A 228,794-nucleotide genomic window follows, 5' to 3' on the forward strand; every position below is an offset into this window, starting at 1 on the left:
AAAACCAGAGAGAGAAAAATGGACCTGCTGGAAAGTTTCTTCAAACACAGCCCCGTTCGGAGCCCCTGCTGAGCAGAGTCAGGCGGTGGGATCTTTAATTTTACAGTAGAGCTTCTTAATTGTGCCAAATTTATTTAACACATCTTTCCGAAACTTAAATGAGTTTCAGGACAAAGTAAATTTAATTCATGTAAATTGTTGAATATAACGCTAAAAAAATCAACAGAATTTGAACTAGCTGTTGGGAAAACGTGATAAACGGTTGTAAAACGATTAATTAGATGGTACAATTGATGAATATCCGGGACTTGTGAAAAATGTGTCAACAATTGTGTAGTAACTTAAAATACTTTTCATTTTATGAGGGCATATTTTTTTTGCAAAGTTATGCGATGAAATTTTATGGAAAAAGATGGCGACCATTCCATATTTCGAATCAGAGCTAAGAATCTCATATTTCTCCGTCACCATGGAGATTAAACGTTTAGGAGCAAACATGTTTTGATTTATTTAAATGTATCCATTGAATTTCAGTTGATTTATTATACATTATAATAAACGATTACATGTGATGGTAACTGCACAGAGTTAGTTCCAGCTGCTTTTCATCTGCAGTCCGTTCGGCGACACAGTTAAACATATTAAAGCACAATAACCAACAGTACAAAGTAAAAAAAAACACACAGGACACATATACAGTCCCCACCAGGATTTCGCGGGCCTGTTTTTGAAATGGCGACTAAATGGCTGATGTTGCATGAGATTTAAAAAAAATTGCGGTTTGCTTTTTACATTTTTGTTTGCGGGAGGAAGTGTAACACGGGACCACACAGGAGGCGTTACAGCAGCGCCGCGGTTTAGCCTGCGTCCTTTGCCGGCGTCAACTCACACCAGACGCTTGTCCAGCCGCGTAACCATCACAGACATATACATAGACGTGGCCTCATTATTGAGCGCTGATCGTACGTCGTCGCTCGCCATATTGGAAATGGCAGGTCTGCCCGTAAACTAATACAAGGAAATGACTGAACTTCATAAAGCGCCTTTCTACAAAGTTCTTTAAGTTAATGTCCTTATACACACCATTCACACACACACACTAATATATCTGGGAGACAACAGGCACCAAAAAACACGTATGTAACTTTTAAAGTGATGATTATAACATGTTTACTCCTTATGTAGCACCAAACCAACGTATGTATTTTTCTAAGCTGGTGTTTACAGCTACTAATGTGTGCAACACTGTTACTGTGATGATAATATTGAATATTTATATTTAACATTTATCTGTGTCTATAATAACCAGATCCTGAAATGTAGATGTGACATGAGGTTTCGAACGGGTCCACACCTATTGATAGTAGTAGTGGCGTGTGTGTGTGTGTGTGTGTGTTGTATATGTGTGTGTGTAATGCTCTTTATTCAGAAAACCACCATGTCACATCTACATTTCAGGATCTGGTTATTATGAGACACAGATTAAATGTTAAATATAAATTTTCAATATTTATCATCACAAGTAAACATGTTAACACACACATTAGTAGCTGTAAACACTCATGAGATCATTAGAAATACAATTACATACGTTGTGTTGGTGCTACATAAGGTAGTAACATTTATATCCATACTTTACAAGAATTACTATGTTTTGTTGGGCCTGTTTGTCTTCCCAGGATATATTAGTGTGTGCTGTGAATGTGGGATAAGAGGCATTAATTTAAAGAAACTTGTAGAAAGGCGCATTTCTGGAAGTTCATCCATTCCTTGTAGGTTGTACGGGCGGACTGCCATTTCCAATATGCGCTGTACTATCGCAACAATGCATCGGGTCTATGTAGTTTCCTAAGATCAGTCACACACACAACACACACACGAGATATACTAGACTAAACCTGCAAAAGTAGTCCAAAATGCTGGGTCAATAAATGTGTATCCGCAGCAGTATCAGTATTCCACAACACACACACACAATACATAACTGAGTACTAGACATTTTCTCAGATAACACAGACGTTATGTCTCATTTAAAGATGTTTATTGCTCAGTATACTGTTTGTGTAATCCCGGCAGTACAGCTATTTACCGCACACACACCAACCCCAGTAGATGAGTAACTACGAATATTTACTGCAAGACACAGACAAGTAATGTCTGCAGTAAATATGGTCTTACTGTTCATATACTGTTTTGTGTATCCCGAGCAGGTCAGATATGACCACCCATTACACACACACACGCAACACACACCCACACTACAACACACACACACACCCAAGTATACTGAGTACTTACAATATTTACTGCAAAGACACAGAAGTAGTCTGCAGTAAAGATGTTATTGCTCAGTAACTGTTTGTGTAGCCCGCAGCCAGTACGAATTATTGCACACAACACCACAACACACACAGTATTAACTGAGTACTAGGACATATTGAACTGCAAGACATCACAGAAGTATGTCTGCAGTAAAGATGTCTATTGCTGAGTATAACTTTTGTGTAATCCGAGCAGTACCGATATTTAGTTACACACACATACACACCACACCCACAAACACAACACCGTATACTGCAGTACTGGTACATTTACTGCATACAGACACAGGAAAGTAATCTTTCGCAGTAAAGTGTTTCTTTGCTCAGTCAATAACTGTTTTGTGTATCCGAGCGATGTACAGTATATTTACCCCGACACCACACCACACAGTCATACATGAGTAACAGGGACTTTTACTGCAAAGACACACAGAAGTATTTCTGCGTAAAATATGTCATTGACTGGTCTAGTATACGTTATGGTGTCTCCCGGCACAGTCACAGATATTTAACGCACACACACACACATACGACACACTATTTAATGATGTACTAGAACATATTACTGCAAAGACACGGACAGTATGTCGCAGTTAAGATGTCTATTGCTAGTAACTGTTGTGACCCGAGCAGTACGATATATTACTGCACACACACAACAGTAACTATATGAGAATCTAGACATATTTACTAGCGGAAGACACAGACAGGTGGGCTTATATTCTTGCAGAAATATGTCTACTGGTCAGTCTACTGTTTGGCTGCTCTCCCCTGAGAAGTGACAGATATTTACGCACCACACACACACACACACACAGTATAGTGAGTACAGACAGATTATTGCCAAGATACAGAAGTATGTCCGTCATAAAGAGGTGCCTATTGTCTCGTATACTGTTTGTGTATCCGAAGCAGTAACAGAATTTATTGCAACACACACGCCAACACCACACCACACACACTACGATACAACACCAATTTCCAGTATGAATCTACTGCAAACACAGACAGTACGTTCTCGCAGAGAGATGTCTATTGTCGTTATACTGTTTGTGTAGCCCGCGCAGTACAGATTATTTGCACAGCAACACACACACACACTACCACACACCACACACCACTACACACCAACAACACACACACCACCACCACCAGATTATACTGAGTACTAGACAATATTTACTAGCAAACGCACAGGACAGTATGTCTGCAGTATAAAGATGTCTATTGCTCAGTTTACTGTTTGTGTATCCATAGCAGACAGATATTTACGCACACACACACACCAACATTATACGAGTACTACAAACAATTTACTGCAACAGCACAGACAGGTAATGTCTGACAGTAAAGATGTCCTATGCTCAGTATACTGGTTTGTGTATCCGAGCGTACAGATATTTACCACCCCAGCACACACACACACACACAGCACACATACACACACACAGTAACTGAGTACTAACATATTGACTGCAAAGACCAGCAGTATGTCTTGGCAGTAAGTGTCTAACTTGCTCAGTAGACTGTTTTGTGTGTCCCTGAAGCAGTAACAAAGTTTTATTGCCACACCACATACACACACAGTATACTGAGTACTAAACAGATTGACTGCAGACACACAGACAGTATGTCTGCAGTAAATATGTCTGACTTGGTCAGTATCTGTTTTGATGTATCCGGGAACAGTAACAGAGATTTACCGCACACAACACACACAGTATGCTTGAGTACTAGACATATTCATTGCAAGACCAAGGCAGTAATGTGTCTGCATAAAGATGTCTAATTGCGCAGTAGACTGTTTGTGTGTCCTGAGCAGTACAAAGATTTAGTTGCACACACACATACACACACACACACTATACTGAGTACTGGTATATTTAGCTGCAGACAACACAGACAGATGGTCCTGCAGTAGATGGTCTATTGTTCAGTATACTGTGTGTGTTATCACCGAGCATACAAATATTTATTGCACACACACACACACACACACACAAACACACACACAAAGCACACACACACACACACACACACACACAGAGTATACTGACTACTGGTCATATTTACTGCAGACACACAGACAGTATGTCTGCAGTAAAGATGTCTATTGCTCAGTATACTGGTTTGTGTATCCCGAGGCAGTACAAGAATATTTTGGTACACACACATACACACACAAACACACACATTCTCCGGAGTTGGTGCCTTCTCGAGGACCTCCGATTAAATCCTACCTTAAACGGACCAACCCTTTGCTAGACCTGATAGGAACACATGAAAGACATCCTGAACGTTGGAAAAAATCTATTTTAATATATGACCTCAGATTTAAGAAAAATAGACCACACACAAAAAAAAAAGTTTATTTTCCCAGATATTTTTACTGTACTGGTAAGGACCGCCCAACTTTTTTTTTTTCCTAAAGTAACCCTACTGCATTGGTTTTTATGAGTTCAGTCAAGTACACAGAGTAAAGTTTTAAATATCCTGGATGTGTCAGTACTCTGATACTCAGTACTCGAAAACAGCTTATTTGTTACAAAGCAACAAGCACTAACTACTAATTGTAAACATGCTTGTATTTATCCCATCCTTCTGATGAGCTGTTCTGTCCTGACAGAAGTGAAAAAAACAGATTAAAGTAAAAAATGTCAAATATGTTTTGTCAGACAGCATACAGCATGGTATAAAGCATCTCGTGTGCTCCTTCCTCTCTCTGTTTGTGCTGTGGGCATAGTGGTGTTGTGGTGCTCCCTCTCTCACTGTCCTGGATCCCAGCTCAACCTGCACACACCACTTCCATCAGCTCATCACCTTCTCCAGCATATCTATCCCTGCTTGACTCCCCTTCATCACCAAATCACTGTCTCAGACTGTTCAGGTCAGAGCCACTTAAAAGTGTCCGGTCATTTTAGAGCTGTTTTTTTGTTTCTTACTTCTTCTTGTGTTTTATACTTTTGTGGGGCCTGGGACTCTTTCAACTGCCTGCTTCCCTGCAAATCTCCATCTCCAGCCAGCTAATACTCAGTCCCACAGGCTCTGTCCAACCATCTCTCCTCTCAACTTCACGTCCATTCTCTGGTAGCCTGCAATAATCTCCATAATTTCACCTCACCTCTGTGCCCTGATTTATGTCCACATTTAAACACCACCACAACATTTGTTGTTTTAAATGAAGATGAAGATTTAGACAATAATTATACAACATGTTGAGCTTGTGCTATAGTCTGAAGCTGTTACATTTAAAACAACCACGTCTTTCCCATCCCAAAGTGTACTAAGTGAAGCAAAGACCCAGTAACAAATGGAGACTTAATTAAAGCAAGGATACTTCTGCCAGAACATTAGCATTTAAGGGTGCTTTTTTATAGCAAGCACTCCAATACAAACCCATTGTACAAAACAATTTAAATTCAATGTACTAGTTGTCAAATAAATCATAACATCGTATTTGTGCAACACAAGCTTTTGTTTAAACCTGAAATTCCAAGGAAAAGTGGTAAAAAGTGCATTTAAGAGCAAAACATGCAAACATTCGTAAAATGCCTTGAATATCTTTCCAAAATAAAAGCAGCATTTGAAAAAAACAAAACCAACCCCTGACTACTTCCAATACAAACCCATTGTACAAAAACAATTTTAAATCCAATGTACTATTAGGTACAACCACATCGTTGTATTTGTGCAACACACTTTTTTTTTAACCTGAATTCCAAGAAAAGTTGTCAAGTGTATTTTTAAGCATCAAACATGCAAACATTCGTACAAGGCCCATTGAATCATCTTTTTAAATCAAAGCAAGCATTTGAAAAAAAACCAAACACACCCCTCACTACTCCAAGGCTTAGAAACAGGTATGACGCCATGCCGCTCACATGTCAGCGCCCAACAGTACCCTTCTCACGCAAACACAAAGTACATATCCCAAGGTACAGTCGAACATGCACCAGGCCTTGGTGCATTGTATTGCCTTGCGGTATCAATGGCCGGCCCTTGAACCGGTGGGCGTGCTTTAATCAAACCCTGTAACAATTAGTTAAGAAAGACTTTTTTGTCACATCCACTCCCGGTCCCTGCCTGGCTTTTTTCCCCTGGGTGCAAGGTAAGAGGGAAAAGCAGGCAGGGGAACTGGAGTGGATTGTGACTGTTTTGGGTTTATTCCAACAAAACGACAGTTTTTCACTCACTATGTGTGCAGCTAAGATACAATAGATATATGTGACTAAAGTGTTCCTATGGAAACAGAAGGCCTACTGTCATGGTATGGAAGGTGTAAGGCCTACCTTTGTAACATAGTCCATTTTCCTACAGCTTCTGATCATGACACGATTCTATTGTAACATAGAATTTCACACCTCATCGCAGTCCCCTGTGTAGCAGGGCTTTCAGGTGAAAGCAGCGATGGCACCTCTCACAGTCTTGTTTTCCAGGGGTCTTGCCGATACGAATGAAAACCATCAGAGTCTTTTCAACTGCTTTCACCTCCGCTCCCTCCTTTGAACGCACTTTTTTGTTTTTGCCTTTTTACCACCTTGGAAAGGAGATTGTAAAGAACATTTATTACACAGGAAATTTAATACATGCACAGGTGTATGCACTTGTTGTGTATGTAAGAGGTCATTGACTAAAGAACATGGATTGGGTTGAGAGCCTAACATAATGTTTTTGCTGAAAAGTTGCCCGTATATAAAATTGTTATTAATTTCATTTCAATGTTATAATTAATTCAATTGTTAAGGAACTATGTGTCTGGTAATTTCACTGTTGTTTACTTAGCTACCAGGCCAGTGGTTTGGCATATGTATATTAGTGTTCAACCTGAGGGGTATTCCAGAAAGGAGGTTCAACAAACTCTGAGCCTAACCCTGAGCTGAACCTGTGAAGTGAAACTTCTCTTCACAGAGTTTTTCAGTACCAGAACAGTTGATCTCATTTAGTTCAGTCAACTCTAGTTTGTTAATTCTGAGTTTTCACATAAATACGTAATAACACCACATTCTTACCTCCTGAGCCTCTCTTCTGTCTAAGCTGCTGCTTTGACGTGCTTTTCTTACGTCGAGTCACAGGTTCCTCTCCTGGAAAACATTTATAGGAAACAAAGTTAGGTACGTGGCGTGACTAGTCTACTGCCACAGATTCTGCAGAATCTTCACATTGCCACAACATGCAGAGAAAACATCGCCATAACTAGTAATATAAATATTAAATTTCAGCCAGTTGGACAACACTACTTCAGAAACATTTACAGTATGATTTATCTAAGAGAGAATTAAGTCATTAAAGGAGCAAGCATGCTCACTTCCTGGCTCTAGAAAAGGAGTTTGTCTGACTGTTTCATCGATGTTAACACTTTTGGAAATAAAAAACAATGGAGAGAGCAAGTATAGACCTTTTCCTCTAAAACGATCAAAGAGGATGATTTCACTTCAAACACCACGTGTGAAGCCAAAGGCATTGTGATGACAAAGTAAATAGCCCAAGCCAAGCAAGAGACTGGAACAGGCTAGCCTGGTGTCTGGCAATGAAAAGGGGCAATCAGCCTTTGAATTTTCCCGTTTGCTGTTCATTACAGGGCTAGAAACTGCTGCTGACACAAATGTACATCATGGTGGGAAAAGAAAGAGCCATGTGTCACACTTACCTTCTGAGCTTTGCTCTTCTGCAGACTGCTGTTTGTGTTGAGTCACTGAAGCTCCTCCTAGAAAACATTCATAGAAAATCAACTCATAAACAGAATAAGAATGACATCTGCGGTTTGTGTAAGGTGTAACAAATGTCCCAGAAGTTTACCGGTGTTAGAGCTCTGAACAAAACACACGATAAGAAAATTTAACATACTGGTGAAAATACAGGACACATAATGACAACACCACATTCTTACCTCCTGAGCCTCTCTTCTGTCTAAGCTGCTGCTTTGACGTGCTTTTCTTACGTCGAGTCACAGGTTCCTCTCCTGGAAAACATTTATAGGAAACAAAGTTAAGTACGTGGCGTGACTAGTCTACTGCCACAGATTCTGCAGAAATCTTCACAACATGCAGAGAAAACATAGCAGTAACTAGTAATATAAATATTAAATTTCAGCCAGTTGGACAACACTACTTCAGAAACATTTACAGTATGAATTATCTAAGAGAGAATTAAGTCATTAAAGGAGCAAGCATGCTCACTTCCTGGCTCTAGAAAAGGAGTTTGTCAGACGTTCATCTATGTTACAAGTTGGAAAATAAAAAACAGGGAGAGAAGCAGTATAGACCTTTTCCCTATAAAAAACGATCAAGAGGATATTTTCACTTCACACCACTTGTGAAGCAAAGGCATTGTGATGACAAAGTAAATATCCCAGCCAAGCAGAGAGACTGGACAGGCTAGCTGGTGTCTGGCATGAAAAGGGTCAATCAGCCTTTGATTTTTCCTGGTTGCTGTTTCAGTTACAGTGCATAGAACCGGCTGCTGACGACAATGTACATCATGGGGTGGGAAAGAAAGAGCCATGTGTCAGAACACTTATAACTGCTGAGCTTTGCTCTTCTGCAGAACTGGCTGTTTGGGTGTTGAGTCACGGAAGCTCCGCCTAGAAACATTCATAGAAAATCAACTTCATTAAACAGAAAAAAGAATGAGCATCTGCATTTTGTTGTAATGTGTACAATGTCCAGAGTTTCGGTGTAATAATTGCTCTGACAAACACAGCTATAAGAATAATTTAACATACATGTGAAAGCAGGACACATAATGACAACACCTACATTCTTACCCTTACCTCCTGAGCGTCTCTTCCTGTCCCAAGCTGCTGCTTTGACGTCTTTGCTTACGGCGAGTCACAGGTTTCCTCTTCCTGGAAAACATTCATAGGAAACAAGTTAGTACGTGGCGGGACTAGCATCGTGAACAGTCTATGTAATGATGTCCAGAACTACTGTGTATAGATGGAGGATGTGAGCATTAATACAAAAAGGTAAGGTGATTATGATCTAGCACACCAGTCCAGAAGCATAGACATACCTGCTGGAGGCAGCTGGATGATCTATTCAGCTCACAGTCCAACAGTTTAGTCTGCAGAAAACTTTTCCAGTCCAGTCCAGTCCACTTTTCCGACGGAGACCTTTCTCAGCAGCCTAACTCGTGTCCAGTCCAAACTCGAATGAGCAGTTCCAGAGCTGCTTCGCGGTTCTGGACACACATTGGCCACGCCCCCTTTCTGTCTCCATGACTACCGAAGCACGCGCATTGGCGTGATGGAGGTGATACACGTGCAGCAGGTGTTTCTGTCCATAAGTGATGTGTGTGTGATCTTTGAAACCCCTGATGTGTCAAACACATATAGATCGGTCACTACTTTTTTTTCCTCAGATGACTTTTCTTTTATTATTTATTTCTTATCCACCTTGTGTACTGTGAATTGCTGTAACAAGTGAAAGTGAAATCCCTGTGTGGGATCAGTAAAGTATATCTTCACCTGGCTTTAATATACCTGACCTGAAGAGAGGTCTTATATCAAGATCTTGTTTTAAGATATGCTAATTAACACTATTTTACTTTACACAATGTTGCTTGTAGCTTGTTAACTTAGATAGATAGATGGAAAGTGACAAAGACATTGTAAAAGGGGGAAAAGGGACGTAGCTGTCCACGCAGACGCCTCTTTGTTTAGTTTCTTAGACCTGACTCGCCCTTGCACTCATATTTGTGTGAATGCATCATGTCCTCTGAAGAGAGCAAGTTAGCTCTTCCTGCTAAAGTCTAATAAATAAAAAATCTTGAATACATTTTCTAAATGCATCTATGGAGCCTGCTTCAGTAAACATGTGTCAGAAGAAACATTCAGCCTTTTGAATGGCCTTATGAAAAAAAATAAAAATAAAAAGATGTTCACGTGAGATGAACACGTATCATTGTGACAAAATAAATGAAAGTCAAGAGCTATTGCAGCTCACTATGAACAAATTAAGGATTTCTAATAAAATAATATACAGCAGACAGACTCTCAGAGTCTCTTTTTAACATAACCATGTTAATTTGTGACCACACCTGGCTCTGTTCCTGCTAAAGTCTCTAATAAATCTCTAATACAAATATACAGTATACCTTGATATACACATGTAAACGTGTGTCACCTCACCACATTTATTTCATTTGAATAGAAAAAAAGAAAAGAAGTAAGAACACATTGTACGGGATTTGAACTTAACACTTAACGCAGTTCACCACAAGCACATTTGAGACCTGATTATAAAATACCATATACAGTATTCTGCCATCTCTTTTTAACCACACCTGGCTCTGTTACTGTATGAGCCCTCTGTGCAAATTGCTGACGAGGTCTCAGAATATTTCATACAAATATGTATGCTGTTGGAAACGCTCTTCCTGTGAATGTCTATTAAATGTCTGAAACATTTCCCATATACATCTTTGGAGCTTGACTGGGTAAGCATGTGTTGTGTTGAAGCACTGCTCAGCTTTTTCACAACATACAGTCTGCTGTGTCTGTTTTTCCAAGCCAGGAGACGGACAATCAGATCAACTTGTGACCACATGGCTCTATCACCCAATGCGTAAGTTACAGATACGAATGACGTACGGTATTTCATATTTGGTTGTGTACAGAGATTTAGTTCCTACACAAAGATGCATTGCTGCAAGTGTATTTGTATTGTTTATACAATTGTTGACAATAATTAAGATTTATTTGGATATAATATTTATTGTCAATACATAGCCTTGCTGAATACATTTATTGTTTTGAGGAATGTAAGAAATCTTTGCTACCACTAGAGATTGTATTCAAAAGTGTTTTAAATAAACTGCAGAGAAATGAACTTGCATCTAAATACCACTTGGATATTTTATACAGACCCTGCCATTTAGAAACAAGTATTCCAAAATGCATATTTGAGGGCTACATTTTTAATCTGGAGCCATAGCTGTTGAATTTGTTCATGGAGTCACTCTGAAAGAGTGGAGTCTGAGCATGCTGCATAACATGTTTCTTGAAAAGAACAAAAATAAACGCATGAAGTCCCTTCACTGCTTACAGTCTAACCAAAAACATGTCAACCAGTTACATACACGTATTGAAGTGGTTAATTGGACACAGCACTTGGCCTCTCATCCTGATTCCACCTGAGTATTTAATTGACCGCTTGACAGAACAGTATATAAGGTTGTGCAGAAATCACAACCATGTGGGAGTAGGAGTAGGATATATATAGCCAGGTCCTGGCTAACCAACCAGACATAGTAGTGGTGGACAAAGAGCAGAAGAGGGTAGTGGTGATAGATGTGGCGATCCCAGCTGACGCCAACATCAGGAAGAAGGAACATGAGAAACTTGAGAAGTATGAAGGGTTGAAAGAGCAGCTGGAACGGATGTGGAAGGTCAAAGGTTGCGTGGTCCCCGTGGTAGTGGGGGCACTTGGGGCAGATAACACCCAACCTGGGAGAAGTGGCTCCAGCAAATCCCGGAAACAACAATCCTGAAGCAAATCAGTCCAGAAGGAGGCGTCCTGCAACACGAGAGGAGTACTGCACAGAACCCTCAAACGTCCCAGGTCCTCGGTAGAGGACCATGAGGCTTGAGGATGACACGGATACCACCCCGCCGGGGTGAGAAGGGAGATTGTATTATATATATATATTATATATATTATATATATATAATATATATATATATATATATATATATATATATATATATCTATTATATATGTAGAGAGAGAGATAGATATATATTAGGAGTGGGCCATACCACACTTTTAGATTCAATACCGATACTATTTCTTGCATTTTTATCAATACGATACTATACTGATCATTCTTATTGGCAATTTTTTTTCAGTCAAAATATTGTTACACTTAAGGCAAATCACGTGACAAATACTGTCCATTTATACCAAATGTATTATGTGTAATACATAATGAAACAAAAATATATATATGATAAATATTAATGAAATAAATTAAATATGAAGAAAACAAATGCGCATTCAGAAATAGATGTAATATGTTTGCTAACAAAAAAAAACCCTCATAACAATGTTATGGTTTGAAAACCTGTATGTAGTAAACATGTGTGTAACACTGTACCCTTTCACAGAAGTAACAAAGAGCAGAAACGAGATATGTTTAACAAAGATTAAACTTTGTAGAAGAGAAGAAGTTATTCTTCTTCTCACTCCTTTTCAAATATGCATTTCTATGTCTTATATTTAAATGTTTTGCTTTACTTTTCTTTTTTTCTTTTGGTTTGCATATTCAAAATAAACACTTCAATCAAAAGATTTCCTTATCCTAATAACCTTGCACAAAAAAGAAAGTTGTCTTCTGAAAAATGAGTTACACTTTCTAGCACATTTAATATGTAATAACAGAGTTAGTAGAAATCTGTTACATTTTCCTACACTGTCATGCCTTTCGTGCACTCAGGAGATATGTCTTGACATTTTACTCAAGTTTTAGATTGGTGTTAAGCAAAAGTATCATATTAACATTTTCAACTTTAAGCTGATACCATACCCAGCTACCCTTACCAGTGAACTGCAACCAGTGTGGGAACGCTGGAAGAACGATCTTGCAAATTTGAAAAAAATCTCCATACCACGCTGCTATGTGCCTGCTGGTTTTGGACAAGTTGCAAAAAACGAACTACACCCCTTCTCTGATGCAAGCACACATGGTTATGGCCAATGTTCATACCTGAGACAGGTAAATGAAGATGGGGACATTAATTGTGCACTAGTTATGAGAAAGTCCACAGTAGCACCAATCAAGGTCACAACGATCCCCAGGCTGGAGTTGACAGCTACTGTTGTGTCAGTTGCAGCAAGCAACACCCTGAAAGAGGGGCTTGGTTTGGCAGATGTTGATGAATATTTCTGGACTGATTCCAAAGTAGTTTTGGGCTAGATCAGCAATGAGGCACGTTGTTTTCACACGTTTGTGGCAATCAGGATACGGACAATACATCTTAGCACGGCTCCTCAGCAGTGGAGGTACGTTTCTACTAACAATAACCCTGCAGACCTTGCCTCTAGAGGTTCAAGCACAAGTGAGATCCTCACATCAAGCTGGTTCACAGGACCTCAGTTCCTATGGGAAAAGGAGCTACCTCCAGCTGTGGATGTCATCACAGAAATTCAGATTGGAGATCCTGAAGTCAAACGGATCCAGACACTAAATACACAGACATCAGAGCAAGTAAGTCTCTGACCGTCTGTAAAGATTTTCTTCATGGATGAAAGCAACTCAAGCTGTTGAACGTCTCATCCGTCATGGCAGGAAAGATAAGTCAGCAAGTCACAGTGCAGGAACAAGAGGATGCATGGTGAGTTATCATAAAGGACTTAAAGAGAGAGGTGTATCCACAAGAAATAAGGTTGCTCAGTAAGGGAACTCAGCTTCCTTCTCAGAGTAAACTGCATCGGTCAAATGCTTTTCTTGATCACGATGGACTCAAGGCTGGAGGAAGACTGAAAAATACATCTCTCCCCACTTCACTGAAGCATTCTGTGATTATACCAAAGGATCATCACATCACCAAGACAATAATTTCTTACTGTCATGAAAAAGTTCAGCATCAAGGAAAAGGCCTTACTGTTAATGAGATCAGATCAAATGGATACTGGATCACAGGGATCAACAGAGCAGTCAATAAAAGAATTGATGAACCATCAGTATTGGAGAAAGACCATCAATCAGCCGGGCTGCTACAAACAGTTAAAACCTTTTTTAGTTTTGCATATAAACTTATTGAACTATCATGTTTAAAATGTCTATTTTTCTTTATTTCTATATTTCCTCAGCTACTAAATTCAGTTTGATTTGAAACATGTTTGAATATGTTTAGATGCTTTTCACAGAAAGAAAAATATGTGCGATTAAGTTAGATTAATTAATCACAGAGCCTTTAATTAATTTGATTTTTTTACTAAAAACACAATGTTTAATTCACCCAGTTTGTGATAGCAGGCGGCCTGAAAAGATTTTTTTTGACAGATGCCACAACTTGTCTTGTAAAAAGGAGCCAGCCTTTTCTCTAGCCTAATTGAGATGAATCATCAAACTAAAAGACAGATATTGCAAAAAAGTGTTGGACACTATTTAGTTTCATATTGGTGTAATTTGCTTTCTTGCATTTTATGTCCCACAATCCTATAATAGCAAAAAGTTTGCACACCCGTGGATAGACAGGTGCGTAGAAGATCATGAGTCGACTATAACTTAACGAAAGGCTCCTGCACACTGTCGATAATGATAATAATAATATGGACACACGTGGACTGAACAGGTCACTCTGCAGACTCATTCATAGAATCAAAAGGTATATCACATCATTGCACAAAGGCCTATAATTCAAATATGACACATTACGTAACCTCATGAACAGAAGAAATACAGCCAGAATTCACAGTTATAAAGAAAGGCTGCTGTACCAAGGAAATATTAAACATGTGATTCAAAATCTGGTTAAATATCTCCGACTGCAAGTTAAAAGGACACAATCCACCACACTGTAAGTTTGCAGGAGACATGTATTGTAGGCACTATACTGATTGTCCAGTTACGGCAACACTTTATTTTATTGGTTGTGATGGCAGTTGAGTTCCAGCTTCATTTGGTCCGATCAGCCTGTACATCACACGTTTCAGCACTAGAGGGCTCACTGGAGGCAAGAACACAACAAACAAATTTCAATATTCCTTCACTCCTGTCCTTCCTCTCCTCTGTTCTTGCTCCTTTGGTTTCTCCTGTTTCCCCTTCATTATATCTTCTCTCCATATTTGACATTCCTCCCTCCTTATTGTCATTTCGTTCTTTCTCTTTTTCTTCCTCCTCCTCCGTCCTTCCTCTACTCTTTTCCATCCTCCGTCCCCCTTTTTCTCCTCCTCAAATTCTTTTCACTTCCTTTCTCTCACCTTTCTCTCTTATTCTACTCTCTCCCTGTCTTTCATCTTTTCCATCCTTCCCCTCTCCTCCTTCCCTCATTTTTCTCTCTGCCACATTCTTTTTGTTTCTAATCCCTCTTTTCCCTGCTCTCCTCCTTCTTTCCTGTCCTATTTCTTTGCCCCGTCTCTCTCTTTTCCTCTCTTCTCTCTCCTTTTCTGCAGTCTTATTGTCTTCTTTTCCTTTACTTCCCCTCTCCCCCCTTCTTCCTCTGCTTTTTCCTGCCCGTTCATCTCTTATCCTCTCTACTTCATCCCACTTTTCTATCATTCTCTTTTCTTTCCTTTTTTCCTCCATTCCTCTCCCACTTTTTTCTCTTTCCTCATCCATTCTTCCACTTGTCCTTCCCTCCTCGTTTTCTTCTTCTGGCATGTCAGAGCTTGCAGACAGAGGAAAAGAGAGAGAGGTGTGTGTGTGTTTGTGTGTGTGTGTGTGTGTGTGTGTGTGAGAGAGAGAGAGAGAGAGAGAGAGAGAGAGAGAGAGAGATAAAGAGACCAGGAGAGAGCGAGTAGACTGAAGCTGAGGAGTGAGTGGGTTGAGCAGCAGGAGTGCGTCTGTCCTCGGAGCTTTGGACGATCCAGTCTCAAGTGTCACTGAGAGCAAAGAGTCTGCAGGACAAGCTGGTTGTGGAAGAACAAGAAACAGGATCTGTCCTCTGAGAACTGAGTCTTGTTTATCAGGACAACATTTTCTTATTCCAGGATGATCTATCACCTTACAAACCAACACAGTGCTTGAAGCTGCTCCGGCTAGGTTGAATAATCATTCCCCTGAAAGAGGAATAAAGAGGAGGAAAAGGGGGAGTAAAAGTGAGTCTGTCAACAAAGGACAAGAACAACAGTGAAAAAAGAGAAAGAAAATCTCCATTTTGCACCTTTGACAAAAATTGGATATATTGTCAACTCTGAAATCAAGAAGAAAGAAGGAATAAAGAAGAAAAAGTGACGTGAGAAAAGGAAAACCATTCCATTGTGACAACAACTAAAATAGGATGTTGGTGTCTGTTGCATCCACTCAGATGCAAAGAAAAGAAGGAATAAAAGAAGGAAATACAAAAATTAAAATAACAAATGAGTAACAGAAGAAAACCAACTTTTTTTTCTCCCGAAATCTTAAAAAAGGTGAAATAAAGAGGAAAGAAGGGAAGATTTTTATGTCACCTAATATGTTGTAGACCAACATTTTTGTGAACTTTGCTCTGTCAAGGAAGACCAAGAAAGAACTAAAGAAACAAGAAGGAATATCAACCTCCCAAGTTACAAAATTGAGGAAAAGACTTTAATAAATTCTTCTGAAGTTACAAAATTGAGGAAAAGACTTTAATAAATTCTTCTGAAAAAGAGTGAAAAAAACAACTTTGAGAAGTCTGAATTTTAGGTGTGAAGAGGAGCAAGAAAAGTTTAAGGACCAATCAAAAAGGTGTCTAGGTATCTATAGAAACAGGAGTAAAGATCCAGGAGTGAAGGACTCAATAGGATACAGAGTAATAAAGAGAAAATATCAGAAAAAAAGGAATAAAACATTTGTATTCACAGTAGATAGAGAGACAAAAAAGGAATAATCCACTGGAAAAGGGCAAAAAGATAGAAACAGATGAACCAAGAGGAAAAGCAAGACTGAAGAACAAAACAAGGACACATCAAAAGGAGAAAGAAAGAAAAAATAATCCAAAAAAAGAGGCAAAAAGGTTTAAAAGAAAAAATCAAGAGGAAAGCAGAAGGACCCAGGTGTGACAATGAGACTCCTGGTGCTTCTTGCAGCTCCTCTCTCCATCCTCATCCTCCACATTGTGGCGTCAGCACCCCTGGCAGGCAGCATGGCCCCGGGTCGGTTGGAGCGCTGGGTCCGCTCAGGCCTCCAGTCACTGCAGTGGGACCAGCTGGACCGGTGCCTCCGCATGTCCTCACTCTCTGAGGCGGAGTGCAGGCGTCTCGCCCACTTGCCATTGTCCGCTGTGGCTGTTTACCTATCAGAGCCCCGCACAGCTGCAGGTAGGGAGAGCAGGAGTGACCCATCACTTGGTTTGTTTCTTCTTGTTTGTTCTTTTTTTTCTGAAATGAGGGTTTGGTGTAGTTAATCACAATTTGTAGTTTTAGTTTATAGTTCATGATGCAGCTCCACTGAGTTCATTAAACAATTTTTTGCTTTCAAACCTGTAAAAGTCAGTAAATACATTTTCTAATAATAGATGAACACTTATTAATCACACTGATTAATGAGTGCAGAAGTCTGACCATTGCCTTAAGAAGAACAAATGAAAGAATTAGACACATTTTAGCGCTGAAGTTTAATTGATTATATTTTGGTTTTCCAGAAAACTTCACAATACACTTCAAATCTTGTTCCTCTCAATTATTTTTTTGCTTTGATTAGTATGATTGTTATAATTTACATGATAATTGTTCATTATAATTCATTGATCATTCAGTTACTCATACAGACATTGTTAGCCAAAATGACATTTATTAAAGGACAAGATGGGTCAAAACATGTGAAAATGTAAAATCAAATCTTCATAACAAATTGTTGAATTCCTAATGTATCAGCTAATCCATATTGGGGTAAAGAATAGAAGAATATTTCAAAGAAGACACATGAAAGTAGAAAATGCACTGAAGTAAATAATGAAATGAGGAATGTCTGAATTTAATTTAGCTGCTTCAGTTTCGGAGTCCTGGTATTCTTCATGCTGTCACACTGCCATGACTTCCTGTGACACATAAGGAAAACAGCTTTTGTTAATATTATGAGTAAGACCTGTACTTTTCCTGTATTATGTTATTGGATAATATAATCATATAAATTCATTTCAAATGGATATAATAGAAGTTTACCCGATTAAGTATAATCTCAGATTTTATAACATTTGAGTTCAAAGTGACTGTATTGACTGTAAAGGCAATGTTTGGTATAATATTGTCACTGTGTTACTCTATCATTTCAGTCTATTATATCTAAAAATGCATCATTGTAATATTGCTATAATATGTAGTGTTTGTGTTGAGTATATTGTTTCTACGTGTTATTATATCCTATGGACAATGTCTTCCAAAACCCTCCAGGTGACTCAGACAAAGTTTTGGCCATCCTGCCGGATTCCTCAGGTGGGGCGGTGAGCTCCAAACCACGGGGAGGATTCAGCATCAGCCAGGTGCTGAACGGAGGGGAAGGTCCACACAGACATCAGCAGCCTTTCCCGGGCTCTACGGCCCACGATGCTGTGTTGGTGTTGGATCCGAGCCCTGGGGAGAACTTTGGGCACCCAGTGGTCCTCTTCTATGTGGACGTGAACGTGACAAAGAAGAGATGCTCCCATCTGGATGGCATTTACCTGGGTGAGTCACAAGAGACTGGTAGTCTTTCTGTGCATGTGCTGTTAAGTCATTGTTAACCGGCCCCTGCAGGTGTATTTGGTTGTTTAGTAAAATCAGTCTTAAGTCTTTTCTTAACTGTAAAACTTGATATCTTAGATATTAGTATTTAAAAAAATGTGCATGCACCCATGTGTGTATATAATGTGTTAGTTCTGCGAGAGAATACAAAGTCAAAGTTGAACATGTGTGGTCTCAAGCTCCATTTATAGCTTATTGTGTGATGCAGGACACATCCCTGCTTAGCGTGGGCTTGACCCAACAACGTTTTTGAACACGTTTTGCCCACAGCATCAACTGATGTGGCTCTGTCTGTGTGTGTGTGTTTGCATGTGTGTTCCAGTCTATCTCTGTGATAACCAACTTGAGTTAGAGTGAGGACATTTGCAGGGTTGTTGTGCTTGATCGTCACTTCTTTGCGGACCGATTTGCTTTTCAGCACGAACTTTAAAATTTGGCTTAGACTACTCAGGTTTAGCTACAAAATGGCCAAAGTTATGAAACTGCTTAAAAGTATGAGCCCAATTGTTACTAAAACATTACTTCAAGCTTATGGTAAGGGTTAAGATAAGGTATGCAGGTCTGAAAGCTTGATTAAATTTGTGTTCTTACTTCCATGGGAAATCCAAAAAAGTTCTGAAAAGGTAAGCGTAGCCATGAGGCCCAAAGGAGGATAAAAGAAGTGTTTCCAAAGTGCTTTAGTCATGTAGAAATGGTCCATGGGGACAGCAAGCAAATGCATTCTGTGATGGTCCTCACAAGACCAGTCAAAGAGATGTGTTTGAAAGTGCAAGTTGTTGACCTCCTGCTGTGAGAGAGGCCAGATGCCGAGGTGAATTTGGCTCCGTCTTACACAAACACACACCTGTCAATTATTCATACACACACACAGCACAGTGCCCCCCTGCTAGGTCATGTAGATGGTTTTGGACCAGAAATCTTTAAGAGCTAAACTTTTTTTAGACCTTATTTAACCTTGAGAGGGCAAGGGAAGCAAGAGAAAAAAGAAGGAGGAAGAAAAAAGGAGGTTTGGTACAGAAGTTGAGAAGCTGAACAGAAAGAAGAAGAGAAACTGGGGGAACTATAAAAGCAATACGCTTAAGAAGGTGAGGCCAAGATAACAGGGGTGGTCCACTGATCTGATTTTGTGAATATGAACTTGTCTCCAAGATTCCTTTCTCTCTCTGTGTCTTCAGGTGAGGAATGTTTGACTCTGGCTTTGAAGGGTCGTTGCCAGAACCAACTGAAGCGTCGACAAGCCGGGCCAGAGAGGCTTATGGGTAATGGACATAGTCGGCTGGCAGGTGGGGCACTCCGCAGTAGTACAATTACCACCAGCAGTAGTAGCCGTCTGGTGGAGCGGGCCGCTGGAGGGCTCTGTGAAGTCCACTTCCTTCCACTGGTGGTTGGTGTCGGGGACAGCAACAGAACGCAGAGACTCAGATGTGTTGGTAGGTCTTGAATCAGTTCTTCTATCAGGGCTCAGCTCAACTCCTTTTGACTAAGAAACATGGTCGACTAACAAACTTTCAACTTTTCTTCTTTGCTAAAAGCATTCTAATGTTTAGTATGTGTTAGCACACACATCGTACAGCCAAGGCTGGTGGGAATGCCATTACTTTGGTGGTTTTGATGGTGGTGCTAGGGGAATGTCAGGATATCCCCAAAGTCATTAAGACCCGGCGTCTGGGTATATAAATATCTGTACCAATAGCACCTCAATCCACCTAATATTTTGACAGATTTCATTCAGAAGCAAAACTTTCAGACTCATGGCTCTGCATAAGAAAAGGTCATGAGACTACCAAAGTCATTAGGATACATCCTCCTGGTAACAGAAAATCCATTTAAAAGTTGATTGAGTATTAAGCTTTAGATGTGATGAAAACATTCATAAAATAAAGGCTGTTAAACTCTACCTGAATTTTATAAGTTGAGTGGCATTCCATTGCATTGTTCCTGGTAGAAGGCTTTCTGAAGAAATTGAATTATCCACATGTCAGGCCAAGACCACCCACTCTGCCAGCAACAAGAAACCTGGGCCTCGTGAGAAAAACCACTGAGAAAATTTTATCATGCTGTTATGGCAAACAGACAATCCTCAGTATAAAACCGCAAACCCACCTCTGGCATACTACAAATATGTGGAGATGTAATTGTTAATTTTGTGACCCATTAAACCCGCTGTCTGCTGAGTATACTAGCATACCAAGTTTGATTGGACCTAATGTCAGGAAATGTGTTCAGCACTAAGGCACTGCTTTATTTAGTTAAGTTGTTTTTTAAGAGAAGCACTTGCAAATTCTCTGTGATGCTGACACTCTTTTATTTCTGACATGCACTCTCCTTCAACAGACCACGCAGAGTTTGCGAGATGCCCTCAGCCTCTGCCAATGGGCTCTCCCAGTTTGCCTGTCTCAAGCTGTGAGCTAAATAAAAACACAAGACGCTGCCACCAGCAGCCGCTGGCCACTCACCTCTCCTGCCGACTCTACCAGACCTGCGACCATGCTGTGCTCATCTCAGGTTTTCATATTTGTATTGTTGTCACCGAATATCACCAAATGATCAAGACATTAGGAACAATGACTGGTTTTCATAGAGTGAATGGATGTTTTGATGCATAGAGTTTGGATTTATTGCTTCTGTTGTGTCTAAGGAATTACTAATGAGTGCTGTGCTGTGTTCATGGTGCCCTCTCATAATGTATGTATGTACACGGCAGGTGGCTGGCAGCAGCAGATGACGTTCCAGCGTCACGTTCAAAATCTTCAGAAGTTCTACAGAATGCTGCAGAACAATGGCTTCCATAAAGATCACATCAAGACCTTCTTCGCCAGCAGTGGACACCTTCCTGGTAAGACACATAGTTCTACTTCTGTTACTTGACTAGTATATGTTTGTAGAGCATAAAATAAAACTAATGACGATGATTTAGCCTGTGGGGCCTAAACAGATCATGGATACCAGGGCCAAGACTTCCTTTGTACTCCAGTTAGCAACTTCCTACGTGAGAATGATGAAAAAAGACCCATTTCTGCTGAGCTTCATACACAGATATCTGCATATGAATGAAAATAACTTTTAAAAAAAAGCCAATAATTAGGTAAATCCCCACTAGCATTTGAGCATATGCGTTCCAGCTTTTTGGCTCTCCACATGGACTGTTGTAACGAAAATCCACTCAAACATTATTACAAACAATATTACTAACCACAAACGGACATACTATGTGGCTGTAATGTAGACCTACTCCTAAATCCAGAACGGGTGCTGCAGAACATACATTCTGTTTCCCTGCCTTACAACTTACTGAAACTGTTGATCATCTCAACAGGAACTGAAGTAACAGCTTAGATTGCACATATGTCCAAACACAAATAAGATTTATTTCTCACTTGATAAAGGGAGAAGGGTTTTCCCTGTTGCAGATTAAAACAACAAAGATTGGATTGACCATGTTTATTGCATGTCTAACTCCTCTCCCCCTGTCTCCTGCCCCCCACAGAGGATGTAGAGGGGGTGTACTCTGCAACAGAGAAAGCGGTGATTCGTAACCACGTGTCGTACATCTGCAGGAAGCAGCACTGTGCCGACACTCTGGTTCTATACCTGAACTCGCCAACGCGCAACGACGGCACCATGCTGCTGTGGGACGCCAACCTCAACGGCATTGTAAGAGACGGACACAACACAGATACAGAGATACAGTATACAAACTTTAAGTCGAACAACAGCAGAACACCAGAACGGAAAATGATTTGTTAGACACACATGGGAGCCATTATCAGACTGATAAGATGATTCCTCTGACCACACACACATACACACCCCTACAGAAGGACCACCCAGACAACAGTATATCTGTCATCACATTTAGGTTTCACATGAGCTCATCTGGTTGAAGGCAATTATTACAGAGAAATGTTTAACACACAATCAACTGGTCAGACTGGGTCCAATTTTGTAAAAGGGTGTGGTGATACTAATGATGTGCAATAAACATCAAACTGGGATAAAAAAATAAATAAAATAAATTGGTTTGGAGTGTGTACAGTGAACATGTATGCTTCCACTAACACGTTAGCTAGTGTGCTATGGCTGCATTCATGCTGAGTCGGCAGAACAGTGAGAAGAGGAAAACCTCCAATTATTCCATCTTGGAAGTGTTAGCGGTTTACTCCACCATGGTTACATCCATGATTAGCACCGCCTTAAAATAGCTACTTTTGCGGTGCTTCATATTTCTAGTGGTTCACTCACAAGCTAAAACAATGCATTAAACTGATCTCATCTTAAAACAGCTGATGTTAATATTGAATTTTATTAATAGAAAGTACCAGTAATGGTGGCTTTTGCATCCATTCATCCATCCATCCATCCACCCATTTATTAACCTGATCAGGGTTGCAGGGTACAGCCTGCGAGTGGCCAGTTAAACACAGGGCTGACACATAGAGACAAACAATCACATTCACACTCACAATCACACCTATGGGCAATTTATAGTCACCAATTAACCTATTAAGTGCATGTCTTTAGACTGTGGGAGGAAGCCTGCTTGTAGGTCTCAATGAGTTGACGTGAACGCAGCATAGTAGCTGGTCATGCTGGTTTAATGAACACGTCATCCAAACAGAAATCAAAATAGATAAAGTGATGACATACCACTACTGGACATAGATATCTGACTATTCAGATGATCATATCATTGGGTTGTTGTTTTTTCTTTCTGCGCCCTTAGTTCCCACGACGAGCCCAAAGACGTTCTGTTGTTAGTGGTGCTTCACAGTACCACTTTTAATCATCGCCACTGTACGTGGTATACATGAGTCTGTCCAGTCTTGATTCATAGCCCTGTTTTCACATCTACTTTTCTATTTTTAGAGCACACTGTTGTCTCTCGTCTCATCTCCCCTGTCTGTATTTCACTCACTGACTGTTCGTACTGAAAAGCTAAGCCCGTTAAGATAGAAATGTTCCATCTCTGAAGGGTGACATTTCACCCAGATTAGGCCACTCGTCTCAACTACTGAACCTCGTATACTTTGTCCGGTGTGTACCACAGGCATCAAAGAATGCAACCAGATACTGTACGTTACTCTTGTCTGATCTGACCCCCCGTCTGCTGTTTACTGAGATGACCATTTACTGACATTTACTGAAAAAAATGCCTCCTCCAGACTTCATCATCATCATTCATCTCCTTCCAGGCTGATCTGAAGGAGCGATATTCAGTGAACGAGCTGCTGGCCGACCTAGCCGGCTGCAAGGCAACACGTGTTTTGCTGTTTGTGGATCAGAGCTACAGCGGTGTTCTGTCCAAGAGGCTGCGAGGGTCCCAGAAACACGTCAACGTGGTTCTGATTCAGAACCAGACACGACAGACCCACAACCACCAAAGGATGACCCCAGACTGGGAGGACAGCAGCTGGTCCTACATCAGCTCTGCGACCTGCTTGTTGGACCACCTTGGAAAAGTAATTTATCACATTTAATTTTTTTTTTTTTTTTTTTTAACTCTATTAAATAAACATCTAATCTTCTTTTCCGCACATAAGGGTAGTGGGATGTCTCGTCTCCTGGAGCCATGGGCCGGCCTTTTAAACGTGACGCTGGCAGGCGCCCCCTGCAATGCCACACCGCCTCTGACGGATGGCGAGATGCGACGAGAGTATCAGGGCTGCCAGAACCTGCCGACCGCACTCTGGCACCAGAAACACAGGAGGAGCAACTGAAAGAGAGAGAGACACTGAGACTGACTGAGAGAGAGAGAGAGAGAGAGAGATGTGATGTGATGTGATGATGATGTGGTAAACAAATGAATTGTGGACACACACAAACACACACGCACACACCATCACAAGTGTTCACATTACACACGTGTTTTTGCTGCTGTGTGTTAACTTTAGCTTCAGTGTGCTTGGTGGACACTTGTGTATGTAAGTGTGTATTTTCTGTCCTAACTCAGACAGTAACCACGGTGATGACAGCTCATCCCAACGGGAGTGTCCTAAACACCATGTGAACAGTGTGTGTGTGTGTGTGTGTGTGTGTGTGTGTGTGTGTGTGTGTGTGTGTGTGTGTGTTTGTAAGTTCAGCAAGAGGACAACCACTCTCAGAGACCATTGCTAGCTTATGTTCGGGTCAGTGTGTGTGTGTGTGTGTGTGTGTGTGTGTGTGTGTGTGACATCTCCTGGGCACTGAAACATTTCAGAGCCAATCATCTATCTCTATTTTTATCTTTACAACAGTTATTTCTTCTTCCTTCTTTTCTTTCTGTTTACTTTACCCTTCTCTTCATTCTGTCCTTTGTTTCACCTTTAGTCGTGTCCTCCTCTACTTTCTTTCCTTTCCTTAATTTCGTCCCCTTCTCTCTGTCCCTCCTTCTCTCCCTTTCACTTTTCTTTTCCAGCCATCATTTCATCATTTGACCTTTTGTTCTTTTCTTTTCTTTTCTTTTCCCTGTTGTCTTTGTTTTGGCGGTGTTTGTTGAATAATTTAGTCAAAAGACATCAAGCCTGACAAACCCCCCAAAAACATATGTTGAGTTTACATGAATTTTGAATTTAAGCAAAAGAAAAAAAACTCTACAAATGTCTCTCTCTTAAAAGCTCCTCAATTAATTTATTTTGTGTCAATCTAGTGTTTCTGGGGTCAAGATTAAACTTTCACCAGCAATGACAATATTTTTGGAGGGTAGGACAAGACAAAAACCTCTGCCTCACCACTCGCTCTTCTCAAATCATTCTGTGAAATGTCTTTCTAAAAGATAATCAATATGTGGGTCATTCTGCTGAAGTTTAGATCTCTTTAAAAACTCAGTCAGCTTGTTTAATGACACTTTAGTACTCTCAAAGTCCTCACACCTAAATGACAAAACACGTAGTTTGTCAGAGCCCTTTAAAACAACTCGCATGTTCTTAGGGTGACGTATGTGAGCATTTCTCATCTGACGCCCCTGTCGGTATGGTTACGCCAGGTTAAAGTTATCATGTTTGTAAAGAAACCAATAATGCAGCTGGTTCTGAACAAGATTTTATTTTGCGACAAAGCAAACAACATGATGATGAGACAGCAGACAGGGTTTAATCAAGTTCCCAGTTTAACTGAGTTATCTAAAACAAACAACAAACAAAAATGGCAGATAAGGTACGACTGCAACAGAGAAAACATTTCTCAATCTTTCCCTTCAAGATAATATTATATTCCTAGATATGGCAAACAGGTATGATGACCAAACATCCAAAAAGACAATTTTTCACTGAAGCACAGTCGCATCTGAAGTTGTGACATTTTTTTTTTTTTGGGGGGGGGGGGGTTATAGATGGAGGACGTTTTAGGCTTCTGAAGAGGGAGGGAGAGAGACACAGAGACAGCCTGGAAACGAGAGACAGAAACTGCTCAGCTGTGATCATGATTAAGATATGAAGCACTGAGACTGCCCTCACTGCTACACAGACTGGCAATGGCATTTTAGGGACAGTGTGTGTATGTGTGTGTGTGTGTGTTTTCAATCACATAGACAGAGGCATCACATGAAAGCTGCACATGTTCTAATATTAACCCATGCCCACTTTAACAATGCACATGTCGTGCTCTACTGTCTGTGATACTTTGTGATATTTGTCTGTATAAATGACTTCCTGTCTTTTCTTCATGTGAGTAACCATAAGCACGCAGCCCGGCGTACATCCGATTCCCTCCCTGCTGTTTTGTACTCATGTCCGTTGGTGTACTGATTTGTTTTACGTTAGAGATTTGTTTATTCAAGACATGGAAGTTGATTGGAAGTACAACTTTTTCCAAATGCGTGGGGACGTTTTGGACAAGAACTGTGTCCAACAAGTTGACATGTGTATATTCACCGTTTGTGTAATCATCTGTACAGAGTGTGAGATGTAAGTTAGCAGAAATGTTTCTAGTTGCATGCAGCAAATCACAAAACCGAGTCAATAAAGTACTTTTAGAAACCAGTGAAGTACATGAGATTTATTTGTCTGGCTTCCACCTCCAAACTACTGACTTTATGACCACAGGTGCCAGTTCTGGAGAAATCACCCGATCCATGGGTCTCTTGAGTCTCTGTGCAGATTTACTCGTGCAGGATGCATCTGTGGATCTAAATCTGAATCCGGATCTGTCATACTAATTCTATATCTGAGTCTGGAGGAAGTTACGCTGATCCACTTTGTCATCTTATTTGAGTCCAGACTCCCGGAGCTATTGCTAGCAGTGGAAACAACTGCTTATTGTCCACGATAATAGCAGGATTTCTGGCAGCTACTTAAGCAGATGGACTGGGGTATGCTGTGATTGTACAGGTTAAAAGGAGAGTAATGAACGACTAAATGTATTGTTTTAATTTGAATATGTGGCCCGGTGTTAGGCGGGTGTAGGGCGGTAAGGATTCAGGTTAATGGAGACTACAGACTCATAGAGGATCCGGGTGAATTATTCAGATGAATCACGATTCATACACCACTGACTTCTATGCACTTCTAAGTACTGGGATGGATATGAAGTTCTTCCATTTGAGTTATCGTACAAGCAACTAAAACATCTTTGACAAAAGAACATAAAGTGTATAAAAAAGAAAGAGAAATACTGAAATTCACATATACAAGGCTGTTCATAAACGCACACGTCACGTCACCAAGCTCAAACTTCTGCTGCTCAATCTGAATGAAAGTACAGCATTTGTAGCCATTCACCATAACAAAGTGACAGAAAAACGTGATTTCTCGGACACAGAGTTGATATATGTATAAACAATTTCAATAACATTATCCAGACTCCCGCTGTCTCTCTTCAGAACACTCAGACAAAACGGCAGATAAGGTACGACTGCAACAGAGAAAACATTTCTCAATCTTTCCCTTCAAGATAATATTATATTCCTAGATACAGAAACACTGAAACAAATACACTTCTCTAAGAAAAAACAAAAAAAAAAGAAACACCCCTTGAACATGTTTTTGTAAATATAATTATCAGGCATTTGAAGTGTGTCTTAGCTGCCCAGTAAAACAGAAGAGTAACTGGAGTCAGCTGTTTGTTAGCAGCCATCTTTACTGCATGAAAGTATTGTATCACATGTAGCCTGTATCTTGTCTATGCAGATACACTCTTGGAAATATATATCTTTATTGTCCTCTATTTTGTTAACTCACAACTAAAACCTCTGTCTTTGACATATAAAATACGAAATACTGGCGAACAAATAGCCTACATATGAATAAGGAATCGAATGATTGACTAATCTCTGTCTGTCTTTGTGTGGAAGTTTTATTCTCATTTAATATTTCAGGTGGATCAAGCTTTAAAAAAAACAAAACACCATGACTTGAATATTTCTCTTACTTTACACACTGCATCTAAATGGGAGGTTGCCAGTTTACTAGATACAACGACTGTATCTGTGACAAATGTGTGCCTTTATTGGATAGGCAGACAGGCAAACAGTAGAGAAAGGGTGTGTGTGTGTGACGTGCAACAAAGGTCATGCACTGTAACCATTCGACTACCAAGATGTTCTCTGGTATCTATTAACCACTACTACAAGAGAATTTCTGATGTGTTTCTGTTCCATCTACTTGTATTTAGGTGATTCATGAAGTTAATTGAGTCATGGCGCACTTTTAAAAGGGAAGTCATGAGTTACACACACACACACACGCACACAACAAAAGCAAACATAAAAACAAGAATAACCATGTCATCCAGTTATACACTAGGACATAGTTCAGCTGTGAAGAATCACCCCCCAACTCTCACTAGCCTAAAAACCCAGATCCCCTGATACTGTTATCTTTTATGAGGAAGACTATAGATTTACACAGTGTCATGTATAACTCAACAGTACCTAAAACATTTAGGTTGTGACTCTTATTAAATTCCTAGTTGCTCATATGTCATATGTCCAGTGTCCAGATGGAGGAAATAATTCAGTGATGTAGTGCTGTTTCAGGGCAGAACAATGATAAAGTGTCTCTGTGTTCAGCCACCAGCAGCTGCTTTCAGTTGAACATTTTGTTATTTGTAGAAACCACTTCAGTTTCACAGCAGTTTAACTGGCTTCAGTTAAGTCAGTTACATTCGTCAGATCTGTGACAGAGTAAACTCTGACAGAAGTATCTGTGGTTACTCAACATTATGACCGTTAAATTACTTTTGGCCTGTTATGTATTTGATTCCTTTTATACTTTCTTCCTGCCATGACAGAGAATGTCACTGATTTGCAGTTTGGTGAATCCAGTTTAGTTACTGCATGAAATCATTTATACACAACATTTGATCTAACCAGTGTTTATGGTATCTGACCTTTTTCCTAATTTGAAATCACTTTCATTCAATCAGTTGGTTTTATTTTTTACAGTTTCAATTGTTTCAAATAAAAAAGTTCAGCATGTCGGTCCAGATGTGCCCTTAAAAAGTGAAACGTCATTTTTACAAAGAACACAGTTGTTGTTTCAGAGGCTTTTTATTGCTAACACGAGACAGGTCCAGCACCCCATCTGTCCTCTTTCTGGCCCTCAGGCTGCTGATATAGTTTTACTCTAACCAGCAACCTTTGACACCCCATTCAGCCCATCCAGGATGTTTTCACCCAAACAATGTCAGAAACATAATCGCCTTAGCTTCTAAAGACTCGGCTTCACAAGCAGAACATCTGACCGCTGCCAGGTTCTTCTGCTGCAGAGGAGCTTCATTGTTTAATGCTACCATGGTGAATGAATGCTGAATGCCGAACATGGAAACGATTGGCCCTGAAAGTCATTATCTTTGTTAACTGTTCCTACTGTAGCTGCTCCTATTACAGGTATGAATCATGACAACAGTTTACAGTGTTGATGTTGCTTTACTTTGGCCATTGGTGCAGATCAATCAGATGTGATAAAAAACATTTGGTGAATCCAAAAATTCTCAGTTCAATGTCAAGTGTCTTGAGTCTGATGGTTCATCAGTGTTTCTGTTTCCGTGTGGAGACTTTTCTGCTGTTTCATCCACATGGCTGCGTACAGACCTCCCTGCGCGAGCAGCTCCTCGTGCCTGACCACAACGGGTTATGAGAGGAACAAAAAGGAGAAAATGGTGTGAGAGAAGAAAGAAAGTACCACAAATACCAAAACTACGCCATTAACTCTTATGTGCTCCCCAGATGAGGCATGCATGTCATTTGCAGTTTCCACACATGTTTTCTTCTGCCACTGTTTTTGAAATGTTCTGACTTTCTAGAAAAGTGGAGGTACGTGACAGACAACAAACCAGTGCTGCAAACAATGAACATTTTAGTGGTAGTGGCGAAGGGCAGTTTCGTGTTCAGCATATGTCTTCCAGATTCAATTTTGTTTTGAAAAATAAAATAGCATGTGACACAAAGAACCCAGAGTGGATATAAAAAGGTAATTTCCTCACATGTCTTGATCATAATTACACACACAAAAAGTAGAAAAGACAATGTAAGACAACAAGCTTGACTTCTAAAATGTCTCTAATGCCGCTATATCTGGGCTACATGGGAAATGAGGGAAATGTATTTGGATTGTACATCACTGTCACCGTATTTCATTTACTTTAATTAATACCTGTTCATTATCCACTGTTATGAAGAGTTAAAGGGACAGAGCAGGCAGGGGAGAAGGTGGGTCACTCATAATGTCTTGTGACACCAGAGCTGCTTTAAAAACAAAGTTGAGTTGCCTGAAATCCTCCTTCAGACTTTAACCAACTTTACGATGAATTAATAAAAACCACTAGTCTGTTACTGTCTGGACTGCCAGACAGAGGGAGGGAGAGAGAGAGAAAGATAGAGAGAGAGAGAGAGAGAGAGAGAGAGAGAGAGAGAGAGAGAGAGAGAGAGAGAGCAAGCGACAGTCAGAGACTGTCTGAGGAAAGAAAATGGAGAAAGGTGGAAGAGCTTGTCTATTCTCATCTTCAAAGAGTCCTCCAATGATTTAGCAGTGAACTCCAATAACACTGTCAGTTTCACGATGGACAATTAAAAAAAAAGAATCAGAAATGTGGAGCAAAACCAGCGATATCATCTTTTTTTTTTTTATTCCACACACTCCCCTGGTGCCTACATTACCCACAATGCAACTCAACCTGTTTAGTTCAGTTTGGTTGGAGATTTGGCTGTGCTATGCTGGTAGCAACTAATGTAGCCCAGAGACGATAGCCTTGAGCAGAGATGAAGAGTGGGCATTTTCATCCTTTTCAAACTTTCACTCTTCACAGTCAACTGATGCTCAATGTTTTTGAAAAAAGAAGAGTAAGGACGATATCACAAAATGGCAGATGGAGGCTGATCCCTCCACCCATGGAATTGCACATTTTTTTCCCCTTTACTAAATGAATTCATGCACGTTCAGACAACCACAATTACAGCTGGACCTGCCTGACACATGCTTCTCAAAATTTAAAACATGGTGGTTAGGACCAAGCAGACTAGCTTCTTTTGAGCTCTTCTTTGTTGTTGGTGATTGGCTCGTCAGTCTGAGGTATGCCGGGCCCAGTCACTTCTTTAACAATCAATCAGACACAGAAAAATATGGAAATGAGAATTTAAAAAGTTGCTGGGCTCGATTAAAAACACAGCAGGAGACAGAACAGGCAGAGTAACTGTGCTGTCTGTCCACTGCTCAACAGACGTGGGCTGATAAAAAAGGAGAGGAGATTTTTTTTTTTTGTGTGGATGAAGATCTTCACAAAATAACACCTCAAGAGAGTTAGTTACGAGTTAATTTGGACGCATGTTGTCTTTACGCGTAAACAGAGTTTTCAGAATTAACGGCGTCCTCGTAAAGAATGTTAAGGACAGGGACAGCCTGAGGACGAGTTGAGGCCTCTTCCTGTCTCTGTTTCATGATACACTCCCACACTTTGTGACAGAAACTGTGTGTATTCTGACACCGGAGCTTAAATGGGCCTGTGTTGTGTTTACATCACATTGTCCATCAAAAGATGAATGGTTGGTGGTTAGTGTTCCTCAAACACGCCTGCAGGGACAATTAAAAGTCCCCACATATGTTGACCCTCCACTACAGCCCTGCATGTTCTCATCGATACCTTGGTGTTACTGTGTACAACACATTTATCTGCAGGATCTACGTTTACCAGAATTGAAAAATCAGGGAGATATATCCGATATATATTAGTTCCTTGCTTGTCTGTGAGTGTGTTTCTCTGTGACCTCAGTGTGTGACAAAGGAAGTCTTCATACCCAGCTCCTATATCAAAGGACTGTATGCATCGGCGGTTAAGTGGCAGCTCCACTGTGTGTGTGTGTGTGTGTGTGTGTGTGTGTGTGGTGTTGTCCATCAGCCTCTGGGGCTGAGAAAGATACCAGAAGGTTTAAGGGTCACCCACAAACACACTCTGAGGTTTTGATCTACAGATAACAAATTTGCTAGCACTTAAGACACACACAATCATTCAGGTGTGTCTCACACACACACACACACACACACACACACACACACACACAAAAGCATCAAGCTTACCTGCCTCTCTCTGTTATCTGTCCATTGTGAACCACCAGGATCTGGTTTGCTCCGGCGATGGTGGACAACCTACAACATCATACAAATTTAACAAACATTATCTAAGTAAAAGCCAAAGCATGATAACAATAATATATACGCACATAATCATTGACTTCAGACATCGAACATCAATACAATTAGAACTAGAAGTAAGAAAACACACAGAAAAGAGTCAAAACTGAACAAAATTTAAAGACTGTAAGCAAACCACACACACACAGTCAGGCTTCACAAGTTACTCATGAGGGATATTTATACACATTTGACGGAGGGGAAGTCATTTCCAGTAAACACTTCACAATATGACTGAAATAGGACACATATGGATAATATCTTGCTGCCAGACAATGTTATGAATCATGATGAAGCAAAGGAAGATGCTATTCATGCTACTGGATGAACATAGGTCAATCTTAAGCCTGCTTGACTTTTGTGAAATAACTTCACACATGATGCTGATGCCTGATGGACCGAGTCAGACTGATGCACACACGTCAGTGTCAGATAAGCCTGGATTATGCTGATTTCAATCTAAGATAGTAAAAAAGCTTTGATTAGGCCATGATGTGTGGAAACATGTAGGTAGAATGATAGTTTACTGACTGAGGTGGACGTAAGAGTATGCAGTTCCACCATACCGTTGCTCTGTCCTGTGAAGTTGATCAAGGGAGAGAGGTATTTGATACTTTAAAAGGTGCATTCAAATACATACCATACATACAGTAGAGATGCAACCGCATGTACGATTGCAAAACTGCACGTGCATGAGCTCTGCAGTGTTGCAGTGGGCAACAACAGGATGAGACTGTGACTGACTCGTGCTTCTGTTCACAAATGTCATAACAGCCAACCTCTGCTTTCATCGAGCCCTTCAGCACTAAAATGTTTTGTTTCCACAGGAGAATAAGAACAGACTTTGTGCCGTGCATTCTCAGAAAACCACATAGACTCTCTGGACAGGGGTGTGTTATAAACATGGAGGTACACACAGAGTGGCAGCAGTGTAGCGAAATGATCGCCATTGACCTAACAGCTAATTCTGGTTTATTAGCTTAGAAAATGGTTTCTATTTTAATGCATCTAATTGGAAGCAATACAGAGAGCGAGTAAAAGGAAGTAAAAGCGCACACACATGTTGGCAATAATCCCTCAGCTGCTTTTCTTGGAAAGCCACAAAAGTAATAATTACAGTGTTATTATTAACAATAGAAATAATGGCCTGAGCTACGAAAAGAGCAGTCGTAATAGATCAGAAGTGTGAAGTGTCATAAAGCGGAACGACAGATAGAAGACGACATATAGTTCTCGAGATAGTAATTCCAGTGGTGCCTGAGGTTGGAGAGGAAGGGGGGTTGAGATGAGGAAATGGGAAAAAAAGTGGGAGACATATACTGTAGAAAGAGAGAGTGGGAGGGAGACATAATGTGCGGTTAGATGTTAAATATGTTCAGCTGTCTTATAAAAGTAAAACACACAGTCATTCTTCGGTAATCACTAACAGAAACATATAAATACACTCATTCACTTCAACGCTGTCATTTCTATCACACACGTGCAACAAACTGATACACACACACACACACACACACACACATACGCATGCACGTGCGCGCACACACGCACACACACACACACACACACACACACACATAGTTGAGTACGTCGCTCAGGGTTGGAGAACTCTGGATGAACTTGTCTGTAAATTATTAAAGTTAATATTTATGACCAGTCTCTGATGAGAGTCTGATTAAAGCCACACTCGGTAATCTAAACGTCTCAGAGGTCCGGAACTCAAATTTGTGACGTGACCCAACAGGGACTACCCAAAATGATTTCCAAGGTGTTGCAAGATGCACAGAAAATGAAATGATTTGTGAGATAAATGGCTGAATCTGAAAAAGTGATGGGACATGTTACCCTCCATCCACAGTGGAAATGACCTCCTTGCTCACAATGCTGTATGCAGAACAAACAAAAACTAGAGCTCATGCCTCTCCAAACTGCTGAATGTCACTTTAAGCTTCAGCAGAGCCACCACTTTGCTTTAATGTCATCAAGGCTATCTTTGGATGTCCACCTTCAATATTTGATAGAAAACCTCGGTCAAAGGTAGAAATATCTTTCCCCAGAGACTGCAGACATCGCTGGGGTTTCTCTCCACTCATTCAGGCTTTACAGCAGGAAGAAACTGTGTTTACATGTAGGCTGTATACTAAGGGGATATATGCCACGTCCTGTTTTTAAGGTTAGGTTCAGGATAAACTTTATACTAAATATCTTCTCCTTAGCTGGGACACAGTGAAGGATAAAATCAACTCAAGTTAACCATCTGTAAATGTTTTATGATGCAAACAACATGCATTCGTGCTCTGCATAATATCAAGTAATAAAAAATAACAATACAGACTGAATCTGAAACAATAATACTAGACTAGACTTCTGTGGCAGCACATTCTTACCACAGATGTAATTTTGATGGTTTTATTTCAGTTTGAAAAAAATGAATACTTAGTCGAAGTTGATTAACCGTCAGGAGTTACTCTCACAGCAGATATTTTGACCCGTCACAGCAGGAAAGTATGGAGGAACACAAGTGTCATGGAAGTAGTATTCCATTAATTAATAACAATATGATAAAAATAGGCATTAACAAATTAGTTCACAAATGAGTTTATTAGCTCATCTATCAATCATAATCAATAATATCTTGTTTTACCAGCTCAAGGCCAATATCATGTCATGAAAAGACTAATCAGAGCGGTCAAAAGGACCTAAATGAATAAGCAAATTGAACAGCTAACAGGAAGAGCAGTAGGGAAATGGATTAAAATCCAAATAATTTATTTTTCTTTATTTCCTAATACATTTTTAAATACTATAATTTCTGATTTGTGAATTCATTCATGTTAAATCAAATAATTGCCTGTTTTTCTGTTGCTTTTGTAATTCCCTTTTTAATTTTAACAGTTTATTGATGGATTCATTTTTAATTTGTAGTTGTAGTTGAGTCTATTTATTCATCAGGATTATTTTTAAACAAATTTATTCATTCCTAATTTTATTGTACAATAAAAGCTATAGCTATTATATAACAAAATGCTTTTTTTTTTTTACCATTTCTTTGACACTGGTGGTTCTCCATAGAAAAGGACAGGTGCTACTAATAACATTCATGATGGCTGATTTGCATTTATATGTAGCAGTTCCAGGCCCCAGGTATTATGCATGCTGGCACACTGACATGGCTTACTGGGACACATTAATGGAACGCCACTGCTCTTGACTCTATTATTAGTTACACCTGTGCTTTTCTTTCCTACCCTAAGTTTGCTGTGAAAAAAAAGTTTGTTAAACCCAGCAACTGTACAGTTCGGACTCCCATTTAAACTTTGGGTTCTTATGTCCAAATAACTGTCCCACCTTTATTCTTAAAAATAAGTTTTTCCTTACCACTGTGGCCAAGTGCTTGCTCATAGTGGAAATTGCGAGTTTCTATACAGAAAGTCTCATGAGATAATGTCTGTTATGATTTGGCCGCATATAAATAAAATTCAATAAATTTAACTCTAAATTATACAAAAAGTAATATATAGAACCCTTACCAAATAAAAAATAAACTACAGACCGATGTTTGCCCTTGATGTGACAGCAGGTCAATGCAACTTACTTGTGTCATCTCAGTATACTATAAATGACAAGGTGAGGGGTTCATGGCTTGGTTTTATCACTAGATTGCTACCATGTTGAAGAGAAGGGAAAAATTCCCTCCATCCATAACTGAAGTTGATTAAAGAGAGATTTCAGCTCAGGCTTCAAAGTTAAATCTTGCTCTGTCTGTTTAGGTTGTGTGTGTGTGTCTGCGTTTGTGTGTGTGTTTTCATTTTATTTGAGGCCCAACTGATTAAGTCAATAAACAGTCCTGATCCTGCCACCAGACTCCATCTGTTGCTGCTATTGAGAGATTAGGAAGCTGTTGGATTAGCTTCTGGTCTATATATACCGTCTGGGAGAGACTAAACTGCAAAATACAAACACGTAATTTAAAAGGGTAACAAATAGATTCACAAGATGTCTTATGAGACATATGTTGCCTGAGTGGCTCATTCATATTTGGGACCAGTTATCAAAGAATGAACTGAATATTGAGTAAATTGACATAATTATTGAAGCTTTTGTTTTTCGCTTGATGTCAGTGGTTCTTTCTCATTAGCTCCACCTCTATCTCAAACTACACTGAAATGGACACATCTGCACTCCGTATAAGCTACAAACTAAGCTTATCAGACAGATGTGGTAAGGTGTGACTCTTACTGTTTACTTCAAAAGTCAAAACATTTTGTCCTATACCAGAGCAACAGTCAGCACAATAGCTCGGAAAGTAGAGTTTGACTAATGCATCATAGCTAGTCTAGTCACAACATCTGTAAACAATATTTGTATGCATGTGTCAGAGTTTCCATACAGGTGCGCACATCCTCTTATCAGGTTTGCTTTTATGAATCACAGTTTTTGGGGGTACATAATGGGTATAAGTGGGCAGATGTACTCACCTCATTATAATAACACAAAGAGTCTAGAGCGAAACGTTGAATGTTAACAAGCTCAAAATGATGCGGACATGCGGATTATTGGCAGGTATTACACCACCACGTTCAACTATCTTATTTTATGCTAGCCTTTGCTAATTGGCAGTAATCGGCAGTTACAGCTGGAGCTCATGGGAATGTCATTGTTTTTGCTGGCATTTGGTCATAAAGCATAAGATAAATAGAAAATTTGACGTGATGATGGCACAAGAGGTGTTTAGTAATATCTCCAATGGGATTTGGAAACCAAAAAACCAAAGTAATGTTTTCAGGTTTTGCCCATCTAGCACAAAATATAAATACACACTTTTTAACTTTTGACTGGGTCGATCTCTACAGTAGGATTTGTTTTGTTAATGTTAGTCATGGAACAAGAACAATCGTACTCATGATGTAGAAAAGAGAGGAAATGATAAAAACTGGGTTAACAGCGTAAGAGCGGATTCTTTTCTGATGAATTTTAATGTCTGCAAATGTCAGAGTCTTTCTTTAATATCACTCAGACTAATGAATAACCAGACATCTGTTTCTTTTTCTTTTGTTGACCTGTCATCACGTGTCATCTCATATCCTCCAATCAGCTTTTCATTTAATCTCTCCATTTCTCTCTCTTTGTGTCCACTCTAATCCTGTTTTCCTTTTACCACATCCCTCTTTTCCTTTCATCTCTCTTAGTCACATTTGGTTTTTCCATTAAGTTTCGGCCCTGTATTACCACTGCAGCTGTAATCATATTAGAACAGACCACTGTCGTTTCTAAAGCAGAATGCATGTTTTTATACAATCAGTGTCAAATAAATACAAACCCATGCCAACGCCACATTGGACAACCTTTTGCCAGAAAGGGCAGTGTACCGTCATGCTCCATCTGAATGTCCACATACTGGATGTTGTCCACCAACCATGGTGGATGTTTCTGTTCATACCAAAAGTGTTCAGTGACACTTGGTGGATAGTAATGATCAGTTCAATAACATAATAACTGAATATTCATCAAACAGTTTCCAGTCTGTGAATGACAACAGGAAGCATTCCATTGTCGTGGATAAAGCTGGTGTGCAACAAAATTGCAATGTTTTAAATGTTTGATGAGTTTCCATTGAATTTATTCTAGACATTCATAGTCTCCAAATGGTGTATGCTAGTGACTTAAGTGATTCCTTGACTTTTCGTCTAGTGCCATCACATGGCTGACATTTATTGGCTTACATTGTATGTTATTTTGAAATATCTCATTGACATTCAATATGACACCTTTTAAACCCTGTTAATCCTTTTTAATAATTCTGTTGGGGGCTGAAGAGGATGGCCTATTGTCCCACTAGCCTTGTAAATTTCTCCCATCAACGTACTTTCACACCCAGTTTGGTCAGGACAGTTGTTGCACGAGAACCACTTCTCTCAGGCTCCTACTGGGAATCTAATGACCCTTACACTTTCAACTCCCACCATACCTGTGATCTGAGACTAGCTCGTAGTGTGCAACTTCCTCTCCGCCCACACTTTGTAGCAATCTTACAGGACTGCTTCGAGACAACGGACTGGCAGATGTTTGAGCAACTGATGGCAACGTCAGTTAATACACAGACTTTGTAGTAGGCTATATAAGTAGGTGCATCAACAATGTTGTTCCAAAAGTCACAACTACTGCAGCTCTAACACTACAGATGCATATGGAGTGAACCACACTGTATCACAGACTACAAAAGAGACAAACCTTGTTTAAAGCCCTGACAAATGACTGTCACAGTGCATGTTCTTGTATTTTGAAACCAAAGTACCAATCTAATGTTTTCTCTTGGAAGGGTAACTGGCATCTGTATCTGGTAACTTGTATCTGAGTCCAACAATAGGCAGTCAACAAAGTAAACAAGGAGCAAACTTCATAGTTACACAACACACAGCTTGGTAGTAATGTCACCTGTGTGCGACCACTATAGTCGTCCTGTTGGTAAAGACCTTTGCCAGAGAAGCCTGGATGTTCCTCTCAGTCTGGGTGTCCAGTGAAGAAGTGGCCTAGTGGACCAAGCAGAGTTTATTAATGTAGGTACAGTTTAGTTACTAACCTAATTTAAAGGTCCCATTTTTTACACTTTTTTGGAGTTTCATTTGAAAATTTTATATCCTTAGTCACTCTTCAGATTGGCTAAACCACATGTAACAGACTGTAGTCGACCAGGACAGTGGGTCACTGTATAGTTGTGACATCAAACCTTATGGAAGTTCATTCAAATGAATACTTTTTTAATAATGTGTGCATTTCTCTGTGGATTGAGCATTTTTCAACTTTTACAGTATTCATATAGCACATAGACCTGCTAACATGTTGTTAAAAGAAAGTATTTAAGTGTTTGTATAAGTGCTGGCTTCCGTGTATCCTCACTTCATCCAGCAGAATGATCTGAGGTTCTTTCAGGATGGTCCGAGCAATTGCCACTCTCTGCTTCTCCCCACCGCTGAGCTTCAGACCTCGCTCCCCCACCTCTGTGTCATATCCTGGTGGGAGATAACGTCATCGTGTTCGCATTATCATCAGTATTCATTTTCTGCGTCCAGATTTTGCAACATCAGGATTCAAATTTGGTTCTGTCACTGTTCTGCTTCAGTCAAACAACAAAAACATTTTCATCATTATCAACTGCACACACTCACACAGCCCAGCCTAACCCTGAGGTAGCTCCAGTATCCTGGTGTGTATGTCAGCCGCCATGGCAGCTCTCTCCACCTCCTGGTCGCTAGCTGTAACTCGACTGTAGCGGATGTTGTTGCCAACAGTGTCATGGAAAAGAACTGTATCCTGGGGAACAACACCGATGTATGACCTCAGAGAAGACTGGCACACCTTGGACAGAGAAAAGGATGAAACTGTTAGCCACAGACCGAGGTGAAAATGAGTGTTTTGCCAAACTGGATTCAAACTGGAACTGCCTTCAGATCTGCAGCTCTTGATACAAACTTATTACTCATTACAACTAACTCATTCCATGTAAAATGATCCAGAAAGGAGGCTTTACCACAAATCAGCACTAGTTGATGATCATACAAAATGATCTCAGACCATAAATCAGGTCTTATGTAATAACGAGCACATTCTGAAAAGGTGGGAAGGGGTTATTTCCATCATGACAAGTGCTTCTGTATTCTTGACTTATGAGAACATGTCGACTGTCCTCACAATCACTGTATGTCCTAACAAAGTAGGTGCGTATTCCGATCAGACGTCCACATATGCAGGTGAAGACAGCACACACAGGGCACACATGCACACAGATATATACACAAACACGTACAGATACAAACAAAATGACACCAACACACGCACAGAGGGAACTTATCAGCAAATGCCAACATCTTAATTGCTTGGCCTTCCCAACCAAGACCACTTTCACCTATTTTTAAAAGGCATGGATAAGGGTTCAATGGCCAGGTTGATCATTGATTAACATCACTCAAAATGAATGGTACTAAACGTTTCTAAACGTTTTGAAATACTGAAAACTTTACCAGTGATTTGGACTTGTTGTAAAGTCATGGTTTAAAGCAGACGCTTTCTTCCCCATTGTTTCCTCTTGTCTATTTATTGAGCAGATACGCCTGAAAAGTAATTTTTTTCTTACTAAATGACAACTAATACCTATACAGTCCAATTGCATTTCACAGCCTTTTAGCCGTCTGGCTATATATTCCACAACTGCAGCCTGTAATATAAGGTTCTCGATTTTCTGTGCATCAAAAGGTATGGAAGGTCATATATCATTGACACACACACACACACACACACACACACACACACACACACACACATATACAGCACACATAAAAACAGACACACGCACAAGTGCATGCACAAACATGCACAGCATACGTCCATATAAATGTTGCATTGATTAATTCATCCTATACTATATAATGCATGCTGCCCCAGGTCACAGACAGCACATGTCCTGAATTGATTTTTGTCCCTGTGTGTCTGTCTCACCCCCACACTTTTCTTACATTACACATTTGGTTTGTTTGTTTTTTTATTTGTTTGTTTTTTTTTTTTTTGCTTCTTTGCATCAGTTTTAATTGACACCTCATATTCATCATGCATACTGTGGCAAAGTCACTTTAGGGCTCAGCCAATTTTGACGTCAAACAATTCCATACAGACTGTTCTGAGTTCTCTGGCAACATCAACATCAGTGTGCATACACAGGGTTACATTGTTTGGCGTAATGTTGCTTACTTTATATAAAGAGGCAAAAGAAATCCATCGTGCATGTGTTTGGAGCAGGAAGGCATAAGCAAAATACTATAACACTGATGCTAGTCTGCAGTGCAATAATATGCAATAATGTAGTTCTGTCAAAGGGTGCCAACATCTCACATTTCATTAAATATTTAACTAATCCAACATACATGATAGAAGAGAGTTGTCACCATTATTGATGATCAAGTCACTCTGTGTAATGTGAACAAAGCATTTTAAGATCTTTCAGCTCATTGTTTTGGTTTCTCCAGCTTTAAATAACCTCCAGCATACAGCAGCAGAAACTGTACACTACCTGCTCAGCACCAAACAACTGATAACAAAGTTAGGCCCTTGCCGGTAAACGTAGAGGAGCATTTAGCAGCTCAGGATCTGTCCTCCAAAACTGTTGCAATGCTATGATTAAGGAGATATTCATTTTTATTTATATTGCACACTTCAAAGTGAAATAGTAACAGCAAACCACAAGAACAGAAGTTCTTATGTCACATTAGTGTCATTCGCAGAGCTATGGTGAGCCAAAAGTCAAACCACCGTCCATGACTCTTCCAAAGCAATAAGTTAAACTCTGTCTCTCCTCTTTTGTCTGTTTGGACTAGACTGACGCAGTTGCCTTGAAAAGGCTGAACTCTGTGGTCCATCTCCTAGGCAACCCAAGGTCAAGATTAGTTTTATTTTGTTTTAGACAGACACACAGACTGGCTCTCTGTAGAAGTTGGTGTGTGCGCCCTGACAGGACACATAACATGACTTGGCTTGGCTAGCTTAGGTAACCCAGTGTCTTCTTATGTTTTGATCCAATGGCCAATACAATCTTTATACATGTATAGATAGGTAAAGAATGATTATTTGGACACATAGTGAATCTCGATAGGTCTATTAAGGATAAATACTCTTTGACAGGAAGAAACCTTCAAAACTGAGTTCATCTGCATAGTAATACACCTTTACTGCTGATCTCCAGTCTCCTTGCCCGACCTTCTATAAAAGCTGTGTAAGTCATCAAGGTAAAGGCATGAACTACAAGGTAACTCTCTCCTTCACAATTTGTAAATAAATGATGAAAGATGCGGGCCGCAGTAATGGTTAAGACTGCAGATAGAGCAAAAAGCGAAGAGAAGTTGGGGTGAATTATTGTAATGAAACCTGCACACAACCCTGTTTTCTGTTAGTTTTCCATTTGGAAACAGACTTAAAAAGAATATTGTCCCAATAACTGTCTCATTGTGAAGATAAAAGACATCTCCAGACTGTCAAGAGCAGATGGCACAGACTAGTCAGGACTCAGTCCAACTTGATCAGTTCAGATCCACACCATATCAGAGAAATAGTCATAATGTTTTTTCCTCTCATTTAAGAAACTGAATCTGGCTCTTGATCTCTGCAGAAATAATTTCCGGCTCTCAGTGACTCTCTGGTCAGTGTGCAGTACTTTGAGTCCTTCCTGTGGAAAGCTTTCGTCCGCAGCCACAACAATATAAATTCCATTTCCTGCATCAGCTCGGTTTGGCTGGTAATCACTCACTTTCCCTTAATTTTGATCTCTGCAGTTTACTTTTGGAATTTCTTCCACTCAACAACACAGCATCTGTTTCTGATAGAGAACGGCCCTAACACCAAATGTTAGAAAGGGACAGATGGAGAAGGACGAGAAAAGGAGGGATAAAAAGGTTTTTAATGCTTTGGATTAAAACATCAAGTGAGGAATCAAAGAGAGAATATTAGTGTAAAACAGCTGTCCCCAGTAACAAGAAATAACTAGATTCAGCACCGGACTCTACTGCTAATGAAACACTTGGTTAAGATTCAAGGAAGGTAAATATTGAAGACCACAGCTCCGTCCAAAACACTTTATATCTTGTTTGGCATTGACTTTCTGGAGTCTCCACTTGTCATCAGCCAATCTTAAAATGAGGACAGGACTCCAGGAAATACTTGCACCCCCTTAAGAAATAGTTCAGCATATAACTTCCAGTAAAATGACAACAGCTATGAACACTTCTGCCTTCTGTTGTATGAACACATCATACAAGGTGGTGGTAGGTGGAATTTGCCACCTTTGGACAAAGTTGAGTTTAATATTTACAGACATGACACACCTCAAAGTGCTTTACAAGTGATTGATCACATGGATAGGGGCAGGAAATGGAATAATGGGTGTCAATAAATTATTTGGCTCTTGAGTAAACCTGTGGTTCAGCTCATAACAATGATGAAAGTGTCTCCATTTGCTTTAATGAATGCTTGCTGTCTGGCTACTCTTTACTGACAAACAAATGTGTCAAAGTTGTGTCATAGAACAAGAAAAACTAGGCAGTTATTAGCAGTGATTCATCAACATGGCTGGAAAGCAACTAAACTGCTGTTTTATCCAAATTTCAAAAAAAGGAAACCTGACAGACACCTTAAAAACAAACAGATGACTCACACCAGCATACAGTGACCAGCCATCAGCTTCCAGTGTTTGGACCAGCAGAGACTGACTCATCAGAACTTCACCACATGTGGCTGCCATATGCAGCAAAAACCAATGGTCCAAAAACAAACCCAGAGGTCCAACAGGACTGGACACACGTTTGAAGATCTCCCCCATGGCAGGAAGGCAACAAAAGATGCGAATAGACCCGAAGGCTTACATGTTGCCAATGACGCATTTACTTATTTATAAAAAAGTCTGCTAGTCAAATGTTACTACACATTTTCTGATGATTCAAAACAGTCCACATTTACAGACAGACACAGGATTAAAGCTCTCACACAAGTTCAAATAATAAAGCTGTCAGAATAAAGACTTGATGTAGCTAACTCAGACTCATAATACCTTCTACAGATCTACAAGCAACTGTGTGCAACAAGTAAACCATCTCTGCAAAATCTGAATTCATTTTTCAAGAGAAATATATTTCATTAACCCATTGTAGTCTGCTGTCATGCTGTCAACATATTTTGCTGAATATTTTAATCTGTAGTTGTATCGTAAGCAAACCTCTACATACAAGAACAATGATTTTTCAATAACACCTTGGAAGAAGAACAATCTTGAGAATGGTCAAACTACATGAAAGGCATTTGTGATATTTTAAAAATGCACTAAACATTACACAAGTACAAAAAGTAGACTTTTGATTGACAAACTGGGAGATGCGCTGAGGGTTAGATGAGAAGATTGATACCACTTTCTTGTTTGTATGCTAAATATGAGCAGTTGATTAGAAAGACAGAGGGCCAGCTAGCCTGGCTTTATCCAGAGAATGTCTTTGTTTAATTTGTATACAAAAAAAAAGTCGTGGTTTTACAGGGAGTTATGTGCTTGAGCTATTTCTTGGCCAGAAACATCACACTGCTTGCAGTCCTTATGCTAAGCTGAGCTAATCACCTGCTGCCTTCTAGTTTTCTCTAGCATTTTTGCACTGGACTCAACACTTCTCACCATGCTGACTCATTTAAACCATGCGAATGTAATTAATACAGAAGATGAGATAGAATGACCTGATGAGATGTCATGCTGGGTAAAACACACTGATGAGTTCTCTGATAGTGACACATTAAAAAAAAGGTATTTACAGGGTCCAACATGAAAAGCACGGTGGATTTTAATTGGAGTGGCAACAGGCAACGTGTGAAACAGATGGTGTAACAAAAAAAACAAAAACAAACAGCTGCTGGCATCAAAATTCTCCTCGTCCTTCTCATTCTCATTCTGGAACAAAGGTGAGATTTTATGATCTCTATCTGATCCAATGTTTATTGATTCCTCTCTCACCTCTTTTTATGTCATTGAGCTGAACATTAAGGGATTACCACCTAGTTCAATAGTTTAGTTCATTATGTCAGTCCTACAATGTTCTCCTCCCCTCTGTCAGTAGATCAGTAAGTTGGTGCATGACAAAACATTTAGAAGCTTTTTTAAATTTTAAACTACAAATGTACTGCTCTTACTGGGATACAAATACAACAATGATAACCAGTGATTTCATTGGGGCCCCAAAACAACAGAATGGATCCATCATCAGAGGAAGCTGAGGAGTTTTAACATTTCCTGCTTCTCCTCCTCTGGGAGAGACTCAAAAACCCAGATTGATACATAGTCTGAATCTAATTAAAGAGTCAACCACATGCGTGTTTATTAAGTGGTTCTCCTGCTGTGTAATTATAAATGAGCGTCCTCATAATCATCCCCAGCCTGTTCATCTGAACAAGCATGTCCGTCGTATCAAAACAGGTGTTCGTGATTGTCTGAGAGTGTGTGTCATAAAGTGCTTATGCTGTTTTTTTTTTGTTTGTTTTTTTATTGCGACTTTTGGCAAATCATAAATAAACAGAGTTACTTTGACTACAACTGCAATAAATAGGCTGTCTTTACACACATACACACTCACACGGACACACATCTGGTGTCTGGACTCGTTGTTGCATTATTCAGCAACCTTTTACTATGATTTATTCACAGTGTGACTGGAGGTCACACACTCAGCCTAGCTCTGTGTGTGCGTGTGACTGTGTGTGAGTGTGTGTGTGTGTGTGAGAGAGAGAGAGAGAGAGAGAGAGAGAGAAAGTGGAAGTCACAGTGCATGAGGCAGGAAACAGCAATGAAGAGTGAGAGATAAAAAGAGACAGAGTAAGAGAAACACGACACATGTATCAGATAGAGAGATAGAAAGTCAGACAAAACACATCACAGCTTATTTTTATTATTATTATTATTATTATTATGATTATTTGTTTTCTTTGAGTTAGTTCAATAAGAAGATCGATGCCAGCCTCATGTCTGTGCAGCAAATACGAATCGACAACCACTCTCCAAAGTTTAAAAAATCTGCCTACTATCACCTCTAAAGCTAACTATCTTGATCTGTGCCGAAGTGTAAAAACATTCATATATAAAGGACAGATATGAGACGATCAATCATCAAAACTCTGGTCCATATCTAGACATAATTTCAATGAACCCTTGCGAGAGTCTTGATGAGTGCCATCACGTCACCTCTCCTGTCATTTCGTAGACTGCTTAAGTAAGCTTGTTGTTGCTGCGGCTGCCGAAGCTAATAACGGCAATTCCAGAGAGAGAGATAGTCAATGTTTTAAACCCCACCAGAAGCATCCCAATCTGGTTCAGAGCAGCCCACGTCAATCTGCACAGAGAGCAGCTCGAGCTGGCTAAAAGTCAGACACAGAAGCAAAACTGAGCCGTCTAAAAATGTCACATCAAGCTACCAGCAGAATAACTGTACCGTAACATGACTTAGACAACAAGACTTGGCCAGTGGGTCAGCACTTTCAACTATAAATACAGTGAAAGAGCCAAGTACAACAAGCTCACCAATTAACACAGTCCACCTGCAGTTTAAGGACAGAAATATGTTTTGCGTAGTTGTGTCCTGGAGGTTTTTGACCTTAATTATGCATTGTGTAATTCAACCTTCTTGGACGCATGACACTGTGGAAATTGAGCAAGAGTCCGCTGTGATTTGTATTTGAGTACATATGGTACAGTTCAGATCGTTTGGTACAATTTTTGTCACAGTCGACACCGAATCTGAGCTTGTGCCCGATAGGCCATAGAGTTTGCTTTGTTTCCATGTTTGACCTTGCTGAAAGCTGCTCGGAGATTTTTCCAAAATGTTTGATTTATATGTGTGTTTACCTTGGAAATGTCCTGACCGTCAATGCGGATGCTGCCACTCTGAGGATTGTAGAATCTGAACAACAGACGTAGGATGGAGCTTTTTCCTGATCCAGACGGACCAACCTGCACGTACACACAAACACATGCACACATATTATTGGAAAGCCCAATTTTAACTTTTCTTCAGTGTTTACGACACATGGCAGTCTGTCACAGTGTTTTTAAAATGGGTGGTTCAAACATACTTTCTCAGCTATAAAACCTGAGCAAATAAAACCAAAACTATCTGAGTGGACAGATACCACTTGAGGTAAGTGGAAAAAAAAACATGTTATTTTGAAATTTGGTTGTAGTGACCCACAGACAATACAGTTCCTATTGTCTCGACAGACAATAGGAACGTAGATGTAACAAACAGCGGACAACGTACCAACGCGACTGTTTGTCCTGCCTCCACCGTAAAGGTCACATCCCTGAGAACCTCAGTGCTACAAAACATACACAAATAACAGTCAGAATCAAAACTTCTTGTTCTTGTTCTCTGGCAGTAACTCCTGAAAGTTTATGGTTTTAAGAAAAGACCATGAAAGTTTGGAAACTTCACGTTACTCAATTCATTGAGGTCCAATGTGAAATGGCTGGGTTATATGCATACTCATAATATACTGTAAATATAACATAAATGCCAGAGCACACAGGAGGTTGACCACAACATTCAGTTAATGAAAGTCAATATGTTTATTACAGTGTTAGTCATCCTGGTAACCAGCTGTGCTTCTTTAGAATACAGATGAGGCTTGTCTTTCAAAATAAAATCCCCAGAATATCATATATATACAGTCGTCCCTCGCTATAACGCGGTTCACTTTTCGCGGACTCGCTGTTTCGTGTTTCGTTTTTAGTGCAATTTTGCATGCTTTTTTTTTACAGCGTACTGTACAGTATGAACGCGCATTGTGTTCTGCGTCGTAAATTGGCTAAGGGAGAACCGCACGTGTTCTGCGTCCTGATTAACTAAGGGAGTACTGTACAAAATGCGTGTAAAAAGGTGTATAAAAGTGTGTGGTTAGGGGTTTTATGGCCTAACAATTGTAAAACGTACTTCGCGGATTTCGTTTATTGCGGGTTATTTTTAGAACGTATCCCCCGCGATAAACGAGGGACCACTGTATATAATAATATTCTCATGTTGTTTTTAATATTGTCCTCCTATTTACAGGACTGGACAGGTCATATGAATAAATGATTTGTTCAATGGGTTTAGGAAAAACTTGGATTCATGGTTAAAACAAACATAGATGGAACCGTTGAACAACAGTTGAATCAAATCAGGTCAAATTAAAGAAAGGTGGATTTGAATTGTAAACAGATCTGTTGTTGGATACACACCCAGGCACGTAGCTGAAACAGACTCTGTCAAACTCCACCTGCCCTGCTATGAGCTGCAAGTCCTGTGCATCTTCAGCATCCTGCACCTGTGAGAAGATGAGGAGGAGGAGCAGATTTGGTTTTTAATTTGCTGTCCAAAATATAGAAATACAGAAAAATACATCAAATCAATCTTAAAACTCAAGATCCACTTATTAGCTTGCTTAAGGGTTTTCAATCATGACGCGATCTTGGCCAGCACGTGGACTTTTGCTATTTCCAACAAACCATTGAGCTAATCTTTTACATTAGGATGAAAGTTCAAGAATAGTGTTAAGTCTCAACATCTGCAGTTCCACGACTCCATGTGCAGATCAAGACCAGGTGATGTGGTTAAAAACTCTGAAGCAAACTCATGTATACAAAAAGGTTTTTTGTTTTTGAAGAGGGAACGATGGACAGAGGACCAAACGCATAGGAGATGGGAAGGGAAGAGAGGGTGAGGATGAGGATGAGCTTTTTGCAGTCCCTCCCAACTTTCTGACCTCCTCCTCACCCTCCTCCTCCCTGACTCCCCTCGGCTGCAGCTTCCCAAGCCAAAGAAAAGAGCCGCTGTGTTTTTAAGGTGCTCTAATGCTTTTGTCTACATTCATGTGGCTGTTTACCATATCAAGGGCCTGTGAATGTAGAAGCCTTTAGTGAGGCAGCCGGAGGACGCCTTTTCCCACCGAAACACACACAAAAAGACAGAAGTACACACACAGACGTACACACAGCCTCTGTGTTTTAGTATGTGCATGCGCGCAAGCACAAGCACACAAAGTCACTCACAAACACTTGTTGACCTCCTAATCCGCTGACCTCTGACTGTGTGAGTTTCTCTGTTACCAAGCAAAACTGACACAAATTAACACTCAGTTTTTAATTATCCACTTGTTTGAAATTGCATTATTTAATTTATATTTTTGCACACACTCCTCTCTATACCATTCCTTTATGATGAAGCTACTCTAATTATTCTTACGTCTTTAATTACATAATACTTTCTGCTTAACAAGAGATTAGATTGCTTCATATCTAAAGTGATCTAACTTTTGGAAGATGTTACATTATCATCCTGTGTTGGAGTGTGATTATTGGTTTGTGTCTTTTTAACTACAAGAGCTTCAAAACTTCTGCCTGTTCTACTGAAGTGTCCTTGACACTGAATCCAGGTCCTGACCTCTGTCCCGATGAGAGGGGGCAACTGAAAAGAGACGTTTTGTTGGGAGAAAAGGGAAGGACGCTTCTTCTTTTTTGGCAAACAAGGGCACAGTGTTTCGCTCACCTTTGTTGGACAAAGTTGGGACAATTTGCGGACAAGATGGAGAAAATATTTTGTTTTGTTTGTTTTTAGTAAACCCGTCTTGATTTAACTAAATTGGGCCTAGGTGCTTTTCCCAACTAATCAGCATCTATAATTGTTCTATAAGTGTCTTAAAGTTATAGCAACATCACCCCAGATACGTAAGCTGTTTTGCTGAAAAACATGCGTTTGAATATACTGTATGTGGCCCAGTATGAATTGAACTATGAAAACCTATACCTATGATAAATGCTCCAGGTAATAATTAGATTATTCTCACCTCTTTCTGCTCTGTTAAGAGTGCCAGCATGTTCTCCATGTCAACAAATGCGCTCTGAATCAGCCTGCAGAGACACATGATCAGTATCATTAGATGTTATAATAGTGTTAGCAACAATAGCAAAAGAAGATGTAGTGGTACTAGTTTGACAAGCAGAAGTGGACCAGTAGTTTTAGCAGTTTTCTCCATCTTTATTTTAAATTAAACAGGAGGAGGGGTTTTTGTGATGTTTGTTTGTGTGATCCTGGTAACTGTCTTGTGTGTTAAGGTGTCAGGTGCAATAGCCCTTGAAAGGGTCTCCAAAGGCAGTGGCCAGACTAAGTGAATTGTCTAAGAGGGACCTCTGACCCATGGGCTTGGCCTGGCACAGGCCAAAAGAGCTACATGGAACTACTGCCCTCTTGCCCCACCACACACAGCAATAGGCAGTGCCTTGTAAGCCAAGTGGCAAGCAGAAAGGAAAACTAGGTCTGTTGACTTCTGGCATCACAGGCTGGTCCTAGGGACCTGGAATATCACCTCTCTGTTGGGGAATGAACTGGAGCTGTTGTGTAAGGTGAAGCATTACCAACTAGATACAATTGGGTTAACTTCTATGCACAGCACTGGCTCTAGCACCAAACTCCTGGAGAGGTGATGAACTCTCTACTTTTCCAGAGTTGGATAGGATGAGAATTGCTGGGTGGATATAGGGATACTCATAAGTCCCTAGCTGAGCACAGCTGTGTTGGAGTCATCAACAGGGAATGAGAGGGTCGTGAGTTGTAAAGGGAAGGCTCTCACTGTTGTGTGTGCTTATGTACTGAACAACAGCTCAGAGAACCTGGCTTTCTTGAAGTCTCTGGGTGGTGTCCTGAAAACGATTCCAATTAAGGACGCTCACGTGGGATTGACCATAACAAACACCATCTTTGGACAAAATGGTGGTTTATAAGCGTAGGTGGTACCAGAATACTATAGCCCTACACAGATGTGTCTTGGGCACTAGGGTGAAGTAAGGAGTAGAGCTGTCAACTGATCATCACCTAGTGGCGATTTCAATGACAGGGGATGTATCCAGTGAGGGTGACCGAGGAACATCAGGTTAATAAGGTCTTTAACTCCCAACTCCAGAAGAATTCCCCAGCTATGTCATTTGGCCAATTGCTAGCAACTAAACAAGCATTCAGTCAAGTCTGTCTTCATAGTTTTGAAAATGATTGAGAATGATGGAGTTTCATCAAATTTTGTGCAAGAATGACACATACCTCCAGACAATGATTTATAAATCTCAGTCAGTGGGATAGTGGTCTCCTATCCTGTATATTAATTACTCACCTGTAGTAGGTACCAAACCAGTTCAGAGGAGTGTACAACTGGATGATGTAGGTTCCAAACAGAACATAGTCTCCAACCTGTAGGAAAAGAAAACATACAGCTACTGAACATCAAGCAAGCTACAGGGCATCCAGAAAACATTACAGATCCTTTGCCTGATTGACTGATTGATGTTGGATGAGTAAGTGATGATTAGTAATTAAAGAGGTTCTAACTGAATGTCGAACTTAGATTGAGGAGGAGCAATAGAGATTCCAGCAAGGTCAGTACTGGAACACTATTAACTCTTCACTCTTGCACGGTTTTGTGTTTTGTGGCAAATGACCTGGATCCTGTGAGGGGGTCCTGGGGGAGTATGGGCTACCGGGCCATTGTTACAAGCTTTGAACAACCAAGTGAGCACTGTGTCATATTTGGGAATTTGGAAACCTTGAAATTCCTTGCTTTATCGCTACTTATGGACCCAAAGGGTCTCTGAACATCAGTGCAGTCTGTGTGATGCAGACCATTGAAGAAAGGACAACAAAGGATCATGGCCAGCCACATGAGCGTCTGCCTGTCCTAAGATCTTGCTAACCAAGAGTGTAAACAAGTTAGTGTGTGCAGCACACAAAGTCAAAAACATGTTAATGCTGAGAGGTTAACTCACAGAGTTTGGTCTCAACTTGCTATAGTTCAAGCAGGATAACCAAGAACACAGGGAATAGGACCCGATTGCAGACTACAGTGGCAGGACTGGTGCAGACCAATGGTTAATGCAAAAGTAAATGAACAAAGGTAGATTCACTTCAAAATCGGGAAGGGTAGTCCAAACAGGCAAACAAGTCCATAAAGGAACAGACAATACCCAAAGTTCATAAAGAAGTAATTAAAACCAGACGGGAAAACAAAACACAAGGCTGAAACACTTGAACCTGGAATGAAGGTGAACTGACCCTGAAACCAAAGAACACAAGGACTACATTTACAAGAGACAGGATGACAAGACACAGGTGGAAACTAATTAAGTACAGGTGGAACTAATCAGGGTGGAACAGATAAAACTGGTGGAAAAACACAACAGCAGGTAAAGTTACAGACAGGGGAATTACAAAGGGGGGAATTACAAAATAAAACAGGAAACACTACACAAGGAACCCAAAACCATGACACAACCACTTCTATGTTGAACTCCTTCAAGGTAGTAGCTGTTCATATGGTATTTTTCAAACACCACAAAGATAAACACTTTTGTTGTTAATCTGTCCTGTGTGGAGGTGACTATCTGTAACTTGGATGTAGACTTATGACTGTGGCATTGGATTCTAATGTGTTTTTTTTTTAAAACTCTTCACTGATACCTGGAATTGTCCCTCGTATACCAGGTAGGCACAGAGCAGAGATCCAGCCAGCAGTCCTGATCCTATGATGATGTTCTGCGTTTGATTTAGCAAAGCCAAGGATGCTGAGCTCTTCCACTCACAGTGCTAAACAACCAGGGCACATTAATAGAAAATTAGATATAAAGACAAATTACTAAATATCTGATGTGAAGCATGCTAGGTTATCTGCTATTTTAATTATATAGCTGGTCTTTGTACCAGATGATGTCTTCACTTGACAACAACACAAGCTTACTTGATATTTCAGAATGGCTTCCTCAAAGCAGCGGACTTCATAATCCTCAGCATTGTAATATTTTACCTGTGAAAATACAACAGATCTAGAGAGCGAAGACTAAAACATCCTCAACAACACCTTGAAATAACCTGCAAATGACATATCTATATACATTTCAGACTATCTTAGAACATTCTGAAACATCTGGAAACAATGTGGTTTGATGCTACATGGGAGCCCATTGTACAACAGACCAATGTCGTATCCACCTGGATGTGTGGTATGTTGTACAATGGGCTCTCATGTAGCATCACAGGGAATTCACACACTGTTTAACAGATTTCTATCTTTAACATATAGAGGTCAGTATTTTCCTCCACAAAGCGTACAATGAACAGGAAATGTGTGGCCTTATACCGTCTCAAAGTTGAGAAGTGAGTCTACAGCTCTGGACTTGGCCTTGTTGTCTTGATTGTTCATCTCTCGCCTATATTTCGTCCTCCACTCTGTGATCAGGATGGTACAGGCTGCAGACAGAGTACAGTGTGGTTAATATCAGTTTGGATCTGCGTGTTAAGTGTAGGGCTGAATTGAATTTGAATTGTTGATGTTTAGATTTGAGAGTTATGACTAAGAGAGTGCAAATTGTGATGATCAGACCAGCGCCTTGCACCATGTGTGTGAGTGAATGGGTGAATGAGAGGTAAACTGTAAAGTTCACTGGATAAAAGCACTACATAAATACACAATATGCATACATTGTTCAAGCCTTTATCTCATGACTAACCCATTATTGTGACATAAGAAATGGTTACCATAATGGCAAAGCCCATTTCCATCCATCCGTCCTTGCATTTTTTCTAGTACAACTTGTTGTTTTAAAGCTGAAAGAAAGGATTCTGTGATGAAGTCAACTTGGATAGACGCTTGCCAAGTTAACGAAATATCAAAAGTCATATACACTGACTTACTGAGGTAGAGGACCATGCAGGTAAAAACGATGAGTCCAAACCAGACACTGAAGTAGGAGACGAAGTAGATGATGGCAATGATGATGTCACAGATGGTTGGAAGGATGCTGAACAGGATGTAGCTAAAGACAAAAACAGTCATTTAGGTTATTACTCACCTAATACATGTTGTTCACCGTAGCTTCATAGTCCCATTAAACCCAAGAACAAACTTCAGGTTTTGCCAAGGTCCTATGAGGCTAAATATCTCCACCTCTCTGCCTCCTCCTGTCTTACCTCAGCAGGTTGTTGATGGAGGAAGTGCCTCTGTCAACACTCCTCAGCACGTCCCCTGTGCGTCTCTCCAAGTGCCAGCGCAGAGACAAACCATGCAGGTGGGAAAACAAACACACCTAAAGTGTTAAGGAAGAGGGACAGAGAGACAGAGACTACCATTATGTAACTATATACACAAATGTGCCTACAGCCAGGCGACTTAGATAAGCATAAAATAATAAGTCAGTCGAAAAAGGAATTACAGCTGGTTTTTGTTAACATGCTGAATTTATGAGCATCAAGCAAATCATGGAGCCATGGAAAGCAGACAGAACATCTGGTTACAGAGATTATCTCTCCAGTATTTAGGCCACTCAGAGCACATGAGTTTGAGCCATAGGCCGTGGGAGGGCAGGCCAGTGTCTCCACATACCCTGATCCTATGGAATATGCAACAGAGTGGCAAGATTGTCTCAACGCGACAGAGAATGAATGTTTAATCTGCCGCAGAGGAAACCAAGGTGTGTCTGCTGAATTCAAGATGACAGCTGTGATGCACATTTTATTGTTTTGTCAACCAAAAATGGAGGAAGAAGAAGCGATTTTCCAAAACAAGTGTGTTTCCAAATAGTTTTCACGTGTAAACAGTATTTGAGATTTTATTGAATGATCTGAGTGAAGGATCTCATTACCAAATGGGCTCATGTCAAAGAGAAGTGGACCACATTCCTTTTCCAGTAAGAGAGGAAAGAATGACATCTGTTTGATCATCTACATAATTTTGTTTCTTGCCCTATGAAACCTTCAATCGTTCCCAGATCTCAGCAGTTACTTTGTTGAGTACAGTGCTGCTATTACAGATAGAAATTTTTGCCGAAACTCCAAAAAGTATAAGCTGTAGATAAATGAGCAAACCAAAACAGTGTGGAACACCTCGGAAAAAGTCAGACATTAAAGAGTAAAGAACAGTGAAAGACAGAAGAATGAAACATACAGAAAGAGAAGTGGTACCTGAACGCCTCTGCTGGTAAACTGCTGAACTCTGATCCACATGAACTGACGAAGGTTGCTGATGAAACCAGAGGTACCTACAAGAAAGAAAGAGAGTCGAGAGAGGTAGAAGACAAAGAACGTCATGCACAGGCAGCTTATATTCTATGACATTGATGTCTTTTTTTTCTCATGCACACACACACACACACACACACACACAGCTCCTCCATATGTAAACACTCACTTACCTGCCCCTCCTCCTTGTAGGAACTTGAGCAATGTGTAGATGCAGACTGTGGCAATCAGCGAAGACCAGCCACCTCCTGCAGAGAGCTCATTCACTGTTCACACACACACACACACACATACTGGTTTCCATTTGTAATTGGGACCATCGTTTTGATCATCACCTGTGGGGACCATCCTATCTAGGGGTTATCAAGCAAGGTTATCAAACTAATTTTAGCTCAAGGGCCACATACAGGCCAAATTGATCTCACGTGGACCAGAGCAGTAAAGGCATTACATAATAACCTATAAATAATGCCAACTCCAAATTGTTCCCTTTCTTTCTGAAAATGACCACAATTAATGAACTACACATTTACAAAACAGATGATGAACAGCCTGAATATTAAGAAAAAATAAGTGTAATTTCAACAATATGTTTTTTTTTTCCACATCCAGTCAGTCTACTGAGGTACAAGTACATTCTCACGCTAGTGAACACATTTAACTCTGTGGTATCCGAGCAATCACCAGCAATTTCAAAAGCAATTGATAGGGCCCCCCAGAGGGTTATAACATGACCACAATAATGATTCATTGTTTTTCTGGTCAGGGTGGAAAAGCCTTTAAAACAGCAGGCACCTCTTAGCCTTCATGACTCTTGTCAGCAGGAGGAAGGTGATGCTGTAATGACAAGTGCATCCAAATGAAGTGTCAAAGCCCGAGCAGCTGCCTGTAATGGCTCACATCGACTGCAACCAAAAAAGCAACGGACGACTTCATTTCGTGCTCAATTTGGCTTCAAATCTCCAGCAGGCTGATGCTGGCAAAAGCTGTTGAGATACATAATTTGGGCATGTCATCACAATCCCTCCCTCACAGGCTTTGATGCTATTTTGCTTGTTTGTAAAATAATCAGCACAAATCAACAATGATGATGATTTGAAAAATACCCAATCCGTTTGGTCTAACCATAGGGTTTGACAGGGTTTGAGTACACATCAGTGTAACAAACACATCACTTGCAAAAACATCTCACAAAATGAATGTTTACTCTTTTTTGAAAATAATCCTGTTGAAATGTCTGAGACGTTGTTTCTTTTTAAATGACACCCAAGTCCCGTCCAGTCCAACTACATTTCACTACTGAAGCTGTGTCTGACTGTTTGTTCACTCACTGCAGCTTGTAATATAAGAAATGATAATGTAACACAGACATGGAATGTTCTGTGATACACACTCATATTCCTTTTAATCTTAACCTCGATAAACTTCTGTTTTCACATAAAAGCATGGTTGTGTCTATGATGAACTGGCGACTTGTCCAGGGTGTACCCCGCCTCTCGCCCCAAAGTCAGCTGGGATAGGCTCCAGGTTACAGATAATGGATGGATAGACAACCAGCTAAATTATGACGTATAACATATTACAGGTTCAGATAAGGCCTATATTAAGTAGTCAAATGAGCTCAGATGCAACATTAAAGAGATGAACATAGTACTTTTACTTTTGGTGCTGTTTGGTTTGGTTAAAATGAACCCTGGCGCGTTTGCCTGGTCAGAGCAACTCATTTGGGCTGGTCTCAGTCTGCTTCCAAGCAGACTGTGGTATGGTTTGTTTGTGATGTGAAAGCAAACACACAGGATATTTATATATCAGATGGGTGATTTTAGCATGATTTCAAAAGCTAAACTTAAACATGAAATATTTGACTCTACGTCATTACTCCTAACATGCAGTCCAATTGCAGTCTAATAACACTAATAATGCTTATATGCAGTAATTTCTTTGTATGCTGATCTTGTGCTGCTCTACTCTCAACTCCCTTGTGTCAAAACCACAGTGGTTTAGACCAATCAGTGTCCTCTAAGTAACCACTGGCAGCTATGGCATGAGCCACAGGCATGGTTTAAGGTGTGTGTGATGATGTGTGTGAGAAGTGACCGGAGAACGTGTGACTAAGTTATATGGTACATTGATTTGAATGGTTGAGGTTTGCCTGCAATAGACCATGATAGACAAATGGTTTATTCAATTATGTAGCAAGAATTTTTTGAAGATGCGTTTTGACCTTTTCCAAACAGTTTCCAATGATGACTTTCTAGATGGTTCTGTGAGACAATCTTCAAAAATGTCCAATCAACGAGTTTCCCATCAGTCTGTATAACTTAATGTTTACCACATTTGCTTTAAACTAAAATGCATATATCACTTTCATCCATACCAAATGAACTGAACTACATGTGTAAGTATTATTTTTAAAATATACAGTATTTTCTTTTTTTATTCTAGACATAGTATTTTACTTACTACAACACATTTTTACTTAAGTAAAGTAAGAAGGGTACTTCTTCCACTGACACACACACACACACACCCATTCTCATTCACATTCATTACCCTTTTTGTACAAGTGCTGGGAATCAGGACGCAATGAGAAAACAGACAGAAATGATGAGAGGAGGAGAAGAAAAACTAATGATACACACAGATAGATAGACATGGTGAGAAAAGAAGGGAGAAAATCAGATACAGAGATGAAGAGAAATAAATAAAGAAATGTGTGTATTCTACATTCTTGAACTTTCTAGTGTGTGTTTTCAGTGGGGGGTATTTTCAACTCTTTGGCATCGGGTCCTGGAGTCGGAGGGTGGGAGGCGGGGTCGGACCCGCAGACAAAACGTCCGTTGTACCGGTGTGTTAACTCCACGAAAAAGGCCGCTAATGCCGGCTAAGCATGACTGGCAGGAGGGGTGACCTCCCAGAAAACCCTACGCACACACATACATACACACCAACAACAACCCCCCCTCTGACACCCCTTCCACGCCTTCCTCATCACACAAAGCAGCGCTCGGCTTCATTCTCGCAGCACTGGCTTATACTTTCATGTTGCTCCAAAAGCCAAATGACCGGTTTTCTAAAGGGAAAAGTAGCTGAAGACAAACTGAATTCTGACTTCCTCTGAAGTGGAGACTTCTGGGTTGTTGCCTTGTGATGGATGCAGTCCTAAAGGGTACAAAAGACCTTGGCAAATGATGGCGCCCCTTGAAAAATGAAGGTTGCTTCGATGGTTCACTTCAGGTGGATTGTTACTGTGTCTTATGGATGTATTTAGTTATTGTTGGGTTTTGAACATTTAATTAGAATAAGTAATGGTCATTGAGGCTACGTAGAAGTATACTGACATCTTGAATCATTTCTGCCAACCACATCAACAGTAGCATCAGAGGACAGTTGTTTACCCAAAGTGACAGCCTTGTTATCTTGTATTCAGGCCAGCAGGGTTTAGGGTGTTGGATGAATCTCTTCAAAGCAGCCTATTGAGATTGGCCAGGCAAATTGCATTGGGGCTTGACTAACCTGCGTACCAGGTAGAAAATATCTGCTGCTGTCAACATAGCACATTTCTCTGATAAATGATAAAAGGTAGGGATGGATGAAACTAAGGCAGATATACAGATAAAGCATGAATTATATCTATTAAAAGCACATTCAACATCCAAATATCCAGTCCCTAAACTACTCCCAAGAGCTAAATTGGTTAACATGGGCATCGAAAGGAAGCACAAACATGCAGATAAAGTTCAAGATCAACGATGCAAGTTGCTGTAATTTGTCACTTTGTAACAGAAAATTGTAATTTGAATTTTGAATAGATGGCAACTTATTCACCACTGTCTATTGTCTACAATTCATCTCTCTAACTACTTATAACTTACACTACACTTGCTACTATACATCAACTCTAATATATAACCAAATAGCAAGTGTTGTGATAACAAAAAAAAGGAAAGATCAGATTTTCTTTCATCAGTTACTTTTAGTTAAACATTCATTCAACAAAAAAGGTTTAGCTGACATCATTACAGCCACTTTTTTGTTTCAGATCTGGGACTAAATATTCACAGGTTTCTATGACTGTCGTATATGTATATGTGTAGTATGATAATTGCTATGTTGTATTTCATGTGAGTACTTAATGTTGCTTTTTCCATGGTGATACTTTGTTTCATACTGACCCATTACATACAATATAATTACAATTAACATATGCTTTTGTGAAACCACTTTTCCTGTTAATCTGTGAATTAATTTATATAATTCATAATTGCTTCCCCTTGCTGTAATCACTGTAAAATAAACAGCCAAAACACAAGCATTATATTGCATTTAAATGCCCTGCTTCTATGAATAAAGTTAAAAGTAGAGCTTGAACTTCTGATTTATATCGATCAATTGTCAAATCAGGTTCACATCAAGAAAGAAATGACAAATAGGTGCTAGAGGACTGCAACTGTGTGTTTGGAGCCACACTGATTATTGTAATTCAAATAAAAAATCTTAAACTACGTAGTGGCCGACTGTCAAACTAAATCTACTTTGGGTGTGCAATACACAAACTTCTCTTTGCTGTTTTCATAATCAGACAACATGAGAACCCTGAGAGTGCGAACACTACACACTTCAAAAGACTTGAGCACACTGCCATCTGCAGTCAGCACAGTAAAATGCAGCAAACAGTCAGATTTAGAGTTCTGTTGCATTACTTTACATAAGATATTATACAAAACAACAAGGGCTGTAATACAAAATATAAACTTAATGATGAATTGTATTCATGTTTTTTAGAAAACTCAGAAGTTATACTTTGAAACTAAAGATTGATGTGTACATAAGATGTAGAATTGACCTTAATATTAAGGTTTAATAGATTCATCCATACATTTCTAGCTCACATTTAGTCTTGAAATGGGTGTGTACCACTATATGTAAGTAGTAAACTGCACAATTAGTGATCTCTTATTCATTTTGTGTAGTTTTTTTTTTTGTTGCTTACCAATGTTCTTGGAGTAAACAGGCACCAGCACATTCACCAGTCGCTCTGTCACCAGCAAACCAACACACAGCAGCACGAGTCCCTGCAGCGCTGTGGAGCCTTTAGGCCAGACGTATGGCAGCAACATGCTCACCTTCCTCCAGAAGCCTTGCCAGGCAGACGGCGAGGGAGAGGAGGAGGGAGAGGAGGTCTGTTGGATCTGGATGGAGAGAAAGGAAGTCACAGAATAAGAGTCCTTTTTTGTGTTTATTTTATACAGCACAACAGGCATGCTCAGATTGAACCAGACGTTTTACTGGAAACCAGACGTAAGCTGGAGCAAATAATTACTCCTCATTGTTCTAAGATGTAACAATATTGTCTCCTATGGCCATAAGACAACAAGTGCTGCAACCATGATCAGTGAGAACTCCATAACAAATCATTCATTACAGCATCACCTTCCTCCTGCTGACAGGAGTCGTAGTCTGTGTGCTTTTGCTCTAACCCAGCGGGTTTCTAAGTGTGAGGCGCGCCTCCTTTGGGGGGCGCCAGAGGACTTCAGGGGAGGCGCGGCGGGAGAAAAAATAAAAATATATCTTACAAAGATATGTGTGAGTTTCTGCTAATGTCTCCTGCTAATGTCTCCTGCTATGTCTCTGCTTTAGTTTGAATCAACCACGAAGCTCCTGGTTGTTACATAAAGACAAAGAGGCTTTGACAGTGAAGTGTGACCTCTCGCTGCGATATCTCACCTTTGGGTTTACTTCAGTCTGGATCGTCATTGGTGGGTCAAAGGTGAATATGGGCGGTACTAATCGATTCTCCTGACTCTGATTGGTCGACAGGTGTCAATCATTAAAATCCGCCAATCAGGATCCACACTCGGTGTTGTGTACATATTATTGTAATACATCTAGTTTCAAACATCGCGTCGTATCAAAACTCAAAGTCTTCTTGCCTCCTCTCATCCTCGCTGAACAACTTTTGCAAACAGCAATGCTGTTGTTATCTTCTGCCACACTGGTGAAGACATGTTCGTCATTAGTCTGGCAGAGACGGGGCCAGGCTTGGGTCCTGCCAATAAGGCGGGATAACTTTCGGTCTGCAAACATCAGATGATGAACATGAGTTTAAAAAAATCAGCTGAAAAGTTAAATTGTGTTTTTTTTTTTCAAGTGAAGATGTTTTTTAACAAAAATGTATTTAAATGTATTAAAAATGTTTAAAAACACACAGATGTTAAAATGTGTTTTAAAAAGAAGCTAAAATCTATCACCAAAGTGTATGTATTCATACTGTCGGCCAAAAAGGAGAAAAAATTAATCTTGCTTGTGTGATCTCCATTTCTACAGAAATACATGGGGTCTGACTAATAACTAGAAAACATCATTCATGTCAGTACGACCTTTAGCCTTTCAAAAACAACATTTCTCTGTGGTCATCAAACTGTTTGCTCTCTGGCTTGCCACATACAGAAGAGGCAGCATCTGTATTAGTGAGGCAGTCTAACGGCACCATTGTTTATATTCGGAATTAATAATGAAAGTTGATTTAACTATTCCATAAATGAAGAAATAGTCTAACAAGCAGGTAGTTTTTGGTGAAGTTGGTGAGGTTTTCAGCATACTATGTGAATGAGTTTGGTTTCGTAGGGCCAGAGTCATCTCCACCTGCTGAGGAGACTGAGGTCCTTTGTGCAGTGTGCAGGGCTCTCCTCAGGACTTTTCTATGACTCTGTGGTGGCCTCAGCCATGTTTTATGCTGTGGTCTGCTGGAGAGGGGGCAGCACGGACAGGAACAGGAACAGGCTCAACAGACTTATTACAAGAGTCTGTCTGTCCTGGACTGTCCTCTGGACTCCATAGAGGAAGTGGGTGAGTGGAGGATGTTAGCTAAGCTGACATCCATCATGGACAACTTCTCACCCCCTACATGACACTGTGGGGTCTCTGAGCAGCTCCTTCAGCAGCAGACTGATACACCCACGGTGTAAGGAGAGGTTCTGCAGGTCCTTCATCCCTGCTGCTGTCAGACTTTACAACACCTGCACCACCTGATCATGTTGTAGTCTCCTGTCTCATTGCAATTCTTTTCTATTTTATTTCATTTATACCCTGCAGTTATTATTTGTATCATGGTCACTTTCTTTTGTAATATTATTTGTATCATGGTCACTACTCTTGCAATAATATTATTTGTATCATGCTCACTTTCTTTGCAATATTTCTTACACTATGGTCACTTTACATTACAATACTCTTTTTTATATATCATGCCACTTTTATCCTCAGTCGTTGTCTCTGTATGAAGGTTGATTGTTTTTTGTGTTTATTGTGTAGGTTATGGATATTTCTGTCTGTTTATTGTGTTTTTGTTTTGTTTTTCCTTTTCCTACTTTTTTCTAATTCTGTAGTGTATGCTACACTTTCCTCTGCTGCTGTAACAAGTAAATTTCCCCGTGGTGGGATGAATAAAGTATATCTAATCTAATCATATGTGTGTGTATGTGTGTGAGAGGAAAAGTACATGTATATGCATGTACAATTTTAATAGTGTCCCTAATAGCCACTCATAGTTTAATGCAGGTGACACACTGACTATGCATAAGTACCCCTCGCCTAAGTACTATTCCTAACACTCAAGATTAACATTTTTTAGTATACACATTCTGTACACACATTCCTCCTTGTCAGAAGCCAATGCGTATCACACGATACAACTCAACCACTGACAGTTCAGTTGAGATTCAGGTTTCTTATGGTAGTAGTGCTTAATGTTGCCTTGAGTAGAGATGAGGAGCAGAATAAACTCACTTCTTTCTAATTTCCACACTGCCAGGTAAAAAAGAAAAAGAAAAAAGAACTTCAACTGATCAGTTTATTAGACTTCCTGCAGCTCCCTTTAGTGCCACAAAAGGCTCTATTCACATTTTTTGTGTGTGTGTTCAAGCTTAGAAAGAACAGAGGAAAAAAAGTGAATGTTTGTATGTTGAGTAAAACTGTTAAATGTAAAATGAACTCACAGGACTTGAACTTACCTCAATATTTATGACTCCTCTCTTCTCTCCTCTCTCACTCTTTACGGTGACATCTGCCATCTGATTAAGCTCCAGTTTACTGTGCTGTAAAACTCATTCCTTCAGCAGCAGAACAACAAGCAACAAGCCACACAAACACATCCTAGTTACAGGATTACCAGCAAATGTTTCATTAACTGGAGCTGTATTAGTGCCTGAGAATTAAACCTGCTGTGATGGGGTTTAAAAGCAGTCCGAGTGACTCTACAACCTCTCTCTCTCTCTCTCTCTCTCTCTCATAGCTGTGATCAGCATTTTGCTTTGTGTGTGTGAGAGGGAGAGTGTATGAGAGACAGAGGTTGTGTAATAGAGAGAGAATGTTTTTGTGGGTGATAGGGTCGTTACAAAAACAAAATAAAATTAAGATGAGCACAGGATGATGAGAGAATTAATGTTAAGTGATAAGACTGAAAAATGAAACCAAAGATTATTTCTACATTTTTGGCTACAAAGTAAAATGTGACGACAAAATGAATTTCTATGGCTTATTGTATTTCTTTGATTATTTTACAATGCGTTTAAAATGAGTATTTTACTAGCTAATCAGTGTTGTAAAGTGAGCTAAGATAGCAGCTCTGAGAGGTTACATCTCTGGTGCATGTGCCAGGAATGTGTCAGTAGGGCTACGTAGCAGGCCACTGTCTATACATGCTGGTTTTATATGAGGTCAAAGAGATTCAGGGGTGGTCGGTAACGAAAGCTACTACCATATATGTCACCTTCATCCAGATGAGCCAATAGCAAAAATTCAATCGCTGGGTTTAAACTAATAGATGGAGGTTGCTATGAATATTCATAACACAATATGTGAAATTTAAAATACTTTGCACTAAACTGTCAAGATTTGGACCTGAATTGATCAACAACATGACTAAATACCCGTATACATTGATTTTCATCTGAAAAAAAAGTGGTTTAAAGTTAAAGCAAAATCATTAATATCATTATTAAAACATTACTGCAAAGTATGTTAAATATATTGTGATATTTTCTAGCAAATGTAGCGAACTACTGTCTTGGGTGGATGATGTCAGCTCATTCATTGATGGTGCTGATAGCTGGTAAATTGGCATTAAAAGGTGGCAAGTTAAACAATGTTATCATGAGCAAAATACTATCTAAGTGGACTTCTTACTTCAGCTAACGCGATCCAAACTATTATTGTATGTAGTCAGACAAACACTGTTGATTTGGTTCAAGGCAAATGTTTAACTAATGATAGTTATCTACTAGCCAAGACTGATGCAAGCCAACTAGCTACGTAACTGTTAACAACTAGAGGTGCTAGGGTTGACCGGCTGGCTGTGGCTTGGGTGTACAGCACAGGTCTGCCATTGGTTTCTTGGTTTCTAGGCCGGTTAGTATCATGGAGCCAATCCAGTGGACTCATGTCTCGCCCACATGGTATGCATAAAGGAATGCACACTTGCCTTTTACCCTTCATTGTTATAATCCGCTAAACTATTGACTCAAGCCTCTTAAAACATCTTTGAACTAGAAGCTTAATTCCAACTCTAAAATGTCTGGGGAATGTGAATTTATTTAACTTACTGAGTTCAGTAGAATTCCTGTCTGTGGTATCATTCAGAATGTTTAGTGAATCAATAAATCAATGAATAATTTCATTCAGTACTACAGTCCACAAATGTGCACACAGAAATAAAAAGACTTCACGCCATGCTGTAAAAAAATGAGCCAGAGAAAGGAAAGAAATAGAAACAAGCAGGTTCTTTATTAGTAAAGAGTAACAAACCAGCAGGTTGTATGGAGTAAGAAGAAGGCAGCCTATACAGATGTGTGCTGCTTCACACAGCAACATAAAGCCATCAGCATAATGTTCTCTATGGACAAAGCTCAGCATGGACACTATCAGGATACGGCACAGACTAGCATTCAACAGGGTGTAGCCACCATGGTGCTACGTGGCTCACCAAGCCATGACAGATGCACTGTGAGATTGGGACTGAATCGACACCGGGACAGTCAGGCCTGGGGTTTAACTCTTTGGAGAAGATCTGAGGTTGCATTTGCAGCAGAACATTTAATCTCATTTAAAGGTTTAATGATACAAATTGTCAAGTGGACAACACATGTTTTGTGTCTACTGTATTGTCTTGTTCACTCTAGGAAGGAGAGGTGGTTGTGTTCAGCAACTAGACCACTAGATGCCACTAAATACTAGACACCAAGTATGTTATGATGCCAATACTTTTTTGTAGTTTTACCATTAGGTGTAAATTCAGCCTAATATCCTTGGAAAAGCTCTAAAAGCTGACTGAAAGGCCCTGATGATTTTTCCACACAATTAGACTGAGATCAAACTTACAAACATTTGCTTTAAGCCTCACCTCAAGACAAACCGTGAATAAAAGGGCCTCCTGTCTGACTGTAACATGCCTATGTCTGTGTCAGACTTTCCTGAAGAAAATATTCTCAATTAATTCATTTCTTTCTCACAGTTAATCTCGTACACCTGGATAGGAATGCCTAAAACGTTTTAGGGCCAGCAGAATCACTCATTGATTGATGTTCGAAGACGATACCATCTGATACTCTTTGCTGCCTTCCTTGTAATTGGATTCAGTACCACGCGCCCTCGTCACAAGGTTTCATGTGGTTTAAGACAACCGACAGATCAGCCCTGTTCTTCAGAGAGTTAAAACCTAGCCTAAGGTCAAAACTTGGTTATGAGAACAACTGGAGCAAACTGGAGGGTGAAGCTGTACTGGCTTCAGACAGAAGTACTACTTTACACACTGTACACTACTGCATTATCATAGTTTAGTATTTTCATTGCCAGTTTAAGTCCTGATTTGCAGACTGTGAAACATTTGGAAAGAAGATGTCAATCATGAAATAACAGGAAAATAGAGAGAAGAAAAACAGAAATACAGACCTCAATAAAGCTTAGCTGTTGTGGTGAATTGCTGAAATATGCTTTTGAAGGCTGGGTTATACCTTATACCTCATGAAGACCCTGAGTGCTATGCTGAAAATATAACTTTTTCTTACTTTTTTTATAGAAATGTAAACAAAGAAAAAAGAAGTACTCAGGTTCCTCGAAGGATAAGGTACTTATAAGGTACCAAAGCTGTGCAGTGTACCAGGTGATCTGTTGCTTATGGAAATATAGGCTACCGATGCAGAGGAACCAACTGAAACAGATCTGTAACCTGTTTTGTAAAGATCTTTTTTTTTTGGAAACATTCCACTTTGTTGTTTTATTGCATAATAAAAACACTTCTGCAAGCATAAACGGAGAGCACTGAAAGTTTAGTGATTGCAGTTTTCCTGTGGTGGCCATGTTGGCTGTTTTTATGTGCGCTGGGCTGTATGCACTCAATTTTATTTATTTATTTATTTATTTTAATTTAATGTAACAGGTGGCTGAGGTTGCAAAGTATGGAGGCCTAACATGTTCAGCATTAAATAAAAACAACAAAAACTTTCAATCAAATCACAGTGCAGAGCCTGATTTATGCTCAGTTAGAGCTTCCATAGATTGGGTTTTTTAAATGACATTGTCTGTATTTCTTTGTGATTATTTGTTTGATTTATTGATCTAATATTGAACACCTGTCTATAGCAAAGATGAAATACATTGTTAAAGTTCTGCTGCGCTGCAACTGATGAGAATTTTCTGTATTGATTATGGTATTGATATGTTTTCAGCACTGTGTTTTCAACAGCGTTCAGTTACAGTTAACACTTAACTGTACGTTCTTTTCATCTTTATTTTTAACCATTTAACTCAAAACTCTTCTGTGTATTAAGAGATGATTTAACATGTTCAAACAGGTGACGCTGTGTGATGTTTACAGAGTACACTGCCAGGATGCATGTTTCTCTGTGGAGAAAGCTGCAACTGGTCCCTGCTGAGAGAATGAAACCGAAACGAAACAGCAGAACACTCTGCTGCTCCTCTGGTACCTGAATAGACCTCATTACAGCTGCACTGATAAACACAAGCTATTACACTTTCACATATGCATGGATGTTGTTGTGCTAGACATCAAAAGGAGCTTCTACAGAACGATGGGTTGCTTATTTTTGCACCACTCTGGCTGATTAAAATAAATGCTTACTATTGTAGAACGCTAAATGCTTGAGCGGGGGTGGGTGAGCGCAGAACAGTCAGAGGGGAGCATCGTGACAGCGAAAAGCATTTGGTGAAAAAGCCGAGGACTTTTGATGGCAGAACACATTCTACAAGAAATTACATTCATCGGTACAAACAGGACTCTTCTGTCTAAATCCAAGACCAATTCAGCGGCCACATCAACTATTTTACAAGCCGGATGAGTGGGACCCAAACACTAGAGTTGGTTACTTGCCACAGTGGCTGGTGGACAAATGTACAAACAAATAAAGTTGAAGGGTTCATTTCCCACTTTAACACCACATGTCACAGAATTTTGCTTTAGAAACAGATTTCTAAACCATCACCAGTGAACTTGCATGCAGGATTTCCCTGATTACTCTACTTTTTTTTTGTAAGCTAGCTAAGCATTTTTGGACAAAGTAATTGTAAACAGTGATACGAACAAATGATAGTTGTTGAAAGGATTTCGGTCTCAACGGTGCCTTTTCAGTGTTCAGGAATCCTGTGTAAGGTCCAGTAGTCCTCTGTTTACAGTTTTTTTTTTAAAAATCCTTCCACCAGCTACAACTGCCCATTTTAACCCAGTTCACTGTAGTTCCCGACATTTCAGTCCAGCACAGTTCAGTGTAGATCCATCAGTGACTTCATGTAAACTCCAGCTGTTCACTACAACACTATTAGAACGCAAAATCCTGCTGCTGCACAGTCCAGCGTCTGTTCGGTCCACTTTGCGCAGACCGGATTGGTGCAGGCCGCCTTTGCAAATATGATTCAACTCTCTACCTCAGTCCTGAAATAAATAAACATTCAATAAATTAAAAGTATATCACAGCGAGCTTAAGCGCTGTCGCATCCAGGCCAACAAAAATAAATAAATAATAATTCCAATGTTGGTGGGTTGGTTTAAGCTGCAGTAGCTCTTGGGAAACTGCTGCTGAAATGATCCAGAAATCCTCTGTGGTGACAGACAGAAGTGATCTGTTACACTTCATGCCAAGTGCACAGAATTCACTCACTTTTTTGAGTTTCCCATGTACAGAGGTGATCAAACTGACAGCAGAGAGTTCAAAGGGTGGGTGCGGACTATTTTACCTCTTCATCTAGCCCCCATACATTCAACATCCGTGCAACGGAGTGACATGTCAAACATGACAACTCCTAATTTTTTTTTTTTCTTACTGAATCTACGGTGAGGTGTAATCCTGTCAAAGTGTTCTTGAGCAAGACACTGACTCCAACTCGGATCACTAAGAGCTCCAGGATAGGACCAGCAACTAAACCAACAGGTTACATTTCTAACCCCTCTAATATATCTATCGGTTGGGATGACTCAGATACTTTTGAAACTGTTTAGACTATTTAATCCTCCTCATGATACTAATTCACATCAGACTAGATGACTACAAAAACATTGTTTACAGTACTTTACATTTTTGCTACCTGACCCTGATGATAACAGTCACTGGTCAGATAAAATATCACTGGCCTACCTGCCCTCTCATGGTCAAAAAACTCTTAAAACCTGTTGTACTGTATGTTCTCTTGTGTTATCTAAAGCATGTCAGCTGAAGTTGAGCATGGCTGGTAAAATGCTCCTCAGTGAGTGTGATTCTGCTGGTCATTTAGTAAGTGAGGCCAACCCCAGCTGGACTCAGTGCTGCCCCAGTGTTCTTCTGCATATCCAAATAAAAGAGACAAGGTAAGCTCAGCTGAGCACTGGGATTAACAGAACGGACGCTTGCCTCCAATATATCTTCTGTCCCTGGAAAAATAAACATTAGAAATATAAAGGAATATGTTGCCATCATGCCTGCTCACAGTGTGTTTTCTAAAGGCTTGTTTTTCTCAACTTTGAGCTAATTTCTTTGGGTTCTTACGGGGTGTCTAGGCAGTCAACGGGACCCGCTTTATATGTAATGCTTGATACTAGGTGCAACAAAGATCAGATGAAGTGTTAGTCAGCAATTAAATATTGTACAGCCAATGATTTTGTCTGCCTGTGAGTTTAGCGGTGACAGATTTGTCTACAGCAGGGGTCCTAAGGAGATGAAATCTTGCACCACAAGAAGGACCCAGGGGACCAAGTCCCATTCCCACTCAAATGTTAATGAACACTAAAGATAATTAAATGCTTCAAATATATTGCAGAGTTCTTGTGGGTGCTGTCACAGATGGATTGTTATTGAGTGTTTAGTTCTCCATCACAGTGTGCTGCCCATGCTGCTGCTCACCAGCCCTTTGATATTGGTGATGGGCCGAACATCATGCAGCTGTCTTCTGCGGTCAATGAATGTGGCCAACCGCGTCGTGTCCAGAGGCGTCTTGGAGTGCTCCCCACCATGAGGACCCCCACGACCCACCCACGGGTGCTGCAGACAGGAAGTAGCACTTGGCCTTTTCCTGGGATCCTGCTGCAGCACTGAGGATACGAAATCCCTCGCTGCCTGGCTTACATCCCGGAAGTATTCATCCGGGAAACAGAAGTCCAGGCGACAGATGTTGACGCAAGTTTCCTCAGGTGATTCGTCTAGAAACGGGGAAACGCCACTGAGCATCACATAAGCCAGCACGCCGACACTCCACACATCTGTCGCAATGGAGACCGGCGTCCCCTGGATGAGTTCAGGCGCAGCAAACTCTGGGTTTCCAAGCAAAAGGTGGACATACCGACGGTGGGCGGACAGCTGGACGGCGTCGCCGAGGTCAATGAGCTTAATGCACGGGGTGGGAGAGTGGAGGTCCACCATGATGTTCTCAGGCTACAGGAGAGAGAAACAGATTCAGAAACAGATGGGAGCTTTAAAAAAAATGACAAAAAGTTGGAAAAATTTTTATATTTCTAAAAAAAGTCTTTAATTTATATAAAAGAAGACATCTAGCACACACACACAGTTCTCACCTTCAGATCCAGGTGTGCTACTCTGCAGGTATGAAGGTGCTGCAGGGCTTCTAGTGTTTCTCGAATGAAAAACGCCACCTTCTCCTCCATCAGCTCATCATGGGCGACGAGGTAATCGAGCAAACGGCCATCCTCCAGCCTAACACACACACACACACACACACACAAACACACACAAATTAAGTACCATTAGTTACAGTTTAGATGACATCATCTCTGTGATTTTTGGAATTTCAGCATGGACATGTTTTCTTAAACAACCTAAAATCACTTGAATGGAAAGAAAACTTCAGTGTTTCGAGATATATTATCTCTAACCACAGTTCAGCCTTGACAAAGAGTTTACAGACAAGCAGCGGCTTGTCCCAGACTTACAGCTCCAGTATTAGCATCAGAGAAGTGGGAGACTCATATGTATCCAACAGCGCCACCAGCTGGTGATTCTGCACATGTAGTAAAGTGTCGGCCTCGTGAGCCACCTGCTCCTTCTTCTGCATCTTTTTACTGACAAACTTAACGGCAACCTGAAGAGAAAAGGAAGAACTTGTGACAGTTCATCTCAATTTTAAAGTGATAAATACAGATATGCTGCTGTTTGGAAGAAATAACTCCATCATTGAAACCTGAAACATACAAACACATACTTCACTGAAACTTCAAATGCATGAAAAATAAACTCAATTCTAAATTCATATAGAAAGAAGTAACCTAAATGATGTCAAACACTATTCAACATGAATCATATTTAATAAACCACACTGACATTTCACAAGTTCACCTGAAAGCACATAAATAGACTAAACTGCAAGCTAAGATAAAACATATAGAAAAATATAGTCGTACCTCTTTCTTTGTTGACTTGTTGAGACATTTTCTCACCACTGAAAATCGGCCCCTGTTTAAAAGAGGCAGCAAGACAAGAGAGGCTGAATTAAAGAATAAACTATCTGGGACAGATATCATGTTTTATGTTGTGAAAGACAACATTCATATTAGATATATATATATATATATAGTATATATATATATATATAGATATATATATATATATATATATACACACACACACATATACACACACATATTAGATAGATAGATAGATAGATAGATAGATAGATAGATAGATAGATAGATAGATAGATAGATAGATAGATAGATAGATAGATATACACACACACACACACACACACACACACACATATATATATCTCGAAAGGCAGTGATTTGTACCTTCCAATCTCACAGATCTCAGAGAAGTTCGTCTCAAAGTTTTCTTTCCACTGAATCCCTGTTCCATCATAGCCAGAGTCTGCACAGAAGATTGAAGGATTAACACTTTGTCAGCACTGCATGAACTCCACCAGTTTTTTTTCCCCACAACACTGTGTGTGTGTACATGTGCAGACTTACTACTGCTGGGCAGTGTAACCATATTTGAGGGCTCAGAGGGCGGTCCGACCCCCCAGCGGTTGGAGGCACGCACTCTGAACTGATAGTGACCTCCGGGAATCAGTGTATCGATCTGAACACACTCCTCTCTGCTGCTGGCTACTTGCTGCCATAGCAACGAGTCTGAGGGGGAGAGAGGAGGAGAAAAGGTTTAGTTTCTGTGCATGTTCGAAAGTGAAATGCTCCTCCCACACAAACATACCTTCCTGTCTGTACTCCACAGTATAGCTGCTGACAGCAGAGTGAGCTGATGAAGCTGGAGGTGGCCAGTGGACCATCACAGCCGTGCTGCTGGCCTCCTGGGCAACAGGTCTCCCAGGGGCTGCTGGGATACCTGCAGGAGACAGAAAAAGCAAACACACAGTCAGCAAACCTCTGCGGCTGCTCTGCTCAGACTGAATATTGATGTCGACGAGCATCTCAAGGTAAATCAAAAACAAACCTATGGATTAATTATGGAAACCAAAACTTTGTTACACCTAATTAACTATGTAGTGCTGACCAGAGCTGCATGCTGCTTCAGAGCGGGTTACCTTGCACTTTAATGGAGGCGGAGGAGGAGGAAGAGCCGTGGTCATTCACAGCGACACAGGTGTAGATCCCTGTATCCTGAGGCATGAGGTTACAGATCTTCAACAAGATGTCACCTGTATCCCTGGAGAGGAAGACAATAAAGAGTAGAATAAAAAAGGAGCAGGAAGAAGATGATGATGGGAGGAAAGCAGGAAAAGTTGCCTACAGTCAGTAGAAAACAAAAACTCTGTTTTACCTGATATCAATGGTGAAGCGGCTGTTGCTGGTCACTGGGTTCTGGTCAGGGCCCTTCAGGGTGACTGAGGGTTTGGGTCGTCCGCAGACTTTACAGCAGAGGACCACAGTCTCCCCAAACGCACACACCACATCTGACAGAGGGACGAGGAACTCTGGAGCCACTGCACACAGGAAACATCACTAAATACTGTCTCTATTCATAGTTTTGAAACATGTATTATATGTACCCCAATTCACTGAATGTTCTGTGTATCACACTTTAAATGTGTGCTGCAGATGGAAGCAGTGTGGCCTTTCATTCTTTCCCATCATGTCACACCAACGGACAGTATGTTTTCATTTGTCCAAAGTCAAGGCAGATCCAACAGCTTTGGGAGTCAGTGAAGTCAGGATGCTTCTGGTGTCATTCATCAAGCACGAATTCGGTCAACCCAATTCAGGCATGCCATTAGCAATCGTGGCATGGGGTGAGATGTGTGCAGGAGCCTGTGTATGAACTTTACTTTTAATTTGATTTTTTCATTGCTCTTTTTCACACTTCCTCGTCATGTATATATAACACCAAGATAAAAGGAAAACTGTGTTGGCTGAAGCTGACTCAGAGGACTTCATGTGTCTCTTACCTTCCTGGATGAAGTTTGGGTTGAGGAGCTGGAAAACAGATGAGGTCAACATTAAAGTTCAGGTCAGGTTTAGTTTTCATTTAATTCAACTTCAACAGGAAACATATTGTTAATGTTGTAATTAATGTTTTCTGTCCACAGTCAGATGGTAAAATCATTTTATTTTCATTCACATTCTTGAAAGTCGACTTAAAGTCAAAGTTTCTGGTTTTGTCAGGTCAACTTCATGCAACATTTCCACATAGGAGTCTTTTCAACATACCTCCATGCCCGTCTTTGGGACAAGGTCATCATCACAGTCTGACTCATCTGAAGTGTGAACCTCCTGGTGGAGAATGAAGGAGGAAGACGAGAGGAAAAGAAGACCAGATGTAAAAGTATCCAAGAGAGGGAGGAAGACGAAGTGAAAAAAGGGGAGAAGGCGAGAGAAGAGGAATGAGAGAAGGGTGGAATTCAGTTATGAGTGTAGAGAAGAAAAATCAAGTCAAAGGTGAAGAAAAATATGAGAAAAAGAGGAAAACAGAAATGAGAAGGATGAAGAGAATACTAGGAGTATGTCTGCCAAAAATACTCCTTTAATCTTGCCTGTTGTGGAGGGTTTCAGATGTCCTGGAAGGGTAGTTTGGTTGATACTCACCTCAGAGCCATTTTGGATATGTCTGTTGTTCTCTATTTCCTTTTTTCCTTTCCATCTTAGGAAGAATGACCTGCATCCTCACTTTATCAAGGAGTAATACTGTACACCAATGTTAACTGCTGAAGTCAATGCAAAGTGTTCTAAACTGGACTTCCCTTAAGGGCCACTAGATACTGGCTCCAAGAAATTCCCAATCTCATATCAACAAACTCATTGAAGCCTTTTCGAAGAAAGTTGACCCTTTAAGCCTCTTTGTGCCCATTCACAAAACTGGTTTGCCCCATCTTATAACTCACATTTCGCTATGCAATACTATTCCTGGTAAGATCGTGATCATGTTTTTACTGCTGATCATGTGTGGGAGCCTTTCCATCTTCCGTACAGGAAGTCTCACCTTCCACAGAGTCCACCATGTTAAACCGCCATGTTTGTACAGTAGCCCAGAACAGACAACCTAAATTGCCTCTAGATACTTTTTTTTGCTTATTTTCACCATAATTTCTCCTTCATGCTAGGAAAGAGAGGGTGAAGCAAGAGGGTTGCAATCAGCAACTACACCACTAAATCGCTAATATTTCTTGGGTTGAAAATATCAATACTGAGTAAGACATCTCTTTTTTCTTCACGTGGTTAACCTTCAAATTAACTGTACAGAGAAACATTAAGTTAGGTTTACTAATGTGGAGAGTTTTAACACATCATTTGACTGATTATAATGCGGATTAACATTTATCCACAACATGTTACGGGATAAAATGAGATAGACCAAACACTTTTTTGGTGAGCTTCATAATGTTAGGTCTCTACAAAAAAACACAGCAGAGTAAAAACAAATCCAAACTCAAATCAACAAGTGACTAAAATTCTACGTCTATCCATGCATGAGGAGGGAGAGAAATAAATCACAACGCAAAAACACAAAAAGAAATCAGACTTTATTTTCCGATCAGTGCATTTGAGGGTTTGGGGTAAAACAAAAAGACTGAAATTAAAACTTCCAGTGCTCTTCTTTAGTGGTTCTCAACCATCGTTTTCATTTCCATGTTTAGTTTTTGTTTTCTTTCCAATCCTTTTTAATTACCAGCTTAATTAATTGTTGTGCTTGGTGGATTGTTGGTTGCTCTCGCAGGTTAGTAAATCCACGTAAAGCTTTAATACAGAGTTTCTATACCCAGATTTTTATGCCTAAACTTGAAGTTGTGTTTTGGTTGGCCAATCACAGTCTGACGTGTAAATGCAAACTGCACTGAACCATTCATGTCTGATGCAGGTTGAGAACCACTGCTGGAGTCAAATAGAGACGTACTACTTTCGTGTGTTTGTAGGTTTGCACACACACATGCGCGCGCTCGCTCGCACACACACGGGTTAAGACAAATAAAAACCTGGGGGGGAGGCGGGAGGGGGAGGCAAGTGAGGGGATTTTTGGGCACACACATAATGACATCAGCAGCGTGCGCCGTCGGCCTGCTTTACTCACTTTGCCCTTCGCCCTGGTGGCGGGGGAGGCGAGCGTGGGAGGGGGCGTGGTTTCTTTGGGCTTACGGAGGAGGCCATTCTCCTGACCTCTGACCCCTGCCAAGGAGATGTCCTTGGCTTCAGCGCGCTTCCTGGCACGCAGTGTATTCCACGACAGAGACTTCCTGTACGGTACAGGAACGAGAAACATCAGCCAGCCAATCAGATAGAAGCTCAGTGGCGTCCAGTTCAGTCTGGCTGCAGAGGCAACATGGCTGATGACTTTCACAGAACCCTCTTTGCTTTGTGATGTCATGTTTAATGTATCATGTACCAGTAAGTGATAGTGGTGAACCAGCTTTCAGAATACCTGAGCGCTGGAACAGTTAAATGAAACGCAACAGGTGATATTAGTCACTGCTAACCCAAAATATCATCTTAAAACTCTTGATTGTGGTAAAAAGTCTATATGACAGTGCTACTTTCCCCACGGTTCTATGCTACTTTTATCATGTCAATATAGTATTTTAGCAGACTGTCACCATAATGCTAAAATTCAAGACGGGCAGCTGTGGCTCAGGAGGTAGAGCGGGTCGTCCACTAATCAGATGACCGGTGGTTCGATCCCCAGCTCCTCCAGTCTGCATGTCGAGTCCTTGGGAAAGATACTGAGCCCTAAATTTAGATTTAAAAGTGTCAGCTAAATGTAAATGTAAAATTGTAGGCTATTAAGGATGCCCAGATATACTTAAACACTTTGTTAAAGACTACAAATACAATAATAAACACAGCAGAGCTCTGCTAACTAGCTCCTGTTAGCAGTTGTGCTAACATTGCAAAATGTATGGGATTTAAAATGTTCAACTTCCACATAAAAGACATTAGTTTTGAGATACTATCTCATAATTCTGAAAATGTTTTTCATACTCAACACACAGAAATAAGACAATACCTTGATATGTATAATTGAATGTATATGTAATATTATTTACTCTGTGCCACCCTCTGGCTTCCATAGTTTCTTTGTTGCTTCTATCATGTTATGTCAGTATGTCACTATAATGTTTGTGTTGTCCAGAGGGTCCTGGCGGGGTCGCTGTTGCCTTTAGCTGCAGCCAGAACCTTCTGGTCCGTTAAGATACAGGAGAGGAGGAAGAACAGAGTGACAGAACGACTGACTTTATTGAGACAGAGATAAAGTTAGACTGGAGGACTGAGCGACAGAGAGACGTGAGAGACATACTGTACCTTACTTTAATACAACACCTCAAGAATCACGCCAGCAGTTCAACACACGTGTGTTTCCTGTAGACTGATAACTCATTTATGTTTCACTTACTGATGAGGATGGTGGCAAACAGTCATTTCTCTATTAGATGAAATGAATCTTCCAATATTACTTTTTATGTATTAACCATTTCTTTACCAACAACACACTGTCAGGTCAGTAGATAAGACTTTAAAGCAGCTCATATATAACAATAACTGGAACACTCTAAGAGCATTTTCACTCTCAGACAACATAAAAAATGTTTTTCTTTTCCAAAACCAACATTAAACGTGAATGGGTTTTTAAGATTGTACCTTCTGTGGAGTGTCAAACCGTTGGTTAGTAAAAACTGAAACAAACGAAACGACAAAAGAAATGTGACTACAGTAACAACAAATATAAAAAAAGAAATTAACCATACAGGGAGAAGGTGCAAGGGAAAAAGTTTTTATACCTGTTGTCCTAGTGTTGGGGGAAGCAAACCTTACTGCTGTTTGATGCTTTCTAGACTCTAGAGTCAGAAAATCTTAAAAAATAAGAGCATCTTAAAATATAACCACAATAATTGATTTTAGGTTTGCGTCATCTACTTCTTTCAAAGCCCACACATTAAGTCGCTAAATCTCTCTCTTTCTCGTCTTAAATAGAAATCTCTAATGGGATGACAGTGCACACAGAAGTAGGCAGACTGCTCAGTTTCACATTTGCTGTTGTAGTTTATTTACAAATATTAAAAACTACAAACTGTTAATCATCTTCAGCCTAACGCAGAACAAAACAACTTCACCTTCACGTCGCTTTGCTAACTCATGCTCAAGTCCAAAAGGTTTATTTTACATATTTAAAATACATTTAAAATCATTATTATTATCATTAGACTACCAACAGTACAATGCTGACCAGTTGCCATTAAATGCAACATATTGCACAGCCTGACTTCATTCATATTTTTTCTTATCTTAAATAGTGCAAAAGGGATTTTTTTTTTCTTTAAACAGGAATGTTCTAGAGCCTCAGTTGAAAAACAAAAATTTACTTTGTACAGTGAACTGCTGACATAAACAAAATCAACATGGAGGAGGAAAAAAAATCCAACTTTGTCCATAAAATAAAATAATAATTAACAAGGCAGAAAAACAACAACAACCACAACAACAACAACAAGAGGAATAAACACAAATCTCTGTATAGATTGCCACAGACAACAAAATAAATCTTCTCCACTGCGGAGAACGGGGCTGAGTCCACCTGAATGCCCCAGGTGAGTTTTTTTCTTTTTCTTTCCAAAAACAGTAAAAAGGAAAAAAAAAATATACAAAAGAAAAAAAAAAAGAAGGAAAGAAGAAAAAGCAGGGTGTTAGGAACTGAAATAATAGTCCGGTTTTAGCTCCACATGAGTGTCAATGCTTTTCTCTCTCTGGTTTCCAGAGTCAGCTACAAGTTACAAGATTTTCTATCCAGTCTATTTCTGTAGAATAAATCAATACTCGTTTACAATGAAAACAATGTGTGTGTGTGCGCGTGTGTGTGTTTTAGTTCGGTTGCAAGCCTGAAATCCATTTTCATGTAGTTGCCACAAAGCTGTCAGAATGAGAATGGCTCAGAAATCAAACTGTCACTGCGGCGGCTTGACGAACAGAGAGCAGTTCTGTACCTTTTACCTCCGGAGGAGCAACAAGAGAAAGTCAGGAGTTAAAATACAAAAAAGAAAAAGAAAAAAAAAAAGTCTCGTATGAGGTCCAAGAGTTCGTTCTTAAAGGGGGGAGGAAGAAGAGGAGGAGGGAAAGTATACGAGGGAAGGAGGAGTTAGGGGGTGAGGGCGGTGAGCAGTTAGGGACTGGGGATGGGAGCTGATTAAAAAAAAAAAAAATGGGTAGACAGAGCTTTGTCACCACAATTCTCTCATCCAATCCGAGTGCCTGGTTTTGAGCCCGACCAGAAGTGCGTCTGTCTGCAGGTAAAGAAGTGCTGGGTGGGGTGGGGGAGGAGGGGACTTACTTGATGTTGTTGGCATCGGCCACCACCGTTGAGAAGGAGGAAGCAGAAGAAGAGTCTTTTATGGACTTTGAGGGCGGGCCCAAGACGTGTCCCGGCACCCAGCCCTCTGCGGCAGGTGATTGGATATTGGCTGGTCGGTAAACAAGGTACATGTTCTGCTGGTTGGTGGCCAGAATCTGGACGCTCTCTCCCTGACTGACGCAGATCTCGTTCTCTTTGAGCGCAGAGTAGTCCTGAGTGACCAACATGGTGGAGGAGATGCCGTTACAGCCGCCTTCGCTGTCCTGAGGGGGAGAGCAAAGGATGGCGAAAAAAGAGGACAGAGGAGAAGACAAGAGGAGAAGAAAGAAAAAAAAAACAGAGAGGAGGAAAAGATGGAAATGACAGAGGAAGAGAGAATGAGGACAATTGAGGACAAGGTTATGGTGTGTCTATGCGGGTTGGATAACTGTCCTGCTGGCTGTGACGCCATTACAGCTGATCCAGACCTGAGGAGGAACAGTGGGAGGGCCAGGACCCAGGAGGAGGAGGAGGAAGAATAATGACAGAGTCATTCACTTTTTCTTTTTTCAAAGTAGTCCCACAACTGACTCAAGTTCACTCTCTACTACAGAATTTAAAAATGACATTTATACAAGTCATCAGCAACGTCTGCCTCCAGAAACATTGTCATGGTTGTTTTGGATACTCCACATCATCCATTTTCTACTTAATGAGTGTCAGGGAAATACAATTCAGAGTAAACTTCAGCTTTTAACGGTTGTCATACTATACAACAGTGGTTCCCAATCTTTTTCCTTTAAGGGACTCCTTTTCTATCTTTGCACAAACTGATGACTATAATATTTTGTGTAATTTTATTCAGTTGAATAATGTGATAAACGGTGAAAAATGAGCGGATCCGTGACGTCACCAGTAAGTTTCAAAGAGCCGTTTTGAAGCTCAGAATCTGTGAATCTGGTCACCGCCATGTTTGTAGTACTGCCTCTCCCACCTCCAAGCTAATCTAAAATCAGCAAAGACGTGGATCATCGGCAGACCTGAGGCGGGTCGAATGACGCCTGGGTGCTCCAACAAGCCATCTGTAATTTGTCAATCAAGTGGCTGTGCTGTTAATTGTGCATAACATTAAAACTGAACAAAAAAATAAATAAATTCACCCTCAGTACAGTTGTTATGAACGGGGAAATTAGCTACAGAGACCAAAACAGTTTTTTGTACCAGGCTGTAAACATGTTTATTTCTGCTGTGAAGTTGGACATTTGAACATGGGGACTTATGGAGACTGACTCGTTCTGTAGCCAGCTTCAAGTGTCCGTTTTGGCACTTTAACTTTCACTTCAGGTTTCACTTCACAGCCGTGGAAGCTGCTGTTTGTTTTGCCTGTCTTATTGTATTTTTTAACAATTATAGATAATAGGCAAGTTTGTTCATAATTCATTTTTTGTATGTATTGTGTTTTGTATGTATATAACAGCAGACACTAGATTGTGTAATTTTGTTTACAGAGACTCATCACTTGGCTTTTGTTCTATGAAGTCAAAGTTTTAACTTTCAACTTTTCTAATGCAGGATAAGTCTGTGTCAATATAGCGTGCGTTCAAGTCATCATGCATTCATATTAGTGCACATCTCAAAAATAATTCAAATAAAAAACAATTTAATATTAATTTAAGCTTTCTTCACAGACATGAATAAAACGCAGAGATATAGACCTACTGTATACTTTTAAAAAGTTGCCTTTGTGACCCTGTCAAGCTTCGGGGGGAAAGGATCCCAAGGTTGAGAACCAGTGCCATATAGCCTTAAATAATGTAGCCTTTTGTTCTATTTTAGGCGAGTGTCATTTCTTCAGAACATGTGTCCCTTGACGGGGGTCAAGGTGCTTCTCTGTGGAGCTCGGCAGACTGTAGATTAGTGTGAGTGTATGGAGCTGTCCGGCCTCCTGCAGACAGCAAAAGGTTTTCAGTCAAAGTAGGCCAGAAAGAGAACAGCTTGTGTATGGATGTATATATAAACCCACACAGTATGCTGCTACACCTGCAGTAGCCCAGATTTTAACCTTGGCGTTTAGGGACAGGTAACAGACTCGCAGACAGCATGAAGGGAAAAAGTGTACTTCATGCCCCAGTTCTGCAGCTCTCTGCCGCAGTCTGCAGTTAATGGCTAAGTCATAAGACAAAGTGAAGAGGAGCCGTTACAAAACCCCTGAAAACTGCAGAAAAATTATGAAACATCATCCCCGCTTATGCAAAAATCACAAAACAAGTCCATTCCTTCCATGACGTGTGTTCAGTGTGCTGCAGGAACTCACCCTGGAGTCGAAACATGACGAACCGCCGTTGGAGGTAGACACTCTCATCTGGCTCCTCCCTCGCTCCGTCTCCTTTTCACCGAGCCCGACCGCCGAGGACGGACGGCTGTGAGAAGACGCGACGGGCCGGTTCCCCGAGGACGAGCGGTTTCTGGTCAGTGAGGCGCAGCTGCCCGCTCCGCCCTTCTCCTTCTGGTACTCAATGGGAGACTGGAGAGCTACAGACACACACACATGGAATATATTTTGATTTGTTCTTTAGTGGTGTCATTTCAGGTTTGCTGCCTGTCCAGATGTTTGGTTGTTTTTTGAGTTCTGGATCCTGTTTGTTGTACAAGTAATTTTTGCACATTTTAGTTTGTTTAATGGTCAGTTCTTTTCAACACTTTGTGCAGAGACTTAAAACGCGCTCTAAGTAGGTCACAGTCAACACTGTATTTGTTTTTTGCTTATGTTATGCTCATGTGCAATTCAGTTTCATACGAGAACATTTTCTTTTTGCTATCAGGAAACCTCAACATCCAAAAAAAAGTCATCATCACAACACAGATCGTGTAGGTGTGTGTGTTTTTTTCTCTCTCACCAGACAGGAAGTTGCTCTGAGCGTCCAGGACTTCCTGGATGTGTCGGACCCAGATCTGCTTGATGTCGACGTTGGCAGCCTGCAGGGTGAAGCGCTCCGACGAGCCGCGACACGACAAGACGAACTTACAGGGATCGTTATCCACACTGTCCTCAAGACCCAGGTAGGATACCTGTGGTAGAGGGCATGCAAAAGTTTGTAAAAAAAAAATATAAAAACAGGATACATACATAGTGTAATTAAGTGGCTCAGATAAGTAGATACAGTGTTAAGTTGCTCATGTTCTCCCCTTCCTTTGCGTACCTTGATGCTCTTCTTGAACTGGTATCCAGGCGTGGACGATCCTTTCCTGAGCAGCTCACTGAAGATGACGATCTGCTCAAAGAGGAAAACTCGGCGTTCTTTGGAGCGCGACAGGACGCCGGCATCCTGCTCTGTTACAAAGAAGGTTTCCTGCTGCAGCAGTTTGCCCTGACAGGTCAGTTTACCCTGCAGAGGAATTGGATTGATCAGTGTGACTCATTCAGTGCTCATGTGGAGGGGCGTACTGGAAAAGTACAGGAAATTAGAACGCACCTCGTATCCCTGCAGCCGACCCAAATTCATCATGTCGTTACACAGTTTGGGGACCTGAGACATCAAATCTACTGCTTTCTGTAAGAGCCAGAGAGAGGCATTTTAAACACCGTCTATATCATGTGAACTGTGATATTCCAGCACTCCGATGTCGTGTTTTTACCTCGATTTGTTCGCAGTCAATGCCTGCCTTGGTGCTGAACTTCAGGAAGTCCTGAGAAGAACCATGACCACAAATTCAAACACTTAAGATACATACAGTTCAAGTTTCAATGCATCACTTTACCCTGAAAATCTCACAGAAAGTTGTGTCAGAGAAATAAATGGCTGATGACATTATGCTGGTAAAGCTGAGGAGTGATTTATTACAAAGGTTTATTTACTAATTTATGTTTGGACTACTTCTAGACTTCACATAGAGCACATGCAAACTAAATGAGTTAAACGTTCCATTATGGCATGTGATTAAAAATAAAAGCATGACATTTTGCATTTAAATCTAATTATTTGTGTGCATTACCTTCAGTAGCAGCTGGTATTTAGTGATTCTCTGGATTGGTTTGATGAGGAAGTCGCTGATGCTCAACCTGGACTGGATGTCCTGCTGGATTCCCTGGAAGACAAACACCAATATCATTAGAACGCTTCTCTCTCATCCAATTTGTCCGATTCATGTTTCTATTATACATCTGGTATCAAACACAAAACAGACTGAAATCTTCCATTTCAAAACACAGCTAAGGTAATAATGAAATATAATAATTACAGAGAACATCACTTACATCAAAATATGTGTCGTATTCTGCTACGATGAACTCCGATTTCGGCTTATTCTGACAATAAACCACATACATGTGGAGTCTTCTCTCCTGTAATACACACACATTTTTTCAGTAGTCGGGTCAAATAGATCACAGTCATCATCATCGTCACACAATCTTCCACTCACATGTTTGATGAAGAGCTCAGGAAGGTGTTCATGGTCTTCAAGACATTTCTCCAGCTCTCCTACAAAGAATCTGACAGAGTCAGTGAGAGGGGTGTTATTAGTCAGCACGTACAAACGGCAACACGCCACATCACCCCGTGCGACACCAATACTGAACTCACTCTCTGTGCCAGTCGTAGATCTGGTGGATGTTCCCGAAGACGATTTTGTCTTTTCCTTTCATGTCATCGGGGATGCCCTTCTCCTCGATTCTCTTCATGAAGCCCTGCAGGGTCGCAGAAGGTCAGTGGTCACTTCAACATCAAAACGTCCAGGGGGAAACTTTTGACATTTTTCACATTTCTTTTCCGATCTACAGTAAAACATGCTGAAGAGTTAATGAGAATACAAGAATGGAGAATGCTGGCTCACCTCCACCACGATGCCCAGGTCTTTGACGTAGTCCTTCTCTGTTTGAATCAGCTCGTTCAGAACAAACCTGAGCAGAACAAACACAGCGCTGTGACATCAGCAGAAACCGCTACTTAGTGGCACCGTAACCTGCTGGTTGTGGTAGTGGAAGCAGAAGCAACTCACATTCGTCCTCTCATAGCTTTGGCTCTCTGCTCCAGTTCGGGGTTTCGTGGCTGGACAGGAGTGGTTTGCTCTTGTGGAGAGAGAGAGGAGAAGCCGGGGTACGCTCCTGGTTCCAGAGTCTGAAGAGAGGAGAGGAGAGGAGAGGAGGAGGTCAGTGACTTCAGTCTTTTTCCACTTTTCACAATTATGTGTCATGGCTTTAGAGAAACAGTACTGACAACTGTACGTACATGACCTTCTCTCTTCATTATTTCATTTAGTTGAATCAGAAATGTGTCTTAGAGGGCTTTACAATGTGAACAACATTACACACCCTCTGTCTTTAGACGCTAGATAAGCAAAACCCGACAGTCATCAGAGGAGCGAGATTATTTCATGACAGCAGAGGGCAGCAGGAGCTCTGGATTTAATACCCATCAAGAACAACTGTCAATGTTACAGGTTTGGTTCCGTTACATCTCAAACACTGTGTGGGCAAACATGATGCGTGTGTCATCTAGCGGTAATTTAAACCTCATCCAGAAGTTGATCTCAGCACTTCCCGTCTGCGATGTACCAGTTATTTAGGCCCATGATGCCTCTTTTCAAAAGACAACTGGTCTGAAAAGGTGCTATGTTGCTCTGTACATGTGTTCACGCACACGATCATACACACTCACCATCTTGGTTTTAACCAGTTTTTCTATGGCGCTAACCAGCTCTGCAGCGCTGGGCACCTCAGAGGACGTCTGCAGAGACGTTAGCAAGGATGAAGACTGAGAGAGGAAGAGGGGAGCAAAAAGTAAGAGCGTGTTAGAAAGATCGGCAGTGAGGGAGAGAAGGCAGGAGGGGGAAAGAAAGAAGCTACGGCATTAACAGCGAGAAAATGAAAGGGACAAAAGCTGTGAGTTAAAAGAGGACAGCAGAAGCACCTACACATGGGCCGAGACTGAAAACAATCAAAACAAGCTCTATTTAAGACCAAATGAGTGCTAACCTGAACTGAGATTAATTAAAAATATTACAATATAAAAGAAAAAAAAAAAAACTTCTTGTCTTAAGTCTAAGTCTTAAGACTTCTTAAGTCTATATGTCATCAAAACATCAGTTTCTAAATGACCTCCATTAGGAGGAACCAGCAGTGAAACACCTCCGCCCCCTCTCACCTTGTCATCCTGAGCCGAGGGGTCCTTGATGATCTCCATGGGAGGAGGCAGAGGGGTGTGAGCCTCCTCGTCCTGCTCCTCCTCCCCACCGCTCTGCATCCCGGAGGACGTCTTAGAGAGGAGGTTACTGTCCTTACTGAGCACTCTCTGAAGGTGACAGACAGCAGAGTCAGTTAGAAGTGGAAAATCGCTTTTTTAAATATTTTATGAAACGTGTTATTGATCATTAAATTTCAGCCCAAACATACAGAAACATGCCAGCTATACTCGGAAGTTTCACATTTCCTTAAAAGGTTTCCCCAAAATGAGTTTCTAAATTGATCGTCATACGTTTTTTTTTTTTTTTTGGTCATTTCATGAAGTTTGGGGAAGTTTTTGGGGGAACTCTTCACAGTTCGTCATGGCTTGATGAGTTAGTTGAACCAAACTTTTTTTAAAATCAATTCTCTAATATTACAAATGGTCCTCGTCTTAATTTTTCTTCCTGTTCGTCTTAGAAATGACCTCTCCTGAACGGTCAGTACAGGAACAGTGTTCATACCAAGACTACCAAGCCATTTATCTTTTATGACTTTGTTTTATTTTCACAGTTTCAGATAACCATTTGTTGAACTTTGCCAACATCAAGACGTGGAAATCAATTTGTGTTGCAGGGTTTGATATGACAACAGCAACGAGTAGTGTGTGAACTAAGAAATAGTCAAAAGGAGTCAAGAGATTATATTTATATAGTTAGTAATTAATGAGTAATTGAGGAATCTGATCACAAGTTTGCGTGCGTGTTTATGTGTCAGATAGAAAGAAAGCTCTCACAAACAGAAAGAGGAACTGTCTCTTACGCAAGTGTGGATTAATAAATCTCTTTATATATTTCTATGACATGTTCAGCTCAGCCACGAGGAAAGATTAAAAAGGAACAGATAAGCATAAAAACAGTGCTGGGCAATACACATTTTGTCCATAGCAGTTTGGTATATTCACACATTTTATTACATATTTGTTGAAACTGGCAGATGAAATTTCAGCATGCTAGGCAATTCATAACTGATAATGGACCATATCGGCCAAACATTACTGATGGAAATCCTGTATTTTAAAAACACGCATACTGTACCCATCCAAGTTCAAAGTAAGATGGTAATGCCAAAAATATATTTCTGCAACAAATGATTACAGTTCCAACTCATCTGTGTAGAGTACCCACACATGATGAGATGGTCTGACTTTATGTTTACAGTGAAATACCGTTTTTTAAAAACCAAACCTGCTTACCTCATCGATGATGTCGTCCTGCAGGGCAAGGTCAGGCTGTCCCAGGTCAATACTCTTCCTGCTTTCCTCTCTTCCTGTTCCTGGTCCTTTCAATCATCAGTCAAACGGTCAGTCAATCACTTCAACACTTACAATTTTCACAACTTTTCAACAGTTACGAGCGGGACAAACTTTCTCTGTTGGTGTGTTCAGGAACTTTTTAATTCATGAAAAATAAAATTTATACTACATACTTGCTGATTTTCACAAGTGGACTAAAATGAACTGAAACCAATGTCTACATGAAAGGGAAAGAAATCCGAAGAGGAATTTATGGTATGCTTTGAAATGTGGCAGAGTCCAATCAGAGCTGTCTGTTGGCTCAGTAAAGTCTCATTATTCTGCTGCTGCTGAGGACTTTTCTACAGATTTATGTGTCTGAAGTTTAACGTGTGGTTCCAGTACAACTATAACTCGACAGTGATGTGTTATTATGCCCAAAGCTTTGTGGTTTTTGTTTATTTCTGCCCGTCTCACCAGTCTTCTTCTGTTTGTTATTGGGGAGTTTCTTGACGGAGCTGCCATGGCTGAGGCGGCGGACTGGACTGGTAAGCCATTTTCTCAGAGTGTTTCCGGAGCGTTTGGGACCAGGAGAGCTGGACTGCAGCGAGCTGAGGGAAGGCTGCGGCTGAAGGTTCGCCACCGACTCCGTCTTCCCATCAGAGCCACTAACGGGATAGTTTTCTGAAAGGAATCAGATGTTCAGAGGTTTTTTAGTAAGATCCACTCAGTCTTACTCAGTCTTCATAAAGTTCAAAATCTTTGCTGGCTCAGGTTTCAGATAAAGTTCTTCATGGTGTTTTTGTTTCTCGTGGTGGCACTTTTTTCACTTTGTTGTTTTGTTGTAACTCAAGCAGTGTTTGTTTTGTACGTTTGACATTTACAGTCATGTTAAATCACATGACAAGAACATTAAAGTGACACTTTAAATCATCGACAATTTATCACCATACTGCAAATAATTCAATCTGTCACTTATTTCAATAAATCAGAAAAGCAGAAAGAGACTTTCGGATGTGTGATAGCTCACCATCTGTGGTATAGTGGACTGGTCTTGAGATTATACAGATAACTTGCCCCATTCACAAGCATTTCAAGAAAGTGAATGACGGAGACCAGAAGAAGCTGTGTTTGTCGGGGAGGAGATGCCAAATGTTATGTAATAAAATTAGCTTTAAACCACAGAGAGTTCAATTCAGTTTTATTTATATAGCACCAAATCATAACAGAAGTTATCTTTCCATGTAGAGCAGGTCTAGAGCGTACTCTTTGCAATATTTACAGAGACTCGAGCAAGCACTCTGAGACGGGTTCATCTACAAAAACAGCGTCCAAAAGACACAATTATGTAAATCCTGCAGTCTAATGCTTACTTAAACTTTTATCAGTGTTTAGAAAGGAAGCATCAAGAGAGGAAAGTAAGCAATGTCTTCAGGCCTCACCCAGAGATATTTAGCAAATATCAACTACTGTGTGGTCCTGGTCTTGACCTGGTCTAGCCCTGCCTTGTTCATAATTTTGACTTGATCCCAACCCTCTACTTGGCCTTGGTTAAGACTGATCTATTTTGACTTGTCATCTCTTTATTTTAAATATTCATACATTTAAAGATCTTTAATTGTTAAAATCGTTTATTCAAATTATGACCGATCAGAACTACAATGTAGATCTTGATATCAAGTTTAAACTAGTCATTTAAATCATGGATTGAGTGGAAACTGTATTTTACAAAATGTTTAAAGTTGAGTTGGTTCCATACAGCATAATGGCCAAAAGAGATATCTTAAAATCATGATTTGACTGTGGCACACACACACACACACACACACATCTGTGAAATATGTTCAGGCCCAACAGCATCATGTTTTGTTTGTTGGTCAGAGAGATCCAGATGATTCTTTTAGTGAAAAACAAAGTCTGTTGAGCAGCTGCTCTCATGTCACACACACTGATTTAACTGTCAATTCAGACACACTGACACATGTTCGAAATACATGACTGATTTCACTGCTTTAGCATTGTTCTGTCTAGAATTACATTGTTCAATGACACGACTGAATAAACTGTTTTTTTAATTCAACGATTGAAGCAGAGAAAGAAAACCAGGAGCACATACAAAACCACCGGGACAGAAATGGCCTGTTGTCGGTGTGTTTGGCACGTTTACATCTGACATTAACGTGCATCTTGGTGATTTATTCAATTCATTTCAATTATTTACGGCGTATGATGTTGTCATATGAACGACATGTACTTCAGAAACAGAAGATGTCAACTGAGCATTTAATGCGGTCCAGGACTTGTGTACACACTGCAAGAAGAAAGTAGCCATATGCAGCTCAGACCACCTCTAAATGTGGTCCGAGTGATCAGATCTCTCGTGGGTGCATTCACCTGTACTTGCTTGTCCACTTGTGATCAGATCAGCGAGGACACGTTAAAGCCTCCAAATTCGGTGATTTTGAATGTGAATGTTTGTGATGAACTGAAGGATTAAGTGTTTCTCTATGGGTTGAGCAAACTATGCTTACTTAATCTGAATAAACATGAAATGTTAAATATAATAAATAATATTTGAAACCCTCTCGGATTAGCTGGAATATGTTTGTCTGAGCTACGTGGTTCTCACGGGACAGCGATGCTACAAATATGAAGGTCATTATGCATTGTTGTAGATTAAACTACCCAACAATACATACAGTAGTTATACTATCAGTACTTTTTATACTTATAAGTACATTTTGCTTATTTGTACATAGGTTAAGTTTTGAGTGCAGTATTTCACAGTGTGGTTTTAGTACTATTAAGTAAAGAATATGAATAGTTCTTTCACCACTGGCCTGTGTACTTGTGTGCATGAACGGGAGAAAGAAACTGGTGGTCATGTGTCAGGAGTGTGGTAGATCAGCTGCACTCACACACAGCTGGAAGCTATGGGCTGCGGTTGGTATGGGGTTGTGTGTGTGTCTGTGTCTGTGTGTGTGTGTGTTTGAGACAGGAAATGAAAAGTCAAGGGTCAGGGGTATCTCCTGAAGTGTTCTGCTGTACTATCTACTGTATGAATGGTTGTGTTTTTTTATTTTTTTATGTCTTCTTCTGAAGAAGAATGTCTGGAGCTGAGGCTGCACATGGCGAAGAACAAAAAAAAACATATTCTGTTATTTCTATGACTGTTTGCTGTAAGAAGAAGAAGAAAAATCACTTTCACTTCCTAGATCAGTACCGACAATGTGCAGAGAGAGCAGACTGTGTGTGTGTTCATTAAGCTGACCTGTCTGTGTTAGTGGTGTCTGTTGTTTTAGTCATCTGTGTCAGCAGTGCGGCAGTGATACAACTTTTGGTTCAAAACAGCAGCCAAGGTCACGTCGTGCTGTTTCTGTTTTTCTCTCTCAGGAGATAAACTCATGATCAGACGCTGCAGAGAGCTGGACTGGTACAGATCTACAAAACCTGCGGGTGAAACCTGTACACCCCCGAACAACAACAAAGCCACTAAACTGTATATAATAGATTTTCTTTTTTTTTTCTTTTTTACATTAAATAAATACACACACCTTTGTTGGTTCTGACTGCAAGAATTCCTTTGTACTTGTAAGAATGTTTGAACTTTGCCCAAAAGACAAACCAGGGAAATGTCTACAGGGCCGACTGTTACGGCTGCCGCCGTTTCGCCCCATGCATATGTGTGTGCAGTGTTTTTTTCCCATAGGTAAATGCAGGTGTGCGGTTGCCGGTCCCTGGTTGGCCCCAAACTGATGGAGGCGGGGACAACATGGTCGCAGCTGTACAGGGCCAGGATTGGTGCGGCACCATTCCCACACCGCCAATGACAGCGCCCCCGCAGCAGCATCACCGGGCATTTAAACCACAGCCGCCCGAGCATCGTGGCGACTTCACTCGTTGTTGTGTTTATGAGCTTGCCTCGTTCGTATGTATCTAAATGATACTCGTTTGGTTGTAATGTGACGTATCTGATGATACTCGTTTGTTCGTATTTCGTAACTGGAGGTTTTGTGTTTGGTTTGTTGGGACTGGGCAGGGTTTAGTTAGTTTATATCTACTAATTACTCTTAGACTATTTCTGTTAGCCCCATTAGATTAAGAGTGCTGATTTTGATGTGTTTTTGTTATCTAGAGATAGACTTAGTTAGTGAGGTTTTCTTTCTCGTTTTGGTTTTCTAGTAAGATAACATAGGCTCTGTTTATATTTGTTTGTTCGTTTATCAGCACTTGCTCGCCCTTAGTTCCCTTTTGCCTCACCTCCTTTTGTTAAAACAATCTAAAAACTTTCATTTAATAAAATACTTTTGTTTCATACCCTTTAAAATCTGGTTTTTATGTTACTTCCTTTCATACCCCTTAATATGGTCGTAACACCGACCAAAACATAAAAATACTAACAATATATATTCATTACAAATAATTGCATCGTATAATTGGATAAACAACTGGACTAAACCATAAAAAACAACACACAACAGCCAGTATTTGACACCAACTCATTCAACCTACAAATGAAAATAACTACAAATATACTTTCATTTTAGAAAAATGACATCACCTTGCAAATGGAAACTTTAAAGCCACACAATCTCAATGCAGTTTTCAATAAACCCATACAGCTACTGGAAACACGAGTCAGCAAGATAAACTGTTCATTTCCAAGAACGCCTGTTTTCATCTGATACTGAACTAAAACAGTCAGATAGAAATGAGATGACTGTTGAAGAGAGGCCCTTTTATTTGAGCATGACATAGCATTTGGGCAACATTGTTTAACATGTTATATTATTTGCAATTGTGCTGATAATCTCCACAGAACATGTGTTTGTTAATTTGTTAACATTTGTTAATAGATCATACTGCTGCAGTATTAATGAGTAACTTAGTGGTACTGTCTCTATTATAACAGAACAGTAAACCAGGAAACAGGCTGATATCCAGGTCCATCAGGTCAAGGTACCCAAGGTCATTTACATGATGTTAATCAAGTGCGTTTGTATGAGGAGCCACAAGTTCTGTTAGCTAAGTCAGCAGATGAGTTATGAGTATGAGTTATGTAAATAGTAATCGATAACTGCACTGACCCGCGATGACTTCCCCTGATTCTCCGCTGTACTTTCCTCTCTCCCTGACGTCACTTTGTCTCAGCGTTCCAGTGTTACTCCCTGAAGTGCTACCGAGCAAAACCAGTCATGTGTTCTTAAGAGATGTCATAGGTCATCAGTTCACCTGCTTGTGTGTGTGTGCGCTTTTAGCGGAACTACACCCACTTAGTGTCCTTGACGGCTGGTTAACCACAGAAACATCATCAAGGACTCAAGTGCATGCACAAACACACAGCTGACTGATAAGACTCTCATTCCTTTAACCTCCACTCTCCTTCAGAGAAAAGTGATGGCGCAGAACAACAATGTGCTGCTGTCAGCTGACCACTCACCACTACAACCAAGACCACACCGCAACACTGAGCTCAAAAACATTCATACTTGGCCTAGGAACCAACAACATGACAAAAAGCTTTCAGCCACATCTTGTAGCCTTCCTCAGCAGATGCTTCCCAGCCGTGATGTTGTTGTGATTTTGCCACAATGCCCAGGGCAAATAAAGTTCCACATCGGGCTAGTAGATCAGGCAAGTAATAAAAAATAATTAGTTATTTAAGAATTTATGATGGAAGTAGGTAAGGAGTGAAACATCTACTTTGAGAGTTGCACCATTGACAGGAGGCAGGCTCATGAGCTGAATGTCAAAAGAACATTTCAGTTGTCCTGAAAACAGAGTTTAGTCAGGTTGTGCTGGAGGATGTGGGGAACACTCCAACTATGTATTTCACAGTTTGCCGCAAGTTTAAGAGCCAGGCGGATACAGGGAAGTTGGTTTTCGAATGCACGTCAAGTTTCCAGGAAATATTCTACTACGGCCCTGGTCTTGGTGATCAACAATACACAAGCGTTGAACCATGTACAGCATTCTGTTGTAGTATATATGATTTGTACACAACGGGCGACACATATACCATTATGTTTTGTCTTCGGTTGTCAACAAGGAAACTAGACGATCTCGTCATCCCCTGAAAGTCCAGACAGTCCATGGTCACGCTCATGATCTCACATAAGGCAGAGTCTCTGTATGTCTTTGTGACGGGAGTTGTCCTTGGCAATGTCATTCTACATGAAATATAATGCTAGACTGTCATTCTTCAACTGTACTCCCAGGTTTGGATTTCAGCCTCCACTGTATGCGTTCCTGGTAGCAATTTTCTGACATAGTGTGACAGCCTGGATTCCCCTTTACACAACAACAACTTTCTTTCTACTGCATGGCACCAGACAGACAAGGTTATTTAAGAGGCCGTAAAAAGGTTTAAAATTTGACAGTGGTTCTCACTAGTCAACTGAGGTCTAATGTTCATTTAAAAAATGATAGTTAGGAGGGGGGGGGGCAGTACGCGGCGTTAGTACTCTGGGTTAGGACTGAATAGTATGTACTAGACTACAGCAGAGTCACACTGACGGCCAAAGTCAGGTGAGACCAAACAAGGAAGCTTTTGTTCTGCAGCTGACAGAAAGACAGACCGTCTACTGTTAAAATCCCCATCACTCACTATCTTTAATCACACACATGCACACACGCGGGCACACACACATCTGACGTCCAGTCAGTAGATACTAAACCAGCAGACTAAATGCGACAGAACAGACTTTTTGTGTCGCTCCCTTTCTCTCGTGCTCTCACACACTTGGTTTCACTCTGTAATTACACCACACACACACACACACATTTTGTCCATGAATGGTCGTATTGACAAGAGAGTATTAAAACTCAGACTGACTAAACTCAACACACACACACACACACACACACACACACACAGATAAGGACTCTTCTTTGAGTACCTGTCTTTGTGTTTTGTCTTGTATGGCAGAAGCTTTTTGAAGTAGCTGCTGTGTTTCTGCCACAAGCGCCAAGTAAGACAGGGAATAAAGCCACCAGCTGTTCCAGTGTCAGCATCCAACTCTGCTGGTCATGCCACATGTGGGACTCAGGATTAGGATGAAGCTGTTCAGCCCAAACTTTGTTTTCTCTTTTAATTGTTTCAAAGTGATTTTTATCTGGTTATTTTTTAATGATTAATAACATGTGTTTCCTGCTGAGGGAGGACTGTGGTGGATAATAACTACCTCTGTTCTCCGTCCTTCGTACTTTTTTTTGCTAATGACAGGAAAAAGACAGCAATGTGGCAAGATGACATTCCCTTCATACCTCACTTTTATTGTGTCTCTCGTGTATCGCATACTTCTCGTATGTGACCTGTCGCAAAACTATTTAGATGAAATCACAATGGTTTCTGCTTCCGATGCATCCAGAGCATCCAAACAGATTAAATTAGCTTTAATTAAGTCTTCAGCAGCACTGTGAGATTACAGAATAATACAAATAGGTTGCATAAGATCCTGCTGCATGGCAATGTAACACACACACACACACACACACATATCCATAAAGACATGTTTTAGCTCTGACTGGAGAACACTTCAGTATCTTTCTTGTCTTTACAGTCTTTGTCTGTGTAATTGATTTGTTTCTTTCTTTCTGACACACACTATCAACCTGCACTTTGTCCTAAAAGCAACACCAGAATCATTTCCAGTCATATCCAGCAGCTAACAGGTGACAGGGCCATATTTAGACAAAGTCTGGCTCTTTAACAAAACATTTAATAACCTAATATAGTTAGCTGTTGTTATTGTGACTGATGTAATGGCAGTTCACATCATGATCAGGTCATATTTTTTTTTAGCATATCTTTAAAGTGAAGAGACAACTCTTTCAGGAGGAATCCTTGAGGTCAGAACAGATACTTTGTGACAGTCAGTTAGTTCCCCTTCATGGGAACTTGGAGACATTGCTCACTGCTCCTCTAAACTGGAATTGAAAGATGTTACAGTTAACTGATTTCTGACAAACGTAGAAATAGAAAGTTGAACTGAAGCTAAGAGAAGGCAGAAAGGGCTATCCTTCCCTTACTGCCAGGTCACTACCTTAGGGGAATTATTTACCATGAGTTTGTGTGTCGTAACATGTAGTTGAGTATATTCCAGGGTATGGCAGCTGGGTTTGTGCCGTCACTGCTCGGTCATCGACCCTATCTTCACCTCTCTTATTTCAGGTGCACAACACTTGTCGTGGATATTTAATAAAAGTTACCTACAAACCTCTTTATAGAAAATTAAAACTCAAAATGAAGTCTAGCTTTTGGAAAAAAATCTAAACGGTCATCTCACTTCACTGCTGCCAGTGCTGCCACTGTTAAATAAGAAGTATGAGAGTCTGAGCTGCAGACTGAACACACTGAATCACAGTTGATGAAGCAGTGGAGTGAAGACTTAGCTAATGCTGTCTCTCTGTCCATTATATCTGCAATCAGTGTGTGTGTGTGTGTGTGCTTCAGGGTCAGAGCAGTTTCCTGCCCATCTTCATGGGTAATGGATGGGACGCAAGATCCCTTTACACCCCAGTTAATCACTCTGCCACTGTGTGAGTAAGGAAGTGCTTCTATGTGCGCATCGTCATCATCATCAACAACAACAACAAATGGCTCTCTCCTTCCTCATATCAAATAGACAGAATGCTTCTCTCGCTCCTTCAGTTCATATGCATACAGATGGGCGTCGAGCATTATAGAAACAAGTCCTACCAGTTGAGCTTTGATGCTGAAATGATGTTGTAACCTTAATACAATTTGCTTTACATAGGATTGGTTATGTGGAAATGCTCTGACATTATGGGGGCAGGTTTTCACAGAGGTACTGATCTGAGTTTGAGAATGTGAAAATATTGCCACTGTTCATCACATGTGTACAGTCTCTAACATGAAGATCAGTGGCTCTGAAACCAAAGTCCACAAAGCTGAGTTAACCTTTAGCTAACCACAGTGGAATGCACATACATGTGCCCTTAAAAGGTACATTGATTTTCAGCTATTGGCTTACTCAAAACTCTACAGTTGACAGTGTTGTGTAGACTGGAGTTAAGCCAGGGTGATAGTCAACACAATAAAACCACTTCAAAAATTCAGCCTACTACAGTGCATTGATTGGTTGACAGTTTGTACAATTGATGGGTTGGCCTGAACTAAGAGCTCTCTTCACTCTATTCAACTTCACTCTGTGGCCTTCCTTTCCATCAAAGTTCAATGTGTTTTGAATTTCTATCTAAAGTTCCTCCAACAAGAAATTTCTGTCAGGTGACTTGAATAAAAGCAGAACAAGCCATTCCAAGATAATCCACATGACTCTGGTGGTCTGAGGGTTGTGCGTTAAAATCCCACGCAAACCTGACATACCTTATTTATTTCATCACTGACAATTTCCACTGTTCCGCAAAAAGAAAGACATACCAGGCTGATGGGATAAATGATGAATCTGTAAAGCATATTGAGAAAATTGATTGCAATGACATTTCTAGCAGTTGTAAACTCAACCGGACACAGCAGATGGCCATGCACCACCAAATTGTTCCTTGCCACTGTCACCAAGTGCTTGCCATGGTGGGAATTGTTGGGTCTCAGTAAATAATATTACAAAGAGTATGGTCTAGATCTGCTGTATATGGGAAGTTTCATGAGATTCTGTTATGATTTGGTGCTATATAAACCAAACTGAATTGGTAATTGCTAAATTACTTCATACAAATTTCCATGTTATTTGGTGAACTGACTTAAGCCTCCTGTACATAATGGTTTTCATATCGACTCAGCTATGTACCATTTTTCTAAAATAAGTAGTAAGTCAACAAACAAATGACCAAATTATTTGTTTGTGCTGTTTGAAATTAACCAAAATACAAATATAAATTATGATTTCTTTGCCGCAACGTAAAAAAATGTTGCAATACAGCATCTTACCTAAAGACACTTCTAGATTGTAACCTTGATTTGCGAAAATTTTGCTAGATTTGTACATGTCATTTCCTAACGCAGGGCTTTGCAGTTTTCTGTGAGAAAGCTGCTGTTTGTGTCACGTGTGAAAGCGAGACTAAACCAAACTGTGAGATCCCCTTAAGACAGACACAGAACAGCTCTTTTGCTGAAGTACTGTTCTTGATAGTTTTCCGTATCGTATATTAGACGATAATATCAGTATCATAAAATGATAAGAAAGTCAAAGTAACATTGCTACTGGATCCACGGTGGAGGAGTTAGTTCTAAAAACTGGGGGCGGCTTCAGTGTGGAAGTGGTTTAAATAAAAAAAAAACAAGTTTAGATGTACAACAAACCACAGAGATAGGCAAAAAGCGCACGTCTTATTTTGGCAGAGACACCCGGCTGAGTATCAGAAAAGTTCAATTTGAGTCAAAAATCATTTTCAGTATTTTGTCATATGGTCAAGAATATCAACGTTGCAGAAATATCCTGAAATATGGTGCATATGGTGATTTTAAGACCATACCCCAAACCTACACATGACTGTATGGCATTTCCTTACTTTTACAGTCAATAGTCATTGCCATCAGATTTCTAAGTGTTAAATGGTGACAGACATGTTCAGACAGAGAAATGGTCATGAACCAGCCAAACAGCTCTGAATGAAACCGTGCACAAACCACAGTGTCTGTCTAGAACTGGGACATTCATAAAATGACAAAGATTCCTTTGCAGTAAGCATAAATCCTTTGATTTGGGCTATGTCACAACCTGCTACACACCCACACATACAAACACACACACACACAAACGCACGCCTAGTGCAGTGGCTGACTGAACTGCAGGAAAACAGATTGCTCAATCTATGTGTCACTCCCATTAGCCGCCCGCCTCGCTGTGTGTGTCACATAACTTCCCGTTTCACAGTTCATTTTCAATTCAAATTAATTTCCAGTGACAGCCAAAAAAAAAAAAGGTAGATCAAAAAGAATAGGGATTTCTCTCTGTCTCGCACACACCTCTCAGCTGAGTTGTGTATAAAAGTGCTGGCAGCCATTCGAACCTTCGAATACAGAAATAAAACTTCCTAACTTGTAAAGCATGTAACACAAACACACTCGCAGTAACACACACATTCATAAACACCTGCTTTCACATGAGCTTCACACACACACACACACACACACACACACACACACACACACACACACACACACACACACACAGTCTTATGTCTCTACATCTCGTCCCACCTGTGCCATTGTAGCAGCAGCAGCAGCAGCGGGCGAGGATCCATCCACAGCAACGCCGGCCTCGCTTCATCCTCGCTCACACACACATTCTACACTCGCACCTCTCCTCTCTCTTTCTCTCCCACAAACACACACATACACACACTCACTCACTTAGACAGACACACCTCTTTCTGGCTGTCTGAGCCTAACACTAACCAGTCGACTATCATTACCGGACTGACTGGGAGAGTGTGTGTGCACCAAAAGTCCACATTGCTGAGAGGAGAGAAAGAGAGAGAAAGAGAGAGAGAGAGAGGGAGAGAGAGCAAATGAGGTAGTAGAAGGAGGAGATGGAGGAGGAGCCTAAACACACACACAAACACAGACATAGACACACACACACACACACATAGTTGTCTTTCTTTCTCAGACAAAGTGGTTGAGTTCCCTCCCTCCCTCCCATACACATTCAGTTCTCTGGAACAGAAGTCAGTGTTAATTATTGTGGAGGGCTACATCCCCATTGTGTGAGAACAGGGACTCAGGTTCCAACAGTGTGTGTGTGTGTGGCTCTGAGTGTGTGTCACAGAGAGAATTGACACAGTGAATGCGTGTCTGAAGCTCTTTTACTTTGTAACTTTGACTGCTTCGTCTATCTGTTGAAGAGACAGCTTTACAGCATTCTGCAGCACCGGCCCTCTTTCTGTTATTTCAAATATGGCAGAACCTTTGCTGACGGTGCTTAACCTCGCAAGATTCCACCGTGCAAGGCTTCAAGCTATGAACTTGTGTCTGAGCCAAAGTGGTTCAGACAAACCAGATCCGACTGGCTTTGGTTAAAGTTTGACATGCGATATGATTTATTTTATTTTTTTTCTGGATTCATACCGTAAGATGTTGGCATGAAAAAAAAAAAAGAACAATCAGGATGTCATGGGGTGTTTGTTCTGCCCTGCACCATTCAAGGAAAACTTTTAAACTACAAACTGGTTCACTATTGACACACTATGTAACAGTTTATCAAGGTTTATAGTTTTATGTGCACAAGAGGTGACAGATATTTCACAGTTCAGGCACAGGAATGACAGAATTATGAGTTATTCCTCAAAACACACTCAACATGTTTACTCATCAGAAGATCTCTGTTAGCCCAATGTTGTTTAATTCGAGTGCGACGTTTTAGTTGTTTCGTGTTTAAAACATATCTTGCTGCTTGTCTTACTAAAAGAAAATATCTATTCATGTTTATTTAATCAGGCCAATGCTCAGCATCTGAAGGAGCAATGGACTGTAAAATACTCCCCCCAGCCCCATGTGTGTGCACCTTGATGATCACTGCAGCAGCAGGTAAGACAACACACATGCACTTAGCCTAGATAAAGTGCTTTCCAGCAGCTCTGTTCCCCCTGCAGTGTCCCAATTTAAACACCATGTACTTCTACTACATACAGGAAACAGTACTTAAGTACTGCAGCTCTGACTACACAGCCTGACACAGCGGCAGATAACGATCCTCATTTCTTTTCACGGCGACTACAGACTCATAGCAAAAAGGATTAACTTGGTTAAAGACAAGCGAGAAGGCAAGAACGAAGACAACCTAAAGTACAGTGCGACTCTCGGTCGCATCTATTATGACTACAATCATGGAGGTCCTGATAAAGTTAGAGCTCCTCATTCAATGTTTAAGTGATTTCGAAACTCCATTTTTCAGTTGAGTAAACTTTTCTTTCAGTGTCTTCGTAGTGTTTTAGGACAAGGAGACCTACTTTACGGAACAGTCACAAGACCCAAGACACACACACTGACCTAGACACACACACACACAGACAGACACAGACATAGAGACACACAGACACACACAGGAGACAGGGCAGACGGAGTGAAGGGAATGGCTTGAAGCTTGAAAGAACTCAGCAGAACTTTATATCCAGGTCAATTCATTAGAAGCAGCTCTTTAGGGTTAATTAACAGTTTGACTCTTTCATTAACGGACAGAGCAGTAGTTAATTAAATACCCATCAGCCTCTGGTCACTTCACTGTTGAGTAAGCAATCTAATTTTTGCATTCCCACCTTCAAACAACTATGGTTTGAAGCCAATATAAATGAGGTGTTCAAGTGTCTGCATTGGGATCAGTTGAAATTTGTGAGGCTGTTCAAGGCTTTTTGTTATTTGTCTGGTGACATGTTTGCAGATGTTCGGTGAAGAACGGGATGACTTTGTGTGTGACGCAGCGGCATAAAGTCTTAGATCTGCCTGCTGGATCCAAAAGTAAAACAAATGAAGATGAAGTGCTGCACTGTGTCTCTAAAGTATCTGTTCTGTTTGATCGGACTCTAATATCACCAGAAACCTTTAATCGATGCTGCATCTGAAGCCATTTCCTTTCACACCACAACTCCTTTGACTCCATGCCCATAACACGACATCTATTCTTGACCCATTCTCTCTACCGGTTCACATGAAAAAGCCATGACAAGCGGCATTCCTCTGTGTGGGCGGCCGCTGTGGATGGACCAACAAATGACTGTGTTGGCTTCCAGGAAACCTCACATCAATAAATTACAAAAAATAAGATTTTATCATAACTAAAGTTAACATAAACCGCAGATGACTTATTAGTTAGTAGACAGTGTAAATTAATCATCATAACTGTAAATGTGTCATGTCTATGTTGAATTAGAACGGAAATAACATCCCACACAAGTCAATTTACTGTTACACTGAAGCCACCTACAGTGCACGTACAGTGTGTGTGCGCGTTTATTTCCCTATATCGGCTGCTGATGTCTGATTTGCATCTCTCTACAGAAACAAAACGTCCATTTTCATTTCCAAGAGCAGAAAACACACCCTGGCTGCGGCAGGCAAATCAGCTGATCTCACACTATGTGTGTGTTTGTGATGAATCTCCCACACACACACACACACACACACACACACAAATCTCCTCCATGGTGGTTATAACCTTTGGTCCTTATAAGTGGGCAGCAGGAAGGATAGTTATATTAGGAACACAAACAGTAACAGCATTTGTGTGTGTGTAAGTCTAAATTTATGGTCGGTGTGTTCAAAGTTTGGCATTTAAAAAGCCATGATAAGAAGATGGGAGTATGTGTGTGTGTGTGTGTGTGTGTGTGTGTGTGTCCCAAAAAAACAACAACCTATAATTCACTGCCATGAAACCAGCTCATCTTTGTGCATCCTCTTCACTGTCATGAGCACAATCTAATAACAACAAGAAGTAAAAAAAAAAGTGCAGGGACACACAGCTACATGTCGCCCCCTGTAGGACAGAACCAAAACACTCTGATCTGTGTGTGTGTGTGTGTGTGTTTGTGTCTGTGTGTGTGCTTGTGTGACCTCCGCAGTTGAAGGAGTAACCAGAGCAACTGTCCCATGTCACGTAGTTTCTTCTATGTCTGTCATGTTCTAGTTCTGTCCGCCAGTAACCACGGTAACCATGAAGAACGAGACAGTGTCCTTTTGGAATTTATTGACTTGTTTCGGAGCAGCTGGCATTTTATGCCGGAGATGCTCTGGTTTGAATCAAACCCAGACTTGGCCGGTAGTCGACAGTGAAATACCCAGCAGCAGCATCTTGTGCTCGCACCAACAGGACAACACTTGGAGGGATCTACAAGTTTTGCAATGTACCAGAAACAACAAAAGGCAAAACATTTCAGTTTTTTTTCGCTAACATTTCCAAAACTTTGTTCTAAATTGTGGCCAGAGGAAACACCCTGTTTAGGGATGGTCTATTAAATCCATCTGGAAGATGATAAAGATCATCTGCTTCATCGCTCGTCCTCAAATCACACATACGTATATCATGATTACTTAACATTTGGTTTGGTTTGAGGAGCGTTGTACAGGTTTCACCTACATCTATATTGTAATGTCCATATCTGACCAATAGAGGTCAATACAGATCTGATTAGCTGAAGTGACCTGAGGGCATATTTATTTGACTGCCTGCAAGGAGGGTCAGCTGAACTCATGGGCTTCCATAACTATACTGTATAATGATGTAGAGCAGTGTCACTTCTTACACTGAGTTCTAAATCTATGCTAAAAACAGTGTGTTGTTCAAACTGTGTCTGTCTTATGTGTGAAATTGTGTCTGTGGAGTTTCTTTGTGTGCATATCATTCACTTTATCTTCATTCTGCTTGTGGGAGCAAAGCTGAGCCAATCCAATAGCTTTGAGAAAGAGAAATTAAACTCTGCATTCAGACCAGGGAAATGAGAAGGTCAAACCCGGTCATCAGGACTTCAGGTTTGTTCTTCCTACCTTTCCCCGAGCCGAAGAAGCAGTCCATTTCCACGCTGGAACGCGAGTGGGACACGCAGAGTGTGGAGCTGGGAACCAGTCCCTCCTGTGGTGGGCTGCGGTCGGTGGTTCGGACCAGACACCAACCGGGCCGCTCGCTCGGCCGCTCCAACAGCTCCACCGTCTGGCCTGGAGAGCAGAGCGAACAGGTAAAAATGTTGTATTGTTGTTCCAAAGTAAGAGTCTCTTTAACTTATAACATGCAAATTTCCTTTCAGCCCAATTTAACCAAAACAACTAAACCGAAATGAAATCAACAATCAAATTCAGCAGGTTTCATCTGAAACCAAAATGCCTATGGTCAACAGGCAGATCCACATTAAAGTGTGTGTACAGGACAGATGAGTTTCTCTTACCGGTGCTGACAGACATCTCTGTGCTGCATCCTGCTGTGAAGTCCTGAAGGACCACTGTCAACTCACAACCACCAGAGAGCTGCAAACAGAGAGATGGCATGTTTGAGACTTCTCGAAACATCACAAGTAAAACAATGACAACTTTTGTTCTTTGTCTGTGTGTGTGTGTGAGAGAAGGCAAACTACACAAAATAAAAAACAGCCGCAAAGAATCTGCTGCATGGTTCATGGTAGAAGAGGAGAAAATTAATCCAGCCCTGGCTCTGTGTTTGCACAGTAAACAGGGAATATTTCCAACTTGTACTTGATATTCTGCAGAGGTTAAAATGTGACATTACTCTTGAAGCCACTAGGCAAACTTTAATTTTTTTTTTTTAATCTAAAGATGAGAAACTGCAGCAGCTTCAGTTGGGTGTTTGCACACTTAAATTATATGCAGCCTTGAGGAATATGAAGACATGTTTTCCTGACTTCTCAAACTAACACTAAACTTAACAAAACAGAGAAAGATCTAGACTGAATATGCAGAAAGGCTGCAAAATGTCAGCCACGGCAAATGACTGTTGCTGCCACGCAGTGTAAACATGAACCGTCTCTTAACCTGGAAATGATTTGACTTCACTTTCGTAGAAAGACAACAGTGGAGCAGAAACAGATGGAAATTCACACAAATACATGTTTGTCAGGACTAAGGTAAACTGTGAGATCACAGCTGTCGAGGCGATGATTACATTTGTCAGAATTATATGAAGCTTGATCCAATTCTGACGCTCTGTAACTCATAATCCGGTTTCTTCTGTCAACACACACCCAAAAAGATGCATATTTATGTCCATTTGAGCAACAACTTGCAGATGCACCGTGCCTGGAGACTTGGCTTCAGATCCTGGGTATTTCTCGATAATACTCATGAATAAAAAAAACAAAAAAAAAAAACAAACAACAAAAGTTAAATGTATCTTTATAGCTGTCTGTGAAGGTTCCCAGTCATCCAGGTAACCTTTCTTTAAAAAGGTTAAGTTTGGGGCAACTGGACATTTCGCCTCTCATCCAAGAAGCTTCTTCATTTCTGATTGGCTGACTGAGAGTCTGTGGATTTGTACTAGGAAAGCTCGTAGATCTGCCCATTGTTCAACTGACATCTCATTAGAAACAAGCAAAACCGGCAGAAAATGTGTTCATTTAGTTTCTCCAAAAGTGTGATGAACAATTAAATAATCTTTCAGTGTCCTAAAGTGTTAACATTGGGCGGTGAAGATTGTAAAATGATGAATGGACTGTACTTAAAGAGCGCCTTTCTGGTCAGGTCTTCTGACCACTCAAGGTACTTTTACACTCCATATCACATTCACCCATTTATACACGCCAACGCCTGCTCGTCACATGCACGCACCGATGGTGTGGAATTCAGGAGCAATTTAAAGTTCAGTGTCTCGCTCAATGACACTCGGGGACGGGTTATCGAACCACAGATCATCTGACTAGTGAGCAACCCACTCTACCTCCTGAGCCACAGCCTCCGGGATTGTTCAGCTGTTAGACATGTAAAACAGCTGAGATGTACTGATCTCCCATTAAATTGAAACGCCATACAGTATAAGTCAAAGTCACAATACATCACTAAATGTACACAGTGAAACAACAACAGCACACACACACACGTATATATAATGTGGGACACAAGGTAGAAGCTCTCTGGGAAAAACAGCCCAAAAGCAAACACACTGATAAAGCTTCTTGAACTGAACTGACCTCGCCTAGTGTGTACTGTAGAAACATACTGTCAGCTGATGACCTGAGGGCTGTGTATACTTACTGTGGAGTGTATCAACTAGTGAAGCCAGACATATCACCTGGATCTGTCCCATGTTGCTGCTGATGTATTACAGAGCCGGGATCTTTTTGATCTGCTGCTCGCCTGCAGGCAGCAACACAACCAATCTGAGCTGGTGTTCAGATAGAGAAGTCAGTGGGGCTAATTGCTATGGTGAATGAGCACAAGATAAATCAATGCATAATGGCACAGAAGTGGCTTAGAAAAGATAATGTTTCTTCTCTTCCTCCGTCCGCCTCGTCTGCTTCACACTCACTGTCTTGGAAAATGTCAGGGACAGAGAAGAGTGTGTGTGTGTGTGTGTGTGTGTGTGTGTGTGCGTGCGCGCGTGCGCACAGCAGGCGCTCTTTGCCAGGCTAAAGATCGCCTAGCAACAAGGAACCCTGTTTCCATAAAGGTGGAGGTGAATTTATACCTGGACAGATGGCCACACACACCCACAGTGTCAAAAGACCCTGCAGTTGTTTTCACTTATTCTGGCTGATTAGATCTCCGGTCAGCTTGAAGGCTGAGCTATGTTTGGAGTTATGATGTCACCAAACTCCATGGAACTATCAGGAATTAAATTCGCTCCATTTGGCTGCGCCGACATGCTGCATGTTAAGTAGTGGCACGGCTGTGGGAAAGATGCTAAAATAGAGCGCAGGCAGCTTACGTGCATATTTACTGCAACGCAACATAGTCCGCCCCCCCTCATCATTGTTGTTGTGTCACATACAGGTTGTCCACAGCTGACTGTGCAGCCTCTAATCAGACTAAATAAGAAAGACCTGCTGGGGTGGACTGTGACTGTGCAACAGCTGACCTGACTGGCATCAGCAGCACTACATTTTAAAATTGCTCACCAGGCTGGCGCACACACGATTAAACATATGCGGGCGCAGCATTTTAACTTTAGATGGCAATGCGTATCATTACCATTACCGGCTTTACCTAGGTTTTCTGCTCTGCTCTCATCCACTAACATGAGATCTGATTCGTTCGAGAAGCGGTGGAGTGATTTCCAAAGTCTAGTCAGCTTCACATAAGGCAACATGTCCCTCTGCGGGTGTAAAAAGAATAAAAGTCAACTATTAATCAAACATTTTCACAACAACTAAAAACAAAGCTCTGATTCCAACCTGCTAATATGCTGAGATAAGTTTTCTGCCACCACTATAATCTGACAGTCCTGTTTCTGTTTGTGTCTGTGTGTGTGCGTGTGTGTGCGTGTGTGAGGGTGTGTCATGCAGTCATATGACCCATTTATGTGTACTGAAAACACACACAGATGCACAAACCAGCTTGTGACGGTCATATGTTAAGAGCAGAGGAAGACAGCCTCAAGCAGAACAAACATGCTTCACTTTATCCATCAGCGAACGAATAGGACCTGCTGAGATCAGGACATGTCATGTCACTCACTGGATAATAACTTTGTCAATAACAGATTCATGTTGGAAATGAAATCTGTTCACTTCATTACTGTACCATGTCAAAACACTGCTCTCCATGTTGACATCGCACACACCAGAGACTGTCATGTACACATTCCTTACTGAGGTAACAGACACAGTGGATGTCTGCTTTGAAACAGAAACTAGAAAAGCACCAGTATATCTTCATATCAATATATAGTTAATGATACAATTAAATTAAATGCATTTAAAAAGAAAACTACTAAAATACAATACCAGAAACCTGATTCAATGAGCAGTGTGTACTTAAAGCACATATTTCAGATGTCTATGAATAGTTAGTGGTTCCACCAGTGTCCCCTCTAAACATTTCAGACACCATTTAAATAACAATTCGAGGCCCAAAGAGGAAACACATTAATCTGCTCACAACTCTCCAAATTTATCTTGTTACCCTTTAAAGGGGGCACGGCCCAGAGGCCAGGAACCAGTGAACTACTAAACTGGGTACATGATAGATGTAACTAGCTGCACCTGGACCAGCCACAACAGGTAATCTGATAATCTAACATATGGTCAAGTGTCAGAAACAGAAGATACTGAGTGCACTTTAATTGTAATGGAGTAATTTTACATTGCTGTCTTGGTACTTTTTCTTAATTTTATGTACTAAGAATAAATAAATGAATTATACCTTGTTTAATGTGATGCATTTTCTCTGGAAACAGTTCAGTATGAGACCAGACACAATTGGTTAGAACTTTAGTCTCACTCATGTCTATCCTTTTAAAACAAGCACAGGTAATAAAAAAAGATGTCTAATAAAGCAGATGAATATTATACAGACTAAATACATGGCAAGTAAAGATGAAAATAAATGAATAAAGTCACTCTCACACACACACACACACACACACACAGGCTTCTGAACACGTCTAAGAACTCTATTAGCTGCCAGGGACTATCCACACATAAACCACATGTGTGCTTATGTGTGCAATATTTTTCATCGGCAGGGACCACCGACCCTGCCTCAGTGGAATTAGTCTCATATGTAACTCATTTGCAATATTTACATTCACTGGCAACATTTTGTTCCAGTCTATGAAGTGAGTGCCACATTCTGACTTTAGTAGTGGAAAATCAAGGTTCATGTTCTGTCTTATAAGTCAGATTTGACTTTTTCAGTATTAAACAAAGAGCACGAAACGATTAATGTGTTTTATGGTCATATCTTGGCAACTCAGAAGTGAATCTTTAGGGAAAACCATTGAAAAATGTTGCCAGTTGACACTTTGCAATTTTAATAAAAATAGGATAAAAAAAATAAAATAAAATATTAACAAAGATAAAAAAATAAACATAACATAAGAGAGCAGTATAACATTGTTTTCTGTAACTAAGAATGAATGATGTGTTGGCTAGTCCTTGTTAACGTCATTTTCAGTTTAACAATGTCTGTGAGCTGGAAAATCAAGCATGGTTTGCTTGTCAAATCTGAATTTACTGCTTAAAAAATGACAGATTCTGCAGAGTATTATTATTAAAGTATTATCATAAAAACACAAATCACTGACTACATCTTTTTCTACAATGAGCACTTTTACATCAGGTCATGGAACCCATGTAAAAGTCTGGATAGTGGGTGCCTTCAAACAAACTTCTGTGTGTGTCGCTGTTCTGAGGAACGCATACTGTAATAACATGGTGAATGTCATAAAGACGGATTTTTTGTAAAAAGCTATTAGGATGTCTTTCCATTTGCTAGATCCACAGTAAGTAGAGCTCGAGCTCAGTCAACAAACTCCACCAGAACCATACATCATGGAAACACAAAGCAGAGCAGCCACAGTATTACCTTCCATATGTTCACAGAGCCAGAACAGACACCTACAGTGTACAGCAACACTCTAATGTACAAGCATGTCTTGTACACACACAATCTTACAGTGATGTTAAGAATTTCTGGTTTCTGTTAATGACAGTACAGTGAATTTCTTTGAGGACATTTAAGAACATCACCTGCGCTTTAGGAAACATGGATCATTTAAACAGTTTCACTATACTATAACAAATTAAGAAAAATTACTGATAGATCAATTTCAGGTTATATAACAAGTTAACAGTAAGAACTATGAACTGGTGTTTGTTGTTTGTTTGCACAGGAGCAAAACAGTATCACCAGAAACCAGTCCAACCGGCTGAGCATCATTTAAAAGAGTTTAAAAAAGTAAAGAAACCAGACTAAAAAGTTCAGCTGGGGTTTATCATTTCTGAGTCTTGCACAGGGTGTAGTGTAACCAATAAGAATGCCTGTTGCAGCACCCTCTGTTTATGAAGAACTGATTTCTACAGGATCTTGTTCACGAGGAAAGTGATGGAAAGGTCAGTTGGTGCGGCATCAGCAGTAATGCAGGCACCGTACCTGACTGTCCTGGCGAAGATGGAGCTGAGGAAAACTTTTGATCTACGTTCCAACATATTAACAGATATGAGGATCACGGATACAAGCAGCCAAAATGAGTTCCCTTCATAGGTTGTCTGGGCTCAGCCCTAGAGATTGGGGTGGAAAACTGCTGGGTAGAGGGAACTATCTTCTGGATTACTTTGTCTAACCTGCTGCCACTGTGGCCGAGCTCTGGATGAGTAAGAAAGTAGATCGATTGATCAATGATCAATGATATTATTGCCAAGAACAATAAAAAACACCACCGAACACCACAGAAATCCTCGAATGTTGGACAATTTCGTTGCAGGAAGAAACTCAGCAGACTAACATCAACTCTATATTGCTAATGGTGGTTAATTCGCCAATCCGCAGCTGGATTTTCCAAGAGCTTTTGATGAATTGTCAAAACAGTGACGTGCAAACAACTGAAGATAATGTCCATTAACAAATTCAGGAGTATCGGGCCATTCACAGATTATCAAATGACTACAATCTGTCAGTTTTTCCTGTCAACACTGCACAGAGTCATATTAAAATCAGACTCTTTCTAAGGTTAATCTTTGACAAACATGTGAGGCGTTTGTTACTGTTAGCAGTCTGCAGTGTGGACGCAGCATAGTGTAATTAGTCAGCAAAATGACAGCATGAGAGTCCAAATCTAGGATGAAATGCAGTGACATTCAAATTTCAGAACAATCGCATTGCACAAAAAGTTAAATGCCACAGCGAGTCCAGGAGTGTGTTTACACCGTTTATCCAGCGTTTCTGCTCTGTAATCTGAATTAAAACAGAGTCTGGACGCTCACATTTCATATATCCTGTCTCCCTGTGGCAGCTAATGGCCCGTTTCCTGTCTGTCTGTCTGTCTGCTTGGCACATACACACCCCGTTTAACCATTAACCTCCTCCATTACACACACAGACACACGCTAAGTGGAAGTCAACAGTACGTATGATCAGGATTAGTATCTGAATCAGTGACCAAACCTCAACAGGAACCAACGACACACAGCAAACACAGACCGTCTCTCTTTACATTCTTCATCAAAACAGCATAATCTGCACATGAAGGCTGATTTTTACAACATAAAAAAGTGAAAAATCACACACAAGACACTTTTCCAGTGATATAAAAAAAATCCGGTCAAAACAAGAGTATACAAAGTATACCGTTTTATTTTGTCTATGACAGTATACGAAAAGGTGCAAGTGGATAATTCCGATTCACTCGTTTATTGAGCTCAAGTAGCTTTTTTCCTTTAACACTCATGCGACTCAAGTCATGACAGACGTAATGTAATGCAAGATCACACAAACATTCGGGATCACTCCTAATAGCTGCGTTTCTTCCAGACACACAGCCTTGTAGTAACATGACTAACTAGTATTTAAGTGTGCAGGTTTAGCTGCCAGCAGTTTGTACTCACTCTGCTGCTCTCTTTGAACAGTTTAAAGCTCATCCACTTTGGCATGTCGACCTCTTCTCGTCTGTCTCCCTCTCTCTCTGTGGCTCTCTCTGACTTTGACAACTCCCTCGTTTGTGCCTTTGCCACACACACAAACACGCCCTCACACTGTCTGTCTCTCTCCCTCTCTCTCTCTGAACAAACAGTCGTTTGATGGGAATGGTTTGGTGTGTGTGTGTGTGTGTGTGTGTGTGTGTGTGTGTGTGTGGGTCAGTGTGTTCACATTTCTCCCACTCTGTGGAAGTGTATGTGTGTGAGACACAAAAGTCATATGACCAGCAGATGGCTACTGTACCGGTTCAGTCTGAACCTGACACTGAATGCATTTGATTCATGAGAACACACACATGTAAACAATTGCCCGCCAGTGTCACAGTGTTGTAGCTGTACGCTGTAACACCAGCGAGAATATAAAGTACATCTTCACCTCGAGATGACACAATGCTCCGAGTCACCCTTAAAAAACCACTACGGTGCATAATCACTGATCAGAACAAAGTCAAAGTTGTCATATCAATATTACTTTTTAGTATGTTTATTTGAATCTAGCACGAGTTTATATTTAGTCGTGACAGTTACACAAAATCCAGCTGTGAAAGTGGTGGCGGTAAAGAGGAATAAATGAAAACGTTCCGGTCGATACATGTGGGGACAAACCGGTCAGGGTTTCCGACTTTAGCTAAAGAGATGGGCCAGGGAGATTCCCTACTAATGTGGCCTGTGTCCAACTGTACAATTACTTTTAAACACTCTCATGTGACAGCAATGGCAAATGTGTCACATGTAAAGTTTAATGGAAATTAACTTCTCCTTGATTTACACTATGTGATATTAAAAAAACTTTGTAAACCACGGGGGAAAGAATGGCTGTAATTCTTAATGGTAGAGGTCTGTCTGGTACAAAATTGTTTTAAAGTTGTATTTTACCCACTTCAAGGAAAACATTTGATTATTACACACACACACACACACACACACACACCGTGCTCATAGTTCTGTTCTTCATTTGGAAAAAGGACCGAATGACAAGAAGCCGTCAAACAAAGAGTTAATCTGGGACTGACTTTTAGTCACTGGCAAGAGCTTCATGAAATAAAAGGCTGAACGTCAGACGCCGAGCTGGGCTTCTTGCTGTTAGACTAATAAGTAATATTATCTGGCTGCTATGTCTTGTTTTTTTGCTCTGTTTGGCTGTTAGCACTCAACAGTGGTATTTCACTCTGATACTGGGTTTAATGCTGCTTGAATTTTGAAAGTCCATAGTGGCTCTGTACGGTTTGGTATTGATGCTTTATGTGCCCTACAGGAGTGTAGTGTTACAGCTCACAGAAAAAAACAAAACAAAAAAACACACATTTTTACTCCAACTGAAGACAGAGGCTAAAATAAGTGTTTGTCCTCTGACCTACGGGACTGCGGTTAAACTATGAGGTTGTCAGCCACTGGAACGGCACTTTAAATAACAGACAGCCACAGACTCAACCATAGCTGACTCACTGCACCAAAAAAAACGTCACAGGAAAGACATATTCCACGCAACGTCACAGAAGTGATATATTTAACACAATGTTACAGAACTGGTTAAAACCTCAGTATGTCAGCAATACATCACAAAGCTGACATGTCCTGAATCACATCATGTGCTGAGAGAAGTCCTCGTGTATTTAGACACACAACAAGACCTCATATCTAAACAACAAGAAAGAGAGGTTGTCTGCGCCTTCTAACATTACCCTATGACTGGTTCAGAAATGTCTGCCATCTTTAAGGTTTAGGTCTGGTTCCTGCTCTGTTTAGGGAAGGGTGGGAGGTTAGGGAAAGGTTGCCCTCATGGATGAAAACAATGTGGAATTTTGGGAGGAAAAAGGTCACAAACCATGGTCTCCAATGTCAAAACTCAAACTTTGTATGTGCTACTTCCACCATTGCTAATTAGAGAGGACAGTCATTACTCACCTCATCACAAGAGGTCACTTGACAGGAAAATGGAAAACACAGGTTGTTTTAAGTGTATACTATCAGTGCTGTTGTTTTTCCAATGAGGAAACATCAGCTCCTGACTTTCAGATTTAGATCGGTGTTGAGAGAACACTAACTGGAGTTCTCTGATTGTCGGCGCAAAGATCAGGACAAATGAATGAACTGTGCTCTGTCCAAAAATATATATATGATAAGGGCTGCTCTGTACTCATGCTATGCAAGATAAAATGGTCCGACTTCAGTCCGACGGAAGTTAAAGGTTAACCTGCTTCTCAGACTAAGAGGTTTAGAGGAAGAACAGCCAGGTGAAGGAGACGGAAAGAAAAGGCAAGAGGCAAACAGAAAAACTCTGCAGAGGCGAAGAGAAAAATAGGAGGGGGGAAAAGAAATGGAGCCAGTCGTCACATAAAACTCCTCCAAAAACCACCAGAAACAGTAGCTTCCCACCCTGTCTATACACACACACACACACACATATATACACAGCCTTTTTAGTTCCAGACAGCCAGTGGAACATCTGACTAGGCCAATGTTGGGTTGTTATTATAGTATATGGGAGAGAGGGAGAGAGACAGACAGGCAGAGAGGCATGGAGAGAGATATGTATAAAAATTCACGAAGTGAGAGAGAATCGAGGGCTGGATCGCAAACGGAGCAACTAACTGTTGGACGTGGATCTTCCCAGTGATGGATTGCCAAAGGTGAAAAAGAGAGAAAATGGAGCAGAGGTGTATAAATAAAGGAAGAGAATATAGAGCATTCAAACTAATAAACATATTCAACCAGACTCTGTACCGGCACACACATTTACTCTCCTACAGCCTGATCACAGCCAAGAGTCATGCAGTCAATAACCTACACCATTACATATTATAAAGGTCTTGAGATAAAGATTTGGCAGCCTAGTGACAACAATTCTAAATCATTACATTATAGAAATTCATTAATTTAGTCATTTCGTTTTAATACAGTGTCAACAATATCAGTGCGTGAAGCTCACCCTCCTCTTTGCAGTGCACTTATCCCTCACACACCTCCAGTTGGGTTGTGACAGACTAAGCGAACAGGCCACAACTGGAAAAACTCACTGTCACCTGCTGAGTCTGACGGATTCTGACAATCTGCACCTCGTATTTTCCAATAAAAAGTTTTGACCACGCTACCTGAGTTATGTTTAAAATAAGTGAGCTAGTGATTGGTAAATAACAAAAAGCTTCAGCACCATCAGAGTGAGGAACAAACATGTCTGATCAGATTTGGTGACTCAGCAACCACCATATCTTGACTTTTCTTTAACCCTAATCCCTGGAGAACTGGTAGAGCCATTGGAGTGCAACAAAAGCACCACCGCCCTTAACACACTGTATAAAATAATAATAAAGTACTGGCCCACTTCCACTGGCCTGCGGGGAAATACAATACAGTAGTCTCACAGATATCCACTACACATGTGTACTTGAACAAAAGATATTTGGGCAAAGTAAATTAGCGGCCCACACACAGTTAGACACAGTTGGCATTTTTGCTCAAAAGAGGGGATTGCATCCCCTAAATAATAAAGCACTGTCTATCATTTCTCTTACAGTTCACAGCATCGCCCTGTATGTTGCCCAAAGCTCTCAAACTAAATGTAGAGCCTAATTAAAAACAGCTGTAAATGAAATGAAAAAAGAAAACACACACACACACAGTGCAGCGCGCAGTTAAAGCAGTGCTCTGCTGTGTCAGCGTATGAAATATGAAACATAGCAAAACAAAATGTAGGGACTGTGTCTTGTTTTTTTTCTTTGAAGTCTTCAGTGAAACATGAAGAGGAGGATCCAAAAATAGCAAACCGGCTCGAGTTTTCTGAATCCTAGAAACAATAAACTGGACGAAAACAACAACAACAACAACAACAACACACCCACACTCAAAAACACGGCTGGAGAAATTCATTATCATGTTTTCATTGGACAAGAAGAGGCGGGAAGAAAGACATGCGGTATATAAATCATGTGCACATATGCAGAATTACAATACGACAGATTCATTTTCTATATGTATACATGCATGTTATGTACCAATATAGATCAACAGACCGAAAAATAAGAAAGAAAAGTGACAGTAGTGTTGTGTGTGTGTGTGTGTGTGTGTGTGTGTGTGCATGGCTGCGCGCATAGAGCTGACATTTAGAGGCAGGATAGTGTGTGGGCGTGGGGTTGCACAGTGAAAAGGCCACACTGTGACACTACAGTGGGAGGCCACGACTGACATCTGTTTGGGGTTGGGTGTGGGTGGATGTGTGTGTGTGTGTGTGTGTGTGTGTGTGCATGCATAGCGGTGAAAAGAGCGGTACTGTAGTAACACTGGACAACAAGCAGTTCAAACCAAAACAATGAAGTTGTGGAATGAGAACAACCAAAACAACTGCTACGCCAAAACTCCATTCAAAGTATGTAAAATGTGTTTTGTTGCTTATTTGTAGATGAACCCGCCCTGCTAAACTGGACCGGAGATATTCAAACAAAGCACACATTCAATCACCCAATTCAGTGAAACCAGGTACACACCACTAACATGCAAATAACGCCTGTTGCTCCTTTACCTTCTCCCTAAAACATGAACTGTATCAAAAAGTTGTAAAGCAAGTTTTTACCATTTCATTTAAAACTTTAGATTCATTCAGATTAAATACATAAAATTCATTAATAATAATTCTACAAAATTAAAACTTCAAAGATGGTCTTACTTGAATGTGCGAGGCCGTCTGGTACGAGTCATTAGCACAGACGCCTGCACACAACCTGAAGAGGTTTTTCATCACCGGCTGCTTCTCTGTTTATATGCTGACATTGCTGGATACTTCTCATAAACACACACACACATAACCTTAACCTACATGCTAACTTCAGGGTAAATATAACGCACTCGCACAACTATGTTTGTATGTATGTATGTAGTGGAAAACACACATGGACCTACAAACAGTCTTTCTGCCACTGGCACACACTCACACACACACAGCCCCTGATTCTGCACCATTGTAGCTGCACGGGAGACCCTGTAGGGCTGAGACAGCTGTGGGTCATCAGCTCGTCACGGGGCACAAAGTGAGTCTCAATCAGCGGTCCAATCTCCTTTTCTTTCCTTCCAGGTCTATGTGTGTGTGTGTGTGTTTCCTACCTTGTCGCTGTCTACAGTGTTCTGGGATGTCCGGGAAGCGATGGAGATGGTATCTGGTTGGCTGCTGCCGTCTCCCTGACTGTCTCCATCTTCACCTCCCTCCCTGAAAACACACACACACACACACATTATCAGAATGAATTTCTTCATTTAAATCACCGACAGTGTGAGAAAAGACAGATCCGATGGAGATAAGAAAACATAATGTTGTTTTAAATACTGGAAAGGTTTCAATGTTTTATCACGGTGATAAGGTTTCTGCCCGCAGTGCCACTGTTTACAATGATCAGCACTCCTAGTTGTGGCAACAGTAGCGGTGTCTTCTTGTTGCATAAGCATCCGAGGTATGATTGCTCAAATTGTGTTCGGTTACTGGCTGTATGTTTCATTGTATTTACACTGGATTCACTCAGTCACCATATCCAGCTGAAGGCATATACTGTGATGGGTGACACATTATGGTGGGTACTGGTCGCCCTTCCTCATTTTCTGCCGGACTGTCTTATGGACAGATGTCAGGAGGCGGTTGTCTATTTTCACATTTTATTTTACAATTAAAAGACCTAGGCCTAAAAAAAAAAACCTAAAACAGAGAGCAGAGGACGAGGAAGACCATACATGTGTGTATGAAATATGCAGTTTTGTAAACATTAAATGCTGTTTTGTGTGTATAAGTTTTATTCAGAAAGCTAATACCAGATAATGATGTTGCTGTAGCTGTTAGACCCAGATACAACTTTGATGGATATGAATCTGAATGACAGTAGCAGATAACTGCTTCTTCCTCAATCACTGTGCTGAATGTTCTTGAACCAATTTCCGACATTTATTGATTTACACCTACCTCAGGTACACATGCAGGCTCACTCTTTATTTCCTACTCGGAGTTATTCCGTAACTTATGTCCGTGGTGCAGCTGCTTTATTTTTAGTTGTGCATAAATCACAACTTAGTCATATTTTATGTTATAACCAGGCTAAGTTTGGAGTTACACAAAGGCTGAAGCAATTGTCTATCCAACTCTGCAGCTATGTATTTCTGCTTGTAATAGGTTAATATCTACTGAGTGTCAAAAGCTCAGCCCAGCTGCTGCGAGAGTTTTTGTTATGATGTTTCTATCCTCAGTGATGTTTGTGACCTCAGTCATGACGTTTCAACCACCGACAGAAATCCCACACTTTCTTAAAATGTTCAAATTCAAGCACCCAGCACGGCATGGTTAGATACATGGTCAAAGTTAATTACAGTTACAACACTGAGAATGTTTACCGAATGAGAACTCACTGAACTATTTACTACTCATGCAGTACTTAGAAGTTTCTAGGCCTTGATTTTCTCTTCCTTGAATTCACAAACTTTAAGGGATTTCAAAGAGCTGCGGGACTCTCTTGTCCTCAGTGTAAACATGTTTATGTTCATGTTGGCTACAGTTAGTGAATCTGGACATTGTGTCACTAGTGCAAACACATCTCACCATTGGTGTTCAGCTGGATGTTATCTGCATCGACATACAAACCTCTCGATTCAAACTCACGTTTTCAGACGTCAATGATTTTGAGTGTTGTGTGTCCTTGTTTACCTCTTGGCGTTATTCCTGGGTTTGGTCAGTGCTGGTGTTTTAGGCAGATGAAGAGGCTCCTTGAGCGCCCCCTTCAGGTGAGTCATCCTCTCCTGGATCACCTCCCTGATGTTTTTAATCCATTCCTGTTTCGCTTCCATATTGGACGCCTGGGAGAGAAACGAGATAACTATAGCTTACATAACACCTTCTACTGGCTGTAAACCAGTATGCACACATCTAATAAGAGGATAAAAAGTTCAAATTGAATTCCTCACGTACCTTTAGCACAGTTTTGTTATCAGAGGAGGGGGTTCTTCCTGCCCACAGAGCAAATTTACATGGGTCGCCTTCAATGTGCTCGGTCACACCCAACTCTGATGTCTGCAGGACGGCAAGGAAGAAAGAATGTATAGTGATGAAAAATGTGAGTCTGTGAAACTGTCGAAACACACACACTGATACACACCTAATGCACTTGTGTGATCACAAACACAGTTAAAACCATGCAGCAAAGCATGCACACACACTCACCAGTAGTCTGTTCTTGTATTGGTACTTGGTTCTGCCAGCTGAGTCTTTGATCTCCTTGCTGAAGACTAGTGAGAACTCAAACAGGAAGAGGTGTCGGTCCCGCCCTTTCCTGATCAGCGAGCGCGGATCCCAAACCTGGAAACTGTCCTGCAGGATCAGTTCACCCTGCACCTCCAGGTTTTCCTCAAACCCTGAGGTGAAGGAGGAGAAGGATGAAGACTTAATATCAACCGAGCTGCTCAGATTTAGACCACACAGTCAGTCATTAGGTGGGATAGTAAATAAAACGCACGTATGCTGTGCCTAAAGAAGTAAAGTGATCTTACCCTCCAACATGGCGAGATGCATGGCATCATTAGCTCTCTTGGGAACACTGAGCATCACTTCCAAACCATCTTTGATCTCCCCTTTACCCTCCTCACAACAAGACAGTAACTCCTGCAGGAGAGGACAGGATGTGAAATGTGAAGAGAGGCAGAAAAACAAAATATTTTGTGCTCCATGAACCACGGTTACTTCCTGACTCTCCCTCGCTTCTTCTTCTCAGTGGTACATGGATATCATCCCCCATGTTTACACTCATTTTGTACACCATCGTGTGTGTGTGTGTGTGTGTGTGTGTGTGTGTGTGTTTGTGTGTGAGTGTGTGTGGTTGTGTGCCCACCTTAAGCAGTAGTTGGTACTTGGTGATCCTCTGGACTGGTTTTATGAGGTAGGAGGAGATGGAGTTAGCCAGTCCACGTCTTTGCTGAATGTCCTGTTTATACACACAGAGACAAAAATGTCAGCAAATAAAAATAAATCTAATTAAATTGTCATTAAGGTGGAATGTCCCAATTGTAAACTTTTTCAATGGTTGAACAGCACCATCTGCTGACAGAGCAAGTGAACTACACGCTCAATCAATCGATCGCCACATGCGGGAGAAAGCTGCACTTTGTTGTTTTAACTTTGTTTAGTATTATTATTGTCATGACATGATGTAAATGGATCTGTGGCAGAGTAATGAAGGCTTTACTTACGTCAAAGAAGCTGCCGGCATGCTCCAGTATGAGCTGACTGGAGTCTGGTTTGTTCTTACAGTAATCTACATAAATGTGGAACTTATCAGCCTGGAAACAGAAGAGGACAGAATGTTTACACGTTTTCAGAGTTGTCAAAGCCATGTTGTTCTGACAGCATCTGGAATAAAGGGCTGACTCTCACCCAGGTGACGAAACAGTGTCCTACATCCTCCGGCAGCTGCTCGTAGTTCACCAGCTCTTTCAGGAAAATACTGGAAACACACAGATGCACACAGTAAAAGATCACAGGAAGACAGAAAAACAAAACGTGTAGAGTTAATGAAATTTCAAGAAGCACCACATTGACACAGGAAACAAACAGACACTGGGTTGCCTCATTAAAAACAAATCTACACGTCTCTCACTTGTTGTGGAAGTCGTAGATGTCCTGCATGTTGCCGAAGATGATGTGCTCCTTGTTGGCGATACCTGGAGGAATCTCCTCCACGCCGCTGGTCATCTCCCACAGGTAGGTCTGATGGGTAAGGCAGACAGACAGACACATGAGTAAGACAAACAGGAAGAGTTTTGTTTTGTCAAATTAAAATTGGACAGAAGAAGAAGGCTTTTTTTTATTACCTCAAGACACTCCTGGAGGTCTCTGACATATGTCTTCTCTGTCTGCAGTAGCTCTGCCATGATGAACCTGAGACAGGAAAAAAAGATTTTAGACCACCAACACAATACAATACATTACAAGAATAATACAAACACGAAATATTTAAATTCTAAACTTTGAGAATGCCAAGTGATGCAGATGATCACCATTATCATTTTGCAAACTTCATGTGTTTGAGGTGTCTATGTAAGAGTTGTTACAGTGCAGAGGACAGACAGACTCGTTCTCTCTCTCTTCCCACTTTCTTTCCAGTACTCACTCTTTCTTCCTGGCGGACTTCCTCTTTTCCTCGTTGACTTCATGGTTGGGGTCACGCAGTTTGACCTCGGGGTCGTCTGTCAGGCTGGCGGGGATTATTTCCAACTCCAGGTCTTTGGTGTCCTGCATAGAGGGACATAAATTGATTTTTTTGTCAATAATGTAAAAGAAAAATGTACAAAACTTTATCTTTATCTAGCCAAACTACAGGATACTACACCTGTCTTCATCCTCATGAATGAGCACACGTGAAAACTGAGTATATGTGTGTGTGTGTGTGTGTGTGTGGTCACCTCCGAGCTGACACCCAAGCTCCTTTCCAGGCTCTCCTGGTATTTGGCCATGCGTAGGGAGAAGTCGCGGTATCTGCGATCCACCGTGCTGACCCATCGCTTCAGCTCAGAGACGTGGGCATGACCTTTCTCCACCAGGTTGTCTGCCAACTGGATCAGCAGCTTCACCTTCTCCTTGGTTTGCTGTGGGAAGTAAACAACACAGGCGCGCTGTTCCTTTAATCTGGCAGGCAAAGTACACCAGATACACGTTGTTCCTTCATTTAAATTTAGATGTACTGACTTCATGCTACACACAAGTGTGCCGACAGAACTCTCATGTCTCATTTCGTGTGCAAAGGTGCACAAGTATAAATCAAACTTCACATGAGTGTAAATATGGACAAGTTTGTGCCAGGAAATGCGATTTTTACATATTACGTCTTCTGGCTTAATGCTCCCAGCCGGTCCTATGAGGCTCAATAAAGCTGCCAGTAGTTGATATTTACACACACACACACACACACACACACACACACTGTACCTTGGCAGTAAGTCTGAAGTGACGGTAGTCGTTGAGGAGCTGCTGCGTTTCCTTGCTGCTGTCACCAGGTGACGTGTGTGTGGCCAGGTAAACTTCACCTGTCTCTTGGATCCAATCCAATGCCTGTACATACACACACAAACACACACACACACACACCCAACAGATTGTTGATCCCCAGTCTTTTTACATTTGGTTTCATAAACTCACTCCATGATAAAATAAACCAGATGTCCTTTTAGTGCCCCACATTTCCCCAAAGCCAAAATCCAGCCAGAACTCTTTTTTTTTTCCTTTTACTTATGCGCACACACACACACACACACAGACCTGTTTGGCACTGCGTTCAAACACCAGATACTGCTGACATTGGTCCAGCCTCCGTTTCTTTAACGTCCAGAAGTGAAGGACTCTGTTCTCTCTCTGCAGCAGCTCATTCAGAATGGCTGCACACAAAAAAACACATAACAATTACATTAAATATAAACTCTGGCACCCCCAATCCCAAAATGTGCTCACTCAAGAGGCTTTCAAACTCAGCTGTGTACTTAAATACATTGTAACATAACGCATACATCATCTACGACAGTTCAGGCACAAAAAAAAAAAAAAAGACAAATCATTTAGACAAGTTTATGTTAGATGTTTTTGACCTGAACTAAACCTTTCTGGTAAAATCAGGACAAAACTAAAGCAACGAGCTTTACATAAATATTTGAGCTCTCATACAAATGCTAGCAGATTTAATTTAGTCAGATTTATATCAATATATAGTATATATGTTGTAATCGTAGTGTCTGCAGCGCTGACCTTTAACTTGTTGTTCTGGCCCTCTGGCATGACTGGCAGCTCCAGGTATGCTCACATTGTTCCTGTGGATGTACTTCAGAAACACCTCAGCGTTCCTCCGGGCCAGAGTGCATGCCTGAAGCACAGGGACATGGCGCTTATACCAGCAAACTCACAGAGACACACACTCCTCTAGGACCCTTCACTATCCTCGACAAAAAACGTTACAGTTTCCTGCAAAATGTGAGGTCGCTTTCACACCTGACGGCGTGTCATGTCAGAAGAATGTGTTGCGTCCTGTTTAGTTTTGTTCATTTAGGCTAGTGTGAAACGTATCCATCCACCAAAGATCATTTGCAGATCTAATGAAAGGTTAATGAAACAGAGACAGAGAGTTAATCAGCTTCAACGTGATTTTACCACTTCATTTTGGTTAGATGTCTCGATGATGAATCTAATGGTTGTCATCACTCATCTTGTCTGATCTTTATTTCACCGTCATCTTTTAGCATCTCATCTCGTAAAATTGTGTATAACCCTTCATGAAGTTTGGAAATGAAATCTAAATGTACATTTTCTCTGTTTCATAGTTTATCCTGCACTTGTTTTCTCTCATTCTGTGGAGAAGCACAGCAGTCTGTTTTGTGACATAATCACCTTGAGGAAAGCCTCTTTCTGCTCCAGGTGTTTACTGATCAGAGGTAGAAGGTGGTCGCTCTCGGCCGACATTCCTAATTTGTCATGACTGCCACACCAGTCTTCATCCCGCCGATACTCCTGCTCCAGGCTCTCTAACACACTGCACACCTGGACAGACGCAAAGAGTTGGTGACACCATTGACAGCCCCCCGTGCTCACAACACTGAACACAAACTCTGAGGCCGCGTGTGTTTGACGTGTACCTGTTCAGACGTCTTGTAGAAGGCCACAGAGGCATTGACGAGCTTCAGGCGGTCTTCCATCTTTAGCATCAGCTGCTGCCAGTGGACAGCCACTTTCTCAGCACAGCTTCGAATTGCTTCTGGATCATAGTGACCTGCCTGTAGCACCATCTGGAAGAGAAGAGAAGGAGGTGGAGAGAGACAGAGAGAATGAGACAGAGGTGGAAGGTAATACATGGTCATGATGAACGGCCGGCAATGTGTGTAGGATATGATAAATTGTGGAGTCTTACTTGTTCCAGTATAAAAAAGTGTGCTACAATCTACTAGAGTAAATAATGAAGTAATATTTGTAAAAAGCATGGATTTACCTCAGCTTTCTGCTGGACCTGCAGAGCACTCTGATGAGTCTTCTGAAGAGAGTTAGCATGGAAGAGCGACTGCCAGAGAAAAAGGAGAAGGAGGAGGAGAAGGTGGAGGAGGAGGAGGAGGAGAGGAAAGATATTTACTATCAATTAAAATCACTGACTCATTAGTTCAACTCTATTTTAAAGGCTCCCCTAAGTGTTCACGCTATTAACACTACAAAGCCGTGTTTCCATGTGCGTGTCCTGGTTTTGTTTGCACTTGTGCGCGCACACAGTCCAGCGAGTGGTATCACATTATTTCACTGATGTACAGGTCGCAGTAATATGTGAAGACACACACTAATATTATATGTCAACAAAAGCAGTCAAGAAGACGCCTGGAATCTGGTAAACATGGATGTAAACACTGTCAGTTTCAAACCTTCAGGAAAAAAAAAATCGGCTTTATGAGGAAAAAAATGTGTGTTTCTTAAAGTCACACACATTCGCATGTTGGTGAGTAACTCTAAAAGTTAACAGCGTCAAGTAAAAAAATGATTTAAATTTGCCAATTTTGACACCCAATGCATTACAGCTGAACTTGCAGTTCCCCTAATGGTAACGGGAAACTTCAGATCAGGTCTATTCTCAAGTTTCTCTTAAAATACAAAAGAAATTATGAAACTTAAAAATGATTTTGTATGTATATGTTTATCTTTGAGTTGTGAAAAATCGGAATTAGAATTACTTTTATTGGCCAGGCATGGCCATCTGCCATGTCTTTGTGAGACACAGAAAAGGTTAGCGGATTGTTTCTACATGTGTGGTTCCCACCGTGAAATATGGAGGAGGTGTGATGGTGTGTGGGTGCTTTGCTGGTGACACAGTTGACGATTTATTCAAAATTCACACTTAACCAGTGTGGCTACCATTCTGCAACAGCAGGCCATCCCATCTGGTTTAAGTTTAGTGGGACCATAATTTGTTTTTCAATAGGACAATGACCCCAAACACAACTCCTGGCTCTGCAGGGCATATCTGACCAAGAAGGAAAGAGATGGAATGCTGCGTCACATGACCTGGCCTCCACAGTCATCTGACTTTAACCCATTTGAGGAGCTTGGGATGAGGCACGCATAATGTGTTATTTAATAATTGTGATGTCTTCAGTGTTAATCTACAATGTAGATGTAAATATAACTATTGAATGAGAAGATGTGTCCAAACTTTTGACTGGTACTGTAGACATAAATTTTATAATGACTAAAAATCAACACTTTTATTTTGAACACTTTCTAATAAAACAGACTTTTGGAGGCATATCACTTAAAGACTATACTGAAGCTTACAACAGGGTGTGTTTTTCAGGTGTGTTTTCATGATTGACAGTCAAATGTTTCCCATCCCAGCTCTAAACAGACTGTCATTTTAGCCCAAACATAACCGTCAAAAATGGCAGCATGAGTTAACTCATATTTTAAATGTGATGTCACATTCAGCGTCCATGTGTCACTGCGGTCAACACTCTGCTGAGAACTGCCTCGTAACTCCAGAGCAGACTCTAAACAAAAAGGTGACCCAATGTAGGAATTTCATTATTTCTTTATGTGTGTTTGTGTGTGTGTGTGTGTGTGTGTGTGTGTGTGTGTGCCAAGGCACTATTACATCAGTCTGATGGAGAGTACAGGATATACTTCATGATGAAGAAACACACACGCTCACACACAAATCAGAGTTCCACAGGAGCAGAAAACCAGGCCAGGACACACATGTTGGTCCTGGGCCAGGATGACGTGTTTGTGTGCATGTGTGTGCGTGTGTGTGTGTGTGTGTGTGTGTGTGTAGCACAGTGCTGACCAAAGGGCTTTTACCCCTGTGAGTGCTAACACTTCTGGAGTCAGCTATTTAAAGCACTGCATGGAGTAGCACGTGTACACACACGCATTGACACATGCGCATGCAGAGATGGCATTAAATGCAATTGAGTGTGTTTGTGTGTGTGTGTGTGTGTTAGCATCTGTTATTCTTCAGAATCAATGCAGAATGAAATAATAATTGAGGCAAGCCCAACACACACACACACACAGATGACGAAGAGTAAATGTGTGTATCAATGCACCCATCTGCTTCTATTCAAACCAATGCATACTGAAATAATTATTACTAAAGTACAGTAAGCCTGGTTTGAGCAGCAATAATTAGGATGTGTGTGTGTGTGTGTGTGTGTGTGTGTGTGTGAGTATGTACCTCTATAGCCATCTGGAACTGTTCATGTTCCCTCTGCAGCTGCTCAGCCTCAGACAGAGAGCTTGCATTCACCATGCTGGCATTCAACATGGACTCACCATTACGAATCCAACCCAACACCTAGAGATAGACAGAAAGAGAGACAGAAAGACAGAGAGAGAGAGAGAGAGAAAGAGAGAGGACAAAATAAAGTCTGAGGGTACTTATGTGCATGCAGGGAAATCTTCCACTCAGTTCTCATGAAAATTTAAAAACGATATACGTGTAGGAAAAGAGTGAGATTAAAAAATGTTCATGTAAACAATACCATATGAAGAACAGGAAGAACAGGAAGAATATGCTGTTGCAAAGAGAATTAATGATATAAGCTGCAGAGCTCACTGGTGGGCACAAATGTATGTGATAATATTCTTTAATTTCTTTTCGACTGTCCACCTTCGGGAAACTGTAACCAGTGTTATTTATTTAATCTATAAAAGATTAAGCCATGCATGTCCAATAGTGACTTATGTTGATGAAATGTACATGAACAACAGTTGGATTAATTGTTATAAAATAATCAAGTTTTGGACTTTGTCAATGATACAGGATCCAGAACGGTTGTTTAACTAACGTGCAGTAGATGGCAGCATAGACTGCCAGACATAATGAAGCACAAGAAGAAGAGCGAGACAAACTTGACACTCTTAAAAAAAAACGTGAGCCAACACAGTCCAGCATTTCAGATCAATTAATGTAAAAAATATCAATACTTTATCATTATTTGTTTCAGTAAACCTCCATTTTTTTGAATCCTTTAATCTGTTAGGAGTCACATTTCTTAAAAAATGACTGAATTTGACATGAGATTGAAACATTTCTTTTTCAGCGCTGCTGTTGTTGGACTATCCACTCAGTTAATTGGTTTTATGCTCATAACTGTCATTTACATTCCAGCTCTTCTTTAAAAACACAAGCTACATGGTGTCGAGTGTGACCACAGGAAGGCCACATGGTCAAATTTGAATAATTTTTAGGTATAGGGAGAATCCTCGGCCTTGCTAGATAAAACCTCAATAGACCTTTTCCACAGCAGCCACTTAAACATGAAACAGTAGGGTCAACACAGTTGTTACCAATCACACTGATTAAGGTTCGGTTTTCTGTTTAACCTTAACTGCAGAGTATCTCTGAAATATATAACAGTGTTTTTACATTTTTCATCATTTTGTTCGGTGGAGAGTTTGCTGCGCTGCCTAGTTTTTGATTTGCACCTTTGTGATTCATTATAGACATGATATTATTCCACAATGTGCCAACAGTTACTGTAAATAATTTGTGCACTTCACGGAAGTGTGGCTGAAAGGAAGTGTTTGTCTGGAGAAGATCTACGATCAGAGAATAGGAGCGCGGGGGTGAATCAGTATGTGTTTGAGCGTTTGTATGTGTTATTAGCACATTGCAATAAAGCCTGTAAATTATTCAGTAGCATCCATCTGCAGCAGCAGTGTGCTTCCTGTCTCAACACACACAGCATGTTCATATTCACATCTGTAGTAGCGAAAAAAAGGATGAGCTTGGTGTTATTCTTGTCGTTTCTCCAACACGGAGAAGTCTTTCCAAAGGGAGATTTGTGGTTTGTTTCCTTTGTTTCTAATAATAAAAGCCAGTCCACCTTGTTCCTTTAAAGTACCGTGTTATTTCCTTTTTAGGATTTAGACTTCCAGTGTTCTCTGGCTCGGGATCTCGGAATATTTTGTAGATAAATTAAGTTTGTTAAAAGAGAAACACTACCTAAATATTGGGGGGTATTACTGCATGTCTGTCTGTCTGTCTGTCTGTCTGTCTGTCTGTCTGTCTATCTATCTATCTATCTATCTATCTATCTCTTTGATGGTGACCCCGTGAGCCCAACGCACAGCAACCTAAGAAAGCACATGCAAATAAATAAAAGGAAACAATGATAAATTGGTGATATACTACCGTTAAAGTGACCGGTGCTGGTGTTTGCATGTGCGTTTACCTGTTTAACCTCGGCCTGCAGGTGGCGTAGCTGCAGGGTCTGCTCCAGCCGGGTGTGCGTGTGTTGGGCGTTGAGGTCCACCTCTTGCTGCTTCTCATGGAGGAACTCCAGAAGCTCCTGAACCTGAGAGGCCAAGTCCATGTCCTTCTCCCCTGTCAGCTCGATCCCTGCACACACACACACACACACACACAGATGTGACTGCTGTGTTCTACATACATTATCGGCAATAAAACGTCTCAAATTAAAGGATTATGGAATGTTTGGTGATGTCGAGGATGATCTGTCACATTAGCTCTAACTCTCTTCCTCTGCAGCGCTGTATAAACAGGACTCATTCCTCACATAGCCCCCCCCTGTGATTACAAACCGTCACTTCTGCATTAATCTTTATGTATGGGTGTATTTTATAGCTTTGGACAGAGCCAGACAGCTGTTTCCCCTGTATCTCTAGTGTTATGCTAAGCTGGGCTGAATATTTCCGATTCCAGCTGTGTCTGACATTAGCAGTACGATAAATTGTTAAAGAGAAATTAATCATATCACCAGAAATACTGAAGTAATACTTTAATTTCACAAATTCAACTCAACTAACTGCTGCTGCTGGAGAGAGAGAGAGAGTGTGAGAGAGAGTGTGTGTGTGTGTGTGTGTGTGTGTGTGTGTGAGGATGAGAGAGATTTATCACTCCAGGGGGCAGAGTGACTGAGGCAGTGACCTCCACATACAGTATACACAAACATGCACACTCATTAAGAGGATTGACGATTCTTTTTGTCTAATTCTCTCTCTGTTTCACAGAACATGCTTTTCTTTGGAATCACGGTTCATGGTTCTGGTCTAAGCATCTTTCCTCCTTTGTAGAGTGAGCTGTTGGAAATCCACATGTGAGCCTGCTCAGCCACATTTAAAGGGCACAAGGGACACGCATGAAAAGCAATAAAGAACAAGGCTGCCCAGAGCGGAGGGTGTGTGATTTTTACCTGAAGCCTGGACCTCCATGATGTACTGGTGCAGGTCTTGACCCTGCTGCATCACTTCGTAGGTCATGTTATTCATGGCTGCCTTCCTCTCTGCGTGTCTTTTCAGACGCTGCTCTGCGAGGCCGATGTCCTCTGCGCTGCCGGAGGAGCTGCCTCCTCCCCCGGTGCTGCTGCCGCTGCTGCCACCCGAGCGGCCGGTGTCACTCAGCTGACGGGACAGATCCTCGTTCCAGGCATCCAGCTCTGCCGTGACCTGTAGGAACAGAAGAAATATGGGGTCAGAAGATGTCACGTGAAGACATAATAACAACAGAACACTCCAAAAATCAATGCATCATATGAATAAAGAGTTATTTTCTGTCACAGAGGGCTGCTGTAGTCTTTGGGGTGTTTAATGCTGGGTTCAGTGTTATTACACATCTGTTTAAGCATCAGTGTGTAGGATTAGTGGCATTTAGTAGTTTAGTTTTTCATTGCAACCCCTTCGCCTCACCCTCTCCTTCTTGTGTGAAGGGGAATCTACCGTGGCCACGACATACTGTATGTGAAAGGCCCTATCTAGAGCCAGTTTGTTTGATCTGGGCTACTGTAGAAACATTGAGGTTGGACATGGTGCACTCCATGGAAGAGAACCTGCTGTGTCTGCAGATATAAAAGGCTCATTCAGAGGTAACAAAAACATAATGATTCTTATTTTTAGATGGTTATACACTAATAAAAACATAGTTATGAATATATTATTCCATGTCTGCCATATTCTGTAAAAAGAGCCCCCTAAATCTTTTGTGAGATAACAACGTCCCATTCATCTGAATATAACAGATGGAAATAAATGTAGAATTATGAAATAAAAGTCCCATAAAATAAATAAGTAGTCCTTTGAAAAACTTTTTTTAAATAAAATGTGATGGTGTAGCTGTATCTGCTCGTCTTTCCTTCCCTTTTAGGATAGATTTCATTACAATATTTACTTATTTATTTATTTATAAATATTAACTAATAATGACTAAAATGGTATTCCATAAAGATGGCTGCTGTCAGAATAGGGGATCATAAAGTCAGAAATCCTTGCTGTGACATGACAGACTACGTGTTGGTCCCTAAGCATTCACAGCTTGCTGTTCTTCATGAACTGTGTGACGTAATCATTAAGGGTGTCCTTGGGGCCGACTTTGGGAAACTTTGGCAAAAAAAAAATCTCATGACTCGTCTTTTTACTAGGACATCATGAAGCATCCCAGATGTGGCCTCTATTGTTGTCCACTATGATACACTATTTATAGTGTTTATGTTGTTTACTAGATGGCCTCCATCTGTTGGGTTGATATCATATAGTTTGAACCCTGCACAGGTACCAAAGTGTTATATCCGTAACAGAAGATGTGAAACAATGTGAGACAATGAAAAGCTTAATCTTTCTTCCTGGAGCTTCTTTGAGGTCAGCTCAGAGCTATGGCCCTCAGACAGAGAACAGCAGGGGACCTAACACAGAGCTCTGCTGTACTCCACAGGAGCTCCGCAACGTGCTGCAAAGTGGAAGTGTCTCACCTCTATAGTATACTGCTCAAATATGCGCAGCTGCAGAAAGATGTCCAGTTTGATTTTGCGTTCGTGAAACAGTTCCTCCATCTGACCCTGGGCCTCGTCCAGCTGCTGCAGCACCCCCTGGATGTGTGCGATAGAGCTGCAGTGAGGCGTCTTGTTGGTTGACATGGCTGCATCTCTGTGGAAAGAGAGACAGAGAAAGACATGATACTATGTTGGCCTAAAACACAAGACCTCCCTCATTGTTTTGAAGACAAGAATAACTCTAAATGAAACATAGTAGGTATATATGCTATACATTTTGACATGACGAAGTTGTTTTCATACCATCAACCACCAACTGACATGTAGCAAAATATTATGAGCCTTTATACAAATGTGATTAAATAATCAGAGAGATGGAGAGAGGAGGTGAGATAAGAAAAAAAACTCATATATTTGTGCCAATATGGTAATTTGTTCTTATCTGACTGGCTGTATGAATTAAGACTTTTTAAAAACGTTTTAAGAGTATTACAAATATCATTACCTGAGCTGCTGTATTAATTCCTCTCCCTCTTTAATCACATTGAGAGTTGCCTCCAATGTGGCCGTCTGCTGCTGCTGAAACTGCTGGATCAGAGTCTGAACTGAATCCACCGAATCGCAGCACACTTCATCCAACAGCTGCTTCTGAAGCTCCTCCATCCACGACCACAGCTGGACAGACAGACAGACAGACAGACAGACAGACAGACAGACAGACAGGCAAGTTGGTGGATGTGTCATTGATCTGTTTGCACTGAATGTTTCTTGAACCACCAAACCACTAAACACTGCTCGAGTCAGTCTATGTCTGAACTCTCAGAATTCTGACTTTAATCTCAGACCTCAAATACATTTTTCACATGTGGCCCTAATCCTCTTCCTCTGTGGTGAATGACAAAATCAAGAATTATTAAAAACTTGCAGGCAGCAGGATGTCTGAGAATGTTTCCTTTTTGTGTTTGTGTTCGTGTTCGTGCGTCGCACCTCCTTGGTGTGTGTGTGGAAGGACACAGACATATCCAGCAGCAGCTTCCTGTGTTCGACTCGGCGGACAAAGTCCTGGATTCGGACTTCCAGGTGTCTGGCTGCCTTGTAGATTTCTTCGGGGTCACACTCTCCGGTCTGAGCCAGCTGCTCAGCTGCCTCCAGCAGCTTGTCTGCATTAGTGTATGTATTCTGAAAGGGGGGAAGACAAGGGAACAGCATTACACATAAATCATGTATAATATATCTATTAGCTTAGTCTCATGACATGACCTGAAGAGGTCAGAAATGCGTCGTCTTTCAGGTCACATTTTTAGTCTCTCACATGTGAAACAGATGGTAACTATAGTAACGTGACAACAAACAAACTTTTAAAAAAGTTCGACCATTTTCTCACTAGGGCCGTAACCATGGACCAGATTGCGACATGATTATCATGGTTAAAAGAAAAAATGTGATAACAGACATAGAAAATTAGACTCCCATTTCCTGTTTTATTTTGTAATTCACCCCTCTCCGTGTGTGGTGTACCTTCACTTCCTGCCTTTGTTGTTTTCCCACCATTTTTGTTTTGTTCCATCCTAATTGGTTTCACCTGTCCCTCGTTAGGTTCACCTGTGTCTCGTTGTCCTGCTCGTTGTATTTATGTACCGTGACTCTTTGCCAGTCCCATGTCTGTTCTGAGTTCTGTTTCAGTATCGGTTCCTCTGTCCTGTTTTGGTTCTTCCCCTATGTTTGTGCTTCTTGTGTTCTCTGTTTTTTGGACTTCTACTAATTCAACTTCTTTTGGATTTATGGACTTTTTTTTTTGGACTCACCAGCGGCTTTTGCTTGCTGTAAGTAAGTCTTTAAAGTTACTCTTGTTCACTTTGCCTCCGTCTGCAATTCCACTCTTTGAACAGAAACCATTATTTTCATCTATCAGGACTTGTGTATTATCACTTACATAATCACTATGATTATAACTATTTATGTGGGGGAAGAAAACATGTCATTACATCAAATTCATTTCTATCACAAGTACCACTTTTTCTTTAGTTTATCACTTTTTTGGGGGGGACTATTTTATGGCTTTATTGTCACAGCTGAAGAGACACAAACACAGTCAGGTCATTTTTAAGTTAAAAGATTAATTATTCTTAATTCTTTAAAAAAAATAAGTTTCTTGTTTCCACCTCCATCTCCACCCGAATAGGGACTAAGCCCTGTCTGAGTGTTAAAGCTGTTAATCATTAGTATTCCGATTAGTGTCGCCCTATTCTGGTAAAAATGAAAGATTATGAGTGGAATATTTCACTTCAGGAAATATATTACAGCTGAGATATTTCAGGATGACTGGAGGCTGGCGGTGTGGTACTAAGAGGGAGAAAAAAAAAGCTTTGTTATGATCTGAAGAATACAGTGTGGATATTTCACATGTTAGAGGGATTAGTTAGGAGATAAAGATTGTAATTTACATGAGATTATTACTCTTCACTGTATGACTGGTTTGGTTCAGGGTGATGGTTATAGAAGGGAGATGACAGGAAAGCAGTATCTTCTCTGTCACCAGAATGTAGAAGCCCAGACCTGATATTTTAGGACAAAAATGAATGAATGACTGAACGAAAACACAAATTAAAAAAAAATGAGTAAAGACAAACACACAAACTGAATAGATAAAATATCAAATTAAACGGTGTGGACAAAAAATAGCTGATTGAGCTGACAAAATTATCAAGGGGTTCCATATTGACTGAAATTCCACTTATTTTTTTCCATATTCATCTTAAATGAGTACTTAATGTATTAATATTAGGTATAGTGGAGAGTTTTACTATCAAATCACCACAGAAACCACCAAATAATGCTGATCTTCAGCGGGTTATGAATGTTAATCTTAATCCAGAGTGTAAACATCAGATTACACTACCACTCACTGTTTATAGGATTAACAGGCACTCTTTAATAGGATTAACACTTTACTGATACTCTGCTGACCAAAATAGTATAGTAAACTGAGTATTTTCAGGAACTAAAAAGCACTTAGAACATGCAAACTGTTGTGAAAGCCTCTATCAGAAAATGAATTAATTGGCTGAGGCGAGTTTGGAAAGTGATGGATTTTAGCTGCATTTAAATAAAAAGAGAAACAACAAAGACGAATGAATTGTGTCTCAGTGTCTGTGTGTGTGTGTTCAGACCTTTTAACGGCAGCAGAGACACCAGGAATCTGACTATCCTGATCACATAAGATTTTCATTGCTCTACACACATGCATCTGCTATCCAAGTACTTACTTGACTTTAAAACAAATCAAATCAGACAACTGACAGCTTCAATATAGGAGAGCATCAAAACACTTTTATTATATCCCATCCACTTCAAAGTCCTTCAAAGCTTCAGTTTCATATGAACCAGTATTTCTGTAAACCTAGTACTGCCTGCGCACTGTTCAATATTGGGCACTTGTTCATTTTTAAATGCTGTTTTGCTATCGCAAATGTTCAACCCATTTCTTTCACAAACTGCCTTTGTGCACTACGAAACCTGTTTCTTTGTTTTGTTTTCATTTTACGACCAAAACTTCAGGTCCCGTGTTTCTTACGTGATGGACTGAAATTCAGGAATGGATAACATCTTCCGCAGGTCTTTCAGGAAAGGCTTGTGACCATAAATGGTTATGTACAGGCATGTCTTCATGCTTCCTGCCACCACCAGGCATGGTGGTTCTGAAAATTTGGTATTAATCAAGGCAGATTAGTTACAGATGTTTGCAAGGCAAGCAAATGAACACTTAAAAAGCTGTTCATGGTAGGGGTGGACCTTTCCTATTTTATGTTGATACTGCAAAGAGAGCCCAGACATGGACTCCTGAACACAGTTTAGACAAACTGCTCCTGTCAGATGACTATAGAGGTGTAACTGCTTCACTGTCCAAGTACAACAGCTGAAGCTTACATCCACTGGTAACCACTTTTCTTGCGGTGTGAAGCAGCAGTGCAGTGTTTATTTCTATTGACGAGTATTGGCATTTAATTCAGCCACTGTGGAAGTGATACTTTTCATTCCAACACTCGGATGGAAACCCACGTGGACGGACTCACCTGAGCTACGTCTTCAAAGTCATCGTGCCTTTTCTGCAGGGCTCGGGCTCTGTGAAGGGATTTCCCAACACCAGTGTGTTTGCTGAGGAACGCCTCGCCGTGGTTCTCTATCCAGTCCATTACCTGGATGAGAGAGAAAGCAACAATCAACTTCACAGCATCTCAAGATTTAAAGGGCGGCTCCGGAACCGTCTGTTCCTGGCGCTGCACGCACCCTTCTTTCTGACAGCGTACGTACAGACTGTCAGTACAAAATGGTCTCAAACCTCATGAATTAAAAATGGGAACAGATGAAACCTTCATGATCTGCGTGGGAAATTTAGGTCACTGCTGCTGAGAAGAACGGGATGTTGAATATTCTGTGCCATTAGTAGACTGCTATAGAAAACTGATGTGCAAACCTGATGTGCAGACAACTGCCAGGCACTTGCTTTGTTGATTTGCTGCAATTATAGTTTCCATCATATCTTATGATCAGCTCTTCAGCTCTGGGCCTACATTATTTAAATTATAAACCAACTTTACAGGAATCACACAGATAGACTATGTAATTTTATTATTTTTCAGGACTTGGTATAAGTAAATGCTAAAATACTATCTGCTCCTCCAGTAAGCTCTCTGCAGCATGATGTCAAACATCATAAATTAAGCTATAACCCAGGCTTTTAGCTTAACTGGATATATGCAGTGGTACAGCATAATGTTAAAGTGGTTTACACTATATTACTCATTATATATTATTCATTACAAGTCCTCAACCTCAGTCAAAGGTGCTTGAATAACTCCGCTGCCATGCTGTTAATTATGCATAGCTTTAAGTCTTAATAATTTGAACAGGTGAATTCTATAAAAATTCACCCTCAGTACAGTTCTTATGAATGGGGAAAATTAGCTATAGATACCAAAACCATGTTTTGTACCAGGCTGTAAACAGGTTTATTTCTGCTGTGAAGTTGGGCAAACCTTCAAAATATCAAAGTAAAGGAGCATTGGTCAAATAAGCAGCTGCAATGCTATCAAAGTAAAGGAGCATTGGTCAAATAAGCAGCTGCAATGCAATCACTTACACTTCTTGTTAGAGAAAAAAGTAATTATATTATTGTAACATATTATTGGTTCGCTGGTTAAGACATCAAAAACTGAACTGTTGTAAACAGAAGAAGAGTGCATGTTTTCATGGAGGACAGGCTTGTGCTACAGTTCAGCCAAGGACGACTCAATGCATCCTGCACTGTCGCTAGTGTTGAGTAGTGATTTCTGAAAAGAGAGGCTGCTGTTGAGTTTTACCTGATGGATATTTTGTTGGTGCTAGTTCCATTATATTAGAATGGATTGGACTTTGGGGGGGGTGAACTGTCCCTTTAACACATCATCTCAAAGCAGTTGTTGGGGCCTTGGAGGAGCAGAGTGTGTGTGGATGTACAGTGTTGTAATTCATGACATCAGTGTAGTGTATTCAGTCCAGCTGGAGCCACAGAGAGGTCAGCGAGAGGTCACAACAGACACAAACCCAAGCACGCTGACTGCAGCTGGACTACCTTTGTTTGAATGTGCAGCTAAAACTGCCAAATAAAACTACACACCTAATATGTTCTCTTTCAGCCTTTACTTCTGCATCTCTCTCTCTTCCTCTCTGGGGTCACATATATCCTGTAGCATAACAACTTTGGTTGGAATAGCCCTGTTCTGCCTGATTTATAGACTATTGGAACGAGCTTACTCTCTCACTTGCTGCTTTTCTCACTTTCCATGTATGTCTCTCATCCACTGTGTGTCTGTGTGTGTCTCTCTCTGGGGTCTCATAGAAACTGATGCATGACGAGTACAGTTGGCAAAGCTTTGTTTTCAATGAATTTATAACTTACCGATATGATGTATTCTTTGCTTGCTATTTTTCTCCTGCCCTCTCTCCCTCTGTCTTTTTACCTCTCTTAAACACTCTCTTACACTCTCTTGGGTCACATATAAATGTTTGCATGGCGCCCATACAGTTCATCTTTGAATTTGTAGTCCATCCTGATGCCCTATTTCTCTCTCCCAAATGCTATTAATTTTATACATATACATTATGGCTTCAGTTACAATGGGCCCGTTGTTATTATGTCTACAAGTGTGTATGTGTTGGGGAATATGCTCGGGGGAAAAAAAGGCTTGTGTCAGCAGTGAACTCTCCCAGTGAAATCATCAGTATAAAAGATTAATAATATCTGATTCTGTGATAAAATGTTAAAGGCATACGTCGGTATGCATAAACATGTGAAAGAAGTTAACTTAAGTTATGACACAGTGCATTTCAGCCACGTGCGCTGCTGGCGGCCAGTGGGCTAAAGACTGTGCTGTTGAGAACTGATTTCAAACTCTACAGCATGAATCAAATCAATTTTATTTCACTATTAATTCATTTCTGGGTCAATTTTAGGTGTATTCAGCGACCATGCCGTTTTGTTTACAACTGCAGCAACCGCAAAGCGTTTTGCACGTCTTTGATTGTTCCAAAATGACGGACGAAACTTGATTTCTCAGAAATGAATCTCAAAATTAAGCAGGTGTCCAACATAAAGCTACAGGACTATTACATTATTCATTATGGGATACTGAAATGGGAACACAGAGTGGGTATTAACACCAGTGGCCTCTCCCACTCTGCAGCTCTATACAACCACAAAAGTAATATTTAGGTTGCCATGGTGATAGAGGCAGTATGGCGTAGCACTGTTACTGTTACAAGTAGTTATGGCGACTAACTGACTAAACACTCGTCCAGTTACAGTATGTAAGATTTAGGAGGATGGGCAGAAATGGGATATAATATTGATATGTACGTTTGCATTAGTGTAGAATCACCTGAAAATAATAATAGTTGGTTACAATCTGCAATCTCAATGCTTGATGTTGATATCTTTGAATGCAGGACTTGTAACTGAGTATGTGAACACTTCTTCCTCCACTGGTCCTGGTACTGATTCTACTGCTGCTATTACTTCTACTGTACAGTTCCCAGTTCCTTTCCTTCCCTACTTTTACTATAACTACTAGTAACTGGTATTGTTAACTACATGACTTCTGCTGCTGCCGTCTGTAGTTACAGTAGACAGAAGTAGAATTAACAGTATTAGTCACAATTTCACTGCTACTCCTGTCCCTACTTCTACTTGTAGTACTACAAAAGAGTTGCTATACAGTTTTTAAATCAAATTTACTGTGTTCTTTAAGACCTAAAAAGAAAAATACCATTTCCTCTTTTGTTTGCCATGATTGAGGTCCAATGATTATGAGAATGCAACACGCAAATCCACAAGAAAAAAAAGTAGTTAGGTGTGAAGGAGAACATCAACTGGCTGACAGATTTAAACAACTGCCCTGCTATTTCTGTCTGACTGATAAGCAGACCGATTAAAATGGAAACACCTCCGCCATCTGCTCGATTTTTCTGGGTTTATAGGAGGATGCTTTATGCAGACCCAATTTTCTTCACAGAATATCACGTTACTTGATCCAGGCAGCACGTACTCATCTCATGTATCCGTTATTTTACGTGGTTGTAGGGGGTCCAGTGTGGTCTGGAAGTGCAGCAGTTAAACTACAGGAGCTGCATCTCTGCAGTTGTCCGATATTGTCTGTGCTTAGTTCCAGCTGTGTCCTTGTTGCTGAACTTTATATTCATCTCTTTGGAGAAGAAAAAAACTCTCCGGAGAGTGCACATGTGGACTCTTTAATGAGATTCCAGGGGGTTTCAGTAATGCCAGTGGTATTTGGTTGTACCTCATTCCTCGTGCATCACTGTCCACCCGAGACCTCCCCCGGCTAATGACATGACTCTGCTGGTTAAAAATAGTCTTCATAAAATATAGCTGTGATATAAAATGTTGAGCTCCTGAATATGTCTAAAACCTCCAGGAATCCATGCTGACACCTTTCCAAAACCACATGGTCCTCTCGTCTGTGAAATACGAGCAGTGGTACCAGCGGAGCAGAGATCCGCTCTGAGCGCTTTATCAGGAATTTTCACATTAGACATTGTTTAGCCGGCACGAGGAGACAGCAGAGATGAATGAACACGTTGTGATTCTGATCTCTTCTACTGAGCAAAGTTCGTCTCTCTCACACACACACACATCACTGCTGTCTCTTGACTTGATTACATGCTTACGTACAAGATTACATGCTCCACTGTGGCTTGACAAACTTTTCTGACCTTGTGTGGGTGTTTTAAAACTCTTGCAAATCCCCTTTCAGTTAAACTCAAAGCAATAAAAAGTTAGAATGTTGTTTGTCTCAGTTCCTAAAAAGCTGCTGGCATGGATGGGAGATTTTTTCTTTGTGCACGTGTGTTTGTGCGTGCGCATACCTGCTGGACATCCTGCTGGAACACGCACAGCTGCAGTCTCTGGTGCAGTCGAACCTTTCGATGCTGCCAAATATTCTCGAGACGCCGCTGATGGTGGAGAACCTCGTGAACCACATCCAGGATGCAGTGAACCTGCGAAATAACTCAAATGTTAACTGGACTGTGAGGTTTTGAGGTAGTTTTTATTATTTTATATATTTGTTTTGTAATTGGCTGGCAGAAGAAGCCCAGACACCATAGAGGAAGACTGACCGCTTTGGAGTAATTGGCAGTGGCGGTCAGTGAATCAGAGTTGCCGGGACTCAGAGGCCTCTGGAGAACATCCAATAGGGCTTTACCGTCCTGACTCACCTGGAAACACAGGCAGGTAGAGAGATTAGAAAGGCAACAGAAGAAGTAAATGAAGACGAAGACTGTTTTTTTTACAAATCGATTCTAATTAAAACGAAATGTATTTTTAGAGTTTAATCATTTCCTCCTCCTCCTCTGCTCTGTTTCCCTCTCCTCTGCAAAATAAACATATACTTTCTAAAAAAGCATTTTACTTCTTACTGCTAATTGCTAAATTACACATGGAAAAACACCACTGAAACCTCTGCGTCACACACAAGCAGTGACTCCTGTTTCCTCTCTGCAAGAAATGGCTTTTTATATTTCCTCAAGTTTTACATGTTGTTTTAAAGCCTTTATGACGTACATAAAATCTGCTATATAAATACATTTACCTTGCTTTTAAGTGTTTTTATTTGTGCAGATACTGTCTCACAGTGGTAGTTGTCTCACTTGTTGTAGGGCTGATTCAAACATCCTGCTGATTCATCTGCATTCTATGAAATATACTGTATGTCTGATGACTAATCAACTAATTGATTCGCCTTTCTACTGAAGAAGAACCTTTCCAGAAATGTCACCGCAGGACTGGCACCCACACAGAACACGATTTGCATAATGCGACGCACAGAGGGAACGAGATGGAAAAGTTTTTACATCGCTAGTCGTGAGGATGATTTAAAACCAGGAATCAAAAAGGACTCTGTCTCAATGAAAGCAACCCAGCACATGTTTCCACACACACAAACACACACACACACAGCTGAGCAGAGACACCTGTACCTCCGTCCTCTCTGCTTTCAATCACTCAAAGATGTCTGTTGAACAGAGAACGCGATGTTGTAACTCATGTTTATGTAAAATAACAGGAGCTTCTGCTTCCAATTTTTTATTGTGTGTTTATCTCTGGAAGCCTAAAAGAAATTCACAAACTGTAACACACATTCACCAAGTGAAATAAATGCATCGAGTCAAGAGTACAAGATTAAAAAAAACAAAACATCCCCAGTCTGAGCTTGTTACTTTTTGCAGCGCTCTCACAGGAGACAATGCTGTCATAGCTTGCCAAGCCAAGCCGCCTCAGTGGGAGCCTCTGCCCAGATGTGTGTGTGTGTGTGTGTGTGTGTGTGTGTATGGACTAATCTTTTCACAGATAAGTATAAATTGAGCTAACACTGCAACAGCCCATCTAAAGATAAAACACCGGACTGCAGGAAAGAGCGAAGAAGAGCGGGAGTGAAGTGTTCCCAGACTATATTTAGTGGATCACGGAGGCTTTTCAGACAGCAGATCTGGACGGCGGTGGTGCTGCGGCTGCTGACCAACACCTCCCTGTCATCACAGCCAGTCACAGCCAGCATCACTGCGCTGCCAAAGAGCAGCACTAACAGCACCCAAAGGAGACTCTGGAGTTCACATCCCTCCCTGCGGGGTATAATAGTACAGTAGTTGTGGTCCAGGGACAACCAGGGAGGGGAAGAAAAGGGGAATCATTTACGTAACACAATGACAGAATGTCTGACTGTTTGTTCATGGGATTCATACACTCTGTAATCACTCATCTGAAAGCAAAACTGCCATCAGACGGAGGACCCTGAGCCAAAACCTCAACTGACATTTTCAATGTCCTAAAAGCAATTAGGATTGCCCATTGCCGTTGACCACACAGAAAACGGACAGAAGTTGCAGCTTTCCTACACCACGCACAAAGAAGTGGACACCGAAGCATGCTGGGAAATACACGTTTAAAATGGAGCACAGCGAACAAAGCCTTTTTTCTTTGTTCCCAAAGATAGAAAATGACATAATGGCAGAGATTGTGGGCAGTAAACTGAAACTCCAGTTTCACCAAAAGCTGATGAGAGAGACTACAGACTACAGTACAGTCACAGCTGTGTTGTTGGTTTACCTCAGTGTAAGCCTGGGTGACCTGCTCATACAGGCTCTGGTGGCGGTGGATGGCGAGCTCCAGCTCCTGCATCTCGGATGGTAACCCTCCCTCACTGCAGACTTTACACCAGGCCTCCACCTCCGACAGGAACTGAGGAAGCAATGCAGACACACGCAGAAAGTCAGACGATTACTCTAAAAAGACTAAGAACGAGGGGATAAATGAGATTGGTCAGTTATCTAGTCTGTCCATCCATCACTGTGATCCATGTGACATCTTTACTGCTTCTTTGTTCTGCCTTTATTGATCGTAGGCTACTGTAGGCACAGTCAGGTGGCAAATTCAATAAAAGATCTGAATAAATTAGTAGACAGACATGACATAAAAATACTGAGCAAGCACGGATTTTGGATCAGGAGGAAAAGACCTCAGTGAGATTGTTGGGACACGGCTGGACGTCTGGAGCTTCAGTCACACAGATCCGTGGGAAAGACATCAGTAAATAGGGTCACGTTTGATGACCGTGATGCCCGTGCAACAGAAAAACAGAAGAGCTACTCTTCCTCAGGTGACGGAGAATGTCAGTGCAGGAAATTATGAAACCGTCAGCATGAGGAGTCACACAGAGAGGATATTATAACCGGGCTTCAGTGTGAAAAGCCCTTATTGCGAAGATGAACGCACATTTCAGAGCTCAGAGGTTGTGAAAAAAAAAAAAGAGAGATACGTTCAGATGAGTCATCCTTCAACATATTCTCCACAAGTGGATGAGTGCATGTGTGAAAAAAGAAAAAAAAGTACAGATACTGACTGCTGGAGCCTTACAGTGAGGGCATTTGGTGGCTCCATTATGCTGTGGGGGCATTTTGCTGGCATGGTTTAGGCCCAAGTTCATACTTTTATCCTATGATGAAACATTTATGGCCTCATCCACAGGGCACATGGGTCTCACTGGACGGTTTGATTAGCACAAAAATGATGTGAATCAGATGCTGTGGCCTTTAAACTCACCACATCTTAACCCAGTTGAATACCTATGGGAGATTCTGGACAGAGCTCTGCACCACCAACACTAAATGAGGAAATATGTTTTCTAAGAATGGTGTTCATTCTCCCAGTACAGTTCAGAGACTTGTAGAATCAATAAAGCTGTTCTGGCAGCTCATAGTGGACCTTATTTAGACACTCACTCTGGATGTTTTCTAATTTGTCACCCGTCTGCACATGTACATGTTATGGCTAATTAAATATCAGCTTGGGTCCCTGGCAGAACATCAATTTTGGGTCACAAATAAAAGAAATAAACTTTTAGATGATTTACTAAAAGCGTGAAAGTGGCTGCAAACTAAAAACAGCTCTTACAGGATTTCTCTCTCTCTAAATCTCTCACATTTTTACACTTTTCCCAACTTGTATTCCATCTGTAGTCTTGCCAGTTTTCTTCCGCTTGTCCTTCCTCCCTCATCCTACGTTGCATCTTTCATCCTGACTCTGTTGTTTCTCTGTTTTTCATTAGTTTCTCCCTTCTCTGCCTCCACCACTCCCGCATGTCTTTCATCTCCCGCTCTCTCAAATGTACACTTGTAGCTAATGTCAAGGGCCCAGCAGGAATCAAACAAGTCCCATCTGTTGCCATGTCAACCTTCCAAGAATCAGCAGCAGAGCAGTTTGATCTATTAAATATAATCAGGTAGTAGAAATGTCCCATTTACATTTTACATTCTGGACACGTGTCTGCTGCAGAGATTCCCAGATTAGATGGTTACTAGGTTAGGAGCAGGAGGACAACCATGGCCATTGTGCTTCCAGCTAATGCTATCTGGGTACAGACGCTGTCAGATGTCTCGTTTTACATTTACATTTACATTTCTTCTCTCGATGCTCTCACCTGTTCAGCCTTCTGGTGAAAGACAGACGACATGGCGAGGATGGTGGAACGCTCGTCAAGCGCAGCGGCAAAACTTTTCCAGTCCTGATCCAGCTGACCTGAGATCTGCTTTATCTGCGTGGACGCGTAGTGACCGGCCTCCGCCAGACGGCTTGCCACTGACATGATTCTGTTGATATTTACATAGGCATTCTGGGAGGAAAAGAAAAGGAACAAAAACATCAGCAAAAATGCATCAGTACAACTGGATTTAACTACTGTCACTGTGTGCGGACTCTTAAATCCGTATACATACAGTATATCTTACTGACTGATCGAGAGCAAACCTAACTGAGAATGAACTAAATTCCACTTTAAGGGATGTAGAAGTGTATTTCTGATTTAATGTCACATGTGTTTTCTCTGCTTCTCTGGCGTTTTAGCCAAATTTGAAAGATTTATTCTCACTGACGTTCGAAGCAGCTGCACTAAGAATCTAACGTTATATTCTGAGAATAGTCAACACTTGAGGCAGAGGTTAACTATCACAGAGCCTGGTAACCTCTTCTTATTTCTACTGTCATGCACAGTGATCTACAGTGATGAGCTCCTATGAGATTGGCTACCATGGAGTTCATGGCAAAGTGGTTGTGTTGGGTCTGCAGCTCCACGGCGTGTTGGTAACTTCGGCCAATCTCTGTGTGACTCTGCAGGAACACTTCCTTGTTGTGGCTGATCCAGTCGAACATCTGCACACACACACACACACACACACACACACACACACAAACACACACATGCATGCACAGCAGCATTAATAACATTGCAGACTATGTCACATTCATTTTTTTTTTTGTCTCACTGTGAGCGCACAAAACCTCACGGTGCAACAGTGGAACAAATAGGTAGCATATGGTCCAGTGTGTAAGATTTAGGGGGATTTAATTGGCAGAAATTCTATATAATATTCATCAGTATGTTTTCAGTAGTGTATAATCACATGAAAATAAGAGAATGAGCCTTTTGGGAAAGCCTGGAAAAGCTAGCATTTGGACTTTATGTTCAGATGTCTTTGTTAAACTCCTGTTTCTAAGATGAAAAATGAACTTTCATGTGATGAAACACGTGCGGAGCGTTTTCAGGCAGCTGCCATGACTAATCTTATGTGTCTACAATTAAGTCAGTAAGTGAAACGTTACCATAACCAAGAGAAACTGCAGCCAAAATTACATAAACAAGGCCAGGCTGTAAAAAAAAACAGGAATATTCCTCTGAAAACATGAACGTCATTTTTCCCTCGTTGGCTTCGGCTGATCTGTGTTAAAGCCTCAGAGGCCAGGACAACCTTCAAGGTTGCTTCTGCATCTGAATCAATCTTTGCGGACAGATGGAGGCCGCTTGCAGTGCCGAGTGGTTACCATGGTTACCACATCATCTACACAGTCGTTTTTTTCTCGAGCTGCTATTTCCACAGGCAGAACACCTCGTCAGGTCTCACCGTTTCCCTGGCTCGACTGCGAGCGCTTCCCACAGTGTTTCCCACAGTGTAAACTTGTCCGCCCACCCCCGCGGTTCCGCAGCGTGACAACACTGATGTGGACAAAACTGTTTTATTTTGTCTCCCTGTTTGCTTTGCAGTAAATATTTACTGCTCCTGCATGTGGATTTTTGTGTGGAACAACACACCGAGTCTGCTGACGCCCATGTGTGTGTGTGTGTGTGTGTATCCCATCAACAACACAGGAGACGACCAAACACAGTCATGGTTCAGCCATCCTGCATCCACGTACAGTACATGACCCTAGTCTTCATACAGCACCACTGCCGTCTGGTGTTTTTAGGTATTTAGTTTCCCAAACATCAGTTTGCAGTAGGCAGTGATGTATGTAGGTTTTTGTCCTGTGTTCAAATGTGTTCATTTTTCGGTATTTACAAAATAAAAGCATTTCAGAGGTGGCAGTTCCTTTTCCTGAATACTGACCCCTTCATATCAGAGAGCTCGATCTTTCTATATATAGCATTTTGGAATGAAATACAGAAATAGTTTTGCATGTTGTCCTGAACAGGCTGGTATGTTAATGATGAATTGAACTCAAACATTCACTCGCAACCACAGCTAATCGCTTAGCTTGGGTAAGTGAAGCCAAGAAAGCAGATTTTCCACTGGATTAGCTCCTAAATGTGTTCGTCTGTTTAGACAAACAGTACAGGCTGATTTATCTAGACTGCTGAGGGGTTTGTTTGAGCTGGACAGATCCAATCCAGGTCAAATGCTGTGCCGAGATGGAGATGAAGGCAAGAGGAATGACGAGGAAACGCTGGATGTGCCTCTGTGATTTCAAACTAAAAATCAGAGAGAGTTTTTAGATAGAGAACCTCTGGACCTATTTCAGGTTCAACCTTCTCATGTTGACGTGATGACTCAGTGAACAGAACAGCTGATCCGGTCAATAACAAAACACCAAATATTTCTAACAGCATGTTCATCATGATGGCTAAGTTAACTCTTTCTCTGTGCATCACATCCCTGAGGCTGCTTCACAGTAAAAGTCCGCTGGGCAGGTTTCACTGTAAAGCAGCCGCAGGAATGCGATGCGTGAGGCTTGATTTAGACTGGCGTCAGTGACATCAGCATGACATCAGTATGATGACTCACCTTCTCTGCGTCCTGTTCAAAGAGGCGGAGCTGGAAACACTGGTCCAGCTTTAGCTTCCTGACGTGCCACATCTGATGGAGATGCTGCCTCGTGGAGTGGAGCTTATCCAGGAGACTGGCCACCTGGCAACAAGCAGGAATTCAGAATTAAGATGCTGTTTCTTAGAACGTCTTGTAAAGTTGGTCTCTGTCTGCTTAATTTAATTTGCATAAGCACTTTTAAACTGATAAACAAGAAAAAATATGGAAAATGTATCTTCATATTAAATATTAATATACAGAGACATGCAAGAAGTAAATAGACACCTTTAATTTGAATTTGAATGAGGGTGTCTGTTTATTTCTTGTATGTCTTCATAATTGATAAAAAAAATATTTGCTCTACCCTGTGTTATGTTGGCTCTGTTCATATTGGTGTATACAAGATATTTACTGGCTTTCACTGGATTTCCCAGCGAAAACAGTAAATCTCAGTTTTTGTTTTTAATATTGCATATGCACATTGCATAATATATAACTCAGGTTAGCTTGTGTCACTTCTGCTCTTCCTCTTTTTACTTTTTTTCTTTACCCGTGCTGCTTGATGGACAGCACTAAGCTGAAAATCTATACAGTCAATAAGTGTTCAATCGTCTTTGTGTTTTCCCTGAGCCCGTTTGGAGGCCTCTTTCCTCTACTATATATAAAATATGACTTCTCAAGAGACGATATTGATGTCTCATCTGTATTTCTAGCTGGGGTGAAATTCCCTGGAATGACTGATTTACCTTGGGCACCAAGCTCTGAAAGTCAGCAGAGCCTGAGATGCAGTTCCTCCCTGAAAACCCATCACTAGATCGGATACACTGCAGCAGCCTCTGGCCTTCTCGGTCCAACTCCTCCACTGGAGCCTTCAGCACCTACAGAGGAAGATTCAAGTTGTTTGTGATGATGAGAGAACTGTTGTTTAACACGGATATCTGCCAACGGAAGTTTGCCTAAGCCTGTCCTGACATCAGCTCTCACCTTTTTCTTCAGCTGCGTGTGCTCGTCTATCAACCGACGCGATCCTTCAACATCTGCAGGAAACTCCTTCTTAGATTGAAGCTCCTGCAACACAAAGTAGCAGAGCTTGGGATGTTTGCTTTGATCATTTCAAATCATCCATCTGTCTTTCCTTTGATACACCATTCGTTCATCTGCTCATTAGTCCATGTCCCACCTGCAGGTCCTCCAGTCTGGACAACAGGTGGACAGCGTTGGACATGAACTCCTCCAGTGAGACTCTGAGCTCCATCCACTCTTCATGGTTGTAGTCCAGAGAACCTTCAAAGTCATCCGTCAGCTGGGAAGGATCTACCAGTTTGGACAGACCTTCCACTGACACCATACTGGTCTGTGCACATGAACGAAAATATCAAAATGCATGCACGCAGTGGTGGATCATCCATGTTTGACATAGAATAAGAAAATAAAGCAGGACGGTCAAATCTAAACTTGTGTAAACATCCTCCAGGGAAAATGGCTCTATGTTTTCCTCCCTCTCCACCTCAAACTCATGCGTGGTGAGTGAGCTGGTGCCAAATTGGCTGCTGTGGATAACCCAGGTGGGTGTTATTTATTTATTGATTGCGGATGAGTCCCCCCCCCCCTCGCTGTAAGAGCTTTGAGTATCTAAGTTAAAGCTTGACTTGAGCCAAACAGTGCTACCTGCACCTGGTAAACTGACACATTAGCAGAAACAGTACAAGTTTGAGCTGCTAGGCTGAAGCCTTACCAGAGCTAAAATAACACATCTTTGTTTGCTGACAAGAAACATATGAAGAAATGAATGAAATGTATAAAATCATAAAATAATGTTTAAATGTATACATAACAGATGAGAGGTGCAAACTGTGACTAACCTGAATTCCTCAATTCCTCAATGCTAAATGTTTATGGACCAACAGGTGAAATGATTATGTTCACTCCCTGGATTGGCACATGTTCTTTTCACAGTGAAGAAAATCTAATGTGAATTAAAGACATGGAGTCTGAACTGAGACTAAAACCAGGAAGACCACCGACCTCAAAGGAGAACTTTGCACTGCCAAAGTTTGTCTTCTGTTTCTGCCAGAAGTTGTCCGGTTTGATGATGAGCGCCACACAGATCTCAGCCGGGAAAAACTCCTGCAGCGTCTTCAGTAGAGGCTTGATCAGCTCCCACTTAGAACCGCGCATGTCAATAATGACGGTGAAACCACGTTTACAGACATCCTCACTGACAAAGAGAGACAGGACGGACAGCAGAGATGCAGACGATGACAGACAGTTTGAATTGATCACATCAGTGGTGCCACAGATTTTATAATGACCGAAAGAAAATCTACACATTTCCAAATAGCCTGACTGAGATCAAATCTTCGGCACAAAAGCGGTAATGCCGTGTTTGACTGAGCTGATTCAGAAATGTTATACGTTGTTTACGTCACATCATCAGATTCATTCATTCATCAGTGATAATTTTCTTCACATGTGGTACAGATCAAATATGTGTTTGTACCCCTGGAAAAAGCATTGAAAAGTATATTTTCAGAACGGTTTTCATACCACATTCGCATGTGTAAATAAATACGACACTAGAATGCCTTCCAGATGGTAATATGACCATGCTCGTTGCATGTTAATATTTGTACACATGTGGTGGTGGTGTACAACATACATAAGTATCTGGAGCTAAGCAAACAAATGAGGGGGGAGGGGTTGTACTGGGAGTAAAGTTTCATTACGTTGACTGAACATGTGATAGGAACACACACATTTTGTGGTCCTGGTTCTGGTCCAGAGGCTGTTCTGAGACCTGTGGAGAGCCAGCTGTGTATGCAGGAGTCTAATGGGCTTTAATTCAGCTGCTGCTGATGAGGAGAGTAAAAATATACTGAAATCACCTCACCTCTACTCACATGCAGCCTCTATTAATACAAATTTGACAAAAGCACATCCATTATAATCTGCCTGAGGGAAGCACAAACTCCACTCATCACCATGGAAACAGCGGCTCGAATAGCAGAAGGAATCAGAGCAAGGCTGATAGGGATCAAGTGATAATCCATATTTTGGGCTAGTTTAGTGTTGTAGTCAGCCAGGTAAATTGCAGTTGCAAGCACAGACTAGATTGAAAACTTCCCCTGTTGTTTCATTCAAGAACGCTCTGTCATCTGATGAAAAGCTTCTTTTGTATTTAAAAATTCATATTCAAAGGTTTATATAACTTTATCAAGGTGATGCTTTTCAGAAGATAACTATCAATACTTGATGTCAGAACATCCTTGAATACAAGCTGATCTTTAAAAAAGGTTCCTGATTGCAGCTGCACAGTACCATGAAGTAGGTCATCTGTCTTTGACCAAAATAATTAAAATAAATAAAGCTATAATTGGCAGCATTATCTATGCTGAACTTTCTCAAGTTTCTGCAGTCCAAGTAGATTTTTTTTACTGGACAAGAAGGAAGAAAATCCATCCAGGAACTGATGATATGCTTCACGAGCATTATCAGATAAAGAGTAGGGCTAACTGATATAGTAATTCTAATAATATTTACAAGTTCGCCATTTTCCCCTGCAGGTTGCAAGTTCTATAAACGTGGGAAATCTTAGAGTTAAGTTGTTATTGTTTGACTGCTTCTAGACTGATCTGAAAATACAACAGATCCCTGAGGGACATTGAGTCATATTTCAAGGTAAAACAACATTTAATAACCCACACTGTAAGTTTTAACTGTGAAATCCACGGTAATTTACCATGTTTGTGCCCAGTAAATTACTGTAAACCATTTCACAGTAGTATACTGTGTATTCAGTCAAAAACTACAGTAATTATAGAGTTACTGTGAAAATTACACTAACCAATGATGTACTGTAGAGTTACTTGTCAACAGCTACCCGTTAGTTATTATGATTTTATTTACAGTAAGTTACTTGTCAACAGCTGCCAGTTAGTCACTGTGAATTTAACAGTAACCGGTTTACAGTGCCTTAGGTACCGTTAGATAACAGCTAACGATACCATTCAACCACTTTCCGGCCAACGTTACCGTTTGATAGTGTACACAATACGATAGGAAAGGCGTTCACTGCTTAAGTGGTTGGAACACATTTTTGTGTTCGATATAATCTGTATTAACATTACACAGAAATATGTCTTCCAGTGAGCTTTATGTCACATAATGTTTCTGAATAACATTCCCATTGTATCATGTCACTATCGCACAGTAATATGTTGTTTTACATTTAAAAATGGTCCAATGTGCCATTATCCATTGTCTTTTCAGCTGCTGATCAATCAGGATGTTTGCAATCTAAAACAGTGATACAAAATCTGACCTTCCCGCCATGAGTGACATCAGAGGGAAATAGCCACTGTGTAAATATGATGAATAGTAAGTAAGAGATATTGTGCTGTTTTTCACTGTAGCAGGTATTTCTGTTGGCTGGGATGCAACAGTATTACAGATTATTCAAGTATCATCATCATCATGGTCATCATCATCATCACCAGTAAGGGATCCGCTGTCATGCTTTCAAGTCACTAAAAGAACAGATTTAAAAATGGTTTACAAAGGGACATACATGTAGAGTCACAGGGACTGGTCTGTGACTGATTATTGATCAGTTTTCTCTACACCAGCTCGTTCCTCGTAACATGCACAGGCTGTAATGAGGGGCGGCAGGAAAAAATGCACTTCAAGCTGAGTGTGACAGACCCGCTGCACACACTGCAGCTTTCATGCTGATGCAAATCAAACACTGCTCTCAGTCTGCTGCTGTGATGGAGAAGAAAGGAGCGTTTGATTCCACAGAGTGGACAGCACTGCAGCATTCCACATGCACTTCACCCTCCAATTCATCCTTCTAGTATCTGTCTATGAGTCTATGAATATGTATGTGTGTGTGTGTGTGATGGGAATGTTTGTACCTGGGAACAGTAGACAGGTAGGTCACCAGCCTCCTCAGGTCTTCCTGTTTTATTCGGTCGTGGTTACTTCTTGCAGGAAATGTCAGGATTGGTCCTCCTCTTTTATCTCGCCCACCTGTGCATGCACACACACACATAATAAGCTCAATATTTCCACATATATAGTGTTAAAATTGTATTCCTTTAATTCCTTTTATCAACAAATTTCATATAAACACCAAAAGCAACACAGAATTTATCTTGCCAACATTGTCTTTGTAGCCTGATGTAACTTCTAGCTCTACGTCTTAGAACTCCAGTGGCAAAGAATTGGAAGAATTTGATGACATATTCTTTCGTTAAAATTAATATAGAAGTAGTAGAAGCAGCTGTGCATCTGTACCAATATTAGTGGTTACAGTAGCAGTAGTGGTGGTGGCAATAATTATGTAGTAGTAGTAGCAGTTGTACTGTAGTAGTACAAGTAGACCAAGTGCTGTTTTTGCTGCAGTTTTAAAAAGTAGTAGTACTAATAATGGGAATATGTAGGTGGAGTAATATCTATATATATTATCAGAGGTAGTAGCAGCAGCAGCAGCACTAGTGACACTTGTAGCAGTACTAGAAGAAGTAGTGGCAACAGTCATAAGTATAGGTACAGGCACTGTGGGAGTGCCTATACCTATACTGCCTCGTAGTTGTAGTAGGAGTAGTAGAGATAGAAGCAGTAGTTCACAGCCATAGTAGTAGTACTTGTAGCAGTCCTTGTAGTAGCTCCAATATTAGTAGCAATGGTAGTGGTAGTGGTTGCACTTGTAGCAGGACTAGTAATAGCAGCAGTAGTAGTAGTAATGGATAAAAGATATCTTCTCAAATGTTGATGATGCACTTCAAGTATTTCCCTAAAAAATAACTACAAGACACGAACATTAAAATCGAAAAAAATTAAATACAGATCATAAAATCAAATGAAGTGACCACTAAAAGACTCAGACCTTACACTACACTGCAGCCTCTGTCACTCCATTATCACCAAGCAGACCGCATCACTGTTAATCTGCACATTACTTTGCACTAATAGCTTTAATATCTCTCTATCTGTAACATAACTCCCATCACAGCTCCATCAGCCAGTAAACACACTTTCCAAACACTCCCAAACCCATCCGAAATACAAACTCTCCCCCTCGCTCACTCCGTGATAAATTATGTGTGTAGAGATGTTTTGGTTAGATTAATGTAAGAAACACAAACCGCACTGTTTATGAAACTGCTACTCAGACGTGGAAAATGGGTTTGTGTGTATGTATGCGTGTGCAATTTGGGGAGGGAGTATGCTGCTGTAATCTAAGGAGGAATCTTGATGACAGATTGTTGTTGGCACTCTAAGCCCTCCCTCTCTCTCTTTAGGTCTCACTTTATTTCTCTAGGTCTCTCTCCCATTCTCTCTTTAGGACATCAACTCACATTTTTTAACTTCAGGAGGGAGAGAAACGTTGCTACAACTGACAGAATCTATATAAACCAGCACAGCGCTCGCACTTTGTATATAAAAACATTCATTCCAGTTGTATGAGTCTATAGTGTAACATACCAATGTAGCAATAAACATTCTTATGAATAGAAACACACGGTTTGATATATCAGAGACTTAGCCACAAAATAAATGTTTTGGATTTTTTTTACTGTGACTTCATCCATTCATCAGTTTTCAGTAGCCGCTTATCTAAATCAGGGTCACGGTATCCCAGCTGACATTTGGCGCAGCTGACACCCTGGACAAATCATTAGTTCATCGCAGGGGCAAAACACGGGCAGTTTAGAGCCACCAATTAACCTGCATGTCTTTGGACTGTGGGAGGAAGCCGGAGCACCCAAAGAGAACCCATGCAGACACGAGAAGAACATGCAAACTCCACACAGAAAGGCCCAAGCTGAGGTCCAAACCGGGAACCACTGCTCCACCGTGCCACCTGTGATTTTATTGTTTTCTCGATTCATTTGCTGGATTATAAAATATCAAACATGGCTGTTAAAATGTTTGATCTTTTCAGAATCCAAAGTTTAATATCACATCAGATAAACAAAAGCAGCAGATGTTCACAATTATGAAGCTGGAAGTAATAGTTGGGGTTGTTTTTATGTAATTCCAAACTAAAATGAGTTATTTTGTGAAGGTTAATTGAATGATTTACTATTTCAGCTGCACTTTTTCCAGAACAAAGTGAGCATATGACTTTTGAACACAATTTAAAACACCTCACAGTGCAACTTTATTAGCACATAGTCTGGGGTTTTCACGGGTTAACTTGGTTGCCAGTGACCAAGAAAGACTGGACCCTGGACCTAATTTACATTTAATAAATCAGGACAGGCCCACATAGGATTCTGCGGCATTGTTACGGGCCTTTGGGTCTGTGTGTCAGCATGTGTGAAGTGATCAATGCTGACTTGTTGTTTGATCACATGTTGCATTCTCACCATCTGCTGTTCAGGCAGACTGCATTTCAGATTCTGTCCTTTTGTTCCTGTCTGATTGAGTCACTTTTTTCAGAGCTAGGATTCACAAAGGCCTCGATGACATAGCTGAGAATACGAGTAGACTGACACAAATTTCAAAATAAAAGCACAAAAACACTGAAGCACGAGTACTCTTTTTGCGACCCATGCTTTTTCTCAATTCACAGCAGCTGCTGTAATGACAGAAAATTAAAAAAATTTATATTTTTGGTTGGTCAACTTACGGGGTCATGTGATGCTCTATGTTGTTTGTTCAGAGACAAAACATATCACATGTCTGAGTACGCGTGAGTGTGATGGCCTGTGGAGTGAAACAGTTCATGTGTCTGCTTTCTCTGCTTGTTTTGGCACACGGTGATCCGTAGTGCCTGCCAGAAGGGAGAAGTTCACATAAGTCATGTTCTGGGTGTGAAGGGCCTGTGATGGCTTTCCCTGCCCGTTTCCTGTCTCAGGAGGTGTGCAAGTCCTGGTCCGCATCAATGATCTTTTCTGCAGCCCTCAAGGTTTCTATGACTGACATGATACTTTTGAGAATGTTTAGATGTCGTTCTTAGATGACTGTGTCTGCTTTCACTGATTTTGGTCATATATTATGGAGAAAATGTTTTCTGATTTTCCCTCTGATGTCCTCCGGCTTCTACGCATCAACTCTCTGTCTATTTACAGAGTAGACTGTAGACTTGACTGTTCATTCATTTCCTTTTCTTTTCTGATCAACCAATCACAGATTTTTAAAGAATGAGGTAAATGGTTGTTCCTAACTTAACTCAGGGTTGCTGTGAGAATTTTCCTTGCCCACTCCTAAACTAGGACTGCTTGCTAATATTTTAAACGCTGAATTAGGAGCTCTCTAAGACTATTCAGTCCACCGTCACAGTCAACACCGGTCACCGGCTGGAGGTAATGCACCGTCTCATGTGATTTATTGGAATAATACAACAATACCTTTAAAAGTATATTATGATGACAGTCGAATGGAGCCAATAGACTTACCGGCAAGTCAAATTCAATAACACCTGAGACGACCCTGTACTACTGTGACATGACTGATAAACTATCTCATCAATCCAAAATGTAATGTGTCACTGTAATGTTAAATCGAATAATAAATAAAGCTGTATGATCACATCAATCATAGATCATCTTGCAACACTTGACATGAGGACAGCAGAACTGACTCAGCACTGACATCACACTTCTCTCCCCTCTCCATCTGCCTGCTCTCTGATGTCACTAGATTCGGATTCTTTCAGAATTCACAATCAAATATTTATACATATTTTTTTATATATATGTATATAATTGTGTGTTTATGAGGACTAATTCAGTGACACAGATCAGTTACCTTTCAGCCAATCACTGCAGACATAGTGAGTGATGTCACTGATAGCAACAGGGTCAACGTGTTCTGCCACACTTTCTGTGTGATCTTTACATAAGCTTGTATTGCTGTATTGGACTGAAGGTTTTGGGGATTGAACTACAACGCTGACTGACACCAACCTGACACGAAGGCAACCTTCTCCTTTAACACAGGCAGAACGTCGGACGCCTTGATGCCTTCAGTCCTCAATGACCCTGCAGAGAGACACAGAGGGAGAGAGAGAGAGGAACAGTCAGTGGAGCTTCGAGAATTAATCCCATTATCAGATCAACATTCCTGTGAGAAAGGACGGACACACACACACACACACACATACACACACAGATTTAGCCTTTACAAAGTATTTATTTTTATTTTATTAAAATAAATGATCAACTGTACTCTTGTTCTTTTGTTTTTACTGGAACAGTCACTTTAAGATTTTTGATATTTATAAATTGCTCAGTGGATGTATCAGGAGGAGGATTTTTCCAGTCTCTCTTCAGAATTGTGTGTGTGTGTATGTGTGTGAGGTATTTGGTGAATTATGAACAAATTCACTTCATCTTCATCCTTCCATCCTTTGTAATCTCTCCCTGTCTCTACAATTTCATTCCCCTCATCTTATTCTCTTTCCTTCCCTCTCAGTTCATCTGGTCATCCGTCTGTCATGTTATGAAATCTCTCTCTCTCTCTCTCAGCAGAAAACAAGCCAAATGTCCATGTCTCTTGCTGTGTGCATGTGCATGTGATACACTGTCCTGGCTGCAATATACACACACGCACATACACACACACATTCCAAGAACATTCCACGGTGAGAATGCTAAGTCGGCAAAATCTATCTGAGGACACAGAAAGAGAGGGCGAAAGAGAAAGAGACACCAGATCTGACGGGTGTTACCTTTTTCAAAAGTCATTTCTATGTTTTAAAGTGCTGACATCAACACTAACCTGTTTTATATGCGTGAAAAGAAGAAGCTGAGGGGGCGTTTTAATATTCAAATTCATCATTGCCATGTACTTACTGGTTGATTTTTATTGACATAATATGATCTTTGTTTTTTTTTTCACCAACGCCCGATCACTCTTTTTCCACATTCAGAGGTCGTTTGTGACACGTGACCAATCAGAGCCGTCCACAATTCAGCAACTGAACAATTAGTCACGACCGTTAATGTCATTCAAGGTTGATGAATTGATCAGACTGATGTTGGCTCATGCAACAGTGTGCCAATGGTTTACAGACATGGTTCAATTAGACGCGATGGAGCGGTTTAACCTGCGGTACAGATCTGGATGGTATCCAGGTGCAGGTGGCTCCACCGTAATTAAAAAAGCATACCAATGTTTTTGCTCTGTCTTATCAGAAATGCTCCTTTTCAGCTCAGTTGTAATGTTTGGTGTCTGTAAGTTGTAGTAAATATGATGAAATATCAGTGGTGTAGTACTTTAAAAAGGCCCAGTGGAAACAGTGCAGTGGAGCTGCCCTGAATATGGCCTCAGGCTTTCATTACTCTCTACTGGGCCTACTTTGCATGGATTTTATATTCAGGCTTCCACCATTCTGTTTGCATTTCTTCCAGTCAGTACGATAAAGTTTCAAACTGCATCAAAATGTCATGTACTATTACACGCACACGGAGACTAAGAGCTGTTTTGTTTTCCAAGCACAATATGTCGATATTTAAGAAAAGAAGAAAAGAAAAATACTCCTCGGGGCGCTCCTGTGTGTTGGATTTTCTGGTTTTATGTGTTTTATATGACAAACATCCCAAACACGGATTCATATGTTTGGATGTCAAACAGCTCAGACACAGAGGGAAGGTACCAAACAAACACCAGACCACTCATCTAAACCACTTATGAGCATGTCCACTCCACATTTAGCCAGCAACATTTGTGAATTCATCTATTTCCTCTCCTTTTCAGCACTCAGTCCACACTAAAAGTGCTTTTCTCCCCCATAACAGAGCTTTACAGGGTGTTAAAATGCCAGATGAAGATGTAAGCAGCTGAGGTTCAGCAGCTGTGTATAGTAAAGTTGAGCAGATAGACTTTAGGCTTATTACACACAAACACAAGTACTTTTTGAAAACAGTTTTTTTTTTTTTTACCTTCATCATTCTCAAAGAAACATCCCAAAACGCTGACATCCTCACTCGTTTCCTCAAGCAGTGCCCTTCTGATATGACCAAGGAGTTTCCTCAATTCAAAGAGGATGTAACCAGGGCCATCATCACCACCAAGCTGAAGACGATTCAGGGCAATCATTGCTTCATGTGAACGGAAAAGGTGATAACAGGCAGCACACATTCTGATGTCACAAGCCCCCCCAAAAAATGTTTTCCATACACGTCAATGCTGACGTTTCCCTCTGGAAGAATTTTTTTTTTTAGAAAAGATCAGTTTTCAGTTACTTTAAACACAGTTTGTGTTTGTTTGAAAGACTAAAACGAATAGGACTCAGGTTCGTACAGAGCTGTGAAACAATTGCAACTGGTTCCTTGAGATGCATTTAAACCCCATACTGATGCCGAGTGTGAAGCAGAGCTTGACCTAACCCATCCTCCATACAATATAGAGAGAATGTAGATAACATCAGGTACAAAGCCTACACACACACGTGCACGCACACACACACACCGTGCCTACAGTATCCTCCAGTTTCATCACAGAGTGGTAGCTAGACAGAGCGTCACTGTAAATCCTATTTAGAAACAGATCAATCCGTCATCCGACTGTTCACTTTGACTTGTGTAATGTTAATGAATGGATCCAAGAAACCACAACAAGCAGTCTCAGCTCGCTTGTGGTGGGGACATTTCACAATGTTTCTCTATTGAAACACACAGCTGGATGGTTGGAGAGTGAAGATGAGGCCAGCCCAGAACAGAAGACTTTCTATCTGTCAGCCTTTATATTAAAGTTGAAAATGATTTGCATAGAAAAACACTTTGTGTTCCAGGAAATGAAGGAAAGAACGGAGGGTGTGTTGCCAACATCAGCAGCTTTTTCTTCAACAGCATAATACATACAGCCGAGTGCGTGTGTGTGTATGTGTGTGTGCCAGAGAGTGTGAGGGAGTGAGACTCATTTGCCCACTACTGTTGAGAGGAAACCGATTCTGTCATTCCAACACACACAGGAAGCTATCAGTCCAGTCTCTGGACAAACACACACACATGCACGCACACACGTCAGTATTTTGTTTTGGACTTTTGTTTGACAGGAAAGTGAGTTGGAGTCAGGTTTGGCTGTGGTTCCGCATTGTTCTCTGCTCACAAACAGAAGTTCTGTTCCTGTGTGGAACCACAAAGACACACACAACGCTTTGATGCTACGCCTGGTCAAGATTTATGGAAGTTGTCGAGTAGGTCGCAGGTCCTGACTTTCTAGCTTACCTTTTCCTTTTCCTGAGTCCGATTTTCTGTGGAACTCGCCTGATTGTTGAACCCAGCCGGCTAAATCTGATGTAGTGTCATACAAAAGCTCCGCAATGAATAGTGATACGACCATGAAGGCGGTAATGTGGCTGCTGATTCAACTTTAGGGTCATTTTGTAGACCTTTGCTGTTTTCTGTTGCATCACAGTGACAGGTGTTTCTAATATTTTATCCACCCCATTTATATCAATATGGCAGACCACACATTAAATTATTCATTGTTATATTATTTGCAAAAAATGTCTTTCTTTCTTTCTTTCTTTCTTTCTTTCTTTCTTTCTTTCTTTCTTTCTTTTTACAGCAATAGAGATGTTTATGCAAATGGTTTCAACTGGCAATAAAGTTAGACACACAAAGGCACAGAATGCACACACGCGTACACACACACACACACACACACGCGCGCGCGTACACACACACACACACAAGGACATTGCATTGACTTACATTCATTTCCTTAAACTGTCCCATTATAACTCTAACCTAAAACTAAAACCTTGATGTAATGCCAGAGCTTTGTCTCTCACAGACGAGTGCTGACTTGAGCCCTTCGTATTGGCGTATACAGCCGCGTGTTTCCTGCTTCAGGATAAATCTGACTTTCTGTAAACAATGAGTCAGTACCTCCAGTGCTAATGACAAACGTTAGACCGTATTCTCTGGGAAGCTCTGTCTACAAGTCATTTTTTTAGTGGGGTCTTGTAAATTGCGTGCCAACAATAAAAGTAATAACAGTAATGTTTTCGCTCCATTTATCCGGCCTGAACTTTCAGCACTACAGCTGTGCATAATATTGTCTTACTTATCACCCTCTGCCAGCAGTCACTCATACAGCAGTGGAACAGCCGGAGCCCTGTGATGCTCTGCTCTCTTCATTAGATGCTATAAAATAATGCTGATGCATGCAGCTGCTGTTGATATTAACTCATCACGTAAATATGATTTATAATGAATGTGTTTAGGGGGAAAAGTTGCAGTGGGACTTGCTTATGAAACCACCCCAAGCAAGGTTGATTAATGTTAGCAAAAATAGACTCAATAAAGGAGATCAAGTATTTTTACACGAAGAAAGGGAGTGACAAATCTGAACGCACACTAACAAACACAGAGGCGTGAGCACTGCAGCGCCTGCTGGCAGCAGTTAATTACATTTTTTTATGTTGAACAGAGAAATATGATGATTTAAGAGGGAGAATTTCATCCTTGTCACTGTCCTTGTCCTGATGCTACCTCAGGTGTTTTGACAACTGAGAAAACAGCATCTGAGCCTAAACGGCAGGTTCATTTGAATTTCTGAAAAAGCTGCGATGAAGGCAACAATTCAGAGGTCAGGAACCGGGATATAGGAACACTTCTTGTCGCGTCAAGTGCGTTAGATGTGTCGTATTTAAATCTGAGCAGCAAATGAGTCTTTCTTTCTGTTGTGATCAGATTTGCATTACAGAGGGGATGCCAGCGTCTGCTCCACAATGATATGAAAGTCAGTATCCTTACGGACACCACATGATTTGTTTCACTTCTTATTCTTGTGATCATAAGAAAGTAGAGGTTGTTCTATCAAGATTAAAAGCAAAATGTAATAACACGCTGCCTCTGTGGGCTCCCACAGGGATAGAGAAAGGACAAACAGAAAGAACATGTTGACTATCCTTTCATCTCTCTCTGTCTCACACACACACACACACACACACACACACACACACAGACACACACCCGTTTGATCCAGCGTGTGTTTTCTCCATCAGAGATGTTCAAGGCATATACACATATTCAGCGTATGTTTGTACAGTAGCGATACACACAGCAGTGATTACAGCAGCATATGGCTGCTAAACACAGTAGACTGAACAACTTGGGGGCCATTGAATTGACTTGACACACACACACATTTACACACAGAGAGGGAAGACAGCTGAAAAAAAAAAGTCCTCAGACAGAGGAAAACCTGAATGCTTCGACAGGCTTCATCTTCGCTGCCACGCTGCCCTGGAACAAGGCAGTGCACCTTCTGTGTGTGTGTGTGTGTGTGTGCGTGCGTGCGTGCGTGCGTGTGTGTGTGTGTGTGCGTGCGTGTGTCCTAACAGTGAGGCTGACATCATCCAGAAAACAACTGGAACATCTGCGAACCATTGGTACACTGATGACATCTATGTGTATGTGGGTGTGCGTGTGTGTGTGTGATTGTGTTTGTCTGTGTTCAGTGAATTCATGCAAGAGTGAGATCTCATTCCACCAGAATGAGTCTGGGTCCCAGCCACAGCGTTAAAGCCAGGAGTGCCCGTGGAACCAGTAGCATCCCTAGCAGCAGTAATGAAATCAGTAATAGCAGCAGGAGGAAGGAAGTCAGCCAGTGTTTAAACTGCTCTTGTCTGTCAGCTAAAAAGCTCTGTGCCCAGCAAACCTTTGGGCAATACTTAAATCCTTCAAATCATCACTAAATGATCAGAATTGTTCACATGTGGTTAAACCAGTGGAATAATGAAGCAATATTATATGAGAAATTGTGCTTTACTGTCATTAATGGGTGATGCGTGGTCCGCAGGCATCCCTGTCGTGCCAGATAAAATAAGGCAAAGCACACCCGCAAATGTAACATTGCGATTACACAACATTTACCAATTAAATGAAACAATCAAAATGTATTCATATTGTGGGGCAATTCACTCTTTTGTGTTATCTTTGTTTCCACGGAGATGCATTCGGCTACCTCTGTGAACTTCACATGTATTTTTAATGAGCACTGTGCCACCGACTTGCCACACGGCTGAGCATGTGCTCCAAACATTTCTAATAACTCAGTGTTGTAAAGTCCAAAATTTAAAATATGTTGAAAGAAAGAGAGAAGTAATCATTTCTAGTTCACAACATTTAGTTTTTTACATAATAAAATATTTTGATTCAGTTCATATTAGCCAACCTTTAGTCTTAACAGGGTGGTCTAGCCACTCCATGAAATCAAAAGAAGTTGATTTAATTATCATTATTTGCTGGTTTTTAACATACAAAATATGTTTCAGATGTATTAATTAGGTTTTAGTAACATGTTTTTGCAGCAGTTCCGACAGTTATAATGAGTAATATTTTTAGTGATGAACACGGTGTGCTGTCATGCTTATCTGAGCATGTTAAGGGACACATGTCTAACTGACCAATCCGATTACTGGGTCAGAAGTAACTGTTGCATAATACATTTTTTCTGACTTACTTGTACGTCCACCTCCAGTGTCTGTGCAACACAGCGTTGGATAAATCTTCAATAGAAGTTCAAAATCAAAAAAGGATGAATAATTGTGCCTACACATAATAATCCAGCAGGCACATTTGGAGAGTAGATAAATAGTACCTGTCAATATTTGCTTTGTCACAGCTCTGTCAGTTTAACTGCTATGGAAATGTGCCAGGAGCTGTTGCTACTAGCAACCGAATGTGCAGATGGACCTGCTGCTGTTGGAAGAACAATATCAACAGTGAAGATAAAGGTTGTTTGATTTGATATAACGGGCAGATAAAACACATTTTGTTCTTCCTTTCAGCTAATTTCTTATTTGGGGGGTGGGTGGGAGTCAAAGTCAGGAGCAAGTGATGTATCCATCCCAACAACATCATTTTGTTGCCCGTAGACTGGACTGATTGGAATGCACTGATGTTCCTACTTTCCATGAACGCACAGAATAATCTGATGCTGTCCACTAAACTCTGATTGGTCATCTGTTCCAGATTAAGGTACCGTCCTTGGAAACCTATGCCTAACTATTAAAATTACATAGCAAATCTTAAGTGTAAGTGGCAACAACAATTAAAGTTTGAATTCTGCATTGTTTTCATGTTTACTACCCAGAACTCTTCTGCCTGAACTGATTCAGTTATTGGCATCATACTGACCTCAACAAAAATCAATCATCATAAAAAACTATACCTACATATACCTAAAAAATACCAATAATAAATTATATGCAAATAAAGTATCAAGAAAACGGCCGCATTTAGAGAGTTACCTCATTTGCTTTTTCACAGATCTAACAAAAGGCTGGCAGTAACAAAGTCATTTAAAGTCTATCTAACCCTAACCCCTAAAATTCTTATCAGTTGAAAAACTAAAAGCCATTTGAAATGATACCAGGGGTAAGGTTTCTTAAAATATGATCACTTAACTTAGTGGACTAACTAAAGGAGCTATTTTTAAGAATTTTAGTTTTAGGTTAGTTTTAGTTTTATTTTTAGGCGTTTAATTTAAATAATTTAAAACGTTTCAGAGGTGTCCAGACTTTGTTAACCTGCTTAGATTAGGTAATTTTTCTTTCGTTTATGTGCTTCTAAAGGTCTAAGAACAAGCTTCTGGGACGGTGGGGTTTGAAACATCGAGTAGAACGGTATAGCTCTGGAGGCTGCAGCGCAAATGGAACGTGGCGCATCTTTGCCCGGTGGAATTTGGGGGTAAGTATTGTGTTAGAGATACCGAAGTTAGCATGCTAACTAACTAGCCCCAGACTGTCCTAGCGAGCAAAGACAGAAGTGATAGAAATGGAAAGCCTCACTCAAAACAAGCATTAACATTAGTGTTGCCTGGGCGGCTGAATATTGGTGGACTCCCAATACCCCTAGCAATATGCTGACTCCAGCGGTTTGGGGTATGCTTTCAGCAGGTGGCTAATGTGTACATGCAGCTCCTTTAAACACTGATATTTTCCTTTACTATATATATTCTTTCCGAACAACTTTGGTTCTTTCTTTCATTCGTTCATGCTCATTCCAAAACCCTTTGTGAGTGAAAAGACAGTCGATGAGAGTAACACCTGTGTAACAACAGCTAGCTGGCTAGCTTCTTAGTCACCTGCTTGCCAAAAACACTTAAGAAACTGGACAAGAACTTCATACTGCAAGCTTCATATTGGATATGGATGTGTGTGCTTTTGCACTTTTTCCATGAAGCATGGGCTTCACATCATCATTAAAGAACTACAATACTGGAGCAATGCATTAACATCCTTCCAGTGAAGCAGTTTGTCAGTCAGACTTAAATTCTCATTATTCTAGCAGATATCTGTATAGAGTACATTGTGTTTTGGTTACAAGAGTACACGAGTACAGTTACTTTTGTGTGCTTTTGCAGGTTAAAACAGAAAAAAAACTGAGGAAATGGAAAATGATGTAGTATTACACCATCCGATGGAAATTTATGTAATATATTCTCTGTTTTTTAAGTTCCCAGACACAGCAAATGTTGCTAGGCAACCGGCAGAAAACAGCCGTCTCTGCTTTCTGCAGCAGCTTGTTAGCATAAAAAAAAAAAAAACCTCCTACTCCTAAACTTCTAATAACCATGAATGACTGGATGTGTCTCAGGCCTCATTTACATGCTAGCAAGGATGAAAGTAATGAATTCAAATTACGCTTGCTTCAGTAAACACACACACACACACACACCCAGGAACGGTGGAGCCAGGGCGTGTCACAGTCTGGAAACTCTGCTACATTGCACTGCCGCTGAGTGTCTGGAGTGAGAATCACATGGAGGTCAACATCTGCTTTAACTTGGAGCCTTTTTATTTCACCGATAAACAACAAATAACTTGTCAGACCTCAAAAAATGAAAGCATGGCAGGCAACAATTAACACTAGTCCCTAGCACTAGCTGCTGGAACAAGAGATTTTAGGAGCATCTGTACTGCTGATGATCTGCACGCTGATCTGACATCAGGGGAAAATAAAAGTTTTAAAGAACAGTAAGTGGCACACTTGAGCAAACAGTGTACACACACACACACGAAAAAAGTAACAGAGGCAGTAAATGTCTAAAACTTAACTTCTAAACAGACATACTTCGGACGCACCAGAGCTATTTTAAACCAACAGATGCCGATTAAATAAATGCTGCTAAATAAAATCATCAAATCAAATTACAATATACAAGATGGTAAATTAGAAATAATATTAAATGAAGCACCGGCCTTGATCTTAAGTAAATCTTTAATTCTTCTCAATGTTTCCTTGGTAAAAAAAAAAAAAAACTTGCACATCCTCTGATGCTGAACAAAGCTTTTACTCCCCTATGTATGGTGGTTGAGGTCAATACTTTGGAACATTTTCCATCTGCACCATTTCAAAGTGTGATTATAGATTGGGCCATATCCTCTTTGATGCGGGAAGCGATTTCCTATCTGTTGCACTGCTGACAAAATGCTGTATTCTCTGTTGTATTCCATCTGGAGATGGTTATATTCCATGTGAGGTCAAACCCTGGTCTGATTACTAACTGTGGATCACGTCAGCAGCCAATAGGCTGAACAGCTCTACAGGTCTGTCTGGCTGGACACTTTAAATAGGAGTTTTATTTTTCACATCTGTTTTATTCTCATTCATCCGTAGACTTTGTGATGCTGCTTTCAGAGTGTGAAGTCAGCAATCTGAAGATTTAATATACACGCATTTATCACCCACTGAGACGAGCTTCAGGAACTGCAAACACACAAAACAAACTAAAATAAACTAAAAAACTAAAATCAGAAAGCTAATGTGAGAAGAGAAGTACTGCAGCATTTTCTGCAACTGATCACACTAAAATACACACACACACACAGTCTCTGTGATATATCACTGATTTAGTGCCTTATAGCATTTCAAAGAAGCATAGCTACACAAAAACCACTTTGACCAAACCAACCACTCACAACACACACACATAGACACACAGTCACACACACACAGACTTCAGAAGTCTTTCAGAGGACATTCATGTTTTTTTCATTTCAGAGTGGGAATAAATGTTGCTCTCATGTTTTGTGTGTGTGTGTGTGTGTGTGTGTGTGTGTGTGCGTGTGTGTGTGTGTGTTCGATTAGTGTCAGTATATTGCATGTATTCTTTTAAACTAGCTCACTGGTTGCTATGGTTACCCCTGGACCCTAGGACAAACTTGCAATTAACTGGCAGGTAATCTGGACGTGGTTGGATTCGAACATCCCCAACACACACATACACACACACACACACACACACACACACACACACACACACATTTCACAGGAGGCGTCATTCGAGAAACACTTATCCTCACGCTACCTAAAGGACACAAGCATAAACGTACGACCATGAATGCTCTCTGTCGTGTGCGGCGTGAGAAAGGTCACACAGCCAGGAAGTGATGTAATGTTGCATGTAATGTTGCATGTAGCGTGTGTGTGTGTGTGTGTGTGTGTGTGTGTGTGTGTGTGTGTGTGTGTGTGTCAGAGTGTACGATCCATTTTATCTATGTCTATTCTTATGCTGAACTACAGGGGTCACAATAAGAACGGCTGCACAAACACACACACACACGCAGAGAGACATAGCTGGTGTTCAACGTTTCCAGACATGAAGATGTTAAAGGTCAACACGCACTCCTGCTGGAACCATTAACACTGATAACCACCCCCCCACATGAGCTCTTAGAGGCGGCACGCAGGAACCGAATGATGACCCAACCTTACAGGAAGGACTGCTATCGTCATTGCAATTTACCCACAATGCAGTTGGGACATATAAGCACTAAGATGCTTCCAGTTTTACGTTCTGTTCACGTAGTAACACCTCAGCCGGTGAGAGATACAAGCTTTACAGCAGACAGTGAAGGTGACACTGAGGATGCTCAGACAGCCAATGGGCATCTGCTTCAGTTATTAATGCTGGATAAATGACTATGAATATGTTGTTCACTCTGCTCATCAATCTAAGGAGAGAGGCTCATTTCCCAGATCAGCACAGCTGAAGCCAAAATTCAAAAGGTCACAGGAGCCTAATGTATTTGAAAATGACGTGTGTGTGTGTGGGAGTGTGTGTGTGTGTGTGTGTGTGTGTTTGTTTTAGTAGTTTTGAATAACGCTCATACACCCACAGTTCAACAGCTTTATGCAAAAGCAAACTGCCATGAGTGTGTTAGAGGCCATAACATGTGCCACATTCATCCACACACACACACACACCCACACAGGTCATGTGTGTGCCTAAATGTCTTCAGATGGCAACAGGTGAGGCCTAGCAACAGCTGCCCCCGTCGACGACCGGCTGCCGGACCTCAAGTGTTACCACGGCGACAGTGGCTGGGGGTCTATCGTACTTAAATGTTGCTTATCGTACATGCGAAAAGAATTCAAAGTGACACTGTAAAGTATTCTTGGATTAATGGCTGCCGAGGCTGCAGCTCAGATGTTGTTATCCTTCATCAATCAGTGACGTTGCCGCAGGTTACAGCAGTCTGATCAAAGCCACACTTGTCGCCCAGTCACGTCAGCATGTATTGACTGTCAGGATTGGGTTGCGTCAGCTGTTTGTATCCATTACTACATTTGTGTTTGAGTCCTTATTAAGCTCTTATAGTGCATAGCATTGAACTTGAAGACAGCAGGGATATCCGAAGCCTGTTATAGTAAAGAGGTTACCAAGAAACATCTGTAGAGTCACCAATAATGGAAATATGGAAGTCACAGCTGCAAAACTAGCAGAAATAACAATTTAGCTTTAACAGAGTAACTTTAAACATGTTTGTGCCGTGCTTCACTGTGTGCAAACTTGTATACCTGTATACTCTATAGCTGTATATGTATCTATATCTTATACAGATATATGTAATTTAACCTGAAAGCTAATGCTCAAATGAAGAACAGTCGTCATCCTGCTGCTGTCAGCAAGAGCTACGGACAAGTCCTTTCTTAAAAGGACCGGTATGTAGGTAGCGTTTTAGTTGATAATCGCAACATCTTGCCTCACCCTCTCCTTCCTAGTGTGAAGGTGTAAAAAAAAAAAGCAGAAAATGCAAATGGCCTTATCTGGAGCCATTGTTTAGCTTGTCCATTCAGAGATACTGTAGAAACATGGCAGACTCCGTTGGCTTCTGTCGATATAAAATCCTCTTTCTAAGATAACAAAAACATTTCTGTTTTCAGGTGATTGTACACCAGTGAAAATACATTTTCTTATTATATTCTATGTCTGCCATATCCTGTGAATACAGCCTCTAAATCTTACATACCAGGCCTTTAATACACTAAGTTGAGTCCATACAGCAGCAGTGTTAAGTTGGATTCATAGTCGTTGGAGGAATCTCGACGTAGGTACCTATGTTGTAGGTTTAAATTTATAGTGTTGATTTCACCTCTGAAATGCTGGATGCATGTCTCATGCTTTATATTTCTATTAGTAATTGTATTTGCGTTTTTACATTTACGCTGGAGTTGAATCAAGTTGAAACATTATTTCACTGTCTCCTGTTACTGAACAGGTCGTCTGACTCACAGGCCCGCCATTGGTCGGCTATTTTAGTCACCATTTTCCTACCCTTCTGCTAGCTGCATCTTAACATTTTCCCTGTCTGTGCATTAAAAGACAACTTCCGTGCTAGCAATCTACACAATGAAAAGTGACCCTGGCGCTAATCTGATATGAATGTAATCAAGCTAGCAACTGTTTTTATTTAGCCATTTTAAAGCCAAGGCTTGCCTCCCCATGCCGTCACTGCATTCTGCCCATGACCATTGTGATTGGTTTAAAGAAATAAAAAAACAAACCAGTGTCCAACCAAACCAGATCAGATTTTAATATCATTTTTAACTTGGGGTTATACGCTGGAACAGACCAGCAGACCAGTTAAAACATCCCATACAGACTGACCTTCACCATTACATACAGATGTTTTAGTCTTGCAGACAGAAGGTGGTACACGCTAAAGAACTAAGCAGAGGCACACATGAACAACCAGTTGAGTTCTGTAGTTAGGCAAGCTTTCAAATCTCCATATGATTCTTGACTCGAGCAAAACTCTGCAGAACTGTGCAGCCTGCAGTTTTCCCTCAAACCAAACAGTAATGTTAAGTATTTGGTATTTCTCACTGGAATGCACAGTTTGTAGTCTTGAGGCCTAACCAACATGTTGAATGAATTATCTCCTTCCTAAAAATCATTTGCGAAGCTGATTATTTGAAACCTGCATTGTTTACAATGTTTCCCAGCTACCAATGCTATCTTTCAAAGCTTTTGCAGGCACGTTGATATGTTTCTTGGAGCACCATGACTGTTGATCAGATGAATAGCTTTAAACCATTGGCAGAGTCCATAGTGCTACTAGTGGTCAAAAACTCCACAGAGGGGACTTCTTTTCTGTTCTCTCGCTGTTTTCTGAAGAGGAGAAACAAGTTATGAAATAATAACAGCAGAACCTCAGCTCCTTGGTTCAAAAACAGACAAAAACACACATTATGCAAAGCATGCAATAAGAGAACTTTAACCCCACCATGGCTTTAAACACTTGTGAAAGCAACGAAGAAGTGTACGCTGCCAGAGAAACAAATTGTCAGAGGCAATGAAGAAGTTCCTTACAACTCTATCTGAACAGCAACAAAGCTGATCTGCTACCAAAGAAAATCCTGCCCTTTATTGTGCTGGAAGACAAACAAAGGAGCTTGAACCTCTCTACACGCTGTCAAAGTGACATTTAATCCGTGACTCCACTCTCTATGATACGTCTGAAGGCAGGTTCTCCAAGCTGTACAAAAAAAAAGCTGAATATTTAAGAGGAAAACATTGATATCAGATTGGCTTCAGAAACCGCACATGCGTGAGATTTTTATATGACCAGAGTGGGCAGGTGTGTGTGCCACTGTCCAAATAGCTTGTGGTTAGTGTTTCCCACATATTTTCATATATATATTTTATTCAGACCTGCTTATAATATCTCTTGGTTTTTCAGGCATTTTTATTTTATTCAACAGCTGAGATAGACAGGAGCAGGAGAAGATAGAGAGGAGATGACAGACAGCAAAGTGCTGCGGGTTGGAATCTAACCCAGTTCGCTGCAGTGAGGACCTCAGCCTGAAAACATGGGGCACACGCTTAACCAGGTGAGCTGCCTCATTATTTTTAATAAGCGCATCTTTTCAAACTCTTCACTGGGTTTTTAACATACTGCCGCTGGTCTTTTTGGACAGCCTTTTTACTGCTGTACCATTGAACAAGAGGCCAACGGTGTAGCTAATGTTTATGAAAGAAAATGGTACGGACATTAGAGTCTTTCAACATCACACACACTTTGATTTGAATGATTTGATCCCCTGACTGTCAACACAACTGACCCAGACACACTCGGTCCAGCTCAGTAGCTGTATAATGTCGAGTATCAACTGTATCGTGGTGTATATGAATAATTTATTTCTGTCTCATTATTTTAACATACTACCTGCATATATTCTTTAACACTGCAGGGTGAATGTGTTTCCTATGTGAATCTCTCTCACACTCATACACACAGACATTCACTCACACACACACACACACTTTAATGGCCTCGGCTCCAGTTTCCTCTGCAGAGGAAAACCACATCCATCACTCTTCCAACACAAACCACACACTGCTCTCTCACTCCCTGTCTCTCGCAACCACACTTCCAAATGTGCGTGCGCGCACACACACACACACACACACACACACACATAGAGAGAGAGAGAGCAAGAGAGAGAAAGAGAGAGCTTGTAAAGTTAAGTGCTTGCCAGGCATCACACTCAGGTCACACACACTGCAGATGATGTCTTCTCCATAGGGAAGCTTCTTCTCATAAAGGGACATTTGGAAAAAAAAGCATACAATGCAATTATGGGAGAGAGACAACTGTCTGTCGATGTCTCTCTCTCTCTCTCTACATCTATCTGTGTCTCTGCTCTGTCACTTTAACTACTTACTCCTCATATCTTAATAACTTACTGACTATGAGACTCTCCCTGCTGTTTCCATACTGTTAACAATGAGCTTTTCCTCCTATTAAAGACTCAAGGCTGCTTCGCACACAAACACACACACACACACACACACACATACACACACACAGAGTTGGCTGAAGGCCATAAAAAACAAAATACTCTCACCTACTAAAGAACTGAGGAAGACCTTGTGTATGTATGTGTATGTGTGTGTGTGTGTGTGTGCTTGCATGGACCTATATATATATAGATACATGTCTGTGTGTGTCTGTGTGTGTGTGTCGCTCCCTTTCTCTCTCTTACCCATCGCCACCATCTGACTCATGAACCAATTGGGAACCAATCAAATCAAAGCTACAGTTTGGGGGTGATGACATCATTTGTGCTACGTTCCAACCACATGGAGAGATGCCATCTGGAAGGTGCTGACTCAGCACAACACACGCACACACGCACACACAGTACAGCAGAATCACTCAGTATTGTAGCTTTGGATCAAACAGTACTGGTCTCAGCGAGAGCAGACTGGAGGAAAAAACAGCGCAGTGCTTCTGATTCACTGGTGTCAACGGTCAGTTTGTCCCAATTGTGGAAAAAGTGATTTTCTCACTGAACATAGAGATTTCTGACTCCACCTGTATTCAATGGATCGTGACATTTTTTTATCCCGGTGTTATGGTGGTGTATGATTCTATTACAAAAAATCTGTTTCAACAAACATCACACATTCCACAGACCTGTGATGTGTGAGCAGCTTTCATGAGATCTGTGGATTATCCAGATGAACAACAGAGACATAGTTTCTGTAAAGAGATGCTCTTGAATTATTTAATTGCTGTGAGAGCCACAGATCTAATTTTATTCACCTGCACTGTCTTTGGGTGGAGGCAGGGACTAACCCTAACCAAGCTCTCACACAACCCGGACAAATAAAACCAAAACTAGGGCAGCACGGTGCAACAAGGTTCTGAGTTCTCCATGGTTTCCAACCACAGTCCAAAGTCATGCAGGTTTATAGGTTCATTTCTAATTTGGTGTTTGTGTCTATGTGTCATATCTCCATCTGTGATAAACTGGCAACCTGTCCGCCCAGTATCAGCTGGGGTTGGCTCCATCCCCCTGTGACCTCGATTAAGGATAAGCAGTTACAAAAATGAATGAATGCATGAATGATCCTTTAAACATTACCCAACAAAATCAGACCGCACTCAATGTAGTACATCAGGAAAGTCCCCTTGACTGTATCTGATTAACATGCTGTAGAGCAGGCTGCTGCTAGTTAGCTAACAATGCAGTTCAGGTTAACCGACTCTCGTCAAGATTCAATTCGATACCTTTGGAGCTGAGAGTGGACAAGGCATATTTTCCATGTCTCATTAGACATCAGTACTTCAATACAGGCAATAACTAACCACAGTCGCAATCACCCAGCATGACATGAGTTAGCAACCAGTCAATCCAATTCACACAAATCCAAGAGATGAACTTCAGACAAAGCATCACTGTTTTGTCTTTCAGTAGACTAGTAGGCTAGATTCAGAACACACACTACTGGAACTAGAACACACAAGCTTGTAAATAGATTATTGGGTCAATTTGCTTGCTTTGGTTTCTTAAAATTTAATATAAGTCTAGTCTGCTTGCAATGAGTTTAGCCAATGTTTAAAGTAAATATCAAGTCTTGTGAAAAGCTGCATGCCAGATATTCTCAACACACACACTACCTTTAAAAAGAGGCATGAAGAAAGACAAACCAAAGAAATGCATTTGTCTCGTGTTACTCATAGAAAAGAACCTGTTGCACTGTGTGGAGAACCACCCATTCATTGCATACTATCCTGAAATATCCATCACACACACACACACACACACACACATGGCCACTTGTTTGTCCTGCTGAGACACTTACACACACATGAACATGATTAACCAAAGATGTCAGAGGTCAAGAGGAAGTCAGAGGTGCTTTCCTCAAGGAAAGACGGAGCTCGAGACAGAGAGGGAGCAAATGTTAAAACATGGAACACGTGTTTCAGCTATCAGATGGATCTCTCTCGCTCTCTGTCTCTCTCTGGATCAGCTTTCAGTCTCCAGACAGCAGCTGTCTGTAGAGAGGAAAAACTTAGACTGAGTGGTCAGACATGGAATGTGTGTGAGTGTGTGTGTGTGTGTGTGAAGAGCCTGGTGACAGTTAGGTACTTAGAGGCGCCACATTCACCATTTCTAATCTGTGACTTATATCATGAACAGAACGACGGTTAGGAATTATTAGCATCTTTGATTAGACAGAATCATCATTTGTCATGATGACTAATACGTGATTGAATAATGGATGGAGGCAGTGTGAGGCAGCTCTATAGAAAGATTGTCCCTTTAGCAAAGCAGGAGGGTTATATGAGGCAGCCTGGGTCCTCTTCATCTTTTGTATAGAGCATTTCTAACACTTGGATGGACGTTGAAAGCTTCTGGTTGACTCATCAGAAGAACAATACGAGAATTTGTGGAAGAAAAAAAATCTACCACATTAAAGAAAATCAAAGATAGACTACTCGACTTAAAAAAAAAAAGTGGTCAAGTCCCAGAGAGGGTTGTGGTAAGGAACTGTCAAACTCAGAGAGAGAGCTTCAAATTTTTTGTCTACGCTACTAATCCTAGGTTCATGTCATTTTAGCATTAGAGTAATCTCCAACTTGTAAATCATGTCATAATAATGACTAGTACACCAAACAGATGTCTTATTTCAGGTAGAATCAGCAGGTCAAGGCAAATGAACCTAAGTTTCATGGATATAGTGTTATGTTTATGAACAGTATTTTTAAAGTAGCAACTCTTGAATACATATAAGATGTGGACGTAGCATGCATAGCTGACCGAGGCTCATTGGTGCTGTGATAATTAGTCACTCAGCACAGCAGACTGACAATGACTGACGATGAAGTCTTTTAGACAGAATACTGCACGAACAGAAACACCCACAAAATCCACGCTGCCACAGTGCATTAGCGTATAATAATAATACTGATTTTGCAGGTACATCACTACATTATGTTGTGTCTTTAAAATGAATATTGTCAGCCAAATAGTGAAGGTGAGAACTATGTTAAAGTGATCCACTGACGTCTTAATTCTTCAATCCGTAGTGAGCCTGCGGAAGTGAATTTGATAAATGTCAACACAACACCTGATCTCAGTAAAGATGTTGTGCAGCTGCAGCATCAGCATTAGCACATCACCCACAAACCTACCTGTCAGCAGACAGGATGTATGTTCACTTCCCTTTCTGTCAAGATCTTCTCTCAGAGACAGATTAATAGATTAATCTGTCTCTGATTTTCTCTGATAAATTCTGAATGAGCATTGTGCAGGAAACAGTGAGACAAAATTCACAGATCGTGGCTGTAAAGCCCCAAAGATCAGATGATAAATGCACCCTGAACTGAAGAATATTAAGGATTAATGTTTCCACTCTTGTTCTCTCTGTTCTATTAATACTCTTCAGTAAGCCAGGTTATGTTCACTCAATTACAGCCTGACACAAATGTTCCTGCATGTGTGTATGTGTGTGTGTGTGTGTGTGCAGCCTCTTTAAGGACGTTTGAGTTAATTAGTACTTGGTTCAAAGACAAAAAGATAAAAAAGAATGCCAGAGAGGGTACAAACTCTATCAAACAGTGGAGGAAGGATAAAAGTGCAGAAAATGAATAAAACAAATGACCACACACACAAAAAAAGATCAATCTGAGAGAGAAAGGCAAAGAAAGAATAAAAGGACGAGTGCTGAAACGTTCTCAGCTGCTTCATTCATTTTGTCTGCATGGAAACTATGATCAGAACTTTGAAAATGAATGAAATTCAGGAATTAAATGCCCTCAAACACACACACACACACACACACACACACACACACACACACATACATATACACATACACAACTGCAGTGTGAGACTCCTGCAAAGACCTACTTGTGGTTGCACTCTGCAGTGTGAGACTCCTGCAAAGACCTACTTGTGGTTGCACTGGAGTGTTTTCCAACCGTCTATGACACACACACACATAGACACACAAACTCACTGACTCAGGCCAAACCACAGCATACTAAATCTTCATATGCCTTAGAGGTTCAAAGTTTTAGACTGAATCGAAGTTAAACTGAGGACGAGCAGTCAGTAAACCAGTTCACCAGCTAGTTAATAAAACAGACATGCGATCCAAAGTCAGTCAACAAGCAGGTAAACTGAGTCAGTTAACCTGTTCATAGGTCATTTGGAGCTTACCGAAAGGTCTAAAGGTATAGTTCAGATTTAGAGTTGAGTTAACCAGTGTTGATAAACGCATATTTCTCTTGTTTCTCTGGTAATAGTTCTGTGTTCAGAGATTTGCAATCAACCAGTGACTGGTCCAAACCAAATGAGTCACACCAGATATAACAATAAACAAAGATAAAAATAATCCTCAACAAAAAACACAGTACAAAAATGCTTTGACTGGAAACACTTTATTGTACTTGTAGACGATGCGGAAGCCCAGGGTTCGAACCCGACCTGTGGCTCTTTCCCGCATGTCATTCACCATCTCTGTCTCCCCACATTCCTGTCACTCTTTAGTTGTCTCTATCAAAATAAAGCTTGAAAGGGTCAAAAAAATAATCATAAAAAAAAGTTATCTTTTAGCTTTTTCAGAACTGCTTGTCAGATGGTCAAATACTTTGGAAACAACCTAACCCTGGGAAAGATCAGACAATTACATCATTTCATGCTGTTGAGCAAGGAGCTAGGGTTTGAACTTCTTTTTAGTCTAACATGTATGACCAACGTGTATGAGAGATGAAAATATGCGCCATTATCCCTGTATATAAACGGTTTCAAGTTGTGCTCTCTGTGCGACAGCACCATGCCTCTGATTGTGGTCGTTTGGAACGCCTATAAACACTTCAGCCTTATGACGAGGTCAGACAACACATGGTACAAACCAGTTATTTCCAAGCATAACCTGAGCCTTACTCCAAGAGGGTACAAGAGGAGCCCCATGGCACTCCACTTACTGCAGTTTAGTGGATTTTTTGTGGATTTGGCAGCTTATTTCAGTTTTAACTTGATGTAGCGCTGCGTCAGGTTTTGATATAGCAGAAACTTCTTAACAGTAGCCCTGCTGTGTTGCTGTCAACAGCACTCAAGGGTATTGCTAAACTTTGCAAAAATACACTTTACTAAAACATAAAATCTGGTTCTCATGGAAAAGCTACAATAATTTGAATAACCTTTTGATCTTTCTAATTGTTTCTGTTGCCCCCTCATCTCGGGGGAACAAGAAAGGTTTCCCCGATTCTGCCAGCTCAGGAACTGATGCCATGCTTAATAAAACTGGCATTACAGATGAACTGGAAACAGACATACCAGGATTCCCCACAAATCCCCTGGATTTGTTAGACACGCAAGTGGAAATTTGACTGTAAATTATAAACTTGGTGTGCTGGTCATTGCAGGAGAACTGACATCTGGGGAATTTTACTTGCTGTCCATTCAAGAACAAGATGAGAAAAATGTTCTACACCTCATGGACCTTAATTAATGTTAAGGTGTGATCACGAAGAAGACACTTTAGATGACACGGTTTGGCAGCGAGATTTGACTTACTGTGCACGACTGTGTAAAATATCGTGTGGAGTGGTTGTTTAAGAGTGGCATGTAGAGCGAGACTCTCCACTTGTCCTGCACATGGCTGAGTATCAGCAAACTACACAGAACTAGTCCATAGTGATGACATTTTACCAAGAACACATGCTTTTCCCAGACCTTATTTGCACCACCCCCCCAACACACACACACACAGACTCATGTAAACACACAGTAGTTTCCTTGTTTACTAAAGAGCAGGCAATAAAGTGTTTTACTGCTGTGTAGTACAGGATAACAGGCTAATTACTGACTGCAGTGAACTAATGAACAGCACTGATGTTAGGACATGGAGAGAACAGTAATTCAGACCAAAATGACAAACCAAGGTCATGGACAGGTTAGAGCTGCGGATATACAGCTAGAAACCACATGATGATACAACGGGCCATGAGCCAGGTGTGATGATGTTTGCATGCAAACTGGAGATCATTAAATATGGTCATTATAACAGGGATTTCTCGCAAGGTCATACACTTAATATTGAGTGTATTCAGTGCATGGATCTTGCCAATACCCCTTGATAATAAATGTCAGCAGTGATATTAAATGAATTCATCTTCATCTGAAAGTATTGACAGTCTTATTAGCAGCCACTGCTGGAGTGCAAATCAATCACATTTACATACAAACACACATTTACTCACAGTTCCACAGACATTTCTGAACAAGAAACCGACATAGAGCTAAAAACAAGGACAACACAGATGAACAAACAACACAGGTGAAATATGTTATATCTTATGTTATGTGTTTTTATAGTGATTTCTGGCCTAGCACAGCAGTCCCTTTAATCCACGACAATAAAGTAACCATATATTACTAAAACCAAATCAATAAGCAGAGCTGATATGATCTATTACTCTACAGACAGAAAATTGGCATATTAATAATGATGAACAATTTAAGTCGTTTTTCAAGTCACACTGCCAAACATTCTGCAGTGGAAGCTACTCATTTGTGATTTGCTGCTTTTCTCTGTCTTTACTTATGCATTTAAATGACATAGAACATTTCAATCCATTTGAATTACATAGTTTTACTATCAATTAACTCACAAACTTAATGTGAAGCAAGTAATAAGATTTATGTAATACTACTAATAAACTCAAAATGTTTTTTTGCTGTTGGGTTTGGGCAAATAGGCTTTATCAATATTGAATGCATAAACCTGGCTACCACTACACTACTGTGTAGTGGAAGCACATTGAGTTTATTAATAAACTGATCAGTTTTTGTGTTTTGGACTGTTGAGTGGATAAAATAAGTAGTCTGAATTCATCAACATGGGCTTTAAATAAATGTCAAAAGTAGTCTGAATTCATCAACATGGGCTTTAAATAAATGTCAAACATTTTATAGAGCAAACCATTCACTGATTAAGTGAAGGAAATGATTACACTGCAATAGATGAAAATGAAAATACCCGAACAAACCGATATTGAAAGAAAATAAAGACTATACGAACGTCATGTGAATTTTAAGATGGTGGTTTTAATGAGACTAAATCTCTGTGTTTTATAGAAAATGAGTTTGCAATAATTTAATAAAAATATAATTCTGAATTTCATCTCAGTGGTTTGATAATAAAAGATGTGCATGTGTACATATGAATATCTTCAGATTGACTTTTCTGTCTGTCTGACTGAACAAGAACCAGAGAAAAGTGATTTGTCATTTTTTTTCCAATCAACTCATCAATTAACGAAAAATTGCTTCACCAGTAAAACACAGCGAACATCAAATCGGTCAGTGTGACACTGTTCCACTTTCCAGAGAGAGACAAAGGAATCAATAAGGGATGAAGAAAGCTCAATGACATGGTGTACAGGACTGACTGACTCTCTGTCAGGATCCTTATCTGCTCTCTGACAGCTCAGCCGACCACAGGGGAGTCATCTCTCTCTATTTCAAACACACACACATGCACACACACACACACTTAAATGAAGGGTGGTGAGTAATTACTCAGAGTCAAGCATACTGGTGATCTCCAAGGAAGTCCTATTAAAAGTGTGTGCATGTGTGTGTTGACAGCCCTACTCAAGAAATCTATTCTGATTGGACAGTTGTCTAGTCCAACCTCTCAAAGGACTCTAGGTGAAACATGCAGCTTGCATCTCTATTCTTCTTCTGTGACGGTCATTTCAGGTGAAAACATGAAGATCGTACCGGGCCAGTCAGCGTGGACACCTAATGGTTCAATCCCATTGGGTCTGGCTGCGATGCTTTCCTGCTGCACCACAGCCAGTGGAGCCGATCGCGGTCATTCTAGACAATGACTGTGATTCCATCAGAAGTGCCATGGTGCGTTTCAGAAACGTCCCAGAAGTAGCCCTCCACTCCGTGGAGAATGCGCGACTGTTCTAGTTTTGACAGATGCCGTGACCAACCTTGTCAAGAAGCACAGAGCCGATCAAGCTGACTGGAAGTCAGACACACAAATACCATAAAGCACGCAAGTTTGAGCAAGTTAACAAAGTCTTGGGTGTGCTTCTGAAACATTCATGGTGGAGTATGAAGATGCATGGAGAACGAACCAAAACGACGTCGCAGAGCCGTGCCCAGTGGAATTGAGAGGTCGCAAGCGAATACAGCTACAGGGGCTCCATGTGTTGAAGACAATGGAACACTGACCTCGTCAATTCACTGAAGTTATAGAGACAAAACCCTATAAATAGCAGCCAATTGCAGATTCCCCTCTATGTGTTTTTTTAGCCTTTTCCCGTAGACCGGCTTGGCTTGACTTGATTTGATTTGATTGTGATTTCGCTGATGCCGCACTTTGCAATGGTTATTGGTATTGAGCTACTTATCATCATAGATTCTTTGACTGTTGTTTGAAAAACTGAGATGGGGTGATGAAGTTGATCTAGAAAATGAAGAGGACGCTATCACTCGGCACAGCTCGGCACTGAGTGTGCTTAGAAACAAACTGAATGACTCATGGTTTGACTCGGCGCAGCCCTATTTGACACTGGTGATGAAGACATGAAGTCTCGGCTTTTGGTTCGCTTGAAAGAAAGTTTACCAACTTGTCCACTTGGAAAAGAGCAAATGAACGACTGCATCGGCCCGAAAACGTCTTCAAATCCATTACCAAATGAGCTCTGTTTCATCAGCCACTAAAATGTGTTGTACTCCTCCAGTGGCATTTGGAGATATGCCCATAGCAGCAAAAGCTATTTGGCTTCTTCACAGCGAGCAAATAAAGATGCTATACGTTTCTGAGGGGATGTTTTAGGGGGCGTTTTGGATGTATCGCTCCATTTACGGCAACCTTTTTCACTTATTACAGTTAGAAAGTGCTGATCTGGGAAAAAGAGGATGGTCGTTGCACCTGTTGGGACAAAACTTCCACTTTGGTTTTATGGAGTTCAGTGAACTCAGCACATTTGTTGCCTAACTTTTCCCAAAGTCAGTCTAAAAAAGCAGCCAAAGCAAATAAAAAAAAAATCAGCTGATGGAACAAGGCTTTTATAATAATTTATTTATTTAATATAAAATCTCCACCAGGGCACACTTGAAGAAATGAAATCTGGTATTGAGTGAACTTGATGTGGGGGAAATGATTTATTTATTTCAAGAGAGAAACCAGGAGTTTCCTTATCGAGTTCAGTATAGCGGGACCCTCTTGAAGCCAGCAGTGCTTCCAGGGTTACGTCTTGTTCACTGTCTAAATTTTGTTTTTAGGAATAAAAATGGAGGCTCTGAAGGTGTCTTAATGTTGTGCACATCGCAAAATCCTCAGAGACCATTTTGTAATTTGGGTTTCTGAAGAAAAATAAGACTACAGATTAGAATTGAAAACACATTTTAAGTCATCATAGAATTCAATTCTTTATTTCCGTTGTGCTCAACAGTCTGACTATTTGTGGCTTTTAATAGCTCTTTGCTGCTCTGTCAATCAGGATAAAAGCTTCCTGTCTCTCTCTCTCACACACACACACACAAAGACAGAAGAAAACATCTGCCCACAGCAGTTAATAACATCTAGGTCTATTAGCTAGCACCACTAATCAGCTAGTAACCCACACACCTACATATATGTCTGTAAAATGTCTGTGATGGATTACAGACAAAACGGATGCTCATTACACTAACACACACACACCATATGGCTGCAGCTGTCCAAAGACAAGAAAGCTTTTAAGGAGGGAGGAGACAAAAGGAGGAGAAGGAGGAGAGGAAATCCTTTCTTTGTATTTATCTATTTAACACTCTCTCTCTCTCCCTCTGTGTCTCTGTAGCTCTCTCTCTCGTTTGTCCCCTGGTGGGTAATAAGGGCTAATCCACTTAAGCTGTCTCTCTCTCCCTCTCTGTGTTCTGGGGTCGGTATCCCCCCCCAACATCCCACATACACATACACACAAACACAAACACACACACACACTTCATTCTTCACACCCATCTGCCACTGTGCTTGACACTGGGTGTGTGAGTGGGAGACAAAGAGAGAAATGGAGGGAGGGAATCCCTGCCTCTCCTCAGCAGCAGCATCTTATTGTTCCCCACACACACACACACACACACACACACACACACACACACACACACACACACACACACACACACACACTTCAATAATAGATGTGTAGCTCCACCCTCCCTCACCATGACTCAGGACTGAGGGCTCATTTAAAGAAGCAGGACACTCCATAATCGTTCCTGTAAAACTATTGTTGTACTTGTGCTATACAGAATCTTCAAACAAGTTCTGAAACACATCAGTGAGTCACACCCAACCGTGAATATGGGCACTGTAGAGTCTTTAGAGTTGACCGCATGTACACTGTTCACTGTTACCATAAATGCTTACTAGCTCACTAAATGTACTGCTGAAAATAGACTTCGGTTTGAGTAGCCAAAACTATAGTGGACAGTTATTTAGGAAGCTCTTTAGCCTTTTTTTTTGGAAGTGAAAGTATATATTTGTGAGATGTTTGGAAGATTGATGTCTTCAGTCAGAACACAGTCTTGGGGCTGAGTGCTACAGACGGTTTAGGGATGTCAGAATATTTCATTTTGATGCTTTTGCAAATGGTTTGAAGAGACACACAGTGAAGCACACGGTTGTGTTGTGCGTGACACCGTAACACTTCCGAGACATCAGATCTGTTGCAAAGGACATGGGAGTCTCTAATTTTCTCATTTGTTTTTAGCTCACTACCAAAGCTGGGTGGATGGAACTCTCACACTGTCACACTCACAGAATTTATGCATGTCATAGTTTAAAATAAATCACCATTATGCAGAAAAATATAGTCAATAAAACATAAAAATGAGCATAATGAATGCCAGAATTGACTTAAATGGATACAGAGATGAAGCAGGCTATATTTACACTGCATGCTGGTTTGAGTCTTATCCATTTTTCATAGTAGAAGATAAAGAAACCTGGTTATTCATCTGCCCATGTACACGATTGTAACATTTTACAGGTTTAGGATCTGCATGCATGCATAGGATCTGCACTCCTTGACATTCAACCACAGTCTGTCAGCACGAGTTGGAGGATGAACCCTGTATTTAATGCTGCTGGACCTGTCTTTATCATCTCCGATAATGAAAGACAAGAGCCATGACGCAGTGTAGTCGCTGCATTTCTCTTATAAGACTTTGATCCTTTTATTGTTGATCATCATATTTAACGTTTTACTGACTAACTACATACTATTTGTCAAGGTCTTGTTATAGTTTCTATCAAAGTCTTCAGGCTGACATATAAAAGTTTCACAAAACCGGTATAAGCTTGTCTGTGATTCATAAAGAGTTTTATGGTGACATGCAAACAGGATCCTTCAAAAACAAGATCAGTGTTATCATAGGATACTACCAACAATTGTTTCATCAAGCTCAAAACCATAACAACAGGGCAGACAAAGATCTTGTGGATCCACCAGCTGCATTACCTGTTACCAGACAGATCATATAAGTGGGGGGATTATCTCCATAGCAAAGCTGCTTTAAAAAATTATATTTTAATGACATGATATTCCCAGATGGTACTGGTATGTCGCCGCTGTGAACTGCCAGCATGACATTACGATTTCCTCTTAACTCCATGACCAATGAAAAGTGTGCTCGTCTGCCATGAACTCAACTTTAAACTCAACAACGCTGTGCAAAAGTAATTCCTGGAAACATTTCAACACTACATAATGTACACACTTCACAAGTGCACTGGAAATAATGTGGCATGTTGAAACATTAGATGACTACATATTCATTCAGATAAGACGCTTGTCTTGTAAAAGAAGTGATCTCAGTTACAACAGGCTTTTGCTGTCTCCTTATGATAGATTCTGGATTTTTGCTCCTTATTTATAGGCGGGGGTAGGAACATTAGCTAAAGAATGTTATTACAGTTCAGTTTTACTTCTGTTAGTTCCTTCCTGCTGGAAGTGCACCGTTGAAGGGGAAATCCACTGATTTTTTTACACTGAAGTCTGCTTATAGGTCTTGAGGAGTACAATGTGGAAAAAATTGTAAAAAGACTTGTGCTCCGGAGGGTGCAGAGTTAAATTTGATTACTCGACTCAAGTGATGTCACATCAAAGTTTGACTCAAATGATGTCACTTGAGTCAGCATTGGTTGTGGCTGAGGACTACAAGTTTGAAAATGAAATACTTAGTCCAATAATAATAATATGCTAGAAAGAAATAAGCTCATCGGACCTCTGGGGCCCACTCCACATCTCTGCTTAAGGCTAGCTGCTTGGGGCTACATTATGGACGTATACAAAGAGTTGAATGCTGTTAGAGGTGGGGCTTCAATCATCCTTTTGGAAGTCAAAAAACGTTGATTTCCAACTTTTGACTTCCACATATTCTTCCGCAATCTGTGGCCCAGACAGCAAAACTAGAGACTTCAACTGGCTGAGTCACTAGTAGGTGACTGTAGGTGGTAGACTGTAGGTGGAAACACCTGGGCCCGGTGATTTAGAGTATAAAACTCCGCATTGACTGCTCTCTCTCTCTCTCTCTCTTTGACAGGCTCTGTCCTCCTCTTGTGTCTGCTGCACAGTTTTCAGTTCTTTTCATCTCAGGCAACATCTCGCACCCACTACACGTTGCACTCATGCATGCACACACCTTCACCACTGATGTACTGATAAACACACCTCATTGCTTCCCTTGTTTAGTTTTGTTCTGTGTTTTGACTTGTTTAGCCATAAATCACTTTGAATTTGCCTTCATTGCCCGTGTCTCCCCATTGTTTGTGTCATGGCCTTAGAGCCAGGTCATGACGCACACAAAAATAAACCAGTGTGCAGCTACTTTGCTATAGCCAACAAGTAGCCCCAGAAGTAAATCCCTAATACATTTAGCTACAACAGCACATTTACAGTGGTGTTGATTCATGTGCATTGTCCTAGTTAGAATAAATATAAAAATATACATACATAAACGTATAAAAGATACTTGTGGATATGAGGTGGTTAAAACCTCATAAAGTCTGGCCTGTTTACCCCAATATAGTTATAGTTTTTTTTTTCCCTTTAGTCAGCATTTTTCAAATCTCTACAACAGCTGTTGAGATGTATACTATGTAACTGTGATTTTTGTGGTTTAATTCCAAATAGGGACCTTGTGTTGCATGTTTCACTTCTCACGTTTCCTGTCTGTATCTACACATGTAACTATCTAATGAAGGCAAAAGTGCCAAAAATAATCTTAAAAGACCCACGTTGATAGATACCCACATTTTCCATCAGATGACTTTCGTCAAACTCTAAAAGTCCAGCTCTCGAAAACCTTGTGTTAAGCTTGCAGTTGCATATACAGTGAGAGGAGAAGATGTTAAGTGACTGTGAGTATGTTTTTATATATTCATGGCGGCACACGATCAGAGGTATTAATGTAAGTGCTGCCAATACTAGTGGATTAGTATTAGTCCAAGTAGTGTGATCTCTTTAAGCTGCATTTAAACAACAGCCTTTATCATTAGCCTTAATCCCTCTGCATAAAGTAATTGATTTTAATGACACCTCTGATGAAACGTGAGGCAATTTTGGTGAAAGTAGGATTCTGATTAGCAATATTAAAATATACTAAAAATAAATCACACATCATAATTACAATTCATCCAAAAATCATTCCCTCCCTCTGAGATTGAGTGCTTTTATTAATTGCAGGTTAATCTGGCTCTAAGCCTGGAGGAAGCAGTGTGTGTGTGTGTGTATGAATGAATGGATGTATGGATTACAGGTCATTCATCTATGTAATGCCTGTAAATTTCACAAAGCAGTCAAAAATACACACACAGGAACACACATAAGCTCATCCACTTCCATCCACAGGGCTACAAAGTTATTCTTAAATGTCCTGCTGAAAACACACACACACAAAACACACATATAATATCTTTGTTATTTTAATATCTACAGTTTCCTGTATCGGTTACATTCAATCAGTCACACAAAGCCGCTGACTCAGTTTTGAGTGCTGCAGCAATTTCTCGCATCATGTTACCATATGTGAAAGTGGTTCCGATGAGTTCGGCACAGTGAGCTATGCAGATGTTAAATTTGCGAAAAAAAGAGAGCACTCGTCGGATTGGCACAACTTCACCTGCTTGAAAGATACACGAAGAAGAGAGTTTGACGAAATCACATTGGTGCTCAGCATCTATAGATATTAAGATATAGGAATTCATATCGGAACTAAACATACATGGTGGATCCTTAGATCTTAGAACGTGTGATCCGACCATGATCCAAAAGGCCGCATACTCAAGCTGCCATCATGGCCTCGCCATTGATGCATCCCATTGGTTTGACAACATATTTCCAAAAACTCCCATGTCTTTGTCACCTAGGAGCCTGGACGGTCTCTCCTTAAATAGTGTTTCACTTGGTTATAGTGACAGAAGTAGGTGTCAAGAATGAAAAAAAGAGACTGAGATAAACTCCCCTGCCCTACCCTACAAGTCGCACACCAGGCAAATCACTGCAAAACTGTTGATGTGCCTTTCAAATCTTTGCACATACTTAGGCTACAAGATGATGTTGAAGGGCATCTTCGAGCAACCTTTCTGAAACGGCCAAGAGTGCAATCTTCACCCTGAACATGCACGTTGCTGAACCCACCATCTTCCGTCCTTATGAAACATCTCCACGGCTCTGTAGCTCTGTGACATTACTCATTGCTTTCAGCAGATTAGCTGAGAAAATTATCTCTAATTACCTGTTCATTCACACAGTGAGTGCTCGCTTCACTCCTCGCTGCTGGAATATGAAGAACTCACACTGGGAATCAGTCTCACGAGACTATGCAGCTACAGTATTAATGCAGAGAAGCAGTAAAGATGAAGAAAACGATGGAACAAACAGATGTTTGGTCGTTTTATGATTCAATTTTTGTCAAGAAGCAGCATTGAGCAAGAATCTGGTACTGTTTTTAGCACTTGGACACCTTCCTCAGCTCTCGTCTTAATCTCCCAGCATGCCTGTGTGAGGAGCTGCTGCGCTTCACCTGTTTCTAACACGACAAAGAGCTGAATGACATCACTAACTTCTGCTTGTTATGTCGGATATTCTCGTCAAATGTGAAAATAGTGATTTATTCTGGTAGCGTGGCAACAGCAGCAGCTATTGACAGACAGCTGGCGTCAGTCGTCTGATAAACACTCTGACACTACACTCTGATTGCGTGTGTGTAGGTATGAATGTGTGTGTGTGTGTCACTTCCTGTTTCCGTCTGATAATTTAGAATCCTATTTATAAACCGCTGATTAGCATAACATTGAGCAGCCATGCCGCCTGCACTTTCCTGTGTGTGTGTGTGTGTATGTTTTAAGACTCCAGTCTGGCAGATGTTGCATATTTTGTATATTCTGACTCGTTTTCTAATTTCTATGTAATGGTTTTATCTTCTCTCAGTACTACAGCTGTTTCTTATACACACAAAATAAAAAGAGGATAAATATCACTTTTTAAGCAAGTGCCTCTGCAATTTGCAAGAAAAAAGAAAAGAAAATGGAAATCTACATTTAATTAGAAGTAAAAAAAAAAAATCAATTTGATCAGAGATTTTTGGGAAATTCTACCTGTTAAGGCTGAGACAGGACAAAATGAATGAATCAATTATACAAGGGTTAGGGATAGGTCTCATGATTGATAAAATCAAGTTGTACGGATAGTTTAGCTGGTGTTGACAGTTAGGTGGAGGGCTGTTGAAGGATGCTAACTCCACTGATCTAGTGCCTGCCCTTCGTTAATGTGTTAAAATGTGTTAAACTGCCACTGTCGACATGGCATGTGTGATCAAAGAAACTAATAGTACAAAAAGTGCAAATGGCATGCTGTGAGCAGGAATGATTTAGTAATGCAGCTGATCAGGTTTCAGTGCAGAGCCAGCCTCAAGTTGACCTGACTTGTTGTTTCTGTAACTCCATCCACCATTTCATCCAAATTTAGAGTTTTGTCCTCCATTACTTTTTCTGCACAATTTGCAGCATAAACTAAAGTTTTTTTTAGTGTTTTTTAGTTTTGCAGGACCAACAACATCTTGAACATTGAATGCATGAATACATTCGTGCGTCAATCATAGATTACCTATCCATCCATTGTTCAGTTTCAGCAGTATTACGGAAAAAACACTGGCTTGATTTTCATGAAGGAAGGACCCATTAGATAGCAAAAACATTTCTTGTTCTATTGAGATTGCATGCAGGTCAATAGTGCATGCATCAACAGATATGCGTAGAAGACTGGCCTGAAGGCCCTGGCCTTCTGCGCTCTGCGAGTGGCCTTCTAGTTTGATGTGTGACCCTCAATGGTGGAAATATGTGTGGGGTTTGTAATCTTTGCAGGTTCCCAAATTGAGTTAATCAATGTCAGCAGTCCAAGGAGCTTGATTTGTTACCTAATGGAAGTTATGTCAGCTGTCATATGACAGTGTGTTAGTTCATAGTATGTGCATCTTTCTTTATCATTCCGTTACATGGCGTCACAGAGAAAGCGAAACAGCGCAAAGCAAAGCTTGTTATATGAGTTTTTTGAGCGATGAATGAGTGGCATCAGTGTCGATATCAAAACATTTGATGAAACACTTACAGAAGCATCATGCAAAGGAATCTGAGAGAGCTGTACATGCGAGAAGCACCAACGAAGAAAAGTCAGCATGAGGCTCAGATGTCATTACTAAGTCTGACAGCACCCTGGATTCAGCTTCACAAGGAGGAAATATTTAATGTATGGCATATTAAAAAGGAGTATGACTGTTTTAATATTGTGAGGAGCATGCAGACTGCATGCTTATTAACAGCTTAGTGTAGTATCAGATTGGCAGATACTCAATAATGTAAAATTGGTTTTAGAAATGGAGAAGAGGTACAGAGCCATCTCTAATTTCCTCTGTACTAAAGTCAGAGACATTGATCGCACCCCGCCTCGCTCTCACAGCTGCTCAGACACAGCGGTGCATTTTAAATTTGAGCAGGCAGCTTTTTGTATTTTACAGTAGATAGAAATTGTTACATTCTGCTCTTGGATGTGGATCATCTTTTTTCAAAAGAAAGCGTCCTCTACCTCAAGGAAGACTACAAAGAAAAACCACGCTGATTAAAGATGCTGGTGCAAGTCTCAGCCCATGATTTAAAATTTTTCAATGTATTGTATTCCGTCGAATTAGAACGGTGGAGAGAGAGGACGTCTGCTCGTATAGACCTGCCATCTTCTTTCTTTAGATATGAAATAAATGAAATAAATTATGGAGCCTCTTTCCAACACTGCAGTAACAAGACATTTTGTCATAAAATACACAATGCGAAAAAGATTATATGAATATGATGAACATCCACCTCTGACACTCTAAACCCTCAGCCTTTGGATCACTGTGTTACATTGTCTCACAAGACTTGACAACATTTTATACACACACATAAGGTTTTCAAGGAAACGGTTAATTGACTGATCGATTAGTAAATGATTGACAATAAATAGAAATTTTTCAAATTTTTCAAGCAAAAATGACTAACTTATTACTGAGGTTGTAATTTGTAGTGGTGTTAGTAGGTATTTTTTTGCAGAGCACTGCATTGGATCACACTGGATTGTACAGGTGAACCTAATGAAGTCTATACACACGTCATTAATCAATAATAAAAATCGTTATGTGCAGCCCTACACTGAAGCTTGCTATTGTCTATTGTTTTTATGATTTGCCTTTCTTACAAATCAAATGATTATACTTCCCATTATGTAAATACTACAATTCCCATGAACCTCAGAGCCTGTTGCTATAGAGAAGATGTCAGGCGATGTTCTACCATATTCAGAAAGCATCTGTACCACGGACCGCTCAAAGACTAAACACCACACCTCAAGCAGCAGGACTTCAGCTCCAGTTTGATCACTGCTGGTTTCTTCCGTCAGCGCTCCCTGGGAGTAATACTTAACTCCTCTCCTACAGTTGTTGTAACTTTGACCAGATCTCAGTGAATCACTTTTTTTCCCCCTGCACACTCTTTCATTGTTTGTACTGATGAGTCAACCAGTGGATTTCCATGTCCACCTCCTGGAAATGCGCCAACTGGCAGTCATCTAATATGATAGGAAGACCAAGGAGGACGAGATCACACGTAGAGCACTGTTACTTTAAACAAAACACAGTGTGTGTGTGTGTGTGTGTGTGTTTGATTTAATAAACTACCTTGGCAGGATTGTTTGTGATAAAGTTATGGAACTGAATTACACTGACAGAGAGAGAGAGAGAGGAGAGTGAGTCAGGGTGTGTCCCCCTCCAGCAGCGCTGCATACGTGGGTGTGTGTGTGTGTGTGTGTGTAGTGTACTGTATCTACTATGTCACCAGTGTGTCACCTGTTTTCCAAACTGATTTATTGCTGGGGTCATTTTTCCCTGTTTCTCTCAGTCTCTGTGACACACACACACACACTTAAATTCATATTACCCTGAGATAACACTGTGTGTTTACATTCATGTCCAGTTATTTGCACTGTCAGTATCCAGCACACACACACAGACACACATGTGTGTGTGTACACAGCTTCCAATGCATACAACAGAACTGAATTCATCCTAGATGCTTGTAGGACTATAAGGTGCATGTTGGTACAATGAGTCACCTAATCCATTTGAAATATGTTAAAATAAATAAATTATTATTTGGTATTTATATTTAGAAAATAAAGCTGTTGTCTCAGTCGTGATGAATCAGTTATTCCTATGATCTTCAAAATGGCAGTTAATAGTGCAAAAAAAGGTGCAAAGGTGACGGGCAAGACATTAAATCCATGATCAGACAAAGACAAAGAACAGCAGCCGAGTCTCACATTTTAGTTGGTGGAACCAGAGAATATTTGGTGTTTTTTTTTATGGTAAATGACACATAAATCCTCATCAGAGTCTTTGCTGATGGATTTTCTCTTGTTCTTAATAAGTCTGGTTATCGGAAACTGTCCAAAAATACAGAACAATATATTATCTGCTCCCAGCTTCTATGAATCAACCTCCTTTTTTTCCATGCTTCACATGATTGATGATGATTTTTGGGCTTTCGGTCAGTCAGACAGATGAAGCAGTTTGGTGATTGACCAGGAGGTTAATCAGTGACGACCAATGAAAAGACTTGCCAGCTGCAGCCCTGTGTTTAGCCATTATGCTCTGATAGAAGTGTCAGACACACACGCGTGTCATCAAAACACACACACCCCACACACACACACACACACACACACACACATCATCATCATCATTATTGCATGACACACACAACCACACTTTCTCTCATCTTCTGACCATTGTATTTAGAAGGAGCAGTCATATGCCTTTTTTTTTAATTGCATCAGTGTGTGACACACACACACACACACACACACACACACACACACACACAGCCTGCTTATTAAAGCTCTGACACTTCCATATAAACCGTCATTTAGCCGCACATGAACAGATTTCCTGATGTGATTCCTCTTTCTTTTGTAGAGACCATCAGCATCAGACACGAGCTCACAGTGCTGCACACACACACACATACAGAGACACACACAGACACGCACGCACGCGCGCACACAGGCGCGCACACGCACAAACCCAATTACACAGTAAACGCATGTAAAACATGAAATGTGTCCATGCAGAATAGCGTTTCTCATTATTTCATGGTGCTTTTTTTTTTTTTTTTTATGAACGATCCCATGTTTGATCCCCCATCTGCTCGTGCCTGTGCGGGAGCGCAGAGCACATTAACTGCTCCTTTTTCTGCACATTTCTGCTCATCTCCTTACTTGGCTTCGTGCGCTTCTTCAGACGCCTCTTTGGTGACATTCAGCTTCACTTGCGATGCTTTTTTTTTTTTTTTTTGGTGGCACATTCGGAGGCTTTGCATACGTTCTTCCTACCTGTTTTGTAGAAGGCATCAGTGTCGGGGTCGCTGGGCGCCTCCTCGGCCGCTTCTGCAGGGTTCATACCGGATTCCGGTTCAATACAATCCACCGACAAAGAAAGACAGAAATAAAGCCCTCCGCTCCGGAAAAACCCTCGCGTCTTTATTCCTCACATGTTCTCCGTCCGGCTCGCTCTCCCTCCATCCCTCTCGATAGCTTTCTTTTCTTTCTGTCGCCCCTCTCGGTTTGTTTGGTGTTTCAGGGCTGGCTTCGTTTCTCTCTATTGTTCCCGGTCCAACCTCCCTCTCTGCTGCTGTCCGCCAGGGTCTCTCTACCTCCCTCCCTCTCCCCCCGTACCTCCCCTCCCTTCTCTCTCTCTCTCTCTCTCTCTCTCTCTCTCTCTCTCTCTCTCTCTCTCTCTCAATTAAATTCATTGACCTTTATTAGACATAATGTATGTGTTGTTGAAGCGTGCATAAATTATTGTCAAATAGAAGAAACAATTTATTATAGCATACATATTAATATAATAATTTATTATTAATATTATTAGAAAAGAGGGTTATTCTCTTTGGAGCAAACACTGACTTGTGTGAAAAGTTGACATTTTGTCCTGATGGTGGCGCAGAGGAGCAGAGAGTTCATCTTCTGGGGAGTAAGAACATGATGTAAAATGTGGTACAGCGATTTAGCGCCTCCAGTTGTTCGTAAATATGAACAATTGTACACGTGTATTTGTTTTGATTATATTATTTATGATACGACGAACCCAGTGAGTCGACAACTTTGCTGACAGCCAAATATCAAGCAAGCGCAACGACACCAGACATAGCAGTCTTTTATTTCACCAACGACTAAAAGTCAGTCCCAGATTTACTCTTCTCTGGCGGCTTCTTGCCCGCTCATTCTGTCCTTTTCTTTTCTTAGCTTCTTAGCGTTGTTTTTGTAGTCCTCTGCCGTTAGCTATTTCCATAAAGGCTGCTGAGCCCGGTTATATTGCGACTCAGGTTCTGGCACAACACCGGCGCCGCGTTTCCATCAGCACCCCCTCCCCCATCCTGGACCTGAAAACATCCTTCTTCTGGCAGTACAAAGCTCATGTGCTACCAGAGTAAATGCCAACATTCAGTAACGTTAGGGCTAAATGAGGTAGCATTACCTAACAGCAGCTACAATTCCTAGCAGTTTACTTTACTGTCCATCTCTGAAGCTCTGTTAATCATAGAGGAAAATGTTCTCCATAAGATATATTCCAGTTTCACCAAAGTAGTTGGTGCTTTGTGATTTAGATTGATTACAAGTCAGTGTAGCACCAACATACTACTGATGCTGTTATTTTAAAAAGGTAGAAAAGTTGCACGACCGCTTTAACTCTTGCGTACAATACAGTGACATTCTGAAGGTTGCTGTCATGTGCTCTGTGAGCTTCATGCTGTCTGTAGAGGCCGTAAAATGCCTGCAGGTGTGAATGGTTGTCTGTCATGTGTCAGGTCTGCGATAGACTGGAGAGATCTGCCAAGGGTCACTTGCCCAATAAGTGCTGGGACAGCCCTGCACAACACGGCACTGAGATAAGCAGTGTTAATGGGTTGATGTTGAAACTGTAGTTTGTCCTCTTTCCAGGTCTCAGAGGTATAGGGGAGTTTTTTTTTTTTGGTCCAGGTCCAACCAGCACACCTGGAAGAAGCTTGATGCTCTACATCCATATTAGAATTGTACTGATACTGCAATTCACACTGTACATACAACACTAAGTGTACAGTCTGTCTATCCCTCCATGGAGAGGGATCCATATTGGAAGAGACTAAAGACAGATGAGGTCACATGTTGCATGAATAGTGAAGCCCTGTGAAACAAGTGGTTTGTGCTATTTAAGTAATAGTGACTTCACATTGTCACAAAAACATTATGAATCATCCTCCAGGGACAATGAATTATAGCTCCTGTGCTGTGAAGTAAACAGGACACACGAAAATACTGAAATTGAAAAAAAAAATAGTCAAAGAAAGAATCAGTCATGACATAACACGAGAAGACTCAGTTGTATGAGACTCTTAAGACAACAATACATTGAACCAAACTGACTTGGTATCTGCTACACAAAAACATAATCACATAATTTCATCATAATTTTCCAATGTCAAACAGATGCTTTTTGTATAAATATCAGGTCCTTCGGCCAAGCAACGAGATACTTCTAGGATGGTAGTAAGATTGCAGAAAATGACTGTGTTTACTTGGAGTTGATACTTCACTAAGAAGTTTTAGAAATGATTCATCCGCTTGGGTCACAAAAGCAGAAACAACAGCATGGTTACTCAGTTGTAACCATGCTAATACTATGATTCGTACAATGTTTGGTTGTTAATAATACAGCTGGACATGCTGGAACTTACGTGTTGCCTGTTTGAAAACAGAGTGGAAGTAATTCCTGCGAAGCAAAACACCACTGCAGTATGTCAGCTGTCGTCCAGACGTCTTCATTCCTTTTTTTTCCCCCTTTGTAGGTTGAAAGGTGCACAGACCTGAGATGAGTTTAATAAAATAAATGCTGGACCATAATAAAGAGAATAAAACTGATCCTTTAAAAACTCTCCTAATCAATATACTGAATATTATCAGTGACTCAGATGATTACATGTAAAGGCAGCCTTCCATAGACAGAGTCGTAGAAAATTATAACCAATGTGTTTAGTTTTACTGAGCTCGTTACCATCTTTTAGCAAATAGTTTTGGTGTTACAGCACATTCACTATTTGGTTCAATCTCAACACACTCATTAATCCTTTTTTTTTATTTTTAGGCACGAGCAGACAACAGTTTTCCATGAATTAACTTTATGTTACCTGCACAACACCAAACAACAGACAAAAGGAATGAATTAGTAAAGACTAAACCGAGGTCAGTGATTATTGGTGAACATCTGTGAGGTGGCTACAAGGAAAACTAGTTTTTGCTTAAAAACTGGCAATATTTGCTGACCAATAAGCCCGGCTTGAGCATGCGATCAGCCTGTTGTGCCCACTTTAAATGAGAAACAGCCACAAATGGAGAATGTGGGCATCATTTTTTGTAAAGCCATATATAACGTTTTGGCACAAGAAGAATAAATGTCAGCCATGCTGATGCATTGATGCAACGTCTTCGGTTCATTTCCAACTAAAGAGCAAACTCTTCTGTACTTTTCACCACCTGTTTCATTCAAGCTGCGTTTCATTTTAGGCAAGATAATACACTATATAAAAAGGTATGGTAAGTTTTTGTCAAACAGCCATGTGTGTTCTTCTCCTTCGAGTCCAGCTTTACTCTTTAGTACCAACAGGAAAGGGGCTGCCTGTATGTTTGCCTCAGTCCAGAGGTAACCATGTTAAACATGTCCCTTTCACTCCTTTGACCCCTCTCTTCTGGTTCTCCTGCTGGTACGAGCCTCGCCTCCTTTCACTGAACACATCACCTTATCAGCATGAGAGCCTTGTGCAAGCTGCTTCAATCCTCTTACTGTGTCCTACTGCACCCTAGTGGACATCTATTGCACATAACAGCTAAGCAGTTGTATAATGCAATTGTCATGTGATTTTTTTTTTTCCTGTTACACTTGACAGTCCCAGAGGTCCTTCCTCAAGTCAGTTAATTGACCTTAGCAGGGAAGTCTGGGGAATTAAAAAAAGAAGAAGAAAAAACACTCATTAAACTAAGGAAACTGTTTTGTTTCAGAAAAATTCTCAACTTGACATGTTGCTGGCTTGTCCAGTAACACTGAGGACAGGCTATAATTACTCAGGACAAACAATTACATAAAAAGAAGCAACAAAGACCAGCCTTCTTTACTATTTTACATCTTGTCCTGATACACATCTCTTTGGCAGAGGGTCTTTTCTTTGACCCTCAGAGGTGTTTTACAGATATGAAATCATCCAAGATGTGACGTGGTAACGTCCAGAAAGAAAAGATTATCCCACACTCTGCATGTACCCACACTGCAGAAGAGGGTCATGAACCTTGATGTGCAATTTTAAGCCCGCTATCTTGACTTTCTGTGATTGCTACTGTCCTCACAACACAAGAAACACAAGCTGTCCAGAAGCCTTTACTGACCGGGTGCTATGAATGTACAAAGTGTGCTGTAACATTATGAGCAGCATCCTCACTCTGGAAAAATGATACCCGTGTCACTTTACACCTCATTCAGATTAACTAAACGTTATGATAAAATTCCTGAGCACTGGTTAAAACAGAACCAAAAAAAACGTGAGCGCAAATGCTCGATTACAAGAAATGATAGGGAATATCTATATAGAATATCCTGTGTCTGCCCACCCATTCATCAAGGTCTAATCTTGGTGCATCTAACCACAGTATGTAATCACTGCCTTTTCAAAATAATTAGTGCCTTCCGCAGTAACTACACTAAGACACAGCTGTTCAGCAATGGGGGTATGCAGGGACTGAAATGTTAGTTTAATGTACCAAGAAAGTCTTGAATGAGATGAGACTTCAATATGAAATGGGATTTAAGCATCTCTGTAAGATGGCCACTTATTTCCTTTCAAACTAAGCAAAAGTTTTTACGAATGGGAATAAAATATGAATGTTGAATTGAAGATACAAACTTCATTTCCAGATAGTCTTCAGATTAAATCTAAATTTTATTTTTTTGGACAGTTCTGTATTGAATTTCACCCAGTACCCACAAGCAACAAGACACCCCATCATCAGAATATCCAACTATAGCACCAGATGAAACAAGTGGCAGCATTTCTATTTCTTTTCTTGGGTTAAAATAATTCAATTGGCATTGTTCTTTTCTTTTCAAAGTATAAAAAGTTCAGAGTCATCCAATGCAGGAGACAAGTCTGCAGCCATGTACTTTGAGTTCTTGCCACCTGGCCCATAAACCTGAATAACTACCTAAAATATTTGAGGCCATCAACAACATTGGTTAGTTCAGACTCCCTGGAGGGAAATGGGCTATCTACAACAGAAGACACTTGCAGGTTAAACCTGAGGTTTACAGATGTGAGCAAAGCTTTGTCCAGAAAGGACGCACAATGCTGTCCAGCTACTATAAGCATAGCCAGGAATATAATAGGATAGAAAAATGACTCACTCAATGATTCTGCATGTTGCTTTCAGATCTGGCTCCTTATATTTAACTGTGACTACGGAAACTGGAGGAGAAGCACAGTACAACAGACATACAAACATAGGTGTTTCTTAGCACAGGTACAGTCAGCCTCTTAGACAACAACGTAATCATGTGCAGCTTTGAGAAAAACTCACGTTTCATATGTTTGACTGTAAAGAATCATGTTGCTCATGCTCACACTCTATAGTTGTGAACAAGCATCATCCTGGGCATTGGCCAAAAGTGACATACACCAGACTGAATGCTGGAAATAAATTCCAATCATATTTAAAATAATGTTACTATCTGTAATGTTTCTATATTTTATTTGGATAATTGGCTCCATGGTACTAACCAGATTACCATTTGCAAATCACAAAGATAATGTAGAGAATCTAGTTTTCCACAAAAAGTTGGTTTTTGACATGTGCGAGGTTGTCCCAGAAGATTTGTGCTGAAACTTTTAGAAAGAAATCAGTCGACAGGCAACTGAGAAAATCGTGGAAGGTGTCATTTTTTAAGTTTAGGTTATAACACATTCACAAATTAGCCTGCAGAACCTTACATAAGACGTCAACCATTAACCGACCTGTTTTGCCTCTGTAAAAGATCATCACTTCTCCAGTACCATCATCTTTAAAGTCATTCTTTCTCCACGGTCAGGCGTTACCTTTCCACACATATGATCTTCCCAAATCACAAAGATGTCCGGCATTGTTTATTCCTCGCTGGCTATGGATGCTTCAGCTTGCAGGCTGTGTCACTGGAGGTGAACAGATCTGCTGCACCCTAACAGGTGTTTCCACTTTTACTTGTTTAGCACGTGTAGGCGTGAACAGACTTTGATTGACTGACGACACTCTCTCTCTCCTATTAGACTTCTTTTAAGATAGGCCAACCTGAACACACCTGAACACCCTCCAAACTAGTGATGTGTCGGTCGCGAACGAGCCGGTTCAAAGAGCCGGCTCTTTTAAGTGAACGATGGGAGCCGGCTCCTGTCCGTCCGCGAGCCGTTCTTTTTTATTTATTTATTTATTTATTTATTTATTTATTTTTTATTATTTTATTACTTCTTTTTTTAACTTTTCTCTTTAGGAAAAATACCTGCAGGCACTGCGGGCATTGGCTACGGGTGTCACGTGGATGCTGTGCAACCAATCATGTGAGGATTGACAAGGAGCATACCACCAAGCAGGGAGGGGCGGGGGTAGCAGCGCTGAGAGGTGACAAGAGACAAGAGGAGGGAGACACGCTGAAGGAGAGAGGAGTGAAGACGAGACAGGAGTGTGATGCAAAGATATATTATTTTTTACACTATACCAAAAACATTTTGGTTTTATTTGTCCAGATGTCAGTGGTGGGCATTAACAAAGCACATTTACTTTTTCAGTACTTATATTTTTGTATATAGATATACAAAAATAAAATGTCAATAGCTGTCCTTTTTTAAAATGTCTATGCTTAGGTTTTTATAGGCGTTTCTATCTGCTTTGTGTAGTAGAGTGGTTCTTCAAGCAAGTTAGTGCATTCATTGGGTGGTTTCAGGGAGTTACAAGGGATTTTACAACTGTAAATGCAGTTGGCTACAGCAAATTATTGAAATTCAAGTGATATATGCGTTCAAATACAAATCACAAGTAAAAACAGCGCTAAATTTGCCTGAATTATAAACGTCTCTTCTTGGTGAGCTGAGCCAAATGATCCGGCTCACTAAAAAGAGTCGGAATTCCCATCACTACTCCAAACAGACCAAAAACATTTAAAAATCAGTACAGTACCCAAAGTGAACAAAAGGGGGAGACTAAGACCACTGATTCAATCTATTTGAATCTGCTTTGCTATTTGACTATCTCTCTCTGCCCACAAGGGGGCAACAAACGTTACAAGGTGATCACAATTTGTAATATAATGAGTATCATCTGCACACACACACACACACACACACACACAAAGCTGTAACGCTATGGCTGATACAGTATGGGTTTAGCCATAGAGGAAAACACTTAATATAATTCATGTAGGCTGAGGCAGAAAAGGGCCTATATTGACTTTTCATTTCAAGAAATTTCAAGTCAATGCACTCATTTTAGCCATGAGGTATTGACATAGTAGAAAGAATTTTAGTTTAAAGATTCAACTATGTTCACCCCTGTCACATCACATCACATCACATCTATATTAAATGAAGATAAAAGTATCAAAATGCACCAAAACACACTTCTGTATTTCCTGTCTGCATTTCAAATCCCACTTAAGTGAAGGTATCGAAGCATTAGTAACAACATAAAGTAAAGAAAAGGCACTTATTCTGTGCAAATTGGTAGTGTAAATGGTAGATGTATGATCATATAATGTATCATGATATTATTATTATGATTTTTTTTGTAGTCTTTGGGCAGTTGTGAAATCATTAATATGAGAGAAAAGAAGAAAAAAGTTTCATGTCATTAAAGTAGTACATAAGTAATTTAAATAAAACCATCAGAAAAGTTGAGATGGGACATCACACTTTGTGTGGGACCAAAAATAAGCCTATCATATGGTTACGTAAAATCTCAAACTGAAAAGTAAAGTAACTATTCCTAAGTACTTCAAATTTTGTACTTAACAGTACAGAACTTGAGTAAAGGGTTCATTACTTCTACCACTGTAAAAACAAAACAAAAACAAAAAAACCTGGCAGCTGTGGTTGCCAGAATTTTAGCGTAATTAATATAGTATAATCTTTTCTAATATTACAGTTAAAGGATATTAGTACTGTTGATATTATTTTTTCAAGGTTGGCGTTTTATTCCATATTTTAAAATGTCTGTAGATTTTAAGGTGAAAAACTGCCAAACCATGAGAGTAAAAGGCCGTCAAATATATTATTAATTATTACAGTGTTTCTAATGTAAAATACTACTACTACTGTATAAATCCCCTTAAAATGCTATATAAATAAAGGTTTTGAAATATCACTGTTTCACCATATGCTACAAATGCTGTTAATAATATTAAAAACAGTGATTTGACAGTTTCTCACCATAAAATCTACAGACATTTCTGCCTTTTCCTACTACAACTTCTCAAAACATCTGCTGTTGTCTACAAGATAAAAGACAGAATCCATTATCTACACTAACAATGAGGAGATGTGTCTGCACTCTGCATGCAGGATGTTTGTCTCTGGCCTCTTTAGCAGCTCCTTTTCTGTGTTTGACCTCCATGGTAACCACAGCGTGCCCATGACAGACTCAGAGGAGGTACACAGATGCACTGGGGCAATGATTCACTTGTCCCAGGCAGCAATGCCCTCTCCCTCTACTTCAGAGGGACCCTAATTGGCTAGTCATTATTGAAATATGTCTGCAGTCTGCAGCGTGACCAACTGAGCCTGACAAAGCTCACATCTCCTCACTGAACAATTCATCTAGAACAATGTTCTATAGGCACACTCAGCCCCATTGTTCTTTCTTTTGCCTTGTTAGACTAAAATAAGATGAGATGTGTCTTTGCACAGAACTAGCAGAGCTTCGGTGCCTCTCAACCCCACCTCCCCTCCAAACACCACCCAACCTCGCCCTGGAAATATGCTTCTACGTCCTCAGGAGACTCAAAGTTGCTTTTCCACTGCCACTTTCTGACATTTATCTGAAAATCTTTACATTTATTTCCACCATTTATGGCTTGATCTTGAATAATGATCCAAGATCCAGTTTCCCACGGCTGTACTGTATGTCAAAGATAAATCTAGTGTAGTTAATGATAGGATTATATGTGCACACTGCTTTCCATCCTTCAACAATGAGTGATAGTACCCTTAATCTTTCTATGCTTGTGATGCCCCGGGCTGATCTGCAGTTTACCATAGCTATTTTCTTTGTGGCTGAGGATTAAAATAGGACGGCACTCAAAGAAAAGAAAACATCGCTTCAGGCATCTTGGTTTTGATGCTCTAATTTAAGACAGATGATTACAGCAGCAGCAGGTCAGTCAGGGATTCTGTAAGTAACTGCTCATGACAAATGACATGACAATGTGTTTTGGTTTAGACTTAAAACTTCTACATGAGGCTCCCGAATGTCAGTTTGAGGGTAAAGGTTTGATATGAAAACCCATCATCATCTTAATTTGTAGGATGGAAATTTATGTTTTTGCAGAAGCTACTGAATTAAACTCAAAAAAACTCTAAGATAAATTCAGTATTTAGAATACAATATTCGTTTGAGTCACCTCTTTGAAGAGGATTATATTCTTGTTCATGTTTGCTATGTTAGCAGTGATGAACTTTGGTGGAAAGTTTGGATGTTTGCTGAGGAACAAGTGATGAGTTGGCGGCTGTGGTTCGGAGGCAGAGCGGGTCGTCCACCAATCAGAAGATCGATGGTTCGATCCCCTGCAGTCTGCAGTGTGGTGTCCTTGGGCAAGACACTGAACCCCAAACTGCTCCTGAAGGCTGTGCCATCAGTGTGTGAATGGATCACATGGCTAAGTTCCCATGGGAGGGATGCAAGTGACATTTCATAACTGTTTGACATGAGTCGGTCACAGCTTTCATTTTTAATTGATTTCAAATTGTAGATCCCATGTTGCTGCATCACCAATGATATGAAGAGCAGCATTTGTGTGTGGTTACTAGAGTGTAAGAAGTCTGTGTGAAGACCATATTGTGACGGCTTGTCCTTTCTCGCCAATTCATACTGCCACTGCTTCCCTCTGGCAGCCCGCTGATTACAGAGAATTACAGTAAAGTCTGTCGACAGTGTCTGACTCAACGACCTAGATGTGGCTATAAGGATGCAAACGTCTCTACTTGTTTGAACAGAAAGCAGGAATGATTCAAATGCTCCAAACACTTTTAATTGAAAAAGCAACTTTTGAATGTTTTCAGCAGGGATAAATCCTCATGATTTCAGGACTGTCCCGTGAGCTGTTGACAGCGCTCTATTCCTGCAGTTAAAATGTTCCTTAACTAAAGTATGTAAGTATAGTCTATGCAGGGTTTTACTATTGTTCATTGAGTAGGAGCTCATTTTGTATCAGACTGTAACTAATGATTTTCATTATGGATTAAACTGCTGATTTTTTAGATGTGCTAAATCTGGGCCAACTGGACTCCACAAAGATGTTCCACCTCTCATCCAAGAGGCTTCTTCTTCTGACCGCCTGGCAGGAAACTCACGTTTTTAGCTTTGGTGGGGTTGTTAACCAGACTATTGTTTCCAGCTGCTTGGTTGTTGCTCCTTGTTGTGTCGGCTGTTGTCTGATCCGTCCTCTCAACAGAGGAGGAGGCCTCAGAAACCACTTTTCCTCCATCTTCAGTGATGTCCTTTCATCCCTTCCCAGGAGATATTTCACACTTGGCTTCATGTGACTCCAACTGACAGCATCTAAAAAAAACTGCAACCACGTGATGTCTTTGAATGTAAAATGACAAACTATTGTCAAAACAGTTGCCAGTCAATGAATTAACTCGTCGTTTCAGCTGTACCTGAACATTTTCTGATGTTTTTAACTCGTCGTTTCAGCTGTACCTGAACATTTTCTGATGTTTTTAAAAATCTGAATTTGCAAAGTAACTAGTAACCAAAGTTGTCAGATAAATATAAAACGTGCAAGGGTTCCATGTGAAATGAAGTGGAGCAGAAGAAGAAAGTGGCATGAGAAGGAAATAGTGCCTCAAATTTGTACTTCAGTACAGCACCTGAGTAAATTAGTAATGCTCCACAGCAGCCAATCAAATGCATCTTGTCAGTTAATCTGAGGGTGAAAAGTTGTATTTAGTTAGCAATCTGCAACGTCACTGTTGCCACTAAATCCTACACACTGGCCCTTTAAAGGTTGAGCATATTTGTGGACTGTTGTGGATTTGTTCACAGTAATCATGCAGCCTTCTCAGAGTTAATGTAGCAATGATTTATTGTTGTTAAATGCCACACATAGCACCTTTACATGTCAGGGATCCACAGTAAGTAGTCGCTGGCAAAGGTTGGAACCTTCCCTGCTGTTCAAGTGAATACAAAACTTGGGAGGGCTCAGAGAGAAAGAGAGACGTACTGTATGAGTGGTCAGTTAATGTTTGTGTGTTTTTCACTGTGATCGGAAGAAATCCTTTATTTTAAAGGAAGAAAATAATACATTTGAAACAAGCAGTCAAAGGACACGGGTCAAATCTGCAACATCTACACCTCGCCCTGTTAGCATGTTAACGTTACTGTGGCTAAACAGCTGTCCAACATTAGAGCCTATTTAACAAGTCTCAGTAGTATGGCACCATATTCTGGCTGTCATAAGAGTCCAGTGTTTTGTGATGAGACTACTATTTACAATTTCAAAAATCAAACAAACAAAACAAAACAAAAAAATGAATCAACAAAACAGAAAAGTTTGATAAGCATGTGTTTTAAAAATAGTGCTTGGAATGAGTGACTTGACGTAAAACTATGTACATACCTGTATTTTGCCAAAGCTTGTTTGCCTTTATATACACACATTTTTTTTTCACATTGTTAATAAGTCACATCAATCATATTAAATATAGCAAACATGTCTGCTGTAGTAAAAAGAAAAGGGAAAGAAACGAGTCAGTTCAAATGACATGTAACCACATGTGTATCACATTTCAACATAAAACATAGAACAATAATATTAATACCAACAGTAATGACATTATTTGAGCAATTCATGGAAATCTCTTTTCAGCATCTGTTCTTGATGAAATAATTCTACTCTGTATCATTTTCCAGACATTTTGCTATGTACAAGAAACATTCAGAACTGTATCCGTCCAGTAGAGATCTCGTTTAAAACCTCACATTTGGTTTTTCAGAGTTTGCTGTTTGATCCTGTGTAGATGACTGACCTGATATATCACCAAGTTTTCTACCATTTGAAAGGAGAGGCCTCACACTTTTGGTGACATAATGGTGAGTAATATCATTTCATCACTGTGTATTCAGTGCTCTTCACTTCCTACAACTGGATGAAACAGCAAACAAAGAAGATTTCCCCAACATGTCCGCCTTTTCCTCTTAAAAAATATTGTAGTATAATGGCGTTGGACCTGAATTCACTGTAGAATTCCCTTGAAGGACGGGGATTGGAGGAGGAAGGGGGTTGGAGTGCAACCACTGCTTTGCTGGAGGATGACAAAACGTTTTTTCTTTTTTTTTTTTTTTTTTTGTCTTAAACATAAATGTCAAAACAATCAAGACTGCTTACTTGCTGCAGGACATGAATAAATACAGGAAATCAAAACCGACTTCTTCTAATTGAGTCAGTTCAACTTTTAACAATGACCAAAATAAAAGAAAGAAAACTCATCCCGAGGTCAAAAATTATCAACATTATTCAACGACAAAGACAAAGAAATAATAATAATTCAAGTGGAGAACAAATGATGACACCGACATCTGTATGGAAGTGTTTGTGCTTGTGAGGACATGAACCCATCACTTGGTATGTACCTCAAAATGAGAATAAAAAAGCAAACTGGTTCAAATTGCATCTCTAGCTTCAAAGATAAACATAACAAAACAAAACAAACAAAGAAACAGGGTCTGTTGGTTTTATAACCCCAGTATCCCTGACTGCAGATCTGCATCAAATGGGTGCTTGAAATAAAGTGCAGGATATTTCTAGCCATAAACTCCATATTCCATACTTTTTTTCAAACATACATGACTGAACACTGAAAGATTACATTCTCGTAGCCTGACGCAAATCTATGAGCGAAGCTGATGTCCTGTTGACTGCCGGTGCAGACTGTGTGTGTTTTATGGTGCGTTCAGATACAAAGCAAAAGAAATAACCCTAACTATACAAGCGAAAGTCACATGAAAAACAACTGCATTTGATGCTTGGTTAGATACTAATATTCTTGCTCTTCTCCTTTCTGTCTGTACATTCATGAAGTGGAGACACACAACAACCTCAGTTCATCTCAATCTGTTTGCCTGTTTGCACAGATTTCATTTTCAAAGACCAGTTATTGTCTCGATTAATCATGTTTTCAATAAAATGTCAGAAAATGATGAAAAATGCAATTTCCCAGAATCAAATTCCAGGCTTTGTTTGTCTGACCAACGGTCCAAAATTCAATGATATTCAACTTACTTCCATGAAAGACAAAGAAAAGCAGCAAATTCAGACATTTGAGAACCTAGAACCAGCAAATGTTTTCCTGTTTGCAAAATTGCTGCAGTCAAATTTCTGTTGATCAAGTAATCTCTTAATCTACTACATGTGATATTTAATGGCTTATTGTCAGCTTCCGTTAGTGAAGTATTAATCATTTACCCACCAATAACACCAAGTACTGACTCATCACTTCTTTGTGTTACTCCTGCTCTTTCTTTGCACATCAAATATAATAAAATCCTACATGAAATGACAGAAACAATGCATAGAACCATATATCATTATTGGTACCTCTGAATCTGCTTCGTGTTGTATCTGAGAAAAACCCTGCTTTATAAACTCATATTTACTTTTCTGTATGACTTAAAATAAACTCAACTGAGCACTCTTCACTGCATTATTGTAAACAAAGGACTCATATGATAATATGACATACAACACAATGCCCCACCAACAAAAAAAAGAAAGAAAGAAATATTACAAATATTTCAAAAATATATAAACAATAAACAAAAACATATAGGCCTACGTTTATTCAGCTTTGTTTGTCGTGGTATCTAGATGTATAAGGCTGGTCCAGTCATTGTGTGTTTCTGGCCAATAACAGTGTCCTGCTGCATGACTGTCCGTGGTCTGCTGGTCAGAGGTAGAAACCGGTGGCTGGTGGGTCAGGGAGGCTGGACAAAGTCTCAGGACTGGGCATCTGGACAGTAGGGGGCACTGCTCCGTTTCTATTGGGCAGGGCACAGCCTCCAGGATAAGTACTGTTCAGGAAGCAACCATTCTCCATCTGCAAGAGGAGAAAAGAGGACACCATGAATAAAGACAGTAATATATAGTCGTACTATGGGAATGTGCATCATTTTATACATACAGTATTTGCTACTTTAATTTAGAATAAAAGTTCTCTGGATTTTAATATTGTTTTGCAGTTTCTTATGATGTCATGGTGATACAGTGGTAAAAGACAGGCTGTTTAACATTTATTTTGAAATGGGATGTAGCTAAAAACTATTAAAGACAAGTAATTATTTTAATTATTTAGATTTAGATGTGATGACCTCACCCATTCTGCACATCTAGGGTTCTGTCTACATTAACCAAACTATAAACACATCTTCCTATTTCTTCTGCAAACACGTTTAGTCTCTGCAGCAAATAAAAACAATTCAGCTTTTTTTGTAGCTCATAGAGAGCAATGACCCTTTATGAAGAAACCAAACAAGATACGGTTGTAGAAAAAATACAGCACTGCACCATTTTGTAGGTCTCTCCCTTGGAATGTCAGCTAATTTACTATAGTAGCATATAAATGATGTGTTATGTCTGCATGGTATATTTACATTTTGATCTCTTTAGTAAGGATTTAATGTTTTTAATATAATACGGTGTACTGTATAGTGCTGTATGTTTGAAATACACTACACACATTTTACAAGATAAAAATATGTTCTATAAATTTGTTTGCACAAGCACTAAATGATTTCAGCCAGATACCAATGTGATACCCACACTATATCTTGCCTATGGTGATATGGATTAATGATCATATAAAACCTAATTTATTCCAAGACAAAGGAAGCATTCAACACAAAATCACTAACTACCATAAACATAACTGCCTTTAAAGATTTCTTGGCATTGTTAGTTTACCAAATACAGTGGTGGCCAAAATTTCAGTTGTTTTAGTTGAATTGGTAATTAAAATACCCATAAAATGAATGAAATATCTACAATGATCCCAATGATCCAGATATCTCCCAACCACCAATGTACCACCAATAAAATATATTTTCTGAATGAAGCCAGTCTTCACAGCGTGATCCCAGAGACAGAACAGAACAGATTAGATCTTTCCTGTCTAACCTGGGGTGTGACATGTGACGAGTGACAATAAAAGTCCATTTAATTCACATGTTCTAAAATGTTGTCATGTTCTGGAATGTTCTAATGTTTCAGAATGTTGGCATATTCCAGAATGCGTAAACATGTTGTAAAATATTTGCATGTTACAGAATTTTGGATGTTCTAGAATGTTTTAATGTTCAAGAATGTTGACATGTTCTGGAATGTCCCCATGTTCTGTAAGATGTGCATGTTCTGGATTGTTGCAATGTTATTCTGCTGACGTTCTAGACTGTTGTCTTGTGCCAAATGTTGACATGTTTTGAATGTTGTAATGTTCTGAACTGTTCAAAAGTTCCGAAATGTTGGTATCTTACAGAATGTTGGCATATTACAGAATGTTGGCACATCTAGAACATCCCCATGATCCGGAATATTTTCATGTTCCAGAATGTTGCCATGTTCAGGAATGATGTCATGTTCGGAATGTTGTCAGGTTTTAGAATGTCGTCAGGTTCTAGAATGTTGTCATGTTACGGAATGTTTGAATGTTCTAGAATGTTTGAATGTTTCAGAATGTAGGCATATTATAGAATGTTTCCATCTATCAGAATGTTCCCATGTTCCTGAATGTTGCCATGTTTTAAATGTTTGAATGTTCCAGAATGTAGGCATGTTCCAGGATGTTGGCATGTTCCAGAATGTTCTTGTGTTTTAGAATGTTGTCATGTTCGAGAATGTTATAATGTTAAAGAATGTTGGCATGTGCTGAATGCTGTCATGTTCTAGAATGTTTGCATCTTCTAGAATGTTCTAGGATGTTGGCATATTATAGAATGTTCCAGAATGTCCCCATGTTCTAGAATGCTTGCATGGTTTGGCTTAGAAAGTGTGTCTCATGTAGCATGCACATGCATGAAACACGTTACACTTGAGACAAAGAAATGTATGGAACGGAGGTGTCGAACAGAGGTTTGTCTACCGTGTCACCGGTCCTTTAAGAACAAGAGAAAAAGCTAAAGGTAAAAGGTATTTCAAGGATAATCTTTCCAAGTTTCTTAAAAAGTAATTTGTGGAACAGTTGGGAAAAAATTATGTTCTAATACAGATGTTGGTCACAAGAGACTGAAGTGCACCATCACCCCATGTTCAAAATAGGAATAAAAGCATTCAGTGTTTCAGCCACTTCACCTTATTGGGACTGGCGTCATGGGTGATCTCAGAGGTCATCATAGTGCCATAGTGGTCCAACTGCTGGCATGGCTTGCCAACTCCTAGGATCTGATCAAGGGAAGCGTTGGGGGGCGGGCACTGCGACAGGCTGGAGATGACTTGGGCCAAAGGAACTGGTATCGGCTCCTGCTGCTGCTGTTTATGGTTCATGCCCTGGAATGATGAAACTGTGGACTCCGACCCATGCTGTTGTCCACTCCTCCCAAACAAACTTCCACTAATAGTATAATCCACATTGTTAATATCAGGCATGCTATAATCCATGCAAGAATCTAGTGAAGCGTTTGTCAGAGGTTTTTGGCTGTTATCAAGGCAAAGGTTGCTGCCCAGACTTCCGCTGAATCCATAGTCCTGCCACTGGGGGTTTCCGGCTGAATGCTCTGTGCTAGAGATGCCACACAGTCCATTGAGGTTGGCTGCCTTCTGTTTGGCATGGCACTGCTGTGAGAGATGGTTCTGCATCCTGGGTTGCTGCTGATGCTGAAGGTAGCGTTGATGCATTTGTTGCTGATGAAGCTTGGCATCCAGCTCTGAGGCCTTACCATTGAAAATAGTTTGTTGTGTGTTATAGTGTTCCACTTGTATCCCTGCATTGGCAAGAATGTCTTGGGGTGTCCATTGTCCATTGGGGATTGGGGAATGATTTTTCCCCAGCAGGTCTCCATTAACGGCTATTGTGTTAGCCAAATGGTCACTCCGCTGGCCCCAGTCATGGGCCACTTTACTGGATCGCATGTTGAGGTGTTGTTGCATCTGCTGGGATAGCTGGACAATGGGAGCCTGCTCTGCCCGGGGAGGCTTATGCTGAGGAAACTGTATTTGCACATTAGCATCAGGAGTTTGATTACTATTAGGTAGTGACACTGCTGTGGCTGTCGCTGAGGAAGTACTGGGAGGCACCTGTCCTCCACATTCTGTGGAATCAATCTTTCCCTCTATGGAGTCGTAGATATAAGAAAGGATTTCCTCATTTGTCAGCAGGTCATCCAAAGTGGGCACTCGTTCAGGGTCCATCTCAACTCTGATCATCCGCTCGTCCAGCAGCAGCAGCTCTAGATCCTCAGCACTCAGCCCCAACCCTTCCAGAGCCCCAAACAGCTCACTAATTGTACAACCCCCCTCTTCCGAATCCACAACCCCTTGGCCTTCCAGGGAGAGGGAGTCTAGAGTAGACAGCAGTGGGTCAAAGCTGGTGGTTGCCTGTGTGTTGCCTGGATCCAGCACACCATTGCTTGGTTCGTCCCAGCTCCTGTGCAAGCTGGAGGATTCAGAGTCAGAGAAGCCCATTTGATCTCCAAAGAAACTATGGAATGACATTTTGGGCTCCAAGGCAGGCTGGCAAACATACACTGACTCATCCTGACTCATGAGCGCCCCTAGAAGAGAGCCGGGGTCCAGACCATCCCTCACCAGGCTGTCAGCCCGGCTTTTCTTTGACTTACTGCCATTTTTCTCATGGCTTCCATCTCTATAGACTGCTATGGGGTGGTTTGACTGGTAGAGCAGGGCCTCTCCTGTAGCATAGGTAAATGGTAGATGCATGGAGCGCTTAAGCAAGTGTTCTCCTCCTTCCTCATCCCTATAAAGACAGAAAACAGGATTGTCTGAGACCTCACCATGGAAATTCACTTACAAAGCTGACAAAGTGCTTGCTTAGCTGCTGGCAGAGTTACTGGTTTGGTTCTTATTTTTCTATGATCAAAGGTGTTATAAGGTGTTATACACAGGGTATAACAATAACAATTATCTGTCAACTGAAAACTACACATGCTTCTTGCTAAGAATAAACTCTTAAACTCCCTATTTGTTCCCATGTAAACTTTATGGTTAGTCTGGATCTGGTACTTTTTGTTGGTTTACAACACAACATAAACAGATAGGAACATACAAAAGAGGCCTCTGGGTGGCGATGATGTAGTCTGGTTTGCCGTTCTTGTACACCAGCCTGGCATTGGCCTGGACCCACTTCCAGCGATTCTCCTTGGTGAGGAGCCTGAACACAGTCAGACCACTCTCTCCAGTCTTCATCACTACAAATATAGAATTCAGAACAAAGTTATAATAAGTGAACTGTATCACAAAAATAATTTAGTAAATCTTCTGAAAAGCACTTTATTTTAGTAACATGTCCAAAGTTGTATTTTGTATTTTTGCATATTGGTGGTTTAAAATGGCATTACTTATTATTACTCATATTTAATGGAAATTCAATCAACAGAAATAGAGTCATTCCTCGCTATGAATATTAAAAAAAAAAAAACTTGCTGCAGTTGCTGAGAATGTGAGAGACAAAGATGACATAACTGACAGTGAATGAGTTATTAATTATTACAGGTATTCTGTAACCTGCTTGCTACTTTATATTACAAATTACTGAGGGTGAAAAAGTTCAGTTCTGTTTGGATCATAAGCTCTTGTACAAGATCATCTTGATGCTCGAGCTTGAAAAAATGCTCCCTTAAGCAGCACGTCAGAATCCGTAAATCTGGCTCAGTGCAGGAGATCAGTTAGCTAATTTCTCCACTTGCTTTGACATCTTGATTTAACTTTTCTGACCCTTGCAATACCGTAAGGTGAGAGTGGTGGGTAGTGTATCTGACCTCTTTAGTGTTTGTGTGTTGGTGCTGCTGTATGGATCTGTGGATTTGTGGACCCTGACCTCTGCTCTGGCAGTTCTATAGCTCTGCTCAACCTGCTCCATAATCCAGCAGGATTACTTGTGAAAGCTGTCTGAACTCACTGAACTTTTGTGACAGGAACAAATCTAAAATAGCAACATGCCTCTGTCAGATAACCATAACAAATGGATGGATTTATATTGCTTATTCTGTTTATTATAAAACAATTTTCAATCACTTTGAGCCAAAATGTGTCCAACTTTATTTAAAGTCCATAGAGTGGAGGAATATCAAAAAAAATAAAGTAGACCTTTTCTGAATAGCACAAGTGGAGTGATGACATGAAACAGGACACAGAGAGATGCAACAAAGGTTACCAGCCACTCTTGGGAGTGCACCAATAGAACTTACTTCTGACATGGTTCTCTGCACAGTACAACATATCTGCTGCATGGATGAACTGATAGCCGGATCCTCGTACCCGAAGTTCAGCCTCTGTGTACCCCAACACGATCTTCCCCCTGTGCAGAAAAAAAACATACTTCACTTTCCAAACATCATGCAAGGTACACACATCTTACATCCATATGTAGTGAATGATCTTTAAGGTATTGCAGCAAAACAATACACAGGAGAATAACACATGCTGTTTGAATCATGAATGTAACATTGATTCCTGGTGTCTTATCTTCACAAAAATCAAGATAGGATAGGATACAAAGGGCTGCATGGAATCATGTATGGAGTGTGTACATGTATGTTGCATGTTAGTATCATTACTTTGCGTCACAGGCCATAGGTGTGAAGTCCAGCTTGTGTTTGGTTCTGAAGATCATGTTCTTGGTCCTGATCTCCAGGATAGATGGAGGCTGCAGAGGAGTCGCAATGGCAAAAAGGGCGAGCTGAGGCGGGACCTTTCCTCCGTTTTCTTGCCGCTGGTTCTGTCCATGCAGAAACTTAAGTCTGCCATGGATGTTTAAAGCCTGTAAAGAGAATAAATGAAATCAAATATGTAATAAGTTATTTTTTCATGTAAGTCCTATATAATATCTAAAGACTGTGGAGCTTCACTCAGTCACACAGTAGCCTCATTTACTTGCACTTTTTTTTACAGCAGACATGTTGACATGAAATAGCAGGGTAAACTGTTCCATTTAGTGCAGCAGAGACTTTCCAGTGAACTGACATGCACCACAGCAGCACCCTGACTCTGAATACCGCAATTTGTATCATTGGTAACACCTGTGTTTACCTACTATTTCATGTGCTGTGAAAAGGGTCTATAATCCAATATTGGTATTTACTCTGACACAATAATGTGATAGGGTGTATTTTGGAAAAATACAATCTCAATCTTCACGCACAACACATCAGACTATCAAACTATCAGAGGAACAAGGAGAGACCCCTTCTCCCTTTGGCTGGAACGCAGCAGTGAAGCCAGCCCTATAAATGTGAAAGTCTAGGCTGCGAAAAGAGATGACGGTTACTCGCTATAACAGTCACAGCTCTGTGTTCAATTCTCTGGGAATGTACAGCACTCAGATGGAGAGCAATTGTATGTGTGCATAGTGCAATAGCTGTCTGGCTAAAAGTTCAGGGAACTTCCCCATGGCAATGTACGCTGCTGCTGTTTGGTTGCGTGTACAAATAAAAACGTGATGATTCTCTGGCAACAGGGCAAAATGTTGAATCACCTTCTATATAGTTCCATCACATTTATGTGCAGAGACATGTGCGCCAGCCACTGTCCCCCCCCATAACCTGAGAGAGATGTGTCTGTAAACACAGATGTGTGATGTAGCTCTGCCCAGAGGCAAACCCCCCCCCGCTGACAGGACATGAAGGTTTTTCCAAGAGGCTACTAGAGCAGAACCGACTGAGGAACTTACATCGCAGATGACGCACAGGGTCGAGATGCAGATATATACATCATCTTTAATCGTTGTCACTACCCTACATCATTATTAATCATTCTACCTATTTACTGTGTGCTATGCTCGTATCTTTGACCTTGTACAGACTGTATAAGTATATGTATATTAACTAATTATTAAGCTCCGCTTTTAACTATTGTGTGTGTCATTTGTGTTACTATAAATTCTCTTTCTCACATCTGAAGATGTGAGTGGAACATTGACAATGGACATTTAATATCCAGGAACCCATGTTTCAACCTCGTCTTGTTTATGTCTCTGACAATAGTAGTATTTCTATAATTCTATAAGAGCCACATGTGTCTTTGTCTACCATGTACGTTAAAGATAAATCTGAAAGAACCTTGTTGTAGGTTGGCGTTATCAGACAGGTAGCATTTACATCTCTGGGAGTAGGTGTAAAATATTGTGGGACTGGCCTCTTGAAACTGAACCTACCAGGAAGCCAGAGGAGTTGTCCAGGAGGCAGCGAAAGCGACACATAAAGCTCCTCTCCAGGAAGGACGAGTTTTCTGGGGGAAGCTGCTCAGGGTTATAGGTGACCAACGATGAGCTGCTGTCCGGTTCCATCTCTGTAATTAAAAAAAAAACACATATGAGCTGATGTCAGTGACAATGACTATCAGCTGAATATAACACGAGAACTGTGGGAAATGCCCAGTGAAGTAACAATCCTCCTCAGCTTCATGCTGCTCTGTATCTGCAACACCAAGTCCACTTTTGAAAAAGAATTTGATCAGATTCTTCTCGAAATGTCACCCAGCTCATATATTGAACCTGTCACATTATGGAAACTGCAGATGGTCTAACTGCCATTTCACTGTGACTATAGCGTTTAAGATTCTCTCCACTGTATAAATGCACTGATGTAATAAAACATGGACTTAACTCTGTCCCAACACACCAAGTAACAGTATAAAAGGGTTAAAGGGGAGACTGTAAACGGTTCAGCACAGGAGTGTGTTTGTTGTGTCAGGGCTGCAGGTCTTACAGCCTAAACACAGTGCTCAGAACCAGAGTGTAGAGACATAAGCATCTTAAAACCCAAATACAGATCTGGGACCACTTCACCTCATAAGCCCCAGTGAAGATTACAGAGTCATGTGACCTGACCTGAGGAGGGTCTTAAAGCTTAATGCCTGAACTGTGTGTACTTAACCGTCTGATATTGGTGTCCAAATGCATGTTCACACAGACAGTTTCAGTTAATAAGCCTGTATTCAGTCCCACCAGGACCTCTCAGATGTGCTGTGGTCATGTAGGAAGAGAGAGTGATCACCTTGGGGGGAGTCCTGAGTGATGGATGCAGCAGGAGGAGGAGGAGGATTCAAAGCCCAGTGCAAGTTTCTCCTGAGCTCCTGCTGGTCCTCCGTATGGACCAGTTCATACACACTCTGGTGCATAACATCCGTCTGAGAGGCCAGAATAAAAAAGTCAGATGAAAGTGAAGAACATACAGGATGTAGGCAAAATTATACACTTGGAAAAGAACCAACCATGAAAATTTTATCAGACTGCTAAGAGATGCTGCAGGGTTTGTTGGTAGTAGCTCCAAACAGTGTTGGTGGGTCGCTGCAGTGGTGTACAGAGTGGTTGCTAAGGTGTTGCTATACAGGCGCATCTAGGTGGCTGTAAGATTTTTTTTTTGGACGTTCCCACTGCGTTGCTTGAAGCTTTCTAGGATGTTTGGGATGTTTGCTTTGGAATAGTTACTAGCTACCTGGGCATCTACTCTAATGTTTTTAAAGTCACAAAGGTTGTGCTATTAATAGCAGCAGCAGCAGCAGCAGCAGCATTAGCAGCAAGTCACGTAGTCCCATTAGTGTGTGTGTGGCTCCAGCAGTACGGATGACAAATCATTGTGTTCAAAAAAAAAAAAAAGACTTTAGGATTGCTGGTAAAAATCACAGTACAGATCCACTCAGCTGTCCACAGAGTTCCAGTGTGTGCTGCTCAGGTGATGTGTTGCCCAATGCAGCCCCCTGCTGTGACTGGTGGTTTGCGAAAAGGCCAAGCTATAAATAGATCGGATCTCTTTGCTGTTGTTTGAGTCTCTGACTCTGCACCGTGCAGGAAGAAGACCAGACCAGTGAGCTACTCCCAGCAAGTGTGGCATGCAGGACATCCATCCAGACCCATCGATTAATTGTTAAAACAGATCCTCAACATGTTTAAAGTGATAACATATGTGTCTCTATAGATTTGCACATCTCTGTGTTTACTTATGCACATGAACAATGTACACAGGGATGAATAAGAGTGGAGTTCAATCATGAACACATTTAAAACCTTTCACGTACAGCAGATCTGTTTTCAAGTATACTCTAAGGCATATAGGCTATATGTTGTTTCTATTCCTGCTTGTTTTATCTGGGTCTTTAGACAGTTATTGGAGGGTGGTGGTAGAGGGCTACAATACCTACCTGGTGGAAGCCTAAGTAATCCTGGATGGTGTGAGAGGAGTAGAAAATGGTCCCACTGGCAGTGATAACCAGGACAAAACCGTTGAGAGCCTGTGGGTCAAAGAAAACAAGCACAAAGACATTTAGCACAGGCATGGTCTCTTATTTAGCACAATCATCTCTCACTGTGTGCAAGCTTTTAATCAAGAAAACCAGTGTCATCACTAAAAGCTCGCCTGTGTAATGTCGTACTATGAAATGGTTGTTTGCAAGTCATCCTTTCTGAACAGACAGACATGTGTATATTCTACCTGACCTATCCTTTAGAGCTCGTGGAATCTGGGTGGATTCAGGAAATTAGGAAGGAAGTAAAGGAAGAAAATGAGGAAGCATGTTATGTGAAATATATTTCTCTTCAAAATGGAATAGCTGTTCCAACATTTCCACCTCACTAAACGACACACGTCCCCTGCCTCGGTTTTGTAGACAAACACACAAACAGACATGTACCAACAAACGCTGACACACACGCATACACACAACATCCATACAAACACAGTCATCTCTTCCCCAAATTAGCCCACAGGGATGACTAATGCTGTTATTTTCCCCGATAATATACCAATGAGTCATCACAATTATCTGCAGCACTTCCAGAGTAGAGAATAAAAATCAACACCCAAATGTCAATGTTGAGTTTTCCACATAAACTTTCACCAAACACAAGCTAAATTCTGTCTCTATGCAGTGTTTCATTTTCTATTTCTAACTACTAACTTTTGAAATAATTTATTGTCTTATGTAAGAAGGCACCTTGCAAAATGCTCTGTTGGAAGAGGGCATGTGATGTGAAAGGCTGTGCAGCCGTCAGAAATGAGGCCATATGTTTTAACGTCACATAGTTTACTCATGTGTACTCATTAACCTCCCAGCTGAAAATGATTTAATTCAGTCATGAGTATGAGCAAATGAACAGTGATGTCTTGGAAATTTTGCACTAATAGAGAACAAAAGAACATACACTGTTATAGTTGGAAGACTTAGATGAAATGTATCTTTATTAATAAATCTCTTCCAAACATATCACAGTGACAATTAAACCACAATTAACCCAATGTGTATAAATAGGAATAAAATGAGGAATGTGTCTGAAAACAAAATTATTCCAACTTTGTTGAATAGTGCATAAAGAGGGCAGTCTACACAATTAGAGCAGGTTGATGTCAGTTATTGTCAAAAATGACCAGTTCTGCTTGTGTTCATGTTTCAATAGAAACTGAAAGTAACAACATAATTAAGACGTCCTGCCACATTCTGCCACGTTTCCTCCATCTGAGTCTGAATAATTTATGATTGAGGCTCACAGCTCCTCTATAATTCACTACCGTCTGACGCGAAGAAGAGCAAAGTAACTGGCTCAGACCTGGGATCATAAATAAACCTCACATTCCTGTGAGTCTGTTAACGGCTTGCTGTCCACTCTCATCCCGATGGTCGGGAGGGGAAGGAACAGGAGGAGGAAGAGGCACCCTTGTTTTCTCTAAATGAGCTTTCAATTCTCATTACTAACAAGTTGGGGAAATGTAGGCTTATCATAATAATGAAACCTCCGCGGTAGGGTTGGGGTATGGCAGGCAGGCTGTTTCCTCTTCGCTCCTGGAATGCCAGTATGATGCACATTCGGAGGAACTGGACTGGAAAATCGATGACTCTAGCAGATCCCAAAAAGATCTGGCAGCCAGTGAACTCCCTTTCTACTCAATCATATATACAATACAGAGGGCACCAAACCACTGTGAACCAGGAACAGTGTTTTTGTAGTTTCACTGAAATGGAAAACAGGACTGTTGATTACCTTTTCTTAATAAGTTAAACCCTGACCCTGAGAAATTCTTCTGGTTTCAGGCTTTCTACAAGATTGGAACCCATTTTGTCTTCATGTAGACACAATGTTGGGTAAAAAGCCTTGCCCACAGTCATCAGTTTCAGTTCATCCAGGACAGATTGTCCACCCAAGAAGAACGAGAGTGTCATTTGTTTAAGCAAGTGCCCCAAATGTTTTATGTTTAAGCAGCGGCATCCTTGACTGGACATCGAAATTGTTACAGGAAGAAGTATGTTGCACTATAGAATGACTACAGTCGCGTTTACACCCAAAGTATCTGGAACTTTTAGTCCCAGGAACTACTTTTCATGGAACTAAAAGATTCTTTCAGCATGTTGTTGTCTGTGTTTCCACTATTGTCCAAAGAGTGGCAAAGATGAGCAAATATTACTTATTATTACACATAGTGTTCTACAACACTAAGGCCTGGATGTTGTCGTGCCACCTGACATATGCTTTCTTCTGTAACTCTAAGTTGATGTAGCACAGTGAAAAAAAAAGAAACATGTGACTTAACCAAGCCCTGTCCTGTACTGACGTCCTCCAAAAATTCTTGGTTTCTAGGTGAAGTTTCTCTGTTGGAAACACTGCTCAAGTTTGCAGAGGGAGGAGGTTGACGTGGATGGATGGGGTCAACAAAACATCAGACTCTAACATGGGATATTGATGTATGTTCCCATTTCCTGACAATAATCACTGTTGTTTATCTATGGGCATGACCACAGTTTAACCATATTTAACTTGCAAACTAACCAACAAAGTAATCACTTTAGCCCCATGACAATGTTTTCCTCAGGACCTAACCCTCATCTTAACCTAATTTTTTTTCTGTGCCTTAACCTCATAAAACCATAACTATATGCAGGCCAGTTAAGTTCTTCTACACCAAGCTGGCAAAATCATTTCTTTATAGACTTGGCTACGGCGTACTGTCATGTTGAAACAGGAAAGGGCCTTACCCAAACTGTTGCCACAAGGTTAGAAGCTCACTATCATCTAAAATATCATGGTATATTGTAGCATTCAAATTTCCTTTTCACTTGAAACTAAGAGGCCCAAACCATTACAATGACATTTCCAACAACGGCAATAGTTTGGTTTGGAAATCACCATAAATTTATATATATATATATATCTATATATATATATATTATATCTATATATATATGTTTCTGTCTTGCAGGTTCCCGTGGATCGTGGCTACACTTAGATTGGGGATTATGGTTGCGCCCGTGTGGGTCCTTGGGTCTCTATCAATAATTGTATAAAGAGTACAGTCTAGACTTGCTCTATATGAAAAGTGTCATGAGATAACTAATAAATATTCTGTTATGATTTGGCGCCATAAAAATAAAATCTCATTGATTTAAATCTACATAGTTTGAATGTTGCAGTAAAATCAGGGATTTGTTTCAAACATGCCATCACTCATTCTCACTCAGTCACTACTCATGTTGTTGGAGGAAGAAATAGTTGGACATCTGGGTAACCAACACTCTTGTTGAGTTTAATGAGAAGATAGATATCACCCCCATGTCTGTGTGGTATATATGAAGCTACAGCCAACAGTCATTTAGTTTAGTTCAGCATTAAAGCTTTCCACGGGTAGAAAATGTATAAAAAAGGACACTGCTGCTTACAGTTTTTACTTTTTTATGCTGAACTAAGCTAACCTACTGCCTGTAATTTTTTATTTTAATTAAGTTTTGGCATAAAGAAAGCAAATACAAAGGCTTTTCAAGATGTTGAACTATTCCTTTAAATAAAACCACCATTCATCAGAATGATGGACAAAACAACAAAAAATTATTATTCAAGCTGTAAACAAACAAACAAAATCCCTCTTTGGATTCTTTACAAATAAGTACGAAGCAGAAGTTTTACCCACCGGTTGAGCAGCACACACTCTTGACTACAGACTCATGTTTTCATGAGGGCACAGCATACTGTGCCAGATGTAATGAATGGTAAGCTGCTGTGAGTCTCTGTCATAAGGTCTAAATAGATTATGGGCACTTTATGTTTCAGACACACAAATGAAATCAGTGCTGTTGCCCAACAACATTCGCTGCCCTTCGAAACATATTGCACATCTTAACGATATTGAACATATTGACCATAGTGGTTTGATTGTTTGGAAACTGAAATGTTTGAGTTAGCAACAAACAGTCTCAAATATTGAACCTAAAATCAATGAAAGAGTTGCTAGAGATAACATATAGCGAATTTACTGTTGATAACAACAGACAGGAGAAATCTATCAATACAGATTTAATACTGACCTGCAGCAAAAGATCGCCTTCAGGTATCTTGGTGTCCGCCCCTCCTGCTGTTTTGCTGTCGCCATCGGTCACTCCTTTCCGACTGTTCAGTGTGACTGTAGAGAGAGACAGACAGGGAGGGGGGTGGTGGTGGAGGTGGGGAGAGGCAGACAGGTTTTTAGTCCTGTGATAATGTTTGCAAAGCACCGCTGTGACTGGCAGACTGCCTGATGTTTAGTATGCTGAAGCTCATCAAATATTCATTACCTGCAATCTGACAGTCCAACTTGCCCAAACCCAACGCTTTTATTTTGTTCAACTTGCTCACATCATGATTTTGACATCAGCACGAGTGATGTACATTACAACAGACAAAAATGTTTCTTCTTCTTCTTGTTTTCTGTCTCCTGAGAAGCTCTGCAGTCAGTTCCATGTACAGTACATACTTAGATTAAATGAAGTGAATGAATTAATCAATTCTTCCTACTTAGGTATCTATCTACTATCAGCAATTTTGATCATTTGTCTTTTTTAGGCACTATAACCTCATTTCAGCCTCACCTGTAAGTGTTTGCTGTTTTTCTTTGTCTGCTTTATCTGATAGTAAAATTAAAATCTTGTGGTTTGGACTGTTGGTTGAACATAACAAGTAAGACTTTTTTTTTTTGGACCAAACCATCAATTCACTGAGAAAATAATCAACAGATTAATCAGTAATGAAAATAATTGCCTGGTCTCTCCATCCAAATGTTCTGTTTGGATAGAATGTCATACAGTGTCAACAGAGCACAACAAAAGGTTTACAAACCAAACTTCAGGACAGCATAACAACATGTATTTAAGTGTGTTTGTGAACCAAACAAACTGATGAGGAAACCGACAATTCCTTGAGGTGTTTATATGTTAGCACTTGACTGCTAACTCAGCTCAGCTCAGCTCAGCCTCCCTCCCTCTCCACTCTATCCAGTGTCATCACTCCACTTGCTCCTCCCCAAGCCCCCTTGGCTTCCCCTCCCCGTCCTTCATTCTCATCCTAATTGGATTGTCTTTTTTCCCAGTGTGACATCATAACTTTTTTTTTCTCTTCTATCGAGCCAGCTCTGGTGCTCAAGGCCTGTGAGAGAGGGTAGTAGCTAGGGTTGCACATCTCTATGTGATAAACGATTCGATACGCATCTAGATACACAGGTTACGATACGATTCAAAAACGATATACTTTTATCACAGACTCGATACAAATCGATACAGTGTAAGAAGGATACGATTTGATTTTGATTTGATCCACGGTTAATATTTATTGTAGATATTTTATAGAATAAAGAAAGACTATCTTACAGTACAGTATAATATTTTCTTTTCAAATATGTAAAAGACCACATATCCCCAAGCATTGTTGCTTTATGGCACTGGCAATCATAAAATAAAAATAAAGAACAACAATAAAATCACATGTCAATGTATTTATTTTTAGACATGGACCAAATAAAGTCTGGCTGAATCAACATCATTTGTTGGAGAGAATCCAGTGGATTTTCAAAATAAAATACCCCGTGCAAACTGCTGTACGTAAAAACAGACAAAGTGAAACTAATTAACTACATAGCATATTTACACACAGAAGCATGTTTAGAAGAACATACACCGGGAAAATGGCCAAATCTGAGGAAGTAAACAAAGTCTGGCTCGCTTCTGAAATGCTCCCGGTGGGTTTAAAGTCGCATGCAGGCCGGACCAAATATGCCACGCTCACGCAACGCGCTGCGAACGGGCCCGGTGTATTTTTCCAAAAGTTTGTGAAGCCGCCAACCGATTCCAAGTCTCGCGATACCTGATCCATGACTCTACAACCGATTCATCTACGAATTCATGGCTAATTCGCATCGATCGAGGAGGCTGCTACCGACGCAGCCGTGTCTCTCACTTGTTAAACCAAATATCTGGTCGCATCGGTTTGGGTCCACTTCTCATGTAGAAAAAGTTTTTAAAAAGTTGCATTTGAAGGATCAAAAGACAATTATGTGCACTAATTTGTGGATAAAACATTAAATACATAGACCACACAGACATCTTGATTCAAGAGAACTTTAAGAGAGATTTAAGCTTAATGCAGAATTTTGGGACAGGAAGTCCTCTTGTTTGCAATTTCACCAAAATGAAGAAATGGATATTAATATCATATCTGTGCCTTCACAGATTGTACACAACAATCTGAATAAAGTGAAACCTGTGAACATGACACAGCATTTTGGATGGCAGCATTATATACAAGGAGAGTTTCTCTGCATCTCAAACTCTCATTACCTTCATGCATTGCTGCCTTAAATCCAAATTCGGGACAAGATCACATAAAAAACAAACAAAGATACAAATGCAACCATAAAAACATACACCAAGAGTGACGATGGTTAAAGGACAAGACTACAGAGCATTTAGCAGTCAGATTGAAGAGGGGATGAATGTTTAAGAGTACTGGTTAGATTTACAAGCAGCAAAAGCATAACGGCACCCTGATGGCAACAGAGAAAATGGCAAGAATATGACCAGGAGAAGCCAAAATACTCGCTGCTTTACAGAGGACAAAAAGAAGATCCTTTTGCTTCACTCCAGCAGATTAGGGCTGCCACAAACGATTATTTTGATAGTCGACTAATCACCGATTATTTTTTCGATTAGTCGACTAATCGGATCATACGTAAATTAACTGTTCCGGAGAGGGGCGGGTGGGCGAGTGCTGTAAAGCTCGCGGACGGAGCCGTGAGCCACCTTCGCCCCGGAGTCTTTCCATGCCGACCCAGAGCCGCCACGGAAGAAATGCACCCACGAGGGGATTCTCCCACACCATGCGACCGTCCCTGACCTGCCGAGTTGAATCCCCCGAGCAGACTGCGCGGAAGTTGCGGAAAAATCACGGCGATTGGTTAAAATTGCAATACCGCCCTCAATTCACAGGGATTCACTGAAGTTGCGTTTAAGTTGCAAATCGTGAATTCCTGGAGGGTCTGTGTTATGGTATCATTTACGGTACAGTCAGGCCTGACGCCGATTACCACTACTGTGCATGTGCGTAGGTGTGTGTGTGTGTGTATGTGACAGAAAGGCAGACGCGACAGTGGAAGCTGCAGCCGCAGTTTCGAGAGAAAAGCAAAGTAAAAAAAAAAAAAAAATCGATGTGTCGACTACTAAATTAGTTGTCAACGATTTTGTTCGTCGACATAATTGTGACTAATCGACTAATCGTGGCAGCCCTACAGCAGATAAAAGAAAAGGTCAGGAGACTTTCAATAAAAGAAGATGAATTCTCTGTTGGCCCTTTCCCAACAGCCTCAGGGTTCAAATTTAAGATGATCATCAAATATAGTCCCCAAAATACTTGTATGATGTGACAATTTCTACGTTTTCTTTATGTTTGGCTGCATGTCTGTTACATCTGAGTTCCTTAGTTTTTGATACATTTAAGTCCAAAAAGTCATCAGAAAATTTGACCAAATATCTGCCCTCCTGAGCGCTGCATCCATCCATGTACATAATGAAGAGTCAGGGGCAAAAGAATACATCCTTGTGGTGAGCCAGTCCATGTAGCTACGGAGCTTACACACTGCACTCTGGCAGTGAAGAAATCCAGGATCCATAACACAAGCAGGCGAGACGAGTTAAAATCACATAGCAACCTTTCAGCTAAAAGATGCAACTGCATCATAACAAACAGAAGCCTGGCATGTTCTAAATGAAGGTTAGGGAAAAACTTCCTCCACACCTCTACTTGTCTGCTAGGCAAATTACAAGGCCGTTATTAAAGGCCAACAGGCATGTGTCTCTCGAGTTTCTATCTAAGCCTTGAGCTCATCCAGCTTGTTGCGAATGGATTGCACGTTTGAGAATAGGCCAGCACTGAGTGCTGGCGTCTGTCGCTTAAATTGCGTTGAACACCTTCTCTCCACCCTCTCTTCCTTCTCCTTCTTCCTTTTTTTGCAATATTCTACCTGCTGCAGCATTTGAGATACTACTTTGCAGTGATCGAGGGAATGTGCAGATTATTGTTGTCACTTATCGTCAGTGGCTGTGGCTGAGCAGGGAGTAACTCCCGGCTATGGGTGATCCCATTGACCGCTGCTGTCATCATGTCCAAAGGCAAATTGACTTAACAGAACCCAAAGTGCAAGAAAGATCCCATAGTTTTTTTTTCCCCTTAATGATTAAGAATATTTGCACAAAAGTTCAAGATGATAAAAGTATTGTTGCCACACAACACTCACGTGTGTCATTACACGGATGGCATATATCTAAATGTTGTGAGCTTCACTAATGATGATGTACAAGACTACTACCCAGTCTACTGCAGGTTCAAAATCCTGAGATATTTAAGTCATGATCATGAGACAGTTTTTAACTATGAGGAAACAATTTAGCAGTATAAGACGATATCAGTGAGCATCTCTAAACTTTTTATGGTTATATTCAGACACATGGCAGAACTGAGGGAAAGATCAGGCTGCAGTGACTCAACTGTGTTTATTAACGTCTAACTGAAGCCAGGATCTTTTTATAACCTCAGATGGGACTCATGATGGCGTTGTACACCTGCTATCCACCCCAAATATAGCTCCTCTCTGAGTATTGAACTGTCAGCATCAGTATCTGGCAACAGATTATCAGGTGATTGATGACAGTAAAATAAATTGTTAGCTGCATCTAATATTATAATCATTTGTTATTTCTATAACGTGAGACAATGAGCTGCGGTGATGTCATGAGAAAGAGAGCTGTGTTCAAGCACATTAATCTCTGACCCCTGCAGGAGCACCGTGCTGTGACCCGCGATGACCTTTGACCCTGAAGGTGACGTATGACATGATTGGGTGACTGGATTCTGGGTCAGATCTTTTGTTGTCTGCAAAGGGGGTTTAACAAGGAGACCATCTGAGGGGTGGTTTTAGGAGTGTCAGAGTAGACACTGGATAGCATATGGGCTTTGTGCGGGGAGTCCATGTGGCTTGTACCTTCACACGAGACACAGCTTTGCGTGGACACCCCTGACCTTATTCTCAAACAGACACTTTTGGAGGGCCGCTGACATAACGCAATATACCAGTGAGGAAAAGGCCTTGGCATTGCATCACATACGTCAGATATGATCAAATTTCACGTTGTTCTTGTCTCACAAAGAAATGCAGGAGCATCATAGCTCGAATCAATTGATGATGCAATGGACAGTATGTAGAGACAGTATGTGCACTCTGATGCCCCTTTGTCTGCTGCCTGTGTCCATGATCAGCTATCACATTTAACAACACATGCCAAACCCCCACTCAATTTTATGGCACAATTTAATAAAGATGTTATTTAATTTAACTTTGTTTTAATATTATATTATATATCAAAAATATTGGCACCCCTGCATTTCTGTCACATAATGCACTACTTCTCCACCAAAAATGTTGCAATTACAAATACCTTGGTATTTATTTATTTTGTTTGCAATAGAACAGCACATAAAAGCAGAGAATTTGTATTGTTACAATGTAAACAAAAGGAATAAACTTGAGAATGCCAAAGCATTTGTAATTGCAACATTTGAAATTGGTCCTTCAGTTCACAGTCGCTGCTGAATTTCTGTATATTCGCTCATGCATCCATCGATGTTAGCACACTATTGTGCAATATATTCATTTTCTTTGTTTACCAGATTTGACATCTGACAAGTGTAAATGATTCCAGAGGACATAAATATAGTGCGCAGAAATAAAAATAAGAAGCCGTGTAATGTTGTACCTGCTTTCCTTGCTTGTGATTCCACAACAATCCCCCAAATTATTGTTTTGTGATTATGACATAACATTTATCAGTCACTCAAATCACATTTTGCAGGTTTTGATCAACTGATGTCTCATTTTGAGAAAACAAAGGTTCTAAAGGTCATATAAAATCGACATGTACAGCTCTCACCACACATCTGAGTTTCTTCTGTAAAAACACTTTACACCTATAACAATGAGTGCTACCTTTTGTCAGCATCTGTGTGTGTGTGTGTGTTGTGGCTGCAGAGAGTTTGTACTTTGGTAGTTTACACAGGTACCCAGCAGCATTCAGAGGCATAATCCAGCCAGAAAAAAAAGTGGGCCAACCCAAAGCCTCTTGAATGGCCAGTGGAGGACAAAGAGCAGATCTTGTTATCAAGCTTCAGTGGGCACAAGTGTACATAATGAAAAATTTACATTCCCATTGCCATCACATACATGGGGCATAATAGCGCTCTGGCAAGCACCCAGAGGCGTTTCCAGTGAATTTAATAGAACAGCTTGGCTTTTCCAAACATGCTTATCTTTGCATAATGTAGCTCCAAAGTTACAACAAACAATATACATGAAAACACAGAGGAGATCTAATAAGACACGGACAGGGCCAAGGGCAAAATCTTTTAAACATTACAGGGGGGCAACCGGCTGTGTTTTTACTAATTTCCTATTTGTTTCCAAATGCACACACCATTCTGTACAGAAGTATGTTTCCACTCTATGGTCAGCTGGAGCAGGTATATCAAACAATAGCCCAACTGCTGACCAATCAGATCACTGATCAAATCTCTCAGTCCTTCAAGATCCTGACAAATGTTCTCTTGATTTTTACAAAAATGAAAAATAATAAGGCCCAACAGATATACTGATGTGCTTTTTATGTGGAGCACATTCTCAGAATAGTTTGTTCACCATCATCCGACAAAGAAACAAAAAGCGTTCACTCTTATATTATCACGCTGTAGCTTATTTTGAGCTTTAGCCTTACTTTTAATATTTTGAAAACATTTGAGAGGTCGAGACCAATACAAGATCAGATGAACTCTTTGTGGTTTAGGAAGTTGCATTTTATTACAGAACTGAACTGTTTCTCAGTGACTGACATCTGGCGTAGGTAATACACTTACAAAGGAGGAGTTCAGTACTTCATACAACGCCATTTCAAAATACCTGAACTATCCCTTTGACCAAAATATTACAGTGTCTGGGAGGTAACCACACAGCCTCTGGTGTCAAAGTTCTGCGCTTTGTACATCGACCTTCCACCCACATGGCAACCCTGTAAAAACCTCTAAAAATAATCCAGCTGCTGTTTTGTTTCCTCTCATAATATGAATGTAGTTTTTTTGGTGACACTGTTTCAGAACCTCATACTATACTTGTTCATAAGACAAATCATCCTGTCCTGGGAGTGTGACCCTGAGGCCAGTTTGGCTCACGTCCCGGCTTTCATCATGGAACCTCTAGCATAAAGCTTACTGGCACCACTCCCACAGAGAGCCAGAGAAGGTTTACCCCACAGAGGGGCTTTACTTTGCTGGAAGCTGAGAACCTTAAAAACATTCAGCACCCTGCAAATATTTGACCATTATCAATTTGTCCAGTCAGGCCCATCTACAACAGGATTAGTGGGGATGTTCTTTGCTTGTGCTGCTTCAGTGCATGCTGGCACATTTCCAGAGCATTACAGGCTGCTATGTAACAAAAAGATACACATGATGCTGCTAAACAAACTTAACAAAATGTTCTCAACCAATCACAGTACAGGTTTAGGATGAAATCCTTTGTCGGCCATTACTGAGCTATTTTTAGAACACTTAAGAGTTGTGCAGGCTTAATAAGCTTTGCATTAGAGTTAGTAGTAGTGGTGGTGCTGATATAAAACTCTAAAATACATTATGACCCACTGTTTGCTTGTGAACCTAGAACTCAGGATTGACTTGTTTGTTTTTTCCACATATTGCGTGTCTCTGTTGGTATAACAATATTCGTGTTTGAGTCTGAATCATGAAATGGTGCTATATTTAGACAGCGTATTAAGCCTAAGCTTGGGGGGTTATGGAGCTGTGGTTACAGAGACCCATGGTGCGGGACGTCCTCAACCACTTGGCCCATTCTGGTTACTTAGAGGAGGGAGGTGGTGGTACTGCAGTTTATTTTGGATCCATGCCAGAACAGATTCAGACCACAGGCAGAGCAAAGTAAAGAATTACTTTCACGGCTGATGAGATAGTTTTGGTCAAAGAATATATTTAAATGTAATCTTGTGTTCTGGTTATGAGTCTAATCCTGATTTGAATCCACAGAGTAACATGATTATTCACCTCCCTGCATGAACTTATTCTGACTGGTGTCTTTTTCTCTCATTTCTTGGTTGCCCACTTGAACTGTGACGTGACTCGAGCTGGCACTGCACCTGCAGAAACTAGATGGTGATGAGATCGTGATCGTGATATTTTAGTTTTATTGAAAGAAAATGAAAAATGGACAATGTTGCTATATATGACTATAAAAGGATGTTTTGAGCATAAATCAGTTCATGAACAGATTTTGGGTTTCTAAAGCTCGACCACGTTCAGCCCTGAATATCTCTGGTGCCTTTTTGAAGATAAGATTGACTTTTTTTTAACAAATGTTGCACGAGTCAGGACTTAGTCACTGATACACAACATGTTTCCACACAAGTTGATTAATATATGCTGAGTAATGGTACAGTCAGCTAATATATGGTACAGGTTTTTTTTTGTATACCTGGCAATACTGCACAGGTGGTTTAAGTTACTGACAACACTGTCAACAACAGGTGCTCAGCTCAGGTGTTCATCTCTAACATGTTAGGAGCTAACCAGAAAGTGCAGGTCATGCAGGCCATGCTGCGCAGGTTATTGATTCTCAGGATGAAGATCATAGTGATAATTGAGTGTGTGTTCTACTTTGTACAGTTTTTTTGTGTGTGTGTGTAAATCAAAATAGAACTGCATCCCAATTTTTTTCTGTTTATGTTTTGATTTACACTGGAGAACATGTACAGCTGCTACCGGTTTCAGTGACGGTCTTTTACGCCTGATGTGTTATAATTTAGTCTTAGCGAGGCTGGATATTTCAAATCGTAGCTGTGTTCCGAGGTCTTGTGTTGATACCGTTTTGGATACACTACGCTGCGCTCATCCTTCATTAGACATCAAACTTTACATGCCTCCCCTGCACAGCAGTGATTCTACATCCCCTCACTGCGCAGGATCACAGCGAGCAGGAAACGGGACGTGTGTGTGTGTCAGCATGTACACATGCAGCCACACGCAGTACAGTGCATGCATACAGTATGTGTGTGAGTGTGTTTGTGTGTTAATTATTCTAGCAGAGTGTGAATGGCAGCGAGTAAATATAGAACGTTTCAACTCCTTCACCCCCCCCCCCCAAACACTGCAGTAAATGAACACGCGATGCACACATACCACCCCCACATCCACATAACATACACATGGATGCACGCAACACACACACACACACACACACACACACACACACAGGCTGAACATGAACACGCGGCCACTAATGCAGGGGGGGAAAGCACGCACCCTGTGCTGTTTTCGTGTCTCCCGAGGTTTCTAGATCACATGGTTGCATATTTGCTTATGAGAGGCGATCCAGAGAGGTGGGAGGAGGAGGAGGAGGAGGAGGAGTGATAGGATTTGGGCAGGGTAGGGTGGGGAGGGGTCACTACTGATTACCAGGTTTTTTTTCCCCTCTGGTGGCTTGCATTCCACGCTGTACCGTATCGCGATCAGCGCGGCTGGGGGGATGGGGTTAAGCCCTGCAGGGCAAGGACGGAGCGAAGGACGGGGTGAGGTAGGGAGGGAAGGAGGGAGGGAGGCAGTGTCATCATAAAGGGATGACCCACTGCTGATCATGGAGCTCTGCGTTTCATTTGTGACCTACAAGAAGGAGGGGGAGGGGAGGCGGCGTTTCAAATAACAAATCATCGCCGCCATTCAGAGCGAAACAGTGATGGGTTTCCATGATATGTCATAAGACTTTCACAACAGTCACACGGCTTACATAACCAGTCCCGGGGCAGCAGAAACATTAACCGAGTGCGGCTGTGACAGATATTTCCATCTGTGTGGCAGTTCAGCGCGTGCCGTCATGGCAGCGATCTATGGACATCCGTTTCATTAAAAACTGACTGATTTGGCTTCATTTTCTTTCAGGCACGTAGACTTCATACAACAAAGCTACATTCTAACCAGAGTCAGAACGGTGTTTTACATAATTCATTTTCTGTATCCATGTCCTGTCCCAGCGGGAGTTGCGTAACGCGTGTGCTGAGCGGCTCTGTGTTTTTCCAACTCTCTATCAATGGAAGACTTTTATCTTTTTGCTTTTATAATAGATATGATAGTCTACAATATGGGAACTTGTGAATGATTCATTTGTCCTCCGCTGCCATGTTGTTCTTTTGTTTCTAGCGATTCACAGTTGAAAGGCTAGAAAGTGTTTCAACGTCGATATGTTTTAGAGGCACTTGATATTTTTTTCTCCAAGAAGAAATCTGGCAGTTTATTAAAAAAAACTGTTTATGTAAAGACTGGATTTAATAATTACCATGTAGACTTAATGGAAACACCTCCACACAATCCACTTACTGACGAGTCCTCACCACAGAGACTGAAGGAGTTTAATATAATCTGTGTTCTCTGACAGCAGGGAACACTAAAGCTAATTAGGCTGTTTACAAACATTAAATTAATGTGTATTTCAAAACAAACAAACAAACAAACACAATCCTGGGTGACTCTGTTAAAACCTAAAACACCTTTAAACAATGCCCTGCCTTGTTCAGTGTTGGAAGGAGAATTAAAAAGCTTCTTCACTCGAATCTGCAATTAGTTATTTTTGGCTGGACTCGGGGCAGTGCAAAGAGGCCGCAAACACAGCATTTATCACTTCATAAAGTTCATATGGAGAGAGTTAGCCCGCTGTTGCCGTATTAAACGCGTAGCAGACAAAGAGCAACATTCATTTGGAGTCTTGTTTTATGAACGTAAGTCCAAAGTTTTGGTGTCCAGAGAGAAATACCTGGCTCTGCAGATTGTTCACCACAGTCTCTAACTGTGTCTGTCTGTCATCTGGTGTTGGGCACAAAAGATGAAGGGTTGTCAATATGATTGAAATATGAAAATATTGATTAGTGCAGCTTTAACGTGAAGTCTGTTGAACCTTGTCCTCAACCTTACAACCCTATGATATGTGTGAACAAAGTGGAACATGTTTGAACTAGTGGAAATAAGTTCAACAGCATGAACTGTATATATTCTCCATGAAGTCACCCATGTGATTCTGAACAGTCATTGTGAAGAGTGTGGTGGCTCTGGCTGTCACCATCTTGGTAGTTCTGCCTCTGCTGTCTCCTGATAAATCCAAAAATAGCCAAAGACCTGAGGAATGGGTGGACCTGAGGCGGGCTCAAACAAGCCATCTGTAACTGCAGCCACCTGTCAATCAAAAGTGGCCATGCTCTTAATTATGGATAACTTTAAGCCTTAATATCATTTGAACTCGATACAGTTGTCATAGACAGGAAAATAAACTATAGAGACCAAAACTGTCTTTTGTACCAGGCTGTAAACATCTGCTGTGAAGTTGGACATTTTAACGTGGGGACTCGATCTGTAGCCAGCCTCTAGTGGCCATTATATACAAATACTGAACTTGTTTGAGATGCAGTGTTATTTCCAGCAATACCCAGCCAACACCAAACCACAGTGAAGTGAATCCCTCTGCAGTCACAGAGATTATGTCTCCTAATCTCCATCTATATTTACAATAGAGCCGCGGTTCACTTTAACAACGGGCGTGCTGCTCTGATAAAATCACAGGATTAAACCATAATTTCATATCCTGTCCACTACATGTTTAAACTGCGACCTATGAACCAGGGTTATCTGAAGCTCTGAGCACAACAATGACCATCTGACATGCATCTGCGAGGGTGCTGGTTATGCAACAGCAGTCATGTGATGTGATGGCAGGTTTGGTTCTCCCAGCCTGCCTCTGAAACTCTAAAACAGGAACAAGAGATCCCCTATTGTTCCTGGTGTGAATGACGGGGTACAGGAGAAGGAAAACAGGACAATCAAGCAGTTTGGCTGTGAGCAAAGATGACTCTTCCAAGAAACTCAGCAGGCCTGCGGTTATGTCATCCACGATCAGCGTTTTTTGCCCACAGGACCGATCCTCACTATGAAGGATGACCACTGTTCATCTGCTGGAACTGACAACGAATCCTACAGTATGGTTGGTTTCATCCACAGAATTAATATTAAATACTGTGTGATACATCTGGAATTTTGTCCAGATTTCTTTCTTTCTGAAAAAAACAAAAACCACTTGAGAAGCAAGTACCTGAATTTAGGAAAACATAACTTATTCTTGTCATGTTGGAGCAGCTATCAGCAGGAGAGACCGTTTAGAGAGGAAACGTCATGAGTAAGTAATGAAACAAAGAGGATCCACTCTACTTTCTACTTTAACATTTAGTTTTGTCATAAGCAGACATCCATGCAAAATAATACAAAAACAAAACATGACATTTGGCCTCAATAGCCCTGCAGTAAGCAGTTATTCAAGTGTACTTGCATGAAATCTCATTTATTCAGTCAATATTACGCTAAAATATATTTTCTCCGGCTATATTAAATTTCTCTGTTAAAGACCGATCTTTAATTTTGTAAATTCATGGTTTATTCCCATTAATTCCCATTAATTCTCATGGAAAGTTTCCAACTTTCCTGGAATTTTGCAAATCTAGAGGTGAAGGAGGCCATCTGTGGTCAAATAAATAATATGAACATTCATTTATTTATTTCATATTTTTGTATTTTGTGGCCCCGCCCTCAAAAAGCCTTTGCACGCCACTGTGTGACACAGCAAAGCAGTCTACGCGAGAAGGTTCTCAAATCTGGAGTGTTCAAATTGGTAAAAATTTAATTCATCGTGTGCCTTGGGCCTTAACAGCAATAGTCCTGAAAATGTAACTTTAAATTCGTCCTGAGGGCACTAGAAGACATAAAATGTTCATCCTCTCCAGTGCATGAATGTGCTCTGCAAATCTATGTCTAACTTTAGTTTTCAAGTTAACTGGAACTGGAACTAACCCCACACATCAGTGATAAGTGTATCACTGTTTCTCCACATCACATTAACTGTAACAATACTAACGCTGCTGGAAATGCTGCATGTGGCCTCCCAGTGCACAACCGTTACAAAAGTTAGTGATGTGGTGTAAATCTTTGTGATGAATGTGATGGCATCACTAGCTACCGTTCTGTTGCATGGAGCATAAATGATCCAAAAGGCAGACAGCATCTGTGAAGATGGCTCAGAGATGCCTCACACCCAGAGTGGGGTGATCCTGGCATGATCGGTTTTAAGAGAATTAACGCTTCTCTCTTCAGGCTGGCTGAGAGGGACGAAGTCCATTGTAGCCTCTGACAATAACAAAGATGGCAGCTGGGTTGGATAATACCGTCAGGCAGATTAACCTCGCTCTGCCGGGGCTTTGTTCAGCTCCTCCGACGTTGTCGAGTACATGCTGTGTACAGCTCAACGATTACTTTTTAAAACTCTCCGCAGCGCAGTCCGATTGTGATGCATTTTTTATGCAGACGACATCCAAACAGAGCAAAGCGTTGAAGCAATGGTAACGTTCCCAGAGTGTCAGCGCTCCACAGACCACCTAACTTTCAGATGCTGCTGACAGACAGGATTTACTCTGTTTACAAACAACAGTTTATGGCTGACCACAGGGGCATCCCGGAGCGACGGGCCCTCGGGTCCGAGCATAGAGCTTTCTCTCTGTAAAGCTGCTTCCTTAATGTAAGAGCCCTGAGCTCGTTAATTACTTAGAGACTGACCAGGAAGTAGGCTAATGCAGTTAGACAAGAGGGTTTGTCTATAGGCTACACTCTGACCTGTTGGTTACTGAAATCCACTATCAATAATTCACTGTGACAGGCCCAACAGCCAGAGCATGCTTCCATATGTTGCCGAATGTGAACAATAAACACAACTTCTATTGATAGCTCGAAAATGGTAACAACGGATCAGTTCGTCAGAGCTACATTTTGTTTCCTCAGGGCATCAGAAGCCGACATGTACTGTACACAACATATGAGCCAAGCACACACACACACACACACACACACACACACACACACAAAATATGAAGCGCACGCCCAAACAGGAGTCATATCAGCGGTGTTGGATCCCGTCCGTCTCAGTCCAAACAGCCATCTGACAAAGCTGCTGCCTTAAACAAACATTGCTCTGCCTCCATTTCATAAATTCTTTAAACTCCGGGGGTTTCTCTCAATTATTCATGCTCCAAGAGCATCCGACGGCCGCATTGCAGCATTCTCTATGAAAGATCGCCGCCTAAAATAACAATGTCTTCACTCCGCATAGCAGGGGAGGATCGTACGCATCCTGCCAGTGGCATGCAACTCTTCGCAACGCTCCAGTGTTCCAGTTTTTAATGGACACCGAGCAAAGCTCCATCTTCTACTCCTTACATAAGTGATGTCTCACACACACACACACACACACACACACACACACACAGGCCTCAATGAAATATTGAGGGCCTTTCCCTTGGATGAAATCTGAATAAGGCGGTGGCTGGTTCCTCTCCTCTTGTTGTGGTCGCGAGCGACTCGGCTGTTGTGACATTCTCAGAATCCTCTTGATTAAATCCATCACTTGCTTCTCAGTACTACAAACACAGCTCACACAAAGAGCTGCTTGGACTTTGAGCACCCATATAAACAATTATGGGAAATATTAATTTGCTAAGTTCGAAGTCTTGTGTCTTTAGCTGGGACACTGGTCAACATGTTATCTAGATATCAACTAATCCATCCAAAACTCAACAAAACAAGTGAACTAGTCTAGCAAATCTGCGCATTCTTAAACCTGCACATTATACTCTAGTACTTTTTGTAAATATGTACACTTGTGTTTCCCTCCTTGGTTTCTATTT

The 228,794-nt window shown here is 40.7% G+C and overlaps 4 protein-coding genes and 2 long non-coding RNA genes across 7 annotated transcripts in view; 1 reads left to right on the plus strand and 5 right to left on the minus strand.

Annotated features, from left to right (window-relative positions):
- Positions 1–6,832: 6,832 nt before the first annotated feature.
- Positions 6,833–8,283, minus strand: LOC109140015 (uncharacterized). The gene is made up of 4 exons (XR_003464193.1): positions 8,209–8,283; positions 7,969–8,025; positions 7,331–7,402; positions 6,833–6,858 (listed from the first exon to the last, which is right to left on the minus strand). It is a non-coding gene; the product is annotated as an uncharacterized LOC109140015 (long non-coding RNA).
- Positions 8,284–16,572: 8,289 nt separating this feature from the next.
- On the plus strand, positions 16,573–30,475 carry si:ch211-67e16.11 (hypothetical protein). The gene is made up of 9 exons (XM_010738334.3): positions 16,573–17,263; positions 18,335–18,607; positions 19,840–20,094; positions 20,999–21,169; positions 21,369–21,500; positions 22,152–22,318; positions 23,857–24,123; positions 24,205–24,432; positions 30,457–30,475. The coding sequence occupies exons 1-8, from the start codon at positions 17,008–17,010 to the stop codon at positions 24,379–24,381; spliced, it is 1,698 nt and encodes a 565-aa protein (XP_010736636.1). The 5' UTR covers positions 16,573–17,007; the 3' UTR covers positions 24,382–24,432; positions 30,457–30,475.
- abcb6b (ATP binding cassette subfamily B member 6 (LAN blood group) b) lies at positions 29,126–62,929 on the minus strand. Its single transcript, XM_019277066.2, has 19 exons — positions 62,870–62,929; positions 59,851–60,049; positions 55,031–55,123; positions 54,801–54,877; positions 53,811–53,926; positions 53,535–53,656; positions 52,981–53,090; positions 52,582–52,647; positions 52,305–52,430; positions 50,965–51,041; positions 49,648–49,711; positions 48,044–48,129; positions 47,085–47,142; positions 46,673–46,777; positions 39,444–39,618; positions 39,160–39,272; positions 38,698–38,792; positions 32,149–32,217; positions 29,126–29,695 (listed from the first exon to the last, which is right to left on the minus strand). Exons 1-19 carry the CDS (start codon positions 62,927–62,929, stop codon positions 29,581–29,583), a joined length of 1,926 nt encoding a protein of 641 aa, XP_019132611.2. The 3' UTR covers positions 29,126–29,580.
- Positions 62,930–65,025: 2,096 nt separating this feature from the next.
- Positions 65,026–186,888, minus strand: kalrna (kalirin RhoGEF kinase a). 2 transcript variants are annotated; one of them, XM_019277068.2, is made up of 68 exons: positions 186,548–186,888; positions 151,482–151,556; positions 147,480–147,594; positions 144,592–144,784; positions 143,747–143,920; positions 143,551–143,634; positions 143,313–143,444; positions 142,546–142,668; positions 140,516–140,638; positions 139,911–140,102; positions 138,041–138,172; positions 136,054–136,152; positions 135,802–135,933; positions 131,454–131,576; positions 128,368–128,559; positions 127,886–128,055; positions 127,360–127,534; positions 125,812–126,064; positions 124,831–124,997; positions 122,829–122,948; positions 120,606–120,674; positions 120,256–120,405; positions 120,011–120,160; positions 119,375–119,489; positions 118,895–119,010; positions 118,565–118,687; positions 118,042–118,224; positions 117,750–117,871; positions 117,451–117,517; positions 117,237–117,346; positions 117,014–117,083; positions 116,830–116,919; positions 116,472–116,564; positions 116,134–116,245; positions 115,808–115,998; positions 115,556–115,657; positions 115,295–115,443; positions 113,716–113,818; positions 101,425–101,503; positions 101,030–101,197; positions 86,047–86,253; positions 85,531–85,616; positions 84,259–84,405; positions 83,773–83,868; positions 83,114–83,232; positions 82,949–83,015; positions 82,699–82,802; positions 82,538–82,607; positions 82,371–82,457; positions 82,109–82,201; positions 81,752–81,802; positions 81,589–81,666; positions 81,316–81,501; positions 81,013–81,184; positions 80,430–80,647; positions 78,116–78,399; positions 74,870–75,032; positions 73,015–73,077; positions 72,753–72,780; positions 72,128–72,290; positions 71,892–72,013; positions 71,561–71,692; positions 71,320–71,481; positions 71,140–71,218; positions 70,753–70,804; positions 70,285–70,433; positions 69,910–70,048; positions 65,026–69,769 (listed from the first exon to the last, which is right to left on the minus strand). In XM_019277068.2, the coding sequence occupies exons 1-68, from the start codon at positions 186,612–186,614 to the stop codon at positions 69,212–69,214; spliced, it is 9,078 nt and encodes a 3,025-aa protein (XP_019132613.2). In that variant the 5' UTR covers positions 186,615–186,888; the 3' UTR covers positions 65,026–69,211. The 2 variants fall into 2 exon arrangements, with proteins under 2 accessions (XP_019132613.2, XP_027146620.1); XM_027290819.1 differs by lacking the exon at positions 83,773–83,868.
- Positions 186,889–189,713: 2,825 nt separating this feature from the next.
- LOC109142665 (uncharacterized) lies at positions 189,714–192,578 on the minus strand. The gene is made up of 3 exons (XR_003464143.1): positions 192,247–192,578; positions 191,640–191,700; positions 189,714–190,182 (listed from the first exon to the last, which is right to left on the minus strand). It is a non-coding gene; the product is annotated as an uncharacterized LOC109142665 (long non-coding RNA).
- A 5,028-nt stretch (positions 192,579–197,606) lies between these two features.
- LOC104924856 (aryl hydrocarbon receptor) overlaps positions 197,607–228,794 on the minus strand; it is a 36,607-nt gene continuing 5,419 nt past the window's right edge. Inside the window, exons 3-11 of the mRNA XM_027290768.1 lie at positions 213,984–214,078; positions 209,838–209,927; positions 208,694–208,826; positions 207,853–207,986; positions 206,258–206,460; positions 205,889–205,998; positions 204,748–204,889; positions 202,818–204,438; positions 197,607–200,571 (exon numbers count right to left, since the gene is read on the minus strand). Of these exons, the coding sequence (XP_027146569.1) occupies positions 200,422–200,571; positions 202,818–204,438; positions 204,748–204,889; positions 205,889–205,998; positions 206,258–206,460; positions 207,853–207,986; positions 208,694–208,826; positions 209,838–209,927; positions 213,984–214,078 (2,678 nt within the window). The 3' untranslated portion in view covers positions 197,607–200,421. The remainder of the gene's footprint in view (positions 200,572–202,817; positions 204,439–204,747; positions 204,890–205,888; positions 205,999–206,257; positions 206,461–207,852; positions 207,987–208,693; positions 208,827–209,837; positions 209,928–213,983; positions 214,079–228,794) is intronic.

The sequence above is a fragment of the Larimichthys crocea genome, chromosome XVIII (genome assembly GCF_000972845.2).
Source record: "Larimichthys crocea isolate SSNF chromosome XVIII, L_crocea_2.0, whole genome shotgun sequence".
NCBI lineage: Eukaryota > Metazoa > Chordata > Actinopteri > Sciaenidae > Larimichthys > Larimichthys crocea.

Excerpts from the sequence above, each read along its gene's own strand:
- si:ch211-67e16.11 (XM_010738334.3), top strand. The coding sequence starts at position 17,008 with ATGAGACTCCTGGTGCTTCTTGCAGCTCCTCTCTCCATCCTCATCCTC. Across the intron at positions 17,264-18,334 it reads AGAGCCCCGCACAGCTGCAG|GTGACTCAGACAAAGTTTTG; the intron begins GTAGGGAGAGCA and ends AAAACCCTCCAG. Across the intron at positions 24,124-24,204 it reads TGTTGGACCACCTTGGAAAA|GGTAGTGGGATGTCTCGTCT; the intron begins GTAATTTATCAC and ends TCCGCACATAAG.
- abcb6b (XM_019277066.2), bottom strand. The coding sequence starts at position 62,929 with ATGGCAGATGTCACCGTAAAGAGTGAGAGAGGAGAGAAGAGAGGAGTC. Across the intron at positions 54,878-55,030 it reads CCTACAAGGAGGAGGGGCAG|GTACCTCTGGTTTCATCAGC; the intron begins GTAAGTGAGTGT and ends TCTTTCTTGTAG. Across the intron at positions 51,042-52,304 it reads TATACGAGGGACAATTCCAG|GTTGGAGACTATGTTCTGTT; the intron begins GTATCAGTGAAG and ends CTTTTCCTACAG.
- kalrna (XM_019277068.2), bottom strand. The coding sequence starts at position 186,614 with ATGAACCCTGCAGAAGCGGCCGAGGAGGCGCCCAGCGACCCCGACACT. Across the intron at positions 82,803-82,948 it reads ACCTGGGCATCGTGGTGGAG|GGCTTCATGAAGAGAATCGA; the intron begins GTGAGCCAGCAT and ends GCGACCCTGCAG. Across the intron at positions 71,482-71,560 it reads TGTGGAGTACAGACAGGAAG|ACTCGTTGCTATGGCAGCAA; the intron begins GTATGTTTGTGT and ends TCTCCCCCTCAG.